The sequence below is a fragment of the Balaenoptera physalus genome, assembly GCF_965194825.1.
Source record: "Balaenoptera physalus genome assembly, chromosome: 16".
Taxonomy (NCBI): domain Eukaryota; kingdom Metazoa; phylum Chordata; class Mammalia; order Artiodactyla; family Balaenopteridae; genus Balaenoptera; species Balaenoptera physalus.
In genome coordinates this window covers 88146930-88381369 of record NC_138898.1, presented here as the reverse complement: position 1 = coordinate 88381369, position 234440 = coordinate 88146930, and the positions used below count along the sequence as shown (strand labels likewise).

General features: G+C 47.0%; 7 protein-coding genes, 5 long non-coding RNA genes and 1 pseudogene across 38 annotated transcripts in view; 6 read left to right on the top strand and 7 right to left on the bottom strand.

Moving 5' to 3' along the window:
• The window catches only part of INTS15 (integrator complex subunit 15), a 10663-nt gene extending 9053 nt beyond the window's left edge, over positions 1-1610 (bottom strand). Inside the window, exons 1-2 of one of the 3 annotated variants that reach the window (XM_082429978.1) lie at positions 1107-1610; positions 443-664 (exon numbers count right to left, since the gene is read on the bottom strand). In XM_082429978.1, coding sequence (XP_082286104.1) covers positions 443-664; positions 1107-1298 — 414 coding nt within the window. In that variant the 5' untranslated portion in view covers positions 1299-1610. Of the gene's footprint in view, positions 1-442; positions 665-864; positions 1037-1106 lie in introns of those variants that run through there. The other 2 variants (XM_082429976.1, XM_082429977.1) reach the window with 2 other exon arrangements.
• Positions 1611-3050: 1440 nt separating this feature from the next.
• Positions 3051-16188, bottom strand: ZDHHC4 (zDHHC palmitoyltransferase 4). 8 transcript variants are annotated; one of them, XM_082429983.1, is made up of 8 exons: positions 16110-16188; positions 15457-15624; positions 14689-14812; positions 13418-13491; positions 12741-12919; positions 10419-10544; positions 8374-8618; positions 3051-3391 (listed from the first exon to the last, which is right to left on the bottom strand). In XM_082429983.1, the coding sequence occupies exons 2-8, from the start codon at positions 15513-15515 to the stop codon at positions 3101-3103; spliced, it is 1098 nt and encodes a 365-aa protein (XP_082286109.1). In that variant the 5' UTR covers positions 15516-15624; positions 16110-16188; the 3' UTR covers positions 3051-3100. The 8 variants fall into 8 exon arrangements, with proteins under 8 accessions (XP_082286109.1, XP_082286113.1, XP_082286110.1 ...); XM_082429987.1 differs by lacking the exon at positions 15457-15624 and having other exon boundaries at positions 16110-16186; XM_082429984.1 differs by lacking the exon at positions 16110-16188 and having other exon boundaries at positions 15156-15624.
• An 11643-nt stretch (positions 16189-27831) lies between these two features.
• LOC309645214 lies at positions 27832-38539 on the bottom strand. 2 transcript variants are annotated; one of them, XR_014254788.1, is made up of 5 exons: positions 38480-38539; positions 34480-34670; positions 31600-31741; positions 31072-31118; positions 27832-28897 (listed from the first exon to the last, which is right to left on the bottom strand). It is a non-coding gene; the product is annotated as an uncharacterized lncRNA (long non-coding RNA). The 2 variants fall into 2 exon arrangements; XR_014254789.1 differs by lacking the exons at positions 27832-28897; positions 31072-31118; positions 31600-31741 and having other exon boundaries at positions 33549-34670.
• On the top strand, positions 38501-80645 carry GRID2IP (Grid2 interacting protein; the record flags this gene model as incomplete). Of its 5 annotated transcripts, none has more annotated exons than XM_082429955.1 (22): positions 38501-39100; positions 47136-47290; positions 55333-55581; positions 55810-55895; positions 58525-58594; positions 59087-59181; positions 59501-59684; positions 61960-62114; positions 63131-63277; positions 63533-63630; positions 63809-63926; positions 64701-65056; positions 65507-65923; positions 67694-67781; positions 68575-68652; positions 69191-69387; positions 69714-69869; positions 69993-70079; positions 70931-71060; positions 71150-71268; positions 71965-72129; positions 72364-80645. In XM_082429955.1, 22 exons carry the CDS (start codon positions 38501-38503, stop codon positions 72433-72435), a joined length of 3822 nt encoding a protein of 1273 aa, XP_082286081.1. In that variant the 3' UTR covers positions 72436-80645. The 5 variants fall into 5 exon arrangements, with proteins under 5 accessions (XP_082286081.1, XP_082286080.1, XP_082286084.1 ...); XM_082429954.1 differs by having other exon boundaries at positions 63128-63277; XM_082429958.1 differs by lacking the exons at positions 38501-39100; positions 47136-47290 and adding an exon at positions 48366-48392.
• Positions 80646-91121: 10476 nt separating this feature from the next.
• On the top strand, positions 91122-108310 carry KDELR2 (KDEL endoplasmic reticulum protein retention receptor 2). The gene is made up of 5 exons (XM_082429995.1): positions 91122-91345; positions 100324-100424; positions 103616-103774; positions 104867-105119; positions 106235-108310. Exons 1-5 carry the CDS (start codon positions 91255-91257, stop codon positions 106267-106269), a joined length of 639 nt encoding a protein of 212 aa, XP_082286121.1. The 5' UTR covers positions 91122-91254; the 3' UTR covers positions 106270-108310.
• LOC309645216 lies at positions 92561-95086 on the top strand. Its single transcript, XR_014254791.1, has 2 exons — positions 92561-92660; positions 93939-95086. It is a non-coding gene; the product is annotated as an uncharacterized lncRNA (long non-coding RNA).
• Positions 107526-114209, bottom strand: LOC309645213. Its single transcript, XR_014254787.1, has 2 exons — positions 114111-114209; positions 107526-109432 (listed from the first exon to the last, which is right to left on the bottom strand). It is a non-coding gene; the product is annotated as an uncharacterized lncRNA (long non-coding RNA).
• On the top strand, positions 109439-114088 carry LOC309645210 (DNA-directed RNA polymerases I and III subunit RPAC2 pseudogene; annotated as a pseudogene). The gene has a single exon. The product of its transcript is annotated as a DNA-directed RNA polymerases I and III subunit RPAC2 pseudogene (transcript).
• A 40-nt stretch (positions 114210-114249) lies between the features above and the next one.
• Positions 114250-145969, top strand: DAGLB (diacylglycerol lipase beta). 6 transcript variants are annotated; one of them, XM_082429961.1, is made up of 15 exons: positions 114251-114454; positions 115895-116046; positions 123014-123185; positions 124132-124390; positions 125846-125968; positions 127337-127464; positions 128452-128578; positions 130178-130261; positions 132105-132182; positions 135032-135112; positions 135202-135329; positions 141239-141307; positions 141391-141463; positions 142484-142725; positions 142824-145969. In XM_082429961.1, exons 1-15 carry the CDS (start codon positions 114360-114362, stop codon positions 143020-143022), a joined length of 2010 nt encoding a protein of 669 aa, XP_082286087.1. In that variant the 5' UTR covers positions 114251-114359; the 3' UTR covers positions 143023-145969. The 6 variants fall into 6 exon arrangements, with proteins under 6 accessions (XP_082286092.1, XP_082286087.1, XP_082286089.1 ...); XM_082429965.1 differs by having other exon boundaries at positions 114315-114454; positions 115851-116046; XM_082429963.1 differs by lacking the exon at positions 130178-130261.
• A 391-nt stretch (positions 145970-146360) lies between these two features.
• On the bottom strand, positions 146361-166472 carry RAC1 (Rac family small GTPase 1). Of its 2 annotated transcripts, XM_082429996.1 has the most exons (7): positions 166182-166472; positions 157252-157323; positions 154680-154797; positions 150675-150731; positions 149085-149147; positions 148182-148341; positions 146361-147988 (listed from the first exon to the last, which is right to left on the bottom strand). In XM_082429996.1, exons 1-7 carry the CDS (start codon positions 166214-166216, stop codon positions 147858-147860), a joined length of 636 nt encoding a protein of 211 aa, XP_082286122.1. In that variant the 5' UTR covers positions 166217-166472; the 3' UTR covers positions 146361-147857. The 2 variants fall into 2 exon arrangements, with proteins under 2 accessions (XP_082286122.1, XP_082286123.1); XM_082429997.1 differs by lacking the exon at positions 150675-150731 and having other exon boundaries at positions 166182-166461.
• Positions 166473-192639: 26167 nt separating this feature from the next.
• On the bottom strand, positions 192640-193999 carry LOC309645217. Its single transcript, XR_014254792.1, has 2 exons — positions 193912-193999; positions 192640-193348 (listed from the first exon to the last, which is right to left on the bottom strand). It is a non-coding gene; the product is annotated as an uncharacterized lncRNA (long non-coding RNA).
• Positions 194000-194153: 154 nt separating this feature from the next.
• On the top strand, positions 194154-225428 carry LOC309645204 (small integral membrane protein 10-like protein 3). Of its 6 annotated transcripts, none has more exons than XR_014254785.1 (3): positions 194154-194587; positions 224048-224230; positions 225299-225428. XR_014254785.1 is itself a non-coding variant. In XM_082429993.1 (3 exons), the coding sequence occupies exon 3, from the start codon at positions 210679-210681 to the stop codon at positions 211477-211479; it is 801 nt and encodes a 266-aa protein (XP_082286119.1). In that variant the 5' UTR covers positions 208068-208205; positions 209297-209414; positions 210599-210678; the 3' UTR covers positions 211480-212429. The 6 variants fall into 6 exon arrangements, 4 of the variants coding, with proteins under 4 accessions (XP_082286120.1, XP_082286117.1, XP_082286118.1 ...); XR_014254786.1 differs by lacking the exons at positions 224048-224230; positions 225299-225428 and adding exons at positions 208049-208205; positions 210599-210730 and having other exon boundaries at positions 194189-194587; XM_082429993.1 differs by lacking the exons at positions 194154-194587; positions 224048-224230; positions 225299-225428 and adding exons at positions 208068-208205; positions 209297-209414; positions 210599-212429.
• The window catches only part of LOC309645215, a 117561-nt gene continuing 95910 nt past the window's right edge, over positions 212790-234440 (bottom strand). The window contains exon 3 of the long non-coding RNA XR_014254790.1: positions 212790-214583. This is a non-coding gene — a long non-coding RNA (uncharacterized lncRNA). The remainder of the gene's footprint in view (positions 214584-234440) is intronic.

Here is a 234440-nt window from a genome sequence, read left to right as displayed (position 1 = left end):
TCCTATGCCCATATCCATTAGAAGAGCCATCACCTTTGAAATGGCACCCTGGAACAACTCCCATGTTTACTGATCTAACTGTATAAAAAACAAGCAAACATTGCCACAGTTTGACACATAATGACCTTTAAAAAAAAAAAAGAATCCAATCTTTGAGACTGCATGCATAGCTGTTTTCAAAAATCCTACCTTATTGTTTTCAACTAAGAAAAATGATTTTTCACTTATTCTGAAGATGGAGCCTTCATTTACCGTTACAAACTACTGTTTTCTCAAGAATGGTGATCACCTGTATATACAGGTGTGGGGTATCAGCATACAGGGCAGGAACATCAAGGAGATAACATATGGAAAAGACCTCTCTAGAAATCCAATTAAATTAAACTTCCTGACACGAAACACGTCTTCAGAGACTCTCAGGAGGCTATCTCTAGAGACGTACCTGGAGCCAGGAAGCTGCACACTCCAACACTGGGATTCGACACACAGCCACTGCCATGGAGACCAGCTTTCCCAACAAGCTCATTCGGCTGTCATCGGCTTTGTTCCCTTGGGGGCTGAAAAGCGATGAGAAAATAATCTGCCGGACAGAGTCCTTGGTTTGCTCCTGGAAATAACTGCACATGATTTCAAGAAGTTGGAGCTCCTGAAGTGAATTCAATCTCTGTAAAACAAATCCAGAAGCGATGAGAAATTCAGCCTATTAATTTCACACAGTGAGAAAACAGAAAACACTGGTTTCCCCAGGGAACTTTTCACCTCCCTAAAGCCCGGGTCCCACGGAGTAGAACTCTCTACTGTTAATCTCGAGAAATACCATTCTACGTCATTATGCATCACCCTAGGGGGCTCAGGATGACCTACAGCGGTTTGAGATTCTCGGTAACAGGACTTTAAAGTCTCTTCCTTTAACACCATTGAGACATGGTTGTCACAAGCCCCGCAAAACGGGCATTTTGGCTGCTGCTGAAGGAGCAAGGCCAAGGGCGAGGACGGAGCCCCCGATCCGAAGAGCGTTTGCTGTCTGGCCGACGCTTGTCACCGAGAAGGAAAAAGGAGCCGGAGTTTGCTTATCGGGGACGCGGCAGCCGGCCGCCTGGGCGCACCTTGGGCTGCGCGCCGCGCTCCTTGGGCACCTGGAACACGAACTCCTCGAGCAGCTCCACAGGGCCCTTGTCCACGATGGGCAGCGGCGCGCTCTGCAGCTGGCTGCTGAAGTAGATGTCCAGGTGGTACAGCACCTCCTTGGCGGCGCTGAGCGCGTCGCGGCGCAGGAGCGAGTGGCGGATGTCGCTCATGGTGCCACCTCTGCGGCCGGGCGCCGGGAGCGCGGCGGGACTTCCGCCCCGGGCCCCGCGGACGCGCCCGCCGCTGCCGAGACAAAGAGGCCGCGAGCCGGCCTCCGCCCGCCGACCCTGGGCCTGGCCGCGGAGCCCGCCCACTCCCCGCTCCCCGTTCAGGCCCGCTCAGGGGGCCACCGCCGCCGCCAGCGGCCAGCGGGCGCCCCGAGTGTGCGACTCCCGCACCACCAAGAGCCCTGGGCACCCGATGCCGCGGAGTCGAAAGGCGGCGGATGCCTAGCGCGGCGACGGCGGCCCGCAAGGGCCAAGCGGAGGCGGTGGCGAGGGCCCGCCCCCTGAGGGCGCCCCCTGGCGGCTCGGCCCGCGGGCGCGGAAGGGCCCCGCCCCTCCCCTGAACCCCGCCCCTGGGCCCCGCGACCGCCGAGCGGGTCCCGAGCGGCCGAGCTGGGGGCCACATCCACCAGCGAACGCACTCTAGGTCTTGTGCGCGCCCCCCGCCCCGCAAGGCCCACCCGGAGCTCCCCTTGCTTTCTCTGCGCGGCGTTCAAAGCCTACACGTGTGATTTCATGGAGCTTTTCCAAGGATAGGGTGGTGGTGCAGGGCCGTGGCTCAGGCCTCAGCCGTTCATCTTTAACGTTATATCTAGTCTGAACTCGGGGCTGCGACGACAAATGATGCCTGCCTACCTGAGAGTCCCTATTCCCCAGCCCCCTCCAGATTGGCCCCGCCTAGCCTGGGAGGGCCGTAGGAATCAGGTCTCCTGCTCCTGACCACTAAGACCTGAAAACCTAAACCCTCAGCACTTTCTATGAATCTCTTTTCCTGTATTCATCTCTCTGCAATGAATGAACAGGGGGGTTAGCCTGGGATTTTAAAAACGGCAGAAATGAGTTGAATGTGGCCACAAGAGGCCAGTGGAGGGCAGGCCAGAGGCCACAGGAATGAGCCTTCTGTAAAAGGTCCATTCTGGCCTGAGGGTGGGCCTAGGAGAGGATGCTGGGTGTGGTCAAGGAGATGAAAAAAGCCAAGGCCTTTCCCAGGGAAAGATGGAAAGGACATTAAAGAGGGTGCAGCTGGGGCAACTTCAAGTCACGGAGACCCTCCTGCACATCAGAAGACACAGCCATAAGGCCCCTCCTGTCCAGGAGCCCAGTGGGAGACCAAGGTCAACTGGAACCTCTGGGAATTCACCTTTGAGCCCCTTGGCACCAGGACTTCAGAGATGCTCCACTCCAGCCGGCTGAATGAACAGAGGATGAGCAAGGGGTATTTCTGCCCCAGGGTTTATTAACATGGCACCTGGCAAGGCTTAGGCACTCAGTAAACACTAGTTTTCCCTTCCCTTCCTTAGCTACTGAGAGCCAATTCATAAACACAGCGGAAACTGGGAAAAAAGAAATAAACCAATGCTTAGAAAGTAAGTATCCAGGACTTCCCTGGTGGCGCAGTGGTTAAGAAGCCGCCTGCCAGTGCAGGGGACACAGATTCGAGCCCTGGTCTGCGAAGATCCCACATGCTGCAGAACAACTAAGCCCGTGCGCCACAACTACTGAGCCTGCGCTCTAGAGCCCATGAGCCGCAACTACTGAGCTCGTGTGCCGCAACTACTGAAGCCCGCGCGCCTAGAGCCCGTGCTCCGCAAAAAGAGAAGCCACCGCTCGACACAACTAGAGAAAGCCCACGAGCAGCAACGAAGACCCAACGCAACCAAATAAATAAATAAAAATTTTTTAAAAAGTATCCATATGTATAAATAAACATATACTATATTTAAAAGGCAGTAACACTCTTCCCATTCTTATTTCTTCTTTCTCTCATAATGTGCGACAGCAGGTAGAAAGATCTCGCGAAGGTTGCTCCAAAGCCCACGGGAGTGAATGTTCCGGTAAACCTGGGGCTCTGCTGATGGGGTCCAGGCCACGTGGGGGCAATGCTGGCACCAGGCTCGGGCACCTCTGTACCACTCGTTAGTGGTCTGGTTGGTAGCGGCCAGGTACAGACAGAAGCACAGGTAGCTCCCCAGGAGGAAGCTCAGCACCACAACAAAGCCCAACAGGAAGACAATCCTCGGGAAGGTCAGGAACAGGTACTGGGGGCAAAGAAGAAGCAGCACGTTAGGCAGCTAGGCTGTGACACGCGTCGGGGTTAGGAACCACCGGCCATGGTCACGTCCATATACACTTCAGAACTGCCTTCCCATCTCCCCCACCTCCATACACATCTGACCCACTGAACACAAAATCAGAACCAAAAACAGCACTGACAAACATCCCAGGAAGAATTTCGTATGGGATAAATGAAGTGTGTGCATTCAAGGAAAAGGGGAAGGACACTCAGGAGATGATGCCAGTTAGCTATTCAGAAAATAAACAGAGAAATGAATGCAGATCTTAGTTCATACATCAACATAAAGTCCAGACGGACAGAAGAGATCAATCTCTCTCTGAAAACAATACGACCCCAGAAATACATGTACAAGGGTATTCACTGTAGCACTGATTTTGACAGCCCCTCTTCCCAAAAGAAACAAGTTAAATGTCCATCCAGGAGGAAGAGTAAAACTCTGGGATAGTCATACTATGGAACAACAAGGAGCCTTTAAATTAGGTCAGTGTCTATGTACTAATTTGGAAAAGATGTTGGTAGTATATTGCCCAACAAGAAAGACAAAATGCAAAATTCACAATGGAATCCTATTTGTGCAAAAACAAAACTAACTCGATGAAAGTGTATGGCCATATAAATAAACATAGAAAAAAAGCCTGAAATGTACACCAAACTATAAAATTGGTTGTCTCTGGAGAATGAAACTGTTGGGAGGGGAGGGGAATAATTCCCAGTTTATATTTTATTTTTGTCCAAGATGTTTTAAATTTTCTTCCCCCTCCCCCCGCCGGCTTTATAGAGATATAATTGAAATGTAACATTATGAAAGTTTAAGGTGCATGTAATATACAACATAATGATTATATATATTATATAATGAAATGATTACAATAACGTTAGTTAACACATCTGTCACCTCACAGTTACAATTTGTGTGCGTGTGTTGAGAACCTTTATGAGCTACTCTCCTGGCAACTTTCAAATGTACAATACAGTATTGTTAATTACAGTCACCATGCTGTAGATTACATTCCCAGGACTTATTCATCTTTCAACTGGAATAACTACCTTCCCTTATTTCCCCCACCTCCCCCCACCCCTAAAAGTTCTGGACTACTTGAATTTTTATAAGTTCGTTTTTATGATAGACAAAGAATTCTGAAACAGTTCAATATTTTTGAAAGTTAGCAGAAAAGAAGTAGATACTTATCAAAACTCCATCAAAACTCCCGATGGGCGAGACTTGCTAACTGAAGTTACAAAGAAAAGAGACAGATTCGATGAGGAAGAATGTCTAAAGCTTTTTAAACAACAAAAAATGAGACACACAAACAGAAAACAAATACAACAAGAATGAACTACCATTATTATCCAAAGACCTCAAATCAAAAGTTATTCTCATATCAAATAGGTAAACAATTAAAGGGCAGAATTCACCAAAAAAGATATACAAATGACTGACAGACAAGGAAAGTAATCAAAAGTAATGAAAGAAATGTAATTTGTAAAAAAGGGTAAACCATATTCTGTCAAACTAGAAGCACTTCCCATCCCAGGCATCATCAATGCCTGCTCTGATGCAGTGAAAGGAACACTTACACACTGCTCTAACCACAGGTTTTAAAAAGCAATTTGACAACATATATCGAAAGACTTATAATTGTTGTCAATCTTTGACCCAGTATTTATGTTCTTGGGAATCTATCCTAAAGAAAGTCCTAAATACAAAAGCAAAACCATATACACAAGATTACCCATTGCAAAGGGGAAATGCACTTCACGAGTGGAGGGAACTGGTGGTCACCTCCTTAAACCAATGAATCAACCCGGGCTTCACTGCTCCGATGTCACCTGATGGGATGCACTATGAAATACACATCCCTACCTAGGAAGCATTTTTGCCAAAAATATTTAACTTGAATCTAATCAAGGGTCTAGAACTAACTTCCAGTTTACACTAATATAAAGAAAGAGAGAAAAATTAGATGACAATTAGGAAAAGAAAAATCTAGAACATGGGACATTTTAAAAGATAACTAGACTGCTAAATGTCAATTTAATGAAAAAAAAGCAGGGGCATTATTTTAGAATAAAAGGACATAATATTCAAATGTAATGCATAACTATAAAATGGAATCTGGTTCAAGGAGGTAAAAGAGCTATAAAAGATATATTTGAAACAATGGGGAGATCTGAATACGGGCTAGAGAGTATATAGATTTATTATTACTTTTCTTACATGGGATAATAGAATTGTAGATACATATGAGAACGTTGACATTCTGAAAAAATGCATGCTCAGGTATTTAGGGGTGAAGCAACATCGTCTCCAACTTATTTCTAATAATACAGAAAAATATATACACACGTATAGAAAGGAAACAGATTAAAATGTTAACAATTTTAAAATCTAGGTGGAAGGTATATGGGTAGTCACTCTGTTATTCTTTTAACTTTTCAGTATGATTACAAATTTACATAATTGGAAAAAACTTGAGAATAAAAACTATTCAAGGTTAAAACAACAAGGAGGTATCATGACATACCTATCAGAACAGCTGAAGTGAAAATCAGTGATAATGATAAACCTGGCAAAGATGCAGAGAAACCACTTACTCCCACATCCCTGGTGGGGAGAATGTAGAAAGGTACAAGCACTCTGCAAAACAGTGTGGTACTCCTTTTCAAAACCTAAAATGGACTTACCATACAACCCAACAATCACACTGAAGACTTCTTTTCACACAGCAGCTTCTAAACCAATGTTCATAGCAGCCTCATTAGTGATAGCCAAACACTGGAAATCACCCAAATGTCATTCAAAGGGTAACTGATTAAACAAACTGTGATCCATTCTCACCATGGAAAACTATACGGCAGTAAGAAGGAATGAATTACTGATCTATGCAACCACTAGGATGAATCTCAAGGAAACTGTGCTGAGTGAAAAAAACCAAACACAAAATGCTACTGTAGGATTCCATGTCTGTAACAATAAATAACATAATAACAGAGATAGAAAACAGATGAGTGGTGGCTGGGCATTAGGGATGTGGGGAGGAGGATGTGGGTATCAGGGATAACACAGGGAGTCTGTGGTGATGGACAGAAGAGCACCTTGGTTGTGGTGGCAATTATTCAAAGCTACACATGTGACAAACTGCACAGAGCTACACACATAACACAAACGAACACATATATAACTGGCACTGTGGACTGTGCCCATGTCAATTTCTTGCTTTTGTGCTGTGATTGCATAGGGATTCTGGCATGGGGAGAAGAGCTTAGGGGTGCACAGGATTCCTGTAACCTCCTGTAAATCAATCATTATTTTAAAATAAGAGTTAAAAAAGATGCAGGCTTTAGGACTATGTGCATATTTTCTCATATTAAGACAATATCCTTCAATTCCTATTTTCTAAGTGCTTTTATTATAATGGGTATTGAATTTTTTGACAGGCTTTTCAGCATCTAGAGAAATAATCATATCATTGTTCCTAATACTTAATAATGCTGTATAAGATACTAATCAATTTCCCAATATTGAACCAACCTTGCATTCACTTAATACATACCACTTGCTCATTTTATTTTCTTTGAAACAAAAGGAAAAAAAACACTCAAGGAGAATTAGGCAGTTACCTAAAAAAAGACTGCTCATAAGCCATTTCCCATAAATGAAATAGAAATCTTTTAGCAATCAAATGAGTTTTTAAAGAATGGCTTTGACTTTTACATTACGGTAAATTAATGGGCAAAGAATAATAGTCTTTTCAATAAATGATGCTGGAACAACTGGATATCCACAAACTAAAGAATAAAGTTGGAACCTTACTAAACACAATGTACAAAAATTAACTCAAAATGATCAAAGACCTAAATGTAAGACCTAAAATTATAAAATACTTTAAAGAATATTTAAGTGTAAATCTTCATGATCTTGGATTAAGCAATGATTTCTTAGCTACGACACTACAGCAAAAGCAACGAAAGAAAAAAATAAATTGAACATCAAAATTTAAAACTTCTGTGCTTCAAAGAAAACTATCAAAAAAGTGAAAAGACAACCAACAGAATGGGAGAAAATATTTGCACATCATGTATCTGATAAGGGTCAAGTGTCCAGAATATAAAAAAGAACTCTTGCAACATAAGAATAAAAGACAACCCAAATAAAAACGAGCTGCTTCTTCCTTAAACTTTCTTCTCCAAAGAAGATATACTAATGGCCAATAAGCACATGAAAAGATGCTCAATATCATTAGTCATTAGGGTAAATGCAAATCAAACCACAGTAAGGTATCACTTCATACCCACTACATGGCTATAATAAAAAAAAAAAAGATAATAACAAGTATTGTTAAGAATGTGGAGAAATTAGAACCTTCATAGATTGCTGGTGGGAATGTAAATGATGCAAATGTTTTGGAAATCAGTCTGGTGGTTCCTCAAATGATTACAACGGAATGTTATTTAGCCATAAAAAGGAATGAAGCACTGATTCATGCTACAACATGAATGAGCTTTGAACATACTATGCTAAGTGAAAGAAACCAGCTCAAAAGGCTGCATATTGTATGATTCCATTTATGTGAAATGACCAGAAAAGGCAAACCCATAAAGACAGAAAGTAAACTTGTGGCTGCCTGGGTCTGGGGAAAAGGGAATGGGGAGTGACTGCTAATAGATAAGAGTTTCTTTTGTGGATGGTGAGATGTTCTGAAATTAGACTGTGGTGATGGTTACGTGGTTCTGTGAATATATTAAAACCACTGAACTGTATGCTTTAAAAGGGTGAATTTTATGGTGTGTGAATTATATATCGATTTTTTAAAACTATATATCAATTTTTTAAAAAGGAATGCCTTCACGTTTTGACTCAGAAAACAAATGCCCTTTTTCCAATTTTGAAACCTGAAGTCAGAAACATACAGCCCACAACATAATTACCTGAATATTAATTACCTGAATAACAAAGACAGTGTCAACCACCTGCAAGTGTCCAAAGTCATCGACGTAAGTCTCCAGGTACAAGTCCGACACCATCACCAGCTGGACCAGAAACACGGTGCTCACCACAGCCATGGTGGCAGCCGAGGCCGTCAACGTCAAGAGGTAGAAGAGGAAGTACCTGATGTTCCAGGCCCCGATGCAGTTGTTCACCCACACACAGTGATGGTCAAAGCGGTGCACACACCGGTTACACACACCTGCACAGAAATGGAGCCACAACCCTGCGTTGATCCTTGATAATAACACCATGCACACCTACTGAGAGTTTCACACGCTGACACTAGCAGTATGAGCTGGCCATTGTCAATGGCAGCTGCTGTCACCAAGCTTTCAGAACCGAAGGGGACAATACAGTAGCCAATACAGTAGCCACATGTGAGTACTGAGCACTTGAAACGTGGCTACAAGAGAAACTTGAAAGAATACTTTGTTGGTATTGATAAATGCACAGTTGTTTTTCAATTATGCATTGCTCCTTTGAGATAAATGTGAATAATGCTGAGATGACAAAATAATTAGTGAACTTACTTAACTTGGACATAATTTTAAAACTGACGCTTTTGCTTTAAAGTCAAATCAATTCTTCTGATAAAGACGAACCATTATGTCAATATAGATATAGATATTAAAGAAAAATGCTGGTTTATTTATTTATTTGTTTATTTATTTATTTATTTTGGTTGCGTTGGGTCTTCATTGCGGTGCGCGGGCTCCTCATGGCTATGGCTTCTCTTGTTGCAGAGCACGGGCTCTAGGCGTGTGGGCTTCAGTATTTGTGGCACGCGGGCTCAGTAGCTGTGGCGCGCAGGCTCAGTAGTTGTGGCGCATGGGTTTAGCTGGTCTATGGCGTGTGGGATCTTTCTGGACCAGGGCTCGAACCCGTATCCCCTGCATTGGCAGGTGGATTCTTAACCACTGTGCCACCAGGGAAGTCCCAAGAAAAATGATGTTTTGGTACTGATTCAGTCATTGAAAAACTTTTAAGAATGTCTAGAATAGCTTCGGTATGTGAATCAGCTCTTCCAACTATAAATTTTATGAAATCTAAATACAGATCAAGAATTTCCAATAAAAATTTAGTGTCTATTGATTGAGATGTACTGTAAATGTAAAAAACACGGAATTGCAAGGAATTAGTATGAAAAGAGAATATAAAAAAATCCACGAGGGGGCTTCCCTGGTGGCGCAGTGGTTGAGAATCCGCCTGCCAATGCAGGGGACACGGGTTCGAACCCTGGTGTGGGAAGACCCCACATACCGCGGAGCAACTGGGCCCGTGAGCCACAATTACTGAGCCTGCACATCTGGAGCCTGTGCTCCGCAACAAGAGAGGCCGCGACAGTGAGAGGCCCACGCACCGCGATGAAGAGTGGCCCCCACTTGCCGCAACTAGAGAAAGCCCTCGCACAGAGACGAAGACCAACACAGCCATAAATAAAAATAAATAAATAATAAACCCAAAAGTTTAAAAAAAAAGAAAAATCCACGAATGATATTTTTATACTGATTACATGTTAAAATGGTATTTTAGATATCTTAAGGGACATATAATTAAAATAAATTTTTCCCATTTCTTTTTACTTTTGCAACATGGCTACTAGAAAATTTTAAATCACATCGGTGGCTCACATTATATTTTTGTTGGACAGCACTAATCTAGAATCTTGGCCACTGCCCAGAAGAGTAGCCTCTGCCAGGACTGAAGTCTGCAAACACAACATCTTACAGAAACATCTCTTGAGCAGCAAGCACTGCCACGTGGCAAAGGAAGGGCTGTTTTGCCCAGAGCTGAAGGTTACCCACTACAGGAGAACATAAGACCTCACCTCTAGGCATCTCAAAGAAACCACTATCTAACTATCCCCTACCAGCAGAGGCCGCCTCATGTCTGGAGGTCAAATGGCCCTGCTTCTAGATTTATGTAACATTCCCTTACAGACGAAGCCCACTTGTCCGTTGTGCGAGGGCAGAGCTGGAGGGGCCAGAACCAGACTTACTGCAGTGCTTGGATCGCGCTGGTTTCCTTAAATCACAAGTAGAACACCTCATGTTCTTTGGGAACATCCCTTCATCAAATTCATAAACTTGAAGAAACAGTAATTCATTTGCTTTTGTTATGGTACCTGAAAAAAGGAAGGACAAGTGTCAGTTTCGAGCAATACAGTGGACCAGATGTTCATACAATCTGTCCTGGCAAAGCACAACTAAAACTGCTGTATTTAATATTCCAAATAATTTATTTTTTAAATTAACAGCTTTGAGATATAGTTCATAAACCCAATTCACCCATTTAAAGTGTACCATCCAATGGTTTTTATTTTTAATTAATTAAGTTATTTATTATTTATTTTTGGCTGCATTGGGTCTTCATTGCTGCTCGCGGGCTTTCTCCAGTTGTGGCGAGTGGGGTCTACTCTTCGTTGAGGTGCGCGGGTTTCTCATTGTGGTGGCTTCTGTTATCGTGGAGTACAGGCTCTAGGTGCGCGGGCTTCAGTAGTTGTGGTGCATAGGCTCAGTAGTTGTGGCACGCGGGCTCAGTAGTTGTGGCATGTGGGCTCAGTAGTTGTGGCATGCGGTCTCAGTAGTTGTGGCACGTGGGCTCAGTAGTTGTGGCACACGGGCTCAGTAGTTGTGGCACGCGGGCTCAGTAGTTGTGGTGCCCAGGCTCAGTAGTTGTGGCGCGCAGGCTCAGTAGTTGTGGCATGCGGGCTCAGTAGTTGTGGCACGGGGGCTCAGTAGTTGTGGCACGCAGGCTCAGTAGTTGTGGCGCACGGGCTTAGTTGCTCCGTGGCATGTGGAGTCTTCCCGGACCACGGCTCAAACCCGTGTCCCCTGCACTGGCAGGCGGGCTCTTAACCACTGCGCCCACAGGGAAGCCCCCATTCAGTGGTTTTTATAGTCACAGAGTTGTACCACCACCACCACAATCATCTTGAGAACACTTTCATCACCCCAAAACGAAATCCTTTCAGAAGTCATTCTCCACTTCTCTCTAATCTCACAACCCCTGGCAACTGCTAATCGATTCTCTGTCTCTATGGATTTGCCTTTTTTGGATACTTCATATAAATGGAATCATACAATATGTGGTCTTTTGTATCTGGCTTCTTTCATTGAGCATAATGTTTCCAAAGCTCACCCACGTTATAGGATGTATAAGTACTTCATTCCTCCTTATGGTTGAATAACATTCCATCGAATAGGTATATCGCATTTTATTTATCTGTTCATTAATTCATGGACATTTGGTCCTTCAAGGATAGAAAAGATTAAAATAAGTGGATGGGGACTTCCCTGGTGGTGCAGTGGTTAAGAATCCACCTGCTAATGCAGGAGACACAGGTTCGAGCCCTGGTGGGGGAAGATCCCACATGCTGCGGAGTAACTAAGCCCGTGCATCACAACTACTGAGCCTGCGCAGCTAGAGCCCGTGCTCTGCAACAAGAGAAGCCACTGCAATGAGAAGCCCGTGCACCGCAATGAAGAGTAGCCCCCGCTCACTGCATCTAGAGAAAGCCCGCGCGCAGCAACAACGACCCAACGCAGCCAAAAATTTAAAATAAATAAATAAATAAATTTAATTTATTAAAATAAGTGGATGGGAAAAAAAATACCAAGCAAGTATATATCTAAAAACAATGTAATAATAAATATTAGTATCAGACAAAGGAGACTTGAGAGCAAAGAGTATTACTAGTAACAAAGAGGCTCATTGTATTTTGAAAAAAGATTCAAGAGATAATACTAATTCTAAACTTGAATACATCTAATATGAGTATATATAACTATTGTACACACACACACATATAATAGCTTCAAAATATGTTAAGGAAAACTCTGTCAAATCTACCATCAGAATGAGATCACATACCTCTCTCAGTAATCAAACAAAAATATTAGTATGAATATAAAAAATCTGAACATAACATCTTGATCTAATGGACTTACATGGTTGCCTGCGCCCAAGAACTAGAAAATATAATACTCTTTTCAAGAACACATGGATCATTTACAGAAACTGACCACATGCCTGGGCATAATGCAAATATCAGTAACAACTTTAAAAGAAACAGTATCATATAGACTGCAAGCTCTGTATATAACACAATTAAGTGATAATGTTTAAATAGTTCTAAATAATCTGTGGGACAAAGAAGAAAAAATAAAACTAGAAAACATTTAAAACTGAAAGATCATGCAAACCCTACATATCAAATTTTTTCCAAAGCCCTTGGAGGGATCACTACTCATTTGTAGCACTGTCAGTGAGACAGACAGTTAATCTGTCACCATTTTCTATACTAAGAGCCTCAACTTACCAGGGTTTGTTTCACAACTTAGGGCAAAAAAAACCAGATTTACAATCAGCAGCAGATAAGGCAGAAAAAGGTAATTCAAGGAGAACTCCAGCTCTTGACAGAGGCCAAATATTTCCCAGGTGTATTCCGTATAAACCATCCCTTGCAAGATGAGATGCAGGATAACAAAGGTGTGGTTTCTGAAAGGACACAGGTACATGACTTGTTCACAGGGGCTTCTCTGTGAAAAAAATCACACCACACTACAGAAGGTGAACCAACAGACAACCACTTCCTTTGGGTTTGAGACAACAGTAAGAATTACATTAGAAATCATGTGAAACATTTCACCTAGTGCCTACCACATAGTAAGTACTCAATAAATGTTATCTATTATAATCATCATCTTTGTTGGGAATTGAGGTCTCAGTATCAGTATATATTTTTTACAGAAATGCATGCCAATACTTTCCCATTCTTTAAGTATTGATACTTAAAATTAGATATGTCAAATCCCCAGAGATAAAAGGCAGATTATCTGTCAGTAAAGGTTCTGGACCCAGGACTCTTGATCCCTCCAGCATCCCTCCCTGTATCACGCTGGAAACAAACAAGGAACCTCCTAGAGCTAGAGGACAGCAACAGTTAACAATCGAAACAGAAAAGAAGATAATACTTAAACTCTGAAATATAAATACCGTGTATGGAAGAGGTAATGAAGAAATCTTAGCATGGCTCTCCGAAGGCATTCTGGAATTATATATGAAAATATCTGAAACAAAAGAAAAGAGAAAGGTTCAGTTTCATTTCTCTTTCTCCCCACTCCTAAACAAATTAGATGCTTCACTTTTAGCCAGCAATATTGGTGATATAAAGGCATGTTTCTGCATGTGAGCAGAGAAGAGATTTAAGTGAGAATAAAGAGGTGGGCTTCCCTCAGCTGGCCTTCCTTTGATGTCAACGCCTCCATTTCCATCCTGACCCCAAACAAGGCACTAAGTCTTGGTCTTCAGGCAAAGGGAGGTGAGCAGAGGGGCTGGATCAGGTAATGCTGATGTGAACTGTTAATGTAGCCTTTCCCTGCCTTGGGTTCAATCCTAGGTTCCAGAGTCTACCTCCAGATCACAGAGCATTAGCCCAGGTCCCCCCACCAGGCCAACACCTTCCCAAGGCTGCTCACCCCAATTCTGCTCACTTTGATCCCTGGAGGAGTGTGGGTAGCCCGATGTTCAGCTTTCTACCCACACTACCCCCAGTTTCACCCATCAGGCCCCTCCAGGCAGACACCGCTCACATCCATGCCCAATTACAGGCATCAACTCTAGAGAAAAACAGCCAACCTTGAGAATGCTATCTTCTCTTAAAGCATCATCAAAAGATTACTTTCGGGACTTCCCTGGTGGTCCAGTGGTAAAGAATCCACCTTCATGCAGGGGATGAGGGTTCAATCCCTGGTCGGGGAACTAACATCCCACATGCCCTGGGGCAAGGAAGCCCACGTGCCACAACTATTGAGCACACGAGCCTCAACGAGAGAGCCCGCGTGCTGCAAACTACAGAGCCCACGTGCTCTGGAGCCCGTGTGCCACGACTAGAGAGAGAAAACCCACGCACCACAACTAGAGAGAAGTCTGAGCACTGCAACTAGAGAGAAGCCCAAGCACCGGAACGAAGAGATCCCGCATACCTCAACAAAGATCCTGTGTGCCGCAACTAAGACCCGACACAGCCCAAAAAAAAGGAAAATAAATAAATTAAATAAATTTTTTTAAAAAAGATTACTTTCAACAGCAACAAAAACAAAAACAGAAAGATAGAGACTTTCGAATACACTGCAAGTGCCATAAATGAAAGAACAAGTGAACGAACGAATAAAAAATGGCATCTCTTTTTTGTTCTGACAGAAAACTGGTGAGCCTTTTAGACCAGTGGTATTCAAAATCCCGTGGTCCCCAACCATCACTGTTACCTGTGCTCCTCTTCTGACCAGGCCTTTCAAGCAATGGGTTTTCGAGCAGATGCAGATCGTAACAACACCAATCAGCATAAAAGCCAAGTAGAACAAGAAGAGAACCAGAAAGTCCATCCTGGGGCTACAAAGGAACAGAAAGAGTGTGATTATTACTGAGGGATATAGTCCAATGCATATTCTCAGACATCAATTCCCTAAGTGACTCCAAACAGAATTCTTCATCCTTCAAGCACAAATTGCCTCTCAGTGGGGCTTCCCACCTGGTCACCCTTCAAAAGTTTCCTAATCAAACCACTGTGGTCTGCCTTGTGGCATCTCCTGCCTGCAAATCCCAAAATAAGTGGGGAAGAATATGCAAAATGCATCCCCCTTCCCTCCCACAGCGATAAATCAGTCTTTTACTCCCCTGAATATAAATATTCACAATGACATTGATATGAATGTACCCAAAAGAATCTACTGACATTGCTCTTGGAACAAGCATCCACCAGAGGCACTCAGGGGCCCCCAGCCAGGATCAGGCGTGCTGTCCTATGAAGATCCCTCCAGGGCAGTGACCACAACACTCAGGGATCACCCAGGGGGACCAGAGTCAACACACAAGCCTGTATTAAGAAACTGGAAATGGTTACTTTTGGCCTTGGCAGATATGGTTCTGGGCAGAACTTCCAATTAAGATAACCAAACTAGAAACTCCTCACGAGATAAGACAGAGGAAAGAAAGAGCAGCAATTCTCACGAGGTGATTCAGGGTCCCCAGCCTACATATTTCTTTTGTTTAGATAGTTTTCAGCCGGCAGCTCGGGCATTCCTCCTCCGAACATTCACGGAGAATCCAAACGGCATCTCCTCTTGTTCAGCGGCGTGCGCCTGGCACAACAGGTGGCACCCAAAGCTGCAGGAGACATGGCTCCTCTAGGAAGCTGGATCTGGCTGCAGAGACATCAATTCAACCCTCACATAATATGATAGGCTAGGAGTCAGGGGCGCAATACATTGTGTAAAAGAATTTGGAAGTCAAGGGATGTTGAGACCCCGCAGGGTGAACGGGGCTGTAAGATTTCTAGACAAAAAGCTCATTAGGAAGAAATAACCCGGGAGCCTTGGATCTCGGTGTTTATCCCTATACCTGAGGAGCCCACGCTGGGGACCCGACAGAAGAGCATTCCCGAGGCTACTCTCCGTCCGAAGATCCCAGCGGGTGGGCCTGGCCGGAGCTTTCCCCGGGAGCCGAAACCGGGGTTGGTCGGATGGGGGGGTGCAGAAAGATCGGAGGGGACACTGGGGGTGTCTGTGCGCCGGGAGGGGTGGAGGTGGGGCTGCAGCGCCATACACAAGTGGGAAGGGCGGGTCAGACAGGGAGACGAAGGGCCCCGTGCCAGCCCGGGTGTCTAATAGCCCAGCGGAGGCGGACTTACCGCCGAGACCTGTCTACCGCCAGCTGCACCTGATCCGCGCGTCTAGGGCGCGTCCCCAGACTTCCGGCGGATCCGTGACGTCATCACGCGCCGCCGTCGGCCAGGCCGACTTCCGGCGGAAGTGCGCGCGGACAGCTGAGGGAGGGCGTGGGGCTGCCGCTCGTGTTCTGCACCCTCGGAGTAGTCTCTCGCTTCCCGCCTTGGCTCCTCCAGAATGTGGTTAAGTCTGACGGCCGGGAGGTCCAGCTTTATAGAGCCGTTGCCAGAAATCTTACAAAGAGACTGTCCCAGGCCTGGTGCGGGCGAGGACGCCGGTGTTGTGAAGCGGACGAGCCGCCCACCGGCCTGGGTAGAGCCCAGTCATGGCTCGGCTCCCAGCCGAGCAGCGACCCCGGGCAGGCACACCTAGGGGCTCATACCCTGTGTCTTAGTGGTGGACAGAGTTCGCTTTGCTTTCTGCCAGTCACACCGTTGGGACCTGTCTGAACCGTTCCAGTGTCTTTGCTCCTGCTGTCTCAGAACACCTCTGAACATCCTGCCCCTGGGAGCATGACGATTGTTTGACTCCAAACCTAGAGGATAAGAAGGAAGGCTGTTTAATGATAGTTGAACCTGGAGTGAGAAAAGCTGCTTCCAAACATAGCATTGACAAGTCCCCTGTGGGGTGTCCCTTTTACCCTGAACGCCTCTGAATCCGCTGAGACCAGTCTATTCTCGATGCCTCTGAAAACCTGTCTGTAACTGAGCCAGGCCTATCCTCCTTTTGAGGGGAAATGTCTGTGATCTCCAAACACTGGCATTAAAGCGCTTCTCTTTTCCGGTCTTTGCTACCTACCCAGCTTACAGCTTCATAATTCTTTTTTTTTTTTTTTTTTTCCTTTTTAAAAAACTTATCAAGCTGGGCACTTTCTGATACATTGTGTGAAAGGCCTTCACGAACTTGTGGACACAGAGTTGAAAAACAAAACCCCAAAATCAGAAAACGTGATACCACCAGGGAGGAGTGTGGTTATGGACGGAGCCTCATCACGTATGCAGAGTGGCTGGACCTCATCAGTGTCTCCCGCTGACTCCTCACCCTGCTGGTTAATTCTGAGCTGGTTGGTGGTTAAGTATTTTGATTAGCTTTCCTCACTCATAAATGCCGAATTTTAGTTTTAACCCCATTCATTTTTTTCTCTGGATGGTTTTAGTTGAGCCTAACTTTAAATCTTCGTTTGATTACCTGTGGTGTTCTGCGCTGGACTGCTTTTCTTTCATTTCTTAAAATTTATGCAAGTAATACAATATTGTGTTCTCCTTGTAAAAGAGTCAAACTATACAAAACAAAACCAGAAACCTCCCTTGACCATCACCCCTCCCAAATCTCAGTCCCTTGGCAGGATTAATCACTTATTTAGTGTGTATCTTCCATAACTCTTTTATACAGTTATACATATTTACTTATTAAACAAATATGTATTGAGTACACAGTATATGCCAGGCACTGTTTTAGGCACTGGGAACATAGCAATAAAACAGAAAAATCCCTGAACGTCATAGTTTACATTCTAGAGTGTACATACACATTTATAATTTTTTGTTTACCGAAATAGCATTATCTTATACATAATGGTTCTACATCTTGCTTTCTTTTTGTTTTCCCCAAAATATGTCTTGGTGATCCTTCCACACCAATACGTATATATTTGCTATATCGTATTTACCTCATTATGTGCAATTCATTGTTTAGCTGAGCCATAACTCATCTGCCAGGGTCCCAAACTCTAGTGCCTACAGGGGATATGCAGGTAACAAATCAGTAAAGTGACAAAGTAGAGCAAGTGTGTTTTGTTCTAAGCAGAAGTAGCTATTTACACAGACCAAAGGATTGCTGACTTGAATTCCAGTGTCTTAAGAGTATTTGAAAACCTGGATTTTTATGACATAAATCAAATTTTTTAATGTTGGCAACTAATTCAAGATTTTAAAACACTATTCAGGCTAAGCACAACATACCTTCAGGACAAATCTAGCCTAAGGCCACCAGTTTGCGACCTTTAATATAATGGTCCTATTACTAAACATTTAGGTTAATTTCACATTTTGCTATTACAAACTGTGCTGAAGTGAAAATACCTTTATGAACTTCATTACACACAAGTAGGTGTATTTTTCTAGGACAGCTACAGGAAGTAGAATTTCTGGGCCACAGAATATGTAGGCATTTTTAATTTTAATAAATACTAAATTGCTCTTGCACTACAAATGTCTGAGAGAGCCTGTTTCTCCAAACCCTTGCCAACATTTGATAGATCGGCTTCTGCTGTTTTTTTTTTTTTTTTTTTTGGCCCCGCCATGAGACTTGTGGGATCTTAGGTCCCTGACCAGGGATTGAACCCCAGCCCACAGCACTCTGGACCGCCAGGGAATTCCCAGATCAGCTCCTTTAATATGTACATTCTGATGGGTTAAATGGCGTTTTATTTATTTATTTGCTCACTACACACTTATGTAGCACCTACTGGGTTCCAGGTGCCGTTCTATTTAGTTTAAAATTTTAAAATATTTATCATTTAATCTTTATAGTAACTCTATGAGATAAGTACTATTATTAATATAATACCACTTTTATAGATGAGGAAATGGAGGCATAGAGAAGTTAAATAATTTTCCTTCAGGCCGTAGAGTTAAAAAGTATTAGAGCCACGATTCAAACTCAGGCCATTGGGCTAAAGAATCAGTGTGCTTAATTGCTGTGCTGGGCTGTCTTCACTACAGCTGGCTGGTTTCTAGTGATGTTGAACATCTTGTGTGTTTATTGGCCAATTGTCTATCCTCTGTTGTGAACTGCTTACAATTATCCTTTGCCACTTTTATTTGTTTACCATTTTCTTGTTGCATTGTGGTACTTATTTACATATTTTATGTATTTGTTAGGGAACAGGCTAAGGTGCTTCTCTTAGTTCAGGCTCCCTAAGAGCAAACCCCAAGACAAGGATTTGGTATAAGTAGTTTGTTTGGGGAGAGATTCCCAAGAAACATGGTGAGGGATTGGGGGAGTGAGAGAAAAGAGAGGAAAGCCAGGAAGGCAGATGTTGATGAGTAGAGGGGGGCATGTGGGGCTCAGTCCCACTGGGGATCATCTGAGAGGCTCCACAGAGCACGCCTCAGAATTGTCCCATGGAGGAGCAGCTACTTCTGGGACACTAATTCCCTAGTCCTTCTGGCCTGCCCACACAGAGGCCAGCCCAGCCCCACGTACAGAGGACACCTCAGGCAGACACTCAGGAAGCCATCCATCTCCACGGAGGGCTGTGGGGATACAGGCAGGGTACCTACAGTGTCTGCTCTGCTGTTATAACAGAGAGACCCCAAAACACAATGGTTTTATTAGGAAAGAAGTTTATTTCTTTCGCATGCGATAGTCCAGAGGTAGGGGGACAGTCCAGGCGTGGTAGGCAGTTCCGCTCCAGGAGATCCATGCGATCACACAAAGACCCGGATCCTTCCTATCTTGTTGCTCCACCACTCGGTAAAAATTTCCAAACCTTCTCTGATTACAACACCCCTCAGGGACTTAGAATTTTTTTCACAGAGCACCTCAGCCAAAAGAAATATCTAATAATCCCATCTATTAAATAATTATCTCTGAACAATTTCATAAGTATTTGTGTCCAAACAACTTAGTGCCCCTTGCACACTGCACAGTTTATCAAACTTTAAAAACAGGTTGAAAACCGCCATTCTCATTCCTGCTCCACATTCCAGCAGCACTTGCTTTCTAAATCCATCTTCACAAAGATGAGACGTCAGGAATTTCTCCATCTAACGGCTGAAAATGTGAACTAACTCAAGCTAGCATTTCATGTACAACACAGATGTCACTTTGTTTCCTCAAATTTTTAAGATATCCCATAGCATCCCCATGAGTTTGCTGTGGCACCACCCCCACCCCCACCCCACCCCCCGCCCACCCCCGGCACTTTGGACACAGTATGGAGCCACAGCACTAGGGTGTTGCCCTTACGCCAAGGTCACTACCTTCCAGCCCCTGAGTAGAGGAAAGAAAGAAAAGAAAGGCTGTTCACTTTCAAGAATGGAACTTTCCAGTTGCACTTAGCCTTTCCTGCTCAGATCCAATTGGCCAGAACTTAGTCACATGGCCATACCTGGCTGCAAGGGGAGCTGGGAAATGTAGTCTCTGGTTGTACTGCTGTGTGTCTAGCTAACACTTTGAAGGTTGTTACTTCTTTAATTTTATTTATTTATTTGTTTATGGCTGTGTTGGGTCTTCGTTCCTGTGCGAGGGCTTTCTCCAGCTGTGGCAAGTGAGGGCTGTTACTTCTAAAAGGAAGAAATAGAGAGAAATTATTCTCTATCTTATTCTGGATATTAATCCTTTGTCTATGATATAAATTCCAAATATTTTCTCCTACAGATCACATTTCTGTTAACTTTGTTTATGGTGTCTTTGTTATACAGAGATTTTAAATTCTTAAGTACTCACATTTATCAGCCTTTTCTTTTGTGGCTTTTGGGTTTTGTTTTGTTTTATTTTGTTTTGTTTTGGTCGCGCCCTGCAGTGGAAGCGTGGAGTCTTAACCACTGGGCCGCCAGGGAAGTACCAAGTGGCTTTTGTTTTTGTATCGTATTCAGCAAGGTATTCTTTATTTCTTTTTTAACTTTTAAGCGTACAGCAAAGCGATTCAGTTATACGTATACATGTATCTATTCTTTTTCAAATTATTTTCCCATTTAGATTGTTACATAATATTGAGCAGCGTTTCCTGTGCTATACAGTAGGTCCTTGTTGGTTATCCATTTTAAATATAGCAGTGTGTACATGTCAATCCCAAACTCCCAAAGCAAGGTATTCTCCAATATTACATATACCAAAAATAAAAAGCACACACACTCATACACACAAATATATTCTCCAGTGTTTTCTTCTAGTTGATTTATACTTTTATCTCTAATTCATCTGGAGTTTCTTCCCCTGATGGCTGAGATCATTTCAGAAGGGAAAGGAAACATTTAAAGTGTGTAGCCAAGGCATTATGTATCTATATATCTTTCTCCATTTACAATGGAGTTACCTTCCAATAAACCCATTGTAAGTTGAAAATATCATTAAGTTGAAAATGCATTTAGTACACCTAACGTACCAAACATCATAGCTTAGACTCTCCTACCTTAAACGTGCTCAGAACACTTAACAGTAACCTACAGTTGAGCAAAATCATCTAACACAAAGCCTATTTTATAATAGTATTGAATATCTCATGTAGTTTATTTAATACTGTAGTGAAAGTGAAAAACAGAATGGTTGTATGGGCACAGTATGGTTGTAAGCGTATCTGTTGTTTACCCTCATGATTGTGTGGCTGATTGGGAGCTGCAGCTCACTGCCACTGTCCAGCATCACAAGAGAGTGTTGTTCCACATATCGCTAGCCCAGGAAAAGATCAAAATTCAAAATTCGAAGTATGATTTCTCTTGCACCATCCTAAGTCGAACCATTTTAAGTCAGGACTGTTTGTATTAAATTCTCAACTACCTTACAACTCACCTTCCTGCTTTTCATGGCAATCTTCTGCACACGTTCCACATGGAACAGTGAACACTGGTGTTTCCTACCCAGCATGTAAGCCACACACCTCCATGCATGCTCTTTGGGTACGACTGAACTACCCCCACCTCTAGGAGTGGGTCTTAATTGGTCTCAGCCAATCAGGATAATCCTATCCTCCTTATCACAGAAATTTTTCAAAACAAAAGCCAATGTCTGGAATGCATGACCAGCCTCTGGGATGCAAGTGAACCAATGAGAATGAAGCTAGGATTCCTTTCCAATGGTGTCTCCTCTCACTGAGATTGACTAAAGATACTAAGGAGGAATCCTGTAGCTTCACTTCCTTTAACTTGTAACTATGAGGAAAGCCAGCCTGAGGATAAAGCCTACATACTGGAGAGGGCAGACCCAAGAGAGGCGCAGAGAAATGAAGTCAGAGCCCTGATCAAACTGTGCCTGAAGCCCACCCCACATCTGGACCTCCTAGTTAGATGTCCCCTTTATTTTTTTAAACTATGTTGAGTTACATTTTCTGTAACTTGCAATTGAAGACATCCTAATCCTAACAGAAACAGGTAGTCACTCAGCTCTTTTTCCCCTACCTCATATTTTTCTCTTTAAACTCATTCAAAATTTTATAGAAATGTAGAAATAAACAGCGAAGAAAAAGAAAAGCAGTTATGTATTTTACTATCATAACTGCTACCTTATTATTGCGTGTTTCTATAAACATGAAAATGTGAACTTTATATTCGTTTAAAAGGTTTACATAGCTGTAACCGTAGTGTCTAGACAATTTTTTAATTTTGCTTTTTATTTTTTTAAATTTATTTATTTATTTATTTATTTATTATTTTTGGCTGTGTTGGGTCTTTGTTTCTGTGCAAGGGCTTTCTCTAGTTGCGGCGAGTGGGGGCCACTCTTCATAGTGGTGCGCGGGGCTCTCACTGTCGTGGCCTCTCTTGTTGCGAAGCACAGGCTCCAGACGCGCAGGCTCAGTAGTTGTGGCTCACGGGTCTAGTTGCTCCGCGGCATGTGGGATCTTCCCAGACCAGGGCTCGAACCCGTGTCCCCTGCACTGGCAGGCAGATTCTCAACCAGTGCGCCACCAGGGAAGCCCTAATTTTGCTTTTTAAATTTAGTTTATCATAAATTCTTTTACTCTATCTAGATAATTTTAATTATTATTCAGGGGTACAACATAATGAACTTAATCTTATCATTGGACATTTGTATTATTTCCTACTTTTCAGTATTATAGTTTTGCAAGTATTCATATTCATAGCTTTTATTTTTATTCAGTTGAATTATTTTCTCAGGACAAATATCTCAGTGGTCAGTCAGTTCCTGAAACTCATGTATTTCTGGCATTTTATTTTTTCCCTCTGTTCTTCAAAACCTCCAAGCATGAACCTTGACACTTGTATTTTTATAAATAGTAGAGGAGAATACACGCTACTTAAGCCTAAATCCAAAATTTTAATTCAAGTGTGATAGAAAGGTTGTATCACCCATGAAACATGTAGCAAAGAATCCATCTTTGGAGCATTCCTAGACCCTCCTGTCAACCCCTGAAACTGGACCTGTGGTATCAGTTTTTTACCTGCTACAAGATCGGTTGACAGGATCAACCACATTTTATACCGCCATCTCTTGTCCCCAAGGGAATGACTGAAGCAGTACTTTGGAAAGGGGATACGGGACTTCATAGCTACCCTTGCAAAGACAAATATAGCACATGATGCTTGTTTACAAACAGTGATTTATTGGTCAGGAGGAATTTTACAATGGAGAAAAAAAGAAAAAAATATAAAGGAACATGACCAAAGTATTTTTGTTGGAGGACAAGCATTGGGTCTGTATTTGCTTACTATTGTATCCGTATGAACTATTTTAGTGCCTCATTCATAGTAGATGCTCAGTAAAAATGTGTTAAATGAATGAAAGAAAAAGGATGAATTCTACCCAGAGGAAAATCTGTATCCTGGATAGCAACCAAAACAAAAATTCTTCTGGCCAGTAGGTGGGGCCATAGAGTGTCACCATTAACCAGCTTGAAGCATTACATAGGTGTGGCCAACTTAATACTTTCCAATGGGCTTTTGCTTCCTTGATTGCTTCCCCTTAAGGTAACTGTGTTCAGCTCTCAGTTCAAAGGGATTGTCAGAGCAGAATCTCCATTTCCCGATCACTTCTGATCTTGTCTTAAGCCGGTGCCCTGTTCAGCTCTCTTCACCCCAAATGCTCTGTCACTCTGGGCACCAATACTGCAGTCCACTGTCAACTGTGGTATCTCTCAAAAGAGGGTATAAGAATAGCTATACTAAAAAATTATCCTTTGTTTATCTGAAATTCAAATTAACTGGGCGTTTCGTATTTTTATTTCCTAAATCTGGAGGGCCTATCTCCAGCTACCTATCTTAATGGCTTTCAACAGAGATTCTCATTTTCTGCCCCAGTTGAGACCAAGAATTAGTTTTGCAGTTGGAATCTGGTCATCCCCTGGTTAGCAGTGTTGAGCAAAAGGAGAGTCCAGCCCTGGACATTGAGCTGGGGCTGAGCTGTCTCTGGCTGACCCTGAGACATTTTCAGAAAAGAGAAGCCACCTGACAACCCCAAAAAAAAGGCAGACAAGCAAGAGATTACAGGCTGACTGATGGAGGATGGTCCCTCCCTTCATATAAAGTCTACAGTTTGTTCTTCACTTGTTTGGTTTGTATGTTACACAGAAAGAGGCCGGAGAAAGACAAGGGACGATGTTGTGAACACTTGTCTCAGAACAGTGGGGAAGAAATGAGGGGCACTTCTTGGTCAGGGTCCCAGAGTCATGACTTCCTGGTTAATGCTCTCGACACCAAGCAACTCAGGACTGACACTGGGCTCTGTGAAGGGCAGACATGAGTGTCATCCCAGGAGGAAATTCAGAAGGAAAATTTTGGGTGGGAAGTCATGTAGGAGTTAAGAAGATGAGCGCAGGAATCAGGCTTCCTGGGCTCCAGTCCAAGATCCACCTCGTCTAGCTGTATGGTTTTTACTTAACCTCTGTGAGTCTGTTTCCTCATCAGTCAAGTAAGGATAAGAGACTCTACCTCAAAGCATTGTTGGGAGGCTTAAATGAGATAATGCATGTAAAGCACATTCCATCAACACTGGCCACTCCTACAGATGTTAACAAATGTGATCAATACAGGAGAACAAAGTGGGAAGTATTTCTGACCTCTGAAGAGGTTTGGGGCATCAGAGTTCTTTATGTTGCAAGTAACAGTAAGCCCAACTCAAATGGGATTAAACAACAAAGGAGATTTCTTGGCCTCTGTCACTGGAATATCCAGAGATGGTGCAGGCTTCAGGAATGGTTTGAATCAGCAGCTCAGTGACATCATCAAGGACAGAGGTTCTTATTGTCCCTCACTCTGTCCCTCACCCGAGTATCAGCTTCATCCTCAGACCAGCTTTCCTTCTGGTGGTGGGATAGCTGCCAGCCACAGCTGGGGCTTCATGCTTCCACATTCACTTCCAATGAGGGGAGAGTGGGGAGGTTTACCCTGGTGTTCCAAGTAGGAGTGCTGAGATTCACCCTGGCTGGCTTGTAGCAGAGGCTCACTCCTGCACCATGAAGGGCTGGGAAAATGGACTGTGCCTTTTGGTGAGTTAAACAAGGCCCCCTGCTGAAGCTGCAGGGGAGATCAATTTCTCCCAAATCATATGAGCTGCTCAGGGGAGAGGAAGCTTCCAGACAGAGATCTGGGTAATACTAGAAAGGGCATGGATGCTGGGTAGGCACTCAGTAAGTGGGTATCTAATAAGTTGTATCTGGAATGATGGGCACAATAAGTAAAAAATGTTCCCCCAATTAAGAGTGAGCCCAGGATGAAAGAAGTTGCCACAGTGAAAACGTGGGATGAGTGGGGCGTGGCAGGAGCTCGTGCTGGACGCCCTTCGTCTCCCAGACTCAAAGGCAAATATATTAATAAAATTCCTTCCTGGCAAGCCGTCTCCTGGTGTAGGTTCAAGAAAATGTGTATTCAAAGGAAGAGGGAGGAAATTCTAGCCACAAAGCTGCAATGTCACAGTTCTGCAAGGTCACCCAGAACGGATGTAATTCCTTAGGAAGAGCAAAAGGCGTAAAGAGAGAAGAGGCAGAGGCTCTCCAGCATCACGGGGTGGCAGGAAAAGAGGGGCTGGCAAAGACAGCCAAGTTAGGCTGGTCCACCAAGAGGGCTGCCACGGAAGCCAAAGGAAGAAGTGTTCTCTAATCTCTCCAGGGGGGCTCCAACAGGCATGGCGAATGGGAGGCCCTGGAATGAGCGTCCCACAGATGTGAAGAAACGTCCCTGCGGAAGCGAGGTGCCCCCTATCCTGGCACAGGTTCTGGCGGCCCCTCCGGTCCCCTGAGCTACCACAGCAACTCCTCTTGCTACAGATGGCACGTTGCGGGCTAGGAGCTCCAGATCCGCAGGATTAACAGCTTACAAACTGCAGCCTGGAGAAGGCGGATCCGGATCCTGCCGTGTTGGGAAGCAGTCCTGAACATTAGCCCGAAGCCAGGGGACCGGAGGGAGAGGCACCTGGGATACACAGAGTTTGTTGTTTGTCACACACACAACACAGCGAGGTTGTGCAGCACCCTGACCGTCCCACTCTGATGGTGCCCCCAGGAGTGGAGCAGGGCGCCGAGGGGAGTTGTGCAGCTGAGAGGAGCTCACACTGCCCCCACGGTCAGCTGTGCCAAACGCAGCCGCCTTCGTTTCCCCGCAGCTGGACCGAGCTTGGCTCCCACGGCCCGGGTTCTAGTGGGGCTGTGAGTCTGCTCCTCCAAGCCTCCTCCAAGCCTCCCTCCTTGCCCACTGCTCCAATTCTTACTTCTTTTGGGTGTGAAAGAGGCTCTTGGTCCCAGTGAAAGCAGTCTCACTCTATGGTTTATGGTGTAAACCATAAACTTTTACAATAGTTTTTTTTTCCCCTTCCAAAATCCCCAACTTGACACCAAAAAAAAAAAAGAGTTTGTATTTCAGAACTTGATCTTTCACCAGACACACTAAAGTCCACTAAAGAGGTTGAAAGACCAAAAGGTGCTCTTTTAAGGCTAAATCTCCCCATCACACACACACCCCAAGTTCCCATCTAAAGCTACCTTGACGACTGGGGGAAGAGCAACAGGTATAAGGGATAGGCAGGGCGACTTCTCCAAATCTCAAACTATTCTCCACCACATTTATTTAAGGACAGGTGCTGTCTTATTCCTGGCGGGACTGGAGATGGTTTACATAGACATACAAACCAAGATAAAATAACTTTCAAGTGAGTAGAGGGGAAACAAGACAAAGGGGAAATGAACATAAGAAAGACAAGGTGCACCAGTGGGTGGATCTCACTTCCGTCGTGGAAGCAGGGGTGCCAGGAGAGGCTCCTACCAGCCCTTGGCTCACAGACCAGCTGTACATGCAACTCAGGCCAAGGCTTGTGCCGGGGGCTGAGCAGAGAGTCAGTCCTGCCTGGACCCGGACGTGACAGCTACTTTGTTCTTCGCTGTCGTCGTGCCAACGCTTCCTGTGACACGGTGGTGGGATTTACAGTGCCCGATGCTGCTCATCACACCACACTGCTCTCCAAAGAGTACCCCCGACGAACCCCATCCTTAATGCACACCAGATCCATGGTCAGGTAAGCCCCCAACTTTTACCCTGTTTACTGCTAAGCCAACTCTCCTACTATCTTGTTGGATTGAAACGACTGTGGCAACCAGCAACCCTGACTCTGGAGGCTGAGTCCCCACCCACCATCTTCCCCAGCATCCCAACATTTGCAGGCTGGGTGGGAAGATGAGTGTCTTTATCTGTGGTAGGGACAATGCCAGGTGCTCACCACCCGGCTTCCTCTTCCTGGGCACAAGGGAAGGTGACAGCTCCCAGGCTCCTTTGAAGTTTGTTCTGGGCATTGAAAAGCAGGCAGAAGAAATGTAGGTCACTTCTAGACCATGCCCTGAAAACATTCCCGCACAACCCTCTGGCAATCTCTTCCCCTTCTATAATGACTTCTACAGAAGTGACCACATGTTTACGATGTCGGCATCACAAGATAGAAGGATCTAGAACCCTGCGTCTTTTCCTGGAGGTAGCCCCCACCCCCGACCCAGGAAAGCCACCCAACCCATGCCAGACTGTGACGTAGGCAATAAATAAAACTTTATTATGTTAAGCCACTGAGACTGCAGGTCGTTTGGTACCACAGCCAGCATGCATCACCCTGACTAATACACTAGCCAAGTTGATGACCCCATGCCAGTCATCAAAATTCCATTATGACACTGGTCAACTTCAGCTCTCATGTCACAGGGATGGACAATCATCTGGACCAACCCCTCCATCCCCTCAGTAGGCTGTTGCCTATTCCCCTGCCTTTGTTACCCAAGGTCCTAAGGATACAGTGCAGATATACTCAGAGGCTTTGGGTAGGAGTACATGACGTGACTGCAAGATATCAGTGCCCAGTTCGGACTCTGTGTCCTCAGTCCTGAGTGGCTGGATGTGTCAGGGTAGACTTGGCATGGAGAGAGGAAGACACAAGCCAATTTTAAACTGATGTCTGGGTCTTCGCAATCAATCCCTGTTTGCCCACATTTGCTCTCCTTGGCCAAGGCCACTTACCTAGCTCTTAACACATCCTGAGTGAAGAGCCTTTTAACCATATTCTGATGAAACTTCACTACAGCAATGCATAAGTTTGCTAGGGCTGCCTTAAAAATACCACAGACTGGGTGGCTCAAACAATAGGGATTACTTTTCACACAGATTTCAAGATCTGAGATCAAGGTGTTGGTAGAGTTGGTTTCTCCTGAAGCCTCTGTCCTTGGTGCTGTGTCCTCACATGGTCTTTCCTCCGTGCACATGAATCCCTCGTTGTCTCTTTGTGTCCAAATGTCCACTTCTTATAGAGACACCAGTCAGATTGGGTTAGGGGCCACCCTAACAAACTTATTTTAATTTAATCACTTCTTTAAAGATTTATCTGCAAATACAGTCGCATTTTGAGGTACAGGGGTTAGGAATTCGACATATGAACTTGAGGGGACACAATTCAGCCATAACAAACAAGATTCATTTTGTGGTGTTCGCAGTCATATTTCTGTGGATTATTTAAGGAGAAAAAAGCATCTTCTTATGGGGGAAGTCAGATCAACTACAATATACTCTTAACAGGGCACCAGGGTTGGGCTGGATGTTTCCAAAGTTTACTGGAAGAAAAAAATTAGGAGAAAATCTGTACAACCTTGGGTTTGGTGATGGGTTTCTAGATACAGCACCAAAAGCATAATCTCCCCCCTGCAAATTTAATAAACTGGACTTTATTCAAATTTAAAATTTGGCTCTGTGAATAACACTGTTAAGAGAATTAAAATACAAATTACCCACTGGAGAAAATATTTGTAAATCACATAACAGGTGAAGGACTTGTATCCAAAATACACACCAAAAAACTCTTAAAACTCAACAAAAATTTTAAACAGACAAAATATCTGAACAGACACCTCACCACAGAAGATACATAGATGGCAGATAAGCATATGAAAAGATGTTCAACATCATTTGACATTAGGAAGAAGCAAATTAAAATATCAGTGAGATACCACTATATACCTACTAGGGCTAAAATCCAAAATAACCTTTACAATACCAACTGCCTATAAGGATGTGAAGCAACAGGAACTCTCATTCACTGATGGCGGAAGGCGAAATGGTACAGTCACTTTGGAGACAGTTTGACAAAGCTAAAGTCTGTCTTACCATATGATACAGCAATCGTTTGTATTTATGTACAACTCCTAGATATTTACCCAACTGATTTATGTCTACACAAAAACCTGTGTGTGAATGTTTATAGTAGATTTACTAATAATCGCCCAAAACTGGAAGCAACCAAGATGTCCTTCACAGGTGAATGGATGGTGACCCAGCCAATGGAATGATGTACAAAAGTAAAAAGGAATGAGCTGTCAAGACACAAAAACATGGATGAATCTTAAATGCATATTACTAAATGAAAAAAGCCAGTCTAAAATGGCTGTTTGATTCCATTTATATGACAATCTGAAAAAGGCAAAACTAAAGAGACAGTAAAGAAGTCAGTGGTTGCCAGTGGACTAAGGGAGCAGGATTGATCAAGCACAGGGGATATTTTAGGGCAGTGAAACTCCTATATGCTATAGTGACGATGGACACATGACATTAATCATGTGTCAAAATCCGTGGAAAGTTATAGCACAAAGAGTGAACCTTAATGTATGCAAATTTAAAAAATCATTTAGGAAGTTAGGGCATCCCAAGATGAAATACAGAATGCGACCCCCCCCCAAAATCAAACTGTATTACAAATGTATGAAATAAACTCAATGAAGGGAATGAGGGGAAAAGATGCTGACCTAACTAACTTGGGAACTGAGTGGAGACTATATGACTAAAGGTGCAGAAGCAAGGACACCCCAGTAGGAATGAGCACATCCAGTGCCAGATCTTAGTTTCTAATATCATTCTTCAAGAAAAGAAACCAGAGCTCCTCGGAGAAATGGCTGATTCTAGGGGTGGGATGAGCCTGGCCTGCGTTGTAGTACCAGAAAATAAGACAGTGTAAAACACACATATGATTTGAGCAACAAAATAAATAATGTAGGACTGGATTATGAAACAAAGTATAGGGGGCTTGCCTGGTGGTACCGTGGTTAAGAACCCGCCTGCCAATGCAGGGGACACAGGTTTGATCCCTGGTTCGGGAAGATCCCACATGCTGCAGAGCAACTAAGCCCGTGCTCCACAACTACTGAGCCTACGCTCTGGAGCCCATGAGCCATAACTACTGAGCCCATGCGCCACAACTACTGAAGCCCGCACGCCTAGAGCCCGTGCTCCGCAACAAGAGAAGCCACTGCAGTGAGAAGCCTGTGCACCGCGACGGAGAGTAGCCCCCGCTCACCGCAACTAGAGAAAGCCCACATGCAGCAAGGAAGATCCAACTCAGCCAAAAAAATAAATAAATAAATTAAATAAATTAAAAAAAAAAAAAGAAACAAAGTATAGAATAAAATATCCATGAGTCAAATGATTGAAAAAATCAATAGAGGAGAAGAGACATGTCTCCTATGCAGAAGAATCCCAAATAATTTATGTAGAGCATAACTCCCCAACTTTAAGTGACTTCCAAAGAAGGCAGTATGCAGGGGTGGGTGAGGAAGAGCTGTACAGGGGAGAAACCTGACAAACGGGACCTCAGTCAGGTGATCAAGGTTAACAGCATGTAAATCACATTGATAGCATGTTCCCTTGATACGATGTGATGGAAATCGCATTTTGCTTCTCTGGTCTTCCTCCCCAAAACCCACAACCAGTCTAACTATGAGAAAAATATCAGGCATACCCAAGTGAGGAACATTCTACGGAACAGCTGACCAATCCTCTTCAAAACTGTCAAGGTTAAAAAAAAAAAAAAAGTACTAAAGAACATATTTAATGAATCTCTTATGAGCTATTTCCAAAAACAAACAAACAAAAACCTGTCAAGGTAATCAAAACTAAGGAAACTGCCACAGATTGGAGGGACCCAAAGAGACATGACAACTAAATATGGCATCTTGGATGGGATCCTGGGACGGATAAAGCACATTAGGTGAAAACTAAGGAAATCTGAATTAGCTGATAATAGTGGATCAATTTTAGTTCATCGGTTTTGACAAATGTAACATGTAACTAATGTAAGATGTCAGCGATAGGGGACATTGAATATGGGGTATACGGGCACTGTACCATTTTTGAAATTTTTCTGTGAATCTAAAACTACTCTAAAATGTAAAGTTTCTTTTTTAAGTGGTTTGTGACTTTGGGGAACACAAATGAATTGTCAGAAGAACCTAATAATACTGGATATAATAATAATCACGGTACTTACCATGTGCCATACTGAGGCCCATCCTTGAGATTCTCTTAAGATTACTAAGGGCAGGGGCTTCCCTGGTGGTGCAGTGTTTGAGAATCCGCCTGCTAATGCAGGGGACATGGGTTTGATCGCTGGTCCGGGAAGATCCAACATTCTGAATAAATAAGATAAATTTATTAAAAAAAAAAAGATTACTAACGGCAGCCTTGGGGAGAGAATGCACTTCCTTCCGTTTGAGGCATACAGCATGGCTTTATTTATTTATTTATTTATTTTTGGCTGTGTTGGGTCTTCGTTGCTGCGCACGGGCTTTCTCTAGTTGCCGCAGGCGGGGGCTACTCTTTGCTGCGGTGCGCGGGCTTCTCATTGCGGTGGCTTCTCTTGTTGCGTAGCACAGGCTCTAGGCGCGCAGGGTTCAGTAGTTGTGGCACACGGGCTCAGTAGTTGTGGCTCGTGGGCTCTAGAGTACAGGCTGAGTAGTTGTGGCGCACGGGCTTAGTTGCTCCGCGGCATGTGGGATCTTCCCGGACCGGGGCTTGAACCCATGTCCCCCGCACTGGCAGGTGGATTCTTACCCACTGTGCCACCAGGGAAGCCCAAGGTTTTATTCATGTATTCATTCATTTTACAAATATTTATTGAGCACCTGCTACGCAGCCAGCACTGTTTTAGGTACTACAGGTACAGCAATGAACAAAACAGACGGAAATCCCTGCTCTCCTGGGGCTTGCACTTTAATGGGTAGAGACAGACAATAAAAAAGTTAAATCAACAGGCCACACAGCAGGTCAATTGGTGAGAGTGCTATGGGGCAGGGAAAACAGAAAGCAGGGGACAGAAGGAGTGCTAGGGGACCACTCACAGAACAGGAGACACCTGAACAGATTCTAAGGGGAAGGGGTAGGGGCACGTGCAGACATATGAAGGAAAACAATCTAGGCAGAGGGAAGAGCTAGTGCAAAGGCCCTGAGGTGGGAACATGCCTGGCCCGACCACAGAGGGAGACAGCAAAGTGTAGTGTAGCAGGGGGAAAGCCAGGGATGTGCGAGGGGCCTGACTGGGTGGGGTCCTACAGGCCATTGTGAGGAATTAGTGCTGGGCTGGGTTTTGTGCAGAAGAGTGACACGATCTAACTTCAATTCAACAGATCATTCTGGCTGTTACATTGACAATAGAGTGCCGGGGGCAAGGGAAGACCAGTGAGGAGGCTGAGGAACCAGTCCAGGAGAGGGATGACGGCGGCTTGGACCAGGATGGCAGCAGGGGAAGTGGAGAGAAGCAGGTAGGTTCTGGTTATCATTTTAAAGTCCAAGATAGAGTCCGTAGGATTTGCTGATGTTCGAATTTGGGATGTAAAATAGAGGAGTCGAGGGTGCCTGCCCTTTTCAGCAGCACCCGCCAAGGGTCTCCAGAGGTTCCTTCTTCCACACCTACAGACATCCCCCTCCCTGACTCCCACGAAACCCTGGAAACCTGGGCCTGGCCTCCCCCCAACCACCTGCTGGCATGCCCACAGCTTGGCTGGACCTTCTGAGATTGGGGTGGGAAATGCCCAGGACACATTGTGAGCCTACTGGGACATGCCGGGCAAAAGAAGGTGGAACCCGGAGGAGCATGGAGAAAGTATCTAGGCTTGGGGGGCAGAGATGTGCATTCATCTGCGGTCAGTTCTACAGGACCACGAGTCTCCCTGAGGGCTCAGGTAGAGGAGGGCAGAGATGGTCAAACACCATCTCAGCCACTCATGAGCTTGTGTGGCCCTAGACAAGTCACTTAACTCTCTGAAGCTCTGTTTTCTCCTCTCTGAAATGGGGCTAACAATTCTGACTTTGTTGGAAGAGATCATCACATGAGATAACAAATATATGACAATTGCTGGCACATGATGGGGTCTGACTCAGTGTGCGTTACTTTCCCATCCTACATAAGTTACAGGGTTTAGGAGTGTACCCCTCAAGTAATTCAAGTTTCTAAAAGTCACCTTTATCGAGGTATAATTTATCTACAAGAAACTGCATACATTTAAAGCGTACAGTTCAGTGAGTTTTGACAGGCACATCCCTGCCAAATTACCACCACAATCAAAATACAGAACATTTCCATCTTCTCCAGAAGCTTTCTCAGGCCCCTTTGCAATTCATCCTTGCCTCTACCTCGGCCCCAGAAATCACTCATCTGCTTTCCGATGTTATAGGTCAGCTTGTATGTTATAGATTTTAATATAAATGGAATCATAGAGCCTTTCATTACCAGCTTCTTTCACCATGGAGCTTTTGAGGTTCATCCTTGTTGTTGATTGTATCAGTAGTTCATTTCTTTTTATTACTGAGTAGCATTCCATTGCAGAGACAGACCACAATCTGTGTCTCTATTCGCCAGTAGACGGGTATTCAGATTGTTTCCAGTTTTTGGCTGTGTGAATAGTGCTGCTATAAACATTCATGTCCAAGTCTTTTTTAAAAAATTTATTTTATTAAAGTAGAGTTGATTTACAATGTTGTGTTAATTTCTACTGTACAGCAAAGTGATTCAGTTTGCTGTATAGCAGAATATATATATATATACATACATACATATACACACTCTTTTTCATATTCTTTTCCATTACGGTTTATCACAGGATACTGAATACAGTTCCCTGTGCTCTACAGTAGGACCTTGTTGTTTATCCATTCCATATATAATAGTTTGCATCTGCTCATCCCAAACTCCCAATCCATCCCTCCCTCACCCCCACCTCCCCCTTGACAACTACCAATTTGCTATGTCTGTGAGTCTGTTTCTGTTTCTTAGACAAGTTCATTTGTGTCATATTTTAGTTTCATATTTTGATATACTTAGATTACATACAAGTGATATCATATGGTATTTGTCTTTCTGTTTCTGACTTACTTCACTTAGTATGATAATCTCTAGGTCCATCCATGTTGCTGCAAATGGCATTATTTCATTCTTTTTTATGGCCGAGTAGTATTCCATTGCATGTATGTACCACATCTTCTTTATCCATTCATCTGTCGATGGATGCATGTCCAAGTCTTTGTGTGGGCATATGCTTTCATTTCTCTTAGGTAAATCCATACCTAGGAGTGGGATGGGTGGGTCATTTGAAAAGTGTTTAGTATGTTTAGCTTTTTAAGAAACTGTCAAACAGTATTTCATAATGGTTGTACCATTTTACATTCCCATCAGTGGTGTCAGGTAACTTAATTTTGTACCATATAGACTTTGTTAGTCAAGAGGACAAAAGAGCAGCCCAAGTAAATCAGCCATGTGACTGCCCTGGTTTATGTCCAATTACCATGCAGCACGACAGTTATGCAGCCTAACAGGCATTCAGAGTTGTGCTTGAAGATGTACTCAATTACAACATCAGTCACTCTTCCACCAGGCTCTGGGGACACTCTTGTTCACTCACGGTTATTTTTTTTTCCAATGAGGATATACTGTAAGCTTCCTAGCAGAGTTTATAATGTACATGAGACTAGAGCACACATATATACACTTCTCTCTCTCTCTCTCTCACACACACACACACAGTAACTTGGAACACCTTTGGGTAAAGCAAACTCTAGAAAACATCCAGTTCAATCATGGTGACCTATTAAGAGTATCTTCTAATCTGTCTGATCCCCATTCCCCACATCCTGAGAAAAGGATTTAAAAATAAACTTTTAATTTTAGAACAGTTTTAGGTTTGCAGAAAGTTGGGAAGATAGTACAGAGTTCCCTCTTACCCTGCACCCAATGTCCCCTATTGCTGTCATCTAAAATTACTATGGTCGATTTGTCACCCCTAATGAACTGATACTGACCCATTATTATTAGCTAATTCAGATTTCCTTAACTTTTCACCTAATGTGCTTTCTTCGTCCCAGGATCCCATGTTGCATCTAGTCATAAGGTCTCCTTAGCCTCCTCCAGTCTGTGACAGTTTCTCATGCTTTTCTTGTTTTTGATGACCTTGACCATTTTGAAGAGCTAGGTATTTTCAGAATGTCTCTCAATTTGGGTTTGCCTGAAGTTTTTCTCGTAGTCAGACTGATTACGGGTTTTGCAGAGGAAGTCCACAGAGGCAAAGTGCCATTCCCATCATATCAAATAAAGGGTCCGTGCTAGCAACCTGATTTTTCCCTGCTGGTGATCAAGGTGACCTTGATCACCTGAGGTCATGTTCGTCGGGTTTCTCCACTGCAAAATACTGTCTCCCCACCCTTGCATCTGTCCTCTTTGGAAAGAAGTCACTACACCTAGCCCACACTTAAGGGTGGGGAGTTCTGTTCCAACTCCTTAAGGAGAAATAGCCGTCTAAATTATCTGGAATTCTTCTGCACAGGAGATATGTCTCTTTTCCTCACTTATTTACTTAATCAATTGTTTATATCAGTGTAAACTTGCGGATATTTATTTTATACTTTGGGTTGTAACCCAACACTATGTTATTTACTTTTTTGCTCAAATTGTTCCAGTTTTGGCCACAGGGAACCCTCTCCTTCAGCTCCTGTGTCCCTTTGACAAACCCCATCGTGTGTGTGTGTGTGTGTGTGTGTGTGTGTGTGTGTGTGTGTGTGTTAGCACTTCCTTACTCTCCAGCACTAGAATATGCTCCAGGCTCACCTTGTATATTTCCTGCCCCAGCCCTCGAATCAGTCATTTCTCCAGGGGAGCCCGGGCTCCTTTTACTGGGTAATGATATTAGAAATCAAGATCTGGCACTGGATGTGCTCATTGCTGCTGGGATGTCCTTGCTTCTAAGCCTTCTCGGCTGACAGAGCAAGTAAACTGATGTGCAGGTACTAACCTATGCATATGCGCGTATCTGTAAATATTTCTGTGTGTATTCACCTGCTGCAATAGTAGGCTAAGCATGAGTTCATACTGCTGTTCCTGACTCTAATCCAGTGCCTCACGGGTCATTCTAGCTTTTCCCCTTTGCTCATCTGTAATCTCCCACTCCAACAGGGAGAAACCTGGCTCCCATGATCCACTGACTTAACTGTTCAGTGCCAGTGTGCATGTACAGTGTGATTTCAGAATTGTCAACCTGCACCCCTGTAGGGAACAACTTTACCAACTAGAGCACAGTGTTATGCACAGTTCCTTTTGCCTTTCGTTTTACAGACCCTGCTCGTTTCCAAAATTACTTAGGTCAGCATCTTTTCTCCCATCCAAACCTCTTTTTCTGGACTGGGTCTCCCCTTCTCCTGCCAATAAACCTGGCCTATGGGGCTCTGGCGGTGGTGTCCTCTGTGGGGACTGGATCTCCATGCCCCAGTGAGTCTCATCAGTCCCCTGTGCCATCACCCCCACCCCCAAACAGCCCAGTTGAATCCTCTTGACCCACCTGCCAAGCTCTGTGACCTCAGGGGTGGACCTGGTCCCAGGCCCAGCTCCAGTCAGTCTTCACACCTGCCTGAGGACCACTGCGCATCCCCCAGGACCCTACAGCAGGGGCCGGCCACTCTGGGCCCTGGCCAAGCTGTCCAACCATCCCGCTGGTCCACCTGGTAACCGGGGCCTTCTCGGGTTACTCAGAGGATCACTTTGCCTTAGAAACTCCAGCTGTCACCTCGGACGCATCAGTAACCGATGCCAAGGCCCTGAGCAGCAGAGGGCCGGCAACAAGCAAGTGTCCCCAGGTGTCCCGCGAGCACTGTGCTCTGTCACTGCAGCCACTGCCATCACCAGGGAGGAAGGTGAGCAAACCTGGAGGGAGGTGGGGGACCCAATACTCTGGGATGGGCAGCCGTGGGATGCCTCCCTCTCGTAAGCCCTGTTGGGAGCCTGGAGTCCTGTTTCCAGGGGAAGATGAGGGAGGAGAGTGACCCAGACGGGGAGCTCTGCATGGGTGAGAGAGAGCTTTGGTCAACCTGCAGGGCTGCGGACGCACTGGAGGGCTGGACACAGCTCCAAAGCCCGGCAGGGTTCGCTTGCTGGCAGCCTCTTCGGTTCTGCAGGCTCCCCAGCCTGGGTGTAGGTGTGTTGCGAGTTGCCTGCTCTGGCCTCTGATAGGCAGCCCTGCCCCAGGTCGCTGGTCAGAATAGGTGTGCACAGTTTCCAGCCGCCCCTCCTTGATCGTGGAGGAGCTGACTGTTTCTCTCGTGGTACAAGAACTGATCTCAGGCCCTTCCAAGACACGGGGGTGCCCCCACCCCGCCTGGGCCCAGTGGACCCAGGAGTCCAGTGATGCCACCATGTGACAGAGTAAGTGTCCCTGAGGATCCGTGGTGGCACCACTGCCTGCGGAAGGGGACCAGGGCCCCTGGGGTGGGCTCGGGAGTGAGCCTGCCAGCCTCGGGGTATGGCAGCTTCCAGCCCGCCAAGTGTGAGCAGTTCTCACACCGTGCACTCTGGTGGCAGGTGACACAGGTTCTCACTGAATGTCACTCAGGGACATTTCCTCCCAGTCCATGATGCTCTTGGAACCTTGGGCCTCCTCCCTGCCCCCAGCGGTTCTAAGAAGTTTCCCCAGGTGTCCTGGGAGAGGCCAGCTCCTGGGAGAGGGAGCCAGTGGGAGGATGACACCCATAGTGTGGGTGGAGGGCCCTCCAAACATCTTCGGAGGGCTGAGGGGTACCGAGACCAGGGCCTTCAAAATCCAGCCCTCAGAGGTTCTTCTAAGCCAGCATCAAGAAGTCCTCAGAACTATGGACTCCTACCCAGAAAACTAAGCCTCACCTATGACGTGTCACCCTCGCCTCCCCATGATGTGTTTGTGTCTCCAGCCCACACAATCATCTGCTTTTGGAGGATAGAGTCACCTCCCCTACCCCGAGCCTGGCCTAAGGCCAGGAGCCCAGAGACCCCGAATCAGCCATATCATGCTTCCTCAAGGAGGGCAATTCGAAGGGCAAATAACCCCCAAAGTCAGTAGGAATTTGTGAGCTCATACCACTGGGAAGTCCTTTTGTCCATGCAAGTTGGTGAATCAGGCACAACTGGATCCAAGAGTTCAGACAATATCCTAAGAACTCATCCTCCCCATGGAGGCAGAGAGGAAGAAGTGGAGACTCAGACTAGCACAGGCCTTGAGTCTTTGAGCGGCATGCAGCCCAGCGTGCAGTCTCTCTTGCTCTCCAGCTGCTCGGACACCACTGCCATGCCAGCCACCAACCAGGGCTGGCCCGAGGACTTCGGCTTCCGGCTGGGCGGCTCGGGTCCCTGCTTCGTTCTGGAGGTGGTCGAAGGGAGCAGCGCACACACCGGGGGTCTGCGGCCCGGGGACCAGATCCTGGAGGTAGAGGGGCTGGCCGTGGGCGGCCTGAGCCGCGAGCGCCTCGTGCGCCTGGCCCGGCGCTGCCCGCGGGTGCCGCCCAGCCTGGGCGTGCTCTCCGGCCCCGACGGCGGCGCCGGCGCGGGATCCGGCTGTGCACCCCTGACCACAGCTTCGCGGGCCCCTCGATCCGGCCGCGGCCTCTCCCTGGGCCGAGAGCTGCTAAGACTGACCGGCCGCAAACGCCCCGACGCCGTGCACCGAGAGCGCAGGCGCAAAGCCCAGGAGTTCAGCCGCAAGGTAGGGCGCCCAGGGCAGGACGGGGCGGGGCCCTAGGAGGCGGGACGGTCTGGGGGTGGGGCTCTAGGGACTATTGTTCTGGGGGGCGGGCACTGTGGGCGGGGCACGTCAGGGGCTTGATTTGTGGGAGTTGCTTTTCTTTATTTATTGAGGTAATACGGCTGCACAGCTCAGTAAATCTTACCTAGGCATACACCCTTGTAACTACCACCCTGATCCACCTGCAGATTAATAGAATACAGACAGTAATAGAATGCAGAACATAGAATGATTCCTTCACCCCGGAAGGTTCTCATGTGCCCCTTTCCCTGTCTATCTGCCCCAACCAGAGGTAGCTACTATTCTAACTTCCATCGTTATAGATGACTTTTGCCTGTTTGTGAACGTCATATAAATGGAATTATATAACACGTACTCTTTGGTGCTGGGCTTCTTGTGGTCATGTTATATCTGTGACTTTCATCCCTGTTGTGTGTGGTAGTGGATCATTCTTTCTATTGCCCGTATTAGTAACATAGTGTCTTAGTCTACTGCGGCTGCTGTGATGAACTGTCAGAGTGTGAGTGGCTTATAAACAACAGGAATTTATTTCTCACAGTTCTGGAGGCTGGGAAGCGCAAGAGCACAGTGCCAGCAGATCAGTGTCTGGTGAGGACCCACTTCCTGGGTCACAGACAGCGGCCTTCTTGCTGTGTCCTCACAGAGTGGAAGGGGCTGAGGATCTCTGTTGGGTCTCTTTTAGAAGAACATTAATCCCTTAATGAGGGCTCTACCCTCATTACCTAGACACCTCCCAAAGACCCCATCTTTGGGGGTTAAAATTTCAATATATAAATTGGGGAGGGGGACACAAACACTCAGACCATAGTACATAGTGTTATTTTTATTTTTATTTTTTATTTTTTTAGAATTTCACTATTTATTTATTTATTTATTTATTTATTTATGGCTGTGTTGGGTCTTCGTTTCTGTGCGAGGGCTTTCTCTAGTTGCGGCAAGCGGGGGCCACTCTTCATCGCGGTGCGCGGGCCTCTCACTATCGCGGCCTCTCTTGTCGCGGAGCACAGGCTCCAGACGCGCAGGCTCAGTAGTTGTGGCTCACGGGCCCAGTTGCTCCACGGCATGTGGGATCTTCCCAGACCAGGGCTCGAACCCATGTCCCTTGCATTGGCAGGCAGACTCCCAACCACTGTGCCACCAGGGAAGCCCAGTGTTATTTTTAAAAGAGTCATACCTGGGCTTCCCTGGTAGCGCAGTGGTTAAGAATCCGCCTGCCAGTGCAGGAGACACGGGTTCAAGCCCTGGTCCGGCAAGATCCCACATGCCGCGGAGCAACTAAGCCCGTGCGCCACAACTACTGAGCCCATGTGCCACAACTACTGAATCCCATGTGCCTAGAGCCTGTGCTCTGCAACAAGAGAAGCCACCGCAACGAGAAGCCCACGCACTGCAACGAAGAGTAGCCCCTGCTCACCGCAACTAGAGAAAAGCCCGCGCGCAGCAACGAAGACCCAACGCAGCCAAAAATAAATAAATAAATAAAAGAGCCACACCTATTTCAAGCCCCCACAAAACCGGGATCTGGCCCTGACTTGCACAGCAGTCTGGATGGCAGGTTGGCCACAGGAGGCCCAGGTTTGGGTCCCCCAAACCTCCAAAGTCATCTCCTGTCAGACTTTGGCACAAACAGGCTCTGAGTGTTCTCAGGTGGAAAGTTAGGACTTTCCTGAGGACTGAGAGTTAGGAGCCTGAAATGGCCAAGGCCTCCAGCCAAAAGAGGAGCCCAAGGCCTGAGTCACCTTCAGGAAGTGAAGTAGCCACCAGGAGAGGTGGGGAACCGGGCTGGGAAGGAAAGACTGAGGATGGTATTGGCCTCAGGCCAGAATCCCAAGAAATCCCTGATTTGCAGATACCTATCCCTTTACTGGACCAATCCAGGCAAACCCAAGAAACCTGGGATGTGACACATATATGAGGAAGAGGCTGCCCAGTATGATCATATCTACCGGCAAGGTCTCAGTGCAGCAACTACCTCAGGCCATCCACCCTCATATACCTGTCCTCCAGGGCCTTCAGATGTGGTCCAAAGGCCCTCATTTGGCTGAAACTCCAACCGAACAACAAGTGGGCCAGGAAATAGTCTGGAGCCTAGACACTCCCCTCTCCCTGCCTAGGGTTCAGGCCCCATGTGGATGCCAAACCCAATGTCCTGGAAACTTATCTGCTTGGTACTTGGGACGCCGCTTGAGTTCAGATACCATTCCTTGTCCTCCATGGAAGTGGATTTGCTCAGTCCTGCCCTTGGCAGGGTTTGGCCATGGGGTTTGGAGGCCAGGGGGCCAGGAAGCCGTGCTGGAGTTTAGCCATTGCCCAAATGGCTCCCAGCTCACTGCCCAGGTATCAGATCCCCACCCACCTGGCCTCTTCCAGCACCTAAGCTTGGCCCAGTCCTCACTCCTTCTAAACTGACCCCCCTCAGGAGCCTCACCTCTACCATGTGCCCCAGCATAACCCCTTGTCTGGGCAGGACCTCAGTTGAGCCTTTCAGCCCCGTGCCCCCAAGCAGGCCAGCCTCTAGCCAGGTCCAGGCAGTCACTCACACATACACACAGGACTCAGCTCTGGCCTTCCTAGGTCACCAGTGTCCAACTCCTCAAAGGATGTGACTTTTTCCTATCTCCATAATAAGCTCGCCCGTAATAACAAACATCAAAGATATTGATGCCTTTGCACCCGCCACAGTTTATTTTCACCCCCACAGAGTCCTCTAAGGGTCCAGAGGACTGACCTCTACATGAGGTCCCAGCATTCCAGACTCCTCCATCTCAGCATGAAGCTCCAAGATTCCCCATAGAAGAGGAAGAGAGCGTAGAGGATTGTGCCTCACAAAATTAAAATTCTAAGCAATACTAACAAGGAATATGATAGGGTGATAAGTGGAGGCGAGCTGTGTTCCATAGTAAAGTGTCATAAATTTTTCTTTTCTAGGAAGGGGCCAGAGATTAATGTCAGACTTCGGGTCTTTTTTTTTTTTTTTTGGTTGTTTGTTAAGTTTAGGTAAATACATGTGTTAATAATTTAATGGTAACTACTAAAAAAATTAAGAAAATATTCATTAAAAAAAAAGAAGATTGTGCCTCAACTCTTAAGGGAGGAACCCACCCACTGCACCTCCCGTCAATGCTCATCGGCCAGAACCAGTCACACTGCTGCTTCGAAAGGATACTGGGAAATGTAGTCCTCTGTGTGTCCAGGAAGGAGGGGAGACCTAGAAATATTGGTGAGCGCTAGCACCTTAATCCATTCCAGCTGTTGTAACAAACTACCACAGATTGGGTGGCTCATAAACAACAGGAATCTATCTCTCACAGCTCTGGAGTCTGGAAGTTTGAGAACAGGGTGTCAGCATGGTTGAGCGAGGGCCCTCTTTGGATTGCAGACTTCTGGTTTTGTCCTCACATGGTGAAAGGGGCGAGGGAGCTCTTTGGGGCTCTTTTATAAGGGCACTAATTCCATTCATGAGACCTCCACCCTCATGACCTAATCACATCCCAAAGGCCCCACCTCCTAATACCATCACCTGGGACATTAGGTTTTCAACATACAAATTTTGGGGGGACACAAACATTCAGACCATAGCAACTAGTAAAGTCTGCTGTAATGCCAGATGACCTGTTGTAGAACACCAAAGGTCTGTCCCAGACTCCATGCAATCCCTGGAGAGTCAGAAGGGGGCCCATCAGAGCCCCCAGAAGGGCAGAGTAGACATGCAGACTTGGCCAGGAAGCAGGGCCAGGGGTCATGACCGAGGGAGGAATCTGACCAGCTGCCCAGGTCAGCTGTGGTGCATTTTCCGGCAAGAGGGAGTGCAGAGTGGTAGATTCTGGTTAGAGCTCCCCAAGCAGCTCCACAAATCCCAAAAAAAAGACTGCCTCAGGAAGATCAACAGTGTCTGTGGAGCGCCTCCCCCCGTCACCCACCATTGGTTTTGAACAATCAGCTCCCAAATTCTCGCCAGCACTCTTCCTGCCCCAGATTGTCCTCCTTGAAGAGTCTGATATTTAATAGAAAATCCATTAGTGTCCCTTGATGGCGCATCATGCTTAGATGTAGGTTGAGAGCATCTCGGTAATAGCTGACACCAAAACCGCACTGTGGCGGGGCCCCAGGAGGGAGGAACTATTTTTTCCTCTTTCTTACATAAAACATCTTTCCCCCTAGCCATGTTCTCCTTTGAATCGAGGCTGCAGCTGACTTTGATTTCAAAGCCACCAACCTTCCTCGGTCTGGCGGGTTCTCGAGAAGGGGTGCCTGGTTCTGCAGCCTGCCCCACGCACCGAGAGGGAAAGAAAGGTCGGCGGGGAAGCTGCGGGCAATGCGCCTCGAGAACAGCCGGCCACTTGCCAGCTCTTTGGTTCAGTTCTGTAAACGCTCACTGAATGCACCAAGCCCTGTGCTCGGGCCTGGATAGGAGTAAGATGTCAGGTCTATGTCTCGGGCCATCACACCTGGTGAGGGAGACCTGGTGTGCAGGTGCCGGGGCTCAGGCATGCACAGGACGTGGCCTCTGGCTGGATGCCCTGGAAGCCACCTGCTAATACCTGCTCATCCTCTATGGTGTCACCACCTCTGGAAAGCCTTCCTTAATCCCCTTGTGCTACCACGTAGAAAGCAGCTGGATGTACAGTTCTGAAGTTCAGGAGCAAGCTCTGGGCTGAAGATCAAGATCTAGGCGTCACCATCTGGGGTCCTTGTCCAGAGCGGTGTCAGGGAGCACTCGTGGCAAATCAAGGGGTGGGCTGTGGCGGGTAAGGACAGTCATATGGAAAGAGCAAGTATAGACAGTTCTGAGCAGGAAGAAGAAGAGGATCGTGGGGTTGGGGGATCAGGGAGGACTTTATTTACTGGGAGAGATGTGAACATTTGTATGAGCTGAAGGGAAGGAGGCTTTGGAGACACTGAAATCCATGCATTTTGCCGCTGTTGATTACAGCCCTCTGATGAGCAAGGGCTGGGGAAACAGCTGTGAACAGGACTGGAGGGGAGCCTGCTCTCATAGCTGCTGACATGCCTGTGGGGAAAGAAACGATGAGCAAGCGGACAAATCAATGAACAATTATTTCAGATGATGATCAATGAAGGGAGGAAATAAACAGGGAGATGAGAGAGTGATGGGGGCCACTTGAACGGAGTGGTCAGGAAAGGCTCCCTGAGGAGGGGACTTTCAGGCTGACAGCTGAGTGACAAGTAGGTGGCAGGAAGAGAGGGTGGGGACTCTGGCGGGTGTGTGTGTGTGTGTGTGTGTGTGTGTGCAGTGGAATGTCTGTGGCCCTGTGGGTTGGCCTTGCCCGGGAGAGTGGAGGGTGGAGGGGAGGGTTGCTGGGTCTGTTGAGGAGTTTGGAGGTGGATGGAAGGGGGTACTGAACAGCCCCAGTTCTGGCTGAAATCGCACCTGCACGGCCCTGAGAGAGATGCATGGCAAACTCCCAGGCTCACCAAGTGGCCCAGCCTCCCACCCCTGCTTCAGGGTTAGCTCAGGATGTCAGTACCCAGAGGCACCCCCAGACCCTGGACTAACAAGGCAGGGATCTCCTGGAGTACGGACAGACAATGGTTAACTGCTGCATTTTAAAAAGTATTAGTGGGAATTCCCTGACAGTCCAGTGGTTAGGACGCTGTGCTTCCACTGCAGGGGGTGCAGGTTCGATCCCTGGTCGGGGAACTAAGATCCCACATGCGGTGAGGCAAAAAAAAAAAAAAAGTATTCGTGCCAGGCTCAAAAGCCCACATAGTATATGATTCCAGTCATAAGAAATATTCAGTATGAGCATCCATAGAACAGAAAAATAGGTTAGTGGTTGCCCGGGGCTGGGGAAGTAGGGAATGGGGAGTGACCGCTTAATGGGTACAGGGTTTCCATTTGGGGTGATGGGAATGTCCTGGAAATAGAAGGTGGTGATGGTTACACCACATTGTGAATGTACTTAATGCCACTGAATTGTACGTATGAAAATGGTTACAGTGGTAAATTTTATGTTATGTGCATTTTTACCACAGTAAAAAATAAAGGGGAAAGGAGGAGCAATGACAACATGTATGCCTTTTCCTGACTGTATAAGTCATATAAGCTCACTGTTTAAAAAATGGAAACCATTGACATAAAAATAATCAAAATCGCTATAAACCTTAGTGCATATTCCCTGTGCAGACATATGTGTAAGTATCTATGATAAAAATGTAACACCGTGTGTTCCATTTGATAACCTGTTTTTTTCACTTACTTGTTTATCACAAACATTTTCTATGTATTTTATAACAGCTTTATTGAGATGTATTCATATACCATACAATTTATTCATTTAAAGTGTACACTTCAATGGTTTTTAGTATATTCACAGAGCTGTGCAACCATCACCACAATTTTAGAACTTTTTAATCACCCCAAAAAAGAAGCCCTGCACCCATTAGCCATCACTCCCCATTTCATGGTTTTTAAATAAAGACCTGCAGCATCATTCTCTCTGGCCAAATGGTACCACATTGCATCAAACCTTAAACACTGTCAATTGCAAGATGCACTTGTTTTATTTACCACCAAGAAAGAAAAATCCCTGCCAACTGACCCATGACACATGCTTCCTTATCTTCTTGTCACTTAATTTGTAGTTAGTGGAAGAGGGCTTTTACACTTATTTGGACATATTTAGTACTCACAATGTATATAACTCAATGGGAGTAACAATGTGAAACCTATGACCAAGTTCATACATACACAGGAATGACAACTAGCCATAGGACACAACCTGATTTCAGAGATGTTAAAATTTTTTTTTAAAAAGTGCTCACCCTAGAATCAATGATATCCAATATTGCAGAGTATGGAGTGAACTTGGCTGTGAAACAACAGAAGTTGACTCTGCTAACTGAGGCAGAAAAGGAATTTGTGGGAGGAAGAGTTCATAGAGTCAGCGCTGGAGACCTAGGCTTAGGAGCAAGAAGGGATGGGCCACCCAGAGCACAGCTGTCCTAAACACCCTTCAGGATGGGTCTGCTCAGGGTGCGCTACAGGGCTCTGCCACTGCCCTGAACAAGCTCTGTGTCCCCGCATCTCTGCATCATTCCTTCAAGAGCCAAAGCCCTGGGCAAGAGCCTCCGATTGCCCGAGGCTGCAACATAAGGCCCAGGATCTTGCCTCTCACCTGGTTGGGGATTTCCTCCCATCTCGGCTGCATAGCCAAGGAAATATCCCCCAAATGGGTGTGCTACAATTATTTAGCCTGTAACGTCAGATATTTATACTGCTTCCAACGTCTCAGTATCATAAACAATGCAGAGGTGAACCTCTTCACTCATATATCGTCGTGCACTTGTCAGGACACGTCGAGGATACATTCATAGATGCAAGATCATTGGGTAAAATGACAGGTGCATTTTTAGGCTTTGGACTCTTACTGCCCATGTCCAGTAGGCTCCTCTGAGTAGATGTGCTTTGTCTGGCATCAGCTGGTTTGCACACTAAGGTGAAGAAAACAAAAGTCCAGAGGGAGCATTGAGGGAACCAGAATTTGGGGTGACGCGTGCACTCCAGGGCTTTTTTGTGGAGCCAGAATGTTCTCTGTGGGATCTCTCAGCGGAAGAGTGTGGTGGAAGGGAGTATAGTGTTATAATAATAGTAACTAGCAATTACAGAGTGCTTGGCACGTGTTTTAAGCCCTTATATGGATTCCTTTAATCCTTACAATATTCAGTAGAAGGGCTGTCTCTGGGTTTGAATCCTGACTCCATGGCCTTGGGCAAGTCACCCTACCCCTAGCAGCCTCAGTTTCCTTAGATATAAAACAAAGATGCTGGCCCCACCCACCTCGTTGGGCTACTGTGAGGTCTGAAATGGCATGGTCTGGGTAAGGAGTTCTCACAGGGGCCCAGAAGGGGCTGCCACGTCAGCTGTCCTGTGGGAGAAAAGGAGGGAGGTGACTGATTCCCTGGTGTTCTGCCCTGGGACCCTTGTGGCCACTCATCAGACCCTTCCCCGCAGGTGGATGAAATCTTGGGGGACCAGCCGATGACCAAGGAGCGGGTGTTCGCTGCTCTCAAGCAGTTCGCGGCTGAGCAGCGGGTAGATGAGCTGGTGTGGGCGCTCACCCTGGTGCTGCCCCTCGAGGCCCGTGGGCCCCTCCTGGAGAACCTCAGGTACCTCAATTGGGGGCAGGATGGGCAGGCAGGGGTGTCCACTCTCCCACCACCACCCCAGGCTCTGCTGCTGCTGTTGCTGTGTGGCCCGCTCCTGAGCTGGACCCCAACACCTCGTCAGCCCCAGGATATGGGTGGGCCAGTGACCCCGAAGGCTGACCCTGGGCAGGGCAGCTGTTGGCTTTGCTGGCTGCCAGGGCATCACTTTGAGTGAGAGGGAAAGGGCTGTGAACTGCTGGGCTGGGACGGGCTGCAGAGAAGACCCACCTCCTGAGCTGAAGTCACAGTCTGCCCTGTTCTGTCCCAAAACCCAGATCACAGAAATCGCCAATGTGACACCAAGACACTCCTAGTTCTTCATTGAGAGGGAGTAATGGCGCAGTGTCAAGACAAGGAAGCCTGGAGCTGTGCTGTGTCCATCCCAGGCACCACCCCCCCATCCTATACACAGTGTGTTCTCTCTGCCCTTTGATGATGCCAGCTGCATGCCAAGAACATTGCCAGGGCCCTAGAAGAACACTCTCTCACTGAATCCCACCAGCACTATTATTGTCCCCATTCCACAGAGGTAGACTGAGGCTCAGAGAGGTTTAGGGACTGGCCCAAAGTCACACAGCAAATGAGTAGCAGTCACAAGAACATGAACCAATTAGCTGTGCACTTTCTGCTCAGCTTTGGACCTTCTAAATTCCTCCTTCAGGGGAAAAAATAATCTCCTGGTAGGTCCACACCTGGAGTGGCCTGGGAATCTCCCGAAACCGGCCCCCCACCTCCACCCCCATCCTGCCCTGCACCGCACAGCTTTGATCAGGCCCCCCTGGGCCTGAATGATGTGTTCCCTGAACGGATCCTGCGGGGCTGGCTCTCCACCCCCTGCCTCCAGGGCCTGTGACGCTCCCCCACCCCCGCCCCTCCCCCTTCCTGGGCTCAGCCCGCCCCCTCCCCTCGCTGCCATTCACCCCGCAGCCTGCCCCTCCCTCTGGGCCTGGCCAATGTCAGGGATCGGGCTGGCCACCCCCACTCCCCAAGCCCGGGCGCAGCGTCTCCGCTCTGCAGCAGAGCACAGAAGGCCACCAAAAGAGGCCACCATGAGCTGCCTGGGGTGAGTTAGGGGCCTGCCCCTTGCTGGGAAAATCCGGAGAGAAAAAAAGTTATTTCTAGAGCCAAATTTGCAGAGCAGATGATGCGCTGGCGCTGAGGGCTCCCTGGGGAGGTGATGCATGGGGAGCCCCCCACCCCGCCCCTCCGCACCAGGGCTGGGCCAGGGGCCGGGCGGCCAGGCTGTCCCTGGGAAGTTGGCATGCGTGTCTTAAGGCTGTTAGCAGCCAGACTCAGCTGGAGGCCCCCTCGGTCCCTCATCTCCCTCCGGCGCTGCCCAGGCTTCCGTCCCTGCCGCCTCTGCCGGGCCAGCCGGTCTGCCTCCCGGGACAGCCCCTACGCCCGCCTTTCCTGTCCGCGGCTCGTCCCCGAGCGGCCGGCAGCGGGTCAGGAAGAGCCGGGGTGGAGGAGGCACCCCCTTGGGCACGCTCGATTTAGAGCCTGGGAAGCGGGAACCCTGCACACCTGGGGGTGCCCAGTCCCCGCAGCGTCCCCGTCCCCGGGGCGCTGCTGGGGAGGATGAAACAGCAGCCTCTGTTGTCCGCGCATCAAGGGCGACAGGAAAATTGGGGAGGCTGCTGGAGGAGGGGGCGGTGCCCAGCTGGGCTCTGCAGGGAGAGGGGTGCCCTGGCAGCGTGGCTTCAGCCACCCATCCCCCCACCTCCCCACCCCCCTCCACCAGGCTCTGGTGTACTGGTGTACTCTGGTGCCCATGTACTGGGTTCCAGGGATGAAGTGATGATCCCCACGCAGCACCTTCCCGAGAGAGCTCAGAGAAGGCATGGAGGAATCAGACAGTTTTCTGTGATTCTGAGAGCTGAGCACCAGCGGGGGGGCAGCTGAGAATGAACTCAGCACAGGGCAGTCAGGGCAGGCTGCTTGGAGCAGGCAGCAAGTTCCAGTGCTGGAGCTCAGACAGTGACCGGTGGGGTGTGGCATGTGCCCTGTGGAGGTGGGAAGATAGTTCATCAGGGCCAGGCATCTAGCCACAGAGGTGGAGCCCGGAGAGCCAAGGCGAGGGTGGTGCCACACACAGCCCAACCCTGGGTACCCAACTATGCCTAGCTGTGACCCACCCTGCCTTGGTAGAGGGCCATGAAGGGCTCTGGCCTTGGGACCCCCCGACTGAGGAGAGACAAGGTTTGAATGAGAGGTGCAGCAGCAAAGGGTAGGTAAGGATACACGTGTGCGCGTGTGTTGTGCTCGTGTGTGTGCACACTCGACAGAGGCTGGAACCCACCCAAATCACCATGTGGCCTCTGAGGGGTGGTCCCAGTGGCCAAACTGGAAGACCTGGGGAGAAAGGAGAAGGAGCAGTGAGACCATGAAGTTCGGCCATCCAGTGCAGTAGCCACTAGCCACGTGTCACTCTTTAACATTGAATTTAATGAATATCAAATACAATTTAATATTCAGCGTGGCCTCATCATCTTAGCATGGCCGTGAGGGTGAGATCTGGGTCAGTGGCGATGTTGTAAGTAAAGGGTCTTATCTTTCTTTACGACAGCAGTTCCTCCTGTGGCTCAGAGCCTAATTTGGGTCTATCCCCAAAGGGATCCCAGTTTGATGAAGTGATAAAATGACTTTCTAATTAGAACAGGCCAGGTAGTTTGGAAAGCGTGACGTGGATAGGAGGGAACAGGAAAGCAAAGTCAGCTTTGTGCTCTGCTAGTGTTTCAGGAAAAAATGCAAAGAAGGAAAGGGTCAGGGGTAGGGGTCGGGAGAGGAAACAGCTGAGGTGGTGGAGGAAGCCGTGTTTTGAATCCCAGCAGACCTAGCTTGGACCCCCAGTCCACTCACTGGCTGTGTGACCTTGAGCAGTTTCACTAACCTCTACACTTTATCCATAAAAATGGGGTTGGTCATTTCTACTTGTTCCCAGTTGGGTTCTTGGTAGGAAAGCATATCAATGGACTCTGCCAATTTCAAGCAGAAAAGAGATTAGTTGAGAATCTGGAGGATAGGGTGTGAGCACCTCCTTCACCCTCTTCTGCTTTAATGACAAGTGTCAGAGACACCATCATACAAAGTTCCTTGCAAAATTCTATGACACTGTGTAGGGGGAAGTGCCAGGCATCTAGTATGTGCTCAGTTAAATTGGTTTCCCCTAGGGAAGGTCTCTTTCTCCCTAGAGAGGTTCCTTGACCATGGCACTATCGACATTTGGGGCCCCACGTTTCTCTGTTGCTGGGGGCTGTCCTGCATGTTGTAGGGTGCTTAGCAGCAACCCTGGCCTCTGCTCACTAGATGCCAGTAGCATACCCGCCTCCCACTTGTCATTTTGTGACAACCAAAACTGTCTCCAGACAATGCCAAACGTCCTCTGGGGGGACCCCCAGTTGAGAAACACTGCCCTAGTGTGATCTGCCTTTGGTAGTACCCTCTTGCTGGGCAGACATTTCAGCAAGACCAGCCTGGCCCACCCTATGCTGCCATGGGTCATCTGGCCAGATGCACCAGCTGCTGGCCCCTTTGGTGCCTTCACTGTGCTGGGGTGGCAGAGGGGGGAACCTGGCCCCAAGGCAGCGAGTGCACTGCTGGCTGTGTCTGGATTCAAGCAGGAGCATCCGCTCTGTGGTCACGTCTCCAGTGCCCATGGCAACGTGGGCAGTCTTCACAGCCTCAGGCGGGCCTGGTTCTGGATGCTGGGCCATCACAGCTGGTACCAAACAACCAGAAATGGCTCTCTCATGATGGGACGGCTGCGGCCCCGTGGATGACAGGGAGCTGTGCTCACTGTGAGGATTTTCAGACACTTCTCCCCCTGGCAGGGCTGAGGCCGGGCGAGGGGAGGACTCCGAATGAGGACTGGCTCTGGCTTCCTGCTGCTGCAGGGGAGACATAAAGCCGTGAGAGGTCACCCCAGAGTGGTGGCCTCCCTGGGGCCAGGCATGCAGGGCTGAAGTGTGTTGGGCAGCATGGCCTGGATAGAGGACAGAGACTGACCGTCAGGGCTGCAGGGGCCTCCCTGTGATGGGCTGCAGGCACCCACAGGCAGGATCATGGAGGACGTCCCCCGCAAAGACTGAGGCGGAGGCAAAGTCCCCAGGGCTTCCTGCCTCTGCCGTTCCAGCCTGTCTGGGTGGTGGCCGCCTCCTTGTGCTGAGCCCCCCACCCCCTGCCCCCAGCGCCCTGCCCCTTTGAGGCTGTCCCTGAGAAACCCCTCCCAGGATGCCCTGGGCGGGCTCCCCGGCATCTATCCTTTGGTCCTCAGAACTCAGATTCTCACTCTTTCCAGCCTGAAGCTAGGACTCGGATCTGCAAGAAATGACAATGCAGTGGGGGCCCTGGGGCCTGCTCCTGCTGTGTCTTCCAAGGCCTGGCAGGCCCAGAGCCGGAGGAGGAGTCCAGACCCCCTTTCCTGTTATCTCCGTCTCTTCCCCTTAGCTGGTCCTCCCCTCACCTCTCCCAGTAGGACACGCCCATCCCAGGGAGGCCCTCTATTCCCCCCCCACCGCCCTCGCCTGGCACTTGCCCCAACCTGGCTGCCCCCTCCTCACTTCCACTCACTCGCCACGTCTCATTAACTTGACTTCCTGTGTTTTAGAATTTGGCCACTTGTCCCATCCCAACATCCTTTGCTGTGCCCCTCCCAGCATCACCCCTCCCCTGGTGTACCAAAACCTTCGGGGTCCCTCCACCTTCCCTTAAATCCTTATACCCTCCCGTGGCTCCTCACTGTTCTGAGTGCAGCTTGAGCGGCTGACAACGGCATTCAAGGCCTCCTTCTCTAGCCCCTTCTCCTCTGGAGCGTCCCCCTGGGTGGGAAGGGAGGGTCTCTCTGGCCGACACCTGCTGAGTCCTCGAGTCCCAGCGCAAAGGCCACCTCCTCCAGAAAGCCTTCCCAGGCTCTGCACAAGGCAGTCGGAGCTTCCTCTGAACGGTCGGGTTCGGCCTCGCTACAGCCGGGTGTTGGGGACTCTCCGGAGCGCCGCGGCCCGAGGGGTCGGAGGCGAGGCGCCTGGGGAGGTGCTCGTGGAGGGGGCCAGAGGAGGCAGCGTGACGGCCTCGGACAGCCCCAGCTCGCGGGGAGCTCACTGAAGGGTCCCCCGGAGGGGCGGGGCCGGGCGGGGCGGGGCGGGGCCACCCGAGAGGGGGCGGGCGCGGGGCCTCGGGCCCAGCCGGCTCGGGAGGGGCCGAGAGCGCTCGCCCAGCAGAGGCGCGTGGAGTCTCGGTGCCCTCGCTCTGCTCGCGGGCTCCGCCACCCGCTGCCCATCGGCACCTGCCGCGCCGCCGTCGCCGGCTTCAGATGGGGAAGGACCAGGGCTTCTCTCGGCACTTTCGGTAGTTTCCCCACTGCGCCCCGAGCTCCCGGGAACCGCGCGCCCTGGTGCGACGGACCCGCCTCCGGCTGACCTGAAAAGGGGTGGGGCTGGGACACTGAGGGGCTTCGCTGTCCTGGGTGGGCACCCACCGAGCCTGGCTGGAGGCGGGGGCTTGGGAGGGCAGGCATAAACCAGAAGGTTATTAAAGGGGCGACTTCCCCGCGCTAGGTGCCTGGAACCCGTCCGGGGCCCTAGGTCGGGATCCGGGTCGGGGATCAAGGGCTGGGATTGAAAAGCCCGCTTTCCTTCCTACGACCGGACTGATTGAGGGAACTGGGCAGAGAACAAGGTGGGGAATGTGGTGGAGAGAGAGGACCCTATGGGAGCCCCGGGTAGGAACCTGGAGTTGGATTTAGACCTGATCCCCCAGAGAGAACAGAACTGACTCTGAGTGCAAGGTCATTGTGTGGCACCCAGAAGAGCCCTGTGGCCACAGAGAAGCTTCTTGGCATAGCAGGGACCTGGGAGTCCTGAGGCAGCCATAGCCAGGCTGTCAGGTCAAAGGGGCATCAAATCCATCAGACACAGTGGTCCATGCATCTGGATCTGCTGGGCCAGTCAGTTCAGAGCAGACCCAGGGCTGGGGTGCCTAGGCCAGACTGAGCCGCATGGAGGGCACACCACACCAGCCAGAAAGGGCGTCTGGCACACCAGGCAGCCTTGGCTTCCGTCTCAGCCCCGAGAACACCAAGGAGGGAATGGGCCACCCAACCTTCTCCTACCTGTGCAGTTGGTGACTCACCTGGTTTCCACTGCAGGGGCGGGGTGGCAGCGTTTCTTATTGCTGCTAGAGGGTGGCAGGTTGGACCTAGGGGCTGGGGGTGTTGGGCTGATACCTTCTGGAGCCTGGGGCCGGAGCCAAAGTGTAAGGTAGACAGTTTCCGGCTTGTCATCTCTGCTTTGCCTGAGCATGAGGCATGTGGGGAATGTGCAGGCCAGGCGGATGGAGAAGCCAGGCTCTGGAGACCTTGACTGACCATCTGGGGAATGCGACTGAGGCTCTAGATTTTCGGGAACCACTGGGGGTGGGCAAGGATGAGTGTATCAGGCGATGACTCTCCTGGCAGAGTTGAGCAGGCCATCATTCTAACCTCCTGGTTGCCTGGGACATCCAGATCTGAAGCAGAGCTCACGGGGGGGTGGGGGGCAGGCCCTGATGCACCCTCCTCCCCGAGGATCCACATCCCTTCCCTCCCACCAGGCAGCTTAGTCTGTCCACTGACCTTATTAAACTACCCACAGAGATCGGGGGAACTTAGTGGGGGCCGCTGTGCGACATCAGAGGCGTTGTATTTCAGCTGGCTGCAAGGCCGCTGCTCCCTCCCCTCCTCCCATGCCCTTGGCACTGGCTCCTGGTCGAAAGAACAGGAAAGGGAGCCTTGGGATGCAGCCAGGGAGGCCTCGATAGCAACCAGACCTTCAGGGGCCCTTGACAGAGCCCTGCCACAGTGCGGAGGTCCAGAGGCTGAGCTTCCATCTCAGCTGTGCCGAGGGCAGCCGAGTAACCCTGGGACGTTAGGGATCCTCTCTGAGCCTCAGAATCCTCTGCCATGGGCCAGGGAGTCCACCAGGATGTTAACTGCTGCATTACTCGGAAGTATGGGTGGGCCACTGGTAGACCCCCATTTACTGAGTCTCTGAGTCCCAACCATGTGCCGAGCCCTGGCTGGTCACTGTGGGTCACACCCAAGCTTCAGACCCAGCCCTCTGAGAGCTTCCAGCCTTGCCGAGGAGACCTATGGGCACCAAGGAAACATTCCAGGGTGTGGACCGCAACAAGGGACTGTGTGAGCCTCCCCACTGCCTCTCATCACTTCCAGGGTGACTCCTTTTAGAGCAGGGTCCACAGTACCTTCAGCTTTGAAGCCCAGCGCCTGGCTGGCACAGATAGCAGAGACTTCCTAAAACATGTTGGACAAAACTGGAGGAAGGCCAGTGTTGGGTGTTGAAGGGCGAGCCCAGTTTAGCTAGGAGAGCAGAGAGAGTGTGCTAGGTGGGGGCCACAGCCTGGGCAAAAGTGTACAAGACAGGACTGGATGTGGTGGTCCTGGCACTTTCTGAGGCGGCAGCTGTAGAGAGGGCTGCTGGGAGAAGCAAGCTGGGAGATGGGGAGTCTGATGAGGGTCTGGGCGAAGTCTGACCCCGGAGCGGATTGTGGCTTCAGTTTTCTCCAGCAGAGTTGCCTGGAATGAGGCAGGGAGATGGTGGGTGGTGGGGACCCCTATCTGGTGTTTGGCCTGGCTGGTGGGAGGGCATGAGATGAGGGAGTCTGGGAGAGGCCAGAGATGGGAAGACAGAGGCAAGAGGAGGAACGGGTCCATGGACGGGCTTTGAGGGCACTGAAGGCCCCGAGGCCAGAGTAATGGGGACAGTGGGAACGAGACTTTCCCAAAGTGCAGCAAGCAGGGCGCCGTGGCCTTCGTGTGGCCCGGGCCCGTTGGGGCGCAAGTCCGGGCACCGAGGGGTACACTTGGGGTGTGGGCTGCTGATTTCCCCGCCACCCCTGGGTGGAGGGGAGAGCCGAGGGCAGCGCCCACGAAGAGAAGTCTTTGGGCCGAGGTTTGCCGAGTTCGGGGCGCGATCGGGGGCGCGCCCCGACTCTGCTGTCCTCGCCCGCAGGATCTTCATCCCCAAGAAGCACCGGGCGCGCTTCGACGAGGTCGTGTCTCAGGGTCTGCTGGGCAAGCTATGCCGCGCCCGGCGGGCGCAGGGCGCGCAGCGGCTGCGCCGGAGCCGCAGCGAGGAGCGGCCGGAGCGCCTCCTGGTGTCCACGCGCGCCAGCGCCGCCCCGCGCCGCCCCGACGAGCCTCCCCAGCGCAAGGCCGCCTCTCTGCTCGGCAGCCGCGCCGGCCCCGGGGGCGCGCGCAGGTACCCGAGACGCGTGGGCGCGGGCTGCGGACGCCTCTCGGTCGGTGGGCTCGGGATGGAGACCCGGGCAGAGGGCGCGGGGGCGAAGCGAGGACACCTGGGGGTTGGGGTCCAGGAGAGGTGAAGGGGAGCGGGACACTGGACGTCGTCATCTCCTGCATCCCCAAGGCTCCTCTCCCCAGGGAAAGGCACGCTGCCCGCCCCCATCCACCCCTTCTTTCTCCCCAGGACGGTCCGAGTCTACAAGGGCAACAAGAGCTTCGGCTTCACGCTTCGCGGCCACGGACCTGTCTGGATCGAGTCTGTGCTGCCTGGTGAGGTGTGGGTGGGTTGTTCAGGATGGGGTGAAGGAGTCTGTCAGGCCGATGCTCAGCAGCCCCTCCCCCTTTCAGGTACCAACCTCAAGTAGCCTGTGTCCTCTGAGTGTCCCACAGCAGCAGATCCAAATCATCCACCTTCCCCAGTCAGGACAAACCCCCTCCAAGTTCAGGGTCACCCCTGTGCCAAGTGAGCCAAGTTCTCCATCCAGATCTTTCCTATGTCCACAGGGAGGACTAAGGGCACTGCCTGAGACACTGGGGCAGCCGGGACAGAGCTGGTGCCTGCCCAGGCTGAGCCCCAGCCAACATTCCCATTCCCTGGGAACTGGGCACTTGCTGGGCAGGCAGCAGGGCTTCAGGGCCTCTTCCCACTATCCAGCCCCCAGCCCCCCAAATCTGGACTCCCCTCCTCCTGCCACCTGGCCAGCCCCTTCTTGCTCCTGGAATGGTGCATCTTGAAAAAGGCAGTCTTCTCAGTGAAGGAATTCCTTCTTCCCACCCTTCCAGTGGGGCGTTGAGGGGAGGGAGGGAAGAAACCCATTTACTGTGGAGGCAGCCCATTCCCTTGTGGAAGGTCTCCGTGGACAGACATGTCTCCTGGTACTGAATTGAGCTCTCCCTCCCGGTAACCAGCCCACAGGGCTGGGTCACCTGTTCTGTCCTGTCCCCATCCCCTCCCAGCACCTGAACATGATGCTCCTAGTGAACCAGCCCCATCGGTGCCCCTGCTGACGCTGAGTTCTTTCTACCCTTCTGCATCTCACATCTCCAGTGCTTGGATTTGTGAGAAGGGCTCTTCTGATCCCTGGGAAAGTGCCTCAGTGCCTTTGCATCACTGTTCCGGCCTTCGGATCATTCTGAGACCCAGTCCATCTTGGACTGTGTCAATGACATCACTAAGTCATTGACACACTGTTGTAGAGAAAAGGCCCAAGGCTGCTCTCTGGGGAGCTTCCTCTAGGCATGATTAATCTCTCCTCTTTGGATATGTCTCTTCCAACTTTGCCATCATCCCCACCCCCACCTCCCTGCCTCTCCCTCATGTGTAGCCAGAGATACTTGGCCTGGGGCCATGTTAAAATCCAGGGGTGCTGTTCTCCCCAACCCAACCTCCAGGCTGGTAACCCCATGCCTTCCTCGTCATAGGAAGCCAAACGGGTGCTTCGATGGGAGCTTTTACAGATGGGGAAACAGGGCTTGAGAGACTCTGGCAAATCAAGGACTAGAACCTGGGGTCTCCTGACTCCTGATCCAGTGATCTTTCATCCCTTGCTACTACCTCTCTGGCCTTTCCACCCCAGCCTGGCCCAAGCTTCCAGGCAGGCCATGTTGGATTTGTCACCATCGCCCTCTCCCCCTTTTCAGTCCCAGGAAAAAAGACTCCCCCTGGCCCCCTCTCTCAGGAATTCTTCCCTGATCATTCCCCTTCCTCTCCTGACAATCCCCACCTCAAGAGAGAGCCAACTACTCACAGTCTGAGAGTATATTTAGGCATCTATCATTTCCCCCCACTTGCTTCCACATCAAATTTAGAGTGATGAATAATGAAAGAGGCAGAAAAAAAAAGAAATCTGTATCCACAGGAGCAAACTTAGCAGCTCCCCCTTCTCCAGGTATCAGGTACTGGGTTAGGGCTGACTTGCAGGGCCATGAAGGCAAAGAGTGAGAATTAGCTGCTCCCATGTGCTGAAAATGTAGGTTTTATTATTCAGACATGGTGAGGCCAACGGGTCAGGAGATGACTGCCATTAAAAAGATGGTGTGTTACAGCTCCCAAGAGGAAGGGGCACGGCACACCATGCCACAAAGGGCCACACAGGGAAGCACCAGGATTGGTCAGGAGGCAGAGGGAGCAAGAGAAAACATGGGCAAGAGCCCTTTTTTTTTTTTTTTTTTTTTTTTTTTGTGAAGAAATGGGTGAGGCAGGGTAAGCCAGCTAAGCAGGTTTACGAACAACTAGTTTGAATAAGTTCAGAGGACTCTGAGGCATAAGGGCTGTCCCTAGTTGTCTGGCACGTGGCCATGGGGTGGTGAGGGCAGGGGGATAGTGGCCCGGACGGTGCGAGTCCCATAGAGGAAGGATTGGTTGGTGTGCACGGGAAAGATGCACTTGCAGACCAGTCGTGTACCATCTCTAGGGATTGGCTAGCCCTAGAGGGACAGTCCCTCCAGTGTCAGCAAGGTCCCAAGATGTCGAAACATGATTAATTCTTCATGTTTCCCAGCCTGAGGGAGGAGCCTCCCTCTAGACACATCTTCTCCTAGTGACAAAGGCACAGAGGAACTTATGATGTGGACCTTTGTACGAGGGGTCGAGAATAGAGTATAGAGTATAGCGTCCTCTGCGGGTGTGCACACCTTCCTTTTTTGCTCTCCTCCCCCAGCTCAGGGCTGACCAGTGGTCCACGCCGGGTCCCCAGCACTCGCACCCTCGCCAGGCGATCGCTCCCTGCTTCGAGCAGCTGGGAGCAGAGGGGCGCCGGCTCTAATGTGGGGCTGCTGGCCTGAATTTGGCTCTCCTCTGCCACCCACCCCACTTCTCGCCTGTAAAACAGGAGGACGACACAGGGATCCCCGAGTGGGTCACTGCTCAGCTGACCGCACCCTCTCTCCTTGCTTCCAGGGAGCCCGGCTGACAACGCTTCCCTCAAATCGGGCGACCGGATCCTCTTCCTCAACGGACTAGACATGAGGTCAGAGGCTACTGGGGTCACCGGAGCTTGGTGGCAAACAGTCCCCAGGACTCCTGACTCTTGGGATACCCCGGCCATGGGCCTCTGACCAGTTGGTCCCCAGTTTGTCCCTCTTCTCACAGGAAGTCTTGAATCCACCCTCCCACCCTCTCCAGGATGTCAAATCGTCCTTCCAACCAGGAAACACCCCAGCTCCATGCAGGGGGCACAGAGTCGAATGGATTATGTGTGTCTTACCCTTAAGGGGGACCCTGCCCAAGGGTGGCATGGGCATGACCCCTTCTGTACCCAGAAGTGTCCAGCTGGCCCTGGGCCTGGAGCTTCTCCTGCAGAGGAGATTAACGAGCAGGAGAGGCAGGGCCCTGGCTTCTGGTTCTGGCCCAGCCGTGGGCTTGCTGTGTGGCCTCCACCAGCAGGACAGGGAGGTCTGGCCGGTGGCTTTGGGCGGGGCTTATCCTGGGCAGGCCCTCCTGGGCCATCTCTGCTCGGCAGGAACTGCTCCCACGACAAGGTGGTGTCCATGCTGCAGGGCAGTGGTGCAATGCCCACGCTGGTGGTGGAGGAGGGGCTCGTCCCGTTCGCCAGCGGTGAGACCCCCACTGGCCCTTGGCCGCCTTGGCCCACATACCCTGCTGGGGTCGCCATGGGTGGGATTTATGAGTCTACAGAGGACTCTGCTTGTCCCCCATCTCTGCAGCTTCCCTCTCCAGGTGGTGCTGTAAAACCCAGTGGGGTGGCCTCAGGGGCTCTCCCTCCTCCCTCCGTGGGGCACATCCCCAGGTGTGCCTCCCAATGCATAGCGCTCACCCCAGTTCGGGAGGTCCCCTGGCCCCAGCTGCCAGGAAAACCACGCCTGGCCTGGGGACGCTGGGTCACCCGGGCCTCTCCTTCCCGTGGCCCCTACAGACTCCGACTCGATGGACTCTCCCAACCCGTCGTCGGCGCTCACCTCCCTGCAGTGGGTGGCGGAGATCCTGCCGTCCAGCATCCGGGTGCAGGGGAGGACCTTCAGCCAGCAGCTGGAGCACCTGCTCACGCCCCCCGAGCGCTATGGGGTCTGCCGGGCCCTCGAGAGCTTCTTCCAGCACAGGTGTCTGGGCCAGGGTGGTGGTGGGGACCTGCCCTGGGTAGACCCCGATTCCTACCCGGACTCACCATCGGGGTCTCCCTGCCTGAGCTTCCTAAGCCCCCTTCTCCTGAGGGAGGCTCAAAGGACCCGAATGGGGGTAGGGGCCATCGGGGCTGCCCTAGAACAAACCCTGACTCTGAAACCTCCTAGCCACGTGCCCTGGGCAAGTCACAGCCTTCCCTGTAAAGTGAGGCAGGCAGCGACCCCCTGCAGGGTTGCTGGCGGGACCCTCACAACACCCCGCTGTGGGCACTTGCCACCAGCCCCGCCCTGTTAGGCTTGGTTTAGCATCTTTCTTTTCGCACCTCAGCAGCAGTGGGAGTGTTTATCACACGCCTCAGCCCAGAGGGTCGTTTCATGGTCCCTGCAAAGCCAATCACTTGTTCATTCCCTTTTTTTGTTTAAACAAAAATGTATATTTGTTGAAATATAATCCACGTATCATACAATTCACCCATTTGAATGTACAATGCACTGGTTCTTCGTATATTCACAAATATGTGTAACCATCATCATACTCAATTTTAGAACACTTTCATCAACAAGAAAGCCCCAACCCTTTCACTAATGATTGCTCTCACCCCCTGCCGCTCCTCCTTCACTAATCTACTTTCTGTCTCTGTAGATTTCCCTGTTCTGGACATTTCATATGATGGAATCATACAATATGTGGACTTTCATGTCTGGCTTCTTTCATTTAGCATGTTTTCAACATTCATCCAAGTTATAACACCCACAGTCGCTCCTTATATCCATGGGTTCTGCATCCGTAGATTCAACCAACCACTGAACAAATATATTTGGAAAAAATTCCAGAAAGTTCCAAATGGCAAAACTTAAATTTGCCAGAGTTCCCTGTTTGTTTTATTTTTTATTTTTTTTTAATGAATTTATTTATTTTACTTATTTATTTTTGGCTGCATTGGGTCTTTGTTGTTGCACGTGGGCTTTCTCTAGTTGTGGTGAGCGGGGGCTACTCTTCATTGTGGCGCGCGGGCTTCTCATTGCAGTGGCTTCTGTTGTTGCGGAGCATGGGCTCTAGGCACGTGGGCTTCCGTAGTTGTGGCTCACGGGCTTAGTTGCTCCGCGGCATGTGGGATCTTCCTGGACCAGAGTTCGAACCTGTGTCCCTTGCATTGGCAGGCGGATTCTTAACCACTGAGCCACCAGGGAAGTTCCTCTCTGTGAGTCTTAGATACCAATTCCTTGTTGATTTTAGACATTGTAAATATCTTCTCCCATTTGTTACGCTATTGTTACTTCCATTATATCTAATATTAACAGCTCCAAGTTGTGCTTCTTTGAACAAGTATTCTTGATTTTGTATCATCACATTCAATACATTTGGGGCCTTATGCTTTGGCTTTTGAATTTTTGTTTAAGAAGTCCTTCCCTGTCCCTTGGTCAAAAGATATCTCCTGCGTTATCTTCTATTAATTTTATAATTATACCTTCCACACTTTGGTCTTTTATCCACCTGGAGTTCACCTTTATGTGTGGTGTTACGTGAGGATCAGTTTTATTTTTTCCATACAATGTAGCGATCAGCAAACTATTTCTAGAAAGGTCCAGATAACAAATATTTTAGGCTTTGCAGGCCATATAGTCTCCATTGAAACCATTCATCTCTTCTCTTGTAACCTGAGAACAGCCATAGACAAAATATAAACCATAGGCTTATATAAACCGTGTTCCAATAAAACTTGCTTTACAAAAACAGGTGGCAGGCCAAATTTTGGGCCTTGGGCCATCATTTGCCAGTCCCTGATATAGTGAGTCAGCTTTCCTAATACATTCTATACGTTTTAATCTTCACAACAGCTCTGTGTGGTAGATGCTTTTTTTTTTTGGCCGTGCAGCACACCTTGTGGGATCTCCATTCCCCGACCAGGGATTTAACTCAGGCCACAGCAGTGAGTCCAGAATCCTAACCACTAGGCCACCAGGGAACTCCCCGGTAGATGCTATTTTTATCTCCCATTTTACAGAGGAGGAAACTGAGACAGAGAAATTAGTAGCGAGAAAGGTCACTTGGCTGGTAAGTGGCAGAGCTGGGATTTGAATCTGGGCAGCCTGTCCTCAGAGCCTACCTTCCTGCCCACTTCTCTGTCTTGGGGAAGAAGGGAAGGGCATGAGGCTGAATCCTGTGGCCTGGAAGTGCCCCCTTGTCCCCCACCCTGCCCCCTCTGTTGAGCCCCTGCGTCATGAACCCCTTGCTCCTGCACCCCACCCCCAGGAACATCGACACCCTGATCGTCGATGTCTACCCGGTGCTGGACACACCCGCCAAGCAGGTCCTCTGGCAGTTCATCTACCAGCTGCTCACTTACGAGGAGCAGGAGCTCTGCCAGGAGAAAATCGCATGCTTTCTGGGCTACACGGCCATGACAGGTAAGCAGCCCCTCCCCCTGCCCAGCCCGCCAGGTAAAGGCCAGACACCTGCTGTTCTCACCTGTGAGGTATTACAGCCAACCCAGGCTCCTCCCACACACAGATGCACCCACTTGTCCTGGAGATACACACCCAGCACACGGGGCTGGTCCCACGCTTTGCCCCACGGATGTGCTTTCCCAACTTGACCCTTAAAGCAGCATAACCTTAAACTTTAGACACCCCACCTAACGCCTGGGGTCTCAGGTTTCTCACCCACAAAATGAGGGTGACCACAGTGGCTGTGCTTTACACGCTGGGAAGTGTGGCACAGATCAAGACGTTCACGTGGACACTGTTTACAGACCTGGATCGTGAGCACACGGCCAGGTCACACCTGCCTAGTGGGCTCTGGAGCCCACAGACTCACACAAGGGCCTATGGGGCCCCGTGCAGCCTCAGCTCCCCGCTGCTGCCCCGTCACCGGGTGCCCCCGTGCCCACACCACGCATGCACTTCATCACTCGGCCGCGGGCATCGAAAGTGGGCTAAACCCTGGGCACCTGCTGCTCGCCTGCACGTCTCCTATGTGCTGACCCTTGTGCACCCACTAACCCTAGTCCTGGGGACCCAGAGTTTGTTGGGGGGTTGAGGGTTTGAGCTCAGGTGCAGGCTGGGCAGCAGACGTCCCACACATCTGCCCTGACCTGGAACCTTCCATTTCACTCTGCAAGCCCCTAGGGGCAGCAGCGCCTGCGTGTTGAGACCTGGGAATCAGGGGGTGCTAGGCTCTCGGCATGAGAAGGGGCCCTGAGGGTGGGCTGTGGCCACCTCCGCCCAGCCTCTGTCCTCAGGCTGGCACCACTCCCATGTACCTCCTGTGCCCAGCGCCCCGCCTCTCACCCTAGGGTTCCCAGCTGTCCTAGAGCCGAGCAGGCCCGGGCTCACAGGTGGGTGCCCTTACGCTCCCTGTGTTTGGAGGCTCCTTGTCAGGCTGAGAGGACAAGGGTCCTGTCTCCCCTTTGGTCCCACAGCAGAGCCAGAGTCCACACTGGACCTGGAGCCCGAGCCAGAGCCGGAGCCGGAGCCAGAGCCCGAGCCCCAGCTGCGGAGCTCCCTGAGGGCCTCCTCCGTGTGCCGCCGCAGCCTCCGGTCCCAAGGCCTGGAGGCCAGCCTCAGCTGTGGTGAGGCCCCGGACCAAAAGTCTGGAGTGGGTGAGAGGGCGCGTCAGGGCTCGGTTTTCCCACCTGCAAAATGGGCTTGGCGAGATGAGACATCCCTGGGAATGGGCTGAGCAGTGGCCCCTCTGGGCCCGCAGGGCTTGGCGGTTCTTTCTCCAGAGGCCCTCGCTGGGTCTGGGCTGAGGCTTGAGTCTTAGAGCTCAGAGGTGGTCACTAGACCCCCGTGTTGTGGACTTGGCCCTCCTGATTTCCCGGCAGGGCCCAGTGACTGCCCGGAGATGCCTCTTCCTCTGATCCCAGGCGAGCGCCAGGCGGGCGATGGCACATCCCTCCCTGAGACCCCCAACCCCAAGATGGTGAGACCTTCTCTCTGCCCTGCTTTTGGTGTCAGTGGGGAGCTGGGAATGGGTGGCCCACGGAGCTGGGGCAGACCCTGGCCTCCCAGACCACCCAGGCCTGGCCTCTGAGGCCGTGTTAGGGCCACATGGGGGAGGTAAAGGCAGGCTGGACCCATCCCCCCTCCTCTCCCCGAAGATGTCGGCTGTCTACGCAGAGCTTGAGTCCCGGCTGAGCAGCAGCTTCAAAGGAAAGATGGGGACCACCTCCAGATCCCGTGCCTCCCCACCAGTGCCCAGCACGGCAGGCACAGCAGGTAGGGGCTCGCCAGCCCCGGCTCCCGAGGGCAGCTCTGGCCTCCGGCCTCCTGGCTGGCTGGCTGGGTGTTACCCCCACCTCCAGGCATATCCCTGGCCCTCCCTCTTTGCTCCATGGCTATGGGACTGAATGCTGGGGAACCCTGGCAACCTCCATAGCTAGGGGCCATCAAGGTCCGGGTTGTCCTGGCCCCTCCCATGTCCCCTCTGATCCTCACCTCCGCTATGGATCTAGAAAAGCAGAGGGCTGCCCCCATAGGAGTCCCCAAGTTCGCATGTGACTGTCGGATAGACTGTGAAGTGCACGCATTTTGCTCTGTGAGTGGCACAGCTGGGAAGATGGTTGTTCACAGACACACATGATGGTTTCTTGGCAGTTCAGAAGGCAGGACCCCAGGGTGATGTTTCTGTGAGCCAAGGGCTTGCTGGGTGCGGGAGGTGCCCCATGACCTTTGGTCTGGAGACCCCCCTCACCCTTGACTTGTGTTCAGTGGGTTCCAGGTGGGACCCTGGGATCCTGTGCAAGATGAGCTGGGGTCCGCCTGTCCTGGGGCCAAGCAGCGCTCCCCCTGCCCACTCCGGCCTTTGATCACCCTAAGGGAAGCCTGGGGACGCAGCGTCATCCAGGGTCTTCCTGCACTGTGTCCAGAGGGGGAAAGGAAGGCGCCCAGGGACACAGAGCCAACCCGCCCTGGGGCCCCTCCCCTCCAGCCCGCACCTGGAACCCAGGTACTGACCCAAGAGGGGTCCTCACGTTCCATCCCCCACCCTAGGGCCCAGGACCCTGTCCAGCGTCTCGTGGCCCGGCGAGCAGCTCCTGCCCTCCCCCTGCTACTACCCGCTGTGCTCAGAGGGCCTGGCCTCCCCCAGCAGCTGTGAGTCCCACCCCTACGCCAGCTTGGACAGCAGCAGGGCGCCCTCCCCACAGCTGGGCCCCGGGCCCCTCCGCTCCAGCAGCACCCCCAGCCCGGACCCCGGCCGCCCGCCCAGCCGCAGGAAGCTCTTCACCTTCGCCCGCCCTGTGCCAAGCCGGGATACTGACCGCTTCCTGGATGCGCTGAGTGAGCAGCTGGGGCCCCGGGTCACCATCGTGGATGATTTCCTGAGCCCTGAGAATGACTACGAAGAGGTGAGCACGCGGGCAGACGTGCAGGGTACGGGGGCCTATACAGGGACAGCGTCCACAGGCTCCTGCGAGAGGCCTGCTGCCCTGGGGATGTGCCCAGGGATGTGCCCTGTGCCCAGGTCCTGCTGCCCTGGGGATCTCCCCCTCTCCCTGCCCCAGTCCATCCTAGAATCTGTCCCAGGACACCCCACTCCCTGGCTGGAGCTATCCCACCCTTGGCTCAAGCTAGGACACTCTTTGTCCAAGGCCACCCCATATACCCTGTCTCAGGTTCCCTACACTCCGTCAGGCTGTCCCACCACAGCCTCAGGCTAACCCCCCAGACTCTCCTGTCCCATCCCCGGGCCATGCCACCCCCTGCCCCAGACTACTCCATTCTCCCTCACCTTGGCCCAGACTCCAGTCTCCCTGGGCCCAGCCTGACCCTCCCCTTGCCTTGCTCTGTCCCCCAAGATGAGCTTCCACGACGACCAGGGCAGCTTCATCACCAATGAGAGGAGCAGTGCCAGCGAGTGCGTCAGCAGCAGTGAGGAGGGCAGCTCCCTGACCTACTCCTCCATCTCCGACCACATCCCCCCGCCCCCAATCAGCCCCCCGCCACCGCCACCCCTGCCCTTCCATGACCCCAAGCCCAGCTCCCGCACCCCTGATGGCCCCTGGGGCCCCGCTCCGACGCTGGCCAAGCCCCTCACCCAACTCAGCCACCCAGCCCCTCCACCACCCCCGCCACCCCTGCCCCCCCCTGTGCCCTGTGCGCCCCCCATGCTGTCCCGGGGCCTGGGCCACCGCCGCAGTGAGACCAGCCACATGAGCGTCAAGCGCCTGCGGTGGGAGCAGGTGGAGAACTCAGAAGGCACCATCTGGGGACAGGTAGGCGACCTGGGGACCAGGAGTGCTCTGCACCAGGGGAGGTGGTCTGGGCAGCAGCAGTGAAGGCAAGACCCATCTCCAGGCCTCTTCCAGCGTCAGCTGAACATCCTCTGGTCGTCCCCATCCTGAGCAGAGGATGAATGAAGGCCCAGCCCATGAACACGCCCACCCTTGGTGGTTGACACAGGCACCAAAGCTCAATCTGCATCCCTAAGCCAATGACACACTGGGGACATCCAGAAATGGCACCACACTCACCCTTGAAACCTATCACTCGAGATTTGAATAGTTCCCTTAGGCTCTTAGAGCCAAGAGAAGGACATCTGGTTAGAGAGTCACAGAGCTTCGAACTGTCTGCCAGTCTACGATCAGTAGTTTATTAACAGGAGCCAAGACTGAAGGATTCTTAAAAGGGCAGCTGTTCCAAACCCCTGCACACCAGCCTCCAACCTTTCACTCTGATGCTTGAATTTCCTCCCAAACAACACTGCCAATATATACTTGAACACCTTTAGTGATGGGGAACTCACTACCTGTCAAGGCATCCCTTTCCTCGCTGGACAGTTGTCACCATCCATCCTTGTATTGCTCTGAAATTTTGTCTTACCAAGATTCCCATGTCCTGCTTTCTGTCCTGCCCTTTGAAATCAGGCGGAGCAAGTATATTTCCTTATCCACAGACCAACCAGCCTATCCCATGAGCAAGGCGCACCCCATCCCTGTTCTTTAGGTCATTCCCCTAGAATGTGGTTTCTAGCCCCATAGTCTGTCAAAGGGCAGGTCCCAGATGGAACTCCTAATGGGGCTTCACCAGTTCAGAGGAGAAAACAGTGCTCTCATCTCCTCTGACCTGGACATCATACTCCTTGTAACATGGCCTGGGAACCCTCCAGCTTCTGGGGCTGCCCCATCGCAGTGCTCATTCCCACCATCATCCTCAACCCTAGTGCTTTCCTCTTCTTGGGACCAACAGCATGTCCTTCCATGCAGCCACACTCCATTGGGGCATGCTTGTCATTTTTTCCCATTGCCACTTCCTGGGTCCCAGTTCTGTCTCCTGCCTTCCCAGCCAACTTGGCATCAGCCCACACATCCAGGGAACCTTTCCATGTTGCTGATAAGGATGCTCGGCAGGACAAAGTCACAAACTGGGACCTACTGGGTCCCCTGGAGACCTCACTCCTACCAGCCTCAGATGGTCCTTGAAGCCTTGCTCTGAAGAGTGGTCTTTCCACTGGATGCTGAAGGTGGACACAGGGACAGAGGTCATGCACATGGCCAAGTCCAAATCCACGCCAGCTGTCCCTGGCCTGCAGCCATGGCCCTTCTAGACTGTCACCTCTCACCCAGGTCATTTGTTACAACCACCTGTCCAGTTCCTAGCTCCTGGCATTTCCCTGCTTCAGTTTCCCCAGAATCGGGAACCCAGAGCAGCTCTGGTGAACTCACTCAAATCAGACCCAGACCCCTTAAGCCTCCTTGGTCGGCTCCAGCCCCTTTAGAGCCCCTCTACCCCCTGCTCCAGCGCAACTTGCTGGCTTCTGCCTGGAGAGTGCCCCAGGTGTGAGTGTTGTTGACCGCAAGAGGAGCCGACTCACCGCCTGATAACTTGGATGATTTAGCTTCTCCTGCAGTCTCCTCCTGCCGCCGGGTTTGTCCCAGGGCTTGATGGAGGCTCTCCCTCCAGGAGCTCACAAGGCAGCCCTTAGAGGGTGGGGGCGGTGGAGGGCGGCCGTTCTTCCTCGCTCTGAACCTCCCCCTCCCTCGCAGCTCGGGGAAGACTCTGACTATGATAAGCTGAGCGACATGGTGAAGTACCTCGACCTGGAGCTCCACTTTGGCACCCAGAAACCTGCTAGTGAGTGGCCTGAGGGCCCTAGGGGAACCCAGATACCAGGTCCTCTGTGGCAGCCCACCCACTACCTTCTGTGGCATCCCAGGGCTTAGAGTCCCCAAGGTCTGCACGGACCGCCATTTATTTACTGTGTCCCTGAGTTATTGAACTTCTCAGAGCCTCAGGTTTTCTGCTTCAAAATGGAGATAATAAGTGCTGACATGTATTGCATGCTTACACAATGTCAGACACCCTTGTTTCTAAATTAATCCTGTGACAATTCTGTAAGGTAGGGACTGTGCTCGCCCCAACCTCCTGATGAGGAAGCACAAAGAGGCTAGGTAATTTGCTCAAAGTCACACAGCCACAATAAGGTAGACAGATATCCCTCCCAAGTCTCTCTCTCCCCTTACCCCTCTCAGGGTATCTCCCTGTAGTTGTTGGGTGGGGCTCCAGGCAGCCAGGGATACTGTGTGTGGAAAGTGGTCCCGGGATTGAAGAGAAAGGCTGTTGTCCGTCCAGGAAGCATCTGCAAGGTCGAGAGGTGATTGGTTCTCCTTATGGGGCCAGCTCAGTCCCAAGGGCCCAGGGGAGAGAGGATGGGGGGCGGCGGGCGGACACACGCCACATCACGCACACTGTGTTAGACTGGACCCCAGAGTCCATGAGTGAGGGGAGTGTGGACACCTGGAGCTGATTCAGTCAAGTCCATGGTCGGGGGCGTCTGGGCTGTGGGGTGTGGCCACACCCCTCCTGGGCCCTCGCACAGCAGCCTCAGCCTAGCGTCCCCTCATTAAACCATCAGTTTCCCTTCCAGAGCCGGTGCCCGGGCCTGAGCCCTTCAGGAAGAAGGAGGTGGTGGAGATCCTGTCCCACAAGAAGGCCTACAACACCTGTGAGGGGCTGGGGGTGCCGGGTGGTTGTGGGGGGCAGGACGCGACCCCCCTCCGGGCCACAGAGCCTTGGATCCACCCCGGTGGATGATCGAGATTAGGCCGTGGCGGCCCCAACACCTGCCTCCCGCGCGGTGAAGACCCTCTCCCAGGTCCCACCGCCAGCCCGATCCCACCGGGCGCAGGTACCGGCCTTGGCTCCACCCCCGTCGGCCCCGCCCTCATCCTGTAATCGGCTCCCCAGTTCCGGCCCCGCCTCCAGCGGCATCCCCTACTCTCCCCGTCTCAGGACCCTCCCTAGTTCCCTGGCCCCAACTCCGCAGGCCCCGCTCAATTCCAGGTCTATCTTTTCGAGAACCCCGCCCTCGCCCCTCAGTCGGTCGCGGGAAGGACCCTCCCCTCCTCTGGGCAGGCTCCTGCTCCGCCCCGGTTCCTTGCCCCCCGTCCCCCGACACACCCAGGAGCCAGGGTGGATCTTGAAGCCCCGCCCACTCCCCGCCCGGGCCCCGCCCCGGCTCACCCTCGCGGCCCCGCCCGCAGCCATCCTGCTGGCGCACCTGAAGCTGAGCCCGGCCGAGCTGCGGCAGGTGCTAATGAGCATGGAGCCCCGGCGCCTGGAGCCCGCGCACCTGGCGCAGCTGCTGCTCTTCGCGCCCGACGCCGACGAGGAGCAGCGCTACCAGGCCTTCCGCGAGGCGCCCGGCCGCCTCAGCGAGCCCGACCAGTTCGTCCTGCAGGTGCTGTGGCCGTGACCCCCGCCCGGGGTCAGGGGCGGCTGCCCAGCGGCCTCGGCCTCCTCTATCGCGGCTCTCGCTTTGTGCCTTTGTGCGTGGGTCTCGCTCCCCTCCCGCCACCGCGTTCACGCCTCTGAGTCCCGGCTTTACACCTGTGGCAGCCAGTTCTCACTCAGGGTCCAAGGTGGATGGGATGAGGGTGCCCCCTAGAGGTTGTGCTTGTTTTCCTAAGGGAATACCGGGCAGCCCGCTGACCCCCACCCCAGGCTGCCCCGGGGCAGCGGGTCTCCCAGCGGGATGGATGAATCCTGGCCCTGCCTTCCTGTCAGATGCTGTCGGTTCCCGAGTACAAGACCCGCCTGCGCAGCCTCCACTTCCAGGCCACCCTACAGGAGAAGACAGAAGAGATCCGGGGCAGCCTGGAGTGCTTGCGCCAGGCCTCCCTCGAGCTCAAGAACAGCCGGAAGCTCGCCAAGATCCTGGAGGTCAGAACCTCCCCTTCTCAGATCACTCTACCTGCCCCTCTGTCCCCTGGGCTTCCAGCCTGGAGGTTCCCCCTGAGAGGGGCCAGGGCGTGGGGTAGGACCTGCCCACCTTTCTCTCCACAGTTTGTGTTGGCCATGGGCAACTATCTCAACGATGGACAGCCCCAAACCAACAAGACCACGGGCTTCAAGATCAACTTCCTGACGGAGGTGAGGGGGCCTGTCAGACAGTCACTGATTTGTTTGCTCTACTGTTGAGGCCCTTCCCCACCCCCATCACCCCCGGAGGAAGAGCTGGCTGCCCGCAGGCCAGGATGTAACAGAAGCAAAGTTTGGGGGTTGAGGGGAGGGGGGGACAAGGTGGCGTCTCCAAGCCAAGCCTCAAGATCTGGAAAAATGGAGTGGTGGGAGAGGAGAAGGGCAGGGAGGGAAGGCTCCAGGAGGAAGGGGAGAGTCCCACCTGGTGGATTCTGTGCCCTCAACACCACCACCACCATCAGGCCAGTCCTACCCCAGAAAGATCTAGGATCAGAGAAGGGACAGCTCAAATATCCAGCCTTTCCCCTGTGTTTCTGGGACTTTACCCCATGACGCTTTTGGTTGTTTTCAAAAAGAGGAAGAAAAACTCCCTTTATAGATATGAATGGTTTAGGGTGTCTGAGGCTCAGATGGGCCACAGATGGTTCCAGAAAACCGCAAAAGTGAAGAACTGTGAGTGATGCTCCCCGCTTTCCCTGGGGTTAGAGAATCTTGGGCTCTATCTTTTGACAAGGGCAAACTCACAAGGACAGAAAAACCTAGGGTCCTCCCCTAGCTGGGGGCCTCGTTCCTGGGGGTCTCAAAGATCTGGGCCAGGAAACAGGCCTGTGGCATCCCAGCAGATGAGAGCTTCAGAGTTAAGGATTACTAGCCATCAGTTTATGACCTTTGGAGTTGGAGAGTGTCGGGAGCCGGGAACTGACACCACAGCCCAGGGGAAGCAGGGAGGAGAGCACTTGAGCCCGTGTGATCAGGAATCTGATGGGGTCCTTGAGGAAGATATATGTTGGGGTCACTTGCAGCTGAACTCCACCAAGACGGTGGATGGGAAGTCCACCTTCCTGCACATCCTTGCCAAATCGCTGAGCCAGCACTTCCCCGAACTCCTGGGCTTTGCTCAGGACCTGCCCACCGTGCCCCTGGCTGCCAAAGGTAGGCTGGGTGCATGGGTGGGGAGGCAGAGGCACTGCTGTCCTGGGCTGGGAGGGCAGCCCCACGAGGCTCTGTTGCCTTCCCTACAGTGAACCAACGGGCCCTGACCGGTGACCTGGCTGATCTCCATGGCACCATCAGTGAAATACAGGCCGCCTGCCAGAGCATGTCCCCCACCAGCGAGGACAAGTTTGCTGTGGTCATGGCGGTATCCTGTCCCAGTGCCACAGTGGACCCTGGTGGGGGGGGGGGGTGGTCAGGTAGAGCTGGCTGTAGCTCCAGTGGCCAGCAGAGATTCTGGGCAGAGGCTGCTGTGGGTCCAGGGGTTCTGGAAGGGGGTCCGTCTTAGGTCATTTAGAATCTAAGTGCTTATGTCAAGTCTGTGTGTAACTGAGAAGGAGCTCTTTTGATTGGCTACATTGCCCCTCTGTCCTCGGGGCTGGCAGAGTCCAGGCTTAAGTCACAAGATACAGGGAGAGGCTTTTCAGACTTGTCAGGCCTGGCCAGCCAAAGGCAGTCAGGAGAGGGGAATATTCTGACTGAGCACAGACAGCGACAAATGCTATAGAAAAAGAGAGAGACAGAGAAAGGGGGCCACTCTAAGTGGATGGTTGGGGAAGAGAGGGTGGTAGCATCTGAGCAGAGCCAGGAGGGAAGAGAGAGCTGCCCCACAGAGAGAGGAGCAAGTGAAAGGCCTAAGGCTGGACTGGATGTGGCAGGTGTCAGGACGAGCTTGGAGGGCAGGGGGCAAAGGGACTGGAGCCTCTGACCAGGGCATGGTGCCCAGGTGAGCAAAGGGCCTGGGGTAGACTGGAGCGGTCGCTGTTTGGGTCACTGCCCGGGGACCTGCCCCAGGGACCTGCCCCAGGGACCTGGGGCAGTTTCCTTAACAGAGGCCCATCAGTCCTTCCTGGAGACAGCCCAGCCGGTGCTGCGGGCGCTGGACGGGCTGCAGCGGGAGGCCATGGATGAGCTGGGCAAGGCGCTGGCTTTCTTCGGTGAAGATTCCAAAGCCACCACTTCCGAGGCCTTTTTCGGCATCTTTGCGGAGTTCATGAGCAAGTTCGAGGTGAGCCACGGTGGGAGGCCCTGAGGAGAGGGCAGGGCCATAGGTCCAGCGAGGGGGTTCCTCTGTGAAGCCCGGGGTGGGAAAGGGCCCCTAGCGAGTGACACGCTCCCCCAGTGGGGCGGAGCCAGTAGGTCTCTGCCCCGGCGAGGGAGGGGGTGGGGGGAGACGACGCAGGGAGTGGGGTGTCCCGGGACCACTCACCAACCCCGTCCCCACGTGCTCCTCCCTCCCCAGCGAGCGCTCGGCGACCTGCAGGCTGGGGAGGGCACGCGCGGCTCTGGGATGGTTTCGCCCCTCTCCTGGTGACGGCGGCGGCCTCGCGTCCTCAGCGGCCCGAGCGCGGAGCGGACGCCCCCGGTGTGGCTCGGAGCGGCCCGGGTGCGGGAGTGGGGCCCAGCCACGCGCGCATCTCCAGCTAGCTCAGCGGTCGAGCTCCGGCCGCCCTCGAAGGTGCGGGGACCCCTTCTCGGGGCCGAGCCCGGGGCTCCGAGGGTTGGGAGCGCGGGGCCGGAGCCGGCACGCCGACTCCCTGGGACGCGTGAACCACCCGCCGCCAGGTCCCGCCGGCTTCCCGCGCCTTGTCCGCCCCCCCTTCTCCGCCCCACTCCCGCCCCCGCCCCGCTCCCGGGCCTTCCAGCAAGGGCTGGCTGTGCACACCCTAAGGACATCGGGGTCCCGGGGAGGGGCCGCTGCCACCAGCCGGTGGATTCCGAAATGGCTGCGGCACTAGGGCGGCGTCTTGGCCAGAGGGTGCCCGGCCCCAAGGAAGGCCGTCTGAACCTCTCCTGAGCCTGCTCCGAGTGGGCCCAGGGGACGCCCTCGCGGAGCACGGACCCAGCAGACCTTAGACTGTGGAGAAGGAGGCAGACGCCCTTGAACATGCCACACCAGTGAGCACGATAAGGCCTGGAGGTCTCTCACCCAGCCCAGGGCCTCCTGGGCTGCTTGGAAGAAGCCAGGCAGGCTGGAAGGAGAGCCCCAAGTACAGGGACCTGGGGGAGGGGGGTGGGTGCGCACCTAGCCTGGGTCTTGGAAGCCAGAAGAAACCTCAGCTGGCTGCAGAGGAGGCAGGCAGGAGAGAAGCTGGGCAGAGATACAGGAAACCATTAGGTAGACTATGTCAGACTGCAGAATTGAAGTTTTCACCCAGCAGACAAACTTAAATCCAGTTTAGAAGTGGTCACTTGGAAGTGGGGAGTCTGGGAGTGGGAGGGGGGATGTCGCGGTGGGGCAGAGAGAACAGAGAGATGTTCAGGTGATGGATGAGCAGGACTTGGTGGCCGGCTGCCGGGTTTCTCACCTGGGTGGGTGGCGATGATGATGGTCCCTGGAACAGGCCATGTGAGCAGAGCAGGCTTAGAGGCAGTAACACCACCTGGGACATATTTGGGATCCCAGAGTCTGTTTTACGTGTGTGTCTGGAGCCCCCGGTGAGGACTGGGGATAGAGGAGGGAGCTGCCTGGATGCTGGGAGCAGGGGGACGCTGGGGGCATCCTTTCCTTTCTTTGTTTCATCCTTTCCATTCTCCAATCGACAAATCCTGCATCAGGCAGCTTCCCGTTATCTCTTCCCTTTACTTTCTTCCAGAGAAGTCTGAAATGGGCTTTAGAAACCATCTTTTGGATTTTTTCCCCCACACTATGATTGAATAGCTGGTGTTCTCCTGGACAGTATTGGGGACCCATCCAGTTCTACCCAGTCTCCCACAGGCCCCTCGTTGAGGCCGTGTATGTTCTTCCCTTGTTCCCCACTCACAGCCACCATATAAAAATAGCTAAACCAAATTGTGTAATTCAGGTGGGGGAAATGAACCCAAATTTGGCTAGTGGAGGGCATTTCTCCCCAGCAGCTCAAGCTGGATAATTTCCATAACTTCCCAAAGCCTTTGTCTATGAGAAACATGTCAGAAGGTCCATTAAAATCCTGGTATGAGATCCGTAGAGACTGTAGACTCCACCAGGCTATGAATAGGCACGACCCTCCAGGACCAGGTGTCCTGTATGGCATTTTCCTGCAAATTAGAAACACACACCCTCTCCAGGTAGATCCAGCCCCACGCCAGGGGACTCAGGTTGGCAAGCCAATCGCTAGCTGGGTTTTCTCCCTATAATGCCTTGTAACTGTTACCTATTTCCCACACAATGCTGTGTAACAAACTGTCCCAAAACTCATTGACTTAAAACGGCAGCCACTACTGCTCTTGAGTCCATGGGTCCTGCTGGGCAGTTCTGATCTGAGCTGGGTTCAGTGGACTCACCTGTGTGACTATAGTCTTCTGTGGGTCAGCTGGGCAGCTTTGCTAGTCATGCAGGGCTCTTTCCATGCCTGGGGCCTTGGCTGGGACAGTTGAGACGGCTTCATGTGGTCTCTCATCCTCCAGCCAAATAGCCAGGACAGTTCACATGGTAAGGTCAGGGGCCTAAGAGAACAAGCAAAGACACAGAAGACCCCTGGAAGCCTAACCTCAGAACTGTCACACCATCCCTTCCGCCACATTATATTGTCAAAGCAAGTGACAAGTCCAGCCCAGATTCTAGGAGAGGGGAAATAGGCTCCCCTCTTGATGAGAGATGCTGCAAAACTACAAGGCAGAGGGTGTGGATTCAGGGTCAGGTAGAGAGTCAGGGCCATTGTTGCCATCAGTGTACCATGTACCTCTGTGGCCAGGCACCCTGGTGCACATCCCAGCCTCCTTAAAATCCTCATTGGCCCCGGTCCTCCCTGGACCCAGCACAGCTCTGATTACTCATCTTCATGTGTCCTGCAGATGCCATGCTTTTCACTCTCTCTTACCTAGTCACCCATGAGTTACCTGACTTCTCTCCAGATACGCTAAGTCCATGGGCAGCAGTGGTCTGTGCCTGTGCCTGCCTAGCAACCAGTCTCCCTTCTGCTGGGGAAAGCTCCCTGTTTTTCCTTTGGGAAATTATCCCTCCTCTGCTCCCAGGCCTTGGAGTGTTGCTGATTGGATTAAGGATGATCTTGTGACTCTGGTTGGGTGGCTCAGAGTCAATTCAAGACTCAAGTTTGAAGTGTTTGGAAAAGGAGGCTCCTTACTTCTGGATGAATTGTTGGGTGTAAAGAGGGTGGAATCCTGGAAGGAGCTGCCAGGACTACCACGTGGAGGGCACCTGCCTGGGTGTAAAACCAATACAGAAGAAAAGGAGAGAAGACCACTCCAGCCATCTCTTTGTCCCTGGATCCAACTGTGCCTGAAGCAGACATCCCAACTTTTCCGTTTCCAAGCCAACAAATTCCGCCACCACTTGTGAATTTTTTTAATTTCTTTTAATTTTTTGGCTTAGGCTGGTTTGAATGGGTTTCTGTCACTTGCAACATGAAGAGGGTTGACTAACACACTCATCAACAGATCGTTATAGATGTTCAGTCTCTTAACATTCTCAGTGCATTCTCTTCATTCATAAATGCATTCGCCAATACTATTTGACCGCCTACCATGTGCCAGGCACAGTGCTGGGTGCAGATAATCTTATGGGTCAGCCTCTCTGAGTTTGGTTTCCCAGGGTTCTATTTCATGGTGATTCTACACCCAAGTCAGTACGAAACCCTATATGTGAGCCAATATGTGCGCCATACCCTCTGCCCCCATTCCTCACCAAACGACAGGGTGTGACAAGCAGGAATGTATTTCTCTCTCAATGATACTAATAAAATAGCATAGCCCAATTACACACCGCCTTTCCTAACAATCAGTTAATGTTTACTAGGTAGTGTGCTCCATGTTTTTACATATTTCATTTTACTTTCACAGTGACCCTCTGAGGTGGGTTTTGTTATCTCCTTTTTACAAATAAAAAGTCTAAAACTCAGGAAGGTTATGTGACTTGCTTGATGGAAAATCAAGTGTGTCTAAATCCAAAGCCCATCCCCTTAGTGGAAATATCTTCTTTGTTTTGCTTAACATGATTTTTAAAAACGTCTATCAGCATTCCAAGGGCCACAGATGCTGGTGACTTCGACATAAAGAAAGCCGTTCCCTCTTTTCTCACCCCCTTCTATTCCTCCCTGTGTTAGTCTGCTTAGGCTACCATAACAAAATACCATAGACTAAGTGGCTTAAACAACAGGAATTTATCCCCTCACAGCCCTGGAGGCTGGAAGTCCAAGATCAATGTGTCAGCAGGTTGGGTTCCTCCTGAGGCTGCTCTCCTTGGCTTGCAGACGGCCGCTTCTCGCTGTGTCCTCATGTGGCCTTTTCTCTGTGCATCACTGGCGTCTCTTCTCGTAATGACACCAGTCCTAGTGGATTAGAGCCCCATCCTTATGACATCATTTAACCTTAAATACCTCCGCAAAGACCCCATCTCCAAATGCAGTCACCTTCTGAGGTACTGAGGGCTGGGACTTCTGCATATGAATTTGGGGAGGGGCCACAATTCAGCTCATACCACCTTCTTACCAGGTGCCAAGGATATAATAGTGCTAGTTCCAAGGAGGCCTCAGAGATCTCTGGATTCAGCTGATGTTCCAAAGAGAAAGGCTTCAATCAAGCAGGATTTACTCACTTTCTCCCCCGCATCTGCAAACTTCTATGTACCTGCCCTCATCTTCATCCCATGATGTTCAGGCATTGCTCTCAACTGCAATTCGGAGCTAATTCTTTGTCCCATATCCCCGCCTCCCCAAGCTCCCAGGGGGGTCCCAATGCACCTGTGACCACAAATCATTTTCCACTGGCTCTTTCCCCTTCACCAATAAACATCCCTCTACCTGCAACCCTCAAAGAACAGTCTAGACTCGTGCCATCTCACTCCCTCCTTTAGACCAAATTTTTCAGAGCTGTTGTCTACACTTGCTGCCTCTGCATCCTCACCCTCCACTCACCTCTCAGCACACAGCAGCCTGGCTTTCTCTCCTGTCACTCCCCTGAACCTGCTATTGCCCCGACAGGAAACCACAGGAAGCTCTAGTTGTCCTTATCTTCATTGACCTTTATTTAAGCAACGCTGGGCACTGTTTGCCCTCCCTTGGCAAATTCTCACACACCCAGGCTTCAGCTGGTAGGTGTCTACTCACTGATAACCCATCCATCAGCCTGATTTCCCATTGACCCATCTGCTTCTAGCCTTTGCATACAGCAAGGTTCAATAATTGCCTATTAAATCAAACAAATAACACAAAGGTGAGGGCGACCAAGTTGCTCAAGAAAATGAATGGCTCCTTTCTATGAAACAGTTTGGCCACGTGTATCCAAAGCCCTAAGGCAAGGGTTGCAGATGGAATGTCCACAGAGGCTGGACAAGGAATGCAGACTTATGAAGAGGGTGGTGTAAGAAAACAACTACACAGGACCAAGGATGACAGGTAATTGACATGGAGGGACAGGGAGAGACAATAGGGAGGGCTGGAGAGCGGATGCCGTGTCTGCGGGGGCCCCGCTGCACCCTCTAGTCAGTGGACCTCCATGTGAGAAGGCACACCTTGGGATGCCTGATCTTCAGGCTTTCGCAAAGGAAGCTAGAAATCCAGGTTTCTATTTCAAATGTCCTAATGAAATGTCGGCAACCAATTCAAAACTTCAAGGAAGATGATCAATTATGAGCCAAAGAAAACATTTCTGTGAGCCAGATGGAGCCCAGCTGTGAGTTTGCAGCCCCTGAAATGAAACATTTCTGCCAGTTGACTCATTCAGACTACCCTGGGGTATAGTTGGGTACCCCCTAAAAGGGGACTTGATTCACTTTTAGATGTTAGCAAGGGAGCTGTGTTTGAAGCTAGTTGGCTGTTCTGGTTTCTGGATGGAAAGATGCTGATTACCTTATTTTGAAGATGCTCTTTGTTTTAGGAAATTCACCCAGATGATGGGCCATTTAGTCACAGGCAGGCAGGACCCACGCAGTGTTCTGCGGGGGAACTGTGACGTCACCAGGAAACCAAGTGCTATGGCATAGACCGTTGGCTTAATGGTCTGTTGGTTGTGCAAATTAGCAAAATCTTTATCTTGATAGTGCCCTAAAAGGGAGGGAAAATATTTTCTCTAGAGAGATGTTAACTGGATTCCTGATGTCCCCAGCACTGAATAAAAGCACTGATGGTGTGTTCTTGGACCATGTGGGGTTAGTGGGGGGTTTCCGCAGAAGGAAATGGATGACCCCAAAGTCCAACATCTAGGAGCTGGAAGGATTGGAGGTTGAGGAAGAGGAGAGCCCTCGAGGGAGGAGCTGGGAACTCCCCCAGTAGCGGGAGGTAAGCTGGGCCCTGCGGGGAGAGGCCCTGACGTGGGGTTAGAGCGTCAACCTGGAAGCACTGCCCTCCCCCTCTGAGCTTTAGGCAGACACCACCGTCAGGTGACCTTATTTGTGTTGGCAGGACTTGTATGTGTCAGGAGGGAATTGATTCAGAGAACACAAATAGCCTGGGCAGAAGTAGTGGCTCTGAGTGTGAAAAGCTGGGCCAAGGTGTCAGGCCGCTACCAGAACAGATTTCCAGCACATGGCCACATCCTTCAGGGATTCCCACAGAAGCTCCTTGAGGAGGGGAACCCCAGGAGAAAGACCAGACTTCCTGCCAGTTTGAGCCATTTCATCTGTTTGGCCGTTTCTAAGGGTCTGTTATCAGCCATTGAATCTACTTCATGAGAAAGTTATCCTCAGGTCGTCAGGGTCTTTAAGCAATCATTAATCCTGACTGGTGAAGGCATTTGCAGAAAGTTGTTCTCTTCAAATAATTTCATATTATTCAAAAGTGTATATGTGCATGTGTGTATATATACACACATAGTCCTTCTGAGAAATCATGGTCTCAGACACATAATGAGCAGAAATAAATCTCAGATCTAACCTCATACCCATTCAGATTTACATTTTCACAACAAACTTACATGCAAAAAGAAACAAGAAGAGAAAAAGGAGTACGATTTCATGTCATTATATTACACAGCAAACTGAAATGTGTACAGAAGGTTTGGATGATGCTTACTTAGAACTGAAACTCTATCTCATAAGCTCAAGAAAAGAGTGAAAAGAAATTACAAATCTCTTAGGTATGACTATGTCATTATGAGCCAACAAGCCATGGTTTTTTAACCAAAAAAAAAAATAGCTCACAAAGCCTAGCCTGTGTGTACCAATAAAGATACACACATACTATACCCAAAATGGAGGGAGAGATGAAAAGAGGACAGCTTTCTCAAAGTATTTGGGTACATCCAGTGTTTAACTTTCTACTGCTCTGATAAAAGATCATTTTATGCATTTGTTTCTAAGAATGAAAAGTGGTCATGTGCTCTGAATCTTTTTCACTTACGGAAGAAAAAAAGGAAGTGATGGGACCCCAGTCATTGCTAAAATACACAGGTATATGCTGTATGTAAATATTTACACAATTTGGCAACATCTCACTATACAAATCAATTTGTTTTGCGACAGTTGCCAATAAGTGGTCCCAAATATTGAGTAGTCTGATATTTTTACACTCATCAGTAGGTTGAAGTATTTGAAATACAAAATACTTGCAGTTTTCATAAGTTACATATTAGTTACCCAAAACCATCTAAGAATCTCAAAAATAAATTGGAAGATTTACACCTGTATCAAGAATATAGAGCCATTTCTCATTTGCTCAAGAAATTCATCGCAAAAAAAAAAGTATTTCATCGCAAAATCTTGATTAGCCTTTCCTTACACTAAGCACCAAGTGATATTTCTGAAAAATGCTGTGTAAATGGACACTAATAATGCTGGTTCAGGAGATGAATTACTGAGTCGTCAGGGATCGCCGGTATAGGAGACATTTTTTTGTCAGTTTCTTTTCGTGCTTCGTGGAAAACTCCATCCTGGGAAACAATCAGGCCCATTGTCCCCTTGCTGTAGAGCTTCTGCCTACTGAAAGGCTGGCAGCTGAGTTCTTGTGTTTCCCTGGGGCTCCCAAAGTCTCCACCCCTGCAGAATTCTTATCTTCACATCCTGAATCGTGATTCTGTCTTGCTTCTTGCGCCTTCTTTTTGGGATCATTTTCATCCTTCCGCAAGTACATTTTTTACTTTAGAATTTTTTTTGTAGTGACGGTCTGTTGGTAGTAAATTCTTTCAGTTTTTGCATCTGAAAATATCTTTGTAACTACCCACGTTCTTGAAAGACAGTTTTAGTGAATATACAGTTCTGGGTTGACAGTTATATTTTCTCATCAATTTGAAGATGTTATTCCACTAGTTTCTGACTTCCATTTTTTATATTGAGAAGTCAGCAGTAAGTCTAATAAGCATTCTGTTGTAAAAGGTAGGTGTATTCATTTACTAGGACTGCTGTAACAAACTACCACAAACTGGGTGCCTTAAAATAACAGAAGTGTACTCTCTCACAGTGTGGAAGAGCAGAGGTCCAAACTCACATCAGCAGCATTGCCTCCCTTCTAGCCTCTGATGGTCATTAGGTTACCAGCAATCCTTGGCATTCCCTGGCTTATAGATGCCCCACTCTATCCTCCACCATCACGTAGTGTTTTCCCTGCCTGTCAGTGTCTTCACATGATAGGGTGTGTGTGTGTGTGTGTGTGTGTGTGTGTGTGTGTGTGTGTGTGTGTGTGTGTGTGTCTGCATCTCTGTGTTCTCTTATAAGAACACCAGTCATTGGATTAGGACCCACCCTAATCCAATATGACCTCACCTTAACTAATTACATCTGCAAAGATCTTATTTCCAAATAATGTCACACTCTGTGGTTCCATGTGGACAAGAATTTGCAGTAGGGGAGGGAGCATTATTTGACCCAGTACAGTAGGTTATGTCTCCACCATGAATATATCAGATACACAGAAAAACCTCTGTGCTTGATTTCAAAGCTTTCTCATTGCTCTTGACATTCTTCTGTGTCTAGAAAGATATTTCATTCTCTTTTATTTATTTATTTGTTTTTAATTTAAAAATTTTTATACAGTGTTTAAAGTTTACTTTCCATTTACAGTTATTACAAAATATTGGCTATGTTCCCCTTGTTGTTCAATAGATCCCTGAGCCTATCTTACACCCAATAATTTGGACCTCCCACTCCCCTACCTCTATATTGTCCCTCACCTCCTCTCCCCACTGGTAACCACTAGTTTGTTCTCTATATCTGTGAGTCTGCTTCTTTTTTTGTCATATTCACTAGTTTGTTGGGGTTTTTAGATTCCATATATAAGTGATATCATACAGTATTTGTCTTTATCTGTCTGGCTTTTTTTTTTTTGCCATGCCACACAGTTTGTGGGATCTTAGTTCCTCGACCAGGGATTGAACCTGGATGCTGGCAGTGAAAGTGCTGAGTCCTAACCACTGGACCACCAGGGAATTCCCTGTCTGACTTATTTCACTTAGCATAATGTCCTCCAAGTCCATCCATGTTGCTACAAATGGCAAAATTTCATTCTTTTTTATGGCTGAATAGTATTCCATTGTGTATATACGACACATCTTCTTTGTTCATTTGTCTGTTGATGGACACAGGTTGCTTCCATATCTTGGCAATTGTACATAATGCTTCTGTGAACACTGAGGTGCATGTATCTTTTGGAATTAGTGTGGTTTTTTTTTTTTCTGATATATGCCCAGGAGTGGAATTGCTGGGTCATATGGTAGTTCTATTTTTAGTTTTTTGAGAAACCTCCATACTGTTTTCCACAGTGGCTGCACCAATTTACACACCCACAAACAGTGTTAGAGGGTTCCCGTTTATCCCCTTCCTCTCCAACATTTGTTATTTGTGTTTTGTTTGATGATAGCCATTCTGATATGTGTGAGGTGATATCTAACTGTGGTTTTGATTTGTATTTCCCTGATGATTAACAGTGTTGAACATCTTTTCATGTGACTGTTGGCCATCTGCACTTCCTCTTTGGGAAAATGTCTGTTCAGTTCTTCTGCCCATTTTTAAATTGGGTTGCTTGTTTTGTTCATTTGTTTGTTTGTTTTTAAGACTTTTTTGACGTGGACCCTTTTTAAAGCCTTTATTGAATTTGATACAGTATTGCTTCTATTTCACGTTTTTTGGGTTTCTGGCCATGAGACATGTGGGATCTTAGCTCCCCAACCAGGGATCAAACCCACACTCCCTGCATTGGAAGGCAAAGTCTTAACCACTGGACCACCAGGGAAGTTCCTGGTTGCTTGTTTTTTTGATGTTGAGTTGTATGAGCTGTTTATGTATGTTGGATATTAATCCCTTATCAGTCATATCATTTGCAAATATTTTCTCCCATTCAGTAGGTTGTTTTCTTTGTTTTGTCAATGGTTTCCTTTGCTGTGCAAAAGATTTTAAGTTTAATTAGGTCCCACTTGCTTATTTTTTATTTTATTTCCTTTACTTTTGGAGATGGATCTGGAAAAATATTGCTGTGATTTATGTCAAAGAATGTTGTGCCTATGTTTTCCTCTAGGAGTTTTATAGTGACTGGTCTTACATTTAGGTCTTTAATACATTTTGAGTTTAGTTTTGTATATGGTGTTAGAGAATGTTCTAATTTAATTTTTTCACATGTAGCTGTCCAATTTTCCCAGCACTACTTACTGAAGAGACTGTCTTTTCTCCATTGTATATTCTTGCCTCCTTTGTCATAGATTAATTGGCCATAGGTGGTGGGTTTATTTCTGGGCTCTCTATCCTGTTCCATTGATCTATTTTTCTATTTTTGTGCCACTACTATACTGTTTTGATTACTGTAGCTTTGTAGTATAGTGTGAAGCCAGCACAGCATCACTCTGCTTCATTCTATGGGTTAAGGTGAGTCACAGGCCCAGCCCAGACTCTGGGTGGGAGAGACTACACGCGCACATGCATACCAGGTGGCGTGGCTCATGGGGGTTACCACACATGGACACCATCCTTGGCAGGCTATTGTGAAGGAAAGAGGTGGAGAGCTTCTTTCTCTACCCCTCCCCCAGATTTTGCTCCTTCAATGCAACCTCAGAGCAAAATGTCTAGAACCCCAATTACAGACTCCAGTGGTCCAGCTGTCCCAGGCCCTCAACCTAGACCTTCCAACATGATGACGAGGCTGTTCCAGTACCAGCCAAACCCCACTCACTCTTCACATACAGGGAGTCCCCTCATGGGCTCACAGGATTGTCTGGAGCTGGGTTTCCATTGCTTCCCCTCCAGACTTCCCAGAGAAGTCAATATTTGCTGACACCGCAATTCAGACATTGTTCAAATCCTCCCCCATCTTGCCCCATAATCAGCAAGACTCTGAAACTCCAAATCTCCTCTGGGAATTGGCGAATCATTGTGGGGAGGCCCCCCTACTCGATACCACATCTGCTCTGAGCTTCAGCTCTAGAGTTTGGACTTATGGGTGACTTCCCCCCCTTATTTTTACCTTTTTATATTTTCAAACTTCCTATAATGAGCATGGACTCCTTTTTACTACAAAAAGGATATTAAAAAACATTTAAGAAGGGAATTCCCTGGCGGTCCACTGGCTGGGACTGCCGAGGGCACAGGTTTGGTCTCTGGTCAGGGAACTAGGATCCCACAAGCCTTGTGACACGGCCAAAAAAAAACAAAAGAAAAAAAGTTTAAGAAGTACCGTGGAAAGATGATGTTCAGAAAGAGCTAATGATGTGGAAGAATGGTTATAATTTTTAATTATTCAAAAACAAGGTGCAATTTTACATTTTACTATATATACATATATATAGTACATTTTAAAAAATAAATTTATTTATTTTATTTATTTTTGGCTGCGTTGGGTCTTCGTTGCTGCGCGCGGGCTTTCTCTAGTTGCATCACGCGGGGGCTGCTCTTCATTGCGGTGGGCTTCTCACTGCGGTGGCTTCTCTTGTTGCGGAGCACGGGCTCTAGGCCCGTGGGCTTCAGTAATTGCGGCTCACGGGCTCTAGAGCACAGGCTCAGTAGTTGTGGCGCACATGCCCAGTTGCTCCACGGCATGTGGGATCTTCCCGGACCAGGGCTCAAACCCGTGTCCCCTGCGTTGGCAGGCAGATTCTTAACCACTGCGCCACCAGGGAAGCCCCTAGTACATATTTTTTAAATGACAGGACAAAATACACGTTGGCAGTCTACTTACCATGAACTGAATGAAGCTTAAGCTCCAGGGCCCCTCACTTGCACAGGCTACTCTGAAGGCCCCGGGAGAGGCTCTAGCTATGCATTCCCAGGGTCATGTGTTTTTGCAAGTTTTGCAAAAGTGAGATACTTGAACCACAATTGGTTAAGATCACTGACTCCACTCTACCCACCCCCGCACATTCTAAGTGTTCATGGAGAGACCCCAGGCATTTTTGTGGTCTGGCTAAGGGGAAGTTGCATTGGGGACATATTCGGTTTAGGTTTACTGGGACACATTTAGAGGACCCACAATCCTGTACACATCCAGTTACGTGACTGCTAGCTGTCCCGGTGTCTGAATGGCTTCCAGGAATACCTGTGCCAATTCACCTGGGGCAGGTGTAAGGCCAGAGGTCAGATCATGACACAGACACGTCCCACAGCACGTGTCAAAGGTTGGGCTCTTTGGAGGCAGATATTGAGATAGAGCCTGTGGTGCTAGAAGTTTACTGGGGATCGAAGCCTGGGAGGGGAAGGAGTGAGAACGTGAACTTCAACACAGGCCTGACACAGCCTCAGCCGACCAGGTGGAAGCTCTGGAACAAGGTCTGTCCACGGGGGTGTCCTCTGTGAGCTGAGGGGCAGGGCCTTTGTGCTCAGTGGCTGGGTATGGCTGCCTTGGGAAGGGCATGACCTTGGATGAAGCAGCTCCCAGTGGATGGACAGACTGAAGTTACAGATGCTGTACCCTGACCTCACTCTGCTCGGCTGACCAAGCTCTCCACAGCTACATGGGAAGTTCCTCCTCCAAGGGGATCCTGGTGGTGCATCGTTGGGTTTCATAGCCCATGCTGTTCGTACGCACACATCTCTCTCCCTCTCTCTCATATTTTGGGGGTTCTGATCCTCCAGGATTTCAGTCGGCCTTTCTTCTTGCTTTCCTTAGAAGAGGGAAGTTAGTAGGATGAACTGTAGCCATTGTCACTGTAGGCAGCCTCAAAGCTGCGAGGGATACCCATCCTCTCCCTCCTCCATTCTAGACCCCCCTCACCTTTAGTTACTACCTCTGCTGGCTTTGATGGCTTACCTGGGGGCGTGACCCAGACCTTCATCTCCCAGGGACATGCCCTTCTCAGGCTGGGGTTGCTGTACCCATTCATTTACGGTCATAATTGTGCAAGGGGCTATAGGAGGCTCCGAGTAGATCACCCGAATTTTATGGAGTAGCAGCAGGCCTACCTCCTCTTGGTATTAGGGTCAATTTCCCTGTCAAAGTGGGGGCTCTTCTTGCCAGTTGGTCTCTGCACATAAGAAGCCGAAAGTGCCCAGGCAGCAGCTGTGGCTTACCATCCCATCGGACTCTTTTGTGTCCTTTGGTGGAAGTGTCCCCCTTTGGGGACCAGGACTCTAGCCCTGCAGAGCCCAGAGTTGCGGCAGCAGAAGTGATGGGATATCCCTTCCAAGATCAGGTTATAAAAAGACTGTGGCTTCTGCCTTGAGCATCTTCTCTTGCTTTCTTGCCCACTTGCTCTAAGGGAAGCCAGCTGCCATGGTATAGCTGCAGTAGGGTGAGGCCCACGTGGCAAAGGACAGATGTCTCCTGCCAACAGCCAGAGAGGGCCCAAGGCCTACCAACAACCACATCAGTGAGCCTGAAAGCTGATCGTCCCCAGTCATCCTCCACTCAAGCCTTGAGATGACCACAGCCCTGGTCAATGCCTTGATCGCAGAGCTCCTGAACCAGAGGCCCCCAGCCAAGCTGCAACCAGATTCCTGACCCACGGAAACAGTGAGGTAATGAATGTGCACTGTTTTCAGCTGCTAAGTTTGGGGGTGATGCGTTACCCAGCAACAGATATGATACATGGGACCACTCCTGCTTCCACCCCTTCGTGTCCAGGTCCATGCATTCTTCCTTGTGAGGACACAGTGCCAGGCAGAGGTTTAGGGTACGCACCATCCTGGGGGATGGCACCCCATCTTGCCGAGCACTGCCTTTGAGCTGGCATTTCAGCTGCACCTTCCACAGGCTGTGCCATCACGTCACCCCTAGATGGCAGCTTCTGGGTGGTGTGGCGTGTGATATCACCAGTGGTTCAAGGGGTCATGGGCCCACTTCCTACTTCGTTTGCTGAGGAGTGGATCCTCCGGTGGGTTGTAGTATTACGTGGGATCCCATGCTGGTAGATCAAGCACTCAGTAAGCTCTCAGCATGTGGTGTCAACAAAGCTCTGCCTGCAGGAAAGGCAGGTGTAAGCTGATTGGCATCCTTGTTAGAGACCCATCCCTTTGGCTCCTTGGAACACCACATTTGTTTTGTTTTTTGTCTTTGGATTTTTTGTGTGTGTTTTTTTTATTTTTGGCCGTGTCGTGCCGCGCAGCTTGTGGGATCTTAGTTTTCCAACCAGGATCTAATCACCTGCTTTCTTGGACCCCCACCTCCAACTGTCATGGGATGGGTTCTCCAGAAGCAGATGCCACCAAGACGGTTTGGGGTACGAGATGTTTATTAGGAATCTGAACCTGTGGAGGGCAGGAGAGGAAGCAGGATTGGGAAGATGGAGAAGTCAGTGGTTACACAGGCTCAACAAAGTCACGGCCACATGATGGGGAGTTTGAGACTGAGTGTGGTCCACTAGCATGTCCCTCTTCAAGGTGAAATGGCCAGACCTTGACACCCCATCTCACTCTCCGGCAGCAGGTATGGGCTTGGGTGAGGTGTGACCTTGGATGAGGAGGTTCTCTGTAGCTGCCAGCTGGATCCTGACCACACTTCTGCAGCTGGGGATGCATCTCTGGGTGTAGTGGGGCACAGACAGTGTGTGCAGTGTAGAGGGCCAGAAGCTAGTGTGCAAAAAGTTCTTCCAACCAGTAAGAGTGTAAAATGGTAAGTGGACGATTGGGTTCTCAGTGATGCTGCATAAAAATGGAAAATCTCTCCTGTGTCAATAGATTCAATAACCCAGTGTATACAGTTATGGACACGTGATTCATTTTTGCGTTCATGGAAATCCAGTGAAATAGAATGATCACAGTTCCTCTGTACCTCTGTGTGAAACACAAACCCCGGTGGAACTCAAACATCACGTGGGTCTTTGGATGAAGTTGCATGCCTTACGTATCACTCCAGCATTGGTCTTCTGTGACTGGGTAACAAATTACCCCAAAACTTAGCATCTTAAAACAGCAAATATTCATTTTGGAATGAATATGTGTTTTGCAAGGCCAGAAATTTGGGAGTGGCTTAGCTGGGTGCCTCAGGCTCAGGAAATATCATGAGATTAGGTAAATAAAAACCTAAAAAGTTTACAATTTTCCTGGTGCCAAAAGGGAAAAACACCCTCCCCGCAAAACACCTTTTTTTTCAGCATTTCTTTTAGAAAACTTGTCATCTTAACTCCTTTCTCTGTCTCTTTCAGGCACGTAAATCTTTTTAAAAGCTAAATAAGCCTCTTGCCAGTTTTGCATCCTAGGATTGTCCTTCTTGGGGGGTCTTGGAGCTGTCTCTTTGAAATGCAAACACCAAGTCTTCCTGTCTGTGTGGGAGTTTAGCCGCTGTGCCTGGCTCACAGTTATAACTTCTTGCTTGTTGAAAAGATAAGTTTTCTCTTTTCTTTTGGACAAAGACAATTCATATGTATGTAACGAGTTGTGTCTGCCTGGCTATGTATTAATAAAAGGGTAAGATTTCTTTCTGTCCGAAATCTCTTTAGTGGATCGTCTGTGATGCACATCACAGTTTGGTTTGATCCTTATTCAGTAACAAAACTATTGTATTCTTTGCTATATTTTGAGCAGAGGTTTTACTGGGTTGGCAGGAGATTTTATTTTTAATTACATTTCCCCAATAGTTACATTTAAGACATCAGTTGAGGTTGCATTCATCCAAAGGCTTGACTGGGGCTGGGATACTGCTTCCAAGATGGTTCACTCACATGGCTGTTGGCAACGGGCCCCAGTTCCTTGCTGACTGTTTACAAGGAGACTCAGTTTCTTACCATGTGATCCTCTCCGCACGTCTGCTTGCATGTCCTCCTGGCCTATAGCTGGCTTCTCAGAGTGAGTGATGAGAGAGAAAGGGGGAAGCAAGAAGAACTTTTATGACCTAGTTTCGGAAGTGATGTGACATCATCTCTGTCGTATTCTATTTGTTAGAAGTGAGTCTCTAAATCCAGCTCACATTCAAGGTTGGGGGAGGGGATTAAGCTTCCCTCTTAAGGGAAGTGTCAATGAATTTGTATATGAAAACCATGAAATACAACAAGAAGTGCCAACAAGCTAGTTAATCAGTGTCATCAATCCAAAAAGTATTATATTAGTCCTTGCACAAGAAAACTAGAAAACGCCCTGAAAACTTGGAACTTTTTTCTTTTTTAATAAATTTGTTTATTTATTTTTGGCTGCGTTGGGTCTTCCTTGCTGCGCGTGGGGTTTCTCTAGTTGTGGCGAGCAGGGGCTACTCTTCGTTGCAGTGCTTGGGCTTCTCATTGCGGTGGCTTCTCTTGTTGCGGAGTACAGGCTCTTGGCTCGTGGGCTTCAGTAGTTGTGGCTCACGGGCTCTAGAGCTCAGGCTCAGTAGTTGGGGTGCATGAGCTTAGTTGCTCCTGTGCATGTGGGATCTTCCGGGACCAGGGCTCGAACCCGTGTCCCCTGCATTGGCAGGCGGATTCTTAACCACTGCGCCACCAGGGAAGCCCCAAACTTGCAGCTTTTATATGAAATAACTTGATTGAGGTTTTCTGAATGTGACAACTGTCCTTATAATGTCCATGATATTACTAATAACAAGTTGAGAAGATGAAAGAAATGTTTCCAAACTATCAAAAACATTTTTCAATTAACCATGCTGGAGAAAACATAATTTCAAAATCATTTCAAAATCATTGTTGGGGTGAGACTAGACAAAATGGATAAAGGTGGTCAAAAGGTCAAATTTCCAGTTATAAAATAAATAAGTCCTGAAGATGTAATGTACAGCATGGTGACTATCGTTTATAATAATAGAGTCTTGTATATTTGAAAGTTGCTGAGAGAGTAGATCTTAAAAGTTCTCATCACAAGAAAAAAAATGTGTAACTATGCATGGTGATGGATGTTAACTAGATTTATTGTGGTGATCGTTTGCAATATATACAAATATTGAATCATTACATCGTACACCTGAAACTAATGTTATATGTCAATTACATCTCAATAAAAAATAGAAAAAAATGGCAATGTTCTGCATTATTAAGGTTGTTAATCCCAACACACAGACATACAAAAAAATCATCGTCCTATGAAGAGGTGGCTGAAGAGTGTTCAATGAAAAAAATGTAGGAAAAATGAGCATTACAGAAGTGCGCCAGTGAAATTAATAAAAGCATGTTTCATTTTCAGGATTTAGTGTTGTTTGTGGTATCTGTTGGCAGGGCTGACTTCATGCATTTTCACAGGGACAGAAGGTCCCATAATCAAGGCATAACGCTCTACCATCATCTTCTTCAAACTCTTAATAATTTTACCTTTGGGTTTATGTTTTGCAAGTGAGGTCCCATGAGACAGTGGCGCACGCAACGGAGACTTGGAGTCTTGGCTCCTGCTCCTTGCTCCCTCAGGGTGCCTGCTGCCCTGTGCCCTGGGAGCCTGGCCTCCTCCTCTCTCTCCTGCCCAGTGACCGCTGCATCTTCTGCTTACGTGGGGGCCAGGGTGCAGGTGCAATGTGGGTCAGAGTGGGTGGGGTTGAGCTGGTGTGCCCTGCGGCTTCTCTGAGCAGGACATGGTGATGGCTGTCCCACCTTTTAGCGGCCAACCTGGCAGGGGCAAGCCTCGTGTCCACCCCTGATCCAGGTACCTCATGTGTCCTGGCACCGAGGTTGCAATACGCTTGAGTGTTGCCCTCTGCCATGGGTTGAGGTGGTAGAGGATGGTAAGGGGAGGTGCCAGGTTGCACCTCGCTGCCCCAGCAGGCTCAGCTGGAGGGCGAGGGAACCAGCAGCCATCAGGCCCATGCTGGTCCTCCAGCCAAGTCCAGGGCAGACCCTGGCTCACTGGAGCAGTGGCACTGGTCCATCCATTATCCCACGCCCAAAGATGTGCTCCTTTGGCCTCCACTGTGCCTGGGGACCCCTTTTTCCTCCTTCCAACCTTCCTGGGTCTGGCCTGTGTTCATCTCTTCTGGCCAACTCCAGGCACCCTCCATGCCATAAAATACAAATTACACTTTCAGCGATTCCGCACCCGTGTTAAATGCTCTGATATTTGCATTCAAAACTGACATGGCTCTATATAAAGACAAACGGTAAAATTCATGATCATAGTTTAACATTTTCTTTTTTCTTTACTTAGAATGACACGAAATAGAGAACAGGAAGCAAGTCGATAGAGACTGCAAAATAAAGGGAAAAGGTTTATATTTTAGAACCTTTAGCAGCAGTTTTTTTTTCCCTGCTTTTGAACAATCAGGGAACCCACGTTTTCATTTTGCACTGGGCCCCGCAAATTGTGCAGCGTATCCTGTTTGTCAGCTTCGTTCCGTTAGTAATTTCTTGTGATTTATTTTCACATCCTACAGAAATATTCGTTTTCTACCTAATTTTGCACACTCTTTGTCAAAGAGAGTCCCCAGAATGGTAAAATCTTCAGGTCCCCGCATAAGCCGCACCCTCCCGACACCCCAATATCCACCTTATCTTGAGTGATGCAATCACATTAATTTTTTCCCCCCTCATACTTTTTCATACAGTAAACCTATAGAGCTCTTAAGATCAGTGGGAGGGGAAAAAAATCCCCCACAAGAGAGTGTCATTTCAGAAATTAAAGGAAATCGCTGGCACCCGAGGGGAAGCCGGAAACCCGGCAGGGGGAAGTTCGCAAGCAGTCAGGGTCCTGGGGAGAGGGCCCCTGGAGCCTGCCCTCGCTCCCGGCCTGCTCCCGGAGCGTCCCCTTTAAGGGGCGGGGCAGGGGCGGGGCCTGGCGGCTGCCCGCTCTCCCAAGCTGCCCCGCGCGCGCGCCGGCAGTTCGGCCACGTCCCTGGCCACGTCGCGCCCGCTCTCGCCATCTTCGCAGCTTCCTGTCTGTGGCCGCCGCCGCTGCGCTGCCTGAGCCGCGGAGCCTGGGGCCGCCGCGCAGACCGCCGCCGCCATGAACATCTTCCGGCTGACCGGGGACCTGTCCCACTTGGCGGCCATCGTCATCCTGCTGCTGAAGATCTGGAAGACGCGCTCCTGCGCCGGTAAGCGGCGGGCGAGGCCCGGGAGAGGCTCGGGCGTGGGGCCGGGTCTCTGGGAGGACCAGGCGACCTCGGCTGCCCCACGGCCCGCGGGCCTGCGCCGGCCCGACACACCCCCTCGGCCGGCCTGGCGGGCGGCGGGGCCCGGGGGGAGCCTGCGGCCCCTCGGGGTGGAAGCTCAGGCCGGGGCGAGGTGTCGCGGCGCTGGGCCCAGCTCTGCACTTGGTCGGCTCGCGAACTTGAGCCGTCGGGGAGGGGGAGGCGCCAACTGGACAGCGCGGGGCCTTGTTCTGTCTGAAAAGTTTGGGTGGGGGGCCGGGGGTCCGGCAGGCGCGGCCTCCGCCCGCGGCTTTAGTGGGCGCTTCTCCGAGCGCCTGTGCTGGGGGTCCCGAGGTGCGGGGAGCCCGCGAATCAATGGGACGCGCGGGAGGAGGATGGGCAGGACGGCGGCGGCTCGGCCTGACGTGGCAGACTACCCAGCCCGGTAGGTGGGGCTGGTGCGGGGAGAGGTCACCCTGCTCCCCACCCTACCCCTTCGAGGACTGGCCTTTAGGTTAGGGTGTCCGGGCAGGCCTGTCCCTGTTTTGAATGCAAACCCCCTGTCCTGTGGGTTTCACCCCAGCTCTCGGGTCCAGGATCATGCCTCCCACGGGAGGGGGTATGGGTTGGGCTCTAAGCGAATTTCTTGGGGCAGTTAATGCTGCTTTGAGGGACGATCTAGTTTGTCAAACTCCGAGTGCCTCCATCTAATAATGGGTTCTCTTCAACCTGCGGCGCGGCGCCGGGTACCGCCGAGGTCTAGCGTGGTCTCCTGTAATTCCTCACTCCACGTCACCAGTGAGTTGGCGGTTCGCTCCTCGGGAGTACACATTTCATGCTCACACTGCTGGGAGGCAGTGAGACAAATCTTTCCCGGCCAGTAGTTGCGGGGGTTTGCATTTCACTAACCCTAAAAGCTTAAGAATGACGAATTTTAAATGATTTTTTTAAAATTACGGCGTCTTCCTTAAACATATTTTTGATGCCATGCCCTCAGTATAATAACGTTTGATGAATTAAAGAGCTTAATTTTTGCAGAGACAGTAAAAGATAGGGTCCCAAAGGACCTGGGTGGCAGAGATTCCATTTACCTGACTGATTTCTAAATATTTTCACCTGTCAAGGAACACCGCATTTTTGGCTGCTGTCTTCAGGCCTCACCTATCTCCCAGGAACATAGCTGAAATCCAGGAAGTAAGCAAAACCAAAAAAGACCTTTGAGCAATCAAAGTGGATGTTGCAAAGTCCATGTACTGAAGCTGGTGTGTTTGGCTTGGAGGTGATCTCTTAATTTGTGTGTAGTTCTGAGAGGTTCAGTTGTATGATTTCCAATGACAGCAAAGTAATTTCAGTGATTGTGATAGCTGACATTTAAGGGCTTGCTATGTATTAAGTAGTGAGCTAAGTACCTTATATGGCTTATCCCACGTAGTCCTTGAAATAACCTTATGAGGTGAGTGCTGTTGCCCCCATTCCGTGGACCAGGGAACTGAGGCTCAGGGAGGTGAGAAAATTAGTGCCAGGGTTGGAACACAGGTGATCAGTAACTCACAGTTAAGGATTTGAATAAATATCTATTTGGCCTGAATAATTTTGTTTTAAATTATTCAAAATTATTCAGGTGAGTAGTTTAGGTCATTTTCTGTTGCACTCAGGAAATGTTATTTTTTATCCCTGCTTTATCGAGCTGTAATTGACATATAACATTATATTAGTTTTAGGTGTACAACATAAAAATTTGATATGTGTATTGTGAAATGATTACCACAGTAAGTTTAGTTAACACCCATCACCACACATAGCTACATTTTTTTTTTTCTTGTGATGAGAACTTTTAAGATCTACTCTCTCATTTTGCCCATCCCCCCACCAGAAAATGTTACTGTTAATCTTTGTTTTTGCTCCAAAATCTTTGTATGCATCTCTTTATCCTTCATATGTTCCTCAGAATCCCCTCCTCTGTCAAGTCATTAAATGTTGAAGCACGCGATCTCCTAAATGTGTATCTAAACTAAGATGTTGGGGAGAAGTTAGTGCAATGCTGAATATAGAATTCTTAAGGGAACCTTGAGTAATAGCAGAAAATAAGGAGGTTTGCTATTTTGTTTGTTTTTAAATATTCATTTAGAACATTTTTAAATGTTCTCATTTGGGAGATTTAGGAGCATTTAGGAAAATATAAAATACTTCAGCCAAAATAATAAGGAAGGTAAATAGGTGAGTTAAGTTTGTGTGCGTTTGCCCAGTATTCCAATAGTTATTAAACTATCCTCTTTATCAGACTTAGGATCATTTTAGTTCTTATATGTGAGATTTCCTGGCCTTGTAAAAATCAAAATCACCAAGATCATTTATTCAGAATTAAATTCTGAATTTGACTAGCTGCCTTGTTTTTCCATCCTAATTTAAAGTTGTTTAGAGACTTTTGAAAGAGTAAGAATTTGATATGAGTTTCTCAACTAAAATACGAGATGTGTACATTCAGGTTGTGTTTCTCACTTTGAAAATACTGGTATTGGGGTTCATTTTAGGATTTTGGCATTTGTTTTGAACACAGCTGCAGCTGGGACTTCCCTGGTGGCGCAGTGGTTAAGAATCCGCCTGCCGATGCAGGGGACACAGGTTCGAGCCCTGGTCTGGGAAGATCCCACATGCTGCAGAGCAACTAAGCCCGTGCGCCGCAACTACTGAGCCTGTGCTCTAGAGCCTGCGTGCCACAACTACTGAGCCCGTGCACCACAACTACTGAGCCCATGTGCCATAACTACTGAAGCCCGCACACCTAGAGCCTGTGCTCCACAACAAGAGAAGCCACTGCAGTGAGAAGCCTGCGCACCGCAACGAAGAGTAGCTCCCACTTGCCGCAACTAGAGAAAACCCGTGTGCAGCAACGAAGACCCAACACAGCCATAAATAAATAAACAAATAAACAAACAAATAAATAAATAAAAACATAGCTGCAGCTATAGAACCACAGGGCTTTTTCTCCTTAGGGTAAGGATGAGACAGGTGAGTGAGGAAGATTCTGTTTTCTTGAACAAGTGCCTTAAAGGACCTATTTTAAAGTGAGGGCAGGGGAGTTGATCTTGGTTGAGTTTGAACTGGCATTCTCTGGCGTCCGCCGTTGTCGTGACAGAGGGGCACCCAAATGAAGTGTGAGTTCCTCATCTTCCTGAACTATGACTGCAGCTGGAGCCGCAGCATGCTCAGGTTGTCACTTTGTTGTCTTCACCACTGACCTGGGTAGTGTTGGGAGAGCAAGCCTTGGTTTGTAGGTGAAGGAGTTCCCATCTACATTTTCCTGTAGGCTGATAGTTATTATCAATACTGTATCTCTTGTGCTTAAAGTACTAGTGGAGTTCTTCTGAGCTCCAAGGCTCCCAGCCATCCTCCCCTTCCCTCCTCCACCTATTGCTTAGATTGTTGTTAGCTGTTGTCATGTAAGTTGCAAACTTTTCGTTCTCCTGAAGATGACAGTAATGTACAGTGTCCCTGCATTTCTTGTAATTGGACAGTTTATATATATATATGTGTGTGTGTGTGTGTGTGTGTATATATTTATATGTATATTTGCCTTTATATTTTGAATTTATTAAGAGATAGTTTTTTTGCAATGAATGTATCTAATTTACAAAAAGCAGCCATTTTCTTGGCTCTTAAATGTGTTGAAGTTTTAGGTTTTAATATATTTCATCTTAAATTGTCTTAAGTGGTATGCAGTGTCTGGTATTTTGATTGACTGATTTTTGTAGTTGCTTTTCCAGATGTGGGGAGTTTTTTCCCCTCTTTTTTTGTTTTTTTTTTGTTTATTGAAGTGTGGTTGGTTTACGGTGTTGTGTTAGTTTCAGGTGTACAGCAAAGTGATTCAGATAAATATATATATGTGTGTGTATGTGTATATATATATATATTCTTTTTAAGAATCTTTTCCCTTATAGATTATTACAAGATATTGAGTATAGTTCCCTGGGCTATACAGTATGTCCTTGTGACAGTTTATATTTTTGAAGTACATGGAAAAGACCTCCTCTTTTATTGTCACTGAGAACTTCAGGAAGCCTTTGCCTCACAGTGCCAGCTCCCTCTTGGTAGCAGCTGTCACCTTTGTTCTTTTGAGTGGCAGCCTCGTGAGTAATCATTGCTCTCACTTACTGACCACCCACCATGTGCAAGGCACCGGGGACACCGTCCAGAGCAGCAGCTTGTTGCTGTCAAAGTTTCTACTCTCAAGAAAGCTGCAATTTAGTTGACATAATAAGACATATATAAAAAGATAAAAACACAGGGTATCAAACCATATAGGCAGTAAATCCTATGGATGTGAAGTGGCAAGAAAGACCCTAGGGAAGGCTCCCTTAATTTCCCAACAAGGAGGGATAAGACCTCTATGAGGAAAAGTATGAAACTTTGCTGATGGACATAGAAGGTGACCTTGAATGTATGTTCATACCAGTGTCCTGGATAGGACCAGGCAGGCTGGTGAGGAAGCGAGATAATTTGTCTCCCAAATTAACTTACTAATTCAGAATATCATCAAAGTTAAAAGATAATAAACTGAGAGAAATAATCTGCAATATATCTAAGTGACAAAAGGTTAATATCCATAATAAAATACTCCTACAAATTAAAAAAACCAACCTGATAGATAAATGGGCAATGTTGGCAGTTCACAGAAGAATAACAGAAGGACAGTTAAACATGAAAGAATGCCTTGCCTCACTAGTAGTTAGGAACTTGGATATTAAAATAGCAGTGCATGCCATCATTTGCCGCCAGGTGGGAAAAAGTCAGAGGTTTACAAGATCTAATGTAGGCAAGGGTGTGAAGTAAGGTGTATTCTCATCTGGTGTTAAGGAATATGTAAATTGGCACAGCCTATGTAGAGGAAATTTGACAGTATTTCAAAACAAAGTGTTTATTTTATCCCAGCATTTCTAGGGAATTTGAACTACAGAAATTGTCATATATGTGAACAAACTATATATAGGTATAAAGATGTTTGTTGTACATAAATAAATACAAAACACTGTTTATAGATACAAAGATGTTCATGCAGTATTTATAAGAACAAAAATTGTACACAACCCAAATGTCCATTAGTGGAAGGGTCACACAGATGTCGGTAGCTGCACACTGTGGAGCACTGTGCAGCCATTAAAAAGAATGAGCTAGAAGTATTAACAGGAGAAGGTATATCTGAAACACTGAGTTAACAGAGCAAATTGTAAAGCAAGAGATTGTATGGCCCCATTTTAAGGGGCAAACGTGTGGGTACACACATACAGAAAGCGGCTTTAACAAAAAGCCTGGAACGTTGCACTTAAAATGGAGGTGGGAGGGGTGTTAAAAAGGTCCTTTTGATTTTTATTCCATGTATGTTAATCCAGTTGGTATTTTTAATAAAATAGCATGGATTTCTCTGAAAACAAGAAAAGATGGCAAAGCGATACATAGTAATAGCTGTCATTTACTGAGCATTTGCAGCGTGGCAGGTATAGTCAAAAACACTTTTTCCAGTAGTCCCACAATTTGGCGTAATTTGTCCCCATTTGACAGATGCAGAAAGTGAGGTTTAGGGGGGCCAAGAATGTAATGGGCCCTGGCTTACCTGGTGCATTCAAGGGCTGAGCTTGAACCCAAACCTTCTGGCTCCAAAGCCTTTCTTTCCCCAAGTCCCAAGAGCTGTGTTATGCGTCAGGTGCTGAGTGTTGGGCTGCTGGTTCCAGGGTAAGTTGATGGCCTTTAGGAGAGCATCTGGATCCTTTGAGACAGTGGGTCAGAGCATGGTGCCTGGGGCCCTTGCTGAATGCTGCCATGCAGGTTAGCCCGGTGGTCTGACCTACAGTGCTTGGTTGCATCCCAGCTGTTGCCAGGACAAAAATAATTCATTGAATGCTTTTCTGTTTGGCTGAGGGCTTTGTTCTATAAACAGTGGGAATTTGAGAAGTGCGGCTTTTAACCAGCTTAATTTAAAGTAACATACAGTGGAGTATTTATTAAACTTAACTTGGCCTAGTGGGAAAAGACAGGAATGGTGTTAAGTTTAATGACTGGTTTCCATTTTACAAGCTATACTCCTTACTCTGGATATTTGGTGCATTTGGTACTGGGATGGCTGTTAGAGAAGCATTTAGAGTGAGCGTTCTTGAGAGCTTGTTACCGATAGCCTTCGCATGCTTTGGTCTCAACCCAGAAACTGACCGTGGGAGCCCCTCTGGCTTATAGCAAGTATTCCCCCTGGAAGGAGATTCCTGCCCCTGCCTGATCTGCCTTCAGCTGGGATCCCTGCCCTCCTGGGGAGACGGAACGGTTTTTCTGTTTTAAAGGGAAAAGCTGCTACCTGCTAGTCAGGATCCCAGGCCAGGAAGAATGGGGTGAAACTGTGTAAGCGCATCCGGTTTGCAGCATGGCAGTTCCTGCGTGGTTCTGCACCACGGGACAAGCTGCAGGCCACTCGCCGCCTGTCCCCTGCTCCTCTGCCCCGCCCTCTGGCTGGCAGTAAATTAGGGCAGAGCCCAGAGCATGTCGCCTATTTACAGTCATAGAGACACAGTATGACTTAGAAACTGTTTGGAAGTGTTATCCCAAAATACCATAAAATGAGAGTTCACCCCCATGACATGAAAACAAAATAAATTACATTTTCTTTTTTCCATTTGTTCATTCAGCAAGTATTTTCTGGGCCCTGCTGTGCGTCAGGCCCAGTGCTCAGCACAGAGAACACAAAGTGGAGTCAGGCATGGCCCCGGCCGTCGGAGGTCTCTGTGTGTGGTGGGGGTTTGGGGGAGAGGGAGACAGGCAACCAGGTAACCACAGTGTGTGTGTGTTTTTGTTTTTTTGTTTTTAAGTTATTTATTTATTTATTTATGGCTGTGTTGGGTCTTTGTTTCTGTGCGAGGGCTTTCTCTAGTCGTGGCAAGCAGGGGCCACTCCTCATTGCGGTGCGTGGGCCTCTCACTATCGCGGCCTCTCTTGTTGCGGAGCACAGGCTCCAGATGCGCAGGCTCAGTAATTGTGGCTCACGGGCCCAGTTGCTCCGCGGCATGTGGGATCTTCCCAGACCAGGGCTCGAACCCATGTCCCCTGCATTGGCAGGCAGATTCTCAACCACTGCGCCACCAGGGAAGCCCTCACAGTGTGTTTTATAAGCACTGTAGCAGGAGCTAGGGCAGCAGCTGGCATGAAGTAGTTCCCAGTGTACACTTGCTGAATGAATAAACAGCAGTGAGGGAGGGTGTCTTCAAAGACGACTTCCCAGAGGAAGTGATGTGAATTGGGTCGCAAAGGCGAGTGGTAAAAGCAATATGATAGTCCCTCATGTTTAGTATAGGAATGCTGAAAATGAGGACAAATTTAAAATTTGCCTGGCTTCCAAAGTTCCATTAGAATAAACCCTTTACAACAAAATTTGCACATGTGTATTCCATAATTTTTTATTTAAAATATTGGAAAGAACCATTTAGAAAATGAACTGGAAATTTCTCACTGAAGGCTTCAGCAGTCACCAAACGTGAACTGCGTGCTCCCTGTCCTTTTTCCCCCATCTTGTCTTCTCTCTCCCATGTTCTCTATGTCAATGGCAGCCTCATTGTTTCTCCTTTGGAACACTGATCTTTGATAAGAAAAAAAAGTTCCCTGTTACTGGAGAAAAGACTAGAAGGGGCAGGCTGACTATCTGTATCTCCACCTTTGACCCTTGAAATTGGTTACTACTGATGGATCCAGAAGGATAGAGTCAACTTTTTCTTTGGTTTCTGTTTAGGTATTTTTGTGAATAGGTTGGAACTGCAGTTATGCATACGTAGAAAGGAACATTTTTAGATCCAGGCTTTTCGCTTCAACAGGCTATAAAATTGTTTTGTAAAGTAGTGCTGTTTGTAAAATATCATTTAGAACAATGTGATTTTCACATTCTGGAAGAATATTGCTAATGATTTGGGTACAGTGACATTTCTGCTAAATACTAACTTGCTTAAACGTCTAATGGTGTGAAGTTTGCAATGTAGGTGAGGTTGGGCCGGTTCTGACACCTAATAAGACTCAGTTTCCTTAATGAATTCGCTCTTTCTCCAACTCTGAAACCCACAGTTCACAGTCATGTTGTCACACAAATATTTGGCCAAATCCAGATGTCGGGTACACGGCACCTGACCTACTAGACGTCCCCGGCTGTGTCTCCGTGTGCCACATCGGTGCTCCGGAGGGGGGTGGCAACTGGAGGGAGAAGCAGTTTCAAAATGTTAAAACAATAAAAGACTGCTGCTTTGGAAGACGAGCAGGTTCCCACCCTCTTGTTGCCATAGCATCCAGGAGCATTTTTATGTGAGTCTGAGATTGGTTGTGTGATTCATCTAAGAGAACTTTTTTTTTAAGCTTTTAACCTGTCCAAGTAAATGCTTCCCTCACAAAAGAAGTCACCTTGGGAGGCCAGTCCAGGAGGATTACTGCTCAAACTCTGCCCTGAAGCGGTGTCCCCCACATGGTTCCTTAATCCAGGTAGATTGCAGCTCCATCCTCGAAAGATTTGTCACCATGAGATATTGTTTTAAAATGGAAGGATGCTAAAGGTAACAGACAAGTTACAACACTAAGTAACAGCAGGGTTTTTGAAATAAATTTCTTCCTGCTTAGAGATATTTGAGGTGTTTTATGTTCCTTTAAACAATGCACATCCTGGTATATTGGAGCTGGCATAATTAACTCACTTTCCTATGGTCACCCATCATAGTAAGACAGAAAAGTTGTTAGAACCTTCCCAAACGATTATGTTCAAGAATGTTAAGGGAAAGAAAAACTGAAACTGCTGTCATTTATTTAGAGTCATCCTGACCATCAGCCTTGACCCCTGGTGTCCCACTTTCCTGCGTTTCCTGCACGGTGTTGTCTACAAGAATCATAAAGCTCTTGGAGGCATTTCTAATGCTTTCCTTTTGTTTCTTTAGGTATTTCTGGGAAAAGCCAGCTTCTGTTTGCACTGGTCTTCACAACTCGTTACCTGGATCTTTTTACTTCATTTATTTCATTATATAATACGTCTATGAAGGTATGGTGTGGCATCCAATGGAATGTATTTTATCCATAATTCACAGACCTCTGGAAACTGTTAAATTTATGTCACCTGTGCACTTAATTAAACATCTTCAAGAATAATGTCTAAATATGCGGTTCTTGACGTAAGCACTTTTAGACCACCTAGTGCATATAACTAGGAATAGTTACCATTAAGCATAATTTTTCTATATCAAAGCAGTATCTATTTAATGAAAGTGCTTCACACTTAGAGATTTCTTAGTCTTAAGTTCCTCAACTATGATAAACTTCTAAAGCTCTTGAAAACCTTATAAGAAAGAGGGGTGACTATTATGTTTTCAAGCAGTGGGAAATTATAGACTCCCTGGGAAACCCAGCAAGTTGGTTCAGAACAAAAGCCGGGGCTCCTCGCCACACAGCCTTGTCCTGCTGCTCTGTGAGGGCCTGGGTCCGCCATCTGGGTGTTACTTTCACTGTGCTTAAGCAACTCTGCACCATAATTTACTTAATATGGATTTTAAACCTTTTAACTTGTCCTGAGTATTAGTATCCATGACACCTTTGGTGTCATATATCCCGCATGAAAACAAATGTATAACTCTCAAAATACAAAATGTTTGTATACCACCTAGCCTCTTGTGTGCCACTGGTGGTACGTGCTCCACGCTTCGGCCAGCCCCAGTTCTTTCCCACAGGCACTGACCTCACACTTGGTGAGGACCGCCAGGGCGCAGTGAGGGCGGGGCAGACGGCAAGCAGCACTCGGTCTGGCAGCGGAGAGCAGACAGTCATAGCAGTACTAAGTGGATGACTGCGGTTTGTGATTGGTGCCATGAAGGAGAAGTATGGGGCTCTCAGCACGTGTAAAGGATGTCTGGTTTCATTCGTTCATTCTTCAAATGCTTAACCGCACCTGCGTGCTGGGCACTGCGGTAGGCACTTGGTTATCGGTACCCAGGGAAGCAACGTTTAAGCTAAAGCCATGGGTATGGTATTTAAAGCAACTCCCCCCAACACTTTGTGTTCAAAAGCATTTTTATAAGCACAGGTCAAAGTAGACAAACCAATATTTGAGCCTGTGGTCTTTACTAAGAAGCAAATTTGAGTTACCTGGAATCATTCCATTCTTTATTACTAAGTGATGGGAGGGAGCCTCATTATCAGGAAATAATTAGCTTCCTTAAAAATGGCTAGGTCCGGGAATTCCCGGCAGTCCAGTGGCTAGCACTCTGCGCTTTCACCGCCGAACTGCCAGGGGCCCGGGTTCGATCCCTGCTGGGGGACTAAGGTCCCACAAGCGGCATGGCGCTGCCCAAAACAGAAAGCCTAGGTCTTTGCTTGCTGTGCAGGCGAGTTAAAACTGTAGATACTGGAAGTGTATAAGTGAGAGTCCCCTTCCCCCAGGACGCCTAGCTTTCAGAGGAATTCTTACTTGCTTAATTGTTGCTTCCAAACATAATGTCTTGAAAATCAGGGCAGTGAGAGACAAGTTTTATGTGCTCATAGCTTTTTACTTTAAATGCCAAGCACTGGTGAGAGGAGACAAGCAGCTGCTTTTCCCAGTGGCTGCTAAGCCTTTATGGGTGCAGTCTGGGCTGACTGCAGGAGTGGGGCTGGGGAGGGACCCCCGGCCACCGTGTGCCTTCACAGGATGTTCTGCGTGTGGGGGGACCCTCTGTACATAGATGTGTGTGTATTTTGTTTATACATGTGGATTATATGTTATTTTATTCATATACATATATGCATATATTTTCATGTGGAGAAAACTCCTCTAACGGTATAAGATATTGATCTTCCTTGACTTTGCAGTGGGGAGGGGAGTGTGTGGGTTACTTCTTGGTGTATGGGTATGATCAACAATTTTAATACTGATATTGTGTTGACTATTTATTTGCAAATATAACTTCATGATAAGATGCCAGGGACAGTTTAGGTCTTTGTTTTGTTTTGTTTTTAAGCGTATGTGGACTGAATGGTTGCTCCCATTTTCCTCTGAAGTTGTTTTGCCCAAATGTTTTCCTAATCAGGTTTCACAAGTTGCCTTTCCTGGAGAGAAGTAGCACCAGGCCACGCGGCTGACATCCTGGTTGTCTATGTTTATAGGCTGGAATTGCCATTTGCTTCTTGAGCCTAAAATTCTGCAGTCTGAAAATTGGTGTAATTTCAGAATATCAGACTTCTCCTTGGGTTCAGATGAATATATAGTGTTTTACCTTTTGAATGTGAAAGGTGAACATGTAGGCAGCAGTGTTTTACAAATTACCACTTAGTTTTGGTTTTGCTTTTGTTATGTTACCAGGCAAAATTTCATAGCAACAATATATAAGTTAAAACCATCATTGCAAAGTTTAACATGAGTTACACTGTTTATCTTATCTTTAGAAAAAGCACTAGCTCAGAAATATCTTCATGCTGTAAGGAAGTGCCTTGGTTTTGAACTGCATTACACTTCCCGTTCACTTTTTTTCTAAAGCTACTATCTAATAGTTTAAAATGAGATTAAAAATACATTCTTTGCAGTCTCTTATGTAAAGTTAAACTTAACACTTAACATATGATCCGGCAATCCCACTCCTAGGTATTTACCCAAGAGAAATGAAAACTTACATTCACACAAAAGCCTGTACACAAATGTTCACAGCAGCTCTACCCACCATCCCCCAAGCTGGGAACAGCCCACCTGTCCTTTAACTGCTGGGTGGATGAACAGCTGTGGCACCCAGACATGGGCTGTTGCTTTGAAATATGGGGGGACCAGTTCTTAATACACACGACAACACATTTGGATCTCAAATCGTTATGCTAACTGAAAGAAGCTGATCTTAAAGTTGACATATGGTTATGATTCTATTTATGGAATAGAATTCTAGAAAAGGCGAAAACTGCAGGGACCAAGAACACATCAGTGATTGCCAGAGGTTAGGCTGGGGGAAAGGCTTGACTCTGCAGGGGCAGCATGAGGGAATTTGGGGTGGCGGAGGTGTTAGGACTGGTCTGTGTCTTGATTGTGGTTGTGGTTATATGACTTATAGAACTGTATATCCCAAAAAAGTATATATTTTAAATTAAAAAAAAAATGTATATATATATACACACATATATGTGTGTGTGTGTGTGTATACATATGGATGATGTAAACAGCCAAGAGAGTTTGAACAATTTTAAGATATTGATGACCCAGTATTTTTTTTTTCTTTGTAGCTTATCTACATTGCCTGCTCCTATGCCACGGTGTACCTGATCTACATGAAATTTAAGGCAACCTACGATGGAAATCATGATACTTTCCGAGTGGAGTTTCTGGTGGTCCCTGTGGGAGGCCTCTCGTTTCTAGTCAATCATGATTTCTCTCCTCTTGAGGTTAGTTAAGAGGCTATTTAGTAGTCCTGTCTGGTTCCCTAGGGAAATAGACCCTTTTGCAGATAATGGGATTCTGTTTTGGTTTGGGTTTGGGGGGGGGCGGGGCGGTGGGTTGGCAGACATACATGGTTTGGTGTAAATAAATCGTGGGCAGGAATTACGCACCCAGGTTAGACACTGCTTTGGGTGTCTCTGACTCTCCTTTAGAATATAAACTTGGCTTCTGTGATTCCAAGTGCAGTGCGCTGCCTGTCCGAGTGTCTGAAGCACACGGTCTTCTCCCCACTCCCACTCTTCGTGTGCGGGCTTCGCTCGTTGATGCCGTCTGCGAATCACCTAAGCAGCAGTGCTTCAGTCCTCGTCTTTAGGAAGCTCAGTCTGCATGGTGCCCCAGTGCTCCTAAGCGCTCCGTCCACCCCTGAGCGTCCTGGGGTTGATTCAGTCACCGCACTGATGGTGGTCATCTGATGGTGCAGGGAGCTCCTGGGTTTTGAGACACTCCAGGGACTACTCACAAGTCCTCCTTTCGTCAGCGTGAATAAAGTGCTGTGTTGGGCAGAGAGTTTGCATGATTACGACTCTGACTTGTTACCCCTTTGATTTAACCATGCTAAAAAAGCCTGAAGGATAAGAAAAATAGTGAGACGATTTAAATATTGTCTGGAAAGGAGACCCAGTTGGTGAGGAAAAACAGCAGTGAGGGAGCGGAAGGACCCAGTCATCAGTCTCGTCAGCCCTGGCAGAAAGCAGAAATTAGGGACCCTAGATTCAGAGTGGGATAAGCTGATGCAGGAGAAACAGCATATATGTAGAGTCCCAGAAAATTGAAGAATGCAACGCTGGAGAGACAGGGTGATGAAAGTCCAAAGAGGCAGAGGTGTCCGGGTTATCCAGCTTGTCACTGGGAGTGTCCATGCCTTTTATTTGTGGCTGAAGTTTCTGTGATTTATTAAATTGCAGAGCTACTCTGTCCTGGGCTCTGATGCCAGACTCCCCACTCTGTTTGTGCTACTTCGCAGTAAAGCAAGAGTGTTTCCTGTGAACTCATGGCGGGCACTGGATGCTGACCAAAGCATGCTGTTTCTCTTACAGATTTTGTGGACCTTCTCCATTTACCTTGAGTCAGTGGCTATCCTACCACAGCTCTTCATGATCAGCAAGACCGGGGAGGCCGAGACCATCACCACCCACTACCTGTTCTTCCTGGGCCTCTATCGTGCTTTGTATCTTGTCAACTGGATCTGGCGCTTCTACTTTGAGGGCTTCTTTGACCTCATCGCTGTGGTGGCCGGCGTTGTCCAGACCATCCTATACTGCGACTTCTTCTACTTGTACATTACAAAAGGTACATTAGGCTGCGTCCTGCCAGCTTTGTTCTACGGCCGTGTGTTCTTCTAGGGGCTCCCTTGCCTAGCATGCTCCTAAGCCAGAAAGCAGAACTGGCTTCAGAAAAACATTTTAATGACTGTCAAGTTAAATTCTGGGTCAGGGTTTTCAGTCTTTTTTTTTTTTCTTTTTCTGTAACTTTATTGTTTTCTACAATGGCACGTTTTCATTGTAAAATCAGTCAGAACTAATAATTCTGAAAACAATCACCCAGAATCCTACCACTCAGAGATAATCATTGTTAATACTTCAGTAAGTGTAATGATTTAATGATACATGATTTCAACTAAACATGTTATTCTATAATCTCTTTTTCCCAGACGTCTACATAATTTTTAATAGCAATAGAGTATTATGTGGATTACTATAATTTACTTACTCAGCCCCCTGTTCATGGGTGTTTGGGCTTAAAAATCCAGTGCTTAAATCAGCATCCTTGTATGTGTATATTTTTGTATTTGTATGAATAGAGGACATGTGAACGTCACAAAAATCTGATGAAAGCCATGGTCCTTGCTGAGAAAAAAATGCACAGTTAGACATATTCACACAAATGTATGCGTATAGTTTTAGGGAATTCAGGAGCTTCTGAAACCCAACCACAGATCCCAGGCTAAGAATCCTGGCTATACAATAAAATTCCTAATGGTGGAATTGCTGGGTAAGGGAGGGCATACATAAGGGCATATGTATCTTATCTCCTTTTTTAACATCCAAAATATCATAACAGTTGTATTTCAGTACATGTTAATTAGGGAAGAAAGTCATGATAAAAAAAAGCTGCTATGAATTCAGTGACAATTTCAATTGAATTACTATTTTCAAATTCAATTGCTGTGGCATCCAGATACATGGAGAAAATTCCAGTCTGTGTGTGCATGACATTTTTATAGTTCAGAGGGCTTTGTTTATTGACACCAAAATCAGATGCCTGTTGGTTGTCAGAAGCTTATTTCCTTGTACCTTACTATGTAGTATCTTGTATGACAGACTTCTGGGAATGGGAAGGAGGAAACTGTAAGCTTGTCAGGATCAGTAACCTTTTGTTTTTTCTCCCTCTCTTGAAAATTCTAGTACTCAAGGGAAAGAAGCTCAGTCTGCCAGCGTAAGTGCCAAAGACCATGACCAGCATCTGTCCTTCAGGGTGCTCGGACAGAATTCTTATCACAGCAAAGGCACAAGATGCTTCATATGGAAAATCAGAAACTTAACTCTTTTGTTGCAGATAGTCATCTATGGCTCTGTAAGAACCCAGAGGGAAAGAACCAGAAGGTTTCTGTTCAATGCATCTTGCCTTATCTTTTTTTATTACTATGTACAAAGATTTTTTTACACAAAGAAACTTAATGCTGTATTAATAAAGTCAGTGTGTAGCTTCAATTGGGGTAGTTGCAAAAGTGAAGATTTTGTGAGGAATAAGTGCAAACTTTTTTTTAAATTCTTTGAAATTGTTGATTCTTTGTGTCTGCAATGAAATCGTACTCCTTGACAGTTGGTAGATTATATATTCCTCCATCTATCAAACTTGCATTCCACTATATTTATTTTTTTGCCAAAAGATGAGTTACCTTTGTTTGAAATCTGAGACACTGTGTCCAGTTTGGTACATCTGTTCAAATCACTTCCCACCTGATGTGGAAATCCTTCCTTGGACGTCACAACACTACATTTAAGGCTGGTAAGGGTGACTTGCAAGTCTTAAGGTTTTCATTACCAAAATTTTAAGATTCTGAATGTCGATGGAGTCTCATTTAAGAGTCACCAAAGGTGCCTGCCCTCCTCCCCTGCTAAGAAGTGTCAGTTTGAGACTGTCCCAAGGCTGTCAAAGAACTCGGTGGGCAGGGGCTGTGGGCTGCCTGCCGTCTGAGCGTGAGGTGCAAGAAGCATTTGTGATTATTTTGGATCTAGGACTCCTCTGGGAAATGGAACACAAGTAGTTACCTATCACTTTAATTTATAGTTGCAAAAGATTACTACAACCATGTCTATGCTCAGATTCAACCGATTTTTGATATCACTTCTGGATAGCAAAATGATTTACTTTTTTTTTTTAACTGGCAGCACCAATTGCCATTCCTTTTACTCTTACTTTTTTTTGTTTTTTGTTTTCTTTTTACTGAGCTCTTGCATGATTTATCTTGTGTTACCATCCTAAATAAACATTTTACTAAGCATAGAATAAATTGTCTTTTTTCTGAATTAGGCTTTTGGAACATCCTATGTCAGGATGGGTTTTTTTGTTTTTCGATTGGCAACAAAAGCTCTACATAGGGCTGCAAACATTTGTTCTGCACTTAATAATCTAAAACCCTCTGTATTTTTTAGAAAATTTGGAATTTTCCTCCTGATTTTGCCATTGTATTGGTTTGCTGTGTTTTTTTTGATTTATGCAAAAGCATTTGACTTTGTTTTTATGTGATGCACCATAAATGTTAAAGTGTTGAATACTAACAGTGCTTACTACAAGAAGGATGTAGTCTCGCTTGCTGCATTAAAATATCTTGTGGAGGAAGGGAGCTGGATGGGTTTTACTTTTATCTAGTGTGTCTCGTAACATCTTTCTAAATAAGCAGTGTAACTGCATCGTTTAACCTCCTGTCTGTCTCTCTCTCATTCCCACCCCCCGACCCCCCGACCCCCCGCATGTCTTTGCTTTTGTGTATCAGAGTTTCTTTCTTTCTGGTATCCTAGTTTTGTTTCTGTTTTCATCCTCCTTGGAAGATTCTGACAGTGTGGAGGAAGGGTGGGAAATCGTGTCCTAAGTGGAGCAGACTCCTTGCTGCCCAAGCTGGGGATGGGTGGGGGGGTCTCACACTTGTTTTTGTGCATGTAAATCAAACACAGGCTGGGATCATTCGCTGGAGAGCACAATGCATAGAGCGAGGATCTGGGACTTCAGCACGCCACCTGGTTCATGAAGTGTCAGTGCCTCCTTCAGTCGTTCTGCCCACGTAACTGTAAAGCTGGCCAAGATGCTGCCGCCATCTTGTGGCCCAACAGGATGACATCTTAACAGGTGCCTTAGGGGAGCGCAGGACTGGGCAGCACCCCTGCACACGCTGGAAACAAAGGCATTGTCTGACGCACCTCACGAAGCACTGTTTCAGAATTACTCTCACTTCCCGAATAAAGGTTATCAGGTAATTCATACTTTTTATTGAGCTGTTTTATTTGTGTGAATTTTTTTTTAATGTAAACATACAGAGAAATAAAGCAAAGTTAACAAATTTGCCCACTAAGTAACTCTGAAAAGCCGCTGGCTGTTGGCTGCTTACAGACACAAATCCATTCCTTGTCCAGTTCAATCACAGGGTTTGAAGAACGTTTCCCAGGGAGTTCCCTGGCGGTCCAGTGGTTAGGACTCAGTGCTTCACTTGTGGTGGCCTGGGTTCAGTCCCTGGCTGGGGAACCAAGATCCTGAAAGCTGCTCAGCATGGCCAAAAACAAGAAGAAGAAGAAGAGGAAGGTTTCCTGCTTCCTTATGTAGTCTGGTCAAAGAGAGAAATGGCTGGAGAAAAAAAAGTTGCAGGTGGAAGGCCTTGCTAGGGAAGATCCAGCCCAGCCTTTCCAAAGATACCAGTTGGTTGGACAGTTTCCTGGAAAGATCAAGCAAAGATTCCATTTCAGTAGAAATCGTAAGTGATTTGTGGGAACGCTAGGAAAAGCACAGGCTTTGGGGTCAGACTTGTGTTGAGTCTTGGCTCCCCACACTCTAGCTCTGACCTTGGATTTAACGTGAGCCTTGTTCCCGCTCAGTTACCAGCAGAGACTCCTGCCACAGGATTTCTGTGAGGTGTAGATGAGCCCATGTCCTGAAGCTCACAACACAGCTTGGGGTACATCAAGTGCTCAGGACCTCAGGGGCCCTCTTTCCCCTCCCCTTCTTTGTGCTTAACTTGGGACAGCTGCCTTGAAAGCTGGCTGGAACCAGTTCAGCCAGAGTTCCTTTGACCCATTTGACGACTTTAGTAGTTTTGCCCTTGTTAGAGAGCTTGCATCTTCAGAAACTGACTCCCAGGTACCTTGCAAAACTTGCTGTCAGTGAGGTCTGATGAGGGCTGATTGGATTGGGGGCTCCATGTGGGTTTTTCTCCTGTGTGCTTCACCATCTAGTGGCTGAATGTAGAATCTCCAAGGACCCTGCACTCTGCCCAGTAACCACCGCCCCCTCCCCTGCCAACTGATCTGGGTTAGCCTTTGCAGTGTGGAGTCTTGTGCAGGTGCTGGCCGGGGCATTCTCTTCCAGTTCTGAAACAATTCCCTCTTTTGTCCCTGCAATTTAAAAGCAAGTTGCAGCATAATATAGCACTAGTCCTTTTAAACAATGACAAGGATACTTTTTTATACTACCAGAACATAATACTCCAGATTTCCGACCTAGGGAGACCTTGGGTGCTTAAAAAGTGAGTCTTCAGGCAAACACTATATACTGACTCCATTACCAAAACGGAATGGAAACACAGAACCTATTTACTCATAAGTTTTCTAAGACAATAAATAGTTCTGTAATAGGAAAACTGGTGTGCCCTAAAACTAAGTGATGTGTTTACTTCAAGTTCTGAGAACTGAAGATCTCAGGACTTTAAAGAATGCTCAGAGAAACTATCCAACTGACGGAAAGATCACCCGGCTGAAACCCCCCATCCCAACCCCCATCTGACACAGACAATAGCAGCAAACATTAAATCCAAGGATATTAATCCTATTCAGAACATAGGGATTTACTCAAAGAAAATCCAGTCCTAAAGGGAGAAATAGAGGAAGATGTGAATCAGTTTGAAACACAGAATAAAGATTAGTTTCTTCAAGTTAATATGAAGATAAAATGAAATGCCAAGAAATCGCTGAAGAATACCTGCTGTTATTTGCAACTACATAGTGAAATTAACCTGAAAGAACAAGCAGGGAAGGATATCAAAGATCTCCCCCCACCACCACCACCAAATTCAAGATGAAGCAAATATGGCAGGATGTTATCCCTTGTTAAATCGGATGGTGGGTCCTTAGGTATCAGACATCTCTGTATTTGAAAATTTTCATCATTTAGTAGTCAACGATGGGTCATTCACCTTTTCAAGAGCTATGCTTTGACTTGGATATCTCATTTTGGAAGTAAAGTTATTTTTTTATTTTTTTAAACTTTTAAACTAGCCATTTTTAATAGAAAATTGAAAAAAACCTGTGTAAAATAAGGGGCTGTCTATGCTTTGTATGACATACCCACATGATGGCACAATATATTGTCTTAAAATAGCTCCAATTCAGGACTTCCCTGGTGGCACAGTGGATAAGACTCCACACTCCCAATGCAGGGGGCCTGGGTTCGATCCCTGGTCAGGGAACTAGATCCCACGTGCGTGCCGCAACTAAGAGTTCACATGCCACAACTAAGGAGCCCACGTGCCGCAACTGAGGAGCCTGCCTTCCGCAACTAAGACCTGGTGCAACCAAATAAAACAAATATTAAAAAATAAATAAATAAAATACAATAGCTCTGGGACTTCCCTGGTGGCACAGTGGTTAAGAATCCGCCTGCCAGCCTGTGCTCAGCAACAGGAGAGGCTGTGACAGTGAGAGGCCCCTGCTCGTCGCAACTAGAGAAAGCCCTTGCCTAGAAACGAAGACCCAACACAGCCAAAAATAAATATAAATAAATAAATAAATTTATTTTTTTTTAAAAATGTAGGTTTCTTTTCTGCTAAAAAAAAAAAAAAAAGAATCCGCCTGCCAATGCAGGGGACACGGGTTCAAGCCCTGGTCCGGGAAGATCCCACATGCTGCGGAGCAACTAAGCTCGTGCACCACAACTACTGAAGCCTGCACGCCTAGAGCCCATGCTCTGCAACAAGAGAAGCCACCGCAATGAGAAGCCCACGCACCGCAACGAAGAGTAGCCCCCGCTCACCGCAGCTAGAGAAAAGCCCGCAGACAACAACGAAGACCCAACGCAGCCAAAAATAAAATATAAATAAATAAATTTACAAAAAAAATACAATAGCTCTAATTCAATCAATGGAATACTGTTACATGGAAATGGCAGAATATACCTGCAGTGATTAGAACTATACAAAATACAGGGAATTCCCTGGCGGCGAAGTGGTTAAGAATCCACCTGCCAATGCAGGGGACACGGGTTCGAGCCTTGGTCCAGGAAGATCCCACGTGCCACAGAGCAACTAAGCCCGTGCGCCACAACTACTGAGCCCGCGCTCTAGAGCCCACGAGCCACAACTACTGAGCCTGCGTGCCGCAAATACTTTTTTAAAATTAATTAATTTAAAAAAAGAGTAAACAAATTTTTCTAAGGTAAATGTATTTTTTGTTTTTTTAATTTTTGGCTGCGTTGGGTCTTCGTTGCTGTGTGCGGGCTTTCTCTAGTTGCAGCGAGAGGGGGCTACTCTTCGTTGCAGTGCATGGGCTTCTCATTGCAGTGGCTTCTCTTGTGGCAGAGCATGGGCTCTAGGCTTGTGGGCTTCAGTAGTTGCAGCACGCGGGCTCAGTAGTTGTGGCACATGGCCTCGGTAGTTGTGGCTCATGGGCTCTAGAGAGCAGGCCCAGTAGTTGTGGCGCACGGGCTTAGTTGCTCCGCAGCATGTGGGATCTTCCCAGCCCAGGACTCGAACCCGTGTTCCCTACATTGGCGGGCGGATTCTTAACCACTGGGCCACAAGGGAAGCCTTGGTTACTATCTTTTTGAAGCTATATAGTTTCATGGTTTGTTGTTAACATTTGTAACATTAAGTTCACAGTATCTCCTTTACCTTTACTAACAAAAGTTTATGTGGAAGCATTATCTTATTGCTAAACCTGACAAATCCTGTCTTCAAAAGGAAACTGTTACATTTAAGAAAATATGTGTCAGTCCTTCCTTCCTTCCTGCTGCGCCTGCAGGCTTAAGAGGTATGTGGCAGAAACTCTGGCCCTCCAGCACCACCTGAGGATCCCAGAACCCACCTCCGCCATGGAAGAGGACCAGGAGCTGGAGAGAAAAATATCTGGATTGAAGACCCCAATGGCTGAAGACGAGAGGAAGACAGCCCTGGAAATGGTCCAGGCACCTGGGACAGATAGACACTGTGTGACATTTGTATTGCATGAGGAGGACCATACACTAGGAAATTCTCTTTGTTACATGATCATGAAGAACCCGGAAGTGGAATTTTGTGGTTACACTACAACCCATCCTTCAGAGAGCAAAATTAATTTGCACATACAGACTCGAGGTACCCTTCCAGCTGTTGAGCCCTTTCAGAGAGTCCTGACTGAGCTCATGAATAGACATCTGCCAACATGTGCTTGACACGTTTGAAGCCAGCATAAAGGAATATAAGGATCAAAAAGCCAGCAGAAATGAAGCCACATTCTAGTCCCGTATGCACTATACAGGGAGGACTGACCTCTAGAATATTCTATTCATGTTCTTGCAAAACCCAGAAGTAAACGTTTGTGGTTACAACATGACCTGTCCTGCAGAAAGGCTTCCTTCTAGCTCTTAACCCATTTCTGCTGTTGGAGTCCCTGCAAGAAACTGTATTCTTCTAATAAATTTCCTCTTTTCTTTAAACTGGAAAAAAAAAAATGTATGTGATCACAGGCACAATGTTCTAACTTCTGAATCACCCTTTTTCACCTTAATTGCTACTCTTCCTCCAGAGCTCATTTTAATATCTTCTTCAGGGAAGTCTTCCCTGACCTCTCTGATTAAGTCACTTCTGGCCACACCAAGTGCCCAATAAATATTTATTTTATGAATGATTGAATGATTCTCTTTTTCTATAAAAATCTCATAACTTCCTTGTTTACAATTCCCTGTATCATTTTCACAACCGTCAATACAGTTTCATTATTATTTTTAACTATGAAATTCTGCCCTTTGGAAGACCCCTGAAGGTTCTTCAGACTTGGAAAAATTTGACATTTAATGTTTGTTTGTTCATTAATGAAGTATTTAGTAAGTGCATTTAATGTGCTCTATTATGTGCATTGCAGTGAACAAGATGGACAAGGTTTCCAAGCTCAGGCAACTTACACACTCAAGGTGGGAGGAGAGAGGTAACACGTGTGATACAATGTCAGGGAGTGATTAAGTGCTGTGAAGGAAACTAAAGCTGGGCAAAGGAACGGGAACCGATGGGTGGGCTGTTTTAGATAAAGTGGCCAGGGAAGGCTCTTGAGGCAGTGACGCTGGAGCTGAGGGCTGAATGAAGTGAGAGAGTGACAGGGAAATACCTGCAGGAGGAGCGTCCCTGGCAGAGGACACGGAGACTTTGAAAACCTTGGGGCAAGAAAAAGCTTGATGTATTTCAGGGGAAAAAAAAGTGGCAGGCAGTGGAGTGAAGGAGGGAGAAAGTAGTAACCCTAACCCGGGAAGGCAGATAATCACGCATTTACAGACTTGTGCTGTGTGACTACCAGGGAAAAGCTTCTCTAAGGGTTTGGAGTGCAGCCTTGCAAGATCCTAAGCTGATGGGCCTGGTTTGACGGTTCAACAAGGTCACCCCAGCTGCTGTAGGGAGAATGCACCGTAGGTGGGGTGGCAGAGTGGGGGAGAGCAGTGGGAAGACAGGGTTAGGTACATGATGAAGAGGGCTCGGGCCAGGGTGGAGGGGAGTGGAGGGGCTGAGAACTGGTCAGAACCTATGACCTGCTCGGGAGGAAGGAAGGCAGATCAGGCTATTCCCCACTCCCCAGCACAAAGCTGCCGTGTGGCTTCAGGCCCTGAACCAGGGAATGGTCCTAAAGAGGCACTCCTGACCCCAGGATAGGGCGGGGCTGGTGGCAACTTCGTCACAGGCTTGTAGCCCCACAGACCTGGGTATGAACTCCAGATCCGCCACTGACTGCTGGGGGTCTCTGGGCTAGCTAACCCTTCGGGTCAGGAAGAGTCCTTATCTACAAAAAGAAAATAGCAGAACAGTCTTCACACCTGCGAAGACCCTAGGAGACCCACCTGTGTCTTCCGGGTCAGCGCATCTGCGCAGGCGCAGAGGCCCAGCGGCCGCTGCGTGGGGCCCAGTGCGCGTGCGCCGGTCTCGGTCTCTCACTCTCTCTCCCCACCCCCGCCCACCCCCCACACACCCGCCCCCGCGTGCGCCTGCGCAGAGTCGCGGTTCCGCGGTGGAGACCGGAGGGCGCTCGGCTCCGGGTGGCAGCTCGCTCGCGGCGAGCCGGCCCGAGCCCGGGCGGCGGGTTCTTCGCCATGCCGGGGATGGTGCTCTTCGGCCGGCGGTGGGCCATCGCCAGCGACGACTTGGTCTTCCCGGGGGTCTTCGAGCTGTTCGTGCGAGTGCTGTGGTGAGGGCGGGCTCTGCGGGCAGCGGGCGGCCGGGGCGGAGGAGGGAGCGGGGCCGAGGCGGAGGAGGGAGCGGGGCCGAGGCGGCCGAGGGCAGGGACGGTGTCGCCTGCCCTGCGTTCTCGTACCTGGTCCTCTCCACCGCCCGAGGAGGTGGGTGCCGCTGCTCTCCCCATTTACAGACGGCACACGGCGGTCCAGAGCGGGTGCGCCGTGTCCGGCGTCATGGGGTGGGCCCGCCGGCGGGACGTCGGCGCTGCAGGGCACGGGCACCCCTCCGGGGCGCCGAGACCCGGGCCTGGGAGCCGCCGGGACTGCGCTGCCGCCCAAAGCCGTGGCCTCGGGACCTCCTGCCTCGAGCCGGGAACAGCCACCAGCATCACTCCAGCGTTCTGCCTGGATATGCACTGCATCTTGTCTACCAAACGCAGGAATGGCAACAATACTGTTCGTGCCGTTCCTGAGCCGGTTGTGGCTGAATCCCTTGACGAGCACACACGACTGGCATTTTCTCTCTAGTCTTTCAAAATGTGGAATCCGTGGGAAGTGGAATTGGGTGCCTGAAAGTCAGTCCCAGAGGGTCTGAGCGAAGAGTAATATCATCGTTATTAAAAAGTAGATTCTTAAGGGCAGAGGAATTTAAGAACATGAAATTATGAGCTGCTTCTTAGTTGTTTCATAGTTTTTAGAGCCAGTCTTTCTGAGATCATTTCACGTTATTATTTCTAGACAAGAATTTAATATCACAAAACTGATAAAAGCATAAAAAGTTATCTAGTCCAGTTCCTCTTCTGGCCTTGTATCTCTAATACTGCGTTCTTGCCAAATGGTTCCCTTCCGGATTCTGAAATAACTCTAGTGAAGAATCACTATCACGTTGCATTGTTTGGTGCTGCCTTTCATTGTTGTGTCCTGAATTACAAAATATACTTATGAGTCCGCAATCCTTGTCCTTTCAAGTTGATCAGTGTTCACCACAGAACATCTTTCCATAGCTTGCTTTCCATCCCCTTGTTTTTGTACTACACCCAGCAGATTACGATGTGTGTTTGTCAGTTTCTTGTTAATCCACAGAAGTAAAAATTCTCTTGCTGATGATTGAACAAGCATATACTTTGTTTACCAGGTGCATATCTTGGAGTCACGATGGGGCTGCTTTCCAGCAGTTCACATTATATTTGCTTGCTTATGGCTTTAAGTGTATTACAACAGGCACAGAATAAAAACAATGGATGTAAGCATAGAAAGTATAAAACTCATTAAAAATAAAAAAGAAAGCCATACTCTTTAGTTGACTTAGTAAATATTTTATTGAGGAAGATTCAATTCCAAAGTGAACCTCGCCTTGTTTTGGAAAGTATTAACTCCATTCACTTCCTTCCATTGTGTTTTTCAAAGCGGCTCCTTGGATTCCATTTCTGACGCTGCCTGTGTCTCGGCAGGTGGATCGGCATCCTGACGCTCTACCTCGTGCACAGAGGGAAGCTGGACTGTCCTGGTGGCGTCCTGCTCAGCAGTTACCTGATCGTGCTCATCATTCTCCTGGCAGTTATCATAGGCACCGTGTCAGCCATCGTGTGTGTCAGCATGAAAGGTAAACACCAGTCTTTTCTGTTTGACACCTCTTCTTCTTCTTCTTCTTTTTTTTGGCTGCGCAGCCTGCGGGATCTTAGTTCCCAGACCAGGGGTGGAACCCGGGCCCCCTGCAGTGGGGGAGTCCTAACCACTGGACCACCAGGGAATTCCCAACACCTCTTCTTTTTTAATAGCTTTTTTGAGATGTAATTCACGTACCATACTATTCATCCATTTAAGTGTACAGTTCAGTGATTTTTCGTATATTCAGAGAGTCGTGCAACCCTCCCCGCAATCAATTTCAGAACATTTCATCACCCCAAAAAGAATTCCTGTACCCACTAGCAATTACTCCTCATTTCTCCCCAACTCCCTCAGCCCTAGGTGTCCACTGCTCTACTTCCTGTCTGTAGATTTGCCTGTTCTGGACATCATATAGGTGGACTCATCCACGATGTGGCCTTTTGGTCTGGCTTCTTAAACTTGGGGTAACGTTTTCAAGGTTCATCCGTGTTAGAGCACGTATCAGCACTTCATTCCTTTTTATGACTGAATAGTATTGCACTGAACGTATATACCACAGTTTACTTATCCATTCATCAGTTGGTGGACATTTGGGTTGTTTCCACTTTTTGGCTGTTACAGATAATGCTGCTTTCAACATTCGCATACATGTTTTACATACCCTTATGTTTTTATTTCTCTTGGATATGTACCTAGGGGTGGCAGTGCTAGATCACATGGTAAATCTGTTTAACTTCCTGAGAACTGCCAGACTGTTTTCCAAGCAGTTGCACCATTTTTCTTTCCCACCAGCACTTTATAAGGGTTCCAGTTTCTCCACATCCTCACCAACACTTATTATCTGACTTTTTGATCATAGCCATCCTGGTAGATATGAAATGCTATCTCACTGTGGTTTTGATATGCATTTTCTTGATGACTAATGATATTGAGCATTTTTTCATATGCTCAGTGGCCATTTTTATATTATTTTTAAAGAAATGTCTATTCAGATTCTTTGCCCAATTTTAAATTGGGTTCTTTGTCCTTTATTAATGAGTTGTAAGAGTTATAGCTCTTCTTGATAATTTTTTTCTATATGTTACCATTTTCTGCAGACAGTCGCTTAGCTGAGAATGTCTGAAAATGTTGGAAACCTTCCCTGTCGATTACTGTGGTTTGTAGGTTGAGCTGAGCACTCTTGTGGCTGATAAAGAAATGCATCAGTAAATGAAAACTCATCTGTCAAAGGCAGGGCTGCATGGCACGCTACCATCCAACGTGTTTTATCACTGCTTGAATCGGGATGTAGGAGGGAGGCTTACAGATTGTAGATGATGATGATAAAACTGGTAGAGAGTAAGTAGCTGATACCCTGGGTGATGGAATCAAGATCTTGACAGGGTGGAACGATAGACTGAAACTTAATAGATGGTAGTTCGTGGGGAGAAATACAGAGAGAAATGTTAGTGGCAAAGTGTTTCATGAGAAAAAGACCTTAGGATTTGGATGACCAAGAAGCATGGCACATGCCCACGTACTGCAGTAACGTAGAACACAGAGCTCTGGATATTTAAGTTTACCTCTGAAAACGTGAATGCATGGGGTCTGGATCAAAGACGGTCCCGGTTCTGTGGTCTTTGTCGGACCCCAAGTCTGGAGTGTCATTGGTGCTGATGCTGAAGGAAAGGAAGGAGCTGAAATGTGTACGATGAGCATTTAGCACTGTGAGGTTCTTACTGAGCTCAGATTTTCTGAAAGATGGTGTCATTTCAGGTAAAGGGTATCTAATTTAGTTTCCCTGTCTGTTCACATCACATGCTGTTCAGCACACCAGGTTTACAACTGTAATAGTGGGTTAGGTATAAGCCTTTTTTTCCTTAAATGTTTTTCTTCAGATATTTTTGGTGGTGTCAGGGCACAGTCACACCCCTGCGGTGGATGGATGGCCGCGTGCCTCAGGCTTCTCCTCGCACGCACCGTCACACGTCAGAGTTCGGCAAACATCTCTCGGTTTTGCGGGGTGTTCTGGGTGGGTTGCTTATGCAGCAGCCTCCTCCAGACAGGACTTCCCCCGACCCCTCACATAGCAAGTGGATGTGTCAGAAACCGGCCCTCTGCCCGGCACAGGATGGGTGGTTGGTTCAGGACTGGACATGTGCCCTGATTCGGGCCAGTGAAATTCAGGGAGTTTCCTGGAAAGTCCCAGGGAAGTCCTTCCCTGCTCCTCTGGGAAAGATCCAGAAGCAGCATATGGTTTTCCTTCTGGATGGCACTGTGCATGAGTGAGCTGCTGAATTCCTGCTGAGTCTCCTCCACTCACAGCCCAGGAGGAGCTGAATACAGAGGAGGGCAGGGCCAAGAAGCAGAGGACACCCTGGTGCCAGTCCTGGCCCTGCATTTCCAGTCCCTTGAGTCAAGACAGATCCTGCTTGTTTTTATTTTTTTTAATTTATTTATTTTACTTACTTATTTTTGGCTGTGTTGGGTCTTCGTTGCTGCGTGCGGGCTTTCTCTAGTTGCGGCGAGTGGGGGCTACTCTTGGCTTCTCATTGTTGTGGCTTCTCTTGTTGCGGAGCACAGGCTCTAGGCACATGGGCTTCAGTAGTTGAGGCACATGGGCTGCAGTAGTTGTGGCACACAGGCTCAGTAGTTGTGGCTTGCGGTCTCTGGAGCGCAGCCTCAGTAGTTGTGGCGCACGGGCTTAGTTGCTCCGCAGCATGTGGGATCTTCCTGGACCAGGGCTTGAACCTGTGTCCCCTGCATTGGCAGGCGGATTCTTAACCACTGCACCACCAGGGAAGCACCCTGTTTGTTTTAAAACCAGTTTGAGTTTGATTTTCTGATACTTGTAGCTAAAGATACCACAACTGAACTGAAGACAGTGTTTTATAAAAACATGTTAGTTTAATTGCCAATTTGTTACAGATCAATAACATCATATGCTTTATTTTAAATATTATGTAAATTTCAGTGAAGAATACCATAAAGTTAAAAAAAAAAGACAGATGATGGTTAGGGTCAAATAAGAAGAGGAATAACCATCAAGCCAACAGTAGATGATGACTGAAGATTATCAGTTAAGTAATACCTTTGGATGAAGTCAGAATTTCTCTTAACAGCCTAGGGGTATAATTTCAAAGCAGTACTGGGGATACAGCTCATTACCTTAGTAGAAGCCATAAGGTTGTTTTCATTTTCTTCTGATGAAAATTAACCTCTACTACTAAAATAAATAATAGAATCTATAATAAATGTCGGAATTGGCATATTGGTGGATTTAATCCACATTTTAGCAGTAATTGATCATTGCTTAACAGTGTCGCATTTGTGCATCAATTCAGGTTTGAAATGAAACTGCTGTTACAACCAGCCTTTGCTGTAGCATGCATACCACTGAACCTGTTTGAAATAAAGTTTTTCTCTTATTTTTTCAAAGAAAAAAAAAGGCAAATGGGAAAAAATATTGTAACAGGTGAGACTTAGAGCCAATCTCCTTAATATAGAAGGGCTCTACGATAAATAAGAAAAAGACCAATAGGCAGCGCAAAAATGGGCAAATATGGTGAACAATAAAATAAGTAAAAGAGATTTGTACGTATATAAAAAAAATTCAGCCTCAATCACAATAAGGAAAATTCATCAAGATGATACACTGGGTTGGTGAATCTGTGCAGTTGTGAGACTGCTGCTTCTGGGTCTTTCCTGGAGCAGGGAACGCCTTCCCCAGAACCTCCCTTCTGCTCAGGCAGCTCATTTTGTTGGTGAGCATGTAGATTTGCTGAATCTCTTGGAAGCCTGATTTGGCTGTGTGTGTTGTGTACATATGGGTATCAGTCGGTTTTTTCCCTATATATTTGCATATGTGCAAAATACTTGAAGTTTGCCACAGTGTTGCTTGTAGGCACGAAAGATTGGAACAAACTCGGTGCCTGTCAGTAGGCCGCCGGTTTAAGTGTCGCTCGTTCATATGATGGTCTCCTGTGCACCTGTTAAAAAGAATGTGAAATGCTTTGTGAATGGACAAGGAGTGATTTCCAATATGCTAAGGTACAGGACACTGTATGTAGTTTGTTACTTTTGTGTTAAGGGATAAACTTACCTGTTTGGTTTATGTGTGGACTCTCTGGGGGGGGTACACGAGTGACTAGTTTACTTTGAGGGAAGGTGACCGAGGGCTGGGATTCAGCGGTGGGAGGGAGGCTTAACATTTATTTTACACCTACTTGAGCGCTTTGAACTTTTCACCCTTTACCTGCATTGCCTGCACAGAATCAGAGTTTTTTACAAGTTATAAACTTTAGGTACATCTTTTAATAACCGTGAACCCCTTGGTAAACTTTATTACTGATACATGGATAACGCCCATCACCCCTTCTGTTTCGTAAGTCATCTCGATAATTAATCTGTCACTTGAACGGAAAGGCCCTGTTTATGGAGCTTTTGGCTGATACACCTCTAAACGAAACAGCACACATTGTAAGGGTGCATTTGGAACAAAGAGAATTCAGTTATCTTTATCCAGAAAACTGATGCTTGTGTATTTACCTCTTTCTTGGTCTTCACTGTAGAATCTTGATATCGTGGTAGTTTCTAGTTTTGATTTGAGAACCTCCCTGATGAAATCCTACTGTTTTGACCATGTGGGAGGTTTAATTAGGGAAGATCCACCCTCGTGACTATCGTGTTTTGAGAGAACGCCCTCAACTTCCAAGGTCTGCCCTTCGCTGTGTTTGGTTGGCTTCTGGGACACCTTGCATCGCCTCGGCGTTTGTGTCTCAAGAGCTCCTCTCGTGCCAGAGAAAATCACTGCAGTGGCTACAGGTGTCAAGTCCCAAGATTCTGTGACACAGGCCTTCCTTGTGTGGCTCTCCTGTCAGTGGCTCAGCCACGTGAAGGGCAACGGGGTTACTTCCTGAGACGGCGTCAGGGATATTACGGTCGGGGACGTAGCCATGCTCATTCATTCTGGGGCGTCAGCTTTGTGATGCTCGCTGCAGCTCTTTACCTCGAGGAGAAAATAAAGGTCTGAGTAAAATAAAAACGCTTTTCTAGGCAAGCATAAACATAAAAAGGAGACTTTTTCAGTATCTCATGTCTTTTCTGGCCCCTTCACCAGAACTCCGTCTCCTGCTTGCTTCCCTCTGAATTTGTTTCCTCCGGGCAGCGTCCCGGGCTGGAGTCTCCCTGCTGTGGCAGCCTCTTCTGTGGAGTCCTAGCCCTCCAGGAGGTGGGAGTGAGCAGGTGCTGTTTCCTGTTTCTCTCTGCTGGTTGCCTATTGTTACATAATAATACACTCCAGATACAGGACTGATTTTTACGTACCTGCACTCATTGTCCCTGGGAGAGAGAGAGAGTGCTGTTTCGGTTATCTTAGAACATTTTGTCTTTGTGCCAAAAATAAGGCCTGATAGTGTCTAATGTTTTAAAATGTGACTCTAAGTAATTCATTCTAATGGAAGGTAGCTTTTGGAATTTAAAAGCTATTTCCTTATCAAATTATTTTTTAGATCTTAGATTTTTTTTCAGTCACTGTTTTTGTTTTAATCATGTGGCATTTTTTTTTTTTTTTTTAAATCTCCTCTTCTTATTTATTTATGGCTGTGTTGGGTCTTCGTTTCTGTGCGAGGGCTTTCTCCAGTTGCGGCAAGCGGGGGCCACTCTTCATCGCAGTGTGCGGGCCTCTCACTATCGCGGCCTCTCTTGTTGCGGAGCACAGGCTCCAGACGCGCAGGCTCAGTAGTTGTGGCTCACGGGCCTAGTTGCTCCACGGCATGCGGGATCCTCCCGGACCAGGGCTCGAACCCGTGTCCTCTGCATTGGCAGGCGGATTCTCAACCACTGCGCCACCAGGGAAGCCCCTCATGTGGCATTTTTATGTTGCTTAAATTGGTGTTTATCACAACTTTTTCCCAAAGGGAGAGAGTTGATTTACATCAAGAATTAAAGTACACAGGCCTCTAATGATACTTGGATTTGTTTTACAGTTTTATTTATTTTTATAAATTTATTTGTTTGTTTTTATATTTGGCTGCATTGGGTCTTCGTTGCTGTGCGCGGACTTTCTCTAGTTGCGGCGAGCGGGGGCTACTCTTCGTTATGGTGTGCAGGCTTCTCATTGTGGTGGCTTCTCTTGTTGCAGAGCATGGGCTCTAGGTGCTCGGGCTTCAGTAGTTGTGGCACGTGGGCTCAGTAGTTGTGGCGCACGGGCTTAGTTACTCCGTGGCATGTGGGATCTTCCCGGGCCAGGGCTCGAACCCATGTCCCCTGTATTGGCAGGCGGATTCTTAACCACTGCGCCACTAGGGAAGCCCCAAACTCAGTTTTAAATGTTGTGTCTAAATGGTGGGCTTCTGCAAGTGGTCTCACACATCAGAATTGTTCGCTTCCCAAAAGTGAGGACCACGGAGCATTGGTGAGGCAGAGAGCCTGCAGCATGTGAATCTGGATTATGGTTTGGAAAGTGGTTACTAAGCTCTCTGAGCCTCAGCTTCCTCATTTGTAAAATGGGATGATGACTGTGTCACAGTCACTGGGAGGATTGAAGAAGAACGGGCCCATGCTGTTTCAGGTGGTGCCTGGATTTTCCTGGCTGTGAGAACCCGGGTGACTGTATACCTCTGTTGTGACAGTTCTGTTTTATGTTGGTTGTCCCAGCATTATTAATAGAGCCTCCCTTTGCTCTCAGAAGTATCCCAATTTGGACAATGATTTTATTGTCACTCTAGTTAGAACCCAGAAGTGTTTTTAAACGCTGGTAAGTCTAAGAAATGAATCTGAGGCTTTTTGTCATGTTTCCCATCCCTCGCTTTGTCTGTTGCTCTCAAACTTAGGCATTGATGCCCAATTACAGGCAGAAAAGTCAGATGGCGGCTGTGCCTATGGGACACATATGTGTGCTGTGACAGCTGTTTTTTTGTGGAAGGGCAACTACTCATCTCTGAGGGGGCAAGTGACCAGTTTGAACATTTTCTGTGTTTCAGGGACCATTTGTAATCCTGGACCACGGAAATCCATGTCTAAGCTGCTCTACGTGCGCCTGGCACTCTTTCTGCCAGAGATGGTCTGGGCGTCCCTGGGGGCCGCCTGGATAGAGGACGGTGTTCAGTGTGACAGGACGGTGGGGAATGGCATCATTGCGACTGTCGCGGTCAGGTGAGGTCTCCAGTCTTCTGCAATTTCTTGTCCAAAATGCACTCAAGATGGAGGTAACAAATACCTTCTGAGTAACTGAGGTGGCCCAGTGTCATGCAGGCTTCCTAATATAGTTAGAAAGGGATCTTTTTGAGTAAATCATAAAAATGCAGAGGGACTTGTTCATACATGAGGAATAGTTCATCTCCCATTATGCATTTATTGATGTAGTTTCCTTTCTTACCGGTTCTCATTTTTCTGTATTCCCTCCCTTCCCTTACAAGAAGGAAGAGACGTGAAGACCAAAATAGGGCAAAAACTAAAAGTAGGACGTGGAGAAATATAGTGTCTGGAATTGCTACAGGAAATAATCTGCTGGAATAAGGTTTATGCCCTTTCCAGACTAAAAATTTACAGATGATCTAGTCACATCCCCTCATGCTGTAAATAAGGGGATGGAGACTCCCGCCGCCCTGCTGAGCCTCTCGGTAGAGGCCGTGGCGGCCCTTCCTGGGCCACCTTCCAGGAGCACACGTGCTCATGGACCCAGGGCGCCTTGCGCATGGTGGACAACCTAGAAATATTGAAACGTAATGAATGAAAGACCTTTGAGGGTATCCCGTGGCACAGGAAGCCTCCTTTGGTTTTACTGAGGGGAACCCCGAGACCCTGGGGAGTAGGCCTGGGTCAAGGTCAGGGACTTCCATGCCCAGGCCGAGGCTCTGCCCACCAGACAGTTCCCTTTTCCTTTTGTGGCTTTTGGGGCTCTGATCTTTGCCGGGCCTGGGTTGGCCATGGGCTCATAAGGAACTCTCTAGAAGAAACAAGTTGCCCGCCTCTGCCAGGTTCTGGGAGGTCCCCATCTTCCCTAGTAACAAGAGGCGCAAGGTGTACAGATGCAGAGAGTGACCGCACGGGTCACCTCAGGCCTGCAGCCCCCAAGCCTTCTCCTCTCTCTGTGTCGCAGCTGGATCACCGTCGCCTCCACCGCGGTCATCATTGTCATCGTCTTTGACCCGCTGGGGGGGAAGATGGCTCCGTATCCCCCTGCGGGCCCCCATCACCTGGATAGTCATGAGTCCAGCCAGTTACTTAATGGCCTCAAGACGGCAGCTACAAGCGTGTGGGAAACGAGAATCAAGTTCCTGTGCTGCTGCATCGGCAAAGATGACCGTACTCGAGTTGCTTTTTCGAGTACGGCAGAGCTTTTCTCAACCTACTTTTCAGTAAGCCGACGGGGTCTGCTCTGGTCTCTTTCTTCTGTTTAAGTAAACACTTCTTTTGGGAAGATGAGTTCTCTGCATTTTGAACCCGTCTCCCTGTTGACATAAAACACCTCCTGAGAGTGAGTCCTCTGTGGGTGCGGCGGGTGGAGGTGTGCCCTGGGGTGAGCGCCCGAGAGCTCCAGGGAGCAGGGACCCGGGGCCCTGTGCTCACAGACACCACGCCCTGGTCGGCGCATCCTTGTGTTGACTCCCATCTGTTACACAGTTAAGATTTTGAAATAGTTCTTAAGGAACTAAGTAGTGGAACCTGTACATTTTGAGAATCATTTGCCAGTCTTTTCCTACATTCTTTGTCCAGCTGGTTCTCAGCAGATGCCAGGTCCCGGCAGTGTCATGCCTCCGAGGTAGTATCAGACCATGGTTTCTTACAACTTTATGGCATGATAGAAATGATAGATGATTCTCTTTTTAAAGACAGTTGCAATGCAGAAGGGTGTCATGTTTCTAGAGCAGTTTCTTCAGTGATTTGGAAACATTTGTTTTTCTTTCACATCCAATTTCTCTTATAATGATCTCTGATAAACTGCCATTATGTTCAGTACTGCAACCAAGTAAGAGACAGTTGTTCTCTTGACGTCATGCACGCCTGCCAGCCTTTTTCTCACCTCTCTGTGGTGTCCAGGCCTGTCCTGTTCACGGCTGGCTCCGTAACCAGCAGCCTCCACATAGGGATGAGAGAAGCGTGTCCCCCTAAATAATTTCAAAGGAGCACTTCAGCCTGGTCTTAAGATTGTTGAAAGAAGGAGGAAGAGAATCTGGCTATTCTTAGAGGACGTCTTAACCTGCATCGTGGGCAGAACCGATGGCTCAAGTGGCCGAGTGGCCAGTACCTGGTTTCTTGCGGACTCCCATCTGCTCCGTGTCCCTCGTGAAGGAGAGGGTCAGGTCAGGCTCTGGACACTTACTCTGTTGCTTTCCTAGTTTGAGGGTCTTTCTGAGCTTCGTTCTGCCCAGTGAGTGTAAGTCCAGTCTCATACATCTCTGCCATGGACTCTTTCAACAAAACCTTCTCAGCATCTCGAGCAGTGAGAGTGTAAACCTGGGCCAAAATCAGACGTTACTCCAAAGAGGGCGAATTTACCCATTTACTCACCCACTTTACAGGCGACGTGAAGTAGATGAAAAATAGCTGACACACTTGACGTGAAATCTGAGAACAGAGATCAGTAAAATATTTATGTTCTCGAGCAGGTTTGTGTGAGGGCAGGATAGTAAGAGACACGAAGCTCACATGCAGGAGTCCTGAAAGGAAAATATTTTTTAAAACACCTTTTCACACGTAACTGTATGTGTATGTGCATGTGTGTGCATGTGAACTGTGTAAAACTGGACCCTCGGGAGCTCGTGGGCCGTTCCCGCTGGGTTTATGATAAGCTGCTGTGGTTTCCCACCCAGGACACGGACCTGGTGCCCAGCGACATTGCAGCAGGGCTCGCTCTTCTCCATCAGCAACAGGACAACATCAGGAACAACCAGGAGCCTGACCAGGTGGTCAGCCATTCCCCAGAGTCCTCCCAGGTAAGCCCATGTCTCTGTTGGGTTGTACAGTTTTGACATTCACACCTACTTGTAAATTAAAAAAAAAAAAAAAGCAACAGTTCCAGGAGCAGTTGATTGGAATCTGATTTGTGGCTTTTGCTAGTTGTGGTTTGTCACCTGTCAGGTGAGGCATCTCCTCATCACCTGGAGTGCAGGTAGAGGGAGCCCATTCCTGGCCCGTTCACCACCCACTGTATTTATTTTTATTTCTTTTCCTGAGATTCTCTTTTAGGAAGTTGGCTGTTGTCTGCATATCGAAAATTCCCTCTGGGGTGGGACCTGGCTCTCCCAGAGTGTGTTTGCTCTCTTCTCTGGGTCTGGGGAACAGATACAGTTCAACTTTGCTTGATGATTGCTTTCCTGCCACAACTTCTGTGCTTTTGAAAGAGAAAATTGCATGTAGATTGTGTGTCTATCCCTGCACCTAGTTCCCAGCAGCCCATTTGTTGCAGTGGCGTCTGCACCTGCGTCCAGCAGGAAGTCACGGGCTTATTTCGCCAGGAGTCAGAAAAGTCATTAGGGATTTTTGCTGCTAACTTCTGCATTCTCCTAAAATGAGGGGTTCATATGTCTGTATTTAAGGACCAGTTTTCCCAGTGGAAGTCCTCCGAGAGGTCTATTCCCTGAAGAAAGAAAGGGAAGAATCAGGAATTTGAGTTCAGGTTTAAGATCATAGTGTGTTCTACTATTTATCAAATAGATAATCCACAAGGACCTACTTTGTAGCACAGGGAACTCAATGTCTTGTAATAACCTATATGGGAAAAGAATCTGAAAAGGAATAGATATAGGTATATGTATAACTGAATCACTTTGCTGTACACCTGAAACTAACACAACATTGTAAACCAACTGTACGCCAATATAAAATGAAAATTAAATTAAAAAAAAAAAAAAAGGGCTTCCCTGGTGGCGCAGTGGTTGAGAGTCTGCCTGCCAATGCAGGGGACACGGGTTCGGGCCCTGGTCTGGGAAGATCCCACATGCCGCGGAGCGGCTAGGCCCGTGAGCCACAACTACTGAGCCTGCGCGTCTGGAGCCTGTGCTCTGCAATGAGAGGCTGCGACGGTGAGAGGCCTGTGCACCGCGATGAAGAGTGGCCCCCGCTCGCCGCAGCTAGAGAAAGCCCTCTCGCAGAGGTGAAGACCCAACGCAGCCATAAATAAATAAATAAATAAAACCAGGAGACTCGGGGATAATCTGAAGAAACACAGAACTCCTAATCGATAGAGACTCTAAAGGGCTACAATCTAAGCATTTAAAAAAAAAAAAAAAAAAGATCATAGTGTGTTGATCCTCTCCTTAATGGGTTCCCCTAAACAAAAAGCTTTTTTTCTTCTCTTACAGGAAGCTGATTTGGATGCAGAATTAGAAAACTGCCATCACTACATGCAGTTTGCAGCAGCTGCCTATGGGTGGCCTCTCTATATTTACAGAAACCCTTTTACAGGGCTGTGCAGGATTGGTGGCGACTGGTAGGTGGGCACCGTCTGAGGCCTCCATCCTCATTCCGCTCCGGATGTTGCTTGCTATGGTGTCCGTACTTTATTTTCTAAAAATAGTCACATTTCCCTGTTTAAAAAAACTTCCTATTTTGAAATAGTTCAAAAACCGCAAGAGCAGCGCTAAGAACGCCCATGTCCTTTATCTAGAATGACCAGCTGTGACTCAGTTTTGTCACGTGCTGTATCGCTCTCTCCGTAAATACGTGTTTTTCCCCCCAGAGCCATTGGAGATACAGTCGCGGGCATCATGCATTAGAGGTAAAGACCTCTAATTACTTCAGCTTGTATTTCTTAAGAACAAGGTCTTTCTTTGCCATAAATTACAGTACAGTTATAAAATTCAGGAAGTTTCTCATTAATCATTAGCTATTCAAATTTTTCCAATTGTTCCAGTAACACCCCTTGTCGCACATTTTCTTCCAGTCAGGAGCGTGGATTGCATTTAGCTGTCAGGTCTCCTCAGTCTCCTCCAGTTTGGAACAGTTCCTCAGTCTTTTTTTTTTTTTTTTTTTTAAATCTTTCACGATATTGACATTTTGAAAAGGACAGTCTGGGTATTTTGTAGGCTGGCCCTCACTTTGCATTCGTCTGGTGACTTCTTCACGATTAGGTTCACGTTACACGTCTTTGGCAGGAAGGCTCCATGCGGAGCGTGCATCCTTAGTACGTCACATCAGGAGATCCCTGACGCCGGCTTGTCCCATTCCTGGTGATTTTAGGGTCTCTCCCATCCTTGTTGGTTTATTTTTTGAATATGTAGAGCATCAATAAAGAAGTCAGACTGTAGTAAGATGTGTACACAGAAGTGTCATTTAAAGGCCACTGTAGGTTCCCAGACTGAGCTGTGCAGGCTGTCAGTGGGCGCCCTCAGGTTTGCTGGGAAACGGGATGGCAGGGTGGGGTCTTCCTCTGTACGTGGCTCTGGTTGGCGCAGTAACGCCTCTGCCCCCGTTTTAGTTGCAGAAGCCGGACAACTGATTATGACTTGGTTGGAGGTGATCAGCTCACCTGTCACTTTGGCTCCATCCTGCAGACGACGGGGCTGCAGTACCGGGATTTCATTCACGTCAGCTTTCACGACAAGGTAGAGTGAGCAGTGCTTCCTGACTTCTTCTGGGTCTTGGAGTCCTTCGAGATTCTGGTGGAAGTTATAAACTATTCCCCCGGAAAAATGTGCGGGGACACATACACAGACACATACTCACCCCAAGTTCAGCGCACTATCTCGGGGTTCACAAACGCCCTTGAAGCCCCCCCAGGTTTAACATAAGATGGGGCAGAAAGTCTTCATCAGAGAGACTATGCTGTGTTTCACCTGAGCCCGTTTTTAGTGAAGAACAATGAGTTGCACTTGGCATTAATCCCACACCGGTATCCGGGGTTGATCAATCCTGGTCTCTGGGTCTGAGCTCCGTCCTGTTAGTGCAGTGCAGTGGGTCTCCCACTTGGGAGGGTCCCAGAATCGCAGGGCTGGTTAGTGAAGCTGCAGAAGCCAGTCTGTCTGGCGTCAGGGACCCGTCCTGCATTGCTTCGTGGCTCCCCACGTGGTCCTCACAGGCACCAGAAGCCCAGAACCTGCAGCCAAGCACAGCGGCTCTCACATCTGCTGTCTACTGGGATCTCCTGGGGAGCTTTTACAACTCAGAAGCCCAGGCCAGACCCCAGATGAATGAAGTCAGAGTCTGTGGCGATGGGACCCCAGCTCAGGAGCCCCCCACGGTTCCAGCACACAGACGATTCAGGGAACCACTGGTGTCCTGTTCTTGAGCCCCCTGGCTCCCAAACTCCTGCATTTTAGACTCACCTGGGAGGTGTAAAAGTCACACCCCATCCCACTGAGATCAGAACGTCCAGGATCTTGTTTTCATGTCCGCAGTGAATCTGGTGCCCAGCAAAGCGCAGGAGCCCGTGAGCCCTGTGCTGCCCTGTCACTGAGTGGCGGTGACAGAAAGAGCGGGTGGGGTTTAAAGGAGGTGATTTTCCACAGAAGGCTCGTGACTGCTCTGTGGGCTCTTTCAAGGAGCCCCCCCACAAGGTCATCAGTAGAAGTCCCTCTCCTGCGGAAACCAGGGCGGTGAAGTCGGCAGTCTGTCCTCTCCTGCTGGCTCCAAATGCACGACCGTTCACCACGCACAGGTGGCCGTCCCCGTGGTGTCACACCAGCCGGAGGACAGCACACCATGCTGTCCTCCTTAAAGATGAGGAAATGGGGTCGAAGAGAACTTCAGATGTTTGCTTGGGGTCCCACGGCAGGAATGGGGCGGAGCAGAGTTCCTGAGGCAGGTCTGCCTAACCCAGCCCCTCTCGCTGCTCCTTCCGGGGCTTCTGCAGGTGCGAAGGCAGGAGCCTAGGGTTACTGCTGGACCTGCGGTCGGTTCTGACGCAAGTGGGTGCTTACCGGGCCCAGAGCCTCTCACCCGCTGCTTGCACTGACCCAGAGTGGAGGCTCTGGTCTCGCCCACTGAGATGGCCCTATCCCCTGCCCCCGAGGGTAAAAGGGTCTTGGGTTTAGAGAGCCTTTCATCACTGAGAATCAGCAGTCACACTGTCTACTGAGGACGAGCAGACGTGGGGATGAGTGCACCCCTCCGCGCTGTGCTCGGAAGCGCCGTTTGTCAGCCGCTCTGGGCTGGCCCAGCCGTGTCCGCAGGCACCTGTGCTAATGCTCGTTCCTCTCTCCCAGGTGTACGAGCTCCCCTTCTTAGTGGCTCTGGACCACAGGAAGGAGTCGGTGGTGGTGGCTGTGAGGGGAACCATGTCTCTCCAGGTACGGAGCCTGGCGCGCTGGCCCAGGGGACCGGGGGCGGGCGGTCAGCAGCTCAGACGCCAGGAGACCCAGCTTTCCTGGAACTGAGGGGAAACCTTCGTAAGTGACAGCATCAGACACAGGGAAACACCGGGCGTGGAAAACAGGGAGGCGAGTCCAGGGCTGTCAAATACTCCCTTTGAAAAAGCAGATAAAGCCATTTCCTTTTAACCAAGAAATATTGGAAACTTAGACGCTGGCAGGGCTGGGCTCCCCTACTCCCGGGCAGGTGCCTGCTTGATTCCCTGGGCCCCCAACCCGGGTGACCCTCCCCTTGAAGTTTCTGCACCCAAAGCCAGAAAGAACAGTAGGTTAAGTCATGCAGTCCAAAGTCAGCCCACTCTTAGGTACCCCCCACCCCCGCTCCCCAGTTCCCGTTCGGGGTCTCAGCCGGCCCCACGCGCCTGCCCCCCGCTCCCCCAGTGCCGTGGGAGCCAGCACTGTCCAGCCCCACCCAGCGGTCCCCTCCCATCCTGCTCGGTCTCTGCCCCACGAAGACACCTGGGGACTTTCTTCTCTCCTGTGTTGTGCTTTTTGGTCTCTTCTTGGCTGTTCCTCAGTCTCATTTCCTAGTTCTCTCTTTTCTCCTGACCCAGGAAATGAAACGAGACTCCACCCTCTTCTGCTTTCCACCACCCCCCCCACCCCGACCTTGCGCGGGCAGCCTTGCCCCTGCCTCGCCTGGAGCCATCTGGGTCTGCCCGGGCCCCCGCTCCCGGGTCTGCTCTCCCGTCAGGGCACCGCCCGCCCCAGTAACCATGCGGCACCCCCTTGCCCCCCAAGAAGCCGCAGAGCTGAAGTTGTCTCCGGCTCTCTCCTCGCTTCCTGCCCAGTCTGTCGCGCGTGGTCCTGCCCGGCCCCTCTCTGGCCCGTCTCCTCCAGTCCCAGCACCGCAGCCCTGGTTCTGGTCCCAGGCCTCTCTTTCCTGGGCCGGCGACAGGTTCCCTACCCGGTCCCTGTCTCTCGTCTCGCATCTTCCCAGTCTGTCCTTTGTACCATCCAGAGGACTCTTTCTAGAACACGGGCAGACCTGCCACTGCTCGCAAACCTCCGGCAGTTCCCACTGCGTTTTATACACGGTTCCTGGTTCTTGTTGAGGCTCTGTCGGCACTGGGGGGCACAGTTCCCAGCCCTGGCAGCGCCAGAGCCACTTCGGGGCCCCTCTCCCCGCAGGTGGGCCTCCCCTGGTCCCGGGGACACACCAGCCTCCCAGGCTCTGCCCGCGGCCCCTCGATGCATCCAGAGTTGAGTGCCCGTGAGCCCAGCCCACCGCCCGCTTCCCGTGCTGAGGTGCCCCTGCCCTGGGTCCTGCTGCTCCCCTGGGTGGGGATGCCGGCCTCTGTTCTCTCCTCTGCTTCCTGAAAACCAGCTTTTCCGTGAGGCTCTGGCTCAGGCCACCTCCTCCAGGAAGCCCCCCGTGCCCTGCAGCGCTCACCCGTCCTCTGCTCTGTGTGACGTGTCTCTTACCCTCCCTTAGGTTTCAGCCAGCCGTTGACTGGGCCCCTGGAGGACGGGAACCATGCTTTGCTCAACACCCCGGCCCCGGGCTCTGTGCTTCGTGGGTGCTTAGATGCTGTGTGCAGGGAGTGGGGGCAGAGGGTGCGTCTTAGACGTGTCCCCTCCCCAGTCTTCATGTCTGATTGCGCCGCGGGTCCCTCAGGAGCTTCCTGGCCACCTGGCATCTCTCCCGAGTTCAGGCACCTGGGGTCCAATTCTCAACAGCCTGACCCGGGGGACTGTCCCACGCAGCCACCCTCAGCTAGCCCAGCCCAGCTGACGGCCTCTTCCCACGCACTGTTTCCAGGACATCCTTACGGACCTGTCAGCAGAGAGCGAGCCGCTCGACCTCGAGTGTGAGGTGCAGGACTGCTGGGCACACAAGGTAGGAGCCGAGGCCGTGTGGTCTGGAATGTTCTGTCAAGGGGAACCTCGAAGGCGCTGGAGTATTTTCAGCTCGGGGTCTCCCGCGTTAACGCTGTTGTGAGCCAGGTGCTGTCCAGCACGACTTCTCACCACAGCCCTGAGAGGTTACTTTTGTTTTTAAGAGAAAGAAGCAGGTTCATAGCGATTGCGTCACTTGCCAGTAGCTACACGGTTACTGGAACAAGTGTCAGAGTCGGCATTTGAATGCTTTTCTTCCCGTGTAATTAAAGTAGTACTTCCTCATGGTGCAAAAAAGCTTTAGTGCAACACAGTGCAGGCAGACCCTCCCTGAGATGCAGACGCTCAGCGCTTTTCTGCATGTCGTTGCATTCTCTGCATATGTCACAATACCGAGTTCCTGTTTCACTGTTACTGTGCTGGGAGGGGGCCCGGGGTGCATAAGCTCCTCCCGAAGGGATGACGGGAGGAGCACGGCCTGCTCAGAGCAGAGTTATTTCCCTCCGCCAGCCTCCGGGAACCACCGTTTCACTGTCTGTGAATTTGCTTATTTTACGTTCCTCATATAAGTGGAATTATACAGTATTTGTCCTTTCATTACTGGCTTATTTCACTGAGCACATGTCCTCAGGCTTCATCCGTGTTTCAGCGTGTGTCAGCACGTCCTTTGGCTGCTGTAAAATTGCCATGAGCATGGGTGTGCAGGTAACTGCTGGAGTCCCTGCTTTCAGTTCTGGGGGGAATATACCCAGACATGGGATTGCTGGGTCTTCTGTTATTTCTCTGTTTAACTTTTTGAGGAACCAGCAAACTGTTTTCCAGCACAGCTGCACCATTTTACGTTCCCACCAGCAAAGAACGCGGGTTTCCATTTCTCCACATCCTCATCACTTTTCTTTCTTTTTTTTTTTTTTGAATATAGCCATTCTAGTGGCTGTGGTTTTGATTTGCATTTTCCTGATGACTAACGAGGTTGTAGAGCTGAGCGTTTTAACACTTGAGGGAAAGTCTGGGATGATTCCTTCCCTAAAGGTTACAGCGGCTGCTTCTGGGGAGAAGGATGTCGGGGGTGGAGGGCAGTGGCCTTCCACTGTTTTTACACACTTCGTGTGGTTTTTAACCAAAACATGTATTACTTCTGTAGTAATAGTTTTTTAAATAGAATGCTTCATTTTTATAAAAGCACGTGTTATTGCCAGAGTGCGGTGCTGGTAATTGAACCCCAGTGTCCTGTCGGGACAACTTTTTTTCCTTCCAGGTTTTTTTGTTACTGTTGTTTTTTGGGTTTTTGTTTTTTTCTGTGCCTGGACACTTCAGGGAAGAGCCAGAGTGGAAGCTTTTGGCTTTTGTTCCGCCACCAGTTAAGAGCTTGACAGTCCTGGGAATGTGAACTTTTTTCCTTTATCCCTTAGCTGTCTTTTCATACCTCAATTCACTGACAAGTCCAGTTTAACTATTACTGGGTATGCATGAAGAAAAACAAATAAGAAATTTAAAACTTATTATAGAGACACATCAACTAGCCAAGCACAGAATACCCTCAGAGCCCTGTGGGCTCAGCTGTGGCTCTGGTCTTAGAAGAATTTGGGCCGCAGACCGAGGCTTTGTGCCTCCACAAGCTGCGACCCTGCAGGCCTGGCCGGCTCTCAGCGGAGGCCTCCTCCAGCACCGTTTCGTTCAGTGACAGCTCTTGCCCTCCTGCCGGGAAGACAGCTGCTCAGGGCCTAAGGGCACGAACTGTTCTCTGCTCTTGGCCTTGGTACCGAGTTTTGGCTCTGATGCTGTCCACGATGGTTGGAGTTCAAAGCTGTGCAGCTGAAAACGGTCTTGGCATTTCACCTGTAACACTTGTGCCAGGGAGACTCACAACCGGCCGAGTTGTGGTCCAAATGCCGAGTGGCTCTGGCTGTCCAGAACCAGATACGCGGTAGGTGTCTAATAAATGTTGGCGGAAGTCGACAGCATCGCGTGGTAGGAGGGGGAGGAAAGGGACATCTGGCGGTTTGTCCAGAAGTGCCGTCAGACTGTGCACAGCATGTTAACCCTTCAGACCTCCTGGTTTCTCATACGCGAGGCCAGGTTCCGCATTCTGCTCACAGGGTTATAGGGCTATTGAATCAGGAATTTGCAGCAGCTTTAGAGAGGAGCAAAACAGTCTCCCATCTTGTGTGGAATTTCTCCCATTTCATCCTGTTGGAGGTTAGGCTGCGGGGGTCGGTGGCCAGGCCTGTCCTGTGTTGTCATGCAGGAAGCACTCTGAAAATGTTTTTGGTTGACAGGGTTGTCTCTCCTCGATGGGAACTACTTAATTTTCAAGAAGTCTGTTTCGTGAGATAGCTGTATTTGTTAGGAAGTTTTACATTCTGTTTTTTGAAATTAAACCAAAGCCTGGCCTCCCTAGGACTCACTTCCGATGGTTTTAGTTCTGCTTTTGCAGGAACAGTGGCTACCTAGTCACTGTCACTGATTCAGAACTTTACATTTTAACATACTTGTAAAAGATCAGCCATTTATAATCTAAATGTGACGGACCATGGGGACTTGGCTAAAGTAAATTGTGGGACGTCCATGCAGCAAAATACTCTGTAGCTACAGAAGAAGCCTTAGAAATATCCATTGACATGGAAGGATGTTCCTGACATCACCTATTCGCTCATGGAAATATTTTTTGAGCCCCTGCTTCGTGCCAAGCTCTGTGCCAGGTGCCGGGAACACAGCAGTGAGCGGTAGATGTGCTCGCTGATCCCAGGATGGCTTCCCTGACTGGGGGGACAGAGTCGCCACTAGGAGACCCCGTGTAGGCCTGGCCTGTCTGACAGTCACCAGCCGCCTCTGTGTCTGCACTTTCAGGGGATTTCTCAAGCTGCCAGATACGTTTACCGACGACTCATCAACGACGGGATTTTGAGCCAGGCGTTCAGCATTGCACCTGTGAGATTTTAACTCTTCTTTTCTTTCGTTTTCTCTGCCATTAGCTATTTGTTTTCTTAACCTTTACTCATTCTGCATTTGCCCCCTAGGAATACCGGCTGGTCATCGTGGGGCACAGCCTGGGGGCAGGCGCTGCGGCCCTGTTGACCATCATGCTCAGAAACCCATACCCACAAGTCAGGTGTTACGCCTTTTCCCCGCCCAGGGGGCTGCTGAGGTACTTCTTTGTTTTCTTTCCTGTAAGGAGGTGCTACTCACAAGTTATATGGTCAAAACTGGTCTCTTATCTGCAAGTTAGTTAACAATTTCTCATCCTCAGGAGAAGTTTGTTTCAAAGCCCTGTTTGGTTGAAAAAAGACTGGATAGCTTTTCATAGGTCTCTCTAACCATAGCTTTGATTTTATTTTATTTTTTTAAACTGAGGTATAATTATATTAGTTTCAGATGTACAACATAACGATTCGATATTTGTATATGCTGTGAAATGATCACAATAAGTCTAGTTAACAGATAGTTACAGAATCATTTTTCCTTGTGAGGAGAACTTTTTTTTTTTAAATGAAAGCGTCTTCATTTATTTATTTATTTATTTATTTTTGGCTGTGTTGGGTCTTCGTTTCTGTGCGAGGGCTTTCTCTAGTTGCGGCAAGCGGGGGCCACTCTTCATCGCGGTGCACGGGCCTCTCTTGTTGCGGAGCACAGGCTCCAGACGCGCAGGCTCAGTAGTTGTGGCTCACGGGCCTAGTCGCTCCGCGGCATGTGGGATCTTCCCAGACCAGGGCTCGAACCCATGTCCCCTGCACTGGCAGGCAGACTCTCAACCACTGCGCCACCAGGGAAGCCCAGGAGAACTTTTAAGATTTACTTTCTTAGCAGCTTTCACATACGCAGCACAGCATTATTAACTGCAGTCGCCATGCTGTACATTACATCCCAATAACTTATTTATAACTGGAAGCTTGTACCTTTCGACTCCTTTCACCCATTTCACTGCCTCCCCTCCCACCCCCCCACCCCCCCCGGCAGCCCCCAGTCTGTTCTCTGTATCTGTGAGCTTGGTTTGTTTTTTCAGTTTTCACATGTAAGTGAGAGCACGTGGTATTTGCCTTTCTGTTCTCTCACTTAGCGTCATGCGCTTAAGGTCCGTCCAGGCTGTTGTCCCTCCACAAACGGCAAGATTTCGTTACCTCTTATGGCTGAATAATATTCCATTACACACACACACACACACACACACACACACACACACACACACACACGTCTTTATCCATTCATCTGTTAGTGGACACTTAGGTTTTTTCCATGTCTTGGCTATTGTAAATAATGTTGCAGTGAACATGGGGGTGCAGGTATCTTTCAAGTCAGTGTCTTCGTTTTCTTTGGATAAACACCTAGAAGTGGAATTGCTGGATCATATGGTAGTTCTATTTTTAATTTTTTGAGGAACCTCCATACTGTTTTTTTGTAGTGGATGCACCAGTTTACATCCCCACCAACAATGCACAAGCATTCCCTTTCCTCCACATCTGGCCAGTGCTTGTTATTTCATGTTTATCTTTTTTGGATAATAGCCATTCTGACAGGTGCGAGGTGCCATCTCGAGCTTTGCATTTTCATTTGATTTGCATTTCCCTGATGATTAGTGATGTTGAGCATCTTTTCACGTACCTGTTGGCCATCTGTATGTCTTCTTTGGAAAAATGTCTATTTAGATCGTCTGCCCTTTTCTTTTGGACACGCAGCATGTGGGATCCTAGTTCCCGGACCAGGGATTGAACCCTGCAGGGGTCACGCCCCCTGCAGTGGAAGCTCGGTGTTTCAACCACTGGACCGCCAGGGAAGTCCCCGTCTGCCCATTTTTTAATCAGATTGTCTTATTGCTATTGAGTTGTATGAATTCTTTATATATTTTGGTTCTAACCTCTTATCAGGTATATGATTTGCAAATACCTTCTTCCATTCAGTAAGTTGCCTTTTCATTTTGTCAGTGGTTTCCTTTGCTGTGCAAAAGCTTTTTAGTTGGATGTAGTCCCATTTAATTAGACTTTTGTTGCCTTTGTTCTTGGTGTCAAATCCAAAAAATCATCACCAAGACCAATGTCAAGGAGCTTACTGCCTATGTCTTCTTCTAGGGGTATTCTGATTTCAGGTCTTATATTCAAGTCTTTAACCCATTTTGAATTAACTTTTGTGTATGGTGAGATAGTGGTCCAGTTTTCCCAACATCATTTATTGAAGAGACTGTCTTCTCCCCACTGTGTATTCTCAGCTCCCTTCTTAATTAATTCACTGTAAGTGCATGGGCTTATTTCTGGGCTCCCTGTTCTGTTCCATTGATCTGTGTGTCTGTATTTATACTGATCATCATACTGTTCTGATTACTCTAGCTTTGCATTATATTATGAAATCAAGGATCATGATATCTCCAGCTTTGTTTTTCTTTCTCAAGATTGCTTAGGGCTATTTGGGGTCTTTTGTGCTTCCATATGAATTTTAGTGTTGTTTGTTCTATTTCTGTGAAAAATGCCATTGGAATTTTGATTAGGATTACATTGAATCTGTAGATTTCTTTGGGTAATATGGACATTTTAGTAATAATTCTTTTAATTCATGAGCACCGAATACCTTTCCATTTATTTGTGTCTTCTTCAGTTTCTTTCTTCAGTGGCTTCTAGTTTTCACTGTGCAGGTCTTTCACCTCCTTGGTTAAATTTATTCCTAGGTACTTTATTCTTTTTTTTTTTTCAATATTTATTTGTTTGCATCGGGTCTGAGTTGTGGCACACGGCATCTTCGTTGTGACGCATGGGCTTCTCTCTAGTTGTGGTGCATGGGCTCTAGAGCGCATGGGCTCAGTAGTTGCAGTGCGGGCTTAGTTGCCCCGCGGCATGTGGGATCTTAGTTCCCTGACCAGGGATCAACTCGCCTTCCCCTGTATTGGAAAGCAGATTATTAACCACTGGACCACCAAGTAAGTCCTATTCTTTTTGATGTAATTATAAATGGGATTGTTTTCTTAATTTCTCTTTCTGATAGTTCATTATTAGTATATAGAAATGCAGGTTTCTGTATATTAATTTTGTATCCTGCAACTTTACTGAATTTGGTTACTAATTCATTTTTTGAGTTTGAAAATTACATTTTTCTTTTCTGATTCAACATACTTAATCCTGTATAATCTTTGGCCTGATGAGAGAAGAAATCTGTACGACCATTAAAAAAAAAGAAATAAAAAATGAAAGGGGTAAAAATTAAATTTGTATCCATCATAGAATTTTTGAAAAATATAAATAAGTGGAGAGATCAAGATCTACCCAGAAATCATCATTGTAACTATTTAGGTTTGCTTTCTTCCAGCTTTTTGTGTGTGTGTGTGTGTGTGTGTGTGTGTGTGGATATGTGTTTTTCTAATACTCTATATACATTATATCCTTAACTATTCTTTGAGAACATGTTTTTAAATTAACTACTTAGTTTTCTATCATCTGGTTACACCACTTTTATTTATTCCCATACTGATATTTACATTCTTTTCATTTTTTCATTATTATAAATCTATCAATATCTTTATACATAAATGTTTGTGTACCTTTAAAATTTTTAAAAGCTCTTTTAATATTAAAACACATATTTATACATATAATAAGACACGAAAGTGACTTTTTAAAATAACTGATTGTTTTTATTCAGTGAAACAAAGATAAAACATGTTTTTGAGAGTAATAAGCAAACATCCATACAACTTGGATGCATTTTGCCTTGTGAAAGAAACCTGATACAAGAGACCTTACTGTGTGATTTCACTTAATATGACATTTAAAAAAAAATTTTTTTTTAATGAATTTATTTATTTTTGGCTGCATTGGGTCTTCGTTGCTGTGTGCGGGCTTTCTCTAGTTGTGGTGTACGGGCTTCTCATTGCGGTGGCTTCTCTTGTTGCGGAGCGTGGCCTCTAGGTGCGCGGGCTCAGTAGTTGTGGCTCGCGGGCTCTAGAGCGCAGGCTCAGTAGTTGTGGCGCACGGGCTTAGTTGCTCTGTGGTATGTGGGATCTTCCCGGACCAGGGCTTGAACCTGTGTCCTCTGCGTTGGCAGGCGGATTCTTAACCACTGCACCACCAGGGAAGTCCCTATATGACATTTTAGAAAAGACAAAACTATAACAACAGAAAGCAGATCAGTGGTTGCCTGGGGTTGGGGGTGGGATATTGCAGAAGGACACAGGGAGCCCGGGGGTGATGGAAATGCTCTACGTCTTGATTGAGGTGGTTGCTAAACAATTATATACATTTGTCAAGAGTCATCAAATTGTACACTTACAATGGGTGTGATTTTACTGTTGTAAATTACACCTCAATAAAGCTGATTTAAAAATAGTCACATACCTCTGCACCCACCCAAGTGGAGAAATGAACGTTGCCAGTGCCTTAAAGAGTCTCTGTGTGTCCTCTCCTTTCCTGTTCACAGGGAATCACTATCCTGATCTTTGTGAAAATTCTTCCCTTCCTTTTTTTTTTTTTAATTAAAAAAAAATTGTTTTTTAATTTTTGGCCGCACCATGCGGCCTGCAGGATCTTAGTTCCCCGACCAGGGATCGAGCCCATGCCCCCTGCAGTGGAAGCTTGGAGTGTTAACCACTGGACCACCAGGGAAGTCCCTTCCCTTGCTTTAAAAACTAGTTTTACCACCTGTTTACATGTCTCTACATAGTTTGGATTTGCATGATTTTGAAATTTAGAGGAAGGGAATTATACTTTTTTTCTGTTATTTTTTTTTTCCCCACATTGTTTGATGTCTGAAATGTTATTGTGTAAATTCTCATTATGTTTCATCACATATCACAGATTATCTGCTCTGCTGGTGATGGACATCGGGCTGTCACAGACGTGCTGGGTCATGGAGTGTGCACGTGCTCGCGCTTCGCGTGTTGTGGCTGCACCCATTCACACCTCACCGGCAGCGTGCACACCTCTCACATTCTCACTAACACTTAATAGTGTCCAACTTGAACATTTTTGCCAATCTGATGGGTGCGCAGTGATGTTTCATTGTTTAATTTGCATTTCCATGATGAAGTTGAGTCTCTTCATATTTTTATTGAGTTTCCACTCATGAAGTTCCTTTTGCCCATTTTCCTATTGTATTGTCTATTTCTTTTCTTGCTGGTTTGTATATATATTCAGTACATCAGTTCTTTGTTGGTTCTAAGTATGTGTTGTAAATATACTCACTCCTTGATGTGTCTTTTTACTTTGAGTCAAGTCTTTATCAGTTCTTAATTTTAACATTGACTAATTTGTCATTATCTTTGGCTGCGTTGGGTCTTCGTTGCCGCGCGCAGGCTTTCTCTAGTTGCAGTGAGCGGGGGCTACTCTTCATTGCGGTGCGTGGGCTTCTCACTGCAGTGGCTTCTCTTGTTGTGGAGCACAGGCTTCAGTAGTTGTGGCGCACAGGCTTAGTTGCTCCGTGGCATGTGGGATCTTCCCAGACCAGGATCGAACCCGTGTCCCCTGCATTGGCAGGTGGATTCTTAACCACTGCACTACCAGGGAAGTCCCAGGTCTTCGTTTTAAGAAATCTTTCTCTGTCCCAAGGACGTGGAGCTAGTCTCCTATCGTATCTTTTAAAAGCCTTTTAGTCTGACCTTTCACCTTTACCTAGGTCTTTAATCTATGTTTAATTCGGGGTTTTTTTGTGTACAGCATGAGGTAGAGATTCAGTTTCATCTTTCCGCTCACACCTTGAGTGCTTTGTCTTAGCACTGTTTATTAAAAGCCCATCCTTCCCCTACTGCTGACCTGCAGTACCACTCCTGCCCTGTGGGAGGCATCCATGCTTACTCTTCCCCTGGCTTCGTCTGATTGTGCTGATGCAGCACTGGGTTAAGTACCTTAGTTGCCTACCCAGTGCTGACATCTAGTAACGTAAATTCCCCATGCCTTTTACTTTTTCAAGAGAATCTGGCCAGTGAGTTGCTCTACCTGGAATCTCGTATTTCTCTTCCCCTTTAGAGGGTGGAGAATAGAGTGGAGTTCTGTGAACACTGATCTCTTCCTAACTTGGTACAGTTACTTGCTTTCTCTTGGAAGCCTTCTGTGGGCAATGTAATCACCTTTTTTTTTATTTCAGCAAATCTCTTTGTGAATACTCTAAGACCTTCATCGTGTCACTTGTTCTGGGCAAGGATGTGATTCCCAGGTGAGTCTGCTGGCTGCCCCGTCTGGGCTTGGGCTGGCGGGAAAGGCGAGTACTGAGCCTCAGTCTGGTCTTTTGCTCAACAGGTTAAGTGTGACCAACTTGGAAGATTTGAAGAGGAGAATCTTGCGAGTGATTGCTCACTGCAACAAGCCCAAGGTAACTCGGGGGGCCCCGAAAGAGGACCTGCAGGGGTTAGGGCCTCCCCACCAGGCTGTTTGTGGCTCGAGAGGACGTTTCTGAATTCAGAGCCTCATAGCGCAGGGCACTGATGCTGCTAGAAGCTCTTCCACCCCCGGCACAGACTGCTGGCTGCTGTTCTGCAGAGGACGCCTGAGAAGCAAACGGCTAAACCGAGCGCAGGGAAGCTGCAACTAGAACGTACTATACTAGAGCCATCCCTGTTTGGTTGAGTGATTTGTTTTCGTCATACTTCTTAGTCCTGTCGTGACTAACAGCGTTCTGATGGTTTTGGTCACAAGGCTGCCAGACACAGAGTTTAGGAGGCGCTGGTGTTGCTGGGCTGTGGAACATTACAGTTGTTACAAATATAAATGCATTTGTATTTACCGGTAGAGAAAAACATCCATGATGTTTTGAAGAGTTTTTTTAAAAACGGCAGGATTAAAAATGCTTCTTAGAATATAATCCAAGGCAGGGGTAGGTGACGAGGTATATATAGCTTTCACCAAAAAAATACACCAAAATGTGGTTTTATTTAGATAATGGGATTAGAGATGATTTTTCACTTAACATCTTTGTTTTGACATTTTTTGTTGCTAATTAGAAAAAAATTTTTAATTTAAAAATAGACTTCCTCCTTATCAGCGAACACTCCCCCCAAATTAAAAAAAAATTTCGTATCTAATGTCTTTAAGGGTAAAGGGTAAAACTGGTTTACAGAATTGCCTAAAAAGAATTAAGGGTAATTTTTCCTCAAAATCTGCCTGAATTTGGTTTTTAAATATTGCTTCAAGTACGATGGCGTCACTGCCCCCAGAGAAACCTGAGTTTGGGCCCCTGACCTCCACACTCCTAAGATCCACGTTGAAAAACAAAGCAGCCAGGCTTCTGTGCTGTGGGGTTGCCGCCGCTAGCTCACGGGTCCCAGGAGGTCTCCGGGGACTGTGAAAGCCTCCCGGAGTCACACGCGCGCCGCCTTCTTGGTCTCGCCCTCAGTACAAGATCCTGCTGCGCGGGTGCTGGTACGAGCTCTTTGGAGGGCACCCCGAGGACCTGCCGACGGAGCTGGACGGGGGCGACCTGACGCAGCCTCTCCTCGGGGAGCGGAGCCTGCTGGCGCACGGGTCCCCGGCCTACAGCTTCTCCAGCGACTCCCCGCTCGAGTCCCCCAGCAAGTACCCCCCGCTCTACCCCCCCGGCAGGATCCTCCACCTGGAGGAGGTGGGCACTTCAGGGAGGTGAGTGCGGCGGGCCTGACGTGGTCAGTCACCCACCAGCGGTGAAGGGAGACTCACGGGGTGAGACTTGAAGAGATGCTCGGCTTTTCCTCTTTCAGGTTTTCCTGCTATCCTGCTGCTCGGTATAGCGTGAAGTGGTCACATGAGTCGGAATTCAGCAAAATACTCATCGGCCCAAAGATGCTAACAGACCACATGCCAGACATCCTGATGAGAGCCCTGGACAGCGTGGTGTCCGACAGAGCCGCCTGTGTTTCCTGTCCGACCCAGGGAGGCTCCAGCGTGGACGTGGCGTAACCAGGGCAACTGGGAGCTGCTCGGGCCGTGGACACCGCTCTTGTTCCGACAGTGACTTAACATCTGAGTGATTCCCACGATGCCCATATCTGGATGTCCATCGATCGGATTTCAGTGGTCTCCTAAATGACTGAGTAATTTGAGAAATACCTCTGACCACAATATTCACACAATCAGGAGCCAGGAGAGCACTGAGGTGACAGCCCCCCCGAGACTGAGCGGGCGTGACGCCCTTTCCTGTAGGCCCGCTGATTCCCGGGAGTCCCACAGCCAGGTTTAAGGCCCTAACGGATCTGTAGGCACCCGCCCCTCAGGCCACCTTTTCAGTGACAGGGTCCTGCCTTACGAGTTGGCACACAGGTGTGCAGTGTATTCTGCAAACCGGACTTTCCTGCCTGCACAAACTCAGTGTCAGTTGCGAGGGTGCAGACTGGGGTTCTGTCCTGGGTGGCACCAAGCGAGGGTCAGCCCTGGGCTCCGACTGGGGATCAGACGAAACCAGGTCGGGGAAGCGAACAGACTGCTGCGCCTGCCCTCCGAGTGCCCCGCTGCCTGGTCACACTGCTTGTTCCACCAGCCTCAGGGTGCTGGCCCGGTTCTCGTGGGATATTCGCGGAGGTCGGCCAGTGGATGCAGAGCGAGTTTAAAAAAAAAAAAAAAAAAAAAGCACTTACATATCATGAGTGCCTGCACAGCCATGAACTCTTCCAGTGGGTGTTTCTGGGCAGGTCTATTTTACTGGGTAGTTTTACAACAGTCCTGTTTTAAACATCTTTTTTCTGTCCACTGTAAACAACAAAATGGAGTCTTAAGTTTTCCTGGAGCTCTGGCTAAAGACTGAAGGTTGCCCAGGCGTCTGACTGCACTCCACCCCCGATCCAAACCCTGTAAAGTGACAGTGATGGGATTCCTTCAGAAAGCATAAACCCACAAGGACGGTGGAAGAAGAGACAGGAACAGGGAGATGGCCAGAGGTAAGCGGACTCCTGGGTGAAGTGGGGAAGGAAAGACAAGAATAAATCCGGTCTACAAACCAGATGCCCAGGGACCTCGGACCCGGGCGTGACGCAGACAGCGGGGGACCGGCCAGAGTGACGGCTGGAAGCAATCTGGCTCCTCGCTTGCTTCAGGGTAGAGGGGGCGCTGGGCACCAGCGCAGTAGAACAACTCCTCCCACTTGGCTCCCAGAACCTTCAAGAAGATGCTCCAAGGGAATCAGACCTCTAGGGATACCTGCCCCCTCAGGGCCTAGTAGCTGTCATAGCCATACCACCTCAGCTTTTGAAAACCTGCAAAGGTCTCTGACTGAAATGCCGCGGTAACATCCAACTGCTACAAGTTTCGTTTCTAAACATAATTCCTGTACGTTCCTAGCAGCAGAAAGGAAAGTGATCTCCAGCACGTTGACCCACACCGCCCTGGCATGACCCACCTACGTGCTCAGTGTCTGGTCTGCTTTTTAGTTTTCAGTGTTCAAGCACGAGCCAGGGATTGCCAGACACTTGGGGAACAAAGGACCAAAAGAAACAGACACGGGAGAAGCTTCAAACCCTCCCAGCTACATACAGCTTGGGAACAGAAAGAGTGCTGCAACCACAAAACTGATCCACAAGGCTGAAAAATAGTATTTAGGGAAAAAAGAACTCCTGGACATGAAAAGTATAAAAAACGAAATCAAAAGCAGCTGGGAAAGCGATACCTGAATAATGGGAGACAAGCTTACAGACAGAACAAGCCCACCAAGCACAGGGTACAGGAGACAAAGATCCACCCAGGACATGAAGACACAGGGCAGACCCCACAAGACGTGGAGATAAACGTACCGCCCCCTGCAGTGCAAACGGCCAAGACGACGGGAGAGCTGCCTTCAAGAAGCCAAACAGAAGTTATTTCCAGCCTGGAATTACAGACCCCGCCAAAAAGTGTCAGGTTAGAATGAAGTTATTTTCAAAGATACAAGTGCTCAAAAACATAGATCACCCACATACTCCTCAGGAAGCTCTTGGAGAATCTGTCCATCAAGGTGAGAAAGTAAATTAGAAAACAAGGAGTTAAGATGTAGAAAATAAAAGATCAACACGTAAGAGAAGTGGTGGTCAGAGGGCTCTGTGCCTTTAGGGAAATGAAAACTGATAAAACACATGATACGTCCGAATGTCCTGAGATTTAGACAACAGATGGAAAAGTCACAGTTAAGTTAATCAAGTACATAGAAAACAACCTAGTACTCGAAAAGAAACCAAAGTTGTGCAGGAAAGGCAGATCCTGTTACTACGTGGCTCGGCCCTGAGCGTTTACGTGGCAGCGGTAATGCAGATGCTGAATAACAGCGCCAACCCGAACAACTGTACTGAAGGGGTGGGAAAGGTGTGTCGAGGCTGGGGTTACGGCTGGTTAAGAGCTACTGCATCCCCACCGGGGAGGGGACGTCGTCGGTGGTGGCTGGAACTGAAAATCCAATGGAGCACACAGCTTAGCCTGAGCCCCGGGGAGGGGAGGGGCTGACAGCTCAATCAGTCACCAATGGCCAGTGACTGAATTGAAGCCTCCAGAAAATCCGAAGGGACCTGGTTTGGAGAGCTTCCGGGTTGGTGAACACGTGGAGATGTGGGGAGAGCCATGCACCCAGGGAAGCGCCCAGCCCTGCCTCCATACCTTGCCCTCTACATCTCTTCCGTCTGGCTGTTCCTGAGTTACATCCTTTTATGATAAACCAGTGATCTGGTAAGTAAAAGAGACAAAAGCAAGCATATGCTTTAGACATGTGAAGACAAGTATGAAGAATTACCTAAGAGAACTCAAAATAGGTGCCTCTGGGGAGGGTGCGAGGGGGGAAGACTGTTTTTGTGGCAAACCTTTAGATTTGGTCTTTAAACTGCATTATTTATCTTTGGTTAAAAAAAATAATAACTCTTCCAAGCAATAAAAAAGAAAATTTTTAAAACTGTTTCTAACATGAACTGTTAATAAGTTTAGGCTCCAGAAAGGATCTTAAAGTCATATCGTCAGTCTCCACCTTACCAGGCTGCCAGCTCGGGTTCCAACATCTGCATCTTCGGCCCAGAGCTCTGGCCCGAGATGCTGACACACGTCCCTGCATGGACATCACATGAGTCTCGCCAACATTCGCCAGGTCTCAAACCGAACGTCACTCAACGCCCCCTCTGTTTGCTGGCTCCTCCATCTTCTCCCCGTAGAGGGACCGCTCCCTGTCCCCCCCACCACGAAAACATGCGTTGGAAATGAACATCCAACGACCCAGGGTTTTACAGGGAGGCAAACAAACGCATACCCCAGCAGGTGGTTCCCCAAGCTCTCAAGAAGTCCAGTATTACCAATCATGATTCAAGGATTTATTAAGTCATACATGCAAAACATACTGCTAATCGCATTAGCAAAAGATCAATGTAAAAACACTCCACAATTTTGCAACTGTCAATTTAAAAAATTTTGTTCTAGTGGTTGAAAGGTCCAAGCTCGTATTCTTGCCAGTGGGTAAGTTGTACAGAACTTCGTTAGCACGAGCACGGGGTTGACAGAACCTCACACACCCCAAGGGACATCGTTAGGGCAAGGAAAGGAAGCGTGTGCACGCTGTGAGGCAAGAGGGGGCAGTGTTGTTAGTCCAGGTGCAGTGTCGGTCATCCGGCAGGGTTTACAGTTTAAGAATATCTAAGTATTTTAAAAACTGTAAAGCTGCAACATAGGATTTTTACACCTAGTTACTAGAAAACCAAGGAAAGCACTTACTAGCTTTGGATAAGGTAACATGAAAACAGGAATGCACTTTTACTAATCTACAAAAAAATTTTTCTAATGCATATTCAGAACGATTTTATAATACAAGGAGGCATATTGCTCGTTAAGAAGGGGTTCTATAAGAAAAGCACTTACTAAGTTAGCAACTATGAAAATGATGAGGTCAAAGATGGATTAAATGCCCACTTTCAGGAGGGATGGGCACGTTTAAGGAAAAGGAAAAGCTTAAGAAAACACTTACTGATAATACCGACCTTTCTTCATCATCGACTGCATTTGACAGAAATTAACCTTTTAAAACGTTTACCCGTGACACTTTTAATAGTTTAATTATTACATATACAATGTAGTGTAAATTAATCTCCATATTTTGTTAAAATACTGTCTTCATCCTCTGATCACAAGTGTTCCACACACGCCACCCGGCGCACCCACGGCCAGAGCAGAACGCTTCATGGGAGGGAGCACGGGAGTAAGAGCTCTGTTCCAAATCTCACAAAATCTAATACACTAATTTGTTTTAAAAATCTCACTACGAAATCAAAAAGATTGATCCAAAGAGCTGAGCTGTTACACTCGTTCGTTATGATGTACAGTGTTAGGTAGGGAATGTGGGCTGGCCAATCAGGATGCATTAAATGGCAACGTTTCAGGAAGGAGGCTGTACTGCTCTTCGTCTGAAACTCATTAGCGAGCGTCTGCATCTCCTGCCTCAGCAGCTAGTCTCTTCCAGACAAAGGTCTTTGAACAGTTTAGTGCTTAGTGTTCTTAGCCCAACAATGCAACTTAGTTCACAAGGTATTTTGGCAACTCTTAATCTGAGCAAGAATAGGGGCTTTGAAAAATAAGGCTTTAAGGAAGCTTGTCATTTTAGGGCTAAACTTTAATAGAATGTGAAAGTTTGAACTCTTACACTTTAAACAAACAAAACCTAGAAATTACTGATTGGTTCAAAACGGTTTTATGGAAAAACTGATCTGTAACAAAAACTTGGCATTGAGTGCGAAGGCTCCACCGTTTGAGCAAAGCGTACAAAGGGTCCTGGGGGACGGGACAGGCGGGAGGGGCCCGGACATTCACAACAGCAGGCATTTTCTCTTCCTCTTCTTGACGGGGGGCGGGCAGAGAACCGCCCGGATAGCTTCATCGAACACCGTCTTGAGACCTCGCTGCGTGAGCGCCGAGCACTCCAGGTACTTGACGGCACCTGTGGGAAACACAGCCTCACCCTCAGATCAGAACGGGGGCGCCCCCCACCCTGACATGGCACCGAGGGCCCTGCTCTGCGGGGTCCCGAAAGGCAAGCCAGACCCCGAGTCCACTTCCCCAGGCGGGACTGCAGCCTCCATCACGAAAATAAAAACGTGGGCAAAGCAGACATGACAATGGGGGTTCCATACCGATCTCCTTGGCCATGGCCAAGCCCTGCGGGTAGGTGATGGGCGTCAGCTTCTTCTCCTTCAGTTTCTCAATCGTGTCTTTATCATCCCTCAGATCAAGTTTCGTCCCCACCAGGATGATAGGAGTGTTGGGACAGTGGTGTCGCACTTCAGGGTACCACTAGGCACCAGCAGAGGAGGCAGTCAGCCTCTCCTTGGGAACCGCCCTCGCCTGAACTGTATCCACACAGGGGCCCAACTGCGGCAACCACCCACTTGGTCTCCACGTCCCCTCGCCTAGCTCACACCCTCCAGAACCACTGACCGGCTGCGGGGTGTGCCCAGCCCGCCTGGAGCCTGGGACTCACGCCCCTACTGACAGCTCGACTGGTCTGTGAGAGAGGAGAGAGGAGGGACGACCCCCACCCTCCTGCCCCCCGCAAACTACTTTGTTTTTGGTAAAACAGGCCAGGTTCTTAGGTCATCTCAAAATCCCTTACGTATTCAAGGATGAGAATAAAACTATCTGGACCCAGGTCTCAGCTCTACCGCCATTACCCCCACCAGACACGTCCCCGATCCCAACTGAAGGGCCTCTCACCCGTCATTTTCACTACGTTCATGAAAGATGCCAGAGTAGAAAGTATGGTCATTATTTTTATTAGACCGACTCCGAAGTGCTTCATTATTTTAACCAGGAACACGGCACTTCTGAATCAGACCTTGAGACTTTAGAACTGCATACTCAAGTCATGTACCTAAAAAACTGATTACTTATGTAAAAAAATTACCTAAGTAGTAGAATTACTAAAATCAACTTAAATAACTGAAAGTTTCTATCAGTAAATGGTATTTTATTTTTTAATGTTTCTTCTTGAGAGTGACATTATGTAACAAAATATTTTCCTAAAAAATCCCACTTACCTTTGCACGAACATTTTCAAATGATGCAGGACTCACAAGAGAAAAGCAAATCAAGAATACATCCTATAAAAAGAAAACACAGGAAGGTGTTCAGAAAATGGTCTTACAGTGAGGAATGCACTTTGCTTCCTGAGTGCTGCTGGGAGGGAAGCATGGGACCAGGGCATACGCTGCGCACCAGCAACCGTGGCGCAAGCCTTCTCTCCGACACCCCTGCAGTGTGGTCAGACGCTCCCAGACCAGAACCAGCACGTGAAGCACCAGTTACCAGTGAGAAGGGGAATGGAGGACGAAATATGCTAGAAGTTACTCGAGGCTACAGAGAGACATCAAATTTAGACCCCTGGGAGGCCTCTTTTCCATCCTTCCCAACTCCCACTGGGAACTAACTTAATGCTCTGTCACTACACGGGGACAAGAATGAGTGTCAGGTCCTATGGCAATATTTCTATAAAACTTGGTTTCCGTCCGTCAAAAGCAGTTTCAAATTAAAAACTGTTATCCTCAAATGGTATGCTTTTCATTACGCTCCCATCACAATCTTAAGTACAAACAATTTTAGATGGTCACTGGGTTCCAATTAAACTGCTTCTTAAAGAACTGCCGTCAGAGTCCCAGGCACAAAGCCGGGTCTCAAGAATTCACTAAACAGGCACGTCCCTCTGGGAGGGAGGACGATCTGGTATGTAAGTGGCGTCTTGCCAGCTGTCAGAGCTTCTCAGACCCAAGCAGGGCCTCCGGAAAACTTGCACCGTACTGTGTAAAAAGTGAAATTTGGGACTTCCCTGGCAGTCCAGTGGTTAGGACTCCACGCTTCCACTGCAGGGTGGAAAAGGTCTGATCCCTGGTCCAGGGAACGAAGATCCCGTATGCCACGAGGCGTGGCCAAAAAAGAAAAAGGGAAATTTAAATATTTACCCATATTAAAAAATGCCTAAGAGTTTCTAAAATGCTAGATTTATGAAACACTTTCCTGGAAAAAGGCAATTAGGCTACTCTGTGAAATGCACACAATTCCCAAGTTAACACTTTCGATCATCCAGCTGATACCTTGTACCTGAAAGGGAAGAAACATCCCACACAATAGCTTTTCGTAAATGACACTGAAAATGCTAGCACATGCACAAGCTTGTCCAAGAATCACCACAGCATCTCAGCACCTGGGCTGATCACAACATCTCAAAGCAGGGGTGGGTTAGCTCACCAGCACCGTGCAGCCTCGCCCGACAGGCCCTGCACCGGACACCAAAGCGGGAGGAAGGAGGGCCCGCAGCGTGGTTAGTCCCGCTCCCGCCAAGCACTTGGGCCACGTGAGCTGCAAGGTAGAGCCCTGCACTCCTTCCCCAACCAGCCTGGACAGGGGCCCTTTCACGACAGCCGCTCCTGTCCCCTGGGAGGGGGAGGAAAGCAGTTCACACACTGCTCTGATTCAAGCCAGTAGGCAAACTGTCAGGCAAAACCCCAACCTTGAGTGCGTTAAATATAAAACACTCAAGGAACGTGAGGCTCAATAGGAAATCCTAGGAAAACTAAGTGAAATGAGAGAACAGATAAAGCTTGAAACTGAAGTCGATTGAAAGTTTTACATACGGCAATCGGCTTGTCTTTGCCCCTGGAGGGTATATCCTTACCATACGTTTCTCCAACCTAGTAATGCATGAGAACTTTGTTTGAGTTTAGTAAAAGGTGAGAAGAAAAATCAATATAACCAGTTACCTATTCTTCATCTGAATTTTGTCTCAACCCTCCCAAGGGATCTAAAAGCAGATGATGACCTAGCAGGTCTATAACGCCAGGCGCTGCTGAATCACTCCGTCACCCAGTGAAGGTCAGAGACGGTGGAGACCGAGGCGCGCCTTCAACCTGTGGTGGCACAGGGAGGTTCCTTCCCCAGCATGAAGCCCATGGCTTCTGCTCAGCAAGGACGTGCCAGAGGGGTGTCCCACCCTCAGCGAGGGCGTCCATCAGCAACGACACACCTCTCAAAGCTCTCCGGCCAAGTTCTCAGACAGGAGCCCAGCTGGAGCCAACAGGAGACGTGGCCGTCTGCACAGCAGGCCTCTCGGCCGAGACGCTGTCCAGGAAGGCGGCCGGGTGTGAGGGCTGTGACCTCACGGGTGCGCGGCTCAGATTCAGGGACCCGCTCTACTGAAAGGACAGCGCTGCTCGCGCCCCCCGTGTGCATGCAGGGGCCGCCCAGAAGTGACCGCACTTCCAGCGTGTATCACTGTGCTTTCAATTCACTCCTCTGTTCCAATAAGAACTGAAGACTTGCTCTTCAGCAATAGAGAACCTGGAATTCTAGAATCAAGAGAAAGACGGCGAGACAACTATTTTAATTTCATCTTACTCAAGCTTCTCCGATTTACAATTTACAGCGAATGTTGAAGTTTCTCTAACTACCCTGATTGAATCTATGGGTTATTTTTGAAGCCTGGTCCTCCCAAGACCTTGAAGTGATGCCAAAGCTTCGTTGTGATACAGGGACTCATGGGGATCGGCCACAAAAACTCAGCTTCAAAACAGCCTTTAACCACATCTGTTCTACCCTTTTCCATCTTTCAGAACATCTTTCTGATGGAGAAGAAACCTGCTGTCCGTCCTACGTTAACGTGACACCGCCTGCCTGTTCCTTCCTCTTCCTTCTGCCCCAGCCCAAACGTGGCTTGAAGAAAACGCCTCTGGCGCTTCTGACGACTAACGTCAAGCGCCCGGTCCCTCCCACCTCTGCTCTCCGACCTGACGCCCCACACGGCGTTCGCGCTGTCCTTCTGCCCTCAGCCCTCCTCACAGGGTCACTCCCGTGCCCTGGAGCGGCGTCATTCCTCCTGAGCTGCTGTCTTGGGTCTCAGGCCCATCTCCCTTTGGGTTTGAAGGCTACTCTCCCTCTGTGGCGGCCTGCCCTCCCCACACCGGACGCCCCTGGGCCTCCACCGACCTCGACTCCCGTGCCGCAGCCCGATCTCCCTCACAGGCCCCAAAATGACAGCAGCCCTTGGCGCTCCGGCCCGCCCGCCCGCCCGCCTGCCAGTGGAGCCGTCTGCAAACGGACCAGCCTCTCCCAGGAGAATGAGGGGGCTGGACCTCACCGCTCCGAATGATGACCCCGTGCCCACCACCTTTTGGAGAACCAAGTGGAAACTAATGGTTTAAACAGTTTTAACTCAGCTCCACAGAGGATGCCAGGATTAAATGACCACAGGAAACACATGTCTCTTTGTAGGTCACGAAGGCCTAGAGAGTGGGGAGATCCTGGCATGAAATCACCCAGCTGGCCCTTCAGGAGCGGGTCAGGGCAGAGTCACGGATGAGCCACAGAGACAGGCCTGCAAACCAGAGACCGGGTTTCATTTAGTACAAAGCTCAGAGGTTTCTCTTTGCCAAGAAGAAATCCAGGTGCCAGCCTGTCACTTCCAGGGTCTGCTCCTCCTGGCAGGACAGCATGGCCCAGGAAGGAGACCCTCCAGGCCCCAGCATCTCAGCACTCGGGGCGACCTTCAGTAGCCAAGATAACCCTCTCGTCTCCAAAGGAGTCCAAGCAGGCACAGCTTTAACCGCTAGTTGGGTGCCCACCCCTCTCTGCTCCTAAGCTGGCGAGGGGTGGGTTACACACCGCGGTGCAGGTCCACTGCCTTCCCCAGATGGGATGTGAAAAGTTCAAGTCCTGGCCCCGAAAGGACAACACCCACTTGAATTTCAGGCCTCACACACTACAGCCTGATTCAATGTGTCACGTATCTAGGTGTTCTTCAGCATGCAAAGTGCGGATCCTGCCAAGTCACCTTGGACTTACTGCGAGTGACCGCCTCAGAGGAAGAAGCCGCACCCCGCCCTGGACCCCCCGAGTCACAGCAGATGGTTCTCATTTCTCAGTAGTGACACGCCGCCCTCCCAGATGTATCCAGTTGACTGGGGACTCCTACTCTACCACTCGATGCAGACGCCTTTGAAACCTGGACTCAGCAAGCACCCACTGGGGACAGAACAGTTTCCTCAACTATTCTACTGAAAAATACTGAAGAATTCGAACCATTTGGTGACTATGGGCTGATTTTTAATACGTAATCACAGTTAACTTTTACCTGGAGATTAACTGAGAAGCCAGCCAATTCAAGCCTCCCATTTTATGGTTTTGGTCTTTGTTTAGCACTCTTCCCAGAATTCAGCTAAAGGACAATCAGCAAAAATCCACAGCTCAAAGAAACTGTGCTTGGACTTCCCTGTGGTCCAGTGGTTAAGACTCCACACTTGCCATGCAGGGGGTGTGGGTTCAACCCCTGGTCGGGGAACTAAGATCCCGTATGCCGCGGACCAAAAAAAGAAAGAAAGAAAGAAACTTGGCAATTCCTCTAGCAGAAAGCAAATGGAAAAGACAGTAAGTTTTGCTTGGAAAAAGCCGTATTTCAAAAACAAAAAACAAGATTTGGGTAGACTAGGACTAATTAACTCTTCACTCACACTCCCCCCCAGAACAAAGTGATAATTAAATCAGTGCAAGGGCAGAGGCCTGCCTTCTCCGGGATGTTTCCCTGACCCCAACCCCTCTGGCTGCCCGGCTCGCTGCGAGCAGGTCCGGCATCTTCCTCTCCTCTGGATGCAGCTCGGAACCGAGGGCCTCCCCACATCTACCAGCACAGCTACACAAACACGAGCAGGAGCCCCAACAGCAGCGACTCGCCCGGGGCTGTGCTGCGTGCTCTACGCTCTGCATCTCTCCTCATCCAGCCCTGCGAGGAAACGGGGCAGGACTAGAGGTGAAGAAACCTGCCCGGTCACTCTCGAGGAAGGGAGGGCGGAATTTGAACCCAAGGAATTCGCTCAGCTGCCTCTGTGCAAACTGCCCTGGCCAGTTAGTCACTAACTCTCCAGAGCTGTTTTAAAAAGCACTTTTAAAACAAAGAACAGACATGTTACAAGAAGCAAATGATACAAGTAAGACAACTGCTTATTGAGAGAAAAGTGGCTTCTGACCATGTCTCCACCAGCTACAGCTCCGTATAATTAGCTCTGGTAACGAGACAAGCTACTAGCAGATACGCAAGCAAACCCAATCTAACAGTTTTCTGACTGGACACAGTGGACACATGTTTATAAAGCTAAAACCTCAATCTACATTGAGAAGATTTAGGTACTAAAGCTGCAAAAAACGAACATGTATTTTATAGAAAAACAGTATTAAACCTGTAAGATTAGTTACTAACTTGATCTAAAGAAACCTTAATCTTCACTGCTTAATTTGATTCTGTGGTACAAAACTGTCACAAAGCAAACTAATCTGGAAACTAATTGCTCTTAAAACTATTTAGCCAAAACAAAACAGTACCTATTTCACACGGCTGTCCTAAAACTGTCCTAAAACTACACGGAAGAATGTAAAACGCACAGCGCCATAGTTAATAACTGGTAATGCTCAAAAAATAAAAACAAACAAAACCCTGGTTTGCATCTAGGCGGATATTCACTATGGAACTAATTTAACGTTATTATTACTCGATATACCCAGAAGACAGCAATATAAGCAAATCGAGGTGATATGAATTAATTAAATAATCAGGAATTGCGAAGGACAAACTACACATCAGTCGTGCTCCTTACCGTCTGCGGATAGGAGAGGGGGCGCAATCGGTCATAATCTTCTTGTCCAGCCGTATCCCACAAGCCCAGATTCACCGGTTTTCCATCCACCATAACATTGGCAGAATAGTTGTCAAAGCTGTGGGACAGAGCGAAAATGGTTAGTCTCTAGCCGTGCAGCACAAGGCACAGACCTGGGAGCTGAGTGGTGCCCAGGCTGGGGTTGCAGGCGCAGAGAGCTGAGGAGGCCGAGGCAGGCCCAGAGGCGGCCAGGCCAGCAGATGCCCAGCCCCGCCTGCAGGTGCGCGGCGAGGCCTCCCGAGAGCTGAGAAGCAGAGGGAAAACGGGAACTGGAGTGTAAGGGAAACAAAGGCAGCACTTGAGAAAAACACCCGAGAAACAGGAACAAGCTACTAAATTTAACCAAAACAAGTCACTGTCAGCAATAAAGACCTGCTTGCCTTTAATAAAGAAAACATTAAGGTTTTTCTCCCCAGGAAGAAATAAAGTATAAAATTAATCCCTCTTTCAAACCCCACGTGTTGACTTTTCCATGTCCACGTGTGAGTCGTTCTCAGGGGGCACGCCAGGGCGGCTGCACTGGCACTGTTTCCAGAACACCCCCCCACACACACAAGCTGAGCCCTGGTCATCCACCCTGCGACCAAAGTGCAGGGTAACGCAAAGCAAACTGGATCTGAGAAGCTATTGTGTAACGTTTTCAAAGTGAGTTCACACAGGTATTTAAATTAATTTGAGGCTGCTACACACAAATTAGTTTAACTATAAGAGGAGGAAGCCTAGAAGGCCTACAGGCTGACAGGGGGAAAATAAGGTTGACATTAAAAAATTACGGCGAGTACCATGGAGTAGCTCATTAAAATCTGGCATCACAAGGTAAACCAGGGCAAGTGCCAAGCAGAATACAACACATCAGCCTTTAAAATAGAATTCTAGAATTAATTTTTGCATACTTAAGACTAAAACTTAGGATCTTACTACACTGTGACAGCAAAGTCATGGTCTGAGTAAGTTCCACTGTGATTTATAAAAGTTAATGACCAAACCAGCTTTCATAAAGAAAAGGTCTCATATGCTGTATTTCTGCTTCAGCGGGAAGATGATAGATTATTCAAAACAGTACTGGGACTTTTTTTTTTTTCAACCTGTGAAGAAGAATCAGGCTCCTGCCTCATACCATACCAAAAAATAAACTCTAAATGAATGAAAAATAAAAACTTCACCTACAAAAATCCTACAGAACATTTTTAATAAGACATTAAACTCAGGGAAAAGGCAGAATGGCATGTTTACATAAAAAAACAGAGGACACCATAACAAAGTTCAAAGACAAATGAGAGACAGAGGGATAAATATTTCTCATATACACAAGTTCCATCAGTAAGAAGAATTTTCAGTGGAAAAACAAGCAAGGGATTTCAAAAGGCAATTCACAGAAGACTAGTATACATGGACAGTAAACATTCAAAAGATTTTAACCTCACCGGTGACCAGAAATGCAAATGATGAGGTCACTTTTTTCAGCTCATGTTAACCACAGTATGTGTGAAGGGGGTGTTTCCGTCACAGCTGCTCAAAGTGACAGCCTTCGGGACAGCAGCTGTGTAGCATCTATCACAGAGTAAAGTGTCCCTTCCTTTGCTTTGCCACAGTTCCTCTAATTATCCATCACATGTGCACAAAGACACGTGCAATGACGTTGAGCCAGCCCTGTTCGCAATGCCAAGTGACCAGTGGTTAAGTCCGCTACAGCACTTCAGTCAGTAACAGCTGTTAATGATTTAGCTCTAGCTACATGTGGAGATTAAGAAAGTCCCCACCATAAATTCAGGACAGTGTGATCCCACTTAGATTAAAACACACACAGGACACCGAGATGTACCTGTTGTGTCTGAGGGGGTGAGCACGGTGGGAAGTGAGGCGTTTCCTCTCCACCAGCACCGCAGCCATGAGGACAGAGCTCCCGGCCGCAGGGCGGTGCGTGACGAGGCTCCCTGGTAACCCCATCAGCAGAAAAGCACTCTTCCACCCCCGCCCAGTTCTGCTGCCAACAGGGAATAAGCAGCTCAGTAGCTGATTCCGTCCTCCCATCTGTCCCCCCACTCTACACTCCACCTCGCACACACACCCTGGTTTCAATTCCAAAGCCCAATAACTCAACAGTGACATGTAACCGTTGGATTACTTGCCAGAAAAGGCCAATTAAACCATAATGGAGTATTTTGTTCCAGTTCCTTGACCCTTCACACAAAGAGCCCAGAAAGCCAAACTTATCCGAAACTCTTATATTATCCAGTCTCTGTACTTCACAGTTGGTTTAACCTTCACTTCCTGAATATCTAAAAACCAATTAGGAAAGCTGTGTGCTTCATCACTGTGCAGAAACTTTACATTAGATTAAGTATTTTTTAAAAGTCCAAATACCTTATAATGAGACCTCAGTGATTGAGAGGAAAATTAATCACATCTGTTTGCATAAGGATTAAGAAAGGCAGAGCAGAACAAAGGTCAAGGGAATCCAAAGCAACGTATCACAGACAAGTTAATTTCCAGTTTAACTCAAGATACTTACACAGTGGGGATATACTCTCCAGGAAAGGCATTGGTCGTGTAACTGATCAGGAGGCAAGTTTTACCTACAGCTCTAAAGAGAGAAAAAAATGGTGTAAGTTGCTTAGTCAACATGAATGCAGTCTTAGATTTCATTATTCGGTGAAAATAACTTATAGAAAAATCAAGAAGTACACATCAAGTACTTAGCCCTAAAAAGTTTCTATAACCTTTTATTTAACACTACACATAGTTTTATCCTGAAATTTAAAGTAAACAAACTAGAACTACTCAGAAAGGCAGAGTCCAGAGGCTTCACACACTGTTTTGGCTTTAGGTATTAGCACTAGTAGTCAAGAAATACTTATTAATAAGCACAAGGTGGAACAGGAACAGTATTTTAAATTGATTGATTGATTGATGGCTCTGTTGGGTCTTCGTTGCTGCGCACGGGCTTTCTCTAGTTGCGGCGAGTGGGGGCTACTCTTCGTTGCAGTGCACGAGCATTTTGGTGACTTCTCTTGTTGCGGAGCACGGGCTCCAGGCGTGTGGGCTTCAGTTGTTGTGGCATACAGGCTCAGTAGCTGTGGCTCGCGGGCTCTAGAGCGCAGCCTCAGTAGCTGTGGCGCACGGGCTTAGTTGCTCCGCAGCATGTGGGATCTTCCCAGACCAGGGATGGAACCCGTGTCCCCTGCATGGGCAGGTGGATTCTTAACCACTGCACCACGAGGGATGTCCCCGGGAAAAGTATTTTTAAACTGAAAGTCTCTTCTGTGAAGATCTCTAGAAGGCTTTCATCCAAGAATCTGCAAATCTATTCTCAAATTATTTTGATGAATACTAATATGCAAACATAGCTTTCCTCTCCAGCTTCCATTTTGTTGCTAAGTAATATATTTTGCTGCCTCCGAGTGGCAGCTCAAATCCCACCACCTTCCTAAAGCCTTCCCTCTGGCCATCAGTGACAACTGTTCTCTAAGGAGAGTGCTTAGTCACCAACCACCACACACAACTGCTCTCACTTTAATTCATCTGCATTCACGTGCCACCTTGCCACATCCTCACATCCCCCATAAACTTTTAGAGCAGCTAACACATTACGTCCCAGACATATTAATTAATGGCTCAGGGACGCTGGAGTAAACTTCCCAAACAGCTGCAAAGAGGAGAAGTAACAGAGAAGAGTGTAGAAATACTCCCGAGACAGGAGGGCCTCCCGCACAACTGGAAGCAGATACAGTGTGCCAGGGCGGTGATGAAAGTCTCCCAACCACCTGAAAATTTTTTCAAGGGGATATCACCTAAAAATTAAGATGATCACTGCACCAGTAGCCAACACACGTTCTCCAAATTTGACAACATTCACAGGGTGGCTTCAGGGGCTTCTCAGAGTCCCTGGCCTCCCAAGGGCTCACCAAATAAATGCTCCTTACATGGGCCCATCTCCCTGCTGTTCCCTGTTGGCTCACCAAGGTCACGAGATACACTGGAGTTCTGAGTCGAAAGATTTTGTTGTTCAATCTCAACTACTACTATAAATTAGGACTCACCATAAAGAAGTTAAGTGCTTATCTATTTTCCTTGCACTCTTAGCAAAAACCTCTCAATAAGAGCAGATTACAGGCCCAGGCGGTCTTGCCAATACTTGCTGCACTCAACATTATCAAGGTTTAACAAAAGCTGGAACTCCCTCACCCCAAAGACCTCATAGTCAAACATGACATCATCAGGAGCTAGCGTCCAACTCCTAAAGGCCTTCTAAACAGAAATGACTCAACAGCCATACATTTTGTTAAAAGCTTAGAATGTTAAAAAAAAAAAAACCTGAATGAGTAGGAGTCTGAGATATCTGAAGTCATTGTCCCGGATGTGCGACCCATAGCCAACTCTACCACTTACTGGCTGGAACTGTTTAAGTTTCAACTTCCTTATGCCTCAGTTTTCTCAATTGTAAGATGGATGCAAAACTACCAACTCCATCACCAAACTATTGTGAGCATTAATGCAATTTCAATCAATACCAGCAAACTGGGTGCTATGCCGGAAGTACACTAGGTGCTAAAGATACTGCAATGAACAAGATCTCATGGAACTTATGCAGTTATTAAACTAAAAAATGCAAAATGCAGTCATTACATAAAATTATAGGTGTGGTAAGTGTTACTAAAGATGCTCTGGAAATTTACAGCAAAGGGATCTAACCTAGTCTTGGGGGCAGAAGAGGCAGCAATGTCATTGAGACTGATGAGTCGGGACACAGCAAGGAGGAACATTCTAGGCAAACGCAACAGCACATGGGGAGGCCCAGACTACAAGAAGCCCAGTAAAACTGAAGGACGAAGAAAGAAGGGGGAAGTGGCAGAGGGAAATCTGAAGAAGTTGTCCTCTCTTCTCGTTAAGGGCCTGGAACTTGATCCTACTTGGGAAGTAACAGAGGATTTTAGTTGCCGAGAAACCATTAGATTTGCATTTTTAGAAGAAGCCTCTGATGACAGTGTGGAAAGAGGACCAAAGAAGCTGAAACTGGAGGCTGAAAACAAGGAAGCAGCTGCCACTGTGTTCCAGGAACCAGCCCTGGTGGCCTGGACCGTGGAGGGGGTTTCAGGGTGCAGAGAAGTGGGCCACTCCAAGAGCTACCGAGACGTGGGGAAGAACAAGCGTGGCTTGGCAAGGGGCTGGATGTGGTAGCTGAGGAAGAGAGTGGACTCTAAGGCCATGATAAGTGAATCTCTTTGCAAAATTACAAATGTTGCTGTGTAAAAATGTTAATAGTTATTGCCTCTTAATGTCAAAGATAAGAAGCTCTAAAAGTTTTAACTGTTATGTTAAAATATCAGTTTCACTTCAAGACCCTGTCCTAAGTCTCTCCTATATGTATGAGGAACAAAGCCATCACTATAAATACCAGCAACTGTGTTTTAAATGCTCCAAAATTTCTTTTCCTGAAACTCCACCTTCAGCTGAGGCTTCATCTTTTGAAAGGTTTAACTGTAAAGAATTCTACTGGCATCACCTAATAATAAATGAAATTTTATTACCAATCATCATTTGCTAAAAAGCTGTATTCTATAAGAAAATTAGTAAAGTATAAAATTCTGACTTTTTAAATAAGTACATGTCCAACCTTTGATTTAAATGTTTACTTAATTTTAAAAAACAGATAAAAAGCAAAGGTTATTTACCTCCCATTAGTGTATTTACTCACCACTTTTAAACACATTCCATAAATAAATGGTAGAGGCCAAAGTCAACATCGGCTCAGACAAAGTCACAGCTTTTCCCCACAGAAAGAATGGAAGCAGTTATTTGGTCAGTCTTGACTGATGCTGCTGCATAATTTCTGGAAGTTACTATTTGCTTTGGAATTTCCAATTTTATATATTTAACTATTCGGTTCGGTCTCTTTTTAATCTTTGAAAGATGCTGTAACTCTAGAAAGTGAACATGAGTCTACTAGAAGAACATTCACATAAACACATTTTTTTTTTTTACTTAAGTATCTTATTTGTGATAATCGCAACTGTTACTAGCTCTTTTACGGGTTACAAAGTTGACAATGTAGATAGAAAATATTTATTTAAGTTTTAAGTGACAGTGAGTCATCACACAACATTTTAATCTAATGGCAATTGAGCACATTTTTTTTAACCTATCTGTGCTTCTGCTCTATCTTGTAGAAATAATCAAGACCAAAGCCGGTAAATTATGTTCCTGCTACGTCCTTTATTTTTCAATTAGGAGAACCTCAAGGAAAACCTTTCCTTAAAAAATTTTCGGTAAACTTCAGTGTTACTTCCTGAAACCTATAAACCAAAACTTAAAAGCACATAAAAATCGATAAATCTAGAAACACTGGCAATTTCCTCACGTTAAAATGTAAGGGATGGGGCTTCCCTGGTGGTGCAGTGGTTAAGAATGTGCCTGACAACGCAGGGGACACGGGTTCGAGCCCCGGTGCAGGAAGATCTCACGTGCCGCGGAGCAATAAAGCCTGTGAGCCACAACTACTGAGCCCATGTGCCACAACTACTGAAGCCCATGCGCCTAGAGCCCTTGCTCTGCAACAAGAAGCCACTGCAATGAGAAGCCCTCGCACGGCAACTAAGACCCAATGCAGCCAAAAATAAAATAAATTTTTTAAAAAAAGTAAGGGATGGACTTCCCTGGCAGTCCAGGGGTTAAGACTCTGTGCTTCCACTGCAGGGAGCATGGGTTCGAGCCCTGATAGGGGAACTAATAAGATGCCACACACCACCCGGAGCAGACAAAAAAAAAAAAAGAAAGAAAGAAAGAAAAGAAAAAGTAAGGGATTCAGGAAACTCAAAAAGAAGAAGATTCTGCATTGCCTTAAAAAAATAAAAAAAATAAATTGATCTTAGTAGGACAGAAAAACCAGATTTCTCCAATGACTACTGTAAACCAAAATAAGGAGCCTGTATAGCTGTCTGAAAGTACCTAGATCTTTTTTTCCCCAGTTTTATTGCAGTATATTTTACATACAGCACTATATAAGTTTAAGGCGTTTAACAATGATTCAACTTATATACACCATGAAATGATTACCACAATAGGTTTAGTGAACATCTATCATCTCTTAAAGGTACAACATTAAAGAAATAGAAAAAAAATTTTTTTCCTTGTGATGAGAACTCTTAGGATTTATTCTCTTAACAACTTTTATCTATAACATACAGCAGTGTTAATTACCTTTATCATGTTGTACATTACATCCCTAGTACTTATTTATAACTGGAATTTTGTTCCTTCTGACTCCCTTCTAATTCCCCCTCCCCTAACCCCTAAAAGTACCTAGGATCTTAAGAACAAATTAATAGAATGTAGTGGAATGTGAATTATAAGTATCAAATATATATTTATACTTATTGCACTAATGAAAGACCCTGAATGAAAGTCCTCAATTTATGCCAAGAAATGGGTTTTGGGGACTTCAGTTATACATTTACTGAAGACACCAGGTCTTCAGTAAATGTATAACTACGCAGAGAGTAAGTTCAGAAAATTTATGGATTAATAGAGCAATTCAGTGCTACAAAAACACAAAACCCTAACTGAAATTCTGATGTTCTGCCACCAACAGGGGACATTCCAACCAACTTACAGAAAGCCAGTCATTATCAGCATTGGAGGCTTCAAAAAGTTCAGATTCTCAACACTGAAGTTACTAGAACACTCAAGGCTGAAGATGCCACCTACGACAGAGTTCAAATCTGAAGCAGCCGTTACTCCAGACTGTCCTTCTAGAACCACCAAGCCTAACCCTGGGATAGCTGATTATATGGGTCAGCTAAAGATGCAGAGTTCAAAACCAAGAATTTATATCTGTGTGTCACCCCCATTCTCCTTCCAAAATCAACTTCTGTATCATATCCTCTTAAACTACTGCCCCCAAATGGGAACATGTTCCCATGTGATAAAGCAAATAGAGCAAACTGTTGATTACAGAATCTAGGTGGTGGGTATATGAGTGTTCACTGCACAATTCTTCCAACTTTTCCATGTTTGACATTTTTCACATTAAGATGCTGCAAGAAAAAATTCCGTCTGGTGACATGTGGTAACTGCCCTGGTAGCAGGATCCCTGGTAAAACATCTCCTTTCTAGGAAGACTACAATTCTAAGTTAGAGCTACCTGATGATACAGAGGTGAAAAAGTAGGAAGTACGAACACATTAACTGATTAATGCAAAAGACAGATTATAAAGGGCGGCTTTAAGGTTTATAAAAATGGACTCCTGATACTCCTTCACTGAACCCAACCCCAAACTTTTAGCTGGAATTATCACCTGAAATTAAAACAACAACAACAACAAAAAACACATTACACAGAATTTTACCAACCAAGATCAGATTCAAATACTAAACATAAATTTGGAAGGCAATGCAGAAACTTGAACTCATGGATCACGCCATTACTGCTTGTTCAGTGGAAGTAGGCAGGAGCTGGTGTACATTCCTATCAAGATGACATCATGGAAGGCATTTATCATGCTCAACTAAAAAAATTCCTGGACAGCAATGTCTAAATCGGACACTGGGCTGGAGAGACCACTAGCGCCACCTGGAGTGAAATGGGGGGCGGGGGCTCAAGTCACTCACCCGCAGCCTCCCAGTCAAGCAAAGCCGAAACAACGCACAATTAAAAGTGGCTGTTCAGGACCTCCCTGGCGGTCCAGTGGTCAGGACTCTGCGCTTCCACTGCAGAGGGCACGGGTTCGAGCCCTGGTCCGGGAAGATCCCGCATGCCTCGGAGCAGCTAAGCCCGTGCGCCACAACTACTGAGCCCACACTCTAGAGCCGGCAAGCCACAACTACTGAGCCCGCGTGCTGCAACTACTGAAGGTCGCGCGCCTAGAGCCCGTGCTCCGCAACAAGAGAAGCCACCGCAATGAGAAGCCCGTGCACCGCAACGAAGAGTAGCCCCCGCGCGCTGCAGCTAGAGAAAGCCCGTGCATGGCAACGAAGACCCAATGGAGCCAAAAATTAATTAATTAATTTAAAAAAAACCAATGTCAGAGGCAGAAGCTAATTTCTAAAAAAAGAAGAAGAAGAAGAATATAGGCTAATTGGTGCTAATTATAATAGTTATGACAGAGCCTTTAACCAGAATTCCCAAGAATATTTTTAAAATAAGGAAGCCTCCAATTTGTGGAATCTCAACCAGTTTGCCTTCCCTGCTTAAACTGCCCCTAACTGCCTGAAATTCCACAACATTAAGCAACTTTCACGCCACAAAATTTAGACCCGCACTTACAGCTTTAACAATTTTTTAATAAAACATTCCCACCAGGAGTATAGTTTATTCAGATAAAAGCAGAAAAATATTTTTGATGGGAAAAGTATATACCTAGATTTTTCACTTAAGCCTTGTCTGCTACGTTATTCCTAATTTAAAGTAATACAGCTCAATTTTTTTCGTAAAGGTACATTTCACTTCTAATGTCAACATCAATGTCAAATACAGTACTAAAAAACTGACAGAAAACTCCAGGTCACCGTGTTTTACGCCTAACACTCCTTCCACAGAGCCTAACAGTGCCTCAGAGTAATAAAAACAGCAATAATAATAAAAATACTGGCAGCTGGCACTCACTAAGCACTCAGTAGGGGCCAGGCACCTGTGAGGCACTTAATATCCAGCATCTTGTTTAATCCTCACAATTTCCCCTTGAGGCACCTCTCTTGGGGGACGAGTGATACGCTCAGCGTTTCCCCATAAGTGGCGAGGTGGGGATATGAAGGAAGGATCCAGATCCCACAGTAGGCATTCAACAAGTATTTGACTAGATAAACAAGCCAAGGCAAACAGTAGAGGTCCACAGTCTGTAAGTATAATTAAGTAAACTGAATATGTCTGCTGTGCTTATGTTTTTAAATTTTTCAAATAAGAATATTACATTCTAGGATTAGAAATGGATTATCAGCAATATGACTTAAAGAAAACTAGTATGTATTACTGATTCCGCATTCTTAATTTTTAAAGGAAATTCAGATAATTTAAAATGTTCCTAAGACAGTGACATATGCTCAGTTAATTCAGTAGCAAAAGGATCAAAACTTCATTTAAATGAATTTAGTGATTTCACTGTTAAACCAATTAACTGAACATTTTCCCCCAAATTAAAACTTTCTTTTAAAGGGTTAAAAAAACCCCACAAAACTACTATACATATTCCTAAATAGAAACTTACAATTTTTAATTATATAGACAGAACTATGAAGTGTCAATAATCTTTCACATTTGTGAGCCTGACAAATCACACAGAGGGCATCTTTTTAAAAAAATCAGTTGTCTGATTGTCCTTCATGGATCTGAATTAGTTATAGAAACAAGTCAAATGCCTTATTTACAATGATCTAAAGAAACCGAGAACTCATAAATTCATCGAGAGGCATAAAAGCAAACCAGCCCTTATAACAAGTTTAGGGTACAGGGATGCCAGAACTCTTCGTTCGACTTTACAAGACTCCAAATAGGTACCAGTTGCATTCTGACTTTACTGCAACTGGTAGTAAGTATTGGAGCTTCCTTGTTAACGTTCCTGTACTCGAGCCACGCTGAGACGCACGATTTTGCTCGGATTACACTGAGATTCTTGTTTCCAGGGGAGGAAAAAACTGCCTAAGACAAGTCTTCCTTTAGGGCCGGGAACCACCACAGACAGTAGTGAAAAGAACTGCCTTGAGTCACAGGGCGGCCCGGCTCAGCGAGGCTGTTCTGCTACATCCCAAACCTTAACGCATGAAGCGAAAGCCAGCTTTTTCTTCTTTTTTTTCTTTCCTTTTTTTTTTTTAATGTATGATCACACCACGTTCCGAGAAAGGAACCGTCTTAAGCACACCCAGCTCCTCGCAGCTAGAAATCCTAAAAGTTTCCCCACCTTAATAGCAAACAGAGAGTCCCTTAAAAAATCAGAGAAGTGGCTTAAGTACAAGCGGAAGGCACCCCCTGGCGAATCAGTTTAGGATCCACCCCCAACCAGCCCGTGCACATATTCCTCCCCTACGACCGAGCTGGGACCGCCGGGACCCACGAAAGGTCTCAATGAAACTCGAGAGGTTAATGGGAAAATCAAGAGGGGGTCCTTTTTTAAGAAAGGCAACTCCCTAAACCCACCCCAACTACAGGCAAACGAGGGAGGGTGGCGGCCCGGGGCGAGTTCTGCCGGGCGGTCAGCGGGCCGCGGAGAAAGCGGGAGGGTGGAGTTCACTTTCCCTCCGGCTGCCGATCGCCGACCCCTCCCTCCTCCCCCCCCCCAAAAAAAAAGCCGGAACCAGGCCCGCGCCGCCCGGTCCCGGGGAGGGTGGCGGCCCACGCCCCCCGCCCGGGAGAGGCCCGGCCAGGCCCCACGCCAGCTCGCGGCGCCCGCCCGCCCGCCAGGCCCCTAGCCCCGGCCCCCGGCCCCTGACCCCCGGGCCGGCCCGCGCACTCACCCGTCTCCCACCACCACACACTTGATGGCCTGCATCTGGGCCGCTCTCTGGGCCGCGGCGGCGGCGGCGGGCGGGCGCTGAGGCGAGGAGCGGAGAGCTCGGGGCGCGGCGGGCGGGCGGGCGCGCGGCTGCGGGCGGCGGGGCGCGGGGTGCCGGGGCCGCTGTCCACGCCGCCTTGCCCTCCGCCGATGGGAAGCCGGAGCCCAGCAGCAGCCACCACCCAAAGCTGGGGAAAACTGCAGAGAAACAGGAAATGGCCGCTCCACTCACATCCGGCCTCCCCTCCCCCGCCCCGGCGCCGCCGCTCCCAGGCTCCGGGGCGGGGCCGCTCCCGCCCGCGCGGCTCCCGGGGTTCCTCTAGGCTTCGGGGACGCTCGGGAGCTCTCGGGAGGGCTCGGGAACGCTCGGGAACGCTCGGCTCCGGCCTCCGGGAGCCGGGCGCGGGGCGGGCCGCCAGCCATCTTTGTGCGCTCCGGCCGCGGTCCTGGCCCCGCCCCGCCCGCCCAGGTCGGCCTCGAGGGGGGCCCCGGCTTCCAGGTGCCGGCTCCCCGCGCCCGCGGCCAACTCCTGTCGGGGACCGCCCAAGGGGTGGACATCTGTTCTTTGTGATCCCCATAACTTAGGTTATGACAAGGCCCTTCTAGAAAATTCGCAACCTAGAACTATAAAGGAAAGACCGTACACGGTACCATTAATCAGAGATAACTAATGTTCATTCAGACAAAAATAGGTTGAACTTTCCTCCTTTGCATATGCATTTTCTAGTTATTCTTAATTATTTTTATTTTTAAAATTAATTTATTTATTTTTGGCTGCGTTGGGTCGTCGTTACTGCACGCGGGCTTTCTCTAGTTGCGGTGAGCAGGGGCTACTCTTCGTTGCGGTGCGCTGGCTTCTCATTGCGGTGGCTTCTCTTGTTGCGGAGCACGGGCTCTAGGCACGTGGGCTTCAGCAGTTGTGGCTCGCGGGCTCTAGAGCACAGGCTCAGTAGTTTTGGCTCGCGGGCTCAGTAGTTGTGGCTTGCCGGCTCTAAAGTGCAGGCTCAGTAGTTGTGGCACACGGGCTTAGTTGCTCCGCGGCATGTGGGCTCTTCCCGGACCAGGGCTCGAACCCGTGTCCCCTGCATTGGCAGGCGGATTCTTAACCACTGTGCCACCACCAGGGAAGTCCCCTTAATTATTTTTAATGTGTTGAGTGTTTACTATGTCCTACTGATTTGCCCCAAGTTCTGGAGATAATGTCCTCTTAGCAGACCATTAACGTGAGAATATTTTGGTATATCTCCTCCTAGTTACATCTGTATGTATATAATGAACATGTTTTCAAACAAAATCGGAAAATCATGCTGAATCATTGTTAGAACATTTTTCATGACTGCTTACTTTTCATTCCATTATGCGCATGTGCCTTAATTTAACCAATTTCTCTATTATCAGACAGCCGATATTTCCCTATTTGAGAAAGAATGCTGGGATGAACATGTATGTACAAGAATCTGTGTAGCTTTATTTCTTTAGACTGCATTCCCCCCAAATGGAGTTACTGGGTTAAAAGAGGTGAATTTTTTTTAAGCCTTGTTACATGTTGCTTCCATGCCCTTCTGCAAGGTGATAACCGGCTCACACTCCCCTTACCCTGTTTAAGAGTGGATCGTCCAGAGGAGTTATTTCCAATAATATTTTCATCTTGTAGGTCTTCTCTTCCTGTAACTCATTCAGTCGTTCAGTATTATAACAACTTTTCTGAAATCAGACCTTTTCTATACAATTTTATTTTAAGCATTTTTGTCTTGCAATTATTTCAAAATAAACGTTTCCAGAGCAAAGGGCATCTCTTCTTTGTTCATTCAGATCCCCCTTGAAGGCCTCTCTCACCTTCCGAGATGGCCCACACACTGTGTGTGGAGTGTGTATCTCCCTGAATAAACCTTCCTTCACTTTACTGTGGCTCGCTCTTGAATTCTTTCCTGCACAAAGCCAAGAACCCACACTTGGCGGCCGCCCCAGGGACTCGCCTGAGACCTGGGACGTGACCATCCTCTCGCGCCGCACTCTCTTTCCTGCAACATCTTTTCTGGTGCCCAACGTGGGAACTCAAAGGGCATAATCTCGATCCGCCTATTGGGCTATGGCTTCCCCTCTGAAGGGTGGCTGGGACTTCTCCTGAGCTGTGTAGATTCAAGGAGGCCCTTAGATGGTGACCGACACTGCCTGCAAGATCTGGCAGAGACAAGTTCTCTGGCCGTGAAGGAGCCCGCGGAGGCCAAGGCTTTTCTCCTCTCGATCTTTCTCATTATCCTATCGCTCTGTCTCTTTGGACTAGAGAAGATCCACCCAGACGACCACCGGACATCCAAATTAAGACTGAGCGCGGCAAGTCTTTGACAACTTGGCTGGGAACTAAGGCCCCCAGCCAGGTGGAGGATGGCAACTTCAGGCTGAGCACAAGATTCCTGGAGCACTGCCCTGTTACCTCACAGCCAACCAATCAGAGGAAGGCCACGCACCCTGCAGCCCTCACCCCAAATTTTGCCTATAAAAACTTTTCCCCCAAAACCATCAGGGAGTTCGGGGTTTGTGACCATGAGCCACTGCCCGTTCTCTTTGCTTGACCCTGCAATAAACCTTTCTCTGCTCAAAAAAAAAAAAAGCTCTCCCTAGAAGGTATTGGAGGTGTGGAGAGGCTGGTTAGGAGGAGATAATATTAGTCCAAGGAAGAGGGGTGTTACGGGCTGAACTGTGTCTCTCCCAAATTCATATGTTGAATTTCTAACCCTCAATGCCTCAGCATGTGAATATTTCAAGACAGGATTTTTAAAGATGTAATTAAGGTTAAATGAGGTCGTATGGGTGGGCCCTAATCTAACATGACTGGTGTCATTTTAAGAAGAGGAGATTAGGACACAGTCAACACATAGACTGAGGGGAGACCACGTGAGGTCACAGTGAGGTGGTAGCCATCTGCAACCCAAGGAGAGAGGCCTCAGAAGCCGAACTTGTTGACGCCTTGATCTTGGACTTCTAGTCATAGTTTCTCTAGACTTTTGAGAAAATAAATTTCTGTTGTTCAAAAAAAAAAAAAGATCCCCCTTAAAGAGGAGTTGAGATTTCAAGGACTGTAGAGCAACTGTGGTCCCTTCGCTGATAGAAATGTCTAGCGAATCTATGAAAAACCTCAACTAAGTGTAATTACCTTCCTATCTTTAGACCAGCAGCAAGTAAAAGGGTGGGGCCTCAAGTCAACAATTTAACTGAACAAATATTTCAGTGCTGTTGTTGCATAATGGACTGATAGGAAATGAACCAGACAAGGACACAGTTGCCAGGATTTCAGGCCTTCTGTGCTCAGTGCTGAAGTGTTGCTGAAACTCAGCCTAATAGAAACATGGAGACACAGTCTTAGGTGAAGTGGAAAAGAGTAGCTCTTATTGCTTTGCCAGGCACAAGGGCCCACAGCAGGATAATGCCCTCAAGACTGTGTGTCCTTCCCGGGAGGGGGTGGTGAGGAGTCTTAACAGTGTTCAAGGAACAGGGCGTGGTCAGCTCACGGACGTTCTTCTGATTGGTTGGTGGTGAGGTAACGGGGACTCAGCATCGTCAGCCTTCTGGTTCCAACTGGTCTGGGGTCTACGTGCTTGTGGGCAGCATGCAGTTAACTTCTTCCACCTGCTGGGGGTTTCAGTCTCTGCAAAACAGCTCAAAGGACATGGCTCAGAACAGGATCTACAGCCCTTGAGGAGGAACTAAAGGTCCTTGACTTTGTTTAATGGCTAAAGTATTATTATTTTGTGTTGTTTGACTGTTTTCCTTTCTTTCTGCATTTTCTCGCTTCTCTGATTAAATTTATTCTTTGACTAAAGTTTTTCTACAGACAAAAGGCGGCAGAGGACATGGGTGCGGGGTCTATTCTGGGAAAGCCTCATAGGGTCCTGTTCGCTTACAGAAGTGGGGTACAATATGGTGCTTATCAGGAGGAAAAAACTATAGTTACGCTAATGAGATGAGAGTTGAAAGATGGTCTGGGTAGAATGGGTCTTGATGGAATAGGAAGAAAAGAGTTGGACTTCCCTGGTGGCTCATTGGTTAAGAATCCACCTGCCAATCAGGGGACACGGATTCGAGCCCTGGTCCAGGAAGATCCCACATGCCGCGGAGCAACTAAGCCCGTGAGCCGCAACTACCGAGACTGCGCTCTAGAGCCCACGAGCCACAACAGCTGAGCCCACGTGCTGCAACTACTGAAGCCCGCGCGCCTAGAGCTCATGCTCCGCAACAAGAGAAGCCACCACAACGAGAAGCCCATGCAACGCGACGAAGAGTAGCCCCCGCTCGCCGCAGCTAGAGAAAGCCCGCGTGCAGCAACGAAGACCCAAAGCAGCCAAAAGTAAATAAATAAATAAATAAATAATTTTTTAAAATTAAAAACAAAAAAGAAGAAGAAAAGAGTTTTCCACGGAAAGAACAAAGTCCAGGAATTTAGAGGCCCACGGCCGTCTTCAGTCCTGACGCAGAGACACTTGTGCTGCTGCAGGTCTAGAATCCTGGAGGTAACTGCAGGCTGAGTTACAGACTGGGTGTGGACTTTATTCTGATAAGACAGGAGTTTTTGAGCAAACATGTGACTTGACCACATTGAGATCATTATTTCTCTAGATTGATAAAGTGAAATTCCATCGTATGAGAAGTTTGACCAGGAATATAACAGAATAATATATATAAAATAATAAAGTTAATGTACACGCCACATATGAAAATCAGCTTTAAATGAAAACTGAGTTAGTTTAAAACTTAATTTAAAACTTCTCCAAGTTTGGCCTTGAGTGGCCATTTGCAATGTTCCACATGGCAACCAATGGTCCAAAAAAGTTAAAAATTAAAACTAAATAAAAAGAATCTGAAAAAGAATATGTGTGTGTGTGTGTATCTGAATCACTTTGCTGTACACCTGAAACTAACACGACATTGTAAATCAACTATACTTCAATTAAAAAAAATTCAGTAAGCAAATATTAGACCATGTGTGTTTCTGAATGTGCTACATAGTTATTTCTCAAGTGCCTGTTATGTATGCAATCATATATCCTACTTAGGTCCTTCATTCAAGCTCAGTCATTTATTCTGCTTCAGTCACTATCCAGCTGTTGAAAGTGTGAAATGAACAAAACGAATCCCTGCCATCAGGGAACCTACTGTCTGTTGGGGAAGATGCTTAACAGGCAAATGAACAGACAGTATTCATGTCCAGGTTGACATGATTAGTTGCAAGTACTGTATCTAATGTCCCTTCTATCCAAAATTCCACTCGAATTTCAGAAGAGGAATTTCAAAAACAAAGACACGTCATTCTAGAACAGAAAGTATGGAGAAGACAAGAGATAGTGGAAGGTGGAATGAGGGGGTAGACTGGTTTAACCACCTAGACCAGCAGTGGGAAAAGCTGATCAACAGCAGATCGAGAGCAGAGACTCGTCAAAGGGTTGGGAACTGGCGGCCCCAGGCACCTCTGGGACTGGGGGTGTTGGGCGTGTACAATAAGGAAGATGGGATGAGAGCTGAGAAGCAGGAGTGGGCAGCCTGGGTGGCTCCCTGTCATGCATCAGGCAGGGTGACTGCCTTCCCCTACAAAGGACTGGAGGTCCCTCTCTAGAGAGGGTAAACCAGAGGGTATGGGGGGCAGGGGTGGGTAACTCCAGGCATAGGGCCTGGAAAACAAAACAAAGACCAGAGGATTGAGTAGCCTAGGCTGAATCTTGGGCCTCCCTAACCCCCTCCTTCTCGCCTCCTGCTGGAAGGTTACTTCAGAGTAGGAGGGTGGAGGGTGGGAGCTCTTCTCTGGGGAAACTGTCCAGTCTAGGAGGAAAGACCAAACAGGGGAGGGTCTCCAGGAAGCCTCCCACTCCTTTAGACCTTCCCATTACCCCCTGGTTTCCCACCTCTGATCAGCAATGGAACCATGGGTTAAAAGACATGAGGAAAACCTCCAGAATGGCAGGTAGAAATCAAAATAATCAAAATAAGTAAATTTGGAGAAAACAAAAACAGAACAGTGAGAAGGAAACTTAAAAAAAAAAAAAACTGTCAATAACTCAAGATAATATAATTCATCCATGAATAAGAAGGGAGTGCTTTTATTTATTTTTAGAAAAAGGACGTTCAGATGATTAAAACAAACAACGACAAAAAACCCTCAGAAATTAAAAACAAGACAGCTGGAAAAACTCAGCAGAAAGGCTGCAACAGCAAGTTGAGGAAATCTCTCAGAAGACCCAAAAACATGGAGTGAGAGAAAATAGGAAATGGTGAGAACATCAGGGAACCAGCCCAGGAGGTCCAACCATCCTAATAATATCCTGTAATAGAAAAAAAAAGAACAAAGAAAAAGCAAAGAAGGAAAACATCCATGGAAAAATTGAAGGAAATTTCCCAGATCTGAAGGACAGGCATATACAGAGGGAAAGCACCAGTCCAGCAAACAAAAATACCCCACCCCAGAGCACATCGTTGAGAAACTTCAGAACAATCGGAACAGATAAGATCCCATAAGCTTCCAAAGAGAAAACACAAGTCATAAGGAAACAGGAAATAAAACGGCTTCAGGTTTCCCAACAGTTACACTGGTGGAGCCACACCTTCAAGATTCTGAAGGAAAATGATCTTCCACCAAGAATTCTACTCACTGCTAAACTATGGATCCAGTGGGCGGGTAAAATAGGAACATTCCCACACATCATGTCTCAGGAAGCTACTGGCATATGTGTTCCTCCAGTAGAAGGAAATAAACCACCAGAGGCAGAAATGGGAGATCCAACACAGCAGAGCGGAGGGCAATCCCCCCAACCCCCCAACCCCGGGCATAGTGACTGTTGTATGATCAGCCAACTTCGGAGCAGGAAAACTTCGTGGCCAGAAACCGCACACAGTCCTATTCTTGGCCACTTCCCTCAGGGTGAACAGCTGGAGATAGTGAAAGACAAACAGTACTGCAGTTGTGTTGACCAGCTCAGCTCTGATGACAGGGCAAGGATGTGATACCAGTGAGTCGGTAACAATGAAACAAAAGAAAAGTACTTACTTCTGGATATGAAGTATACTCCCACCCATACTTCTCTTTTTTTCTTTTTCCCCCACCCATATTTTATTGTAAAAATTTTCAAACGCACAGAAAAGTTGAAAGGCATATACAGTGAACACCCATATATCCGTCAAAATTCTAGTTAACATTTTTCTATACTTGCTTTCTTGCTATCTGACCATTTATCCATTCAACAATTCATGTAATGTTATGCATTTCAAAACAAGTTACAGAAATCAGGACATTCCACCCTTAAACAATTCAGCATGCATATCATTAATTACAGTTGCTTATAGTTTGCTTTTTTTAAAGTAAAAATTACATACAATGAAATACACAAATCTTAAGTTTGCCATTTACCAAGTTTGGACAGGTATATATACCTTTGTAATGCAAAAACCCTCTGTATGTAAAACATTTCCATCACCCCAGGCAATTTCTTCATGCCCTTGCCCAGTTGATCTCTGCCGCAACTCTCAAAGGCAACTTCTGTTGAGATCTTTTTCACAGGTGAAATGAGATCGTTTGGCCTGTTCTAGAAAGTCCTCTAAAAGGAATCATACAGTATATACTCTTTTGCATCTGAATTCTACCCTCAGTATCATGCTTTTGAGATTCATTCATGTTGTATATCATGGTTTATGGATTTCCTGTTGATGGACACCTAGGGTGTTTCCAGTGTGGGCCGTTATGAATAAAGCTGCTAAGAATATTCTTGTGCAAATCTTTTTAGACATGTATTTTCACGTATCATGGGTAAGTACCTAGGAGTGGAATTGCCGGGTCATAGGATAGGTGTGTTTTGTTTGATAAGAAACTGTGAGAGGTTGGTAAACACGTGGAGGTGCTGGGAGGGTGATACACCCGGGAAGGGCATGGAAGCTCTGTGCCCCTGCCCACGTACCTTGCCCTACACATCTCTTCCATCTGGATGTTCACCTCTATCCTTTATCATACCCTTTTTAAAAAATATATAGATTTTATTTTTAGTGCAGTTTTTTTTTTTTAATATTTATTTATTTGGCTGCGCCGGGTCTTAGCTGCGGCACACGGGATCTTCGTTGCAGCATGTGGGATCTTTAGTTGTGGCATGCATGTGGGATCTAGTTCCCTGACCAGGGATCGCATCCGGACCCCCTGCATAGGGAGCACAGAGTCTTAGCCACTGGACCACCAGGGAAGTCCCTATCATATCCTTTTACAATAAACCAGGAAACAAAAAGAACACGTCTTCCCTCCCATTTCACTCCAAAAGAACCCTAATCAGTGCGTTGAAAGCTTCTCCAACAACAGCGGGGGATTTCAGATACTGGGCACAGTCTGACCCTATTGCAGGATTGGGAGAGAGAAAACTCCGTCCTCTTGTTTCAGCAGCAAAGGAGAAGTGAGTTGGTTGAGGATTGCCTGGTTCAGAAGCTCCAGAACCAAAACAAAATCAAACTGGAAAGGATCCTTGAGATGCAGCTGAGACCGAATCTGGCCCAAGTGGAGAAGGCGATGGATGTCAGAAGAACTGGATCTCACTGTCCATCCCCCTGATGGAGGCGCCAGAAGCTTCACTTGGCATCTGCGAGTCAGTTCCGATGGAAATACTTGGTCCGGGACTTCCCTGGTGGTCCAAGTGGCGAAGAATCCACCTTCCAATGCAGGGGACTCAGGTTCAATCCCTGGTCAGGGAACTAAAATCCCACATGCCACGGGGCAACTAAGCCCATGCGCCGCAACTAGTGAGCACGTGTGCCGCAACTACAGAACCCATGTGATGCCCTCGAGCCGCAACAAAAGATTCTGTGTGCCGGAATTAAGACCCGACACAGCCAGAAATAAATAAATAAATAAATAAATATATTTTTTAAAAAAAAAGATATACTTGGTCCCTACAAATTATCACAGCAGACTGGACTTCACCCTAAAGAGGTTGACTAGACATGAACATTAGATGAGTCATAAGCATAATAGTAATGAAAATAATAAACCCCAAGTGGGAAAGTCCATAAAAGGATGCTCAGTTCTGCATTATGTGTGGCCCAAACCCTAGAAAGAGGGCTTTACGTGCTTTCCCTAGGCCATCTCCAGGACGGTGGTCTCTAGCCACTCACATCGGGGCCAGCTTCTGGTGAAACAAGCTTTACAGAAACACGCTTTACACTCTGTTCAGCTTGGGAAGGTGAGAGAGAGAAGAGGACGATTTGCATCATCTCAAGCTGGAAGTAAGGCACTGCCCCCACTGCTCCTCACCGCTGTGGGCAGTTGCTGAATCAAACCCACCTTGCACTAACAGGGGTGGCTGAAGGGAAATAAATCAGTTTTGTGTTCAAAATAAAAAGAAACTGTGACATTTTTTTCCAAAGCAATTGTTCCATTTCACATTCCCATCAACAATGTATCCCCACCAACACTTGGTGTTATTGACTTTTTGTTTTTTTAATCAGTCTTTTTCAATTTAGTCATTCTGGTGGGTTTCTAGCAGCATCTCATTAATTTGCCTTTTCCTAGTGGGAATGCAAATGATGTTGAACACTTTGGTGTGTTTGATTATCACCATGCCTCTCTTTTAACTAGTAACTCAGCAAGAGTCTTCTGATTTTTGTGGACAGCAATGCAGAAAAAAAATTCACAAATCTGCCTCAATAAGAAAAATTCTATTATATAGACATGGTTATTGACGTGTAGACTCTCTCTGGAAGGAGACGCAAGAAGCTGGTGACAGTACTGGCTTTGAGGAGGGGTCTCGGTACCTGGGGGAAGCGTTGTGAAGGAGACTTTTCACTGTTTACCCTTTTGTTCCTTTCAGATTTTATCCTATGTGCATGGAATACCAGCTCAAAATCAGAATAAAAATTAAACTTGCTGTAAGAGATTGCAAGAAGGAAATCAAAAAGATCTCAAGGGTGTGCATGTACTTTGCTATCTTGATGGAAAGAAGCAAAACCCCAGGATATGATCCAGATTCCTTCAATAAGGGGCACCCATGGCCCAAAGAAATGGCTGCCTTGTCTTAATCATGTCAGACTTGCTGACATTTGATGCTGAAAGCCGGGCACAGTGGAAGGAAGGCTGGAGTAGGAGCCCGAGAATGCCCAGCTTCGCCACTAATGGGCTCTGTGGCTTTGCTGAGTCACCAAACCTTTTTGCTCGTCCACACAATGACAATGAACCTTGCACTCTCCATTCTACGGGTCCACAATTCCAACAAGGGCTGTAATCATGAGGAGGAGGAACAAGCTGTACCCATCACTCATTACGTTACGGGAATTTTTTGGTAAGTAAAGACACATGCACATCGTTAAAACAGCAACTAGTACAACAAAGCTTATACTAAAGACCACGGTGCTCAGCCCAACTTCTCTTTGGATCTCCTACCCCCAAGTCTGCCCCCAAGGGGCCAACCACTTTTTTTTTTTTAACTGTGAAATATAACAAATGAAAGAAAAAGGCATTAAACCTAAATGTACATTTTTAGTTTTATCAGTTTTCCTGCAGTGATTTCCCCAATCTCTAAATAACAAACCAATACCACGATTTCTTGCTTGATCGACTGTCAACCTTATATCTTGGCTTTGTGCTGTGATAAATAGAGATTAAGCTCACTGCTATCACCATTCCCCCCTTTGTTGTATATATCACTATTTCAGTTCTTCTCTTGGGTACCAGTAAAACTTTAAGTAATATACTGTCCCTCTCTTTTTTGCTTTACTCACTATCATCTCTGGATTCTCCTGGGTAAGATGAGGATAAATCTTCAGACTCACCCAGGCCAGCAGGTGCTGAGCCTGGACAGAGAGTGATCAAAACAGCATCAGCCAACCTGCTTGGGCCTCTGACCCAAGGGCAGGCTGTTTGCTTGGGCCCCAGCTTCCTTGGAGGGTTCACTGATTTTGTCCCTGACATCTGGACAGGTAGAGGCCTGAAGGTGAAAGTCCTGCCCAGAATTCAGGTGTGAGAGATGTTAGGATCTTCTCCCACCCCTCCAGACCCCAAGCCAGCTGCCGCTTGCTCCTGTGTTTCCTAAGGTTTCTAGGTGTGGTGTGTCATGCTGGCTTATCTCCCTGGAAATGTTTTTAAAATGCATTAAGGGACTTCCTGGTGGCACAGGGGTTAAGAATCCGCCTGCCAATGTAGGGGACATGGGTTAGATCCCTGGTCTAGGAGTATCCCACATGCCGTGGAGCAACTAAGTCCGTGCACCACAACTACTGAGCCTGCGCTCTAGAGCCCGCGAGCCACAACTACTGAGCCCACACGCCACAACTACTGAAGCCCTCATGCCTATAGCCTGTGAGCCACAACTACTGAAGCCTATGCGCCTAGAGCCCATGCTCCCCAACAAGAGAAGCCACCAGAATGAAGCCTGCGCACTGCAACGAAGAGTAGCCCCAGCTCGTGGCAACTAGAGAAAGCCCACATGCAGCAACGAAGACCCAACACAGCCAAAATAAATAAATAAATAAAAAATAAAAATGCATTAAAAAGAGGAAAAGGAAACAAATGCAACTAATTTTTTTAAATCACTTTATGGAGGTATGATTTACATACAAAAGCTGTATACATTTAATATATATCACTTAATGAGTTTAGAATAATGCAATTCATTTTAACATGTTTTGTTTAACTCAATAGAGTGAAAATATTATCATTTCCACAGGTAATCAATACAAAAAATTATCGATATATTTTATACTCTTTGGTACTAAGTCTTTGAAATCTGGTGTATATTTTACACTTGTGTCACATTTCAAATCAGATGCTAAATGTTCATCAGAAATATTTGATCTGTATTTAGATTTTTAAAATTTATTGTTGAAGTGGATTCCTATACCCAAAGGGTTCTAAACATACTTAAAGGGAAGTCCCTGGCAGTCCAGTGGTTAGGATTCAGCATTTTCACTGGCAAGGGCCGGGTTCAAGCCCTGGTCAGGGAACTAAGATCCCGCAAGCCACACAGCACGGCCAAAAAATAAAATAAAATAAACATACTTAAAAGTTTTTCAATGACTGAATTGAATATCAGCTTTTAAATTTAAACTGAAATAAATTTCAAAAGCTCAGCAGCCCATGTAGCTGGTGTACTGGGCAGCATGGGTTAGAGGACAAGGCTGTTGCTGCAGACAGGCCCTTGCTTGGTGGGACCATCACAAATGCCCCTAGGAAAGTTCCTTCTTTTTTTTTTTGAAAGTTCCTTCTGTTTGGTTGTCTCGATCATGAGGATGTTATTGACCATTTGCCCTCTACATCACCATCATGAGGATCCCCGGTCTTGGTAAAAGTGAAAGCTGTGCTTCTCCTGAAATATATATTATATATTGTATTTGTTTTTATATATAATTTCAGATACACTGATAAGTGCTTTGAATTAAAATGCAGTCCTGGGACTTCCCTGGTGGCCCAGTGATTAAGAACCCGCCTGCCAATGCAGGGGACACAGGTTTGAGCCCTGGCCTGGAAAGATCCCACATGGCACAGAGCAACTAAGTCCATGTGCCACAACTACTGAGGAGGGGGAACAAGCGGTACCTGCACTCTAGAGCCCATGCGCCACAACTACTGAAACCCTCAAGCCACAACTACTGAAGCCCATGCGCCTACAGCCCATGCTCTGCAACAAGAGAAGCCACCTCAACGAAGAGTAGCCCTGCTCGCCGCAACCAGAGGAAGCCAGCGCACAGCAACAAAGACCCAACGCAGCCAAAAATAAATAAATTAATTAATTTATTTTTAAAAATGCAGTACTGTTTATTGTCTTAGGGTTCTTCAAAGAGAACCAATAGGAAAAATATGGAGAGACAGAGAGAGAAAGAAAGAGGCTGAGATTTATTATGAGGAATTGGCTCATACAATTATGGAGGCTGAGAAGTGCCCGGGTCTGCCATCTGCTGTGAGCTGGAAACTCAGGAGAGCTGGTAGTTCTAATCTAAGTCCAAAGGCCAAAGGACCAGGAGAGTTGATGGCGTAAGTTGCAGTCTGAGTGCAGGAAACCATGTCTCAGCTTGAAAACAGTCAGCAGATTCTCCCTTACCCCACCTTTTCTACTCCAGCCTACAGTGGATTCTGCTTTATTCAATCTACTCATTCAAATGTTAATCTCATACAGAAACACTCTCACAGACACACCCAGAATAATGTTTAACCAAATACCTGGGCACCCTATGGCCTAGTGAAGTTGACACATAAAATTAACCTTCACATTTACTATTATGGGTACTGAGGCGGATGCGTTATTATCATCATTAATAATAATAATTGCTCATTAGTAACAAGAACAAAACCCAACTAATCATTGAACACATACTATTTACCAAGCACTGCATATACTATACTCTTTTTTTTTGCATATACTTTTATTGTGTTCTTTCTAAGTCTCAAAACAGCTTGTGGATGAGACAGTACTATTATACCCATCTCACAGATGAGGAAATTGAGGCATATTGACAGTAACTTGTACAAGATTAGGTCTCTTGCAAATGGCACTTTGAACCAAAGTAGTTTGATGCCAGTGCCTTCTGTCTTAGTCACTACACTAAGCTACTTCATTTATTCATTCTTTCATTATAAATTCTTAAAGGTCTGGTCCCTGCCCTCAAGAAGCTTCCAGGATAGCAAGGCCATGAATACTCTCACAAAAAGAAACCATTTGTGGTTTGGAAGATAGACGTGACGCCAGGGAGATGCATCAGACATGTCCACAGGAAGACGTGGCCTGGATCTAAAAGGACAGGTGTCCATAGGGTCTCCATACTTGTGGCAGGTTATATATTCCAAGTTGGCCACGGAAGTTGGCCACAGGCCCCGCTTACAAAGTGATATTGACACATCTCCCACTGAGAGATGAGATCTACAGTCCCCACCCCTGAGGCTGGGCAGGATTATGTCTCTGGCAGAAGTGGCTCCGCTGGTCTGCCTGGGATCTCTTGCTCTTGGAACCCAGTTGCCACAGTGTGAGGAAGCGTAGGACACGGGAAAAGGCCACAGACAGGTGCTCAGAATGACAGCTTCAACTTGTCCAGCCAATAGCTGGCATCAGCTGCCAGATTTGTGAGCAGGAAGTGTGGTATAACAGAAAATATACCTGGTCTTTGTCCCCAGTTCCTGGCCCGGAGTTCCTAACACCTTTGGAATTTCCTGAGCGATAGGAGTGTCTTTTGTTACTCATAAGGAGACCTTTTCCACCATACTGGAGTTTATGCTAATGAGGTGACTCAGACCTGGGCCCCTGGATGTGTTCAGGGTGGGGGTGAGCATCAGAAAAACCTCCCACGTGAGTAGAGGGTTGGAACCTTCAGCACCATCCCCAACCTCCACAGGTAGGACAGGGACAAGAGATTGGGTTCAAGAGTGTGATTTAATCAGTTGTGCCTGTGTGATACAAACCTGAGACCATGAGGCTGGAGGAGCTTTGGGTTGGTGAACACACCTTCATGCCGGGAGGGCGGCGTGTCTAGATTCTATGAGGAGAGGGCATGGAAGCTCTGTGCCTCCCCCCACCTTGGAGCTCGTCCTATTCAACTTTTTTAATTTTATTTATTATTATTATTATTATTATTATTATTATTGGCCACGCAGCACAGCATGCAGGATCTTAGTTCCCTGACCAGGGATGGAACCCATGCCCCCTGCGGTGGAAACAGGGAGTCTTACCACTGGACCACGAGGGAAGTCCCTCTTTCTTTTTTTTTTTTTTTTTTTAAAGTGAGTTTTTATTTATTTTATTTATGGCTGTGTTGCGTCTTCGTTTCTCTGCGAGGGCTTTCTCTAGTTGTGGCAAGCGGGGGCCACTCTTCATCGTGGTGCACGGGCCTCTCACTATCGCGGCCTCTCTTGTTGCGGAGCACAGGCTCCAGAAGCGCAGGCTCAGTAATTGTGGTTCACGGGCCCAGTTGCTCCGCGGCATGTGGGATCTTCCCAGACCAGGGCTCGAACCCGTGTCCCCTGCATTGGCAGGCAGATTCTCAACCACTGCGCCACCAGGGAAGCCCCCCTCTTTCTTTTTCTTAACCATTTCATTGAAGTATGATTGATGTACAAAAAGCTAGACATATTTAGTGTATGTAACTTGATGAGCTTGGAGATAAATATACACCTGTTAAATTATCACCACCATCTATGCCCTAACCATATGCATCAGCCCCAAAGTTTTTCCTGCCTTCTTTACTTACTATTATTATTTGTTATAAGAACACTTAAGACCTGCACTCTTAGCAAGTTTTTACACGTATAATACCGTGTTGTTAATTCCAGGCACTATGCTATGTACTTAGCTCTCTAGGACTTGTTCATCTTGTATAACTGAAACTTTGCACCCTTTGACTAACACCTCTCCGTTTTCCTCTTCACCCATCCCCTGGCAACCACCATTCTATTCTCTGCTTTTATGAGTTTGACTGTTTTATTATTTTTATTTATTTATTTATTTATTTATTTATTTATTTATTTATTTATGGCTGCATTGGGTCTTCCTTGGTGCGCGCAGGCTTCTCTAGTTGCAGTGAGCGGGGGCTACTCTTCATTGCAGTGTGTGTGCTTCTCATTGCAGTGGCTTCTCTTGTTGCAGAGCATGGGCTCTAGGGGCACGGGCTTCAGTAGTTGTGGCACACGGGCTCAGTAGTTGTGGCTCACAGGTTCTAGAGTGCAGGCTCAGCAGTTGTGTGTGTGTGTGTGTGTCTCACATCTTCTTTATCTACTCAACTGGAGTTTGACTATTTTAGGTTCCTCCATATAAGTGGTATCATGTAGTAATTGTCCTTCTGCGTCTGACTTATCTCACTCAGCATAATGTCCTCCAGGTTCATCCATGTTGTCACAAATGGCAGGATTTCCTTCCTTTTTAAGGCTGAATAATATTCCATTGTATCCTATTGGACTCGTCATCTGGCTATTCATTTGTATCCTTTATAATAAACCAATAATCATAAGTAATAGTGGTATCTTGAGTTCTATGAATCATTTCAGTGAGTTATCAAACCTGAACAAGAGTGGTGGAAACCCCCAAATTTACAGCCGACCTGTCAGAATTACAAGCTGCCCCCAGGACTTGTGGCTGGAGTCCAAAGTGAAGGCTGTCTTGTGGGACTGAGCCTTTACACCTGTGGAGTCTAGTGTCAGAATGGAGTTGAATTATTGGACACCCAGTTGGCCTCAAGGAATTGCTCAGTTGGAAAATACAGGAAGCTTTCAAGACAACTGCAGTTCTTGCTACCATCTGACTGCAAAAACATAAGAGACCCCAAGTGAGAACCACTCAGCAGAGCCCACTCAACCCTAGAACTGTGAGAGATGGTAACAGAATGGTTGTGGTTGTTTTAAGCCGCTTAGGGGGCTATGAGTTATGGAACAACAGTGACTGTGGAGTATCAGGTATTCCAGGGAGAGACCTTGGCACCATCAGAGGTGGAAGAAAGAGAAGCAAAGGGCATGTGGGAGAACATCAGCAGCTGTGGCTCTTGGGTTGCAAGTAACCGAAAGCTACTCTTTTTTTTTTTAATATTTATTTATTTGGTTGCACTGGGTCTTAGTTGTGGCTTGCTGGCTCCCTAGTTATGGCATGGGAACTCTTAGTTGCGGCATGCGTGTGGGATCTAGTTCCCTGACCAGGAATCGAACCTGGGCCCCCTGCATTGGGAGCGCAGAGTCTTAACCACTGTGCCACCAGGGAAGTCCCCCGAAACCTACTCTGAATTAAGAAAAAGAGAAAAGATTAATAGAAAAAATACTCAAGGAGCTCAGAGAATCAAAGGAAATGATAAGTAACCAGGACTCAGAAAGGACATGATTCAGGACCACTCTGGGGTCCTCAAGGATCTTCTTTTGGGGGCAGACATCACAATAACTTAGACCCACCTGCCTGAGGACCCTGTGCTACTCCACCCAGGTTGCCCTTCCTGGTGGAGGGGAGGGGGGATTCTGGTGGCTGGTCTGGTTACCTGACTGCCTGTTGGGGAAAAGGGAGGGACCCAGTGACTCACAGCCCACCAGAACCACAAGGAATGAGGTAGAGGAAGTCCTCCCCCCCACACCAAAACAACGGGCAGTCGTGGCTATGCGGGCAAAGCCAAAAAACATTTGTAGGAGGAGGTTCCGTGCCAGTGACAGAGACCTAAAGTGACAACAGCTTAAATAAGATCAAAGTTGACTCCTCCTGTGTGTGTCAAAACCCAGAGGTAAGTAGTTCAGGCTGGTATATCCCTCTTATCTGTGAAGCCTCAGGGCCCAGCTCCTTCCTCACATACCAAGACGGAGCTCTAGCCAGCAAGTCTAAGATCCGAGTACAGGATGGAGAAACAGAGCGGAAAGGGAGCAGAGTGTGTGTCCACACGATCCTGGGAAAACGTCACGGTTCTCCTTGCATCCCATTGGCCAGAATTTTGTCACACGACCACACCAAGCTGCAGTGCAGGCTGGGAAATATCGTCCCTGCTAAAAATTCTTTTGCCCCTAAGGAAGAAAAGCCTGGATCCAGGGCTGTGACCAGGTCCTACCGTAGCCACCATCTGGCTGCCCAGTACTCACACGCATACATCGTTCCCCACATTTAATATTTTTAAATGTTCCCACCTATCACAATGGAACCACCATCATCTCCCACTCAGCCAAGAGCACACTTCCCGTCCTCAGGTCCAGGTGCTGCAAGAGCACCAAGTCCAGCACCTCTGGGGAGTGTCCTCTTTCTTCCATCCCTTCTCAGTGTTTTGAAACCTGTGGACCAAACAGAAGTTTAGCTGGCGCCAACTCACCTTATATATAATAATGAGGAAAAGGAGGAGGAAAGAGATGTAAACTTTTAAAACTAACAATAATATGACACAGAATGCAAGGAAATGCAGGTAGGCACTATCCACAATCCCCGTTCTACAGTCATAATCCTGTAGGTGACATTTATCACTTCCCTTTTCACCACCCTTTCTGAGATCCCCTTGCCTTTGGCCAGAATCAAAGTTCATTAGTTAGTTAGTTTATTTGCTCAAAACTTCATTCCTAAGAGGTCTAAGCCCTTGGTGGTCCAGCCCATGTAGGGATTCTGGCATCTTTTAAAAGCTTTACCCTTGATGTATCAGTCATCTATTGCTGGGTAATTAACGACTCCCAAACTTAAAGGCTTAAAAGAACAATAAACAGCAAGCAGGGTTTTGTAGAATGACTGTGACCACTTCTACGTCATCCTGTGGAGCTGGGGACGCCCCAGGAGTACACACTCACAATACTAGAGTGGGAGAGTCCTAAATTATCAAGCAGAGAGAAACACTAACAGGCTATTCAGTGTCTCCTTTTTTTTTTTGTCTTCAAGCAGCACTCCTTAAAAAAGGCATCACAGGGGTTTCCCTGGTGGCGCAGTGGTTAAAAATCCTCCTGCCAATGCAGGGAACACGGGTTCGAGACCTGGGCTGGGAAGATCCCACATGCCGCAGAGCAACTAAACCCACGTGCCACAACTACTGAACCTGCGCTCTAGAGCCCGCAAGCCACAACTACTGAGCCCGTGCGCCACAACTACTGAAGCTGGGGCGCCTAGATCCCGTGCTCCTCAACAAGAGAAGCAACCGCAATGAGAAGCCCGTGCACCGCAACGAAGCGTAGCCCCCTCTCGCTGCAACTAGAGAAAGCCCGCGCACAGCAACGAAGACCCAATGCAGCCCCCCCGCAAAAAAAAAAAAAGGCATCACAGGTGCCAACTATTATATATAGAATGGATAAAAAACAAGATCCTACTGTATAGCACAGGGAACTATATTCAATATCCTGTGATAAACCAAAATGGAAAAGAATATGAAAAAGAATGTATACATATGTATAGCTGACTCACTTCGCTGTGCAACAGAAATTAACACAACATTGTAAATCAACTATACTTCAATAAAACAAAATTTTTAAAAACGCATCACAGGGACACTTATTTTGGTCAAAAAATTTTTTTGAAATGAGACAATAGAGGATCACCATATCAATTCCTAAAAATTAATCTGTAATTTGCAATACTCTTAGCTTTTTGTCAAGCTGTATAAAACTTTAAGCATTTCATGGATTACTCATGGACAATTGGATTTTGCAATTTATTTCACGACAGTTAACATCAAAGAGAATAATCTGAGTTTACCCAGATGACCCTGACTTTCGGAATGTCATGCATTTTATTCTGACACATTCTTGGAGTGATTATTTAGTCAAAAAATATCTGTTTTCCGTCTGCTACATCATGAACATTATTGTTAATTGATATTGGTAACAACAAAAAACAATTTACAGCTAAGGAAAACTTTTGATACTTTGTGGCTTAACAGAAACATTTTATTTATTGTCTTTGGGTTTTATTTTATTTTGTTTTTTGGCCACCCCACGCGGCATGTGGGATCTTAGTTTCGAACCCGCGCCCCCTGCATTCGAAGCGCAGCGTCTTAACCACTGGACCACCAGGGAAGTCCCTGGGTTTTATTTTTATTTAAGCTCTTAACTAAAGGTATTTTCAAATATACGGAAAAATAGAAGAGTGTAACAAACTCTTACATACCTATTACCCAACTTCAATCATTATCAATATAAGGCCAGTCTTGTTTCATCTATCTCCCCACTGTCAACACCGGAGTACTTTAAAGCAAACTCCCTTCATCATACAATTTTATTCATAATTACTTCAGTATGAATCTCTAAGATAAAAACTCAATAAAATAACTATAATTACATTAGCACACCTAACACAATAGTTCTTTAATATCAGGAATATTATACCTAATTCATGGCCAAATTTCTCTATCTCAAAAATAACTTTTTTAAACCTTTTTTTTTATTATGGAAAATTTCAAATGTATGTAAAAGCAGCAGAATAGTAGAGGGAATCTCCATGTATATGCATCACCCGATTTTTTTTTAAGTCTTTTACTGAATTTGTTACAATATTGCTTCTGCTTTATGCCTTGGTTTTTTGGCCAAGAGGCATGTGGAATCCTAGCTCCCTGACTAGGGATCGAATCCACACCCCCTGCCTTGGAAGGTGAAGTCTCAACTACCGGACCACCAGGGAAGTCCCCGCATCACCCGATTTAAGAGTTATCAATTTATGGGTCTTTTTGGGTCATCTCTATCCACTCTCCTCCACACTCATTACTTGGAAGCAAATTCCTTGTATCATATGTTACATCTGTAAATATTTCAACAAGTATTTCTAAAGGATAAACTCCTTAAAAATAATAATAATTCCTAAGATCATCAAAATTTCCCTATTGCTCCCTCCCTTTCTTACAGTTGACTTTTTTTGAAATAAAGTCCATACATCAGATTTGGTAGCTAAATCTCTCAAGCATCTTTTAATCTATCACCTCCCCACCACTCTTTCTCTTTCTTTTTTAAAGTATCTTTTTAAAAATGTCACAGTCTTGATTTTGCTGACCACATCATTGTAGACATTTAATATGTTCCTCTGGTAATTAGATCTAGATCTAGATTTAGGTCACATATTTTCCCAATAATATTTCATCAGGAGTCATATGTAGTTTTATCTTTTTGTGTTTTGTTTTTGTTTTTGTTTTGTTTTTGCTTTTTGGCTGTAGTAAGCAGCACGCAGGATCTTAGTTCCCTGACTAGGGATTGAACCTGTTCACCCTGCAGTGGAAGCGTGGAGTCCTAACCACTGGACTGCCAGGGAATTCCCAGTTTTTCCTTTTTGTGATGTTAGCAGTCATCAGCGATCACTGCTTAGATTCATTCATTCATTAAATTCTGCAAAATGGTGATGTTCTAATTCTAGCATTCCTGTTTTACTTATTAGCTGGACCCATATATAGAAAGTGACCTTATCAACTACTTGCTTATCCTGAAGTACAGTATATACAGGTAAAGTAAGATAAATGCTTCATTTCTTCCCTTTACTTACTAGTTTATAAAAAAAGTTTGTCTCCAAGCATATTCCTAAGGTGTGGTCACCTTTTGTTTTGTTATTGAGTACTGTATTGGGTTTAATAATGTCCCCCAAACTTCATATCCACCAAGAACCTAAGAATGTGACCTTGTTTGGAAATGGGGTCTTTGTAGACATAGTTGAGATGAGGTCTTACTGGAGTAGGGAGGGCCCTAAACCCAATGACTGGTGGTGTCCTTCTAAGAAGAGGAGAGACACACACAGGCAAGTTGGCAGTGTGAAGACAGAGGCAGAGATTGGAGCTACATAGCTACAAACCAAGGGAGACAAGGATTCCTAACAACTTCTAGAAGCTGCAAAAGGCAAGGAATGATTCTTCCCTAGAGCCTTCGAGGGAATGTGGCTCTGACAACACCTTGATTTTAGACTCATAGCCTCCAGAACTGAGAATAAACTTCTGTTGTTTTAAGCTGGCTTGTATTACAGCAGCCTTAGGAGACTTATACAAATACCATAATGAACTCAGGGCTTTGCCCATACTTGGTGTGTTTCATTTCATCATAGTTCTTATCCTTATTGGTGCTCAAACTGTCCCATTTTGGCCAGTGAGATCCTCTTTAAGTTGGCTCCTGAGTCTTTTTGACACAACCCTAGCATCTATGAGAACTTCCCTGCTGTCTGGTGTGACAGGAAGTTCTAGGCTCATCTTGTACATTGTCTGTCCCAGATCAGGTATCTGCCTTTGAGTAGGAAGTAGTATTTAGAGACTCTAACCTGGGCACTAGCGGTGCTCCTTGCTACTAGATTGGTCACTACTCCTAGGCTTTTTCGGTAAATAGAGCTAGGAAACATACGTACATTACTGAACCAAACTTGGGTCAGTTTGCCCTTGCGTGGTAAACCCAATCTCCTGACACAAGGCTGTGGTGAAGGAAAGTGCAGCATGTATTGCAAGGCCAAGCCAGGATACAGGCAGCTAATGCTCAAAGGACCTGAACTCCCCAGTGGATTTCAGGGAAGGGTTTTTAGAGACAGGGCGAGGGAGAGGGTAAAGGGGTGTGTGATCAGCTCGTGGACATTCTTCTGATTGGTTGGTGGTGAGGTAATCAGGAGTTGGCATCATCAGGTGGGTTTCAGTCTCTGCAAAACAGCTCAAAGATAAGGCTCAAGATATTATCTACAGCCCTTGAAGAGGAACCAAAGGTCCTTGACTTTGTTCTATGGCTAAACTATTATTTTGTCTTGCTTGACTGTTTTCCTTTGCTTCTGCATTTTCTTACTTCTCGGATTAAATTTGCTCTTTGGAACTCAGGGAAGGCCTAGGAGGCTAAAGTTTTTCTACAGACAAGAGGCAGGCAGAGGACATGGTCAGAGGTCTGTCCTGGGAAGGCCCCATAGGGTCCTACTCAGATAAACACACACTCATCTTTTTAAGATAAATATATATGAATTCACAGCATACCTGCAATTCAAATTCAGAATTACAGTATTTTATTTAAACTCATCCAGTTTATATGGGCAACTCTTTTCTCCCATGCCAAAATTCCTTGTTCTCAGAAACACCAACATAATTACTCATTACAATACCTACATACGGGGACTCCTCTGGTGGTGCAGTGGTTAGGAATCTGCCTGCCAATGCAGGGGACACAGGTTCGAGCCCTGGTCCGGGAAGATCCCACATGCTGCGGAGCAAATAAGCCCATGCGCCACAGCTACTGAGCCGGCGCTCTAGACCCTGTGAGCCACAACTACTGAAGCCCGTGCGCCTAGAGCCCGTGCTCCGCAACAAGAGAAGCCACCGCAATGAGAAGCCCGTGCACCGCAACGAAGAGTAGCCCCTGTTTGCCACAACTAGAGAAAGCCCGCATGCAGCAACGAAGACCCAACACAACCAATAAATAAATAAATAAATAAAAATTTTTTAAAAATGCATACATATGAGTTTCAGAGCAACAATACCGAAGGGTCTACCCACAATACAATTAGAGAAAACAGTTTAGGAGTTTATCTTGGTTTTTTGTTTTTTTTATACAGTGAAATTACAGTTGTGATGTTTCTGGGAACAGCTGCTCGCTCTGTGTTATGCCACCAATTGGATACACAGGTTCATTTGTTTCATTTTGCTTTCTGTCTTAAGGGTTTTAAATTAAAAAAAAAATTTTTTTTTATAATTGTGTAAAATATTTACATGGTTCCAAACTCAAATTCTAGAAAAGAAGGTATATTCAGAGAAGAATAGCTTTTATCTCTGTAGCGTTGACTCTATTCCCTCCCTCTCACTATAGGTAAACATTTTATTTATTTATTTAAAATTAATTTTAAAAATTGAAGTCTGGTTGATTTACAATGTTTCAGGTATACAGCAAAGTGATTCAGTTATATATATATATATATATATATATATATATATATATATATATATATATATTTATATTCTTTTCAGTTATATACAAGATATTGAATATAGTTCCCTGTGCTATACAGTAGGTCCTTGTTGTTTATCTATTTTATATATAGCAGTGTGTATCTGTTAAACCCAAGTTACTAATTTATTGTTCTTCTGCCCTTTCCCCTTTGGTAACCATAAGTTTTTTTTCTGTGTCTGTGAGACTATTTCTGATACTTAACCATTTTAAAAGAAATTTATGGTTTATCGTTTTACTTAGAGAATAAACAAACAGGGCTTCCCTGGTGGCGCAGTGGTTGAGAGTCTGCCTGCCAATGCAGGGCACACGGGTTCGAGCCCTGGTCTGGGAAGATCCCACATGCCGCGGAGCAACTAGGCCCGTGAGCCAGAATTACTGAGCCTGCGCGTCTGGAGCCTGTGCTCCGCAACAAGAGAGGCCGTGATAGTGAGAGGCCCGCGCACCGCGATTAATAAGAGTGGCCCCTGCTTGCCGCGGCTGGAGAAAGCCCTCGCACAGAAACGAAGACCCAACACAGCCATAAATAAATAAATAAATAAATAAATAATTTTTAAAAAAAGTTAAGGATGTACCTCATATATCTTAAAAAAAAAAAAGAATAAACAAACAAAAGACCCCTCTCAAACCCTATAAATATGTATTTTAAAATATGTGTATATTTAGATGTATATATATGTGGGTGTATATATGTATGCATTCCTCTCCTTTTCTTAGCTAAACAGTGGCATTCTATGAATACTTTTTCACTTAAGAATGCTCCATACTAGTACTGACTCAGCAACTCATGTTGACTTTGATCTGTTGAAGTAATACGTCAGGTGCCTGACAAGAACCCCTTAGCAGGAGACCGGAAACTTGCATTTTCTCAAAATGACAGTTAAGGTAGTGTGCTGAAATCTGCCCCACCTTTCCAAGTCTCCATGGGAATGAGCACAAGAATTTTAATTACTTCTGACCCACATTTTGGATCGTTTGTGTCCATCTTCTCTTCGGGGTGTTTGTGATCCATAGTTAAACATTACTAATTATAATGATTATAATCCACTGAACTTGCATTCTAAGGACCCAAGGGCTCTGAGTATGAAAATAGCTACTACTTTTTGGGTGCCCTCTATCTGCCTAGGATGTGCCAGGTGCTGTGCATCCCTGATCTCACTTATTTCTCACAAATATGCTGTAGGATGTGTTTCCTTTTCCTCATTTTACAGAACCAGCTCACAGGGCATCGAGCAGTTGCTGAACCTGGAACCCGGCTTCTCTGTGCTTTTCTCACCGGGTCATGCTGAAAAGAAAAAAAGGTTTTACTATTTTCCTCACCTGAGATGCTGCTCTGATGGCAGGAGGGAAGATTACAGGCAAATCACCTGGATCTTGTTGATCAACAATCCGGATTGTTAATAAAATTATTTTCCTCTTTGCCTCTGCCTCTTTTCTCCTCTTTCCTCTCATAATCCATTGTACGTCTATGAAAATACTTTTCACACTGACATAATTAGTTCTGTTTGTTTCTCAAATTATAATCAGCAGACTGTCTTTCCCAGAGATGTCAGAAGATTGGGGCTGAGTTAAATGTTAAGTCATGAGGCTAAACTGATTTACCCGCCTGCTTTGTAGCAAGGAACTAGTTAACCTTGATATATAGTAAACTTCAAATCTTGTTAGTGTTCCCATGTCTTCTCTTTGACTTTTCATTACATCTAATTACAACACGCTTCTTACCTTGCTCAGTTAAGCTTTATGGTAATTTTGTTTGCCATTGTTTATGGCAAAAGAAGAGCTTGTTAAAAATGCCTCATTGCCTCAATGGCATTTGGAGACAAAGAATGAGTAACCAGGGAGGAGATATATATATATCTCTCACATCTCCGAAGCCCATCTGGTTCTTCAACATAGTTCTAATAAACAGGACTGCCAATTCTCCACCCATGAAAATCTTTATAGGCCCAAGAATAAATTTAGCTGATCTCCAAACCTGTTTGCACATTGTCAGACTGGTTTTGTGTCTTTTGGCAAATTTTCCATGGAAGACCCTAGCCTTTAACATTTAGTCTCCTAAAAACTGTATAAAGAATAGTTCATTTTGCTTTTGGGAGGGGATGGTTTGAAAAACAATGATAATTCAGCAGCATGTGTTCTGTCGTCCTCAAAGATAGCATCCAGTATGCACCGAAAGGAAAACATGGCTCACAAAAAAAGCGAAGTGAGCTTTTTAAAGTCAGCGATAAATGTGGCAAAATGCAATGCTGCAAAAATAAGGGAAATTAAAGGTTTGCTCAAATCCTTTGAAAAAATATTATTTTCATAATAACAAAACTAGCCAAAAGCGGGCTTCCCTGGTGGCACAGTGGTTAAGAATTCGCCTGCCAATGCAGGGGACACAGGTTCAAGCCCTGGTCCCGGAAGATCCCACATGCCGCAGAGCAACTAAGCCCGTGACTACTGAGCCTGCGCTCTAGAGCCCGTGAGCCACACTACTGAGCCTGTGCGCCACAACTACTGAAGCCCGCAAGCCACAACTACTGAGTCCACGTGCCACAACTACTGAAGCCAGCGCACCTAGAGCCTGTGCTCCACAACAAGAAAAGCCACCGCAATGAGAAGCACGCGCACTGCAACGAAGAGTAGCCCCCGCTCGCCACAACTGGAGAAAGCCCACGCACAGTAACGAAGACCCAACGCAGCCAAAAATAAATAAATAAAATAAATAAATTTATATATATAAAAAACTAGCCAAAAGCTAAAAACCCTCAAATATCTATTTCTTGGCCCAAAACACTGAACATCAAAAGGTACAATTCTTTTTAAACAGTAGACATATAAAGAAAAATGATAATCTAAATAATAGTTACAATGACAATACTAGAAATGCCCTATGTAGTTTATAATCTTGCCCTTTGCATTACAGAGGGAAAAATAAGCATGTTTAAACAAGATTCTGAATATGAATTCATTTTGTGGTAGAGAATTTTTAAATGATTTTTTTTTTTTTTTTTGGCAGCACCGGGAGGCTTGCGGGATCTTAGTTCCCCTACCAGGGATCTAACCCGCTCCCGTTGCAGTGGAAGCATGGAGTCCTAACCACTGGACCACAAGGGAATTCTCTTAAATGATTTTTAAATTTTTTATTTTACTTTTTATTTATTTATTTTTTGGCTGCGTTTGGTCTTCGTTGCTGCACGCGGGCTTTCTCTAGTTGTGGCGAGCGGGGGCTACTCTTCGTTGCCGTGAGCGTGCTTCTCATTGCGGTGACTTCTCTTGTTGCGGAGCACGGTCTCTAGGTGTGCGGGCTTCAGTAGTTGTGGCTCACGGGCTCTAGGCGTGCAGCCTCAGTAGTTGTGGCACACGGGCTTAGTTGCTCCGCAGCATGTGGGATCTTCCCGGACCAGGGCTCGAACCCGTGTCCTCTTCATTGGCAGGCGGATTCTCAACCACTGCGCCACGAGAGAAGCTCCTTAAATGATTTTTTTAAAATAATTTTTTAAAAACTTATTTATTTATTTTTATTTTTGGCTGCCTTGGGTCTTTGTTGCTGCGCACGGACCCTTTAGTTGCAGCGAGCGGGGGCTACTCTTCGTTGCGGTTCGCGGGCTTCTTATTGCGGTGGCTTCTCTTGTTGCGGAGCACAGGCTCTAGGTGCGTGGGCTTCAGTAGTTGTGGCATGTGGGCTCAGTGGTTGTGGCTCGTGGGCTCTAGAGCTTAGGCTCAGTAGTTGTGGCGCACTGGCTTAGTTACTCTGCAGCACGTGGGATCTTCCCGGACCAGGGCTCGAACCCGTGTCCCCTGCACTGGCAGGCGGATTCTTAACCACTGCGCCACCAGGGAAGTCCCTTAAATGATTTTTAAAAACAGTTATTATCACAAATCCATTTGGGGCCAAAGGATTTTTAAATTTAAATACATTTAAATCCATCTTACACTGTTGCTTTCTATTGTCTCTTTCTTAAAAGACTTGACTTGTTTTTCATTTAACCAATGAAACTTTTTTCCCACCTGAACTAAATTCCCAGACTTTCTCTAGGGTGGGCTTAAGTAATGACATGAAATACTGTGTCTGAAACGAGAAACACAAACACGGCCCACAAATCTTTAACAGAAATCTATATGCTTAAGCAGGAATGTAAAAACTCACTGTAAAAAAAATCCCCTTAAAACCACAGAACACTAGAAGTTTTGAAAGTTTCAATATTTTTACTTTTTACATCAGAGACTTTATAATTAATATCATAATTATTAAAAGATTAAACTATATGTAAGTTGACACTGTAATCTACACGAGGAGTAAGTTCTGCCTGTTGGCCCCAAGCTTTCCTTCTTTTCTTTTTTTAATTGTGGTAAGACACATAACACAAATTATATTCTAATAATTTTAAAGTTCAGCAGCATCAAGTACATTCACGTCGTTGTGCCACCCTAAACCCACTGTTCAGCTCCTCAGCTCCTCCACTAGGGGGCGGACGAACACAGCGCATCAGCCGGCCTCTTCGCACCACCTAGTCCACGCATGCGCTTCTCACCTGGGGAAGGTAAGCGGGGGCGGGGCCTGGGCGGAGCCTCGGGGCGGGGCCGGGGCACGCAGGCGCGGCGCGCGCATTGTGACGTCAGGTTGCGCGGCCGGGCTGGGACCTGACCCCGGCTCGCTGAGAAGCTTCCCCGAGCGTGACGCGCTGACTCCCCTCCCCGCGGACTCCCTTCCCAGCGGCCCGCCCGCCCGCCTCACCGCCTCCTCCTTCGCTCCTTCAGAGCGGGCCGGCGGCCGGGGCGGAGGCCCGGAGGCGTCGCGGCGCCGAGAGGGCGGGCGGGCGGGCGGGCTTCGGAGCGCCGGGAGGGCCAGGTCCGCGGCCGGTCGGTGCGCGGCGGGCGGGCGGCGGGCGCCGGTCTATATGGCGGCGGCTCTGTCGGGCCTGGCTGTCCGGCTGTCGCGCTCGGCCGCCGCCCGCTCCTATGGGGTCTTCTGCAAGGGGCTGACCCGCACGCTGCTCATCTTTTTCGATCTGGCCTGGCGCTTGCGCATCAACTTCCCCTACCTCTACATCGTGGCTTCCATGATGCTCAACGTCCGCCTGCAGGTGGGTGAGCCGCGCCCGCCCGGCCCCTGTCCCCCAACCCTCCCCGAGCGCCGGTCCGCCCAGCGCGGCCCGGCCCACCTCGCCCAGGACGATGAAGATGCCATCGGGAGCTGCCAAGCTGGATGCTGAATGTATGCCAAACGCCGTGCATTTCTCCCGCAACCCCACGGGGAAAAAACCCGCTGAGGTTATTGTTATCCCTGTTCCGCAAACGAGGCGGGGTGGGGACGTGGAGCGGCCTGCCTCGGGTAAGGGCCTGCGGCTGGGGCGTGGGGTCCGCGGCCAGGCAGGTGGATGCTGCCACGGGCGCCAAAGGCCCTGGCCCTGAAGAGGAAATTTTGCCCAGAAAATTGCAAATTCTGGGGCGCGGGGGTCGGGGGTGCGTTTATGGTTGACTTTTCTAGTTCCCAAACTTGACGAAGCTTTGAAAAGAATTAAAACTTAAGAGAGATGAATTAGTGTTAACCAGTGTTCTGCTGGAGGTATCTCATTTATCCTGGCGGGGGTGGGTGGTGGTGAAAGGAGTGGGGGTGATGAGAGAAAACGAGGTGGAAGGAGGTAGAGAGGCAAAGGTTCAGAGGCTCGAAACAGTTCAGGTGTGAAATAGTACGTACACACACACCACACACACCTAGCACCTTGGAGGTCATCTTTGCTGTAAATGATTGACATTTCTACATCCCTCAAATTCCAGATGCCTTTTTCTAGTGGAATGGAAAGTCATCAAATTGAGAATTATTCCTTTCCGAGTGTGTCATAGATGGCCGAGTGCTGAGCGTGTCTTGGATTCCGTTTTCATGTGGTGGAGTGTTTGCTGTGTGCCGGGCACGGGCTCTGCGATGGCGGGATGGGTCCCTGGCCCTCGAGAGCTTCCAGTCTGGCAGTACTTGGATTACTCCCTGGTGTGCAAACTGGGGAAGCCTGAGCCGTAGGACTGCGCGGTATCGACATGGGCGGGGCAGGTGTTTTCCTTTTTCCCTTTGGTTTAGTTGTATCAGAATATAATTGTCTCTAAGCTTGAACTGTCAGGTTTTGGGTGCCTCTCCCTGGTGCTGGCAGGCCACATAAAACTTAAAACCCACTGTTGATCAAAATTGTGTTCAGGTGAGTTGGGATGAACCTGCCTCTCTCTTTCAGGGTCCAAACTGAGATACTTTTATGTGAGCAGGGACTTGCGGCATCCTTAAGTGGTGCCTGACGAAAGGAGTAGAAAACTCGGATACCTTTGCAGCAGGTGGTATCAATGTGTGAAGAAGGGTGCTGGGAGTGGGGACTGGGATAAACCAGAAAGCCCGTGCTCTAGCCAGTTGTCACGGGCCAGCTGTTGTTTGTCAGATGTAGCAATTTACAAGAGAAATTGGAAATCCTGATTTTTAAATATCAGCTTAAGAAAAAATAAACTGTGGGCAAAACAAAATATTTGACCCCAAGCTCCACTTTGGAAACTCTTGTTCCAGTGTTACATTTATAATTTGCAGTCGTCTGTAAAAATCACAAGAATGACTGTAAGAGAAAACCTACGTAATGTTGAAAATACCCAGTTTTGTACCATTAAAAAAAAAAAAAAATCAGCTTTCTCATATGCTCACTTAGCTATTTATGCCCACTCCCCTAGTCCAAGCTACTATAATCGCTCACCCGGACTGTTGCAGGTGCCTCCATCTGTTCTCCACAGGGCCCTTAGAGAAGTCTTTTAAAAATATAAATCAGATCGTGTCATTCCTCACAAAAAAACGGAAAACAAAAACTGCTTCCCACTGCATGTGGAATGCAGTTCACGTGTTTCTGTCCTGCAGATCCGATTTCTGTCCACCTTTCTAACCTCTCCCCTGGCCTGTTCCTTGCTTGCTATTGTTTCCCTTATTTTCCTGTCTACTCTTTGCATGCACCAAGCCCCTTCCGGCCCCTGGGCACTTGCAGTTGCTGTTCTTTCCACCTCGGTGCTCTTCCCTGGCTCTTTGAATGCGGATACATTCTCACACCCGGGTTCTCCTTTCAGAGGGGTCTTTTGGGGTCACCAAATCGGTATGATCTTGCAGCTGCTCTCTTCACTGCAAGAGTGCTGAAGGCTTGTTTGTTTCATATCAATAAGGAGCGGAGGAGTCCATTTCTATTATGATGATGAGGGTTTCGAAATCTCTCAGTTGCTTGTAAGGCAGTAGGATAATCTCTGGAAAGGTTGTTCACATACAGATTTCATAACAAGGAGTTTGTACTGTGATGATTGAGGGTAAGTGCATTTTGGAGGCGGGAAGTTGGCTCTGTGAGGAGTGGCGTGGGCAGTAGGGAGAGCTGGGTACCCCAGACTAATGGATGACTTGGTGGGCCTGATGTCAAGTCATCGTCCAGGTACAGCACAGCTTTAGGGAACTGGGGAATCTGGACGCTCTGGCTGTAGAGTGTGGGCTTTGTTGGTCAGTTCAGGGGTGAGTGGGAGGTGGGGAGGCCCAGACAAGGTGGTCGCCGGGTACCTTGGGGGAGGGCTGTCTGAGAACTACGTGAGGATTTTAGGTGAGATCTTGGGCTTGGATCAAGTGCAGCAGCAGCCTGTCGCATGCTGAGGGGGGCAGGGTGGAAGTCGGGGTGTCTCTTTACTGTAATATTTCCATCTGCTGCTTTAAACTCCCCTGCAGGTTTAGAGTTTCTGTTCATTGGTGGAAGATCATTAACTTACCTGACTTGAAGGTTTAATGATTCTGGCCTCTGGTAAAGAGAAGTGCAACAGGAAATAAGGCACAGGAGTAAGGGGACAGGCCAACTCACCGCCACATGCTTACTCAGGACACTCTGTCCATCCTCTTCCTTGCAGGGGTGCTGGAGGCTGTTTTGTGAGTAATAAGGAATAAAGGACTCTGTGTCCCACATGTTTACTCAGGACCCCCAAACCATCTGTCAGTAGGGTAGCCAGGCATTTTAAGGAGATTGATAACTCTTCTTCAATTTGAGAGTGATTAAATGAGAAAATAGATGCAAAGGGGCTTTGTAAACTGAGAAGGGCTATGATTTAAAAAGACTGTTTGCGAGCAAGGCTTAATCTCCTAGAGTCATTAGCATCCTACTTATTTATATATAATCTGAAATTCAAGGCAGTGAAAAAAGTGAGAATCCATACCAAATACTAAATGTAGTAAAAGGAAGATGAAAAAAAGTGAACCTGCTATAATTGAACAAGTTATGCCTACAAAGTTTCAGTTACGTTGCCTGTGGAAAGAATCAAGTATCTTAGCCCCAGGTCACCTAGATTCACGTAACCATTAAAAGAGGAGGCCTGAAAGAGAACAGCTGGAGAAGATGACATCATGAAGGTGAGGGATAGTTGTCAGACCAAGCTGTGGCCTTGGCTTTCTGAGCATTCAGCCCCACAGCCCGGTGCCGAGCCAGCCAGGCTGAGAACCTCTCTTGGCCCGTCCTCTGCGGCCCGTCTCCCTGTTTTGTTTCTAACTGCTCTTCTTCAGTCTCTTCTCTCCGAAGGACTTTCTAGATCCATAGCTCCATAGGTTTCAGTGTTCACCTGTCACGTGAAAATCTATGTTCATTCCTTCCAACCAGGTAAAAAGAGTTGAGGAATGCACGCAGGGCTGGGGAAGCTGGGTGCTGTTCTAAATAGAGCATTCAGAGTGGGCCTCAGTGGTGAGCAGAACTTGAAGGGGATGAGGGCTTTAGCCACGGAGATGCCTGGCTTAGCAGAGTGTTTGGTTTCATGCAGAGAAGCCTTGCAGCCCGTGCGAGAGCTCTGCGTGTCCCAGGGCAGCGGGAGGTGGCCGGAGGCTGGGACTGAGAGGCTCGTGTGCCTTGGACTGCCAGGACGTTGGCCTTGACTGATAGAAATCATCTTATGGCCAGACAGTTTCAAAAAGTAGTAAAGATTCCAAGGCCCTGTTCCAAGGGTCGACTGCAGCTTGAAATGAGTTTTATTTTGTTGCTTGATCTACATCAAGCTCCTGGAAGAAAGTTGGAGGAAATTATAGACTATTAAGGAACATCATAAAAGCTTAAGAGGCAAAGTCAAAAGGATGAGCTCAGTTAAACGTAGGAGTTTGTTCTGGCTTCTGGGATATTGAACAGCTATATACTTTGAGATGGAAAATTCCAAACGTAGGACACATAAAAATACCATGGAATCTTTCCTATCTTTCAAGGGAATTCATAATCATGGTTTTTCATAAACTTCTGAAAAAAGTTCCACCTATAAAGATAGGTTAAAGTAGATTTTGAAAATTTTTTAACCTGCATAAAATTTGAAAGAATAGTACAGTGAACACCTGTATCCTTGACTCAAGTTTTTAAAAAGTCTTAGAAATAAATTCTCACATAATGGTTCAAGCAGATGTTAAAGTATATGAATTAGGTCTATACGTACTAATGCTAAAAGGTATCCACCAAATAAATATACAGTGAAGAAAAGCAAGTTTAAAAACCATCTAAGTAGTACCACATTTAAAAAATTTTTCATAAATACACTTGTCAATACCTAGAGCAGGGAGAAGCATTCCAGGACCAGGAGGCAGCCCTAACTCAGGAGAGAGCCTGGGCATTCCTCCTCACATGATCTGTGCAGAAGGGCCAGTGTTTCTTCACCTCCACAGACTGGATGGCTTGTAAACAACAAACATTAATTTCTCGCAGTTCTGGAGGCCGAGAAGTCCAAGATCAAGGCACCAGTATGGTCAAGCTCTCTTGAGGGCCCTCCTTGTTCATAGCCAGTGCCTTCTTGCTATGTCCTCACATGGTAGAAGGGGCTAGGGATCTCTGTGGCATCTCTTTATAAGAACATTAATTGGGGCTTCCCTGGTGGCACAGTGATTAAGAATCCGCCTGCCAATGCAGGGGACACGGGTTTGAGCCCTGGTCCGGGACGATCCCACATGGCCGTGGAGCAACTAAGCCCGTGCGCCACAACTACTGAGCCCGTGTGCCACAACTACTGAAGCCTGCGTGCCTAGAGCCCGTGCTCTGCAACAAGAGAAGCCACCGCAATGAGAAGCCCACACACTGCAACGAAGAGTAGCCCCCACTCGCCGCAACTAGAGAAAGCTCGCGTGCAGTGACAAAGAGCCAACGCAGCCAAAAATAAATTAAAAAAAAATTAATCTCACTCACTTCCTAATACCATCATCTTTGGAGGTTAGGGGTTCAGCATATGAATTTTGGGGGGTTACAAACATTCAGACCGTAGCACCTCCTGATAGGTTTGTAAGATCCAATAGAAATGAATTGCTTTTAAACATAAGAACTAAAACTATAAAACTCTTAGAATGTAGGGGAAAATCTTCATGATACTGAATTTGGCAATGATTTCTTGCCAAAAGCACAGGCAACAAAAGAAAAAGATAAACTGCACTTTGTGAATATTAGACATTGGTGCATCTAAAGGATACTATCAAGAGAGTGAAAGAGGCAACTCACAGAATGGGAGAAAGTATAGTTGACCCTTGAAGAACACAGGTTTGAACCATGCAGGTCCACTAATACACAGAATTTTTTCAGTAGTATATACTAACACTACGTGATCTGAGGTTGGTTGAATCTTCAGATGTGGACCTGCAAAGACGGAGGAACCACGTATAGGAAGGGTTGCTGTAAAGTTGTACTCAGATTTTCGACTGTGCGGAGGGTCAATGTCCCTAGCCCCCAAGTTGTTCAAGGGTCACCTGTATTTGCAAACCATATATCTGATAAGGATTAATGTCCAAAATATGTAAAGAACACTTACAACTCAAAAACACAAAAAACCCAATCCAAAAATTGGCAAAGGACTTGAATAGACGTTTCTCCAAAGAAGATACATCAATGGCAAGTAAACCCAGGAAAAGATGGGCAATTGGAACATGTTTGTGGACAGCCAGTCCACCAACTATGGTGAGGCCCTGACACATCATTATGATGACCTCTGAGTCCCAGCTTGCCCACTTCAACCTTGTGGCCCCATGGGATGTCCAGAGGAGGGGCCCTGGTGGCCAGGCTCCTCTCCCCATACCAGCCCTGCAGGATGTGGACACAGTGTCCCCCTGCCTCTGGGCTCTCACAGACCCACCCGGGTCAACTTCTCTCCCTGAGACTCGGCTCCTCCCATCTCTTCCCATCCCGCTCCAGGGACACTCATGGACCTGAAGGGTGAGTGACCACTCGTTTCTCACTGACAGAGTCTCCCCACCCAGACCCGGGGACCCCCATGCCAGGCTTAGTCTCCAAGAGCCCTCACTAACTGCTCCAGTTCCAAATCTGAGCCCAGCCACACAGGCTGAGAAACACTCCCCCTGCCCAGCCCTCGCCTGGCCTGGCACTGCCCCTAGGATGCCTCTCCTCTGCCAGGGCGTTGATAAAACCCAGGGCTAGGAGAGAAGAGTTAGGGGACTGCAAATCAAAGCCACAGCGAGATGCTACTTCACACCCGTTAGGTTGGCTACTATGGGGTGAGGGGGAGGGAAAGAACTGCGAGGATGTGGAGATTAAAACCCTTGTGCACTGTTGGTGGGAATGTAAAATGGTGCAGTTGCTATGGAAAACAGTTTGGCAAGTCCTCAGAAAGTTAAACATAGAATTATTGTATGATTCAGCAAGTTCACTGGTAGGTGTATACCCCAAAGATTTGAAAACAGGGGCTCAGGCACTTGTGCTCCAGTGTTCATAGCAGCACTATGGACAACAGTCAAAAAGTAGATACAGGGGCTTCCCTGGTGGCGCAGTGGTTGAGAATCCGCCTGCCAGTGCAGGGGACACGGGTTCGAGCCCTGGTCCGGGAAGATCCCGCATGCCACAGAGCAACTAAGTCCGTGTGCCACAACTACTGAGCCTGTACTCTAGAGCCCGCGAGCCACGGGTGCTGAAGCCCGCATGCCTAGAGCCCATGCTCCACAACAGGAGAAGCCACGGCGGTGAGAGGCCCGCGCACCGCAATGAAGAGTAGCCCCCGCTCGCCACAACTAGAGAGGTGCCCATGTGCAGCAGTGAAAACCCAACACAGCCAAAAATAAATAAACAAAAAATAAAATAAAAAGTAGATACAATCCAAGTGTCCATCAACAGATGAGTGGATAAACAGAATGTTTTATACTTTCAATGCAAAATCATACATCTTTGAAAAGGAATAAAGTTCTTTTTTGGCTGTGCCGTGCGGCTTGCAGGATCTTAGTTCCCTGACCAGTGGTCGAACCTGTGCCCCCTGCAGTGGAAGCGAGGAGTCTTAACCACTGGACCACCAGGGAAGTCCCAGGAATAAAGTTCTGATACCTGCTACAGCTTGATGAACCTTAGGGACACTATTCATAGAGACAGAATGTAGAAGGTGGTTGCCAGGGGCTGGAGGAGGGGGAATGGGAATTGTTTAATGGAAACAGTTCTAGTTTGGAATGATGAAAAAGTTCTGGAGATGTGTGGTGGTGATGGATGGTAGATTTTATGTGTATTTTACTGCAGTTTTTAAAAAAGTACTAGAAAAGTGATTATGCTGTTGGTTGTTGTGGCAGTGTTAAGTTGCCATAGAAGTTTCTAAGAGCCTATTCTTAATTTTGTTGTTGTATGATCACAGTAACAAACTTGGGGGTGTGGCCAGGGTCCAGTGGCTTGTACATTTTTAAGGATTTTAGCTTACTCTGAGTGAAATGGGAAACATTTCACTGAGATGTGACCTAATCTGATTTGCTTTTATAAAGGATCATTTTTTTCTTCTTTTTTAAAAAAAAAAGGTTTATTTTTTCCTTTAAGGATCTTTTTTTTTTTTTTTTTCCCCTGCACAGCATGGCTTGTGGAATCTTAGTTTGCCAACCAGGGATTGAACCCAAGCCCCAGCAGTGAAAGCACTGAGTCCTAACCACTGGACCGCCAGGGAATTCTCTAAAGGTCATATTTTAAAAAAACCTTTATTATGGGAATATTCAAATATACACAGAAGTGGAGTACAGATGTCCCTTGGTACCTGCAAGGGGTTGGTTTCCGGAGCCCTGGGGATACCAAAATCCACAGGTGCTCACGTCCCTTGTATAAGCCGTGTAGTATTTGCGTGTAACCTGTGTATATCCTCCCGTATACTTTAAGTCATCTCTAGATTACTTTTAATACCTAATACAATGTAAATGCTGTGTAAGTAGTTGTAAACACAACGAAAGTGCTATGTAAATAGTTGCTAGCACACAGCAAATTCAAGTTTTACTTTTTGGAACTTTCTGGAAATTCCCCCCCCCCCCAAAAAAAAAATTTCTGTTTTTTTCTACTTCCTCTTGGTTGAATCCTCAGATGCGGAACTTGCAGATATGGAGGGCCACCTGTAGTATAATGAACCCCATGTATCCGTCACTTCTTTTCAGTAAGGATCAACTCTTTGCTAATTCTGTTTTATCGCTTCTCCCCAGTCCTGCACTGTGTCCATCTAATCACCCCACACCGGAGTATTTTAAATAAATCTCAGACAGAACAGATCACTTTTTCGGTTTGTTGCTTAGTTTTTACCTTGAAGTAATTTGACTTACGGAGGTTGCAAATCAGTGCAGAGCGTTCACATAGACCCTTCCCCCAGCTTCCTCTAATGTTGACATCTTACTTGGCCAGAGTACAGGCATCAGAACTAAGAAGTTAATGTTGGTGTAATACTATTTGGATTTCACCAGTTTTTTCCACCAGTGAATTTTGTTTTGTCCCTGGACCCCACAGTGCATTTAGTTGCCATGACTTAGTCTCATCCAATCTGTAATTTCCTTAGTCTTGTCTTTTATGTCCGTCAGTTGTTTTTTCAACTTTCGGATGTTTTTCACTTTTTGGCCGTTATGAGTATATGCACATTCTACAGGCACACCTTACGTATTGTGGGTTCGGTTCCAGACCACTGCAATAAAGCGGTTATCGTGCTAAAGCGAGTCACGTGAACTTTTTGGTTTCCCAGTGCATATAAAAGTTATGTTTACACTATACGGTAGTCTATTAAATGTGCAATAGCATTATGTCTAAGAAATGGACATACCTTAATTAAAAAATACTTGATTGCCAAAAAGTGCCAACCATCATCTGAGCCTCCAGCGAGTCGTCATCATTTTTGCCGTAGTAACATCAGAGGTCACTGATCACAGACAACCATTACAAATATAATAGTAATGAAAAAGTTTGAAGTATTGCAGCAATTACCAAAATGTGCAGATACGAAGTGAGCAAATGCTGTTGGAAAAATGGCGCCAATAGACTTGCTCAATGCAGGGTTGCCATAAACCTTCAGTTTGTGAAAAACACTGCAAAATGTAATAAAGCGAGGTGTGCTTGTATAGGTGTTGTGTGGGCATGTGTTTTCATTTCTCTTGTTTATGTACCTAGGGGTGCAATTGCTGGGTCATATAGTAACTCTGCATTCAGCCGTTTCAAAGAGATCACTCTTACTTCACGGTAAGAGTGGAGGGTGGAAGCAGGGAGACCCTTAGATTAACAGGAGAGGATGCTGGTGGTTTCTCAGGGCGCAGCAGGGGAGGTGATGGGAGGAGGTTGCACTGTGGGTGTATCTTGGTGTTCGAGCCAACAGGCTTGCCTGCCTTAAAGGCAGAGGTGGTGTGAGAGAAAAGCTCATTAGCGTCTCTTTGTGTGTGAACTATACATGTTCTTTACCCATTTTTCTGGTGGGTTGGTGGTGGGTTTCTTGGAGCCACCAAGAAACCCACCAACTTATCAGACACCTTATCAGTTGTCTGTGATAAGAGTTGAAATTTTTTTCCAGTTAGTATATTTTTGACTTTGCTTATAGTGTGTTTTGCCACACTGAAGTTTATGTAATCAAATTTAACAATCTTTTCTGACTTTTGGGTTTTGTCATAGTTAGAAAGGCCTTTCCAATGCTAAAGATATAAGGAATTCACCTGTTATTTATTCTGGTACTATTATGTCATGTTTTACTTTTAAATGTAGAGTGTTGGAGTTTATCCTGGTATATGGTGTGTGACGTTGATCCAAACTGACCGTTCTCTGAACAGCACTGCTGAGAGAAACCTCGTGTGTGTGACATTCTTGTCCTTGTACGTACATTCACGAGAAAGCAAGTTTCGAGAAGACAGAGCCCTTTTTGTCTGCTTGGTGCACTGTCCTGATACCAGCGCCTGGAACAACGCCTGGCTTAGGGGCTCCGTGAACGCTCGCTGATTGAATCTGTAGCAAAAAATCATAGCTGTAGAATCCCAAAGGAAAGGTTATACTCATTTGCAAGTAATTTTTAAAGTCATTGCCAACTTGCCCTCCACGGAGGTGCTGCACTGTGTGTTCTCTCTGGCCATGCGGGGTCCCTCTGGTTGCTCCCCGTCCCCTGTGGCCACTCCAGCCTGGGCCTCGGCCTTTGTCCCCCACTGCAATGTGCTGGTCCGTGCTTAGGCCACTTCCGAGTTGCCATCCAGTGGTCACTTCTCTGTCCTCTGCTTTACGGACCCCCTCAGCAGCGTTTTGTCACTGGTTCTCTCTAATGCTCTTGCTGATAATGGTACTGATAGCAGCTGTTTCTTGGATGCCACAGGCTGCTGGTCAGAGAACAGGCTGGGTGCTTTCACATGAAGAGCCCTCACACATCCTGAGGAAAGAGGACACAGCCTAGCTCAGCCATCCTTCTCGCCTCTCGGCCCTCGGACGTGTGAGCGCACCTTTGAGCCTCTGGGTGACTGAAGCGGGGGACAGGGTACTGGCCCGCAGGAGCCGCACGGCCAGCTTAGAGCACAGGTGTGATTTGGACGCGCTCAGTGGTTTGCAGCAGGAAGTCGGTGCCTGTGGTCTGCTTCCTGTGCTTACGATTCAGTGTAACGCAGAGATGACCCAGCCCTTCCTATTTCTCATCCTCCAAACTGTGTAGCAACTTGAGCAGTTTGTTGCTCAGCTTGTGTGTATCAGCTGCCTCCTCAGACTGATGTTGCAGTGCTGAGCTCGGCGATGGTCAGGTCTGCTAACGCTCACCTCTGAGAGCTGTGAGTGTGTGGTATCACTCATATGTGGGACCTAAACATAACACAAATGAATGTACATGCAAAGCAGAGACCGACTCACAGATACAGAAAACAAACTGGTGGTTACCAAGGGGGGGTGCAAATTAGGGGTATGGGATTAACAAATACAAATGATGTATCAGAAGATAAGCAACAAGGATATATTGTATAGCCATCATCTTGTAATAACTTTTAATGGAGTATCATCTGTAAAAATACTGAATCAATATGCTGTACACCTGAAATTAATATAATATTGTAAATCAACTATACTTCAATTTAAAAAAAAGGCCGTGAAGCCAGGTGGCCTTGGAGCGCGTTTGTGAGCTGTCACCAGGCAGGACCCCCTTCAAGCCCATTGTTGTCTAACCTGGCCGGGCAGCCCCTGCTCGATTAGCTGTGTCCGCGCCCCCAGCCCCACGCCGGCCCGCTTTGGGAATAGCCTTGCCAGCTGGCTTTCGGGAGCACAGAGGCTGGGATATTTTTAGTTTCCAGAGCAATGGTATCCAGCCCATCACATCCCTGAGGCCATTAATAGCTCAGGTTAGGGAAGGTAAGGTGTCGGCCGTCCAAGAGGGCACAGCTGCCTAACTGGGTCAGGCCTATTGTCACGCAGCAGGTCAGCTGCCTCCACAGGTGGGGACTCTGGTGGGAGAGACTGCTCCTGTCCGCCCCGAGGATCGTGGACACACCAGGGAACCTCGTCTCCCTGCACACCTCACCCCCTCTGGCCTCTGTGGTTCCATTTTCGACCTGTGTCATTCTTTGAGGGGCAGGGGGAGGCACCTGTCGGGGAGGTACAGAGGTTAAGTTCAGGATTTACTCCCAGTCCCGCACTTTGTTTTTCCTGAATCGTACTGTCTTGAATTTCAGAATAGACTTCCCTCATTCTGGGGCAGGGAGGGGGTGTGTCAGTTTTTGTGGATATGTTCATTTTGTGGATATGGTTTGCCGTAATTTATGCTGCTTATTATTTTGTAGACTTAACATGGGCCTTGAGGGGTGGGAAATGATGAGAGAGCTGGGGCCGAGGATGGTTAGTTATATAATTGTCCGTATTTTATTTGGTATGATATAGTGTGCCAATATGTATGTATTCAAAAGTATAGTGAGAATAAACCACAAAAAATATTTCACAGATGACTGCATGTTTGGAAATTACTTGAAAATTATTTCTGGCTCTCAAAATATAAGTAATGTGTGTAACTGTCTAATATCAAAAGAGGTGGCTGGTTGAGGGCTCAGAGCCAAAATGTTTTACTGACCTACTGAAGTATTTTTGTTAAGATAATTGAATACATAGTTTATTACTGCATTTACTAAAGAGCTAGGAGATCTTCAGCAAGCAGTTTATTCTATCATTATTAAATACGTGATTATCATTATTGAATGTATGATTACATTAATAGTATCTTATTCAAAATATTTTAACACAATTCTGGCAACACCTCATCTTTCTGAATGGTACTAAGTCCTCATACAAGGACATAATAAAAGTAGTTAGAAACTAATTTTCCTGAGAGTTGGCCCACATTAAGTGACCTGTTTTTCTTAAGAATTTTTTTTTAAACCTATTCTAATATGTATTAAAAATATATTTAGGAATGCTTCCATTTCAGGAAAATGTTCATTCTTAGTACATTACAGATCAGTAAAATAGATGTAAGGTTTAAAATAACATGCTTTGGAGAGTTAATTTGAGAGAACTGTCAAGAGAAGTTAATTAGGTTTGACTTGGTGAACTTTGAAAGTGTTTGTTTTGATTTGTAGCCGGAATTGCACCTCTTAAAAGTACAAGTGTAACTATGTGTGGTGATGGATGTTGACTTGTTGTGGTGATCATTTTGCAATATATACAAATATCGGCTTACTGTGTTGTACACCTGAAATTGATACATTTTATGTCAGTTATATCTCAATTTAAAAAAAAGAATTGCACCTTATGTTTGCATATGGCTTCATACTGCTCAGATATATTTGTATCAGTTGTTATATGGAATAATGGTCACACTTGTACAGATAAAAAGTTTTGAGCATGCCCTGTGGAGATATGTATATCTCCACGGTATAAATAAGTATATATATACTATTTTTATAAACTATGTATTTTGCTGTACCAAAATATGGTATATATTATAAAACATAGAAAAAGTTACTAGGGGAACAAGGTAAAAATGAACTAGGCAAGGATGTTCTGATATTTTCTCCCATGCTCCTTGAGTTGGGGGCACCCCACTTTAACAGCCGCTGGCCTAGTGGAGTGAGTGAAGAGCTCTTCAGAGTTTACCTGACGCTAACTTAGTCGTTTGTGCAGGAAACGTATGTAACCGCCCTCTTATTGAAGCACTCAGTGCAATTGGTGTCCGCGACCCTGGGTTTTCCCGAGGCGCTTTGATTCTCCCTCCTTAGTGGCTTTGGTGGGCCCCTTGCCCGTCTGGTCTTTAGATCCTGGAGACCCCTGCCTTCTGTACCTCTGTCTTCTCTCTTGACCTGTTATACCGGGCCGTCATTTTATCTGCCTCCCCAGAGCTGGCGACTTCTGAGTCCAGGTCCGCAGCTCTGACGTCTCTCTTGAGGTGAAGGATTTACTGACCCACCTGCTCGCCAGAGCCCCGCAGCCCAACTCTGCTGCCCAGTCTGAGCACCTTCCCTGCCTTCCAGACCTGCTCTCCTCCCCCTTTGCGGTTAGTAACACCTTCACTACCCAGAACTGAAAGTCAAGAAACCTGCGGGGCATCTCACCTTCTTCTACACCTAGTCAGTCACCAACTTAAAAAAGATTCTTCAGTTTCTCTCTCCTCTTTACTCTCACAGGCTTTCTTCCTTTTTTCCCCTGCAGTATTAGAATAGCCTCCTAACTGGTCTGTTTAAGGTGATTCCTTTCCAGTCTAGCCACCACACTGCAGCAGGAGGAATTAATCTAAAAAGCATATCTAGCCAGCGTTTCCTGGCTGAAAATTCCTCAGTGGCCCTCCATCACCTGCTGGATGAAGCCCAGCTCCTTAGGACGGTGGCCGGGGCCTCTCACTGTCGGCCCCTGCTCCTCGGTGGCTCCGCAGCCCCATGGCTTAGCCCTCTTTGCTTTCTCCCTCAGCCTCCAATAATACTTACCTTCTGTGTTTTCTTCCCAGTGTACTCTCTTTAAATTTTAAAAAACTTACACAGTCATAAAGCTTAATGAGTCTCCTGGTGCCACGAGATTAGTTAAGGGAAACAGTAGTTTCCTGTCTCCCATTTCTCCATCCAGCCGACCGCTTGCAGCTACAGCTGGTTCTCTTAGTGTTTACTTCTCTGTCTGTAAATTGCACGCTCGTAGTGTTGCTTCTTAACTTTTCATTTTTTGAGTTAGTCTTTGTCTTACTGTGGAAGAAGAGTCAGACGCAGCTGTCTTCTACCTGAGCCCACATTTCCATCCCTCCTCCTTCCAAAAAGAGTTACTACGTTTTAGTTAGGTTGCTGTTCCTTAGGCTAGCCTCTTAGAAAAAATTACTGAATGCAACGTATGTATTTTTTAAGTTGAAACATTTATCGATGTTCTCTCGAGGTATGCTTCTTTTTAAAGGAACATGTGTCAGACACTTTTTAAAAGTCATCAGTTAAGGAGGGAACTAGTAAGATGTTATAATCAGTGTAAAGCAGAATTTAGACAAAACACATACATATAATCAGGAATGCTAAAGTGAATTTACAAATAGATGTAAAACTGGTCAATATGCATAGGGCAGTAATCCGTTGCATTCCTCTGGACAATATTAATTTCCATTTCTTTGGACAGGAAATCACTTGCCTTCCTCTTAAGTTTTCTACAACTTAGAGCTGTGAAGCATCAAAGAGAAAGTTGTGGAGCCTTGTTAAATTAGATAACGCAGAGGATGCACTAGACAGCACACCCGGTAATGTTGTTTTTTGGGTCCATTTCAAAGCCTTTCACAGTTTTTCCTACATCTTCCCCATTTGGAGCATAATGTCACAGAAAGATTATTCTTGGTCACAGAAAAAAGGCTGGTCTCAGTAGGTGTGTAGGTGCCTCAGGATCAGTGACCGCATGGGCCACCTCGAGTTTGCTCTTGAACAACTGGTGGAGTCACAGGTCAACTTCTGTCCAGAAGTTTTCATGTGGAGTCTGAGAGTGGGGAACTAAGCCCAAGAAGCTTTCTGCACCATATTTTTACCTGCAGTACATAAAAATCTGGGTGAATTCTTCTCTTATGGAGGCTCCAAAATTTGCTGAGATTCCTGACCAGCCGGCGAGTGATCTGAGGCTGGAATCGTGGATCCCAGGACCCCTCCAGGCTGGTTTTCCTGGGAGGGCTTCGTAGACATCGGATCCATAAGTAAAGTTGCCCTTGATTCCTTAAAAGTGGCTTGTTGTGCTTGAGTCACTGAGACTCATTCTCAAATAGGACACTTTGGTAAGACCTTGGTTGCCTAATTGTGTCATCCAATTTATCCCGGTTAAAGGGAGGACAGATTTTTTTTTTAAATTTTATTTATTTTTGGCTGCGTTGGGTCTTCGTTGCTGCGTGCAGGCTTTCTCTGGTTGTGGAGAGTGGGGGCTACTCTTCGTTGCGGTGCATGGGCTCTAGGCATGTGGGCTTCAGTAGTTGCGACACATGGGCTCAGTAGTTGCAACCCGTGGGCTCAGTAGTTGTGGCTCTTGGGCTTAGTTGCTCCACGGTATGTGGGATCATCCCAGACCAGGGATCGAACCCGTGTCTCCTATTTGCAGGTGGATTCTTAACCACTGTGCCACCAGGGAAGCCCCCAGGAGGACAGATTTTTATTGAACCTACAGGAATAACTATATTGCCACGAAAAGTGCAGAGCCTCAGAATGCATACTTTTATTATTTTTAAGTATTTTTAGGAAACACTGCATTAATAAACTACTGTTCTTTTTGTTGTGGTTTCTAATTGGTAGGTTGGTACATTGATATCCTGTTTTCTATCACAGTGTAGGTATCCTTGGTACCAGAGACTGTCAAAGAGATCTTTGTATTTGTTGGGAAATAGCTGTGTGTGGACTCTCTTAAGACCCTGTCTTCATTATTACACTTTAATTTGTTGGTCTTTTCCAGGTTCATATTGAGATCCATTGAAGGCCTTCCGTGGACTGACAGGCGTGTCCTGGGGCTCAGGGTGTCAGAGGACACACAGCATGAGGGACGGAAAGGGGACTCTCAGCACCTGCCTCGCAGAAGAGAAGGGAGCGGGCGATGACTCGGACAAACTACTGTACAGAGAACTGTTGTATAAGAGAATGCAGGAGGAGAGCGCTTGCCCATCAGATATAACTTCCAGGGTGAATAAGCCTGCGGTTGATGTAAATGGAAATTCACAAAATGAGGAGTTATCACTGGAAATGAAAGATGATCTGAGTGAGGTCAGCCTCTTGCATCACAATGGCAACAAAGTGCTTCCACATCTGCAAGAACCAATACGAAGAAATTCAGCTTCAGCAGCTGCTCAGAGCAAGGCTGTGGATCTGTTCTTTGCTCCCACAGAAGAGCGTTTTGCTGGGGCATCCTGTGGCGTCGGGGGAGCTCAGGGGAGGGACTGGCTGGGAGGAGGGCCCAGGGCCACTGACAGCCACGGAGGACGGAGCCACAGGGGAAAGCCTTGGGGGTCAGGACTACCGTGCCATCAAAAATGGTTGGAAATGGGGATTTCTGAGGATGAACCACCACGTGCTTTTCTGGAGAAGCTGGACTCTGCGTCGGAACCCTCTTGCCTGCGTTCCGTCCTGTCTGCACTGCTGCACGCACGTCCCCACATGTTCGTGAATGATGAGACAAAATGTGTTTTCCCTGGCCGTTCAAAGCCCATGTTTTCAGGGCAAAGAGTAGAATACAAGAAAATGCTTTCACGTGTAAAAAGTACCTCAGATGATCTGCAGGAAACACTGGCGTCACTGGCTCTACAAGCTTCTGAATTAGCAAATCTCTTATGCCATAGTTAAGGTACAGGCAGAACAATAAAAACAGATTAATTTAAAAAGTTGTCCTAGAATGATTTCTTTTGCATTAAGTCTGGATGCACAGGGTGCAGCCATGAAGCTCCTGCTTTGGTTTGTATGACCAGACATACTTAAAGTCAGTGGAATTTAAACTCATGGAAAGCTGGTTGATGCAGAAGGAAATTTTTGAGTTTTAAATTGTGCTTGAAAGACACTTAGAATTGGGAAGCCGTGTCAAGGAGAATATTGATATATCCTATATAAATATCAGATTAGAATCAAAAGATTTAACAAAGTTTTTAATTTACCTTCAGCACCCATCCTAAAGGGCTACTGTCCCAGATACTGTCTCTCTAGACTGTCTCTGACCATCTAATGGAAACAGATATTTGTAAAGTTGACTCTGAGCCAGGCTGAGTTGATGGTAAGCTGTTACCATTTCTGCATTTTGCAGAATGAGCAAAATCTGATTTCTTTTCTCACATCCCTTTCCTTCCACTTGACATGCAATTTAAATGGAGGCCCTACGGTGAAAGTTGCAATATTAACCTTACCTTTAGATAACGCTTTCTCAAGCTAGGAACCCTAGCAGTGTTACTCAGAATAAATAATGAGCTTGAGCCTGTCTGCCGGGGCTCAGTTATAGAGAAAAATCAAGCATTTCCCTTAGAGAAGGTTTCCAGTTTCTAGGAGTCGAGGTATCTCTTACACTAAGATTTTTTTCTGAGAGAACACCTTTTGTTGTGTGTTGATCACTTTGATAAAAGGCATTTTAGAGTGTAAGTTTTTAAAGAGTCCGAAAGTAAGGCTTAGCCATTTTCGGAATTACTGATTGCATCTATCAGTTTATATTGTGTGCTAAATTACTATGCCGTGTGCTATTTTAGTGTTTTGGGGAAATGAAAAATAAAACCTGTTCTTTAGCATAATAAATGTCTTATTTTACGTGTGTAGTCTTGGTTCCCCTTGTCTTCATTATTAATGCTGCCCTCCTCATACGCAAGTCTTTTAGCACAAAGTCATTTGCTGATTTAGAAGATTGGAAGCAGAGAATGAAAAGCATTACGTCAAGTTACGTTGGAACTCAACTCTCACTTTCCTCCCCAGATGTAACGGAATGCTGTATTGTGCTCCTTGGTTACGGGGGGTGCGCTCAGAGAGCCCCAAAGTAAGAACCCTTGTGGAAAAAACGATCTCTAGCCGGTCTAAAAGGACACTGACTTGACTGAACGATTAAAGCCCTGGTTAGTGGACACTCCGTCTAGGGGTCACCCGTGGGTGGTGAAACGAGATGACACATTTCAGTGTTTCAGAATGGGAACTGTTTTCTTGTCAACACCTTCTCCCTGCCTCCCTCCCTTTTTGTTTTAAACTCAGTCTGCTACTTTGAGATGGAACTTTCTATGACTCATCAACTGTTTTTTTTTATTTTGCTTTGTAAATTCCAAGTCTGTAAATTTTCAACCAGTTGCAAACAACAAATACAGAATTTCCTGCTTAGCATTAACTAAATTAACTTGAAGTGTTTTCATATGGTTATATCAGAATAAGGTGTGTTTTTTCTAAAAGCTTTGTCGAAAAGCTCACAATAACTTTTTTTTTACATTAATTTTTAATACACTTATACTAAGCTGAAATTTTTCCCTTTGGTGCTATATTGGTTCCAGTTGTGTCTGAAGGTGGCCTCTCCTGTGGAAAGTTCTGGGGTAGAGAGGTGATGATACCTATCGTGTATGAAGTTTCATGACTGTGAAAGAAGGCCTTCTATAAACATTTTTTGAAGCAATTAGTAGAGAAATAAGATATTCTTTTGAATAAATTGTTTCCATGATTGAATTATAAAGGGGATCACTCATTTGAAATATTTTAAGTTGTATCATTTTGGCAATGAAAACTAAGGGAAGCCTGTTTCAAAAGTTCTGACATTTATATGCATTTTCTTTTTTGCCTTTATGGATTCTGTTCTTAAAGATTGAACAGCACAATCACTTTAAATTTAGAAACAGTGTATAGCACAAAATCTTGGACTTGGTTATTCTTATTTGGAAATCATAAAATCTTTTTTTTTTTAAGCATTAGAATGAATGTTGAGATCTTGAAGTGATTATGAAGTTGCAAGCCTATAGAGAATAAAAAATTAAGAAACTCTTGCGTTTAAATCGATCATTCTTTACGTGACTTGATTTTATAGCTAGGAAGCAAGACGTATTTTGGAGCTTGGCATGTGTATTCTAAAATGCATATAGACCATTTACTATAATTTCACAGAGAGTAAGAAATGTGGGGACTTCCCTGGCAGTCCAGTGGATAAGACTCTGTGCTTTCACTGCTGAAGGCCCAGTTTCGCTCTCTGGTCGGGGAACTAGGATCCCACAAGCCTCTCGGCATGCCAAAAAAAAAAAAGAAATGTGCTATAAGATTCTTTTTGCACTTTACCATAGATAACTTTTAAATTCTTCTTAAACTTTCCAAGGAGAAGAAATAGAATTAATGGATCTCCTAAACCATATGAACTCAGAGCTGGAAATGGCCTTTAAACACCAGCCAGTGCTGGAAGCTTTGAAACACACCTCATCCAAGTGATAATCTGTACATTCAATGTAACCATTTGAAGTTAGAGGCCTAAATAAGATTTCACAGGATGGTTGCTTCTACTTGGCTCTCCTTTGCTTCCAAAATGTTACCTCTTTTTTCCAATTTTATGGAAACTTGGATGAATTGGATCCATTTAAAAAAAAGCATCTCTGGACTTGCCTGGTGGCACAGTAGTTAAGAATCCGCCTGCCAATGTGGGGGACACGGGTTTGAGTCCTGGTCCAGGAAGATCCCACATGCCGCAGAGCAACTAAGCCCATGCGCCACAACTACTTAGCCCGTGCTCTAGAGCCCGCGAGCCACAACTACTGAGCCCATGTACTGCAACTACTGAAGCCCGCGCTCCTAGAGCCCGTGCTCCACAACAAAGGGAAGCCACCGCAATGAGAAGCCCGCACACCGCAACAAAGAGTAGCCCCCGTTCGCCGCAACTAGAGAAAAAGCCCGCGTGCAGCAACAAAGACCCAATGCAGCCGAAAATAAATTTATTTTTAAAAAACAGCATCTGTTCACTTTTATTTGCACTTCAAACTCTGCAAACTATCCCTTGAGCTGTATATATGCACAGCTGAAATTTGATTAGAGAATATTGTTTGCAAAGGGCCTGACTGCTTAGGAAAGGTCATCTTCGTAGGATAAAGTTTCCTTTATCCTGAAACAAATGATCTTCCTTTATAGAGGCGTACCAAGATGTTTTAACTGAAGTGTTGCGGGTTGAGTTGGGAGGGTGTGAGGCTGCCCCGCCGGATCAGACACATCTCATCTTTCTAGCGTGTGCCATTGGGTGTGAGGCATCTTTGAGGGCTGGTTACTTCTGGTAAACAGCGGTTTGTTTAAGGAGTAGGAGCAGGCGTGGCTGTAGTTCTGCTCTGCCTGTATTTTGAGTAGATTCTTTACAGTTCATTTTTTAAATTGTTTAGGTACATGACACAAGGAATTTTTATAGGGGAGCTGTGCCTCACCACAGTATTAGAGTATTAGAGTGGAATTCTCCAGTTAACTTTAATGCTTTTAGTTTTTTGTTTTTTGTTTTTTTAATTAATTAATTATTTTTGGCTGCATTGGGTCTTCATTGCTGCGCGTGGGCTTTCTCTAGTTGCGGGGGCTACTCTTCGTTGCGGTGCGCGGACTTCTCATTGCGGTGGCTTCTCTTGCGGAGTACGGGCTTTAGGCACGCGGGCTCAGTAGTTGTGGCTCGCGGGCTCTAGGCGCAGGCTCAGCAGTTGTGACGCACAGGCTTAGTTGCTCTGCAGCATGTGGGATCTTCCCGGACCAGGGCTCGAACCCGTGTCCCCTGCATTGGCAGGCGGATTCTTAACCACTGTGCCACCAGGGAAATCCCAATGCTTTTAGTTTTTATAAGGAAGTAGGCTTAACCTGTTTTCCCTTCCCCATCTACCTACTAAGTGTTCTGTTTCTATCAGAAACAAGTAGTTTGCTTCAAGATTGGAAACAGGCTCAGTTTTCTAGCTCTTAAAGCTTGTCTTCTATTATTTTTAAGATTACAAGCACTCTGCCACTGCTGCTTATCTAAGACGACTTGGAGAAAGCAGCAAGTCTCTGTGCTCCTTTGACTTAAGTTGCTGTATTAGTCATTCTCCAGAGAAACAGACAATAGAATAGGAACTTCCCTGGTGGAGCAGTGGCTAAGACTCTGAGCTCCCGATGCAGGAGGTCCAGGTTCGATCCCTGGTTAGGAAACTAGATCCCACATGCATGCCACAACTAAGGAGCCCGAGAGCTGCAACTAAAGAGCCTGCCTGCCACAACTAAGACCCAGTGCAACCAAATAAATAAATAAATAAATATTTAAAAAACAAACAACAGGATATACAGATGTAGATATGAGATTTTTTTTAAACATCTTTATTGGAGTATAATTGCTCTACAATGGTGTGTTAGTTTCTGCTTTATAACAAAGTGAATCAGTTATACATACACATATGTTCCCATATCTCTTCCCTCTTGCGTCTCCCTCCCTCCCACCCTCCCTATCCCACCCCTCTAGGTGGTCACAAAGCACCGAGCTGATCTCCCTGTGCTATGCGGCTGCTTCCCACTAGCTATCTATTTTACATTTGGTAGCGTATATATGTCCATGCCACTCTCTCACCCTGTCACATCTTACCCTTCCCCCTCCCCAAGATATGAGGAGATTTATGATAGGAATTGGCTTACGTGATTATGGAGGCTGAGAAGTCTCACCATCTGCCATCTGCAAACAAGAGACTCAGGAAAGCTGGTGGTGTCATTCAGTCCCAGTCCTAAGGCCTGAGAACCAGGGACACCAATGTCCAAGGGCAGAAGAAGGTGGATGTTTCAGCTCAAGCAAAGAGCAGAATTGCCCTTTCTCCTTTTTGTTCTATTCAGGCCCTCAACGTTTTAGATGCCCACCTGCAATGATGAGGGTGATCTTACTCAATCCACCGAGGCAAGTGCTAATAATCTCTTCCAGAGATCCTCTCACACGCCCAGAATTAATGTTTTACCAGCTATCAGGGCATCACTTAGCACGTCAAGGTGAGGTGAAATTAGCCATCACAGTTGCGTTGCTGCCTCTTTTCAACCAAATTCTCAGATGCATCGAAAAGTCTAGTTCTGGGACTTCCCTGGTGGTCCAGTTGTTAAGACTCCACGATCCCAATGCAGGGGACCTGGGTTTGATCCCTTGTCAGGGAACTAGATCCCGCATGCCGCAACTAAAAAAAAAAAAAAAAAAAAAGGCCTGCATACCACAACGAAGATCCTGCAAGCCGCAACTAAGACCCAGCACAGCCAAATAAATAAATAAATATTATAAAAAAAAGAAAAAGGTCCAGTTCTTTGTAGGACATGTAAGGGGATCTCATAGCTAGGATATAGTGCTGTTCCTTGTTACTCCCCCCCACCTCCCTCCCATGACTTGGTAAGTACTCACTCCTGTTTAGAAACACCTACGACTATGTGACAGTGATCTGAGAAAAGAGGGGAGTTGGCTTATTTTCCATGCAAGTACTTTGTTCTCTATGGGGCAAACATACACTTGTCTGAATTCACTTAGGAACTGAGATTGCAGCGGTAAGGGAAACAAACTCATTTTCCAGCCTTGTGTTGCCTTTGGGAGAGGAGATTGAACCACATTCTGGTCCCTGCATCCAGATGAGTGGTAGGCAGGGTTCATGGTTAAGTTAATGTTCAAATTTCCTATTCCACTGTGTCAAGTCAAAGTTTGGCAGATACGTGAATTTTAAAACATTTAAACATTTAGAGTTTCTGTTAAAATCAGCTTCTCCTTTTTTCCCTCAATTAGGGATTCCCAACAAGAATATCTTACCAGACACCTCCCTTTGGTTCTGTGTATATATTGATTTGGGTTGGATGTGTTATATTCTCTGATCTCCCTCTTTATTGCCTGTATTTTCACACTGTCTCTACAAAGGGTCTTGGAAGGTTGGAATCAGCTGTTTCGTTTTTTAACATTTGTATCATTTAATATGGTGAGTATGACACCAAAACTGACTTAACTCTTCTGGCTCTGGATTTAGTTTGTTGGGAGGAGGAAGTGGGATCCAGAACAAGGGATGAAAATGCCTGGTTCGTTCTGGATGAGAATCGTTCAGGCCAAGGCACCTGCCAGGCGAGGAGGAGACTGGGGGTTAACTCCCAGAGAGCCCCCTTCTCTCAGTGGGAAAACCCGACTTTTTCATAGTTTAAACAGTTTGATACGGCTCTTGGTGTGACTGAAGAAACCTGATTTTTCTTTTAAAAAATCTGCCCATCAGTATAGGATGTGTTTTGAAGGTAATGCTTACTTTTGACGTTAAGGGTACATATGCATGTTGCGTTCTAAGTTGGCAGATGAGGTCAAATGTAGGATGGGAAGGTCAAGTAGCTACTTTACTAACTGGCCTTTATCACTCTGGGCAAATTTCAACAGAACTTTCTCACTTCCCTCTGAACAACTGAAGCCAGCCCCGGTGGATGGGACGCTACTGCCCAGATTGTGTGTTTTTAGTAATCTTAGTAATTCAGGGTAATTTGAATGTAGCTGGCTAATTTGAGGGGAATGAATGGGGAGGGGTGTGAAGCAAGCCCAGCAGTGGACATGTGAGGTCTGCTTTTGCCACAAGAGGGAGCCACGTGTTCACTTAGGGTGTGTCTTGTTTCAGGGAGTCTTGGGGTTTTTTTCCCAGTTATTCTGTTTATCCAAATTCTTAAGCAAAAATGAACGTAAAAATGCTGGCACTGGTTTAGTTCATTGTGGTTTGTTAAGCTCAGCAAGAGTGATAAGATTGTAACTCTTTAAATCAATACCCTTAGCTGGTGCTTTGAAACAAGAAGGTCCATGTGCTAGAAAAATGAATTTGGTGGTTTTGTGTTTATTCGGGAAAGCGACTTTCAGTATGAAACCACATTTTCACACCGTATCAACAAGAGCAGTGGTGGGGCTTCCCTGGTGGCGCAGTGTTTAAAAGTCCGCCTGTCAATGCGGGGGACACGTGTTCCAGCCCTGGTCCGGGAAGATCCCACATGCCGTGGAGCAACTAAGCCCGCGAGCCACAACTACTGAGCCTGCGCCCTAGAGCCCGCGAGCCACAACTACTGAGCCCACGTGTCACAGCTACTGAAGCTCGCATGCCTAGAGCCCGTGCTCAGCAACAAGAGAAGCCACCGCAACGAGAAACCCGCGCACCTCAACGAAGAGTAGCTCCCGCTCACGACAACTAGAGAAAGCCCGCACGCAGCAACGAAGACCCAACACAGCCAAAAATAAATAATAAATTAATTAATTTAAAAAAACAAAACAAAAAACAAGAGCAGTGGTTTCGTCAGAGTATTCACTTCTGCCCAGAGCGGCTGAACCCTGGCAGGCCCCTTCAGAAGGGCCTGGGTCTGTGCTGATCTAGCTTGGGCCACAGTGAGCGTGTCCTGAGCCCGGTCCATGTGTAAGAGCCTCTTGGCGACCCTTAAAGGGAAATCTGCCACACCAACGAGTCGTTTTTTTCACTACAGAAATCACAGCTTTAGATTTCTTTGGTGGCTCGTAGTGAAATATTCTTAAAACGTCAGAATCCGTTAAAATATTGGGAACGGCTATTATTCTGTAATGTCAATGAATGATTGCTCTTTCTGGTGCATTTTGGTAAAAGATCTACTGGAATTTTTTAAAATGATAAATTGGGATAATAGAGTATATATAAATAGCTTACAAGCGATTTAATTTCTTGGAAATGTTCTCAGTACCACTTAGGACTTATTAAAATAAAAGCAGTTTGAATAAACTCCAGGCTTCCTCTTTGTGGGATGTTTCCGTTTGGGTCTCTTGGGGAAAAATTGCTCGGATATGGCTCCCTCGCTCCTGCTTGATTCACACACACAAGATGCAAAGCTCCTCAGAGAGATTTTGCAAGATCCCAAAACCTGGCCTGAGTTTCTCATGAAACTCTTGTCTTTATGTTATAAAACTCCTATCTTTATGAACATGGTTTATCCCCATATTTACTGTTCTCTTAAGTTGTGTTAGAATGAGGATGTTTTATTAAAAGAGAAACTAACGATAATGTTCAAACTCCTAAGAATATTTCAACCACCATCAGGCAGCAGACCATTTGGATAGCTAATAACATGCATTCATTGTCCTCCCACCCCTGCAGCGGGAAGAGGCAGCAGCTCTCCCAGTCAGAACGATCTCTTACATTTGAGTACCCATGGAGGCCAGACGGCATAGCTGGTAACCGGCAGAGACGTGATTTCAACAGTTGAAGAACACAGTTCGTTGTTCATGCTGTTTTGTTTTGCTTTTTCCTTTGTCACTTCCTTCCAAGATAGTCATTCAACATTCCGCAAATGCTGATTGGGCACCTACTGTATACCAGGCATCCTAGTAGGTGCTGGAGACAACGAGGGAATGAAACCAAGCCCTTCAGATTGGAGAGCCCAGCTCTTGGTTCCTCGTTATGTAATGAAGTGAAAGGCTGGAGGTACGAGGGGCGTGAATGGGGAAATGGGAACTCTCAGCTCTTACGAAAGTACTGATATTTGATATTTGACTTTCTGCTTGGGAAAATGACAGGTGTTACATCAGAGAATCCAAGTTTTGTCTGGAGAGGACGGCGCTGTTCACTTTTTGGTGTTGATGGGGGTCTTCAAGGATGAACGTCAGACCTTCCGCATCATACTTGAATCTTCACTGACCTCAGGCTGCACCGGCCACACCAGCCTCAGACTTTTCCACCCGTGGTCAAAGACTAAAAAAAAAAAGATCTTGAATGGATCTAAAGTTATGGACATTATACCTGTCCTATCCAAATAGAGTAGATGCTACTACATGTGACTACTTAAATTTTAATTAAAATAAATAAAATCTAAAATTCAGTTCTTACAATAGCTACCTTTCAAGGGCTTGACAGCTGTACGGGGCTAGTGGCCACTGCTTTAGGCAGTGCAGAAAAAGAACATTTCCACCATCACAGAAAGTTCTGTTGGATAGCCCGTCACAGACAGACATGTGACAATTTTCCTTCTTCAAGATCTTTAATATAATATGGTGTGTGATTTTTTTTACTTTTAACACCCATCAATATAAGGCAAACACCCCATTCTCTTGAAGTGAGGGGGGAAAAAGATCACGAGTTTGCACATGGTTTTCTGTAAGTGTTTACAAAAAGGGATTGTCTTAATCTCTGCCTTTTAATCTTATTCACAAGTGTATCAGTCAGGGTTCTCCAGAGAAACAGAACTAGTAGGATATACGTGGATACAGGAGAGGAGATTTATTATGGGAATCAGCTCATGTAATTATGGAGGCTGAGATATGCTATGATATGTGCCGTCTGTGAGCTAGAGAACTGGGAAAGTGGGTGGCTTAACGCTCCTGGACCAGAAACCAGAGCTTGGATGTCTGAGGGTAGGACATGATGGATGTCCCAGCTCAGGAAGGGGTTGAAAATATCCTTCCTCTGCCCTTTTTGTCCTATCCAGACCCTCAGTGGATTGGATGATGCCAGCCCAGTTTGAGCCCATCTTTTTTCAGTCTGCTGATACAGATGCTAATCCCTTCCAGAAACGCCCTCACAGATACAACCAGAAATAATGTCTCACCAGCTATCTGGGCATCCCTGGGCCCAGTAAAGCTGACACATAAAATTCACCTTCACAACGAGGGCAGTCGTCGTTCTCTCTGAATGAAAGACGTGAAAGTTGAACAAGGGCCATGTGCATGGAAGGCCTTCTGTGACAGAGACTGGCATCCTCTCTTTGTCTTTATTTCACACAATTTTGAAAATTTTAAACTATTTTAATTCAATTTTTATTTTTTAATTAAAAATTTTTTAATTGAAGTGTAGTTGATTTACAATGTTGTGTTAGTTTCAGGTGTACAGCTAAGTAATTCAGTTATACATACATACATATATATTCTTTTTCATATTACTTTCCATTATGGTTTATTAGTTTATTACAGGATATTGACTATAGTTCCCTGTGATGTACAGTAAATCCTTTTTGTTTTTCAATTTTATATATAGTAGTTTGTATCTGTTAATCCCAAGCTCCTAATGTATCCCTCCCCACCTTTCCCCTTTGGTAACCATAAGTTTGTTTTCTATGTCTGTGGGTCTAGTTCTCTTTTGTGAATAAGTTCATTTGTATCATTTTTTAATATTCCACATATTAGTGATAGCATAGGATATTTGTCTTTCTCTGTCTGACTTACTTCACTTAGTATGATAATCTCTAGGTCCATCCATGTTGCTACAAGTGGCATTATTTCATTCTTTTTTATGGCTGAGTAATATTCCATTGTATATATATACCACATCTTCTTTATCCATTCCTCTGTTGATGGACATTTAGGTTGCTTCCGTGTCTTGGCTATTGTGAATAGTGCTGCCATGAACGTTGGGGTGCATGTATCTTTTTGAATCAGAGACAACTATATTTTAAAACGAAGATCCCTTGGCCTTTCTTTGCTGAATTCTAAGCATTTTATTGTCCAATAGCAATGAGTTTCAAAGTCTCTTTCAATCTTGCACCTTTGGAAACATGTCATCTTGTACTAGGCTGTCACCCAGCCTGGGATTCTAGGAGAAGAGTGTGTGCTACAGTTCAGCACACTGTGAAGGAAATACAGACTCAGGTTTAAAGCTCGACCTTGGCACTGGTGCTGGGACTGTTCAATGGACTTGAGATGATTCATGAGAACATCCTGTACCACGCCCAGTAGAGCCACGTGGGGACTCAAAACGTGAGAGGACAGCGTGAGGGATTGGGGCGGGTCTTGGAGGCCGTTGCCCCCTAGACCTTCGGGCTCACGGAGGAACCCTTGGGTTCCTTCCAGCTCGAGGCTGGACTTGGCCTCCCCCTCATCACCTCTAAAAATAGGATTTGGAAGTTATCCCCGCTGTGACATAATGCATCTCACAGTCGTGGGCAGGAAGTGAATGCTTTCCTGCCAGGCCTGCAATGTCCCCGGGAGATGGGCTGGGAAGGACAGTCCTTCTACTATTTCACAATAGAACATCAGAGCACTTATTCTAAGCCTACTTTCTTCAGTCTGAAAGCACGGCATCTCTTCGAAACTATGCAGCAAAATAGTCAGACTGGCTAGATCTGGGTGATCCTGGATGTTTATATGTCGTGAACAAAATATGGTCAAGTATGAGTAATACTACCCTCCATCTGCTTGAACTCTGTCCTGGGCTCCGTGAGGCTCATAAAAGGGGTGAGGGCATCTCATTAGGGAAACACACTCATAGCCTTCAAACGATTAGAACAGACAACAGAATTTGGTTCACTGGCCCAACGGGTGATTAAGAATTTCGTACAGCAGACTGAAGACGACAGGCCAGGGCTCCAAGCGTTTGGCAACAGTAATTTTGGTTTTCCAGGATTTGCAATAAGAAGCGAATGTCTTCATTTCATTGCAACTGTGTCAGAGTCTAAGGATAAACAAGACAGGAGTCGACCTGGCACATCCATAGGTTGGGGAGAAAAGTGACACTCAAGCCAGACTGCCTGTGAGTGCTGAGAAATCTCCCGGGGTGGGGGAGGGGGGGATGGAGGCATGCCGGAAAGTGCTGGAAGCGGCTCTCAAACTCTTGCTTACTATACCGCCAGCTCCTTGGATGGATGCCTTTATCACAGGAGCCCCCTCTCAGTCCCAGCTAACTGGTTCACGAAGAGTTGCCGAGCCCCTGCAGTGAGCCGGCCAGGCCTGCCCTAGGAGCTGCAGTTTGCAACATGCACGTTTGAGATGCAGTACCTGGGCTGGAGGAGCAGGATTTCACCTCCCTGCCCTGGGCAGAGACCGGAGCACCCCTAAACCCCTTGTCCTTCCAACTCATAAGATCCAAAGCCCTCCAGTCTCAGATGAATCCAGCCATTAAATGCGTCTGCTCTATAAAAGCAGGCAGGCTGAAAGTCTGGTCCCGCCTGGACCCTGGCCTGTACCCATCGCCTCGCCCAGTGGCTCCTGTGCCCTCACCACATCATCCAAGTCCAAGTCCTCCCCTTTGTGGCTGACGGCCAGCTCCCACCGCAGCCCTTAGCACCCGAGGCCGCCTTGCCATCCTCGGTTCTTTGCCCAAGAAAGACCCTTATCACCACCACCCAATTGTTTAAAACAAACTGAGAATAAGAAATGAGAGTCAGATTTTTGCTTTGCTGCTTGAAGTAATTCATTATGAGTTCTAATGGAAGCAAGACCCCATTTAAGATGACAAATGGGGGAAAGCCACGTTAATTGGATTTGCTCTTAAGTGGGTGTATTGCTACCAAGCTGGACAGAAAATTACTGGGAGCACTTAGAGTGAGAATGAAAGTGTCTCAGATGGTGGGGATGAGGCCCAGTCAGCTCTCCTGCTCCCTCCCGCTCCCTGGGTGGCTGCAGCCCGACGTTTTCCCCGTGGTTCCGGGTCCCTGAACCCCATCTGGCCCCTAGGGTCCCCCAGACTTCCGGCCGGTCGTGGCTGACCCCCTTTTTCCCACTTCCTTCCAGGTTTCTTGGGATCCAGCCTGCTGTCCTTCCCTTCTGAGCTGCCAGCACTGACTCTGATTTCTTGAGATTCCCATCTTCGGATCAGACACAGTTTCCCCACTTCCTGGTCATCCCCCCAAACATGAGTGCTTGTCATCTTGAAGATGTCACTGTAATTACTGTGAAGAGAAGGGAGAACGCAAGGTAGCAAGAAAGAGAAAATGGGGGTGGGGGTGGGGGGATGGGGAGTTATTATTTAATGGGGGCGGGGTTTCAGTTTGGGAAGATGAACAAGTCCTGGAGATGTTGGTGGTGATGGTTGCACAACAGTGTGAATGTGCTTGATGCCCCTGAACTATGTGCTTAAACATGGTAAATTTCGTGTTATGTATTTTACCACAATAAAAACTTTAAAAAATTTTTTTGAAAGGAGAAATAACAAAGTTTCTGGGATCTTGAGAGATAGAGCTCGATGAAGTGGCTGGTGGCCCCCGGCTTCCTTTCTTACTTGGTTATGAGAAGACCTTTGAGCCCTCTCTGTCTCTGTCTCTGTCTCTGCTCTGCCTCTGCCTCTGCCTCTGTCTATGCCTCTTTCTCTTATTCTCTTATTTGTGTTTTTTTGTTTGTTTTCTAATTTATTTATTTAATTTATTTATTTTTGGCTGCATTGGGTCTTCGTTGCTAGGCGCGGGCTTTCTCTAGTTGTGGTGAGCGGGGGCTACTCTCTGTTGCGGTGCATGGGCTTCTCATTGCGGTGGCTTCTCTTGCTGCGGAGCACGGGCTCTAGGAGGGCGGGCTTCAGTAGTTGTGGCATGCGGGCTTCAGTAGTTGTGGCTCGTGGGCTCTAGAGCACAGCCTCAGTAGTTGTGGTGCACGGGCTTAGTTGCTCCGCGGCATGTGGGATCTTCCCGGACCAGGGCTTGAACCTCTGTCCCCTGCATTGGCCACCACTGTGCCACCAAGGACGCCCTTATTCTCTTATTTGGATTGCCTCCAAATCCTGACCACCCTCTGATTCCCCAGCCACAGACCTTAACCCTCTGTCATGGACTGAATTGTGTGCCCGCCAAATTCATATGTTGAAGCCCTGACCCCCATGTGATATTTGGAGGTGGGTCCTTTGGGAGACAATTAGGTTTAGATGAGGTTTAGATGAGGTCCTGAGGGTACAGCCCCCATGATAGGATTAATGTCTTTATAAAAAGAGGAAGAAACTGGAATTTTCTCTCTCTCTCTCTCAATCTCTGTCTCTCTCTTTCTCTGACATGGGAGGACACAGCAAGAGGGTGGCCGTCTGTAAGCCAGGAAGAGGGCCCTCACCGAGAACCGAATCTCCCGACACCTTGATCTTAGACTTCCAACCTCCAGAACCATGAGAAATAGATGTCTGTTGTTTAAACCTCCCAGTCTATGGTCTTGTGTTGTAGCAGCCTGAGATGAGGTGGACACCCTTGGACCCAATGGGCATATCACCTGTAGGGTTGTCTGCAGACCTGGGGCCCCCATTTCTGAGCACTCTGCTTCTCGAGGAAAGGGTGCCTTGAAGGATTGTTTTGTGCTTCCTAGAGGGTGTGCCACAAAAGGGCCAAGGCTGTCACCTCCCACCCTGTTGCTTCAGAGGCCCACGGGGAGGATCCCTATTTTCCCCACCCCCAAGCCCCTGGCAACCACTTCTACTTTCTGTTTCTATGAGTTTGACTTTTTTTTTTTAGATTTCACACGTAAGTGATATCATGCCATATTTGTCTTTCTCTGGCTTATTTCACTTAACATAGTGCCCTCAAGGTCCATCTGTGTTGTCACAAATGACAGGATTTCCTTCTTTCTCATGGCTGAATAATATTCCATTGTATATACACCACATCTTCTTTATCCATTCATCTGTTGATGGACACTTAGGTTGTTTCCATATCTTGGCTATTGTGAATAATGCTGCGATGAACATGGTAGTGAAGATATCTTTTTTAAAATATCCTGTTTAAACGTCCTTTGGATATATACCCAGAAATGGGATTGCTGGATTGTATGTTAGTTCTATTTTTAATTCTTTTGAGGACTCTCAAAACTGTTTTTCACAGTGGCTGCACCAATTTACACTTCTACCCACAGTGTCCAGAAGTTCCCTTTTCTCCACATCCTCGCCAATGCTTGTTATCTCTTGCCTTTTTGATAATCGCTATCCTAACAGATGTGAGGTGATATCTGATTGCGGTTTTGATTTGCGTTTCCCTGATGATGAGTGATGCTGAGCCCCTTTTATGTACTTGTGGGTCATTTGTATATCTTCCTTGGAAAAATGTATATGCAGTTTTTGTGCCCAGTTTTATTTTTTCATTTTTTTGAATTTTAAAAATATTTATTTATTTATTTTCGGCTGCGTAGGGTCTTAGTTGTGTGCGATCTTCGTTGCAGCACACAGCCTCTCCAGTTGTGGCTCGGGTGCTCAGAAGTTGTGGCGCGCGGGCTTCGTTGATCCGAGGCACGTGGGATCTTAGTTCTCCGTCTAGGGATCAAACCCACATTCCCTGCATTGGAAGGTGGATTCTTAACCACTGGACCACCAGGGAAGCCCCTTGTGCCCAGTTTTAAATCAGATTTTTTTTTTTTTTTTTTACTCTATTGAATTGTGTGAGTTCTTTACATCTTTTGGATATTAACCCCTTATCAGATGGCTGATGGCAAATATTTTCTCCCATTTTGGAGGTTGCCTTTTCATTTTGTGGGTGCTTTCCCTTGCTGTGCAGAAGCTTTTGAGTTAGATGTGGCCCATTTGTTTATTTTTGCTTTTGTTGCTGTTGTCTTTAGGGACCTGCACCAGCCTTTGATCTTTGCACCAGAGCAGACTAAGCCAAGAGCTGGTCAGTCCTCTAGCCTCACTTCTGAAGACTCTGTTGGCTCTGGTTCTTCCGCGGGACCTCGTCCAGGTTTTGTTATTTGTTTAGAGGTTACTTTTAGCCAGTTGGACCAGTTTTTAAGGTAAATCGTTTGGGTACTTACGCAGCATTATTTTTTTTTTTTTAACTGATCATGACTATTTTCAACCTGGTATAAGTTCTAAGGCAGAATTTTTTCCTTTTTAAGGTGCCGTTTCTCAGGCAATTAGAAAGAGTAATCCAAAAGATTAGCAAAAATAGCTGCTTGTTAAATAGCTTGACTCTAGGAAAGACAGGCGCTGCTTCTGTTCAATGAAGCTCTCTGGGGTGAAAAGGAAAGAAGAAAAACTGAGAATTTCTATGGACCTCTATGAACGGTGAATTCTTTTCTAGAACCAAGATTTCTTTTTTTTTTTAAACTAGAAAGTTTACCTTCATCAATGATTAACAGCATATACCTGACCCAGAAAGGCATCCCCCAAAATGTAAGTTAAAGAAAGAGTCCACTAACCTCTTTTGGGTCAACCCTGTACATCTGCTGGCTTAGCTCACTGGGTCTGATCCATTTCTCTGTCTTTGGGAATCACTTGGTCTTGGCGCTCTCCCCATGTTTTAGGGGTGCAGGTGTCAGCCTCCTTCAACTCTGGTGGCAACCCCCAGAGTCAGGCTTTGTCTTCAAAGGTTGCAGGTAAACAGAGTATTTTCCTTTGGGAAGTGCCTGCGGTTGCTTTTTTAACTTTAAACACAAACACACCCTTGAAAAAAATTATGCTAAGTGAAATAAGGCAGACTCAAAAGGACACCTATTGTATGATTCCATTTAGATTGTGGTACCTACTGTAGTCAAATTCACAGAGACAGAAAGTAGAAGGGTGGGTGCCAGGGGCTGGGGAGGGGGGATGGACAGAGTTTCCATTTGGGAAGATGACAAAGTTCTGGAGATGGTTGGTGGTGATGGTTGCACGACAATGTGAATGTACTTAATGCCACTGAAGTGCGCACTTAAAAAATGGTTAAAATGGTAAATTTTACATTTTGGATATTTTGTCACAATAAAAGAAAAGTTCACACGCACACACACACAGTACGTTAGCCAGTATGAAGCCCTATGTTCAGGGGCCTCTGCAGGAAGACTGCAGGGGGGGCTGCCATTCAGACCAGGGTCTGGATCCTGCCTCCACCACTTACTTACTGCTGGGTGACCCTGGCAAGGCACATAACCTCTGTCCCTCAGCTGTCTTCATTACGGTGTCGGTCCCGTCCTTAGGCCATTGTGGAGGACCTTGGCTACTAAAGCATGCAAAGTACTTTGTCTGAACTTGGCACATGCTAGACACCCAACCAGCAGCAGAGACAATCGGGAGTAGAGTCACCGTCTACTTGAGAGCTTAAATTCCTTTAAATATAGGAAATCAGAGTTTTACTAGCTAGCTCTAATAGTGTTAAGACTTCTTTTTAAACTTTCTACTAGCAAACCGGTTAAAATTAGATCAAAAACTAATTTTCAGTCTCATAGTTGCTAATCCCACATGCAGATATGTCCTCAATACTATGTGTGTACATTGGGGTCACCAGGAAGCATTGTTCTACTGCCAAAGTTCAGATCCGGTTACTATTGGCATGATCGTTGGTGGTTAAAGAGAAAATACCACGAGGGGAAGGTTCGTGATGAATAGTCAGGGATGAGAATCAGAAGTACGTGAAATAATTAAATTCTGTTAGAAATATTTAAAAGGTAAAACTAAAAAGGTTATGTACGCAGTCAACCAACAATGTCTGGGTGCTTACCAGCCTAAGTGTGTGGGTTTTCATGGCAGGCTGCCTGGGCAGGTGGCCCAGCCTCACTCCTTCCCAGCCATGGCCAATTGCAGAGTTGGAGATCACAGACAACTCTTAAATGGTCTTTTTTTTTTTTTTTTTTTTTTGGGCTGCGTTGGGTCTTCGTTGCGGTGAGCGGGCTTCTCATTGCGGTGGCTTCTCTTGTTGCGGAGCACGGGCTCTAGGAGCGCAGGCTTCAGTAGTTGTGGCACGCGAGCTCAGTAGTTGTGGCTCATGGGCTCTAGAGCGCAGGCTAAGTAGTTGTGGCTCACAGGCTTAGTTGTTCTGCAGCATGTGGGATCTTCCCAGACCAGGGCTTGAACCCGTGTCCCCTACATTGGCAGGCGAATTCTTAACCACTGCGCCACCAGGGAAATCCCTCGTAAATGATCTTGAAGAAAGTCTGCTGAATTTATTTGGACAGTAACTTTAAGGCCTGCTGGGAGACCCCAAAACTACTTTATTTTTTGGCCGCACCATGCAACATGCGGGATCTTGGTTCCCCGCCCAGGGATCGAACCCGTGCCCCCTGCAGTGGAAGCATGGAGTCTTAACCACTGGACCGCCAGGGAAGTCCCACATAAAAACTGCTTTAGGGACTTCCCTTGTGGGCCAGTGGTTAAGACTCCGCTTCCAATGCAGGGGACATGGGTTTGATCCCCGGTTGGGGAACTAAGATACCACATGCCACATGGTGTGGCCAAAAACATTAAAAAAAACTACTTTAAACGGCATTTGTGTTTTTGGCCAAGTTTTTAGTGTCCCTGCTTTCTGTTTGCTAGAGTTTGGGCTCCTCAGCTTTCTTTTTTCTTTTTTTATAAACTTATTTATTTATTTATTTATTTTCGGCTGCGTTGGGTCTTTGTTGCTGTGCGCAGGCTTTCTCTAGTTGCGGCGAGCGAGGGCTACTCTTCATTGCGGTGTGCGGGCTTCTCACTGTGGTGGCTTCTCTTGTTGCGGAGCACAGGCTCTAGGCGCACAGGCTCAGTAGTTGTGGCTCGCGGGCTCTAGAGCGCAGGCTCAGTAGTTGTGGTGCACGGGCTTAGTTGCTCCGCGGCATGTGGGATCTTCCTGGACCAGGGATCGAACCCGTGTACCCTGCATTGGCAGGCAGATTCTTTTAATCACTGCGCCACCAGGGAAGCCCTCCTCAGCTTTCTTGATTTGACCAGCCATCTTACCTAACAGAACTCAACTTTTAATAAACTATCAGTTTGGTCAGTCTGTCAATATTTCTGTTTTGCATTTCAAATAAAACTAGGAGAAGTTGGAAGAAATTAATTTAAACTGAGCTTTAATGTCTTATAGAATTATTTAGGGCTAAAGGCATGTGTTTAATTTTGGTTTGGGAGGATTGAGGCATAAGCCTATGCCTTCCTTAAACAAAATTTTTTTCCGTCTACAAAGCATCTTTTCAGTTGATCCTGATACTCAGATTACTTTGCTTACCAAATTATTTTCCCTTACATTGTTGTTAACATTTTTTTTTAATCGAGGTAAAATTTACATAACATAAATTAACTTGTTTAAGGTAAACAAGTCAGTGGCATTTAGAACATCCACAATGTTGTGAAAATGCCACCTCTATCTAGTTCCAAAACATTTTCATCATCCCAAAAGGAAATTTGTACCCATTAAACCGTTGCTCCCCATTCCCTCCACCCTACTGGCAGCCACCAATCTGCATTCTTTTTCTGTGGATTTACTTATGCTGGATAGTTCACATAAAAGGAATCATATTATACATGACCTTTGTGATTGGCTTCTTTCACTTAGCATAATGTTTTCAAGGCTTATCCATATTCTAGCACTTATCAGTACTTCATTCTTTTTTTTTAGAGAAATGTTCCTTTTATTTATTTGTCATATTTATTTATTTATTTATTTGGCTGTGTCGGGTCTTAGTTGTGGCACGCGGTATCTTCATTGCGGCACGCAGGCTTCTCTCTAGTTGCAGTGTGTGGGCTCCAGAGCAAGCTGGCTCAGTAGTTCTGGTGCGGGCTTAGTTCCCCTGTGGCATGTGGGATCTTAGTTCCCCGACCAGGGAACAACTTGTGTTCCCTGCATTGGGCGGCGGATTCTTAACCACTGGACCACCAGGGAAGTCCCAGTACTTCATTCTTTTTTATGGTTGAATAATATTCTATTGCATGGACATACCAAAATTTGTTTTCCTATTCATTAGTTGATGCACATCTGGGCTGTTTTCAGCCAGCCTGATGGACCATACTGGCCCTTGGGACCATGCTAGAATGGCGGATTATCAGCCCAACTGCCCCTCCCCCCCACCTTGCGGTATTTTCTTCTTTACGTGCCAGAACAGTGGACATATATGAAATTCAATAAATGAAGTTGAATTTCAGTGACATTCCTAGATCTGGAGTTTGTAAATTATTACCCTTTGGAGACTTTTATTCTCCTAGGATCCATTTTTGTATTTGACATTTGGAAGACTTTTTCTTTTTAATGTCAGAAAATTATATAAGGTCACTGTCACTTTAGTCAACTCTCTAGTGTTTTCTTCCAAACCATGCAAAATGTTTGTTTTATTTGGAGCTCTAACTTCAGTTTCATAAACTGTACCAGTGGTTCTTGAGCTTGACTGATCCTAAGAATCACTGAAAACGCTTAATACAAGTGCAGACGGCCAGATCCTATCTCCAGATAGCCCAATTTAGAAGGGTTGGATGGGCCCCAGAATCTGCATCTTTTCATGCATACCAGGTGGTTTATAGATTATAATTTGTGAAACTGTGGTAAATACAGATGTCCTGAGTTATCCAATAAAAATCTATCAGATTGGATGATGGAACTTTTTTTGACATACAAGCTGAAAGATATGTTTAAAATAATTCATTAAAGTCCCAAAGAATCCATCCCCGTAAGGTATATGTTAAGTGAAAATGGAAGAAATATTTTAAAATTTTTGATGAAAGTGGGTTTTTTTAATCCAGAGGAACTTTATATCCGTCCCCATATGAGTTTTTTAACTTTGGAAAAATAATAATTCTAAATTCATGAGAAGTTACCAAAATGTCCAGGGAGGTGCCCTATACCCTTCATCCAGTTTTGCCCAGTGGTAACATCTTGCATGACTGTAGTAATATAATACGTTATTATACAGATAGTTAACATATATGTAGATAATGTAACATATAATAACTAGGAAATTGACCTTGATAAAATCTACAGAACTGATTCATATTTCACCAGTTTTACTCATTTGTGTGTGTGTGTGTGCCTGTATGCAATTTTATCACACATGTAGATTTATGTAAACACCATCACAATTAAGAGGCAGGACGGTTCTATCACACAAGGGTCCCTTGTGATATCTCTTTCTAGCCACACTTGCTTTTCTTCCTGCCCGCCATGGGCAGGCAACCACTAGTTCTAATCTGCTTTCTGTCTCTGGGATGGAATCATACAGTATGTAACTTTTTGATATTGGCTTTTTTTTTTTTTTTTTTTAAACGGCTCTGATGTCCTGCTAGCCATCTTTTTTTTTTTTTTAATTTATTTATTTATTTTATTTATGGCTGTGTTGGGTCTTCGTCTCTGCGCGAGGGCTTTCTCTAGTTGCGGCAAGCGGGGGCCACTCTTCATCGCGGTGCGCGGGCCTCTCGCCATCGCGGCCCCTCTTGTTGCGGAGCACAGGCTCCAGATGCGCAGGCTCAGCAACTGTGGCTCATGGGCCCAGCTGCTCCGCGGCATGTGGGATCCTCCCAGACCGGGGCTCGAACCCGTGTCCCCTGCATTGGCAGGCGGACTCTCAACCACTGCGCCACCAGGGAAGCCTGATATTGGCTTTTTTAACTCAGCATAATTCCCTGCAGGCTTATCCAAGTTGTTGCATTGTATTAACCATTTATTTCTTTATTGGCGCATGATACTCCACGGTATAGATAACTCACAGTTTGTGTAACCATTCACCTGTTCTAGGACAATTTTACTGTTTCCACTTTGAGTTACTACAAATAGAGCTGCTCTGAACATTCATGCGCAGGTTTTGTGTGAACATAGATTTCCATTTTGCTGGGATAAATGCCATATGGTCAGTACATATTTAGTTTTGTACGAAACCACCAGACTGTTTCCCAGAGAGGCTATATCATTTTATATTCCTTCCAGCAATGGGTGTGTGATCTGGTTTCTCCACATCATCACCAGCATTTGGTATTGTCACTATTTTTAATTTTAGCCATTCTGACAAATGCATAGTGATATCTCATTGTGGTCTTAATTTGCATTTCCCTAACGGCTAATGATGCTGAACATCTTTTCATGTGCTTGTTTGCTATCTCTGTATTCGTTTCAGTGATATATCTATGCATGTCTTTTGCCCATGTTTAAATCAGATTTCTTTTTCTTTTTTTGGTCGACCGTGCGGCTTGTGGGATCTCAGTTCCCCCACCAGGGATTGAACCCAGGCCAACGCAGTGAAAGGGCTGAGTCCTAACCACTGGACCGCCAGGGAATTACCCTAGATTTCTTGTTTATTTTTATTGTATAGAGTTTTTTTACTGTTGAATTTTGGGAGACATTTATGTATTCTAGATATTCCATTGAAAACATTTTTATTATCTTTTCTGACTACAGAGGTAATACATGCTCATTATTTTAAAATTCCAGCACTTTTGAAATATATAACATAGAATGTGAAAGTTCTCTGTTATTCTAGCACATATGTAACCATATTAACTGATATCAGAGGATTTTTTTGATTTTGCATGTACTATAAACCTATTCACATAAATAGTTTTTTTTTAAACCAAAATGAGATGAATACAAACTGCTCTAAAATTGCTTTTTTCCCCCCTCCATTTCATAATGTATCTTGGACATCTTTTCACACGGTTGGTAGAGACCTACCTCATACCTTGTAACATCTGCGTAATAATTCAGTAGTACATGTGAGACTTCAGAACTACGATGAAAGCATTCACTTGAAAGCCAGGAAAGTTCCCATTGTATTTTGTTTCATTTATGTTGGGGAGTTATCCCGAAGCATAGGGTTGTTTAGTACCTTAGAAGCCAAGACAACTCCCAGGTTTCCCTGAGCTCATGCTTGAAACTGAGATATTAGTCATGTGGACCAACGGTCTGTTAAGTTTTTATCAAGTTTTCTTAAGAGCTTGTAACCCTCCTCGCCCCCAATTTTTTCTTCTAGGAGCCTCTGATTCTGGTGTGGATTAAGCAGCAGGAAAAACCATAACATCCCTGGGTGAGAAGCTAAAACCAGCCCTGGGAACAGAGCTTTGGGATCTTTTCTTTGTTGCTTTGTGGAAATTGATCTGATGTTTTGCACAAAAGCTTCTTCCTCTCCTTCTGATGTAGATTAAAAGTCAAGCCCTAACAGTGCCTCCCAGGTCCTATGTCATCTGTGCCCTGTTCTTTCCTGACCTCCTCTCCTGCCTCATGTGTCACTGATTCCAGCTGCAGCAGCCTCTGTGTCTGTCCCCAAATGCCTCCTTCTTTGACCTGCTTCCCAGCCCCTCACCCCCTTCAAGTCTTGCTCCTTAAAAAAAAAAAAAAAAAAAAGATTAGGTACTTTAGTTAAGTGTAGTATGTTTATCAAGGCAGGTCAGTGGTATGATTTCCCAGTTTATACTTATTTTCAACAGAAAGGTTCGGGGAAATGTTTCAACAGTGTAAGACATAGCTCTTGAATATCCAGAATCTTCACCACCCTTTATGCTGGATAACAGAAGGATATAAATAAA

Bases quoted from the DNA above. Each gene is read 5' to 3' on its own strand.
- DAGLB (XM_082429961.1), top strand. From the start codon at position 114,360: ATGCCGGGGATGGTGCTCTTCGGCCGGCGGTGGGCCATCGCCAGCGAC. The intron at 114,455-115,894 runs GTGAGGGCGGGC...GTGTCTCGGCAG, and splicing joins CTGTTCGTGCGAGTGCTGTG to GTGGATCGGCATCCTGACGC. The intron at 135,113-135,201 runs GTGAGATTTTAA...TTTGCCCCCTAG, and splicing joins AGGCGTTCAGCATTGCACCT to GAATACCGGCTGGTCATCGT.
- RAC1 (XM_082429996.1), bottom strand. From the start codon at position 166,216: ATGCAGGCCATCAAGTGTGTGGTGGTGGGAGACGG. The intron at 154,798-157,251 runs GTAAGTATCTTG...TCTGTCCCACAG, and splicing joins GGAGAGTATATCCCCACTGT to CTTTGACAACTATTCTGCCA. The intron at 148,342-149,084 runs GTAAGTGGGATT...GCTGGTGCCTAG, and splicing joins TTGAAAATGTTCGTGCAAAG to TGGTACCCTGAAGTGCGACA.
- KDELR2 (XM_082429995.1), top strand. From the start codon at position 91,255: ATGAACATCTTCCGGCTGACCGGGGACCTGTCCCACTTGGCGGCCATC. The intron at 100,425-103,615 runs GTATGGTGTGGC...TTTTCTTTGTAG, and splicing joins TATATAATACGTCTATGAAG to CTTATCTACATTGCCTGCTC. The intron at 103,775-104,866 runs GTTAGTTAAGAG...TTTCTCTTACAG, and splicing joins ATGATTTCTCTCCTCTTGAG to ATTTTGTGGACCTTCTCCAT.
- LOC309645204 (XM_082429991.1), top strand. From the start codon at position 210,679: ATGAGGGACGGAAAGGGGACTCTCAGCACCTGCCTCGCAGAAGAGAAG.
- ZDHHC4 (XM_082429983.1), bottom strand. From the start codon at position 15,515: ATGTTCGGAGGAGGAATGCCCGAGCTGCCGGCTGAAAACTATCTAAAC. The intron at 14,813-15,456 runs GTAGGCTGGGGA...GTTCCTTTGTAG, and splicing joins TATCTAAACAAAAGAAATAT to CCCCAGGATGGACTTTCTGG. The intron at 8,619-10,418 runs GTAAGTCTGGTT...ATTTCTGTGCAG, and splicing joins AGCGCGATCCAAGCACTGCA to GTGTGTGTAACCGGTGTGTG.